The sequence below is a fragment of the Solea senegalensis genome, linkage group LG2 (assembly GCF_019176455.1).
Source record: "Solea senegalensis isolate Sse05_10M linkage group LG2, IFAPA_SoseM_1, whole genome shotgun sequence".
In the NCBI taxonomy this organism is placed as follows: domain Eukaryota; kingdom Metazoa; phylum Chordata; class Actinopteri; order Pleuronectiformes; family Soleidae; genus Solea; species Solea senegalensis.
Genome location: NC_058022.1, coordinates 13,654,077 through 13,865,872, shown reverse-complemented (window position 1 = coordinate 13,865,872; position 211,796 = coordinate 13,654,077). Strand labels below are relative to the sequence as shown.

General features: G+C 40.6%; 9 protein-coding genes across 21 annotated transcripts; 4 read left to right on the top strand and 5 right to left on the bottom strand.

The window, feature by feature from the left end:
• Positions 1–2,447: 2,447 nt before the first annotated feature.
• Positions 2,448–20,486, bottom strand: trpm2 (transient receptor potential cation channel, subfamily M, member 2). Its single transcript, XM_044048439.1, has 34 exons — positions 20,370–20,486; positions 19,687–19,784; positions 18,627–18,700; positions 17,679–17,847; positions 17,392–17,572; positions 16,381–16,547; positions 16,125–16,305; positions 15,934–15,995; positions 15,668–15,868; positions 14,615–14,717; positions 13,653–13,765; positions 12,662–13,036; positions 11,700–11,843; positions 11,479–11,608; positions 11,231–11,376; positions 10,981–11,093; positions 10,692–10,790; positions 10,114–10,339; positions 9,512–9,630; positions 9,300–9,432; positions 8,741–8,912; positions 8,315–8,495; positions 8,052–8,233; positions 7,643–7,775; positions 6,067–6,154; positions 5,796–5,883; positions 5,573–5,718; positions 5,419–5,480; positions 5,212–5,241; positions 5,041–5,127; positions 4,886–4,964; positions 4,694–4,795; positions 3,584–3,700; positions 2,448–2,839 (listed from the first exon to the last, which is right to left on the bottom strand). Exons 1-34 carry the CDS (start codon positions 20,422–20,424, stop codon positions 2,723–2,725), a joined length of 4,473 nt encoding a protein of 1,490 aa, XP_043904374.1. The 5' UTR covers positions 20,425–20,486; the 3' UTR covers positions 2,448–2,722.
• Positions 20,487–23,554: 3,068 nt separating this feature from the next.
• LOC122761908 (protein FAM126B-like) lies at positions 23,555–65,780 on the bottom strand. 3 transcript variants are annotated; one of them, XM_044017094.1, is made up of 13 exons: positions 65,601–65,780; positions 51,146–51,231; positions 46,690–46,766; positions 44,475–44,576; positions 43,073–43,252; positions 41,359–41,439; positions 39,057–39,172; positions 36,812–36,907; positions 35,517–35,633; positions 33,413–33,500; positions 33,070–33,226; positions 32,150–32,326; positions 23,555–28,293 (listed from the first exon to the last, which is right to left on the bottom strand). In XM_044017094.1, the coding sequence occupies exons 3-13, from the start codon at positions 46,738–46,740 to the stop codon at positions 27,524–27,526; spliced, it is 1,935 nt and encodes a 644-aa protein (XP_043873029.1). In that variant the 5' UTR covers positions 46,741–46,766; positions 51,146–51,231; positions 65,601–65,780; the 3' UTR covers positions 23,555–27,523. The 3 variants fall into 3 exon arrangements, with proteins under 3 accessions (XP_043873029.1, XP_043873037.1, XP_043873043.1); XM_044017102.1 differs by lacking the exon at positions 65,601–65,780 and adding an exon at positions 59,451–59,500; XM_044017108.1 differs by lacking the exon at positions 32,150–32,326 and having other exon boundaries at positions 65,601–65,776.
• Positions 65,781–67,601: 1,821 nt separating this feature from the next.
• LOC122765595 (CASP8 and FADD-like apoptosis regulator) lies at positions 67,602–72,389 on the top strand. 4 transcript variants are annotated; one of them, XM_044019953.1, is made up of 10 exons: positions 67,602–67,670; positions 67,785–68,127; positions 68,208–68,313; positions 68,420–68,558; positions 69,486–69,535; positions 69,650–69,680; positions 69,833–69,879; positions 69,972–70,050; positions 70,576–71,080; positions 71,178–72,389. In XM_044019953.1, the coding sequence occupies exons 2-10, from the start codon at positions 67,832–67,834 to the stop codon at positions 71,305–71,307; spliced, it is 1,383 nt and encodes a 460-aa protein (XP_043875888.1). In that variant the 5' UTR covers positions 67,602–67,670; positions 67,785–67,831; the 3' UTR covers positions 71,308–72,389. The 4 variants fall into 4 exon arrangements, with proteins under 4 accessions (XP_043875888.1, XP_043875886.1, XP_043875887.1 ...); XM_044019951.1 differs by having other exon boundaries at positions 69,611–69,680; XM_044019952.1 differs by having other exon boundaries at positions 69,483–69,535.
• Positions 72,390–74,370: 1,981 nt separating this feature from the next.
• On the top strand, positions 74,371–149,846 carry dip2a (disco-interacting protein 2 homolog A). 6 transcript variants are annotated; one of them, XM_044015338.1, is made up of 39 exons: positions 74,484–75,040; positions 117,158–117,229; positions 121,015–121,134; positions 121,219–121,338; positions 123,807–124,070; positions 125,852–125,989; positions 127,136–127,174; positions 129,668–129,787; positions 130,880–131,077; positions 131,192–131,283; positions 131,535–131,645; positions 132,475–132,598; positions 132,688–132,797; positions 132,982–133,084; positions 133,523–133,587; positions 133,755–133,848; positions 134,749–134,868; positions 134,965–135,079; positions 135,493–135,632; positions 136,366–136,502; positions 136,623–136,703; positions 137,156–137,283; positions 137,441–137,555; positions 137,930–138,131; positions 138,260–138,360; positions 139,041–139,121; positions 139,401–139,518; positions 140,518–140,639; positions 140,763–140,874; positions 141,186–141,295; positions 141,615–141,745; positions 141,880–142,048; positions 142,306–142,476; positions 144,062–144,123; positions 144,656–144,713; positions 145,115–145,189; positions 145,609–145,783; positions 146,857–146,980; positions 147,501–149,846. In XM_044015338.1, the coding sequence occupies exons 1-39, from the start codon at positions 74,917–74,919 to the stop codon at positions 147,751–147,753; spliced, it is 4,794 nt and encodes a 1,597-aa protein (XP_043871273.1). In that variant the 5' UTR covers positions 74,484–74,916; the 3' UTR covers positions 147,754–149,846. The 6 variants fall into 6 exon arrangements, with proteins under 6 accessions (XP_043871298.1, XP_043871273.1, XP_043871265.1 ...); XM_044015330.1 differs by having other exon boundaries at positions 138,260–138,369; XM_044015349.1 differs by lacking the exon at positions 127,136–127,174.
• Positions 149,847–151,448: 1,602 nt separating this feature from the next.
• si:dkeyp-118h9.7 (sacsin) lies at positions 151,449–169,026 on the bottom strand. The gene is made up of 8 exons (XM_044048976.1): positions 168,895–169,026; positions 167,246–167,291; positions 167,026–167,113; positions 165,436–165,547; positions 165,185–165,331; positions 163,667–165,098; positions 163,300–163,388; positions 151,449–163,196 (listed from the first exon to the last, which is right to left on the bottom strand). Exons 2-8 carry the CDS (start codon positions 167,272–167,274, stop codon positions 152,182–152,184), a joined length of 12,912 nt encoding a protein of 4,303 aa, XP_043904911.1. The 5' UTR covers positions 167,275–167,291; positions 168,895–169,026; the 3' UTR covers positions 151,449–152,181.
• Positions 169,027–172,014: 2,988 nt separating this feature from the next.
• LOC122783996 (zinc finger protein 436) lies at positions 172,015–173,913 on the top strand. The gene is made up of 2 exons (XM_044049009.1): positions 172,015–173,086; positions 173,124–173,913. The coding sequence occupies exon 1, from the start codon at positions 172,015–172,017 to the stop codon at positions 173,062–173,064; it is 1,050 nt and encodes a 349-aa protein (XP_043904944.1). The 3' UTR covers positions 173,065–173,086; positions 173,124–173,913.
• Positions 173,161–178,891, bottom strand: prmt2 (protein arginine methyltransferase 2). 2 transcript variants are annotated; one of them, XM_044048988.1, is made up of 9 exons: positions 178,676–178,888; positions 177,855–178,055; positions 177,092–177,253; positions 176,286–176,450; positions 176,002–176,177; positions 174,570–174,699; positions 174,338–174,474; positions 173,916–174,090; positions 173,161–173,715 (listed from the first exon to the last, which is right to left on the bottom strand). In XM_044048988.1, exons 1-9 carry the CDS (start codon positions 178,760–178,762, stop codon positions 173,683–173,685), a joined length of 1,266 nt encoding a protein of 421 aa, XP_043904923.1. In that variant the 5' UTR covers positions 178,763–178,888; the 3' UTR covers positions 173,161–173,682. The 2 variants fall into 2 exon arrangements, with proteins under 2 accessions (XP_043904923.1, XP_043904933.1); XM_044048998.1 differs by lacking the exon at positions 173,161–173,715 and having other exon boundaries at positions 173,987–174,090; positions 174,375–174,474; positions 178,676–178,891.
• A 505-nt stretch (positions 178,892–179,396) lies between these two features.
• Positions 179,397–182,735, bottom strand: ercc1 (excision repair cross-complementation group 1). Its single transcript, XM_044050375.1, has 9 exons — positions 182,466–182,735; positions 181,661–182,095; positions 181,222–181,325; positions 180,929–181,028; positions 180,477–180,553; positions 180,066–180,165; positions 179,813–179,884; positions 179,650–179,718; positions 179,397–179,572 (listed from the first exon to the last, which is right to left on the bottom strand). The coding sequence occupies exons 1-9, from the start codon at positions 182,523–182,525 to the stop codon at positions 179,510–179,512; spliced, it is 1,080 nt and encodes a 359-aa protein (XP_043906310.1). The 5' UTR covers positions 182,526–182,735; the 3' UTR covers positions 179,397–179,509.
• A 2,362-nt stretch (positions 182,736–185,097) lies between these two features.
• Positions 185,098–195,086, top strand: sona (SON DNA and RNA binding protein a). 2 transcript variants are annotated; one of them, XM_044018527.1, is made up of 10 exons: positions 185,098–185,247; positions 187,036–187,132; positions 187,508–187,715; positions 188,115–188,188; positions 188,301–190,112; positions 190,476–190,878; positions 191,108–191,625; positions 191,838–192,325; positions 192,491–192,583; positions 193,189–195,086. In XM_044018527.1, exons 2-9 carry the CDS (start codon positions 187,105–187,107, stop codon positions 192,563–192,565), a joined length of 3,606 nt encoding a protein of 1,201 aa, XP_043874462.1. In that variant the 5' UTR covers positions 185,098–185,247; positions 187,036–187,104; the 3' UTR covers positions 192,566–192,583; positions 193,189–195,086. The 2 variants fall into 2 exon arrangements, with proteins under 2 accessions (XP_043874462.1, XP_043874466.1); XM_044018531.1 differs by having other exon boundaries at positions 187,015–187,132.
• Positions 195,087–211,796: the final 16,710 nt, after the last annotated feature.

Here is a 211,796-nt window from a genome sequence, read left to right as displayed (position 1 = left end):
AAAAAAAGGAAAGAAGATGTCCGTTTAATTCGAAAAGAACGAAATCCAAGAGGTGTTGAACTGAGATGATACAGACGCCAAAGGGCCCAATCAGGGGCTCTGTACAAGTGCTTATTCCCTGTAGTGAATTGTATGGGTTTCTCCTGCACAGTATGCTGTAATTTGGCACTCTCCATCCATCCATCCATCTAAACCACTTTTATCCTCCACATGAGGGTCGCGGGGGTGCTGGTGCCAATCCCAGCTGACATCTACGACCAATTTACGTCCAATTTGCACAAATCAGCATGTGTGTGGATGCTGATTTGTGCAAATCAGCATCCACACACGGGGAGAACATGCAAACTCCATGCACAAAGGCCCTCGTTCCGACCATGTCTTCTTACTGCAAAGGCAATTTGGCACTGTATATATATTAAATTGATTTATTGATTAAACTGGAACAAACTGATGTATTTTTCCTGAAATCAGCCTATAAATCAGAAAATAAAGAATAATAATGAATCTGTGTGTGACAGCTTCAATGAACTCAACTAACAACCAAACAAAGAGGCAAACAACAACAACATATTACACAGTAAATTCAGTAAATCACTTTTGTTTGACATCTTACGTTTGTTGGATGGTCACATGAAAAAGAGCAGAGTGAGAGCTCTTAGTTTTTTCCATCTCTGACGCCGTGGTTAAAAATAGCCCCGGTATAACTCACTTGAACTGCGCTGCCAGGGAATCACGGGACAAATCGAGATGATCATAAAGACAATTTATGACCGTCTCTGCTGAGCGGAAGTGGAAACAAGAGTCCACTGAGTTCATTCTGAAGAGATTCAGGTGTCGCTGAAGTGACACCGCTGTGGGCACATTTCCACACACTGTGAACATCAGCTTTGAGTTTCTATCAATAACAACATTATTTTTGTGAGGGAAAGAGGGAAAAGCAGCAGGGGAATGTGGAGGGTGTGGAACCGATACCAACGCGCGCCTCAGCCAATCAGCGCGCACAAGCTGTTCCGAAACCAAAGCACAGGCTGCTGCTTCGCAGGTGCAGAAAACCCCCTGCCGTGAAACAAAGTCCAAAGTACTTAGATATTTTTTTTTTTTTTTTTAAAAAGCACAGGCAGGAAAAAACACCGTTCAAAAGTAATAGGTAGTTTATTGAATGCTGTCAAGAGTGCTTCATTATTCATGTGTTTGATTTTCTTTATTTCTGTGAAACACGTGTTAGTAAATGAATTTAATATTATTTGATTGGTGGAAAAAGTGCACAGAAGAAGTGTTAGTGGACATACAGTAGTAGCAGCAAAACCAATCAAACCATAAGAACTCATTACATTATTCCCTTTTTGGACACATCTGTGTCGTATTGCTGGGTTTTTGATGATCACAGATATGACTGATCACAGAAGTCCTCACTAGTTGGTTACAGAATATCAAAATACATTAGTGTTCATAGTTGTCTGATTGTTCGTTCACTGTGGAGAACTTCTTATAGTCACATTTATTTATTCGCTTGTACCCCGTGTTTATTTAAACTGTGTTGGGAACCTAAATCACCCAAATTTGAAGTAATGTTTCAACTGCTACAGCTATCGTGTATTTTTATGTATGCATAATTGTTATGATTTGCATTGTGTATTAATACACAAACACATAATGGCACATTCATTTGGTAATGTGTATTATTGATGTTGGATGATAATTTGCTTTTGTGTGAAGAAAGAAACCATACTGTGAAGTAATACATTCACTATCCGCTCCCAAACGCAGCTGTACAAAGTAACACAAAGTGGACATCCTGCTGTAGTACACGTACGTTTTGAAGATCCCCCCCCAAAAAAGTAACATCACAATCTACAATGCTTCATATTTTGAATGCACTGTTGAGAAAATCTCGATTCAAACTGTCCTATGGACTTCTCTGGTTACGTCGAGACCTGATGCACATACAGTACAAGTGTGCATCAAATAGTTTTAATGTTCTAAAACTCACCGAATGTCTAGTTTGGTCAGTAGGGGGCGGGTCAAGTGAAAAATACGTCCAACTTTTTGAGAAAAAGACTTTGAAATAATAATATTTATGATGATATTTCACATAATTTCAAAATAAAAGTGTTTGTTTTGCCACATGTGGCCTGCAGGCCGCGAGTTTGAGACCTCTGCTCTAATGCATCGTTCATCGATAATTATGGGGACCAAATATTGTTACCATAAAATTTCACAGTGTCCTCGATTTGCTTGGAAAGAAGACGCATACTTCATGTTTATACTCGTTGGACAAAATGATTAGATTGTGTACTTTGTAGGAAAGGACCAGTGTGCAGGATGTAGTGGCATCTAGGGGTGAAGTTGCATAATAGTAAGTAACATTCTGAATACTTTAGTAAACAAACAAGGCCTGCACATGGAAGAGGACCTGCTCCAATGTAGTATAAAACAATCTAAGGTAATGAAAACGAAACAGTTTTTACTAGGTAATAATAAAAGTGAACGACACAGTGTAAGAGCGGGACATTCCATTCAAACGTCAGACTGACATTTGTGCAAAATGTAAGCAAAGCAGCAAACTTTAGGGCTTCACATCGTCTCGTTCTCAGTCCTTTTCTCCTCAAGTGCTTTCAGTGCAATAGAATTAGACTCCATCACACTGAACAGGTACGAATAAACCTGTGTATGTGTGTGTGGATGAAGAGGCACATTTACAGCTACAGCAGTAGCATGAAAATCAGAACTTCCTGTTGTGCAGTTCCGCAACCTGCCGCAGAGACTCTCTTTGGTTTGAGCCAAGTCTTGTTTTGCTGCTCACCTCCTGCCACACGAGACAACCATGGCTGCTCAGCACCTGAGACCAGGGACGATAGCAAAAATACAATCATCGTTGATTATATATATGTAGTGTGTACATTTATATATTATATAAATTCATTTCAAACCATTGTCAAATAAGGAAATAGTTCACACACAAACGCTGTGATTCTCAGTAGAGCAGTCAGTGTTTTACATCTCGTTTCAACCAGCGATGTTACCGCGCTGCACGCAGGAAGTGATCGGTTTTATGTCAAAGAGACAGACGGAGCAGCCACAAAACGTTTGTGCTGCTGCAAAACACACAAATGCTCCCTTCGACGGGTCATCAACTTCACAAAGACCAAACAGAATTGAATTCTGAATAGAATAATAACATCAACAAGAGCAACAAAAAATCACCAAAAGTTACACACTGTAGTTTTAAATATTAAGATACATCAAACAGTCAAACAGTAACATTAAATTATCTTGATTTAAATAAAAATTGCATTTGCATTGGGCGGCCCATGGCCTAGAGGAAAGTAATTGGGCTCGTAACTGGAAGGTTGGTGGTTCAACCCTAGAAAAGGCCAATGGCAAGGGACTCAATCCCCCATTGCTCCCTGGGCACAGATAAGTGCTGACCACTGCTCCTGCACCTGGCTTGTGTGTTTGCTACTGGTGTGCAAAAATTACTAATTCTAATCCAGCAATTGATTGCAACTAAACAGGGGTGAAGAAGCGATGTTGTCTGAGGGGACGCCCACAGCCTCAACATTTGAAAAGCATTTGTTCTCACCATATTGTTTATCTCCATCAGTCCCTGGCTTGTACTGTCCAGGTGAATGTTCAGGACGGTGGTTTCTACCCAGGCATTATCTGTGTTCCTGCAGTCATCCACGTAACCCTCAAACACCTGAACACACACAAAACACAGCAGCTGCGGGTAAATAATCCATGTGTTCTTCAGTGTCACTGACACAGATATCAAAGGCAGGAGAGAGAAATCAGGAACTGCACTGAATCACATTATGCCACACAGTCTTTTTAAAGCCCTCTCCAGAATCCCATGAAGCAAACATAATTGTGGTGGACTGTTGGCTCCAGCCCCAAAAAAGCCTGAAATTACAGCTCTTGGTTCAAGGCAAAGCAAGTGAAAAATAGATTGGGGGCATCACTCAAGGATCATCCCTGTCTTATTTTTAAATGTGTTAGTATATTAAGCCATATCTGGTTAGTTAATGCTACAAAAAAAGTTTAAATTGCAATATTGCTTTAATTTTATTTTATCAGCTGTAGGATTTTTCAAGAAAATATAACATTATAGGCCGCTAAATGACACAAGACTGCCCCCTAGTGTCTGGTGTCTCCTCGCTGCTCTCTCAAAATGGTTTTAGTGATGAGTAACATGTGTACTTATACAGTATGTGTGTACTTTAACGTTGAAGTTCACCTCTTTGAACTTGTTCATTCATTTATTTACCTTCTGTATTCAGTAACAGTTTTGGCCACAGTTAATGCGTTACTGTGTTATCAGATTTGTTTTCTTGTCCTTCAGAGGCGAACACCGGAAGAAAAAATGGCATATTGCAATGTTTTGGTTTGAGAGGCTGCCATGTTTGTAGTTCTGCAGTTTGACTGCTACATTTTATTATATATTTATTCATATTATATTGCAATATAAGTGCAATCATCTCCAAAAGAAATTTATTTTTAACTGTATTTAAAAAGGGAACATATTAACATAACAAGTAATGTAGAGTTGTTGCTTCTAAGTAAAATAATATTATTACTCTTTAAAGGTAGACTATGTAATAATTACACTTGCACTTGTTTATGACTCTATTCTCTGTTAACTTCTGGTTTTAGTAAAAAAGGAAAGGGAAAGTAAAGTGTCATAAAGACCCACCTTTGTTCCTTCTGATACTTTTGCATCGAGTTTTTCGTACAGTTTCTTCCCAATGGTTCTTTTAAGTGTTACAGGCAGGTGATCGGCAGATTGGACAGGTCCCTGAGGGATTACAAACACACAACAGGTCTTTACATTTATTTCAACAGCCAAAAAGAAAAATATCAAAAGTGAAACAACAGCTGGACTCACCCCAGGTAAAGCCAAGGTGCCTTGGCTCTCATCCCAAACTACCAGATACTCCAAAATAGATTTCTCACTGTCTCGCCAACTAAAAAATAATTATGATTATGCCTTGCAGAGCAATGCTAGGCAAACTTGAGATGACCTACCGTGAGATGACCTACCGTGTAACAACAAGGTTCAAATTCATATTTGGACCCAGTTGACTGAGTGCACCTCGTCCCCTGATGCCAGTCCTCCCTCCTGGGTTTCTGAGGACAGAGGAGATAACATATCGGACGTCAAGACGTGTTTTTAAGGTTGCTGTAAGTGATGTTTGATGCTTTCTGTTATACCTGTAATTATCTAAGGCCTCTGAAACTGATCTGTAGAGCAAGAGAAGATATTACATTTTAGAGATAAGGAGACAGAGGGCAGTACATTCATTATCCACCATTTGATTCAGTATTTTAATATGAAAATCTTTTATTTTCTGAATGAAACACTCATTATGAACACTGTTGCTGTGTAAGTTTATATTTGAAATGGTAGTTAGAACATACCCATCTACATTGTCTCCAGTGTCTTCAGATGCACAGGTCGGCGTGTATGAGCTGAAGCTGACCTGGATAAAAAAAAAAAAAAAGGATATAAAAACAAACCAGAACCAATTTTTACACAGCTTGTGAATTAATGATGGAAATGTATGTCAAATACCTCCCACTGCACTTTCTCCTCTGGCACAGGGAAGCGTGTGAGTTTGCTGTTTGGATAGTGGAGCTGTCGGGCGTGCACGTGAAACCCACCCTCGCTCTCTGACGCGTTTCCTAAAGCGTCGGTGGCTTCATCCGTCGTGGTCGACGCTGCAGGGAAGAGTCACGGTGAGCAGAGATGCGACACAAGATATAGTTGCAAAATAAACCATAAACAATTTCCTGACTTGGATGTGATTGTGCTTCTTTTGGGACAAGTCCCTGACATTTCAGACTCTCCATAATAAACAGCAAGGTTCTGTTTGACAGGCTGACCTGGTGAAACACAATGAAAAAAGAAAGAAAAAAAAAGTGGGTCAAATGCTTTTGACGACTCTTATATAACACATCTGCAGACGAAAATCACAGGGATGAATCAGGAAGCCTTCGCCTCCTGCATTCCTTCCGCAGCATAGTGTGAAATGTTACAGACGTCATGACAAAAATTCAGGTCACAACCTGCTCCTCTAGTCGGGCCAGTCTTTTCATCATGGCAGACGAGCTCGGCTCCTCTTCCCTCTCCAGCAGATCGGTGATGGTGGTCACCCTCAGGAAACAGACAAGCACAGCGCGCCGTTTGTTTACATATGACTTCCACACAGTGACGTAACAGACTCAAATTAGAATGTAAACATTAACAAGTGTCAGAAATACACTACAACTATGAAGTTACAGCAGAAAGTGTGTCATTGATGTCTGCAAAGACAACAAAATAACCTGCTGGTGCTTCTATGGTAAGCTTACATCACATAAGTGTATTTTTCCCAAAATGTCTTTTTTTAAATAAACAATTTGGGTTTTGTGACAGTTAGGGGACAGTTTAACACGCTGCACAGACTATTTGTGCATGTTAAATGAATAAGGCCTCAGCCTACTCTATAAATACCAGGCACTGTAGCAGCAGCTGTGTTCGCTATAATCATTAGATTCATTAGAGTCTCTATCTTTGGCAGACCTCTAGTGCAGGGTATTGATAAAAGATGTTCGATACAGTATCAATATCAATATCTGGACTTCGACACTGATTCCTGAATAAAACTTTTAATGATACTAACTTTGTTCTATATTATTCTGTTTTAACAAAACAAAAATACATAACATACTACAGCAAAATTCTAGTTTCAGTTGAACACTGAGCAACTTTCTGCTCTCATCTTTATTCCATGCACTTTACTTTCAGCATCAGCAACTTAAAACGCAACACACACACACACAGGTGTTTGTGCTGCTCGTCTTTTGAGGACTCACACTGACTTCCACTATAACCATAAACCTGACCTCAACCTAACCACAATACAAATCTGAGCACAAAACTAAACCTGTTCCTCAGAAATTAAGTTCTGCATCATGAGGACCAGGTGTTGGACTCCATGAGGACTACTGGTCCTGACAAGGTCAGTGTTTATGCCAGAACACGTCCTAAAGAGGTAATAAATACAAGCATGAACACACACACACGCACACAGAATAAGCCTTGTATTCTCTTCTCCTTTTCTGGTCGTAACACCCTGTACTCCTCCAGACAGCCAATCACGAGCACTGTTATATCTTGGTCAAACAGCATGCTGCATGTTTATTGGCTCACTGACACTGATGAGGCAAACTAATTTGATATCATATGACAACACATTTGCAGTATTAGGGGATACAGAGTTAGTTTGTTGCCCAGTCGATGCTACGAAAGTATAATAACCAGCCTAATATTGCACGCATTAGGCACATTAGCCCTTTTTTGGTTTCTAATTATGTTCTGTATGTACATTGGTATGTATGTACTGTATATGAATGTAGGTCAAGGCTCCTAAGGGTTTGCCATGTTGATCTGTGAGGTCACAAAATGGTTGATGGACCCACCCATTTCACGGATGATGAAACAATGGGATAAGAGGTGTAGGAAAACTGACATTGATTAAACTGCACTCAACTCAAAGACATATTAAAAGTGTAATAAATGGTCCCCCATAAATATCAGTGCTCTAAAGGATTGTTGTGCAGCAACATTTGGCTAAAATCCCAGATTTCTGTGGGATTTTACTTTTGGGCCGTGTCCATGATGCGTCGCTCCACGCTCTGGCTCTGCTCCTGCTGAGTGGACATCAGATATCTGTCTTTCATCAATGCCTCCCAGGACAACAGCTCCTCTTCCTCTACCTGAGGAAGCTCATTTTCTGAAAGAAAGGTGTCACATGCACAGTATGACACACTACCTACTTGTGTGCACAGAGAGAGAGACTTTGTCAGTTTTGGACAAAGGAATCTCGACTGTAAACTGAATAACTACGATGATGAATACAACCAAAAACGATCATGTAATATCGCTGTAATTCCAAATTACTTTTTATAGCTTTTCTTCAAAGATTGATGATTACGAAAATACATTGTATGACAATAAATGTTGTTTTACCAGCGAGTGCACTTTCAGAAAAAAAAAATCCCACACTTACTGAACTCTCTGCATAAGACAGGAGGCCTGCACAGCACCATGTGCCTGATGAAGAGGTAAAGATGGCTGAAGATGATGAACGGAGGAGGGGCAGCCGGGCGACTGTGGTACTCCTTAATCAGCTCATATCTTTGAAACTTCCATATTCTGTCTGTGTTATCCTGCACTTCCTCGAATGTGAAGCTGAGGAGCAAAGGTGAAAACAGCAGGACATCGCCATCAAAAAGGGCCTCAGACACTGATGAAATGATGATGAAAACTCACTTGAAGATGGCTATGAGCAGGTTGAGCAGCAGAATGTTGGCAAAGAGCAAGTAAATACAAAGCATGAGGATCGTGAGCCCCTCTGGGAAAGCTGGTGTTTGGTCTTCATTCAGGACAGGACACTTGGGCTTTAGAGGATCAGATCCATTCATGGTGCAGGAGTTGATGTCAAATTCAGTGTCTGTGAAAGGCAAAAACATTAATGTCTCTTTGGTACACCGAAACGAAATGTTTGTAAAAATGGATTAACATACAAATTATTCAAATTAAAGCTGCAAGCAGCATTGTGCGGACCCTCGCAGTCGTCCTCCTGCCAGCAGGTGGTGCTATACCCTTGACTGACACCACTGTGTGAGTGTTCAGGGCCTAATTAAGCACACCTTTCAAGTACAATTAAAACAAATTCTGTTCTTGATGTTCACTCACTGTCAATATTTTTGGGGAAATCGCCGAATATGATAAGGTACGGCTCGTAAACTGCTCCGCGGAGAATCCAGTCCAGCCGATTGTCATTGTGGATGAGAATGCCTTGTTTGGCCACGCCGTACGCCACCACCCAGATACTCAGCAGGAACATGAAGAAGAACATGTCCATCATCTGGAGGACAAACAAACATCACTCACACACTAGAAACTTATAAAAAGGTCACAGTGATCTTGACCTAAAACGTTCAACTACCAAAATCTAATCACTTCATCTTTGAGTCCAAGTGAACATCTGTATCAAACTGTAGAAGAAGATCAAGAAATATCCTTAAGGCATATTTGAGATGGGATGTTTGTTTGGGTTGAAACATAAAAATCATTAAATGAATCATTGAAAGTAGCTGAATGTGTAATTCATCTTTGAGAAAACCAGCAACAGAAAAACACCTAATATTCAACACAAGGATCACTTCTCATCTGCTGATTCCTCTCTTTGTATTAGACTGTTCTGCATTAGAACGCTTGTGCTTGTTGGCACATCATTCCGTCAACCTCTCACCATCCTCCTGACGATGATGATTTTGGGTCCCAGTGTCCGACTGATAGTGAAGATGGCCATGAGACGGAGGCAGAAGACCACAAAATCAATGCAGAGGATGATTTTACCCGGGTAGAAGAGCTGAGACGTCAGCCTGAAATAGAAAACACAGGTGAGTCACAGATAACCCAGCAGGCAGAAGTTTAAAGAGGGAGAAGAAGAGGTGTGCTCACCTGAATCCAAGGCCGATAATAAACAGAACGATGGACAGAACATCTAAAATATTCCAAAGGTCTTCAATATACATCCTGGATTTCTTACGAAACCCAAAGCCATCGGGGTCATGAAATAGCTGAAATGAGGGGGAGACGAACAAATTCATGTGACTTTAGTAAAGCTGTGACAATGCAGTAATGTATATTTCTTAGAAAAATAACTAAACCCACTCAACAAACCTTAGCAGAGAAAAAAAGCTCATTGGATGGACATACATTTATCTTTTTCAGAAAAACAAAATAATATAACTTAAGGATGCTTTTTTTTGCAAAAGTTATTGCTATTACTTTGCATATTTTTCTTATTGCCAACTAAATCCTAAGGAAAGACTGACCCCAACATCTCCAATATTTGGTCCTAAAAGAGACTCAAAGTTCAAAAGAGGTATAGGACCTGCACACTTACTCAAAAACTGTCTTCTGTCGGCCTTGTATCCACAAGAAATAAGGATTGTGACTTGTAGTTTGACTAATTGCCAAACTACAAGAGTCTCAGAACCCCACAGTTCTGTCCACAGGCATAAGCAATATGTCCGTCAGTCTTAGCTGCAGCTTCTCACCTGTCTGACCTCCTCACACACCAGCGAGATTAGCCAAATGTAGAGCAGCACCTCTCCTGCAGAGGGCGTAGTCTGGAAGTCGATCATCAGCACCACAGCAAACAGGAAGAGGAAGGCAAAGTAAGACACAATATTCCAGTAAAACTTGACCTGTGGGGCACTGTACAGGTAAACCAGTCTGGACCAGCTGCTCAGAGGCTTCAGGTGCCGCAGGTTGGGGGAGTCACTGTGAAAAAACAAGGTCACTGCAGTTAGAAATAACTTAATGTAATGAAAAAAAGAAAACAACCTATAAACATTTTAATAAGAAATGGTCAACAAATTGAGTTGGTATCTACTTACATTGAATGAGTTTAAAGCTCTGGTGGAATCGTTTCAGTCTACATTGTCTGTGTGCGAGTGTTGTAACTTTATGTAACTTTGATTTTATCTGTTGTTTTTACCCAAGGACATTTTCTTGCTTTTGCATGGGTATGAATTATAACAATGGCATTGTGAATTACAAACATAATGTATAAAATATTGTATTGTGAGAGAATTTTCTTAGAGAAAATATACATACATAAATGCTTACTTACTGGGCACGAGAATTTGTTTTGAGTGTACTTCCTGTCAGAGACTGCACTGTCTTGATCTCCTCGCGCTTTTCAGTCTCTCTCTGGATAGTTTCATCACGTCTAAGAAAAACAAGAATATCAAATCAAAAAGGATGGAAAGGATGACACAGGGGTGCAGTACAAGCAACACTACTCAAAACAATCTAGAATCAAACTTTTAGTCGACACAAAATGCACACAAAAGATAATTTCTTCACAAAATCACATAACAGGAAGCAGATTTTAAAAAAAAATCATCAATAAGACTGACCTGAAAACCAGAAAGCCAGTGTAGATAAGGGGGAAGAAGACCATGCAGACCAGTAACCTCCACACAGGGTTGATGACTGAAAGCTCACCACACCAGATTTGAGTCAGAAGAGCCTGGAGGACACACGTGTTTTCAGATTGGCTCATAGTATTTAAGAACTTACTGTAAGAACTTGTAATATGTGTATCAATAATACTAGATCCGATTTGAATAAGTCTAAAGACAGGTGAAAGTGAAGATGCTGATCTACCTGAACACCTGACTGAGCTACAAAACTTTTATTGTTAGCCTCCAGAGCCAACCTCAGGCACGTTGTACTTCCCCACAGCGGTGACACACGGACCAACAGCTTCTGAGCGCGCTCCTCATCATCGCTGTGGCACCTGCTGAACACACCTGTCACACGAGCGCACGCACACTCAACATCAATGCAAACCTTTTAAAAACGACTGTATATACTATAAACGCCAGGTACATCAGTTAAGTCTGTCATTATACCAATGGCTTGTTTCTCATAGTGATTGGCAAGGTCTTGCATATCCTCTGACTCGTCAGCATCACTTGCTTCTTTCGCCATTTTCTTCAGGATCGTACTGGCAGCCAGCGCGGCAGATATACAGTCTAAACACTGTACAGAGACACAGGTATGGGTATGTTTTCAGACACAGAAAGAAACTATGTAAATGTTCCTCTTTGTGTAGGTTTGACGTTTTCATCACCTCCTCCCAAAAGATTTCAGCCAGCTCCTTGTTGTTCTGGACAACAGCCCAAAGGAAAAGGTCTGTGGCTGAGTCCCGCTGGATCGCTGCTTCACTTCTGTCCTCCCTGAGTTGATTTCGGGAATCTGCTTGACTTTTGGACAGCTAGAGGAGTTAAAGGAGAGAAGTTAAAGTGATGTCTATGATGTCTATGATGTTATATCAGTGTCAGTCTGGGATAACTGGGAAGTTTATGTGCCTAATATATTGAAAATATTTACCCTACAATATTATAGAGTCTAAGTTTCTCTAGTTTAAGAAAATGGAGAACGTCTCAAAGCCAATTAATGTGACAGACTTCGAACAGTCCACCAACAACATCCGGCTTAACGTGTTACAGAAATTATATTAAAGACTTCTGTCCAATATGTATGTAAAGTTGGGCAAAGCCATGTGAGTGTATGTACTGTATTAGATCAGCAGGTGAATGCATGAATGCACCTATTGCCTGCAGAGGACATCCCATCATAAAACTTACAGTAGATAATCATGCATTGGTGTAATTGGTGCATTGAATTCTCCCAGAAATGGAAGATTTGTGAACTCCTTCAGGTCGCTCTCCCACAGGGTCTTGATAAAATTCTAAGAGTCCACACGCAGAAGATAAATTTGGCTTTAAATATGTGAAGTAGAACCTTTTATGGATGGAAGTGGCAGCAAAAACTAGAACAGGATCGTCTGAAAGATGGGGAAACATGGGAAATGTGGTCTTGAGCAAAGCTTTTCACCCCGACTGGTAACTGACATTTGTAAACTTCTCACTTTCCTGAACCAAAGTCCATAGAGAAAATCACTGTTTTTACCTTCACTGATCACTGTTCTGTAATGTACTGCATAAATCCTGTACATTTTATCACAAAATGTATCGACTGGTGGCCAGAATTCAGTGCAAAGCCCAATATATGACAGATGAACATACTCACAGATGAAGATGAATCCTCCAAAGTCATGTTGAAGTCGTCTCTCGTGGTGGAGGGAGGGTAGATGGGCTTGGTAAAACTGCCCAGCAGGTGACGCACCTCACCACACACGTGAGTCATGGAGATGACTTCACCTTGCCCCAAGTGAGCTCGAGGCCTCAGGCCGAACGGTGTTCGCCCACTGCGAAAGGAGCTGTGAACCCGCTTGGCCAGCTTGTGGAGGAAGAAACCGTTTGGGAGCTGTTTGTAGAGTTCGGACAGAGTCTCCTGGTCGTGCAGGAAATCCCTCAGACTCACACCATTCTCCAGCAGCAGACTCACAAACTCAGGCTTGTTGCCAACGAGGGCTGAGAACATGGCCCAGTGGAGGTCAGTGGACTAGAACATGATGATGAAGACAGTAAGTAAGGTGAGCCAAAGTATCATACATTATATGATACAATTTTAATAACTTTTTGTTAGTTTAGGCACACAAAAAAATACATATTCACTTTTCCCCCACTCCCCACAAACTCCCCATAGACTTTATATAAAAAAGAAAAAAGACATAGTCTTCAGGTCTAAAAAGAGACGCCTAGGAAGTTGGACGAAAGCAGCAGTCAGCCACCAGGGGGCAACTCTGCTGGTTGAAAAAAAGGAAAAAAGAATTCCTTTTAATTAGATGTTTATGGGAAAATGAGCCTCAAGCTGTTCACTTGATTCATAAAGTCAGTTAAGCTTTTCCTGAGGAGTTAATGGTCTCAAACGCTTTTATGTTCACACTGACAAACAGATGATAAAGCACCGCACTGTTGAATGGACCCCAGTGTGATTGACAGCTAGTGCCATCCAATAGGTGCCTGTTTGCAGGTGACATCTGTGAATTTCCAGTTTAAAAAAGAAAAAACTGGGTCACTTTCTGAAAATGTATACTAGTTTCCCTTATCTTTACAATGACAAGAAAGATTGTAGCACAGGTTCAAAGTTGAAGACCATGTCTGACAGACAGTCCCACCTTCCACTGGCTCTCCTCAGTGAAAATCTCAGTCTCAGCTATATCCACTCGGTTCCAGCCTATAGCCAGCTCCAGTTGCCTCTTCCAGCACTGTGACTCGCTGGTCCTCGAAGCTGAGCAGAAAAAAAAGAGGTTTCAGTAAGCCCATATAATGGTGCAACAAGCAGCTAGTTATCTCATTAATATCATGTGTTAGGTCTATTGTTTAAAAGCAATTTTAAGATGATATCTTGAACTACTTTATTAGCCAAATTATATTTAATTGAAAATTATGTAGGAGCAAATCTGTAAACCAGAGAATTCCGTTGTTTTTGTCTGATAACTGACAAGCTTATTATTATTATTATAATGTAAAATGTACGGATGAATTTTACCTAAACTCCATTACTTGAGTAATGATCTACACTAATAATTATACATAAACAATATGGTCTGGACATGGTCTGGCAGTGAGGAGCAAGATTTTACTGAAACCACTGCCAAGATTGTAAGAGATTGGACCGTTCCCTGAAAATGTATTTTAATTAGTCCAGAAAAGCTCAGTCAGGGAAACAGTGTACACCGTCTTTTAGCTTGTCCAATGATTCATTATGATTAAAACATAAAGTGAACGTCCAGGACGGCGAGCTCACTCTTCATATTAGTTTTCTATTATCACAATAATGCATGATTAAGCTGGGCCTGTGCAGGTTTCATACATCTCTTTCCAGACAATTGCAAGAAGCGTATAATGTTTCTCTGTAAGGAAAGAAAATCTTTAAGCTGAAAATATCTGCAAGTGTATCCATGTCAGTTATGCACATTTGATACCACAGGCCATAATTTACTGTTCGAAAAGCAACATGATAGGTGCTAAGTGCCGGTTTGGAAATGGCACCATTTCTGTCTTGATGCTTGATGCTGTGTTGCTGCATCTTTCGTCAGTCCAGTCACTACGTATTTTGTGGAAAACAAACTCCTACCTTTGAGTAATGCCTGAAGAATAGCCACGTCTACATCCCCATGACTGTCCTCGCTCACTCTGAATACTGTCAGCAAGTGCGGCAACCTGATGATGTCCTGAATCTACAACGGAGAGCAAACAGGGTGTTTCACTTCACACTCGGGTAAACTGATAGAAACCTTTAACAAACTATCACCTAAGATATCTACTAATAAACTCATTATAATATACTGTTTGTTTATTCAATACAAAAAAAGCTTTTGCGACATTTTTTAGCAGACGCTTTTATCCAAAGCGACTTACAATGGAATTGAGCACACAGCGTACCGGTCTTAACCACTGAGCCACACCAAACTTGACATCGTAACCTTTGGCTAGTCTAAGCAGTCCTGACCACTTGATGTCAATAATTCAGTAAACGAGAGGATTTCGTCACTGGGTACTGGGTGTTGTTAGTAAATGAAATTAGATCGTCATCTGCATAATACAGAATATTAACTTATTTGCTAATGATGTCACAGCACTGAGGCACATTACAGGGGAGATAGACATTGGAGGATGGACTACTATACTGTGATACATGGTATTAAATCAGGGGTCAGCAACTCTTCAGTCCCTCTGCAGTGACTCCTTGTAGCTTTTGATAAATAAAAAGTGTTTTAATATTCTGTGCATCACATCCAATGTCCAAATTGAAATATGGGAAGCCATTCCAGACACTCAGTAATGTGCATATGAAAAGGGCACATTTGTAGTTCTGTCCATCTTTGGATCCACATACTTGTGCAAAGCAGGTTTTCTCAAAATACAAATATTGTTTTATTTCAAAGTACTTGTTTTCTTAACTTTATGAGGTTGGGTGAAATGTCAACAGTTTTCTTTTTGTAGTTCTTAAATTTCATAAATCCCTCATGTGGAGGTTAAAGAATATGGATATATATATATATATATATATACAAACAAATGACTCTGTCACTCATACTAAAGGCCGCAGCCCCCTGTACACTCCTCAGAAAGTGTTAACTGAATTTAAACTTGAAATTGGATTCAGGTCATTAATGTGGTCACGTACCATCTTGGTCCACTGTATGATCTTCAGGTCAGCAAAAGTTTCATACTCTTGGCTAAAGAACTTCTTCAGCAGCTGGTGGACGAGGGCAATGGTGACACGGCCCACTGGCAGCCCCGCGACCTGGGCAATCACATCTGCTATTCTCCCAGAGCCTTCCAGAACCACACAGGGTGTACCATTCAGCATGGCGTTATAGATGGTCTGAAAGGAGACTCAAAGTCAGACGCGATGGACAAAGATAAAGAGGCTTGAAAATGATTACTCACAGTGAGAGTTCCTGGACCTCCATCCAAAACCACACACACCACAGGGATGGTCACGCCACTCTCTGGAGGTTGGACAATGAGAAATCAATGTTAAATGCAGGGCAGATAAAAAGGGAAAAAGGAACAGAGACAGTATCTGTCTGTATGAGAGGTTACTGCATTTGTAAACAGACGCATCAGCTCATTTTGACCTCTGTTTCCAAGATGCTTTCTGGAGATGCACTTCTCCAGACGGCTACGCAGTTCAATCTCCACGCCATAATGACCGTGGGTCCCGTCGTCCACCAGAAGGAAGTGGGTGTGGTTGTTATCGAGGCAGGACAGTCGGCCCTGACCATTGATGTCCATCAAATAATGCGCTGGGAAACAACCCTGCAGAGGAGAGGCATGGAGTAAAAGGAATTTACAATTCAGATGATTCAGATTCACATAGATAGTTTTCTGTACCTCTGAATGCACCAAAGTGTCCCTGTTGTGAATCGCTCCCCATGTTGCCACTCCAATAGCTACGATCTGACCCTGCGAGGAGCTGCTGCTCAGGGCGTAGTCTCTCACAGCCTGCCCCACATGCTTCATCACACCTGTGTGGGTGCCACCGGTGATGATCCATGCTCCTGAATGCAACACACAGCGTGTGTACAAATTCAGTTTTACATATACAGTACATGAGAAAGCTATGGACATTAACAGTTTAACGATCATGCATGCCTCTTGTCCGGGGAGTAGATGAACTGATACCACTCTATTGTCCAGACCAGAGGTGTCAAACTCAAGGCCTGAGGACCACATGCGGCTCACCACTTCATATCATATTATAATGAAAACGTGGCCCGCGTTCTCCTCTTCCTTTAAACACAGCATGTGTGGCTGAGGAACAGCAGCCAGCGAGGTGATAGAATATAATACTGAATAATATATGTAATAGGTATTAAGACATTATTGCATTATTAAACATATTACATTCAACACTTTTACTTTGAAATCTGTGAAATAGCATCATGAATATCTTAATTGCAGTATCATGATGGAATATTGTGCAATAATATTAAGATCATATTGCCCATACTGAACAGTTGTTTTTTGTCCTTACTTTTTTTTCTCTACACCGGCCCCCTGTTGACCAGACTAGATGCTCATTGGCCTTCAGGACATTTGAGTTTGACACCAGTCTGGACAGTCAATATGAAACTACCACTAGCAATCAAATGTAACCAATCTAAAAGGGACGGACGTCCTGCACGTCCTGCACAATCACAGTTAAGTGCACTTTACATGTTTTGAATTTGTCTAAAATAGCTCTAAAATCACTTATTTTACTAAAGCAAAAAAAAATCTCAGCAGTCACGAAAAGTCATCCCACTCCACTGTAGGAAACCTGAGTTTATCCTCAAGTTTTTCAGGGGACAGATTTCTCTCACACACACACACATTTGTTTTGGTCTCTCGTCACTGACTGACCTGTCGTCTGAGCCACTTTGATGAGACCTCTGTGGAACATGTTCTTGAGACGAGCTTTAAGATAGAAGTTCTTAGCTCCTCCTGTCACTGAGATGAGCAGGTTGGGAGGGGACAGTTTCCACTGTTCCGTCAGTAAGCGGTACAGGACTTCAGGACTGGTGTCAGTGGACGCGCGCACATACTGAGAGTGGACACACAAGTGGAAACCCAGGTGTGAATGTAAAGGGTAAGACATGCTTGCAGGCACACATTTAAACACACACGAAAAAGCAAAAGCATTGTCTCACTTTGCCTGTCTTTTGGCCACTCCCACCAAAGCTGATGTCCCCAAAAGCATCCGTCGGCACTTCGTGAACATGTCTGTGTTTGTCCCATGACTCTCCAGTGAAGTCCTCGGGCTTGATGGCCTCGTCCACATGATCAGTTTTGAAGTAACCACACTTGCATACATCCTCTCTAGAGTGGGAGCACAGAAACCACAAGTTATGGCATTTTCATGCACAACTTTAAAGCTGCAGGATGTAACCTTTGGTGAGTTTTGGTCTTCATGAACAAAAACACTGCAACATTGCTCTGTCAAGCAATACTATCAGACCTCACTCATGGACCATTTACACCTGGCATTAGAGTGAAAATATGATCAGAAAAATTTCTGATCTCTGATCTGTGATCAGATAGAGATCGGATAGCTCTTCACCACATGTCAGGCAGGTCTAGCTCTACTGAGTTTTTTTTTTAAATCGAATTTAAAGAAGCACTTGTTCACTGTGGTGTATCGGTCTTAAACAGTTTGTTTTATACAGTTTTAAGTAGATTTAGTACAGTTTGTTTTATACAGTCTGATGTAGTTTTAGTAGGTCTGTAATGTTTTAGTGTGCGTGTTATTCTATAAGCGTTGTATATTGTTATTGTATTCTTTTTTTAATGTCTGCCCTGCGCATATTTCACTACACTTTGTATGTTTTTATTTATAAAGCGTTCATGTACTGCCGTGATTTTTCACGATTACAGATTACAGACAGCTCGACGAGAGTAGCAGCTACTGGAAAGAAACCGGGAAGAACTAATCACATTTTCATCCTCTCTCACACAGACATTCAGGGAAGTGACTCCCCTTGCATCACCACAATAACACAACCTTGTGTTATTGTGTATACACATACGTACATCAATGGCAAGGTCAGTTCAGAGGCTTTCTACATCAAAACCACACAGCTGAGAGCAGTTCAGCCTACCTGACACCTTTTTCAAAGAAGCAACATTCCTTCTTGCGGATGTTTTCCCTGATCCAGGAGCCAAAGGCACAATGCTGGAAGGAAGGAGAGACACAGAGGTGCTTAGAGGGTCTGACTGTGTTGAGTGCCATAGCCTGAACCACTTGGGACTCCATGGCTTTACTTCTCCAGGAGGGAACATGGGAGGGTTACACTGCACAGATCTGCTGCGGGCTGAGAACTGAGAGCAGTTCTCAGTTGGCAGACGCTGCTGCTGCTGCTGCTGCTGCTGCTGCTGCTTCTGCTGTGGGTGCTGGCTCGCATCAGTCAGCACTGCATCAGTGATGTCAGAGCAGAGTCACAGCACCCGCAAAACTGACCAACAGGAAGGAGCCCGGCCCCAGATCTGGATCGATCGCTCACAGCATTTCTAGGAATGGATTAAAAGCATGGCAACATGCCACAGCAGCAGGTAATGGCACATAATAATCTGAATTTCTTTTTAATGTTTAAAATATGTGTGAGGAATATAGTTAATATAGTACATGTACTGTATCTAGGTGAAATTTTAAATTTCTGTCTTAAAACTTAGTTTTTGTATAATTTTACTATACATTCAGGTCTAAATATTGTATTTTTTCCCCATTTATTACTATAACACATTTTTTCACAGCTGTTACATATTAATATTTTACACACAAAACATATATTTACTTTATAAAATATGACAAGTGGTTAAAATGGGGTCAGCTGTCAGCGACCACAACAATTAAAAATATGTTTCAGTAAAACAATTAAAATGAAATAGAAACTTTTTCTATTGTGTCCTACTGCTTTTATTTGATCTCAGTATTAATGAAAGGATAGAAATGTTCGCGATTTTACATGACATACACCTTCAGAACCTCAGCTTTTACAAACCCGTTTTGAACTGCGTTTATCTTTGTCCTATCTGTGCATGCATATCTACAGTTATAATTGGGTTACATGTTTTTATAGATTATTTACGAAAACAAAAAGGGGTTGACCTCACTCATGTCCCATGCTGCTCATGACAAATCACTTTTTGATCCACACTCACCTTTTTAAAACGAGAAACCACCCGATTTAGTCCAGGTTTGGTGAACTGCTGAGTCAAATCCTGTGGATGAACCTTATTCTCAGATTTCGGCAGCATGTCTGAAGAAGCAACACAGCAAGTCAGAGAAAAAGTACTAAGTGATCATCTTCTGTGAGGGAAAGGGCAGAGCACGCAACTTATCAGTGATGCACTCCTCATCTGTAAACCCTGCACAGGACTTAAGTATTCTGACAGATGCTTTTATCTCACTGACATGTGACCTGCTCTGCATTATCTCTACTTCCTCCACTGAGGACTAAACAAAAACACAAGAAACTCTCAACTTAAACAAATGGATGAGACGAGGCACAAATCCACACTGACCCACTGACTCAGCCGTCATGTCCTGCAGTGGCAACAGAGAAACATGATTGTTCTCCTGGAGATTAGCTGCTATTGCCTTGTTTTGTTGCACTGTTAAATGGCTCCGCCCCCTTTCTTTTTTTTTCTTAAGTCAAATTCTGCCAGAATGTGAATAATCCACCGTCCACTCAGGCTTCAGCACACCACAAGGATTTATATAAACAGTATAGGCTATTGGCTCAACACATTCAAGACGGCTACTCTTCAAGACAAAGAAAATCAATCAGTTTGCAAATCTGAAAACAGAAAAATGTTGAGAATAAATAAATAAATAACAACACCTTTTGGACAGTCTTCAGAGCTTCCTTTCAGTTGGACAAAAGACAGCGACAGCATGAAGTTGTTCCTGAACTACACAGTGGAAGTGCTCTATGTCTCATGTCGTTTTCCAGGTGTTAGAACCATAGTCAACACATGTTGCCAGGTGATGCCTCCAGAGTATTTCACTGTGGGGATCTGGTTACTGAAGGAAGCGCGGATTGTTGTTAGAAGTACCTGTGTAACTTCTTTCTTTCTTTCAAGCCAAAATTCAAACAGCACAAATGCATGAAAAGTTTTTTTTTTTTCTTTAGTAAACAAATATTGCATAGAGGTGTAAATGTCAGGTGGAATATGTGGAGTTTAGGATTATAAAGTATAAATGTAGTATGAATTAATGTCCCCCAGTGCTTTAAACATAATACTGTTATTTGCTAAATACCTTTGAGCAAAAACAATTCTGTGGAAGTTCACTTCAATAATGTTTGATTTTGTAAAGTTAACTCCCCATTGAAAAAGTTACAGTGTGTGTTTTACACCATCGGAAACTGGGGCTAATCATGCTGCTACTTCATTTACGAGAGACTTGGGCCGAAGTTCAGCTTTTAAGACTCTTTAAGCATCTATGTAACACAAATGACCTGATAACGAATTGTGTTAACAGGAATTGTGATAAGATGGAAATCTCCACCTTCCACAGTCATGGAAAATCATTAAAATGAGTGACTTTTTCTGGTCTGAAATCACATCTCAATAATTTTTAAAATGTAAAACAAATTGCTATAGAAGAATGATCCTGTAGAGAAATGTAAAAGAAGAAGAAAAAAGTCACATTTATTTGTGTCTTACAGGTTTAAGCCATTGTTTTGAGTCTCCACCACCAGATGGCAGCACATCCCCGCTGATCACAGCTGCTCACAAGCTGGAGAGTTTTACTGCTCTAGAGATTTAATAAAATAACCAGCTCAAATCAAAACCAAAAACATTTACTTCACATTTATTCATCCAGGAATTCCTGTGCGAGAGAAATCTCTTTTCTTTTTTAAAGAGGGAAGCCTGTCCAAGACTGCTCCCCAGTCACAGTTGAGTTATACATAATATAACACATAATATAAAACAACAGTCAAGGGTTTGCACAGGGGGAATGGAGAACCAGTTCAATTAAAATAACTGCAATTACTATCACTACAACTTTTATTACAAGCTTTAATCAAATTATTCCATGAATAGTGGCAAGAGTAAGTTCACCGTAAACTCCCTGGAAAATGACAATAATAACAAGAAGAGCACCATCTTGTGGAGCAAAGGTGGAGATGCACATATACGAACTAGAGGAACTAAATATTTCAGCTGAAAATCGTCAATGATATAAATTATATCAGTCTTTTTAAATTCTTCTCAAATTCACAAAGCAAATCAAAAGATAGTCATCATAAAAAAATGCTGCCTTCATTTTTTTAAGCAGCGTAATACTAGGAAAATAAATAAAAGAATGAATGGATGGATGAATGAATGAATGAATGAATAAGTAGTGTTTAGCGTCTTCAGAAGAACCTTTTTCCTTCAGTTGAGGTTCTTCTGACTGTATTTACCTGCTTAAATTCAGAGCAAACAGAGCCTCTACACCAGGGGCCTCAAACTCAAAATGACTTGGGGGCCGGTGAACTTCTAGTCTGGTCACGAAGGGGCCCGGGGCCGATCAAGTGAAAAAAGTCCTGTTTAATAATTACAAATTAAAATAATATCTTGATAATGCGTCATGATGTTGCAAATTAAAAATAGTCAGCATGAGACTGCACAACATTTCAAAGTAAAAGTGTTTGTTTTGCTACTTAATAACAAAAAAGAACATGAAGATGATGATGCAAAATTAATCTTTACATAACAAACAAAACATCAGACAAGCTTGCTTATAATTAAATGTAGACACTTATACATTTAATAATGTGATAAAAGTAAGCCAGTGTATAAATGTAATATTAATATTATTATTCCATCCATCCATTTTCCACTATGAAAATATTGTTGACGGGAAAGTTTTCATTATAACTTGAAATTGAACGTAGGGCCACAGAACACTGAGAGCGTGAGTTTGAGACCAGTTCTACACTTTCCATAAAGAACCAAGAACATTAATCCTAAATTTCACCAAATTAATATTACACTGGCTGTTCCTCCTCCTTAATGTACCCACAAATACACTGAAGTTTTCTATGTAAAACAGTGATGACTGAAGGTTTTACAACATATGTCGCTACTGTGATTTGATTTGTGACGTATATCTGAAGTCAAGTTTCAATTAAATACTTATAGACTTAAAACAACATGTGACATTACTACATGACTCCGGTAAAATAACTGCTATCCAGTACGTATTGATTATTTTCATTAACGCATAATATGTTGATTGGTGATTTCGTCCTGTAAGGAATACTTCACCGATTTGCATTTAGCTTTGTAATGTATAAAAATTGTGCTTCCCAACCTCAGTTTCCCGAGTCGACAAATATCTTCATTCTTTTTTGTTGTTGTTACGTGCCCACCACTGACACTTGGTCCAAGCCTTGGTCCAAGGCTTGAAACTGCAACGCTAATTCCTCACCTTTTAGACCCACTCGTTGGGGGACGGGACTTTTCCCAGAATGTAAACAGTGTCCGCCATCTTTGCTAATTGTTATGCTAACAGGACCAAGTGTCACTGTTGGGTACAAGAATATATTTCTCAACTCTGAGGTTGGGAAGCACAATTTATTATTCTAGTAATACAAAGCTAAATGCAAATTGGTAAAGTATTCCATTGAAAGTTTCTCAAATTTTATAAGCGTTGTCAAAGGTTTTGTCCACTGTGAAGGAACCAAGTGTTCAATTCTTCAATTCCATTGTAAGTGGCTTTGGATAAAAGTGTCTGCTAAATTACATGTAATGTAAAATAAAAGTGTTCACATTAAAACCAGAAATCAGTTTTTTGACCGGCAAAATAGTTGACAATTAATTTAGTAGTTAGTTAATAAATTAATTTAATTAACTGTTGCAGCTCTAACAAAATTTGTGATTAGTTGTTCTTTCAAATTGTGATTTCGAAAAGTTCTTAACTGAGGTTAGGAAAGAATTACAGCATTATATATATTATTATGAACAATGAATTGCTTCATAATTGTTAGATGAGAAGAGTTAAGAATGAACCACACAAAGCACAGAGACTCAAATGTCAGATCCCTTACAGCACAATATTTATTCAACAATATACAGATTAAATTTCTCCCTACGTATCACACTGCTCTGTAGAGTTCTCTTTTTAAATTACCTTGCTCTCGTGTTTTAACATCTGTTATTTACAAGATTTAAAATAAGTCTTTCTCTCCATTTATACAACATCAGTGGTACAGTGTTACCACATGTTACAGCAGCTTCCTTTCGAAGCGTCTCCGTTGAGATTCACCGCTGATAAATCCGTTTACATCTCATTCGCCGAACCGACGTCTTTGAGCCACAGAGAAATAAACCGACATAAGGGCTCGTCATGCACCAAAGTCCAGCCGTGGCTTTCTCTCTCTTTGAGGGTGTCCAGATGACAAATTAATGGTCCAGTTATTTCACCCACACGAGAAAGGTCCTTCACTCTATAGCACCACAACAGGGTGTATAAACAGAATTGTTGAATGGGGATATGGCCGAGGACTTGCACCTTAAAAGTATTAGATCAAATGCATCTGCCTCTTCCCACACGACAAGGATCAATGAAAGCCTGTGTATCAATAAAAATAAAAGGGGGGGAGGAAAATGTTGCATAGAATCAAGTCTGACTTTGAAAACAGAAATTTTGATGCTGCCATTTTTTTTTAAAAATGTGGCATTCTGATTTACTCCTGAGACCTTCTGGACCACATAACTTATTCTTTTCTTCTTCTTTTTTATTTTTTGGTTTTAAAAATAAAAAATAAAAATAGCTGTACCCTTAGACTAACAAAAATAGCATTGCTGTTGGATGTGACATCACATAGAAGTACTACTTTAAAGAGACTAAAACCCTGCATTGAGTGTATACACATTAGCACATCTATAATATATAATTTCAATAATTATCTTGAGGAGAGAGAGGTGGATGGATTAAAGTGCATTATACTGTATGAAAACAAAAGCCCACAGTTATCACATGCAGGACAGGAAATGAACGTTGTCCACCTGCAGCAGTGCCTGACAAAAAGTGATTTCCTTTAAGTTTTCTGATCTTATTCTGCAAACATGAACAGAAGAGAACATTTTCAGGCACAGCCAAGTTTCTTTTCTTTTTTTTGACGTTGTTCATTTCCCGCCCTGATCATTTAAATGCAAATAAAACCAGACAGTGAGGGATTACTGTAGGTCAACATACAGAACCAACATGGCTGCTGGTAATCTCAGTCAGGGCCACTCGTATATTACAATGACATGAACATTTCACCAACTTTTAAAAACAGCAGGAAATAAAATGTCACTCAACTCACAGCAAAATACAGCATATGGTAATTGGGCTCACACAGAGAGAGACACAGCACAGAGATGTGACAGCAGACAGAACAGGTGAGAGAGTGAACCGTCACCACCACTCTTCTTCCTCCACAGTCAAAGTCCAGCACGAGGAGGAAGAGGAGCGCTGTGAAGCCCAAGAGCCTGCAATCAAAGCTCTTTTGCTTTAAATGTTTTACGAGTGGGGGGAGCACAAAAAAGGGGGCTCACTTGAAACAGAAGCAGCAGCGGTGGTGGTGAAGGTTTGAGCGTTGTGCAAGAGTTTCACTGCAGACGGAACTGACTTTTATATACATCGACCGTTCACCCTCGTTTTCAACGAGCAGGAGAGCAAGACATGGGGGGGGGGATGCACTACAACAACAGCAACAACAGCTCACATCACCTACACTACACAAATGCATAATGTTCTGTGTTTACATGTGCGGCAGAGCTCAGACGTGATTGTGAAAGGACAGTGTGCTGCACAATGGCAAAAAAAAAAAAAGGTGAAGCAACTTTTTAAAAGAAAGAAGAGAAAAGAAAAACAAGGCATTTTAAATTAAGACACTGGACAAAAAAAGAGATTAAGAGGATGTTTTGGCACATCTGGCAAAAAAAGAAAGAAAAAGACTTGGGTTTGACTTGGCCACGTCACGCATCTAAAAACAGCAGTGCTTTGTCGGGAGCTACACATGCAGACAAAATCACTCAGTCTGAGCGGAGAGCGCGATGAACACGAGCTACCACTGTGTGCAGACGCAGGCATTTGACAGCAAAGACGATTCAACTCCATGCACAACTCAACTGCACTTTTAAAATGGATGAATAATAATAACAACAACAATAATAATAATACAAAAAGATGAATCAGCATTAACTGCCAGTGTGGTTGTCTTGATATAGGACAGGAAATGTGAAAACCTGTTGGCAGTCGTGTTAGATTTTCGTTCATGACGTGAACTGAAATGCAGGACCAGAGATATTGAGTCAAAAGCTCTTCACGCCGATGTTTACAATGCCATCAAATTTGCAGTGCAGAGTCCGTACTGGTCCTCCACTGTCTCATTGCCCGGGCTGCTCAAGTGCTCCACTCTCAGACTCAACACATAAATGGGGCCTTTTCATCCTGCATGTGATTGTACGCGAGTGGCAGGTGGGCACACACAATGAGGTAGAACAAAATGTTTCATGATCATCCAATCAGAGCCACAAAGCAGGAGGCGACGACGACCGTTACCGTTGGTCACCGCTGACGCACAGTGACTACTACAAGCCTCTAGAGCTGAAACAATTAATGGATTCATCGATTACTAAATGAATCGCCAACTGTTTTGATAATCGATTTATCGGTTTGAAGCTCTTTTCATGATTCAAACAAGATTTCTGTTTCGTTGAGCTTCTTAAATGTGAATATTTTCTTAATTCCTTTGCTCTGGATAACAAAGAAATCATTAAAAGTTAATCATTTTTGGTTTGTGGACAAAACAAGACATTTGAGAACATCATCATTTCCAGGTATGACGAACACCGATCAACATTTTTTAAGATTTTCTGATAATTTATGGACCAAACGATTAATCGAGAAAACAATCGACAGATTAATCGATTATAAAAATAATCGTTAGTTGCAGCTCTACAAGCCTCCAGTGGGGGCAGTAGTTTAACAGATCAGAGTTGACTGAGACCTTAGCACAGACTGACAAACACCAACGCCCATTAGATGGTTTCAACCAGAACAACAGTCCAGTACAAAATACAGTCATTGCCTTTTAGCTTTTAACAGAAACCCGCACTGTTACACTCCACTTCTTCAGCTTCAGATTTTAAATCAAGTAAAAAAAAGACAATTTCTTTCCTCTTTGTATAGCTGCACAGTAGTGATTACTTCAGATGTGTCCAGTTAAAATGTCAGACGCACTCTAAGCACATTCCAGTTTGGTTTGACAACAATCTTAAATCAGAGTCACACGGTCTGAGACAAACATCTGATTTCAGCGACGTGATAAGGAACAAAACAATCGACCTTCTTTGGATTGTGATTAACAAACATTTAAATCATATTTTCTTTTCTTTTTTTTTCATAAAACCATTTCTGCGTACTTAAAATCAGCAGTGAACTAGAGGAAGATAATCCGCAAGAACGATTGCACGTGAGCCCGGGAATGATGGGGAAGGAATGAAGAGAGAGGGAGAGAGCTGTCATTTCCAGCTCTTCTCCACATGAGCAAAAAAGGTGAGTGTTATTGCTGATTCATGACAACTCATTCAGTCAGGAGCTCAAGGAATCTGAGATGTCATAACATCCTACAGCTAGCGTGGCGTCCAAACAAAGGAGGGGAGGAGAGTTCCTGTGAGGACAGACGGGGAGGATGCTGCGACTCATTTACACTCCACTGTCATTACACCAGTGTACAGTTATGATTTATTTACTACTTTACTTCTGTTGCATTCTCGGTAACTGCAGGCCACAATTATACCTTTGATGGATGTTAAATGGGTGTATTCCTTAAAACACACACACGCGCACACACAAACACACACACACACACATACATTAGGTAGTTGTGTAGTAGTGGTAGTCGGGCTGAAAAGAGTCACAGAGGAAAAACTGTAAGAGGTGGTGTGTTATGAGTAAGTACAGTGTTTGTTTTGTGTGTGTGTCTGTGTGTATCATGCCCTGCATCCCATGTTAGACCTGTGATATGATCTGCATGTTGAAGCTGGGGGAGCGGGATTGCTTGGTGAGAGGAGCTCCAGGAGACAGGAGGTCCTGTGCGTCCTCCGGCCTGATGAGGTGCTCCTCTTGTAAGCTAATGGTGGAGTGGCGGTGGGAGCCGCCGATTGGGAGCCCAGCTTCCTTTTTGGAGCCTCCCAGCGCCTTGCCCTGCTCATTCTCGTCTCCATTCAGGTTCAGATTCATGAAATCAAAGGACTTGCTGGAGGAGGTGCTGCCAGTCCGCACCAGCGTGGGCCCCACAGGGAAGCTCAGGTGCTTCCGTATGGGGCTCAGCTGGATGGCATCCAGGGTAATGCTGGCCGAAGGCGACTGCTGCCTCTGGTGATGCCTCCTCACAGCAGCCTGCTGATCTGCAGACAATTCTGCCTGTTTTTCTGCCGCTCGCTCCCTCTCCCGTTCCCTCTCCCGTTCCTTCTCCCGGTCCTTCTCTCGCTCCCTCTCTCGCTCCCTCTCTCGCTCCCTCTCTCGTTCCCTCTCTCGCTCCCTCTCACGCTCCCTCTCTCGCTCCCTCTCTCGCTCCCTCTCCTTGTCCCGTGTCAGACGTGCTGTGATGGCTTTCTTGATACTGCTGCTGCTGCTGTTCAGGCTGTCGTGCCGCGGCCCCACGTTGCCGCTCGCCTTGATGCCGCTGGGCTGGCTGCTGTTGGACGCCCCGGAGGAGAAACCCTCGTCCGGGTCATTGATGTTGAAGGAGTCCTCGCCGCCACTCATGCCGTCAGCATCTGAACATAAACATGGCCACACGGAGAGAGAAAGCATGACAGACAAGCAAGTGAGTGGGGTGAACAACAACTGAGATTAAAGTGGTAATATAATCCCACTATGATTAAAACAAAACTCTTATTTCTATAAAAATGTTATTATAGTGAGAAGATGCTATAAATAGCATTCAAAATCCAATCTTTTCATCGAATTCTGAAACCCTTCCTGCTGATTAATATTAAAAATTATGTCAACTCGCTTGACAATCTAATTCATCTAAACAATGACAATGATACAGACTGACTGTAGTGTGCTGCTTCATTACCTCACTCATTCACCAGACAGCGGAACAATTCAATTTGGTAAATAATGACCTTGAGTACTAATGATCTTATGTAATTCATATCGACTTAAAAACAAAAGAAAAAGGTAAATAATATGCCTAATTAGCAAAACGATCATATTCTATTCATTCATATCTAGTGATGATTTAGTAGACTTCATAAAAGGCACAAGAATCTGAACACTAAAACACATTTGTTCATTATGACCTCCTTTTTTGTTTGAAAGCTGGAAGGGAAAAGATGATAAGTTCAGTTAGGGGGGAAGAAAAAGAAGCATGTCATTTACATCCAGTAAACAGACAGAGAATCAGCTGTCTGTCTCCGTCATGCATAGTTGGGACAAGCACAACTGCACAAGAGGGAATCACAGGCAGCACATTGGAACCAGCATGCACATCCAACATGAGGAGAAGTCACATGCTACCCCCCCCTCCTGTTAACAGTGGCCCAGCGGGCACACGGTTTGGACGACCGAGACGAAACACGCCAATCTGTGTCGACCAGCGAGGCGGGTTCAAACCCCTCGTCAGATCAGTTACGCTCCAGCTGGAGTCGACAGGACACAAACCTAAGTGAGCCAGACTGCAAGCAATCTCAGGTCGACCCAATCCCAACAGTCACACACACACACAGATGTAATTAATAGACTGTGTGTGTGTGTGTGTTTGCATGTTTTAGTCTGGATTACAGTTTGGGTGAATACTGTAATACTTCCTTCCGGTTTCCACTCTTTACAGTATGATGTGGACAGAAGCCTGCAGAGGTTTTTGTCCTTTCTCGCTTAATGATGTAATCCATTGTGCACCAACACAGCTGACCATTAGAAGACTTAACACTTAATAAATAGTGGGTTCAAGGTCAACTTTGAAACTCTTAATGTGGCAATCCCTTTTTTTCCCTGTGAAGTATGATATGATTAAGTCATTCACCCATCTGATATGATGTTAAATATTATTAAAGGAATACTTCACCAATTTGCATTTAGCTTTGTATTACTTGAATAGGGGTAAGATTTTTGAAAAATTGTGCTTCCCAATCTCAGTTTCCCCTGAGATGAGAAATATCTTCATTCTTTTTTTGTTACGTGCCCACCAGTGACACTTGGTCCTGTTAGCGTAACTGTTAGCAAAGATGGTGGACACTGTTTACATTCTTGGAATGAGGTCCCGTGCCCCTACAAATGGGTCTAAAAAGTGCGGAATTAGCGTTGCAGTTTCAAGCCTCAGACCAAATGTCACTGGTGAGCACGTAACAAAAAAAAGAATGAAGATATTTCTCGACTCAAGGGGAAACTGAGGTCGGGGAAGCACAATTCAAAAATACTACCCCTATTCTAGTAATACAAAGCTAAATGCAAATTGTTGAACTATTCCTTTAATAATATTTAACATCATATCAAATGGGTGAATGACTTAATCAAATTATACTTCACAGTCGGATTTTACAAGGTACATTTTCATGTACAATGGCTCTAATACACTGCTGTAGGCATCAAACAATTATTAGGAGGAAAAACCAATCAAGAACTTGCAGTTGTATGGTTGTCACGCAAGGAAAATATCCAGATTAAACCACTTGTGTTCATTTCTAACTTCTCCGCAATACATCCCCAAATTCAAGGTCATGTTATTTATATCTGCAAGTAAAAGTCCTGTAAACCAGGTAACTGTGCAGCTTTGTCTCCATTATGGTACAGATTGGTTTGGTACAGTACGATACAGTTTGGAAAGGCAAAGCCCTGGGTCAGGCTTACGTTTCGAACAGTACCTTTACTTGGTAAAGTGGCTACGTCACTGATATATGTTGAGTGAAGCTGTACTGGTGCTATGACAATAAAAACCATGGAGGGGAACAATGGAGGGGAACCAGCAGCTCTCAACAAGATGTCAAGCTTTGAAAGAGAATAGACTGTGGCCGTTGAAGAGAAAGGGAACAAGGGAGTGAATTTTCTCTGTCACCCAATGAGCTGACTGTCGTGGGTGGAGCTCCACCCTGACTGTACCATTTTACTCTGGTACTCAAACAGAAAGGTGTCAAAAAAGGAAACAATAGGGGCTAGTCATTTTTGGTACTATTCTAATATCTATCTCATGGCACTGAACCAAACTGTTCTCCCTGTGTGTGTGGGGGGTTTTTTCCCCCGGGTTCTCCAGCTTGCTCCCACAGTCCAAAAATATGCTATATGGGGATTAGCTAAATTGGTCTAAATTGGTCTCTAAATGGACTGTAGGTGTGAATGTGAGAGTGAATGGTTGTTTGTCTCTGTATGTGGCCCTGCGATGGACTGGCGAACTGTCCAGGGTGTACCCCGCCTATCGCCCTATGTCAGCTGAGATCGGCACAGCTCCTGTGGAGGATAAAGCGGTAGGAGATAGATGGATGGAGTGATGTACCAAACCGAACTGCTACACTCGATGGAAACAAGGCTGTAGTGACCTGGCTTCTACAAACTAATTAGCGTTCTCCCTGAACTGGCTGGCTGATTTTGATTAATCAAACATCTCTAAAGATTTAATGAAAGATCATAGGAGGAAGACGGGATGGTAATGGAGATAAACACCAACCATAAAGCCAGAGGATGAGTGGATCCTCAGACAGGATCTGAATGATGCGACAGGACCAAACATGGAAACGAACACACATTCAACAAGACAAAACAGGCCTGGCAGTGGAAGCAGCTTCTGCTGCACTTAGTATTATTTTTACTTTGATAGAGTAATCTCTTCATGTGGCCTTGTCATTTGGAATGTTAGTGTTCATTTCAGGGTTTCGTGTTCTATCAGAAATTATCAAAGCTGGCTGTAGCGTGCACATGCATTATGTAGGGCTCGTTCCCACTCACTGAGCTGAGGAAAAAGAAACACAAATTAGCATACAATAAAGCTGTTGGACTTAAAAAAAAAAAAAAAGAATAAAAGAAGGAAGGGCTCTTCCTGCAGAATGGTGCCACTAGCCTCATCCTAAACTTATCTTACTGTAGGACACAATGAGGGGCGGAATGACAACAACATTTCCGATGTCAGTTTTGAAAGATGGATATATTTTCCATGAGGAAAATAGAAATCCATTAAACCAATTATCAGACGTGGAGGTTGAGAAAAGCCAACAGCAAAAACAGGTCATGGCTGGACACTGAACATACTCAGTGAGTGACAAGGACAGCAGTCTAAGCTGGAGTAGGCATGGTGAGTAAATAGGCAGGACAGGACATGACATGATTTCAGGCCCATGCAAAACAGCCACACTTCCTTCAAACCCAGAATAGGCGACTCTTCCACTTTTCAGTGAGACGAAAAATAGCAGCTGTGTGGTAGTCGAGGAGCTGTTGGCTGAGGGTCTTTTAGACTGGATGAGTTAGTATACTCTGGGGGAAGTGAAGAGGAAACCACAATGGGAACGGCAGAGTTAAGGACCTCAAATTCAAGAGGGGCAGGAGGAAGAAGAGAGGGGATTAGGAGAATATAGATGGAAGGGAGACCTCCTCCTCCTCCTGAGACCCTTTCTGCACTGAGGGTCCGCCCCTGTCCCCTACCCTCAAGTGTGATGGGGGGAATGATGCTGCTGCTGCTGCTGTGGTGGCTGTGAGCCCGCCCTCCTCTTTCTTCTTTGGATGACGCGTCCCAAGAAGTGTGGTGGTGCTTCTGCTGGGTGAGGCTAGGAGGATTGACGATGAGGCTCAACTCTGCATCGGTTGAGTGGTCAAAACAATCTGGGAGTCAACAACACAGACGGAGGGGAAAACGTGTTTCTTTAGTGGCAGCAAGCTTCAACCGAGTGGGCTCTCAACATGGGAACAGCAGGCCCAGACTGTAACTTCATGTGTGGACTTAAAATATATTAAGAAATTGTATTTATGAAAAAAAAAAATAAAAAAAAAAGAGCTGCTCCATTAATCGTCCATGTACTGGGTAAAATGGAGTCAGTAGGATTTACAGGCACCATTTTGTTGTTTCCCTCTCTCTCAGTCGCAAACCATTTACCTTGTGATACGAAACACAGAACACACTTAGACAAGATGTGCAAAAACAAAAAAGGCAAAAGCACTGCAACACAGACTATATGACCACAACTACATTAAATGACTGCCATGGAACACCATTTGGATGACACTAATGGTGTGATCTTCTCACTGGTAGAGACAAACGCCACAGAAGTCATTCTCTCACCAGTAGAAGATGCCTTTTGTCGCCTTCCACAGATCCAAAAAATGAATAAATAAACAATTAATTTAACTGCACACTGGTCCCTTTTTCCTTGTACAACTTTCTTTTCCTGCCTGTCTGGAGATGCTAAATGAATAGGATAAGGAAAATAAAAAGTTACTATAATAGATGTACTGTTCTGTTAAATCTACCGACATCAGTCCTGCACTAAGGCTTGCTTCCCTTCTGTGTGTTGTGGCAGAGAAGGCAGCTTTTCCTCCTTTCCCACTTTTTAGGGCTCGAGTCTTACCCTCTCTCCTCCAGCGGTGGCGCCGTATTGAAGCGGTGGTAATGGCTGAGATGGAGATGCGGCTAATGGTGGGCGTCACCTCTACCTGAAGCACCTTGCGGCCCTGCGGCTCAGAGGGAGCACTGTCCGGCAGCGAGTTCTTCATGGCGTTGCCCAGCTGCAAGTAGACATAAACACAGATCGAGATTAGCAACGAGGTAGTAGAGCACTTGAAACTCGACGATGGCTTTCTTTGAACACTGTGGCAGATCATCAGAGGCATTACTTCCATGTTTAAATTTTACACAAAAATGATGGTACTGTGTGTAATTAACTGTGTTCACACAATGCTGTGGGGACGTACCAGGAGAGGCTGGGAGTAAAGCTCTAGCTGAGCTCTGTACAGAATGTCCTCCAGCGCTTCCCGCCCCATCTCCCACTCTCCATTGTATCTGTGAATTACAACACAAAACACATATGCGCACACACATCAGCATTCAATAACATCGTCTTTTTTTCTTTTTTTTGCGTACACAGGAGTGTCTGCCTTGATGTCTGGAGTCACATCCCCTGGAGCTATTATTGGTTATTAAGTAAAGTCTGCAGTCACAGCATGGGAGGGAAAGGGAGGTCTATTTGTTTGTCTGTCTGTTCGTGAGCAGCTTAACTCGGACGGAAATTTTCTGGGGCTGTAGGTTAGGGCCCATGGAAGAAATTATTAGATTTTGGTGGTGAGCTCATGACAGCCCGACTCCTTCCTAAATGATAGATGACTGTGTCACATCCCCAAATTCAGTCCGAAGTGAGGTGAAGAACAGCAGGTATAACTGAACAAACTACACTAACAAAATAAAGGGAAATAACAACTCCATGGCTGAACTTGCTTTCATTTTGCTCTGCACAACCATCACGCAACTACAACAAATGTCTGCGGTTCCTTTTAGACTTGAGATAAAACATGGGATGGGCTGGCAGGTAAAAACACACTCTCTGTTGTTATAAAGCCCAGGTTCCGCATACGAGTATCTGTTATGATATGCTCTAAGTCTCTCCCCCTCTCTCTTCGTGTGGCACTACGGCTCTGTGGCATTAGAGGACATATTAACCTAAATCTCTGAGTGTCATACTCGAGTGTCAAAGTCCCTGAGCATGTGTGAAGCTCGGGATTCGCCTTTCATGTACACCTGCTCAGGCAAAGGGTGAATACGAGAGCTCCCGCTGGCACTGAGCTGACCAAAGGTAGGATTACTAAAAGGCTATTATACCATGTCTCTCTCACACACACACACACACACACCGGTTTTGGCTCCAGAGGCACTAACTGTACAAATCTCCTGATTGCTGCTGCGGAACCTCATGGGGGCGATGAGGCAGTGTGCCCATTTCTTCTCTGCTGCAGCTCTCTGTGCTACACAATCCTTAACAGTAGTGATTCCTGTCACTGTAGTATCAGGGGATCCATCAGTGAGGATGGGCCGTAATCGAGGGACCATAATCAGCTTTACAACGACCGTCCTGGTAGGGGATGAAATCACCTCCACCCGCAACACACTACTGATGTAATCAGTCTATACAGTGGGGAGCCCCGGTCCTTAGCAGAGTGCTAGCATATGCTGTTAGGACATTTTCCCAGTAGACCAAAGCAAACGACACCCAGGACATTGGAAATGTCCAAGAGAAGAAAATTATAATGAAAAACACTCTCTACTAGCTCATAAAGCAACTGCGTATACAGGAGTGGAGCAGCAAATGCCATATTGCTCTCATTTACGCAATTATTATTTTTTTTTTTACAAATGACAGAGTCAAGAGAAATGAGCCCTTTGATAGTGGTATTTGGAAAGATCATGGTTGAAAGTGACTTGAAATGCCTATGATAAATATTTATTGTTTATTTAATATTTATAGTGGTTTTAGAGTGGCTCACAAAAGATGCAACTTCAGAAAAAAATGTCACCTGAATCTGCAGCTCCAATCTGCTTTGTAGAGCTTCACGAAAAGGTTAAAAAGGGTTCTCTGAAACCTGAATATACAATGCTGGACGTGTTAAAAAAGAGTCTGGTTGCTACTTATTCAGACCCTTACACTTATTTTACATCATCTTGATATTACTTTATTTATTATTATTGTATGATTACTTCGTCTCATACAATAAACAAATCCCTTTGCTATGACACTTGAAATTTTACTGCCAATTTCCATTGAAATGTTTCCCAAAAATTGTTTGGACCTCAACTGTGGAAACTTCAATTTAAAGTCTATAAACAGATCAGTGCAAGTTCTCCCAAATATCACTTTATCTGAGTAAAACGAAAAGATTGTGTTGAGACACACTTCTGGTGAAGGCTCCAGAAATCCCGGCAGCCTCTGTCAGATGTAAGATGTTTGGTTCAAAGATTGATATGTAGAAAAAAAGAAATAATTCTCTGAATATTCACTGTGTTTTTTCCAGATTTAAAGATACATACATGGCATGATACACAGCAGTCAACATCTGGACCATGAACTCAGGATCCAGCAGCACACGGTTGCATGGTTCCCTCCACAGTTTCTGCTGCTGCCGAGGAAAGCCACAGACACACAACCTGAGGAGAGACAATACAGACGCACACACGCACACAATGTCAAACAACGGGAGGCGGTTTAGGGAAAATATCAAGACAAAGGATTAGAGTTATTTTGTGTCCTTCAGGATGTGAGATCGGGCGAGTGGAAAAGAACAAATAAAAGGCAAGATAAGTTACTGCCTGAGTAAACTCAACAAAGACGAAACACATCAAACATCAGGCAAGGGAGGCTGAATTTGAACTGCTTTGAACTCAAGAGGTCAGGCAACATTCAGTGACGGGGAGTTCAGGATCAGCACTGTACGAGAGAACTCTTAGACTAAGACTAATTCTTTTCCACAGTGCAGTCCCGGCACAGCACGGCTATACACGGTTTGGTTCGTTTTCCATTGGAGTCATCAGAGCACGGCTGCATGAAACTGCTGCGATAACCTTTGATACATGACACACGCAAAGACTGAGACTGAATCATTAGACTTAGTTAATCAAAAAGATTTGTCCAGTTCTTCCTGCATGACTGGAGCACAGACTTCATTGAGTCGGACGTCGCACTCATGACTCTTCCAGTGACGACACTCTGACCAATCAGTAGCCGACAGTCTGTCGACGTCACATAGAGTACTGGCTCTGCAAGCTTGGAACCTCACCAGAGCAGGTATTAAAAATAGTACTATTGCTAATGGAAAAGCAAAAACAAAACAAAACTGTGCTGAGTCTAGCCATGCTGGAACTGTGTAGTGGAAAAAGCCAAAAGTATTGTTCCCATACTCTTAATTCTTCACATGTTGTCCGTCTAGACTGAGCTCACTTAAGGAGGCATCTGTCTGCTCACTAGTAGTAGGCAAGACTTCATATCCTGACCCATTTTCCTGCTAGAGTGGAATCACTGGGTGGTGGATTCAGCACAAGGCCTCATACTGTGAATTCCACAATGATCCTTTATTCTAACTCCAGGGAATCTCAGTGCTCCACAGACAGACTCAGCAGTGATGGCCAATCACAGACAACTGAGCTCTAATGAAATTCTACTCATCAAATCCTCCAGCTAAGTGGACAGTGAGAATCAAGGTTAGTGTATGGCTGCCGGCCAGATGTGATTTAATCCTCGTTTCAGAAGAGCAGGTAATGACAGTCGCTGAGAGGGAGGTCACGTACAACGGCACGCGTGCTTTACAAAGGTTTTTTTTCCTACTTACCGTGAGCTCATTCTGCAGACTGACTGGTAGGAAGAAAGGGGCATGAACACCACGGCGGAGTTGTAGCAGAGCATGAGGAAACACAGCACTTCAAACCTGCAGAAGAGACAAGGACAGTAAAACAGATTCTTATTAAGACAAAGACATTAAATGAGATAAGAATGGCTGACTCTTAGTGTGACATCAGTTCAACCTGAGTTTGACAATTTGACAAAAAAAGTTTGACAAAAAAAAAGACAGTTATGTAGAGTTGCTCGAGCAGTTTATAAACTCTATGAACTGGTAAAAAGTCTGATAAGCAAACTGCCCGCCTAGGCAGCTTTATTTATTCTGAACTGTACACTACAGCATGTTTACACTGTAGACGAAATATAACACAAACTGTCTATAGCTACACTTATGCTATGTTGCCGAGATGAGGAGGCATGTGTGTATTTCTATCTTTGCGAGTGTTGACTCTTGGTTCATTTAGCACTTTTATTTTCAGTTTCTCTCCTCCTTTGAGAGTGTCTGTGTGGTGTAGGTGTGTCTGTGTGACTGTCTCAGCAACCAGGTGGCTAAGTGGAAGGAGATTGGCTCACAATGAGTGGTGGAAAAACCCTCCCTGACCTGTACTCTGGGCTTCTTCCACACCTTTTCCAAACAAATCCTAAACTAAACTGTGTCGTTTAGTTCATGGTGTGTGTGAAGATTGGGATACGTTGCTAATGGGTATGGTATTTAAGTTAATTTTGAAAAGCTGCAATAAAAATATTCTTAGATTCTTTTGCATGTTGTTGTTGTTTTAAATTGAAAATGTAGCAGTAGTAGTAGAGTGAATCCATTTGGTTTCATCTTTATTTTCTCCTCTTTCAGTTAAGAGCTTAGGTAAGTTGTTTTTTTTGTCATTTATTTTCCATTTTCTTTTCTGCAGGTAAGATTAGGTTTGAAAAGAGAGAAGTTTTGGTTTGTTATTTTGGCATTGATCCTCTCCAAGGATTAAGAAAACGGCTATACTTTTGAACAGACTTTGGATTCATTTTGGCTTTCTGTGGAAAGACGAGGTGGAAGACACACACACACACACACACGTTACACCTGGTTTCCCTAGGCCAGGGACATAACAGTGAGGTCCAAAAAACTTACAAGCCCCTCTTTTGTCTGGGCCCCACAACTTCAAAAGTGTTGTTCAGGGTTAAGACCTTATGGTTAGAATTGAGTTTAAGTTAGGGGTTAAGGGTTAGGGTTAGACACTTAGTTGTGATGGTAAAGGTTAGGGTAAGGGGATAATGAATGCATTATGTCTATGAAGTATCCTCACAAATATAAAAAACAGATTGTGTGTGTGTGTCAGCATTTTTGCAGCCTATGGTTACACATGACACTGTTCTGCACAAAGGTTGATAAAGTTTCCTCAAAAAAAGAATCGAGTGAATGTGGCTAGAACCAGGAGACACAGATACAATTGTGTGTGTGATGATGATGATGATGATGAAGGACAACCAGGAGGGCGACCTCGAGTATGGGGGTCATAATTGACTCTGTGTGCAGGGGGGAGGTAAATGGCCAGGCAGTACATCATCACTGAGAGAGAGAGCTCCTCTGGGGAGCTTTGGACTTTCTTCTCATAAACACTATCTCAGGCAGAGCCACTAAAATGGATTTCAAGATAAACTATGGAGGCCTGGCCCTGGCAAAATCCATCGACTCTATATTTATGACACTCTATGTTCATCATAGCCAGACAGCGTTGCTCTGCGCAACACACAGCATAACCGGTAATATGTTTGCTTGCTCTTAGAACATCAGCTCTGATCATTCAAATGCATTTCTGTCTCTGTGCATTTGTTGGCAACAAACAAATGCACAGGAGTGCAACGGGGAAATAAAAGAGAAAAGAAATGGCAGGACTCCAGCATGTTTCATTATTATGCCAACATTATCATTCATCCACAACAGCAGAGAAAATGTGAGAGCCAAAAAACCTTTCAGGCCTGCCGAGTCTGGCCAGAGCGTCCGAATGAGACCGCTCTGATCATCTTCAAGGGCCTTTTTCATCTTTTTTCATCTTGCAAGACAATAGAAACTGTTTTGTGACCATTTTGTCACATGTGTTTACCGGTGGTTACTTATGTTCCCCACTTTTCTGTATCCAAAAAGCCTCTGGTAACTGATTCAATGTGATTTTCGGACTTTTCTAAACTGCCACACATTAATCTCAGCGTTCCTCAGTCCCCGGTAACAGCTGGCAGAGAGGGAGCCGTACCTGTTCTGAGCTGTGAAGGTCTCTCTCTGGGGGTGGAGGCCGCTGTACACCACTCTGATCAGGTCATGTTGACAGAGAGCCCCCTCGGTCAGTGCTATGGACCCCAAACTAGAAGGCTAAATAGACGGAACACAGAGAGAGATACACACTTAATTATCACTTCATATTGTTTTATGTCATGGATTAATTGGCATTAAAGATGATGGTGCAGGACTAGCAAGTGCTAACAAGCAGATGTGCCTGCCAAATTGTTAACTGTCAAACTGGGTGGGTTTTTTTTCTGTGCCTGGATGGGAAACTACTATGATTAGTGATTACATTTCATGTCAGTAGCATTAAATTACACCTGGATGACTGCCAAAGGTTCACCTTTGAATGGATCACGGTGAGTGACAGCACCTGACCTCTGTCAGGCTCATGGTGTAACCATAAATAAAAAGATAACATTCAGATGCATGATAGTCAGAAAACGCTTGATCTTATTCTGTGTTTGGTATTTGTCAGGCTCGGACAAAAAAGAAAAAAAAAAAAGAAGACACGATGTCCGATTCGGGTACAGTCAATGTTTTCCCCGACTTGGTCAGGTTTCGGAGCCACATTCTGATGAGATGCATTTTTATTAGGCTCACCACTCTACAAGACTGATCTTGCCTTCTTATTGATTCTTTTTTATTTTTTATTTCATTTCATTTTCCCCCCCACTGAGTAAAACAGAGAGAGGGAAAGGCACAGGTAACGACAGAGTGGAATTTATATGTTCAAGAGACATTACGTCATTAGGCCACTTCATTTCATAAAAGTCAACCTTAAAATGAATTGAACCTCTGTCCTCAGTATCTTCAGTGACTGTTAGCAGTAATACGGATTCATTTAAAGAGAGACTGGATTGTATGGTAATACTGGAGGCCTGGTGATAAGGCCATATCATGTGCGACGCTGCACTAAATGCTTAGGAAGCACACAAATGTGATGACTCCTCCTCCTCCTGCCTCGATGCTTTCTTCATTCTCTCAGCACGGAGGGAAGACTCTCTCAAGCTCGTAATTAAAGCGATAAATTGCCCACAGCACATGCCACGTACTGCAGTCTCATCAGCACTCACCAGCTCACATTCAGAGGCAGGCACTAAAAGCCATCATACTGTATAAAAATATACTACACAGTCTTTCCTGTGCTTTGGTTTCAGGATGAAATAAATGTTAAAAAAAAAAAAAGGCTAACAAGACTCACTGCTTCCCTCTGCACTCAGTGAATGGTCCCAAGTCAGCATGTCCCGTGAAACACCTTCCTAATGAACTAAATATTCAATACTCTCCTCTGTGTTAGCAGGCGTGTGGCTGTGGGGGTGGGGATAGAAAGAGTGAATGAAACTGGACAAGGAGAGAGTGGAATGTATGTAGCCAAAGTTAAGGACCTTACAGTCCATTTTTTTAACATAAAAAACAACCACAGTTTAGTTTGAGCTGTGCAGAAAAAGCGTGTTTAACAGCACCTGTCATGTTGACATGAAGCCCTAGAGATGAGTAGGGTTGGGAATCACAGGATACCTCACAACATGAAACGATACAATACGATACGAAACGAAACGAAACGAAACGAAACGATACGATACGATACGATACGAGACGATACGATACGATACGATACGATACGATACACTACGCTACGATACAAAACGATATGATACGATACTATACGATACAAAGCGATATGATACAAAACGATACGATACGAAACAAAACGATACGATCAGTGATAATACAGTGCATGACAATCATATACAGATACATCACAATATCTGTCTAACTGAAGCAAACAAAACGTCCGTGAAAAGTTAAAAGTAGAGAACAAAGTGCATAAAGTCTATGTATTGAACGTGGATGGAGCATCTCTTAACGTAGCTTCCTCCGCCATTATCCCGCCGTAAACTCCCTCTTCTTTGGGCCAAGTAAATTCAGCCCAAGTTTTCCTCATTATTTTGACCAGCGCCACAGTGAGGAGACGTGATGTCGTGGCGCCCGGCAAGTCAAACAGGCAGCGACTGTTTACTTTAGAGCGCCTTAATTTACTAATTAAAATAACGGTATTCGCCCTGGTGTCTCGATTATCATATTACAAGAGGAAGGACAACGATATATCACCAAAACTATATTTTTGTCAACCCCTAGAGGTGAGGTTAATGACACTAAGGATGTGTGATCTTGACTTACTGAAATAAGTCTCTAACAAGAAAAGAGAGAAGAAAGAGAGTAAATACTGGACTGTCATTGACATTGACTAATACAGTTGAGAGACATCTTACCTCATGATATATGGATGGTTTGGACAGAGATGGAATTGTGAAAGACAGGAGTTTGCCATTGCCGTCTTTGTCCACAATTTCCTGCAATACAAGAGAGGAAGAGACAGAGACACTGCATCATTGAGGGAAAGGGGGAGAACAAAAATGCTACATTTATACTGAGAGCTAAATGTTGAATTTGAGATCTAGATCTTAATCCGGTTACGCTTCTTGTTTGTAGGCAAGTTGGAATATTTAGGAGCATATGGTTAACAAATGCTGTGCAACGTGCCCTCTTTCTCTCTCTGCTGGTGCATGTTATTGACTGTGACAGTTTGAAAGTCATTGTAAGCACTCTCGACACTCGATTCTAATTTCACACTGTGCTGCAGAACTCAAATATGCACGCAAGCATCCCTGGAAATGCAATGTCAAAATATAAAAACGGAATGACTTGATTATTTCCAGTCACAGGTGCATTTGCACAGACCTTAATAAATGTTTTCCAATCATGTGCACATGTTCTTACTACACAAGCGTAACAGATAATTATTGACTGATTCAAAAAACACAGAAATACCAGTCATTTTTGTGAGCGTGTAATATTTCTCAGTATCATCTTTATAATTTTCCCCCCAACATGAGTTGGTGGAGAGTGTTCAGATTATTTATATTCTGGCTGTAGATAATGAAAATTCACCATCAAAATAAATCTGTTAATCTATTTCTCTGGCCAAGCGTGCACAAGCTTTGAATGTTATATTCAGTATCCAACTGGTTCCGGGCTTGTCCTGCCCTTTAGAGGCTAGCAGTATATCACTGAATATCTGACGTGGCTGTTGAGACACAAAATCTGTTTATTAGAGCTCAAGCAGCAGTGCATGTAGGCAAAGGGGGGCTGTGAGCATGTACAGCGTGCGTCTGGTGGTATAGACATGGAGGGATAAATTATGCATGGAAATACCTTTCGCTGTGCCAGATCACATGGAGCTCTTTCTATTGATATCTCCAGCTCTTAGCCCATTTCTCCCGAGGGTGTTTCCTCGTGATGCAATCTACCTCGCGTCTATCCATTAACTGGGCTTTTCCCTGCAGATCATCTTTCTTGTCAACACGCAAACAGCCTCACTAAAGCTCCACCTGTGACAAGTTGCAAGACGTCCCCAATGATGCACACATCAATAGTTTTTCAAGTCATCAGATAGCTGGTGGCTCTAAGAAACATCCTACATCTATCTTAAAATATAATTATCCACCTGGTGTATATATTTATCCGTGTTGTATAAATTCTGTTCTATGACACAAATGCATATAATTGTGAGTGGATTAAGGAAGATAAGATTTTGGACAAAAGTGGACAGATAGCTCTAAGAAATCCAGTTCACGCCTTCAGGTGAAATGCTGCTCCACATTCGGCGGGGGGTACACTAGTGATTCCCTGCTATACTTGCAAATAAACATGTACGCCATTGGTCTACTATAAAGTAAAAGGAAAGCTTGACAGGATGATATGACTGCAGACAGGATCACTATGTACTTCCTGTTACGCAGAGGACATGAGTGGAGCAGGTAGTCCTTCAGTGTGGCCCAGGACACATTCATATGCAAACACAAGGGTACATCACTGATGTACAAGGGTAAAATAAAACCACATTTATCTCATGACGAGCATTATTTGCAATTCACAAAGCAAAAAACCCATGTTTTCTCCTATCGGACAAGGGCACACACTCACCAGGTTATAGATGCCCAAGAGGAGAGCCTCTATGCAGCCATTGCTCTGACGATCTCTGCTGGCTGTGATCCTCAGATAAACCCACACCAGCTCAGGCAGGAACTGCAGGGTGAAGCGTCGCAGGCGGTTTTCAGAGCTCCGGTACAACTCAAACAGCTGGTGGCACACAGGCTCCAGCAGCTGGATGGGAGAAGGAAAGGCGTACATTTGAATTCATTAACTGTACTGACATATTAACTATGGCTCTTGGGTGGTTCAGGAGAAGCCTAGCTTTGTCTCAATCACTAGAGAAAAGTCTGACCATTTTAAATATGTCAAATGAACTATAATGTATTCATAAAATAATCCAATAACAAACTGGCTTCATTCACTACAGCAACAACCTGTCTCACCAACACATCTAAGACAGTACATCAGCTTCACAGCTCTTATTTCAAAACATTAATGGATGTCATCGTGATGATGAACAGGAAGGGATGGACGGCTGGAAGGAGAGCTCTGCTGCTGCCTAGTCGTGGGGAGGTGCGCAGGAGCAGAGGGGATAAATCACTACAATGAAAGTCTGGTCAGATGTAGTCTCAGTGGAGCCAACTGAGCCAAATGTGTGGATGCTGTCCACAGGTCAGCGAAGTAAGCATACGCACACACTACTACTCATGTGTGTGTTGTACTGTGGTTGACCCCGGGTAAGTGGCAACTCATGACAAGACATTTGAACCTCTGTGTAATCTGTGGGGAAAAAAAACGCACAGTCGCACGCAAACATTTGTGCAGATATTCTTCTTAGGACAGCTCCTCAGAAATTAGGTGCTGCCTCATTAGGACCAGGATTGGGTCCCCATGAGGACTACTGGTCCTGACAACGTCAGTGTTTATGCCAGAAAAGGTCCTAAAGAGGCAAAAAAGTACACACACGCGCAAGATGGAGTGTGGATCTAAATTCAATTAAGACGTCTGAGGCAGCAAATGCATCATTAGAGTGAAATGAAAGTCTTGTCTCATTGAGTATCTCACGCCTGTGCTAAATAAATCGTGTCATTATGTTCTTTAAACAGAAAATGCTTGGTTAGCCCTGCTGTTTCTATTGTGCTTGTATGCAGCAGTTTGACTAATAATAGGACCAAAGTCTGTGCTTGAACTTCTGACTATGCATGTGGCTTTACTAGTGTGGGCAGCAGATGTTCTAGTTTGTGTGTGTGAGAGTGAGAGAGAGATTATAAGGAAGACGATGAGGTAATGTGGACGACACTGTGGCCATGTATCCTGCAGAAACAGCTGTGTGGCTCACTGACAACAAGAGGCTATGTCATGTGTCATGCGAGTCACAAGCGACACATTACTTTGAGCCAAACACTGCCAGCTTTGGGAGTGTGTGTGTCTGTGTGTGTCCTCTGTGCATCACCTCATTGTTGGGGTCCTGGATGACTCGGTAGAGCGCTGGCACCAGGGACTTCTTAAGATGGAGGCTGCCGGCGTAGCTGGGGATGTGGGTTTCGGGTAAGGACTAGAACACAAAGAAAGACAGGTTTGCCAATTTAGAAACAGTGGAGTTTTTTCCCAGCAGCATGTAGGTGTGTGAAAACCTTGATCTAGGGCTGTGCAATTAATGGAAACTTGTGTTTCAATTATGATTATGGCCTCAAACGATTACAACAACAAAATAATCAAAACAAAGCGGTTATTATAAAAAAATGGTGTTTGACATCCCGTCCCGGTCAAACACAGACATTCAGGGGAATCCCTGGGTTCAACACGTAGAGTAAAGATATACGCAATATACAATAATGTACAGTTATTTAAATGACAATAATAACCAATAGGAGTGTCTAGCTTCCCATTCAGATTTGTTTGTAAGGTTGTGAATGAAGACGACAAGAGGTCTCACATTACTTGATTTAAATTACGCTACAAGGATATTGTGAAATGACTGATCAATAACCAAGAACATTTTGCCTACTGCACCTTTAAGTCTATAGGATACCTAAATCAAAGTGTCCACTCTTATCAGACGGCGCCAAAAACATTTTGAAAAATGACGATGAAATCATTGCGTGAGAAAGGTAATTGATCGATGAAAAAAACCCAAAACATCCCAAAATAACATTCAGAAGCCAAAACGGAGAGATATCTGACTCAAGTATCCTAAGTGATGTTTTTAACACGGTCGGGACTGTGTGTGTGTTTGTGTGTCTGCAGATGACGGGAGTCAGAAATACACCCTCAGCACAATGTCTGTATGGCAATTTTGTGCACAGAACGCAATGTGCCATGAGTCATACTAATCCATTTCTCTCACTATTCATCATATTCCCCCGGTCCCCTCCTTCACACTCTGCACTCTCTGTATTTCCTCTCCGTGGCTCGTCTTTCCTTTGCACTCTCTTCATCACAATTTTGAAACTTCATTTACAGTGTTAATTTCATATCTTGGTCTCTAGGGTCATGTCAGCTTTCAATAAGGTCCAGTGGATACGGCTGCTGGATTATGGTGTCTCGTCTTCATGCTTCAGTCACAAAGTATCCTCAGTTCTAATGTAAATTTTATTTTACTTTATTTTATTTATTTGCCAGGGATAATGCAAAAAAAAACCAAAACATTATCAAGGTAGTATGAAATGGTTGTCAAGGCTAATTTACAGTCTCTGTCCCTTAATAGATTAAATGCATACACATAATAACATCTCAAAAATATAACAATCATCCTAAAATTGGGAACTTTACGTGTAATTATTGTTGTGTAGGTGTTATGTGTACATGTGTACATGTGTGTAAATATAAACAGTATATTCCTCGATTCATCTCAATATATCCTACTGTATACCCATGTTCGCATGATCGGTGGGGTAAGAGACAATTTGTTAGATTTATTCATTTACACAGCACACAAGCTAAGAAAAACAATAGTATTCTTACTCTTTGTTAACTCAAGATCAAAGAAAAGTTGTATGAAAGGGAAACATCATAACATTTATATGTAAAACTCTGCTTAAACATAGAGAGCTGGTGTTGTATCCGCTAAGGTCAGTCAGAGTACTGCACCAGTCTTACTTTAACTTAAGAGCAAACTAGAGCACAATGAACCTGGAATAACACACTACCATTTATTGCGTGAAGTTTTTCTAAGAGGAACTGGCAATATATCGAATATGAATAACAATTAATAATATCTATGCTAAAGCGGTGCAGACGGACACTGACATAAATATCCACTGTCCTTTCAGACTCAACACATATTCACGTGTCTTTGTACAGAGCTCAGGTACCTTTGTTTAAGACTTGAAAAATGTGAATATGTGTCTTTAAAAAGTCTTTGTGTACATACGTTGTATGTCGTCATTGTATATAGTCCGTTCATATATGCAAGAGGCTTTAGGAGCTTTAGTGAAAGCATGGAGAGTTTTATACTGTAAGATGTGTACTTTTCAACGTTCTTGCTAGTATTTTAATGTGATAAAAAAAGAAACGCTCAAGAGGCAGCAGACACACACGTGAATGCTTCAAAGTCGTAGTTTTTAGACTTGCACAGTTTGTCTAAAAACAAAAGAAAAGCCGAGGACGGGCTCCTGGGAGACATTTCACTGACATGGGTCAGGTTGAGAACAGAGAGCAGCCTTTACCTTGAATTCTGAGAGCCATTCTTCTACGACGCCCCGCTCTGAACCTAGCATCTTCCTCAAAGACCCCCACCGGCTGCCTGAGGAACACAGAGAGACAGAAGGCACAGAGGGGGGAGATGAAGATATAGCGCATGGACACAAAGAAACCCCGAAAATACTTCAGCAAACAAATGAAGAAATACACAAGTGAGTTTTCCCTGTTTGAGTCTGTTTACTTCACAGCACTCGTGCTTCACTTAACATAACTACGAACCATCCACTTTTTTCCACTATAGTTCATTATAGTGTATAAATGAAAACACAGGGATTGGGAACTTATTTCATACAGGTAATCCATCTCAGCCAATAGCTGACTTTTTATATTCATGTTTCTATTGATGATGCAGATCAAAGCACACTGTGAATTCCGCAACTGTTACGCAGGACAAAAGGCAAACAAAACAAAAATTATACCACAATCGTAAGTGTACTTATAGAAAATGATATACAATATTTAAAAACACCAGTGGGGAGTGTGTGATTCTGGCCAACTGTTGCACAATAAAGGAGTTCACTGAAAGGATTATGACTGTAGAGACTTATACATCAATACAAATAGAATGGAACTTTATTGTTCAGGTGGAGCAGGAAAATAGTCTTTGGTCTCACCATCACAGGTAGTAAAAACAGTTAAATATAAAACAAAATAATAATAAAAGAAAGAAAATAAATAAAATAAAATGTCTCTTCATACACATTATGTTCATCCAGCCACTGAATTTGAATGCACATAAAACAGACATAAAATAATAAACACTTATCTAATGATAAAACCAAACAAGCTGAAAAAACATACTCACAATAAATGAACAAAGTACATTATTATCAACTTACTCTACGATGAAAGAAAGCTTAAGATCTGCATTTCCAAAGTACTAAAACACAAACTTAATATTCATAAACAAAAATATTGGTCACTAACTTCAGCTCACTCCCCAAAAACAACAAGTCATTTCTCCTTCCACGGAAAATATACAGAATTCTCATTAATTATCACATAGATTTGTTTTGGCTAAGACAGAGAACAAGAATGTGTGTGTGTGTGTGTGTAAATTGCCAGAATGATAATCTGACTATTTGACACTAAAACCCTTTACTAGAGACTATCATGACCAAGCTTATTATTAACCTTTTAGGTTATTGACCTTTAGGAGAGGCACAAGCAGACAATAAGCAGCTCTATGTTGGCTGCAGTGCCGAGTAACACATATATTGAACAGCAATGACAGTAGAGAGAGACAGAGCGACATGTTTGTTATTTTAGATTAAAAGAATCCCTGACAAGCATCTTTTCTGACAGTCAAAACTAAACCTAACTAGTATCAACCAACATTTATCTTCAACATGCTTTATTTAAGAAAATGCTTGATGGACATTGTTCAGTTAATTAAAAAAAAAGGTTTTTGAACGTGTGCTTTTTTAAGACATGGGTTTGCTGTACACGAGTACCAGGGCCTTTGGCCTTGTTGTGGTGTTGGTGTCGACATGATGGGATTATGGATTAGGACTAACTCAATTGAGTCAATCACTTAACATTACAGACTACAGCCCCTGCTTAGCATTCTCCTCCAGTGACTACAGTGTCTCTGTTTGTAGTTTAGTTTATTACATTTATTTGTATCAAGGGCAGTGTACAAAACACATTAGTCATACCAGATTTAGCTACGAGCTATTTGTAATCCCTGGCCAGACAAAATAATAATAATAGAGTATGTACACAGGTAACATAGTGTCAAATTAATGCCGACAAGACTATTGCAATTACAATTGCTCATCCTCATGCTCCAACATAATTCTCAGTGTTCATATCAAGCACAGTGGATGTGACAGTGGTGTTTTATAATATACATGGTACTGGGCAGTGTATCAATATCTTATGTTGAGACATGAGACAAGATGTCGTCACAAGGCCTCTGTGGTGACTTTAACTGGTTTTAAAGGCTGTTGCATTTAACTAAATTAACGAAATAAATAATGAATAAATGAAATATTATATATTGACTAAAAACTACATGACATTAAATGAGAAAAAGTCACTTCTTTAATTTTAAACTTTATGATATAGTATTATAGAATAGAATTTGACCATATTTACAGGCAATGTCAAGTGCTTCTAACACATGAGACAGGTATTTATGTGAAATTAAAGGAAATATCTGTATTTTGAGCATGTAATACAGATCATAGACATTGGGGGGAATCACAGGGTACCTGACGATACGATACCAGATACATGGTCCAAGATACCAATAATATCACGATGCAACGATTTTGTGATAATCAATTGTGTATGGATACATCATGATATCTGTCGAACTGAAGAAAACAAAATGTCTGTGAAAAGTGCAGGATTTCTCTATTTTTTCCACAACAAAGTGCATAAAGTTGATGTATTGAATGTAGAAGGAGCATCTTCTCTGCCGTTATCCCGCTGTAAACTCCCTCTTATTCAGCCAGGTAACTCCCCCCCCGAGTTTCCCTCGTTCATTTGTGTACTTTAGAGAGATAAAATATCGACATTAGCCCTGGTGTATGGATTATTTTATTGGAAGAGGAAGGACGATGATATGTCACGAAATCGATATTTTGACTTACAGTGTATTGTCACTCATTTGAGAAGTGCAAACATCTCAAAAGAAAACTTTTCATGAGTCCAGAGAAAACCTAGCATTATATCGCACTACAGTATTTTGTGATAAGATTATACTATACAGCCCTACACACACGTAATGTACATATGTCAGTCTGTCATGGTAGTTCATTATGATAAGAAATCTTGAAAAGAAAACATCTGTCCCAACACAAAACACACTATATTATGAGCAGTGATCATTCAGTTCACTGGCTTGTGTTCCTCCTGTTGTCACAGAAAAGTGTTGTAAATTAACTCGGCGAAGCTGCATCTGGGTCAGAGTCCTCGGTTAACTATATGTGACACGTGCAAGGTGACAGCTGCACTGTTCTCTCAGACCACCGAGACTCCGTCGACAGCTCTTTGCAAAGTGAGGAAATAAAAGCATATAAAACTGCCAAGTTTCGAGTGCTGCGTGTGCAAAACTTGGAATATGCACACACAGATTGTGTCAGATTTAGCAACAACCCCTACTTATTCACACACTGTTCCTTTCTGAAATCAGCAAACAAAGTCAAAGTGCGAACATGTGCACATTCCGAAAGCTCTCTCCTACAGTCAGCCAAAATGTTGACACACCCGTATCTAATCTTACTTGCTTCTCGCAAATCACAGCTCATAGACCACAATCATCTGCCTATCTCTAAGGAACGTCTGGTTACATGTGTGTTTTAATGTCACCTTTACCAACAGTAAAAACAAAGGGATTTCTGTCATAATCAACACATACATTATGGCCCAGAACATTCTTGCAACATCTCAGTTGTCCACCAACTTCATGACAGTTCATCCTCGAGTCCAAATAAATGTACGAACCACAAGAAGCTCCCTCCAGGTGTTTCCTGATGCACTGCATTCACAAGACTGGACACCGAAGGCACGGTGGCATTAACGTCCGACAGTTTGTGATATTCAATCATTACAGAGAGAGGGAGATTAAGGGCGACAGACAGACAAGCCAAAAAAATGGTACCAGAACACAGGCAAATAAATAGGTAGTCATACATAATGCATAATACACACAACCGACTTTATTTACAAAACAACTTTTGGCTCTAAATGTATTAAACTTATGTAACAGACTGCTGGCTTCTCATTTACAGCTCGGGATTTACGTTCAAACTTTAAACTCGCACGGTCACTCTACCCTGCAACAGTCCAGCAGCACTCCAGTATTTCACACCAAAATGAATCAATAGTTTTGGCTCCTTGTGCAGCCAAGAAAGCTTAGTGATTTTAAGGAGTAAAATAAAGTAAAGTATCTGATTTGCTGTTGGGAGGAGAAGACGGAGACTAGTTTTCTCTGCTCTGAGCCGATGAGGCTACGCAAGAGCGAAAGCTTTTCAATCTGTGAAATGAAAGGCACCCACTTGGTAAGCTTGTTCAACTCTTCACGAAAAGGCTGACTCATTCATTTCCCCGCCGGCTTGTCATACTGTCAAAGACTTAAAGAAAAGATATTCACCACTGGCAAGATTGACATATCAGTTACCAAGGGAACTATAGACATTTGACTTTCAGGCTATGGCAAATGTGCACCAACAACAAATGTCTTCTTTTATTTTTCTGCAGAACACATTTTAAAATGGAATTTTTACCTGAGCTACTGTCAACAATACACATTAACAGCCTAACTGTAAAATAAAAGCTTAAAAGCGAAAATGACAGTGTCTGTCTATAAATGGACATTCAAAAAAGACTGTCACTAATGACTAAGACTTAGTGCCATTAAAATACAAAATATGAGCCAGTTTTAAAAGGAAATCATTGATGCCTTGTATTTACCTCAGTGTGCCACAACTCAGATGTCCACTGGGAGAGGCAAATGGTTCTCTGCTGTGTCGCACATTTGTCACTCACTGAGGGATCACCTGCAAAAACAGGAAAAAAAATCATCAGTGAGACCATTATGGTTTGCACAGTGACTGGAAAATATAAGAATGACTTAAAAGTATATTCATAATTCATGCGCAGGACATGTCGGTGCCAGTTTATTGTCTTCGTCTTTACTCTGGTCACACAGTAAGGATAACGTGGACGAACAAGAGACCGTTATTGTAGCAAATGTAAAGATCTGTGCTTCGAAAATTAACAGTTTTTAAAGAATGGTTTTGAACCTACTTTGGTTGGAGACTGTTGGCAAGCAAACAGCATATGTGGGAAACAGTCAGTCAAGACAATGAACAAAGCAGCTGACAAGATAGAAGCTCATAAACCACCAACACATGGTTGCTACAACAGTGTGACCCTCCCATAGAGATGCATGATTATTTCAGAGATAGACATGCAACACAAACAAACATCGGCTTTTTCACTTAAAGTGTATTTCTTTCCTTTTATATACTTTATTTTAAGGGTATTTTGAGTCATGCTGGCACAAGGAATACATTTACAAGTTCCCCATTGTTGCATAGCAACAGTCAGCTGGCCAACTTGTTGTCCTTGCCTGCAAAAAAAGCATCCTGAGGATCCACACCCATAGCATTTACTGCATGTGGCAGAATGAATCAAGGCTTCAGTGACACACACAGCAAGTCGCAGTAGAGAGAGAGGGCCACTCGGCGCTGATGCCATTCCAACACAACCTAGTGTTTTATCTGAAGGGCCCTTAAATTAGCAGTTTATCATTAAGTGTGGAGTCAATCATCATGCTTTAAGTCCCATCTGTCTAGAATGATGCGCATACGGTCTTTATCTACGGGAAGCTGTTAAGAAGATGTTTATTTTCCGTTGCCAGTACACTCAGTGACTCATCAAAGCCAAAAAAAACCCAGAAATGAATAAATAAGGCTTGAAAGGGAAATATCCGTCATATTTTTCAACTAGATAAAACCACAAATGGCATTAAACTCCACATGGCAGAAATTGTAGTATCTCTCATGCAGACTTGGATATTTGTCCATACAGTTTATGTTGGCTCTCTTGTTGTGTGGCAATATTGAAAAGTTCATATGTTTTTTGGTTTGATACTGTTTTTTTTGCATATAATGAGACATCGATATCACAATCTGTGCTGGTGCATTTACAACCAACCCATAACCAGCCGTCGCTTGGCAAGGCAGACATTTGTAGCAATTGTCCACGTCCTTGTCACATGATGGTGGCGATAAACATTTCTCTTTAAAGCTCAATGCCCGAGTTCAGTTAAGAACTTCTATCATATTCAAGGTTTATGCATGGCACTTTCTGATATCTGATCCAGTTATTTTGGCCAGTATTGGACCGACATCAATACCGAGTATGTGATTGACTCATCCCTACTGTTGTATATTCCCTGTGTTTAGTTCACTATTATCTATTAATATTCTTAAAAACGTGATTCTTAAACTTATTTCCCCGAAAAGAACATCCATAACTGCTTTTTAAAGACACACTTTTCTTTACTTGTTTTTTTTACAGTAAAATGTTGTGTATAATTCTGTCCCACTGTCTATGACTTGTGCTGATTCTGGGGAGAAAAAGTGTAAAAGAACAGAGAAAGCAAGAATTAAATGAAGCCATAAAGACTCTGAGGACTTTTCAAATACCAGTCAAGTACAATAGAGCAACATTATTTCAACTGCAGTGGACTGCACAATATTTTGTTGGTGCCTCAAATCATATGGTATGACATAACAATGACTTAACTGTGACAAAGCCAAACTATAGTATTGATGTAAAAGTTCTATGAGAATAAGACCTATTACACATTTAACAACAGCTTAAGACAGAGAATAGAAAAGAAACTTTACCAAAAGGAAAACAATGCAGTTACTCCCCTCTTTGTATCCTTTTGCATGCAGTAACAACTACCGTTCTCTCCAGCCGTCCATCACTGTTGGCTTATTATGTTAAAAACACCTAATGAGGCCGAGAAAATAACAGTGAACAAACTTTAGTAGCACGGCTGTTTTTCCTCTCGACCGGACCTGCTCATTGTCCTGTGGAGGAGCTCACAAGGGATTAGGAGAGTGCCAACCCATCCTGTTTATGACACTTCAAACCCCAATTCACAATGACATACAGATGAACACTGCAACAAGGTCAACGAGCAATTCTTTTTTTTTTTGTGTGTGTAGTGGTTCAAAACACAGTCGTTAACACACAGCGTGTCCCTCTGGGGATTTGAGGAGAGATTCAAACGCGGAGGATTCCCCTCCACAACAAACACAAACTGTCATAAATATTAAAGCGAGTGGTAATTTTATTAGCACAGAAAGTCTCCGAGACACTTTTCACAAACCAACCAATCACACACTCAGTAGCAGTATGAGATGACACGCACTTAATGCAAAGTGTATGCTTATTCTTAGCACTGCACACAGCAAATATGATATTGTCACTGGCTTGCCTCCTCTGGGCATCACGGACATTAAAACACTGGCATCAAATTCTTAGAAAACAAGTGACTGCCCTAACTCTTACTCAAGGACACCCTTAGCCGATTCTTTCCTATGTCAGCTGCTGCCAGGACATCAAGCAAAAAACAACAGCTGCAGCATGCTTATTGACATGCTGTGTCACCCATTAAACAAACAATAGACGCATGCAAATGAAGTTGGCATATGGCGGAAAGCACACTGTCAATCCAACACTGACTGCCTTTACCCTACAGTATAGCCACCGGCATTTGCAAGTCTCTTTAAGTGGAGCTTATCTGAGGATTTCATCAGGTGGCAAGCTACAATACAACTGATTTTTATGCCACTAGAGGTGACACATTATCACAGAAAGAATGCCAAGCAACTCAAGCCTAAAATCTATCCCCTCAGTAGCCAGTGTCCTATTTCTACAGTGTACTCAATGGGAGGCTCTCCCATGCTCCTCATAATACACATCATTCAGTACAGGGGAATGAATCATGGGAGTATCTGTGACTAAGTAACTCATTAAAGCTGTGTAAACAAACAGGGTTACAGCTCCACAAAGTACAGATAACCAATACTAACCATGGCTACACCCAGGGAAGGGGTGACAGTAAAAACAACCCTTACTGTCAGTATAAAACAAACAACATTGAACTTTTACTACTTCTATTAGGGAAAAAATTTCCCATGTTCCCATGTTGTTGTTTTTGCATCTGCATGAACTTCATTTGAGTGGTAGTCTGGAACTACCTTCATCGTCGCCATAGTGGCAATGAGATGAAAAGGAAACACACACTGAACTAGAGCTGCAACTATTGATTATTTTCATAATCGATTAATCGTTTGGTGTTCAGAATATCAGAAAACCTTAAAAAAATGACTTTTAATGATTTCTTTGTTATCCAGAGCAAAGAAATGAAGAAAATATTCATATTTAAGAATCTTAAACAATCGGAAATCTTGTTTTAATCATGAGAAACGCTTCAAACCGATTATTCGATTATCAAAATAGTTGTCGATTAATTTAGTAATCGATTAATAATTGATTGATCGATTAATCGTTTCAACTCTACACTGAACTGAAAGAGTTTTCAAACACCAGTCCACGTCATCTGTCAAGGCAAAGGAAAATTGTAGCTCTATGACCACACCAACACTTTCTCAAATCTCCACTGCCACTAAAATGTCACTTTACATATTAAGCTGAAGTTCATATTCAACTGGCAGCTCTACCTGAATTGTGATCAAAATCGGTTTGAAGTGCTGAAGGTGGGAAAGAACATATTCACCTCCAACACCGCTCTGAGGAGTTTTCATTTCCTGAAGTGACCTTCTTTGGACTAGATGAAAAGAAAAGCTGGAGCAACCCAGGCAAATTTCCTCTTAGATCTTGTGTTGTCGCTGCTTCCTTCTCCTGCCTTAACTTTGTCATCTAGGTTTTTACAAAGCTTCGACTCTTCCCCCATTACTTTCCCCATCTCTGCAGCTTCACGAGTATTCCACTTCCTATGAGCGTGATGCGCTTTTTCCAAGGCCAGCACATCAGTGAGGTCATAGAGTGATTGAAGGAGCCTGTTGACATTTTCGAGAGCAGCAATGTCACAGTGTTTTGGCACGAGGCACCATGTATCCCTGTTGCTGCAGTAGATCATCTGGAAAGTTGATCCCCACATTATCACATCATAGATCAGGCCATGCTCGGGAAGTTCAGTGTGAATACAAATACAAATACAGTGTGGTGCCAGAATATGACAGGGTTATGAGATTCCTGCATTTTGACGCACAAGTCAACTACAGTGATGACATTCATTGCTCTTTTTGAGAGCGACATGTGCCGTAGGTGGCATAAGACAACGTTTGCATCATGAATAATTAAGACAAAATGAAATAAAACAAACAAGCAGGGGTGTACATGTTCTATGCATGTGTGTTTGTGTCTGTCCGTCTCAACTTCTCTCTGCCCCAGATGAGAAGTGCCAGGTTTCAAAAGTCCAACATTGGAGATTTTTCAAGGTCAGCTCAACTTAGTGAGCCATGAATTATTGAACTTGAGCAAGGTCTGTCCCTGTTCTGCTTGTGCCACTTCTGTTGCTATCCTTTCTCCTTCAAGTTTGGCCGACATGACCATGACACAGTAAATATGCAATGATGACAGCATGGAAATACGGTATCCCTTTATTCCACCTTTACTTTTAACCTCTTCAAAAAGAAGGTCAGAGGACTAGTGGTTCAAATACAGACCAGGAGGGATTAGAGTTTTGTTCAAATTATTGAGTCGTGTTAATAGGCTGTATGTTCTGAATTGATTCCATTTAAGTTATGACCATGTGATTAAACTATATATATATATATATATATATATGTGTTGAGATGCTTGAAAGTAAGGTTTACAACAATATGGGGTAAGACCAAGACCACTGTCAGAGCTTGTGACCGTATTTATTGATCTTAAACTATGAATATTTTAATGAGTTTACCTGATTTCTACAGTATTATAGTGAACTACATTAAAGATGACTAATGTAATTTAGCCCACACCGTCTATAAAAAGCTGCACATTCGAAAACAGCAAGGCAAAATTGGGACACTAATTAAAGTATTCGTCCAAGACATCTGACAGAGTCAGGAGGGAAAACACACACACACACACACACACACATTCTCGTACAGCTATCTATTTAAGGACTCTCATTGACTTAAATTCATTTGGACAGCCTAACCAAAGCCTTATCCCTAAACCTTAACCACAACCAGTTAATACCTATCTCTCAACTTAACCTAACCACGATTCACTTCATTTGGCCTCATTAGGAGCAAGTTTTGGTCCCCATGAGGACCACTGGTCATGACACTATCAGTATTTATTTATGCCAGACAAGGTAGTTAAGAGGTAAGAAATACAAGAACACATATCCACTTTCCCAGGGTAGAGGGCATAACGCTAATACCTCACCATACTAAACCAGTCTGCTGTAATCTTGTTGTAAACATAACAAGATTGCAACAACATTAGTGCTTTACTTGATGTAAGCACTCTGCAGGTACAAGTCACAACAACAGAGTATGTGAGGCCAGAGAAATAACACTGTTGGTTAATTCATTAACACATTTTGATTGATTAAATTTGTGACCGCACACAATCCACTATTGGTTAATCATTAACATCCCTACATATATACGGTATATGAAGAGAGGCAGACAAGAACAGTATACACCTCACTGAGAAGCCAACTAACAGGACTTTGGTGAGTAAAGGTCAACAAGAGAGACTAGAGTCAATAGTGCCTGTAGGACACATGGACAGACACAAAAAAACTGTATGGTCAGAAAAACATACTTAAAGCAATGGTGTGTGTTTGGACCAATTGCCAAACAAGTGACGATGTTTTGACCTTGTGAGGACATTTTGGCCGGTCCACACAACTTTAACAGGCCTTTTGAGGATTAAGTACTGGTTTTAGGGTTAGAATTAGGCTTAGGTTAGGGTAATGTTTAGGGTTAGGCATTTAGTTGTGATGGTTCAGGTTAGGGTAAGGGACTAGGATATGCATTATGTCTATGAGTGTCCACACAAAGAGCATCTGTGTGTGTGTGTGTGTGTGTGAGTGCATGCATGCATATGAGAGAGAGAGAGAGAGAGAAAGAAAGAAAGGTGCTGAGGAAAAGGAGACGGTGAAAAATTGCTTTCTATATCTCCCTCTTTCTCTCCATCTCCTGTAGGCTAGGATAGGACAACTGTGGCATACGCACATCCTGGGCTAAAATTAGCTCTGCTGCAGCTGCAGGACCGCACGTTGGGCTGGGCACACATTGTAACTAAGTACACATACACACACACACGCACACAGGGTTCCACCAATTAGACAGGGTGAGTCAAAACACACAGCAGCGCAGGTGAATGCCAAGACTATCCCACCTCCTTCCTCTCTGCTGCCTCAAACAGAGGCATGCAAATGCTTTGAATGCAAATGTTGCGTGTATCCAAATCCAGGATGAACACTTACATTATATACACTATTCTGAGACATATCACATTTAACACAGCACATCAGTAACAGGTTTTTGTGCAGGGACAAGTGCAAATACTTCCTTGGACACAACCATCGCGAAGGCAAGTCTTCTGATTGTCCAACAAAGTATGGTGTTCAACGACTGTACTGCAATACCAATTTGTAGAGATCACGAAAAAACACAAAAAATGTGTTGATTACTGTAATTGCTGTGCTGAAATTACAGTTTATCTCTATTCTTGTCTGAAAGACAATTCTTCATGAGCTAACAGCATGGCAGATGACAAGCTGGTACAAAAAATGGGCTTAGCATAAACGGGCATGGCTAAGCACAGTGAAATATTTCTTAAGTTAAACATAATCTGTACATATTTGTGAGGCAAAAGTCAGCACTTTCCTTCCTCAGGTGGCAGGCAGAACCCAGCACAATATCAGCAGGTCTCACTTTACCTGTGAACATTCTCAAAACGGTGTCCGTCCTTCAGGCACATATGACAGCAATGATTAATGAAAAGTGGTGCCCAATAAACGGTGCAACACAAAAGCAAGAACAGGAAGCAGTCAAAGTGCACCGAAAGTTTAAACTACAGACACATGACCGCTAATTCCACAGACAGCTGCTCAGACTTTGTGCAGAGACATATCTCTGTGGTGTGTGTGTGTGTGTGTAAGCCAAGTGTGTGTGTAAGCCATTTAAAATGAGAGGAATGGAAATTGTGAGGAAATTGCTGTACTGCCATATAAGCCGATCAGCAGTCTTCTAACAATGGGCCACCTTGGATGTTTGTGACATGCTAAGACCACTGGATTGCCCATACGGCTAAGACCACAGCCAGTATGAGCATGTGAGCAGCATAAGGAAAAAAACTGAGGAGGGGGTGGATTACTACATAGCCACTATTGCTGCTGAGTGGACAGCAAAATCGCTGAATACCAAGAAAACCAAGCCAAAAAGCATGACCTCTCATCTTTCCTCTCACAATTAAATTGTTTCTCCCCCAAAAGAAAAAAGCAATGTGGTGGGCTTCATTTTAGCTCCATCTATTGCACTGCAGATGCAAAGACATTATACAAGCTGGATGATGATAGCAGAGTTCTGATATCAACAGCAGCCAAGTTAATAAGCATTAGCCATGGAGCCCAAGCCAGACGTTCCCTTGCCAAACAATCACTCTCTCCCAGTATTTTTAAACACCTAAAACAAAATGTTGCTTTTAGGATTATGGCTGTTTATACACTACAGAATTGTCATTGGCTCAAAAAAATCCTCCTTCCTCTAGCCCCCAAACAATGCTGAGAACACTGGCAGTATTATAAACTACACCTTATGTAAGGGAACACACTTAGTGTTTACAGGTACATCATTCTCCAATTAATATCTTTCACTGCTTGCCTCAACAAAAACCTCTACTTTCCTTCCCCGGCTTTTTCACCATGTGACAACAACAAATAACTGGCAATAACTCAAAAGCATTTGGAATCAACCAGGCTTTGGCATCCTTTCAACTTCAGACAAGCACTAGATCGTGACCAGCAAACAGAGCAGGAGAGCAAGGAGCTGAGTGAAGGCAAGGTAAAGAAGGAGGGAAAAAAATGACCTCCAGTATTATCTTGGCTTAAATGCTGACAAGTCTACCACATTAATGATACAGGCAGAGGTTGCGTTTCCCCTGGAAACACACACACTCTCACACCCAGTAGAATGGGGTGAAAGTTCAGAGCCCTTTTACTCACAAGTTAACGGTGTTGAGGTCAACAGCAGGATGTGGGGTTTCCTTCTGTTCAAGTGTTTCAGATGCCGTTGTGGAATGAGCCATCTGGTCAAATCACTAAATGGAACCAAGAGTTTTTGTGAGGAAAAGTCTTCCCTTACAAACTGGTAGCATATATTACAGAAAGATCATACCTTTTTTTTGGCAGAAATTACTTCTTGAAATATCACGTATGAATCTACCACTATTGCACCTTACTATGCAATATAATGTAATGTACCTGCATGATATGCAACTACTAGGAATGCACCACTTTTTGCTGATATGCCGATATATTGGGAGTGCTTGGGCCGATAACTGATATCAATATATACGTATATAAGTCAGGTTTAGTCTACTTTGTAGTGAAATTAAAATAATATTTTGCTTATGCATGTCGCAGCAGATCTAATCCAATTTATTTCTTTTTAACACTGTTGACCAAAGTGCAGATGTAGATATACATTTTCTTCATTGAGCAAAGTAAATGCAAAAAAAAGTTGTAGGGGGAAAACAAATAGTCTAAACAAAATAAAAATGGACAGAGATCTGTGCCTGTTTCTGTCGCAAATGGTTATGTGGATTGTTTTGCCGATTTGGGCTGCAGTCTAAACAAGGCCTTACTGTGGAAGATGAAGGACATGACTAAGCTTACTTCCCTTAGAAATCTGGAGAGGTCCAGCAATAACTTTAGCCCAGAACTGGCAGAAATCTTTGAGGCCCAGATACACCCATCTGCTGTCCAGAGAAGTCTGGCCAGAAGTGGTTTTCATGGAAGAATAAAAAAAGCCATACCTCTGACATGAAAACAAGGCCAAGACACTCAACTATGCGCAAAAACATTAGAACAGGGGCAGGAAATGACAGAAGGTGCTCTGGATTGATCAGTCCAAAAAATATTTGGCTGTAGCAGGAGGCAGTTTGTTTGCTAAAGGGCTAGAGAGCAGTGCAATAATGACTGTCTACAGTCAGCCAAGAAGCATGACAGAGATTCCTTTCAAATTTGTTGCAGCACTTCTTCAAAATGGAGTTGGGGATTTGGGTGCCACCGGGGAAGTATCTGATTGGCCCCAAATGACCCCGAACATATAGCCAATGTCATTAAGGACTGTCTTCAGCATAAAAAAGAGGAGTTCTGGGAGTGTTGATAAGGGCCGCACAGAGCCCTGATCGCGACATCATCCAGTTGTCTGGGATTACATGACGAGACAGAAGGCTGTAAAACAGCCTACATCCACCGATGATCTGCTGTGAGAGCTCCAAGATGTTTGGAACAACCTACCTGCCAAGTTGTACTGAGAAGAACTGATGTTGTTTTAAAAGGCAAAAGGTGGTCACACCAAATATAGTTTTTTTTTGTTAGTGCACACTGCATTTTATGATTAGAATTAGAATTACAATTCATAATTGTGACACATACACATGAAACCTTTTCAATTAAAATTATTTGAACATTAAGACCATAGCATACATTGAAAAATCTGCAATGACTATTCCATTCACTGTGTCCAGCACAGAAATGTGGATTAAAGGTTAACAACTGGGTCTGCCAGCACAGCATTTTAATAATAATGGAGGGTGTCAAAAAGGGCACTCCTGAAATGAACTGTAGGAGGTGAAAGTATGTGGCATCCTTAAATCAACCAATCATACAGTACAGCAGGGAACAACGACAAACCTTTTCAATTTTCACCAATCGTTCTGCGGTTCCAACTAAGTAATAGACAGAGTAGACGTTCTAGCATTTCACTTCACATCACTGTCAGGGATCGACCAAAATCAACTTTTATTCCTAAATCACAATAAATCAAGCGTAGTGATTGATTGACTGATTGGTTGATTGATATATTTTAGCCATGACTTTCAGTATTTGCAAGACGAAGCTCATAAAAACGCAGTGTGTGAGAGTAACTAGTCTGCAGCTGTGTTGTTTCACTGCGTCACATATTGTGGATTTAATCACTGTAAATTAAGAGTGGGTTAAGAAACACTTTCGGCATACTCAATATGAAGTCTCAGGTAGGGACCATAAATCTTGATTAGGACATGACTCCTAATAAATTATACATAATGCATGTATTTTTCTATGTAATAACAGAGACTACAACATTTGTGTGGGGTGGTGGAGCCAGCTGTCAGGGGACATTGTGATGCTGGTGTTTGCCAGCCATTGGTGTTCAGTTCAGTCCAACACTATGATTAACAATCATTGATGTCTTCCTAAATGAAGCCACTGTCAGGACACGTCAGTCATTTTCCAGCCTTCACTTTTTACAGAATTGCCTGTGCAGTAATACCACCATGAGTTTGGAGGTCATACTTTGCAATTCCCAAACGTTTTTTTCAGTCAGTTTTGAATGCACTGATTACCAGAACCGTACCACTCCGTCTTTTTGTAGCCCTCAGAGGAACGGTATGAATTCTTGTATGGCTGATGTGACAAGGCATTCAGTGGGTGGGTGGGGGTCATCATGTAGACAGCCAACACACAGACAAACCTCAAACCTGGCAGTGCAGTCCGCAGCATCACAGCTCTCTCTACATGCCAAATGCATATCTAACCAATTCTCAAGTCTGTCCTCACGTGACATGGCTAGAATGACTCCACTTGGGGTTTTTTTTTTTGTAAGAAACCAGTATGGATGTTGAATAACCACAAACAAGGCATAACACCACATTGAGTTTGAAAGACGCTATGCCTAAACTCCCCAGGAAAAACTGGAAAGTTTCTCATTTTGGCTGGCCTCAGGAGGACAACAACAAACAACACAGTTTAATGTTCTTTTTTTCTATTGGAAGAAGAGGAAGGGCAGAGGGCTGGCTGCTTGTGTGATCCTCTGGCTCAGTGGGAGCCAGTACAGTGGAAAATAGTCCTCACTGCTAATCCATGGCAGGCTAATTACAGCTTTGATCCCCTAGGCGTGTGCATCTCCATAGGTGGGAGGGAGGCAACAAAGTCTAGGGCTCCAGACAGTTACGGTTATATTTGTTTTGGTTCAACGCTGTCTTAATAAGTTTACAACTGCTGCAGGTGTGTGCCCAACAAACAACAGTGTTGCACAGATGAGCCTGTTCAGACACAAGCACAAAGAGTTATTCACATCCACTCCTTTGACCTCTTAACAACACTATAGGCTAGTGCACGATTACTGTTTTTACCTCCTGCTGTTTCGTCCGCTCATGAGGGCGTTTGTTACAACAAGCAAAAAAAAGGAACTTAACTCCTAGAGAAGAGACGTATCAAGTACATAAATGGAGGTTCTGTCTAAAATAGACCAGCGCTCTGATAATGGTTTAGTCCCAAAACACACAGTGGCAGAGACTGGGCTGGGCAGGAGAAGAGAGGAATGGTGATTGAGGATGAGCAGCAGATGGCATGACATTATCTGCAGCTCTACACATTTGCCCCTTATGCCATTATTTAGCGGGTTGATGACATATCATGCCCACTTGGTCCAAGTAGCTGTCTCTTACTTAACTGATTCTTTCACAAAAAAGCAGTCTCATCTTAAAATAGATTACGAAGCAACCAGACCAATATATCTGGCTAAACAGAATTTATATGACATATTGCCATTGTAGGTCGTTTTGTTTGTTGGCTACATTTAGCAGTGAATAACTGCTCTAGAATACATTACATTACATGTCATTTAGTGGACGCTTTTATCCAAAGCGACTTACAAGGGAATTGAGTACAACCTGCCAGGGGTGGAGTTGAACTTGCAACCATGATGTCTTTAGCACACAAGGTACCGGTCTTAACCACTGAGCTACCCCACCCCAGAATAGAGTTGTGATGATCAGTTCATCAAATCACTGAACTTAAAATGAAATGATGGTTAGTTGCAGCTCTAGCCTCAAGCAATTGAGTGATCTGTCCATTTACAATTTATCAAAAATGCTTATTGCATAGGTAAAGAGTGAGAGTATGTCTTTGGCCAAATCTGGTTCAGGTGAGAGCATTATAATAGAAAACAGTGACGGTGAAGAAAAGTACTGGGTGAAAAGTTTAAGTAACATCAGGATGAAGGCTTGAGGTGTCTAAAAAGTGATTTAACAATAAAAATAAGAGTTTTGCACAAGTTATACGTTTCTTCCATCATGGATAACCCTGATCATCCTCTCCACCACATCCTCCAGGCCCAGGACAGCACATTCTCCAAGAGATTCAGACAGCTCCGCTGTCACAAGGACAGATTCAGTAAGTCATTCCTGCCATCAGCCATCAAAACTTACAATAACTCTCTGTAATTCTAAAAAACACATGACATACAGTATGACATTGCACTCCATTATGCCACTCCTTTATTATTGCACTATTTTTTTCCCACTGTTATAATATTTGTTTGTATTGCTGCTATGTTAAAACAATTTCCCCTTGGGGATGAATAAAGTATTTCTATTCTATTCTATTCTATTCTATTCTATTCTATACCTAACGTTACTTGTGTTCATACATGTGTGATTGTGTTTACTTAAATCGCCATGCAGCAGCTGCTAAAACACAGAAATGATGATGGGATGATGATATATTACTCCTCAAATTAAAAATAATTCAAAATATGCCAATGTCTGGCCCCTTCAGGCTAGCTGAGAATAAAACGTAAGCCGTGTTTCCATCGAGTGGAACGGTTCAGTATGGTACATATTTTTTGTATTTTTATTAGGACGAAACACAAAAATCAAGTTAAAGAACAGAATGCAGCTTTGCACAACAAACAAGTGCTAAGATATGAAGTTTTTACAAAAATACAGACAAAACTCAAATATTGACAGAAGGCTGCACCACATATGCATGGTGTGTTCTACTCTTGTAGAGGGGACTGGGGCACAAAACGTAAAGGCAAGCAGGCCTACTAAGCAAAGTGTAATTATGATTTATTTACACAATACACAAAACAAGCAAATATCCTGTTCACTATGTCAAATTGGCTCTTTGACAGCAGCCATTTTGACAGGTTGAAAGTAGGACAATCACAGGTGTAAATAATTATTAAATCAATGATGAGTTCACAGCTGTGCTGTCATGTCAAAACGGGCTTGTTGCATTTGTGAAGTATTTTACCAACTGAGAACATATTGAATTCTCAGAGGAACACCATTATACCCAGTGTTAAAATATAGTGGTGTAAAAAGGCTGAGCAAAGACAGATTTTTACAGGAGGCAGATTTATTCCCAGTAAGGTAATTTTCTCTATCATTATGCTCCTTTTCCTGACATATACTTCAGACACTAGTAGATGACTCTTATCATTATTTATACAAAGTTTGTTGCTGTTATTTGTTTTATTCCTCAATTCCACTCTGATCACATACCCTGCTATATACAGTAGAACAACATTTCCCATGTAGAAAGTTTGGGAAACACCGATTAACCCACATTGTAATACATTTTTAAACACAATTTATTTTTACCTTACAAAGTGAGAAACCAGCCATTCAGACTACTAGCTGGATGTACAATGGTTCTCCCAATAATCCACAGAGAAGAAGTACACAGCAGTACTACCAGCAAGTGTAGAGTATTTAAATTTCCGCTCTCAATTTTCAAAATAAAACCCTCGCACAAACAAGCCGCAGCGCTTTCCTTCTGTTCAACTCTCTCTCAGTGAAAGAACATTATTAAATTATTTTATGACGATAAATGTGTGGTGACTGAGGGGACATCTGTCACCCCCCCAAAAAAACTTAAACGAGCAAAACAGCGAATTTTCTCTGGATGTTTCTACGCAGCCCAGTTATTTAACCACTAGCACATTAACCACTAGCTAACGCGCTGCTCACTGCACTGCCACGAAAGCTCAAAACCTGGACGTCAACGTTAGCTACCTATGGTTAGCGCGTCTGCTCGAGACAGCCAGCCGCTGCTGATCATCCTCATCCTCCGCGTTTCTCACCAGTCGTGACCAGGCCGACATGACTGACTGACTGACTGACTGACTGCTGGCTGCCTGGCTTTCTACGCCGCAGCCCGGGCATCTGTTCCCACAACTGCTGGTGCTTCCTTACCGTGGGTTTACATCCGTATCAACACAACAGTTACGAGGATGATCCAACTCACCAGCAGTCGTGGACCGCGGTTACCTGGAAGATGCTAAGTGTTTAGCCGGTGATAAGGTAAGGAAAGACTCACCCGTACTAGAGCTGGTGATGACAATGTGAGCCGGTGACTGTTTGAGGGGAAGCAGGGTGGTGTTTGTCCAGAGCGGTCACACAGGTCGATTACGTTTCCTCCAACTGCTGCCTCTCTGTAACCAGCACCTCCGTATGAGCCCACCACACTGCAATGGAGCTGCTGAACCACAGCGCGACGCGATTGGCCAGACTGAGCGGAACTCAGTGAACGCGTCTTTGGCCAGCAGAGGACAGGGGGGAGTATCCGTGATGCGTTCATTGTCATAGGAAAACTGACTATCTTTCTGTGTTAACCAGTCAACAGTAGGTGTAGTGCAGGGCTATTCAATTACAAATTCAGCTGTGCCACATTTTCAAACCGAATTTAAAATTTCAAACCCGCGCAAATGCATAAAAGGCCTAAAAAAATTGTATACAAATTATGAAAGAATTAAAAAAAGGAAAAGAAAAGGAAAAAAAGGACCTTGAGCAGAATCTGAGGTAGTAGCAATAATATTTTGCTCCTAAACAAAACATGTGCACTGTAGCACAAAATTTTAAATAAAATAAATCAGTTTGTCATATTTAAGTGCAACTCAAAGTGCATAAAATCAAAAAGGTGCACAATATTAGCAACAGCATTAGTTTCTCTGAATTAAGATACATACTGTATCTGTCACATATGACCCATGTATGGTCAGTGCTACTGTTGGAATTTATCTATGAACATTTGAGGGACAGTGAAAAGTGTTTGTCTAGATTTTCTCATTGTGGGACTACTGGTTGGGCCACTAAGAGGTTGCTTTTGGGCCACCATTTGAATAGGCTGGCTGTAGAGTTTTTTTGCCAATCAAAAAAGGCCACACCGGTTGCTGCTGACAGGTTCTGGTGCTGTGCCAATCTCAGCTGACATAGGGCCAGTCCTTAGGACCAGTCCATCACAGGGCCACATATAGAGATATTATTTCTATTTTATTTTTACCTATTACATTTTTTTTCATATTTTTGAGATGGCTACTAAACGTTGGTGAAAATGAACGAAAAATGGTGCGCAAATTAGAACTTGCGAAGCATTTTTTTAGAATAAGGGTCATAAGTGGCTCCGTAACACCCCCAAATACCTGGTAGGACACACCCAAAACAAAGCAACTAACCAAATGTCATGAAATGTTTTTGTAGCAACACAAAGGTATTATTATTACTCAATAATGACAATAATAATAATGATATTAACAGAAACTTTATTAAATATTATAAACAAATAAAACATGACAAATAAAATCAGCAAATCAAACCTGGGTTATTTTTACTTTATATATTATCACTATAGTTGCTGGTTATTTTTTTTGGCTTATAACTAATAAAAAATTATAGTATAACTGTGCTGCATTGAGTCACTATCCAGAAAGTCTCCTCGTAAATAGTAGCCTCTTTTATTCAAAAATGTTTTCTCTCAAATAAATGTGTACTTTTTTGTAATTTCGTAGTGATTTGAACCATTTTATAAATTAAAATTACTTTCATGAATAATCATAATTAATATGTATGAATAACAATAATAATAATAATAATAATATTATGGAAAAAACGGAATTCTAAGGAATTCAGAGATGAAGTCAGAATTCTGTGGAAAAAAGTTAGAATGAGAATGATACTATTTAAATCTCAGAATTCGATAAAGAAATTCTGAGGAAAAAAAGGTCTGAATTATGAGGGGGGTACTTACTTAGAACTGAATTCTAATTTTAATCTCAGAATTGACTTGTTCCCTTCTTTTTTTACAGGTGGCTCTAAGCCTCTTCCTATGTCAGTGTTGTCCCAAAGTCTAATGTCATTTAAACGCATCCTTCTTCTTTGCTTTCACTTTCACTTTTACTGGAGGGTCAAAAGAAAAGAACCCCAAAATCCTCGGGATATTACCACGTGTCTTTTAGTGAAAAGTTCTTTTACGTTTTTGTTTCGGTACCAGATAACCTAGTCTCAATAATTCAAGGGGGTTTTTTGTTTGGTTTTTGGTACTTCCCCAGAGGACATTTTTCTACTTGCGTCATCAGCCTCAGCAGTAGCACTCTACACTCGCGCCTGTCAGGTAAGGTGCTTTCTCAATCATTTAAGTACTATGTTCTATTTTATATTTTCCTGAGTTAGTTTATGATTGACTAATTGCTGTATTCGTCTGAAATCTTGAACGTCTTCATCGCAGTATAAATCCTGGCCATTTTCACTGTTACCCGTCCTCCACCAAAGTCCATGGCAGAGCCAGAACTAAACGTACTTCAGGCGATTAACCAGATAGCAGAGGCTCTGAGCAGCAGTGAACGCAGGAGTCTCTTCTACCTGTGTGAAAGCCCAGACACGGATATCAGCATGGCTTGTGCGAAGGAAATGCTGAAAACCAAAGTGACGTACCATGAGAGCGGTTCCATGTTTCTGGCAGAGCTCTTGTTACAACTGAGGCGTTTAGACATCCTGAGGAAGGTGTGTAGAACCAGCAGAGCTGAGGTGGAGAGGAGTCTTCAGTACAGACAGGTCCTGCCAAGATTCAGGTGAGATTACTGATGAAAACTATTCAATGTATGCTTCACACACTGTGGTCATTTACGTAACCATGTTCCCCAAACTGCAGAGTACTGATGGCTCATATAAGTGAGGAAATGGCCAGTGAAGATCTGAGCAGTATGACATTTCTGATAAGTAACATGATACCTCGCGAGAAGATAGAAAACGCAAAGGTGTGACATTTGAATGACATCTAGTTTTGAATTCCTGCATGTGTGGGAGTTATACAATGTTCAAAGCTGAACTATGTTAACTTCCCTGTCTCACTTTCTCTGACAGAATTTCCTGGACTTGGTCATTGAACTTGAGAAGCTGGATTTAGTTTCACCCGAAAGAGTTGACTTTGTAGAGGAATGTTTATCAAACATTGGCAGGGCCGACCTTGCCAAAAAAGTGGCGACTTATAAGGGAGGGTCAGGTGAGACCATTTTTACTTGTGTCTCATGTTTATTTTTGGACTGTATGTTTATATATAGAGAGAACAGTATGCATCATGGAAAGCACACATTGTGCCGTTTAGATAGGGAACTGCTAACAGGAACTGTGGTTAATGACGTAGGACGATACCACGAGTTCCGAAAACGCATTACTGCTGTTTATTGCACATTCTACAGAAAACCTCTAAACTAAGGGAGAAACCAAAAACTTAAGGCTACCTGGACAGCATGTTTCTAATTTTCCAGATGAAAGGTGTATTCTCTAATTCATCTGTTTCTTACCATCAATACCAACACAGCAATGTCCAAGACTCCTATAATGGTATATACTAATACCGATATTAGTCCATTACAGTCATTTCAGACCATTTATGAACTATGAAGCTGTTAAAAACACATTGAGTCATTTCAAAGACATAGTTCTCCAACTGTGTAACAAATATTGTTCTCCCAAAAAGAAGAAACAAACAGCCCAAACATGACTCAGCTAAAATGCTTTTGCTGATTTTTATTTTACATTTTTACAGTCTGTGTATAGTGAAGATAGCGTGATACGGATATCAGGATGTTTGGATTGTATCGGATTTTACATTTTTTCATCTAATCCGATCCAGTGATTTTTGACCAGTATCAGACCGATACTGACCACAGTCTACTCATACAAACAGCCACCTGTTCTCTTCAAGGTTCCACGACTTCTCTTGGAAGCAAATTGGTTTAATCCCGTAAAACACTCGATGGTGTTCCTTGGAATTTTTTTCCTAAGCTTTAAAGCCCCCATACTCCAGCAGCACGAAGGCCAGACACCAAAATATGAGTAGAAGATAAACTGGAATACAGAGTACTATAAATGATGCTTCTTCTTATTTTAACTCACATATACGTGAATGTCTGTCTGTGTTCAGCAGTTGCGACACCTGCACAGCATCCTCCTCAACAGGAAAGGTGTAGGGCTTTTGTGAGTATGAATGACAAAAGTAGTAGTTTTCCAATCTCATGAAACTAATTTTTCTGAAAAATGTCTTCTCTTTAGTGTCCACCTCCGACTCCTAATAGTTCTTATCCTGTGCAGGAGACACGACGGGAGCAGCTCCGTCATATTGGTAAGATGTTGGCAATTTTTTTTTTAGCAACCATAAAGCTAGTTGTGATGCCTATAGACATAGGTCTGAAGAGAATAACCCAGTAAAAGCATTTGGAAAGCCCCCAGGTCACTCATAGCATGAGTGGTATTCACGTTGCTATTTGTTATTAGGCACAGGAAACAGACCAATACCTGTACACAGAGGGCAGAGCTGTCAGGTGAGGTTTTTGATTCTCATATTTCTCAGCATATTTTATTCCGAATATATGATTATTGATTGAATTTATTTGCTTGCTCCTCTGCTTTTCAGAGTCCAGTGGATTGGTACAGTTTTAACAGTAATCCCAGAGGAGTTTGTGTGATCATTGACTGTGTTGGTAATGATGGAGGTGAGACACAGAACACTTTGTTGCATTCAGATGTTTTTTTCCTTATGTAAAAGTACCAATACAGTTCTGATTTAAAAAAAAACCCCCACAAAATGTCATATATTCAAAACCCATTGAAATAAAGAGGTATCAGCAGTAATGTAAGCTACATGCACTGAATTACAGTATAGGTAGTTTTGTGCATGTAGCTACCAACTCCAAAGGCTACAAAATAAATCTAATTGGTTGCCAGATTATTCATGGGAAAAAGGTAATAATGGAAAAAAAAAAAATTTGAATAACAGGTCTTTTTGACTTATATATACGTATGTATATTATATACACACACAAGTACAAATGAGCAGAAAATGAAAATAATCAGGTAAGGTACAAGTCAAAAAGTACATGTACCATTGAAACATATTTTCTTTGATTAAAAAGCATAAATGTGCATTTAAACTGTGAATCTGAACCCTGATCAGAGAACTATAATCTGCTGTTTTTGCTGTAAAACTTGATTAATCGTCTTGCCTTTCGTTCTCTCAGGCATGTTGGAACAGACATTCACAGCTCTTCATTTCCACGTGACCCTCTACCAGTGGCTGAGTGTGGATGACACTCTCGCAACTCTCAGAGGAATCTCCAAACAAAGAGAGAACCTCAAAAGTGATGGCTTCATCTGTTGCATCATTAGCCGCGGCACAACAAGCCACCTCCTGGGTGTAGACTCGTACACCACGGGTCTACATCTGGACAACATCAGACGTCTTTTCGCTGCTGATGTGTGTCCAATGATGGCTGGCAAGCCCAAACTGTTCTTCATCCAGACCTACGGTGTCCCCCAGTACCAGCCCTCTGCCGGTCAACCCCATCGAGATGAGCATATGGAGACAGATGGGTGTTATGGGCAGTCAGAGAATGAATGCATCCCAACAGATGCAGACGTGTTCTGGAGTCACTGCTGGACGGACGAACGTCAGCTGGAGCAAGGACATCATCACTCCGTCTACCTGAAGGCTCTGACAGACGCCTTACTCAAAGGACAAAGGAGGTACAAGCAAAACACTCAACAGCACTTAAAGAAATGTTTTTCGTTCATTTTGTTTATCATCACTTTACTAACTGATGTTTTGTTTGTGGTCCGACAGGAAAACAAAGCTTGTTGATATTCATACTGAAGTGAATGGGGCTATCTATGAGCACAACAGAAGGAATCCTGCAACAAACTACCACTTAGACCTGAAACTTACTCTCAGGAAAGACCTTTACTTACAATGAAGATGTTGTGCAGTCACATTCAAATCAGTCAGACTATGCATGCCACCAGAAGCTTTTTCACTTTGTATACAGAGACACCTACACCTACTTTATTTATTTGTATTCATTCTTTTTTTTTATACAAATTATGGAGGAACATTTCTGTTGCATATTCATATGGAATTAGTATTTCATATCTTGAAAATATGAATTCAGAATATTTTGTACAGTAATTCATAGCGGGTAATTTTCAAAATAAATCAGTAATGATAAATTACAGACAACACAAATGCCTTACAATGGATACACGTGTTAATGAATGTTGGACACATGAAATATGATTTAATCAGACCCAACACACTGACAAGTAATGATAAAAATGATTTCTAACCTTTTTTGAATATGAATATTATAGCATAGTGCAGCTACCACCTCAAAGTGTAGTATTTTAACCTGTGAAGAAATGTGAAAAGAAGTCGTGATGAAGTAAACACTATGTGATGCATAGGCGGAGTTTGACCTTTGTGCTGGGGGGGGGCAAACATTCTTTTTAACTGACAGTACACAGTGCAACTATTGTGACGTGATACTGACATGCAGCAATAGACAATCGTGCCAAGCTTGAGATAAAGTCAAACAACAAATCACGTAGGTGTAATCAGTTTCTCACCACTATAATTAACACATAAGCTGGGTTCGAGTTAAATAGGTGCGTTTAATTTAACATATTAAACCAACAATGTGGATTATATTTTGGATATTGTATTTGGAAAGTAGAGAGGACAAAGTGATGTCACATGTATTTATTAAGAAGCAAAACACAATAGAATTTACATTTATTTCTTGCACTCACTTTATCTCACCGTCCTGCTTAAAATATTTAAGCAGGGCATAACAAAAAATGTTCTATTTGACCTATTTTTGGACTTAACGTACAGTAGTACGCCACCCCCAAACTCCACCTATGAAGTCTGGTTATTTTGCATTTGTACTTTATTTATTTTGTTTTTTTAGGCTTGTCTTTTTTTCCCCTGTAAAATGTGGCATATACTGTACATACAAGTACTATTAGTACTAATTGGAGTAAATACTCATGTTATGAACATTTCTTCTTCTTTCAGCTTCTCCCATTAGGGGTCGCCACAGCGGATCACCTGCCTCCATCTTGCCCTGTCCCTTGTGTGTCTCCTCTTCTGTTCCACCAACTGTCCTCATGTCCTCCTTCACAACATCTGTGAACCTTCTCTGTGGTCTTCCTCTTTTCCTCCTTCCCGGCAGCTCCATCTTCAACATCCTTTGTCCCGTATAATAATCACTGCTCCTCTTCTGCACTTGACTAAACCCTCTCAATCTTGCCTCTCTTACATGCTGGTCAGTCCCAATGAACATCTCAGCATCTTCAGCTCTTCCACCTCCAGCTCCACCCCCTGTCCCTTTTTATGAACATATATTTGGCAGGCATGCAGACAGGTCCTGCATTTATTACCTCCAAAAAAAGATATACTTTTTTCCATTGTAGCACATTGTATAGTTGTTTTTTTTACTTGGCTTTTTCTATGATCTAATAAATATTTATTTGCCTTACTAATATTTATGTTTGCTACATGACAGTTACGTTAATGTAAAGTTATTGAAATGTGATGACTATGTAGTAATTGGTTGCCACTAAAGCCCCCAACAGCCCCAATTTATGACTCTGACACAAACGCAACGAGGTGTTTTTCCACCTCGTTGCATTTCTTTTTCATATCATCGTAAACTGACGTGTGCAGTGTTTGTGTTTTAGACAGTGCACTTGAGGAATCTACTGTCTATTGGCAGCAATGACAACACAAGGTGAAAAAATTCGGTTAAAAATGCACAATCTTATGGATATATGATCACTGTTAACACAAGCCACGTCAACCAGAAAGTGAAGTTTTGTACTTATTTTATTATAATGCAACATTTTTAATAATACATTGCATTCAATACTAAATTAAGGCCTTTATGAATTATTTAAAAGTTGACCTTGACCTTGAACAGCTCCCACTTGTCTTTAAGAGGTCATGATGAATATGTCTTCACTAGTTTGTAGGTGATAAATAACTGAGTGAGAAAATCGCTACATTTAAGCTTCATTTAGTAACTTCTCAACTCCTTATTATTACAAATGATTTCAGTATTTATATTCTATTTCCATTTAGACTAAATTAGATTAGACTTTACTGATCCCACTCCAGGGAAATGCACCGCAACACACACAAACACACAATCAGCAGCTATTTTATTTGTTACCTCTTAAGGGCCATTTCTGGCATAAACGATAACCTTGTCAGGACCAGTACTTTCCTCATGGAGACCAAAACCTGGTTCTAATGAGGCAGAACCTCATTTATAAGGAGTGTTTAAGTTTTGGGTTGGGAATTATTTAGTGGTGAGTAAGGTTAGACATAATGCTTTGTTGCGGCTGTCCAAAAAAATGAAAGAAAATACAGCGTCTGTGTTCAAACTGGTTGCTTTTTCTCTTCATTATGAAAGACATTTTTTGAATGTTTTGCTTTTCTTTTCTGCAGCAATCATGTTGTGAATTATTAAATTGTTATTTTGCTATTAGCCAGTTCAGTATGTGATGCAGATCTTCGCTCCTTTGTTGGCAGATTAACCACGAATATGTTGACAGATTAACCACAAATATTTTTTTTTTCTTTGTCATACAAAGATTTAACCCCCCAAAAAGCACCAGAATTGATTAGGACAGTAGCAAGGTTATTATACTTAACACAAACTAACAAAATAACGAAACAAAAAGTGAAAAAACATTTTCGTTACCTGAAATAAAAATGAAAACTAGAGTTTAACCCCCAAAAAAAAACTCACAACTATCTGAAACTGAATTATGTGTCTCTAGTCTGCCTTTATACATTCTTAGATTGGCATCTTCTGCTAGGTTTTTATGACACAATACTTATCACCTTTTTGAATCTTGTACCAAATACTCATATTACAAAAAACGAGCAAACCCGCTCTTAAAACTTACTAATTTTAAATCAAAAAGTCAAAACGAAATAAAAACTAAAACCAATGAAAAAATCCCAAACTATTAAAACCTTGGATAACAGTGTGACCCAGCATCACTGTGGCTGTGTCAGTAGGAGGCAGGCGCGGTGCATGTGAAGCAGCAGGAGGTGCGCAAACACGCGGAGTGGGTCACGTGAACGCGCACGGCCGCGGCTTCTGTTGCTATGATGCAATGGCGACTGCGCCGTGGGAAGTGAGCGAGGAGTTGAATGAGTTCTCTCCACAGTTGAAGGGAGACAGTCGCCTCCGATAACAGGGCAGACACGCAGACAGACAGCAAGGCAAGGACACTCGGACAGTGGCTCCGTCCCCGCCACTCTCCATGGAAACACGCAGCCAGGCGTGTGTGCTAGCCCCGCAGCTAGCCGTGTCATGACGCTTTTAGAGATTTCTCTCACATCTGTGCGACATCGCAGCAGCAGCAGCAGCAACGAGACAGGATAAGCACCAACACCCTGTTCGCCCTCCTCAGCCGAAACCCAGTGAAGGGAGGTGTTGCCGGTATTGTTCCCTCCCCGGTGCCGTTGTTCCTCCTCGGTTGGACCCATTTGTGCTTCATACTGGATAACCATGGCAGAGAGGACCTCGGCCGGATTGTTAACCATGATGATGGAGCCCACCCCGGCTGTCGCGATGACCCTGCCGGCAGAGGTGCGGGAGAAGCTGGCGGAGCTGGAGCTGGAGCTTTCTGAAGGTAAGTTGACAACATGCATTATTGTTTTCTGTTACCTGTATGTTAATAATATATATATATATATATTACATTTTCAATCTTGTTGTAATTATTTATTTCTGTTATAATTTAATGTGTTGATTTATTTTTTAAATTTTAAGTTGTTTTTGTTATTTATGTTGCCTACTTTCAGTCTTCTTATTATTTGTGAGGATGTTGAGTACTTTTGTGCACTTATCCAACTATTTGTATTGCTTATTTCATTTAAACATTTGATTTTAGAATTGTGTACACTTATTGTCTATACACACACATAAAAACATATACCTCTAAATTAATATAACATATGTTAAGTGCTGTGTACAGTGGCTGTATGCCAACACGCTTTGAGACATAACATTTCTGCTGTGGCAGTTTTACTGAAAAAGTTTTACTGAAGAAGTTCAACTGGTTTATCCAACTTTCACTCGGGGGCAAAACTCAACCATCATTTTGTCTGACATTTATCTTGATAATAATCAAAAGTCATTTGAAAATTTTGCACTGCGATAACATTTTTTTGCTCTTATTCTTATCGTCCAGCCCTTTCCACTTCACAGTATTTAACAGAGAGAAGCAACACAATCCACATGCACACGTCTGTGCAGGCTGCTTTAACCAGTGGTCGTATGTGTGACAGCTATGAGAAACCACCACCCGCTGTCTTGACATGTTACTAGACATGTTAGCATCTCGGCTACTACTAGAGACTCTTAGACAAAGCTGAACTTCTGCTGTAGTTTTCTCATTTCTCTCATGCACCAAAGGGACTTGATGGACACTCCTGAACTAAGCTAGACTGATTTATTGTAGCTTTTGCTATTTTGTTCCATGTCTAATGAAGACACACTGGTCTCATTACTGGCCTCAAGTTTTACATAGCACATGTCCAGACTCTAAATGCCATACTTGATCCAATGGCTATCTGCCTTAATAGTAACTGAGCTGACACACCCATACTGCTGTTATATGGCTCTGTTTTTCCACTAACCAGTTTCATTCCTCTTGGAAGTTAATAAAAAAAACTGAAAACTGAAAAATTAGCGATAAGGCAGCTTATGCATCAGTATGCTGCCCATAAGCCATTAGGATTTAGAAGCTATAATATGCAGTTTAGTAGGACATTTGATACTGAGAATATTGCTTAAGAAAGGCAGCATGAACACTTTTCCCAGTTTACTAATGCCATCAGGATATATTGTGATGTCTGCCTTGTGGTGTGGCTGCACACTTTGGCTGATATTGCTAATGTGTATTTGCATACTGCATGTGCATCTGCCCATGCGTCATACCTCTTGCCTGTGTCCTCCGTTTGACCCCACACTTCAGTTTAAAATGAGAAATAATAGCTTTTGAACTCTGACATCTTGCATCTCCAGGTCTAGGGCTTGAAAACATGCCAGCATAATAACACATTTCACATCTATCACATTATTAATAATTGTAAATGAAGAAATCCCACAGTTCATAGTGATGTGAAAAGTGTTATTGAAGTGACAAATCTTTACTGAACAGCAAAACATTTCACAATAATTATGAGGTAGAACATTCAAAAGTCAAAAGTGACATTGGCATAATGAATCCTATTTTATGCATTATTAAAGGAATACCAACCTAAATTTGATTTAATCTTAATACCTATCCAGATTACAGTACATTCTCCATTTATGTATGTAGGAGAAGGTCCACACAAATAAATTAGTCACTTTAGTGTCATACTGCTTCACAGACACTCAATGATGTCATAGCCTGTGCCTGTACAAAGTCCTGCACAGTAACAAAGCAAAGCAGTGTGTATACATAGATATGATTTATTATGCTACTTTATTACATCCCATGATGTTTGGTTACTGTTTCACTAAAATTATAATGTTACAAAATATTTATCTGAAGTAGGGTTGAGTGATATGTGCAACGACCAATAATGATAATTAGTAGATAGCCTTTAAAAAATGTATTTTAATGGTTTAAGTTATAAATTGCTGCTTACTTATAACTGAACTGCAGTGTAGAAACATTGAACTCTGCTTTAAGGTAAATTATGCAGCAAACAAGAAAATAATTTCAAAGACTTAGTTGGGGGGCTGATGGTGTGGCAGAGAGGATACTAGTGAGAGGTCATGTGATCATGTAGGCCCACTAACAGTCAGGTTACACTGAATCCTGCTCACTTCTGCAGCACACATTCAGGGAATGTGTGGAGTTTCCGCACGTTCGCTTGTTTTTTATGCAAAGTCATTTAAATACAATGTCAATATGTATTTCTTTAAAACAAAAATCACAATATTATTTTAGATGATATACTCTATGTCTTGCCCACCTCTAATCTGAAGAAGCATTCACAACCTCAACGCAATTTTGCATCCATGGAACCCCATCTAATAATCCCTGTATTTGTGCTGCTCGTCAACTGAAACCTACAAGACTTGTCCTTGAATCAGGAGTTTTTAATCTGTATTTGGATTTTCTTTGAGTTTTAGTTTACTGTAAATAATGAAAATTAAAATAACTTAAATTCAGGTTCTTCTTAAGTTCATCTCTTGGATCATGTGTGCTGTTTTATTTAAGTAGTTCTCAAATTGTACATTGTATTAATACTAGTTGATGGCCCACATTATGTCTGATTAGATTTGGGATGTTACCTCAGGGTGTGACTCCATTTCCTGCCAACTCTGGAGGAAATGTCAACTACACAAGCCAATAAGTGAAGTCACAGACTTTGAAGTAACGGAAAACCCTCTCAAAGCCTTTTACCTCTGCAGAGGAGGTTATGTTTTCACCCTTGTCTATGTGTTTGTTTATTTGCCAGCAGGATTGTGCAAAAAGTACAGATTTAATATTTGTGAAAGGGTCATGTGTTGGGGTCAGGGAAGAAACGGTTACATTTTGGTGTTGAGCCAGCTAAATAAGTGGATGCAGGAGGCACTTTTCATACAATTTCTTCATGTTTCCATTGTAAACGGTGATATTTGCGTGAACAGATGAGTTTGCACAGGTGAGAGTGACCATTTCCTTTTATTTTTCCATTATGGGAGCTAGACAGATGTTTTAGGATTGTCTGGCCTTGGCGGAGGTTCACATACATGGCATTCTTTGTAACTTCTGCATTGACTCTTGTCTTTCTCCATATTAGCTGCCTGCAGTAGCAACAATCCAGGTTTAGGAATGCACCAAATGTGCATGCTTTGATAGGCACATTAACTGCCACTGAGTTCCCTGAATGGAGAGACATTTTTTCAGGAGCAACTTAACCACTCTATATCTGGCCAGTTTCCTTTTCCTGCTCTCCACATGTGACATCCTGCTATGTTGGAACTCTGATAGCTATATCTCCCCCCGAGTCTATTGCCTTCTGCGTCTCTTTCGTGTTAATCTTCCTCTGACAGACTATGTTGACTATTTCCCCACCAGTCTCCTCCTGTTTCTGTCTCCAGGCCTCCCCACCTCCATATTTCCTCTGCTTTCTTTCTGATCAAAGACGAGAGTGTCATTTTCTTACAGGCTAAAAGAAATCAGCAGCTATTTCACTCTCAAATCCTATTCCTGTCTGCTGCAGTGAACTCTTCACCTTACGCTGGTGCCCCTCGGTTGCTTCCCTGTTGCATCCTCTTACAGGATAGAATAGACAACCCGTTTTATTGAAAGGAGATGAGAGCTTGAGACTCCATTAGGTTTTGTGCCCTCCTCACAAACCTCTTCTCTCTTTAGCGTCATACATGCCTGTGTTCCACAGGGAAACATCTCAGTTTTTAATCATGTGTGTAAGTGTATAATCTGGGTTGCATGAGCATGATCACTGTATTATTCATGATTTTGAGCGTCATGTATGTTTTCTTAAGCAGTTTAGCTGGAATAGTATGAGTTTGACACAGCCACACTGCTCAGTGTTCCAGCATCAGCAGCTTAGGCCTGCTGATGTGTGAAATAAACAATCTGTGTGCTCTTATTGTGGTTATAATCAATAGTGTTTCCTCAACAGATACATTTATATAATTTAAAATGTTCTCTTGCTGTGATTAATTTACTGCACCCTACAATATACTGAGGGGTTTTTGTAATGATAATTTGCAACCCCATTTATTTTGATAACCTGTGCAAGTAGCCAAAGTTATTCTTTCTATGCCACCTTGACTGTGCATTTATTTTTGGCATCAATGGGTGGATGTTTTTTTTACTTGGAACCACTTTAATTGCCTAGAATATGGACATTTGACTTAAATATATTACATAAGAGAGCTGTTCCACATTTTTCATCTCTAAACTTCCCTTAAATGTTAAGCACTGCCCTTGAATATTCTTCATTCAGTGAACAACAGTCAGAAGATAAAAATGTGTAGCCATTCAACTCGTACATAAATAAACTGTGATTGGCACACAGTAATATGTGACGCTACATTTTTTCAGCCCACCACAAAAACCCATGAAAAGAGTTGGAAGGGGAAAAAAAGCAAACATGAATATGTAATTGTATGAAGTATAGCCACAGCTTCTAAGTTTGCCTGAAAAATATTGTTTTCAAGTAGGACCAATCACTCATTATAATAAGCTGATTGAAAAATGTATGTTTCACAGCCTTTAATCAGTGCCATTGTCCAGCTAACCTTGTAATTCTGCCTTGTTAGAAAAACTACTGTGGCTTTTGTCAACTGTGCTTGTAGACTGGTGGTTCCTCGTATCAAACGTCATGCGTCATAGAAATTGGAGTGGACCTGTGTTATTTCTCAGCTGACCTGGATGCAGATGAGTGGTGAAAAGATGGTGCAAGAAGGAGGGCAAGAAGATGGATGATCTCCATTATCTCTTGCATGGAGGACAGAGGGAGAAATGGTCTGCAGAGTAATTCATAGGCTGACTGTCATACCCTGTTTTTTTTCCCTCTCCTCCTCTGTTGCTCTCTAAACCTTCTGACTACGAAGTCATTTTTAGTTCATGGCTGGTGTTTGCGGTGGAAACTGCCTAAACCTTGGTTGGTCATCGACTCTGGTTTGCCTTCTCCAATTCAGTAAACATTTAGCAAGGAACAAGATGGGATTTTTGAAACTTAAAATGCTGCCTGATGTAACTGATTTGAGCAGTTTAAGCAGAATGTCCAGCCAGTTTAATGAGGCGCTGTTGTCATTTGTTCTTATCCAAGTATCTGCTCTTGTATTGACCCAATTTCCCCATGGAGATCATTACAATTCCACTCTATTTAAGTGATTAGATGAGATCAAAACTTTACTCTCAGACCTTTGGGTAAAGAAGTGGCATGCGTGCATGTGGTAGCTATAGTTGCTGATGAATACATGTTTGTCGACATCTGCCACTGACATTGGCTTAATGGTATAATGATATAATGAGCATTGTTGTGTGTATCTTAATGCTATTAATGGTAGTAACCCCACCGTCACACACTGTGTTTTGAAATCAGTGTTACACCGTTAACAAAAGATTTTCTTTTGGACACAGAGTCGGTGTGGTTTACCCTTGACAATCTATCTGCTGCATCACACTTGTATCCAGTCTAGAAGCTGTGATAGTGAGACCATAGTATGCACATAAAAATATGTTCAGGAGAAGTTGTGCTGCTGTAGAATTCAACACCAACACAAAGTGGATTACCAGGAGAAAGAGAGAGAGCGGCCCATCTTTCTGTTGATGCCAGACTGTGGCATGTGTATGACAGAATGATTGTGACTTAAATGCATGGGAGCAATGTCTATCAGTGTGGCATGACCGTGGTTTCTGAGGAGAAATTGTACCTAAAAGCTTTGGGAGCAGCAATGAAGACAAGGTGGTCAAACAGCTTTTCATCTGTAGGAGCTCTGACTCAGGTATTGAATATCATCTTTCTACTCTGAGTCAGCAAGTTTGCAGTCTTCACACAGCTATTTGATACTTGAAGAGATTTTATGTTGCTTGCTTTATAATGAAAACCTCTTCTTCTGCACTTCTCACAGACCCATCCCCCAAATGAATGTGTACTAAAGGCTTTACTTTCCTCAGGTATGGCTTTTCATCCAACAGGATAATAATGGGCGTATTACACAAGTTAACGTGAATTGTGGCGATATCAAGTTGGGTTAGTGGATAGATTTGGTGGTAGCACTGTGATGCAACTTCTTTAAGGAAAGTCTGAGTGAACGGGAAACTCCAGTCCTGGTCCCGGTTCTGGTCCTGACTCATTCTTCTCTGTGGTCACTTACTCCCACCACAAATGCATGAAGAAAGAACTTTTCTTGAGTGAGTTCAGCCCATTGTTGAGAAAAACCAAGCATTCAGTGAATGTGCTGTAGGATAACATTCTGCATTAAGAGCTTTGAGAACATGTTGGATTTAGTGCGATTACTTTGCTGCTAGTTAGTGCTGTAATAGGATCCAATTGAGAAGAATGTTGAGCCTTGGACCAAGCTCGCCGGCTGTTGTAGAGACTGTAAAGTCCAGTCCAGAGATGAAGAGGCAGCTACGCCGTGTCCCTGCTGTAGTGGAGGATAGAATGCTGAGGGTCATAAATATTTTAAGGGTGTGCCTCAGAGCAGAGGAGAGCCTCAGATTCTTCTGCTCCTTTCATATGCTTCTGTCCCATGACTGGGCATATACTGTGTGCATGACTGGTTCTCAGTCCATCCATTTACTCTTTTTTTGTTGTGTATTTGGTTGCTTTGTTGAAGTGCTCCTTTCCATTTATAAAGTTCAAACCACAGAACCGAGTTCCATTCTACTAACACACTGAAGTTTCTTTGTACTTAAGGTCCTGGCTGCATGTTTTTTTTTTTTTTACAGACATATTCAGCATCCTGTCTCTGTTTTAATAGGAGCCACCAACTGTTTTGCTCTCTGAGGATTTTGTACATAGAAATGTGTCTTTTCATCTTTTGTTTATTCAAGTATGATTTAGTTTAAAGGTTTTAAAGATGGAAGTCCAGTGATTGCACATGGTTGGGCAAGACCAGGACACGTGCTCATGGTTTACAGGAATCTGATAACACTTTATATGGATCAATTGGGAAATTGCACTCACACCTGCTGGATGACATAATAATTACTGACAGTCTGATGCGCTTTGAGGCTGTATATTTTAACACCCTTGGTCTGCTGGTAACTTGACCATTTGTCTAAGGCCTGGAACACGCAACACAGATGGTTGGCCGGTGGGGAAGAACAATGACCAACCGTGACGCTGTCACATCTGTCGGTGGTAAAAGAATCAAACAGAAGCTTGCTCCAGATGAACATGTCATAGTTGTACTGTATTTGTGAGTTTGTGGGTACAAGGAAATAAGGAAGTAGGGTAATTTTGTTTGTGAGACCTTTGTGTGTGCAATTGGTTTGCTTGTCTTTTCCATGTTTCTTCTCGGCTTATTCAACATGCTGAAACAATCATAAAGCCGTTGGCAGGGTTTCTGTACTGTTCCTCTTGCATTTGACTTCTGTGCGAGTGGCTACCCGTCCTTGCTGTGAGAGCAATGTCATGGGCAGTGGAGAGCAGAGCAGTGCAGTGGGCACTGGTGCCACGTAGATCTGCTGATCAAACTTGCACCTTTTCAGAGACACGATGCAGAGTACATTCTGCTCTGTGTACATCACATTCTTGTGCCCAGCAAGGCCTTTGTTCTGCCTCCATAGGCTTTCTGGTGTAACTCCTCCTGTCTGCCCATCTTACGCAGAGGCTTTTCAGCCAAGATCAAAGCTCAGTATAGAGTCTTCTAACTGAAACAGCACACTGAGGCTTCTTTTGATAGCAAGCATTGCTCTAAATGCTATAAATGAGAATGTAGAGAATATTATATTTGCTGTTGTCTTTTATTGTTTGCTGTATAAGTGCAGTTTGCTCACATTTGTACTTGCAAGGTACTGAGTGTGGATGAAAAGGGCTTGCAGAACCACATATAAAATTTATTAGAGCCAAAAGTAAAAAAAAAAACAGTCCTTTTATTATGTATCTTTTTTTGCTATTTATTTCTCATCTCTACTTAAACTTGCGTCTTCTTCTTTAATATTTGACGTCTGCATGTGTAAATGAAACACAATTCACACTGCCAGACAGCATAATTCTACATTAACAACTTCTTACCCATTTGCTTGTTACACTTTCATACATATCGCCACCAATTCCACATGTCAGTTACCCAACGTCTCAATGAGTGTTGAGTGAATTGAATTTGTTACTGGCTCAGATTTAGTATTCCTTGCATCCCTTTAGCATCAGGGTAGCATTTTATGTACTGTATATAATCATAAAGAGTAACACTTCAGTGGTATTGCTTTTAAAGAAGTTTCAGTCACCAAGTTCTTGTTAATCACATATTCTGTAGAGGACTTTTGATTATATTACTGTTTAGACAAAATCTTGATGAAGCAGCCAAAGGCAAGTGTTGGCGGTGTTTAATTAAAATGTGTGATGATAATTCATTCTTGGACAGTGGTTTAATGATGCACCGGTCAGTGCCATTAGCTCCTATTCGCTCATCTTGACCCTCACTAGCCAGGTATGAGCAGAATCAGCATGCACAGCATGACAGGACTGTGTTGTCCATTAAACTTCGCTTTGACAGCAGCTGATCAACAAGATGCTTCAACAATAGTATGGAGGATGCCACATTCATAGATAGGGTAAGCCAGAAAATGTGTAGTTTGGATTTTGTGTCTCTTTTGTTGCCCAGATTGATTCCGGTCACCATGCTGTGAATTTTCTGTTTGTTCAGTCAAATGTCTAGCCCTACTCAGGAGGGAGTGATGCGATCAAAGACAAACAAGGTGCTTTTTAGCAGCAGTACGCTGCAGCGTGAGCCTTCCTTGTGGAAAACAAACAGGCAGAAAATGTCTGGAATGTGCTGTGACCTATCAACTTCACCGTGAGTAGTGGGGTTTCTAAATCCTTAAAACTGCTGGAGGGCACGACTACACACAGCAAACACACAGGTAGCATAGCAGGTTGTCCCAGCCTTTTAAGAGAACAAGGCCAAGTTTCCCCTCCTCCCCTCTCCACCTTATCCCCTTAGGTGTGCCAGTAGAATATGGGAGGGAAGGAAGAGAGAAAAACTTTTGTGGAGCTAACGCCAGGCTTTTTTTAGACGTAAAACTTAACTTGGCAGACTCCGCTCACATACAAGAAAATGTGTTTTCAGCCTGTGCACTGTGAGCAAGCAGACAGTTTAAGATGAGCTCTGCTGCTGTTGCTCTCCAGAGTGTTTCCCACGTGTGTTTTTCACAAGGTACCTGTATTGCTAGAAAGAAAGGAGCGACACAAAGCAAGGGCAAGTTGGGACTGCCTGTAAAGTTCCTAAGGCATAACTGTCAAATGTGGAGACACTTGCAGTATCTGACAATTGTGTCTGTGAGAGAAAAGTTGTTGTCAATAAAAATGCGAGCCCTTTCTTTTCTGAGATGATGCTTTGTGCTGCATTTAAGAGCTGCTGGACACTTATAGCTGTCACTGAATTTTCAGGCTGAGTTGTAGATGAACATAGGTTTGATTAAGTGTGACTGAGAATCATTTAATATGAATATGAACTCACTTACTATAGTTTTCCTCTTGAAGTTTGGGATGCATTATTTGAGAGACAGTTGCTTGGTCAAAACCTTGTTGCAGGTTTTTAATGTTGATGTCATGTACTTTTCCCCTTCAGGTTTCTCTGCAGCAGTGAAAAGATTGACTCGCATTCAGTGTCTTTTTCATCTAAGGAGATTGTATCCGATCTCAATTCCTGAGTAATTATGTATGCGTTTTGGTTTCTCTTTGTATGTGAGCTCAAAGTTCTTCAGTAATAAGTCATGTTTCTTTCTGGCATCGCCATCAACACAGATGTTTTTATAAGAGCTCAGTTGAGATAGCAGCCTGCTGGTTTTATCAGCTGAAGTTTGGCTATATCGGTGCTAGTGTATATAATATGATGTTGTTTTTTTAACAGATCATAATGAAGACAAGAAAATCATCGCTTTGATTTAGAAATGGTGAAAATACAATTAAAGATTGATCTTAAACAAAGAGACACAAGACTCTGCATCTAGTTGCTCGCTATTTTTAATTTCTCATTCACAGTCCAGGGAAGCGTTAGCAGAAACAATAAAACACAGAGGAAAATCTATAATCTTCACTACAAAACAACAGTATTTTATCTATATAATACAAGAATTATTATCCAGTGTATGAATGTTGTTGTTTTTTGTACTCCATTAAACCTCATCAGACACAGTAATTCAGCAGTGCTGTACTTTTTATTGCTTATTCTGTCTCAACTTTTAAATTACATTTAACAGAACTTGCAAGTAGCCCAGTTAGGTATCAATTTAATGTCCATGAGAAATCTGCACTGACGTGAGTGCAGTATGTGGCCCCAAAACAGCTTTGAAATACACATTTCCCTTATGCCATTAAGCACAGTTTTGCTGCAGAGCAACAGAGTCATTGTGAATAATCTTTTTACACTGTGCTACTTGTGGAATCTCAGGCACTCGGGGAAAGAACAATGACATAGACTCAACTTTAAACTGACCTGTAATCCAATATAACACACACACACACACCTCACATCTCTGTGCTCCTACTCACAACATTCTTGACATAGAGGTCATAGGCCTCTGCAGCCTGTGGTTGACTCACTCCATGATGATGTTTGTACTGTCCTGATTCTTGAGGTAGAGGTGTAGGGCGAAGTGTAAGGGCTAACTTGCCCCTCAAATGGACGTTTTTCAGGAGCACGCTTTGGAGGGATATGACATTTTTCTCAGATTAACTAACTCCAAGAAGACTAGTGTTTCTATCATAAAAACGATCTCAGGTTAGTATGTAGGTGCAGCTGTGTTAACCACAACAAAACCTGTTGGTAATCTTGTACCACAAACTGGTCCACCAATGTTCCGAGGAGCTGTCATGTCTTTGCTGGAGGCGCGCACTTAATAAAGCCCTTAAAGTCCATGATACTGATATTACAACAGCTGACAGCATTTTATTCATTTGCTTGTTTGTTTTTGAAGTCCCATTTTGTTGGGGTAGGATTTTCCCATTTGGAACCGAGTTACAAGGGGGATGGGAAAAAGGTTAAAATACTAACACTGTTGTGTATTGTTGTTAGATTTTAGATGAAGATGTTTCCGGGTGATCAGTTTCACTTTGGGTGGACAGTGTCCATTTGTACAAGGCGGCGTTCCCATATTTTCTCACACAGTTTTTGTTTTTAAGTCGCCTGAGGGCTTGTCTTGCTGAGCTGCTATGCCTGTGATGCAGCACATGCTGACTCCACCCCGTCTGTCATGAGGAGAAACAGTCATGTCTGAAATGCCAACAAGTGGCAAATAGCTGCTGGCAGGCTCTCCCTGTGTGTCATGCTCCTGATGACACACACACAGACTCACGCACACGTCTAAACTTTCTCCTGAGGTTTATCACTGCGGCTTCCAATTCTTTGTCTAATTGACAGCTGGGTGGTGAGTGTGTGTGTGAGTGAGTGAGTGAAACATATGACCTATAATTCAGAAAGCTAACCCATGACAGAGTTGCTGCTGTTTGTCCACTCCTTGTTATCTAATTCAAACTGAATTGAATTTTACAATTGCATGGTCAGGTGAGGCTTATTTTTAGCTGTCAGGACCTGTACAGAGAGGTGAGTAGTAAGGAGAAATGTTCAGTGTAGGACTAAAATGGAAAGAATTTGCACAACAAAGGTTTGTTTTAAATAGAGAGAGAACAAAACACTTTCATTACAGCTGAATTCTGGAATCCATGCTGGCTCCTAATGTGTGTATATCCTTTAATGCTACCCTTTTGACTCTTGATTGTTGTTCACTCCCAAACATATAATCTTTTTCTATTTTTGCCTTTAGTGAACATGTGACTGAATGTCACGCTGAGACAGGACGAAGCACTTGCAAATGTACTAAAAAAAAGAAAAGGGAAAACAGTAATTTTTCCCCCCCAAAATAACCCAAGTAAAAATGTTTGCCCTTCTCTGAGGTTAAAGCAAGTTCCTCCAAGTCAGATCTATAAAGAGTTGTATTTACATGTCAGTGTCCACGGGGTCAGCTGGAGAAGAATGGAAAAGAAGGAGGAAAGGAGGAATGGGAGGGCTGGATTTAGATCCTTGCACAGAAACAGCTGGACTATGTCAGACCTTGGGTAACCAAGATTTACCTTTTATTCCTATTGCTTGCTGTGCTTTTAACCTGCCTGCATCACACTTCTGTGGGTTTTTATGATGTGTATGCTTTGCCACAAGGGCACAGAATACTGACAGGAAACTAATTCCAGGCTGGATGGATGACTCTCCTGATGTAGTAAATACTTCAGTGTTGAGCTTTGACAATGTTGAAACAAATGCCAAGAATCAGGGCTATGAATTCACAACACTGTATCCTTAAATGGTGCATTCATGCATGCGAGACCAGTCGCTATGTCTGCAACAAGAAGCATGTACTGTAAATCAGCTGGTGCAGCGTTTTAAAAAGCATTTCGCAATCGCTGTGTTTTTTTGTAGATGTATATTGTTCTAACTAATACATTTTTCTGGGTCATCACAACAACAGCAGAACTGACACACCTTATTCCCTCAACAAGACACACGGTTGTGTGTTGTGCTTTATTAAAAACACATGATATGTATGGGGGGGAGTGTTGGCAGTGCATGTGATACAGAAAACAAAAGTAGATTTTCTTTAGTCATTTATTGATTTTTCACTCCTTGAGGATTTTACAAAGAGCTACATTGAAATCATTAGGAATTACACCTACACTTCTTGTCTCGTTTGTCCCTTTGAAGTGTCATTAAGATGAACCGTCCACAGGGCTCGGCAGGGCTGTCCTCCAGGCCTTTACCTCTGACCCCCTGTGACTGATGCCACATTGGGATGAATGCTGTATCCCATGCAAGTCGCACAAGACAAACGTTAGGCTGATGCAGAGTTTCAGCAGGGCTACCATCAATCTGCACTTTCTCTTTGGGGCAAGAGGAATTAACTGCTGGCTAGAGACCAAGTGCTACTCCCTCTCTATCTGACTATAGAAGATCGTGTGGGACTCTGGATCTGCTTAGTATGTTTTGCAGTCAGCATGGTTTTCCACATGCATGTGTGTACGGACATAAATACACAGACATGCCCCCCCTCCTTTCCTCGTGTCACAGCCTGTTTGTTGAGTTAGGCTGTAGGTTTGGCCCCTGGCTTTCATCTGTGTGAGGATAAGTGCAAAAGCAGACCCTGTCTGTCTTGCTCTGGAACTGACCATTTATTCTTGTTCCCAGTTTTTTTTTTTTTTTCTACATACAGTGGTGGTGGGTCTAGAGCACCGAATGCCTTGCTCAGTGAAAAATTGCTATTACAAGAGTTAGCCAGGGCGAAAAGTTTGTTTTTGTCTTGGAATCAGCTCTGCTTGTTTTTCAAGTATCAGCTCCCAAGTTAAATCCCTCCCAGCAAACCTACTCTGGTTCTATAAATACTGGATATTTTCTCTGGTTTAGTGGACTGGTATTTAGTAATTGCATTTTTGTAGATGTTTATTTTCAAACAATGAGTTGCAGATTTTCATACATTCCTGCTGTGCGTTCTTGACAAACCTTTGGTCAATGGAATGACAAGTAGCTCCTGAAGTTTGAAGCTTGCATATTTATTTTTCTTCATGAGAACGGTTCGTAGAGAGTGTTATTGGCTTTGAAATAACCTATTTTCTGGCACAGGAACTCAAAACTCATTTGTTTCTTTCTCCAGGTAGACTGAAAATAATGCTTTGACTTATTTGCAAATATTCGACTCTGGGGTATTTACCACATTAGCTAATAGAGGCTAATTAGTGTGCACTGTTATCGGCAGTCAGTTTCAGCTAGTGAACACCATTTGAGGAGTATCACCGCAGCTGACTCTCTCTGTCTTATCGTCCACATGTTCTGGTTGAGCAGTGAGTAGATGTAACGGTGCCTGGTCTGAGGGCTGCCTGACTTTTTGAGTTGTGGGCTTTTGTGGAATGTGGAGCTGGGTAACAGGCCTTGAATGGCTTTTGAGAACAACCATATTATTCAGTTGTTTTCCTCATGTGTGGGGAAGCAGTGAGAGCTGGTACACTGGGAATCTGGTGACATGGCCTACAAGCTCTTGTCTGTTCCACAGGCGTGAGGAAACAACTCCCTGTGGTCGTGTTGTTTATTTGTTTGCATAGTGAAGCATGATCACCAATCATAGATCTGTGTGATGGTTTACCTCTGAAATGTAAATGAGACACTTCTTTATACGCACACCTTATATCTTTAAAGTAGCATGTTTGGAAGAGTAAAGATTTCTATACTGTTTAGCTTCAGGACATGTTTGGTTCCTCTGAGACATGTTACTGCAACACAGATGTACAGATGTCCTGCTGCTTTTTTTTTGCTGTCGATCCCATTTCCTCACACTCACACTGAAAAGGCTAACATTACATTACCTTAGGCTGAATTCTACTGTATCTTGTCTGGATTTAGTTTCTTTTTGTCTGCCTGTCAGATTCAGGTGTTTGACCACGGCAATGCTTGAGGTTTCATCCAGGGGGATATTGATTGAGGAGCTTCAGGATGAAGAAGCAAAATGAGAGATCAAATGAGGGAGACTCGGGGGTAAAGGCAGGCAGGAAGAGAAGAGGGGCCGCTGAGTGACAGATTGATGAAGTACACACAGAACAAAGGATGGGAGTTTGAAGGGTGGAGTAAGAAAAAAATACCTCTTCAGCTTGATAGAAGAAAAACATGCTGCAAGATGTTTATCATAAGTATACAGAGACAAAATGAATTTGTCTCCTGTCAGAGAATTTACCATGCTATTTATAACAAAGTAGCTTTCCGTCCTGTATTTCTGACAGTCTAAGACCACTGGGTCTAATGTAGCTAATCAGTTAACAGTGGAAACTTCACTATCTGGATATGTTATCCTTCAATTGTTTCTTTTTCGTATATCACTACTGCAATTTAAAATTTATGCAGTGTATTTTTTTTTTATTAACCATATAACCATGCCTATATTGCCAACCCACCTGTGGTGGCTATTCAAGTCCAACTCAAATGTAGCTCTTATTAGCTTTGTAATGCTAAGTAGGAAGAGGTGCCATCATTGAATTACATTCTAAAAGAAAGACTATAGTGTATAAGAACCCAGCAACCAAAATTTGAATCTCTTGCAAAAGATTTTGAATAGGATTCATAGGTTCACTCATGTTCATGTTATTTTTCCATTAAATCTAGAATCAGGGTTTCTCATAAGAGTGGAGGAGTTGTGAAAAAAACTAAAGGGTTGAGTGTGTGAATGCATCTGTTGTTCATCACTTATTATACTTAATGTATCAACACACAAAGAGGTGTATGTTTCACACACTAGGCCCTCAGGTTATGTCAGCTATAGGAAAACCCTATCAATGTTTTGCTTTCACCCCAGGTGCAACATGTGCCATTGAACAGGGATGAGAAAGATGGCCTCTAAGTAAAGCTGAGAAGCTGGAAACCATCTCACTGTTACATGATCAGGCTGTACAAAATCTCTCAGCTGAATGGTTACATTACCTCAGCCAGAAGCTGTTTGTGACACGGTTATCTTGCACATGGTTGCAGATGCGAGGGCCAAATTGCTTCTTTCTTCTTTTTTTTTAACTACACTGACATCATTAGAAGAGTCAGACATTAAACTGACACTAACCGCCCCTGAAGCTTGAATTCAGTCAGTTAGAGTGTTAAACTTACAAACAGGTTTTCCTGGGCCATTTTATTTCAGAGATGCCTTGTCTTGCCTGAAATTGATAACATCTAGCCTCCGGGTGTAGAAGATTCTGAGAGCTATACAGAAACCACAATACCATCGTCTACAGTCTCATATGGCAATATAGGGCATCATACTATACCCCAAACTTCTGCCACTGCTGCAGGTGCATGAATGAAGAATAATCCAAACCAAACTGTGTATTTGCGGAATTGTTACACTCACTAATGTTTATTAGAAATTCTTACATTTTGAATTAACTCTCACATTTAATACATTGTTGATATGGCTGTTATGCTTCAGGGGAAAACCCATTACATCACATGGAAAAAGCCACATGTTTAATGAGTATATGGACTTTTAAATAATCAAGTACATCAGTAATAACAAGATGAAATGGGCGAGAAGCTGTCTGATTCAGCCCAGCAGTTGATTAAACTTGCTTCTCTCAGTAATTTATCACAACAGCATATTGCAATTTTGGTAAACAAATAAAGCCTTCAGAACTTTCAGAGCATATTGGGAAAACTAGACACAGATAGCTCATGATTAGAGCAAGACAACTATGCGGCACTACAGATCAGACACCAAGCTGGATTTTTGTTTTGATAAACAACACTTAGAAACATGTTTTACCAAAAGTCTGTGTCAAGTTTATGTCAGTATATCTGTATATCGTATACTAACCATTATATGGTAGAAACCCACTCTGAATTTCCTGGTTGCTGGTTCTAACACTTTGTTTGAATGTGTTGACCGTGTGGACAATGGTCCTATTATAGTGCATACTGAGATGATAGATGATGATATAGATAGATAGATGGATGGAGTAGGGTTAATTTCACAGAACATCTGACTGATCTCACGTTAACAAAGCATCAGAGAAAAGCTGTGTCGCTGTGATTAAGCACCCCCCAGTGTAACACCTAATATATAATGTGTGAACATTGTAGGCAACAGCAAGGTCACATTTCACTGCAGTTGTTTGTCCCACCATACTTGTTTATCACTAAATGTACAGGGGATCACTGAAGCCCTCAACTTTCACTGTTTTTCTCCAGCCATTCAAGCAGTTTGTTTGCTTCCTGTTTCCAGAAATGGCTTCATCCCAGTGTTGGGATGTTTGACTGAGCACAGCATTCAAACATCCCAACACTAGAACAAGCATGTTTTTCCTGTAACCAGCTGTTCTTCCTCTGCTTCCCAAATCAATCTGTATACAAGTACTGTTTAAGATTGTATTACTTTTTCTTTATAATTGATCATATCAAGCTAAAACGATTCCCATTGGCTGACCAAATTATTAATGACAGTAGATCTATCTGAAATCCCCAAGTCTAGTGTGTTGTACTTCTTCCTCTTGTTTTTTGCCATTCCTGGCTTCTTCTCTTTCCTTTGCCTCTTCTTCTGCTCTTGTTACAAGAATAATATGTATGGTTTACTTTTAGGACTTTTTTTCATACAGAAGATTTGTTGAGATTATGTAATTCATACTGGTTTAGGATGTTGTGTTAGGTTCTTCTTGAAAATATGAAATACCACTGGTATTTGTACAGTCGTCATGTTCTGTAACAACAGAGTATGGCTTTGTGAACTTTGTGATATGAACCGATAATTTAATACCAGTGAAACTCAGTTTCATGGCTTTGTCAGTGGTAATGGAGTGTACGAGCACTCATCTGTTGCAGCACAATAGTAAACAAAACACGCACATTTAATTCCCTTTTGAAAAACTTGTTTCCTGTCGGTTTGTGAGTAAATCCTTTGTACTCTGAAAGGCAGAGCCACTCCCTTGGATTTCTGTGGTGATAAAACATTTACCCCTAGCTCTGCTGCAGCTGAATCTTTCTTGGGACATATTTGGCTTTTGGCTGTTTGGCTGGTTGGAACTGCAGCAGGAAAGTCAGACACCAGGAGGAAGTGTCCATCATCAGCTGAGTGATCAAACTGCAGCTCTCCGCCATGCTGCTATTTCCAGTTGCTGGATGCTCGAGGCTCTTCCCTTTTGTGAAAGTGGGATATTGAAGAGGTCAGGCGCAGATGATCCTGTGTATTTAAATAATTTAATTGCCTCCAAGGGACCTTTGGGAATTAAAGAAAAACACGCTAGAACTTGTTTGTAGTGTTAAATTGATCTTAAAAGTACTTATTATTATTATTATTATTATTATTAGTACTTAGTATATTGTGTGTTGTAACGTAAGAATCACTTTGTACATTCATTGCACATTTGTGAACATCATCAATATATTTACATGCCAGATTATAGCCAGTGGTTTATTTACACCTGTAGTCCCGAGGCAGGCTGATGGAATAACACAAGTACATAGACTAAAAGGTAGACAAAACATGAAAATATTTAAACATGACCATAACAAAGAAAGGCTGTGGGACGTGGGACTTGAACATGTGTGCGCCTTTTCCATATTTTCCTGTATTAAACCATAAAGCAAAAGCAGTGCATTAAATCAAACTTGTGACTCATTATACCCCATAACACTTGCAGCCACTTGTTACTTGACATGTGACCCTGTGAGTAACCTGGCCAGGTAGGATTCAGATGTTCACTTTGTAGCTGACCGGCTCTATCCATGTGGAAAACTCAGAAGTGTGACTCATGCGGAGCTGCGGGGCCTTTTACCCTCAGTCAGGGGGCCATCAACTTTAAAAGAGCCTGTGGTCTGAAGTTGACCTTTCAGGTCCTGCATACACAATTATGTACCCGAGCTGAGAGCTGGAATAATCTGAGGCTGTAGCTGGAAAGGTAAAGGCCATCATACAGTAGTCACAGATGAACCGTGGCAGCTTTGCAGTCCCAACAAATTAAGCAGAGGTCATTGAGGTCACACCTGGCAGGCAGCCTGGCCTCATGGCGTTGGTTGTTTGGTGAGTGAGTCTTTGCATGAGGCTGAAACACAGAGAAGCTGCTCGGGATTAGCATTATTGAATTATAGAGGGAAAGATTAATGGAATAGTGGTTTCATTAGGGTCAAGACCATAAAACTGTTGTGCTGTACACTCCACTTTTGAGAGCGAGAGATTGCAGTGTTGCCCTGTATCTTTCCTATTGTTTTTTTTCCAAAACAAACAAAATACATTTTCCATTCCATTTTCATTCCATCCTTTTAGCTCAAAGGGGTTAAGATGAAGGTTGGTTTTCAGAAAGATTAGACAAAGCTATGAATCGCCTTTCAGGACATTGTGTACATCCATTTGATGCAGCTCATCTAAGCAAGAAGTTAAGACGTGAAGACAGACGGAAATAAGAAAGAGACAAAAGCAGTGGAGTGAAAACAAAGAGTAAAGTTCTCTGTTACTCCTCTATTGTTTGTTAGTGGATCTCAAACATTCTTTTACTGTGATGTCGTCAGACTGATTTTCGAGCTATCCAGTGAGCACATGTTTTGTGTGTGAAACACTTTCCACTGTACATGGTCGCAGTAAATCATTTATGGCCAATATTTAATAAAGGAAAAACAAAAACGTACTCCCTGAGGTCAGAAAATCAATTTCAATTTTTCATTCTGGTTGAAACTGATTTTACAGTGACAGCTTAAAACAGCACCATGGCCATCTGTGAATGTGGAGAATACTGTGCTTGTACACAATGAGCTACTTTCCACCTATTAGCACTGCACTGTCAACTGCAACTTTCAAGATCAGGGATTAAACACGTGTTTGATCTGATGCAACAAAGCATTTAGTAGGATGAAACTGACCCTGTGGCTAACCTCAATGCACATTTAAATGAAGAACCTGTAACCAGGTACATTCAATAGGTGTTTTAAAGGTTTCACATGATCCTCAGATGCATTTGACCCACTTTTAATTGCACATAATTTAAACTGATTTCCTTTCAGAGCATTTCCATGATTTATCTCCTATGTTGGGGAAAATGTCTTCCCCAGAAAATGGCAATAACTTCTCGCTGCTGATGAAGACAATGTGAAATTAGCTAAAGCTCTTAACAATAACAAAAGTGGTTGTATGTGCAGATTTTGCTCCACTCGGGTTTCTCATCTCCTTCCGTCCGTTGGTGAGCACACGGGTACAGCACCGGCCAATGTTTGTGCTGCAAACAAATGTAGTGGCAGTTTGTTTTGTGTGTGCACGTGTCGTCAAGTGGCTTTTGTGTCGGTGTGTGTGTGGTTAGGAGGAGGGAAGGCAGGTTGTTGGTGAATGTGGACTGAGCTGATAGTGGGAGACTCGCTATGATGTGTCCTGTGTTTCCTGTAAGAGGCGTTAATGCACACACCAGAGCTGCATGACGCGTTACAAACTATTTTACTGTGATTATTTTGATAGATATTGAGAGTGTGATGTGATTGATAATTGGTATGAATTACAATTTTATTGTCACAGAAGAAAATTAGATCATGTTGATTTGGGCTAATGAATTCCTCCAGTGCTGTAATCCTTTATCTGTATGTTTTTATTTGGTCTAGCTGTGCGCTTGATCTTTAAGGCATTCTCTGTTCTCATTTCTCACCTTCCCTCCAAACCCGACATTTTCCTTCCAGCCCTTTAGACTCTCCTCAGTATTCCTGCATGCTGTCCGCCCTGTTCTATCCAATTCAAGTCAAACTTCCCATTGTACTTGATGAAAAATACCTCTTTTTTTTCTGTGCCTACAGCAGTTTGGACTGTATCACTGCCTCACCAGCCCCTTGGCCCATAAGTAGACGATTCAAAGAGCTAGGGCTACCTCAGAGAGGTTGTTTAGCAGATGATTGATTGTGTTGCCTCCTTCTCTCTCTCGTCTCTGGGGTTTGATTTTGCCAGCATGTATCACACCTTTATGTCCTGAGTCAGCATCTGTGTTTGCAAACTGCTGTATGTTTGTGCTAAACGACATAATAGCGAGCACAAGCTGATTTTTGTGTGCTTGTCACACATAGGAGATCTTTGAGCTCTCCAGTAGATCTCCTCGTTAAAGTCTGGACAGTCAGTGTGTAGGAAAGGCAGATTAAATTTAAATTTAAAATGATCAGGTCTGTCGGTGAAGCTGCTAGACAGTGTCCAGGGCCAGACGTCACAGTTTACATCAATAACCCCCCCATTACAATGGATCTGTGTTATCCATGTCACCCATCAGATCTGGACAGTGTCCTGTAGAGGAGATAATACCAGCTGAGTGGCAACAACTCAGTCTTTAATAGGGATCTGTGCAAGTTAAGCTGCCCACTATAATGTTTATATACATAATGTCATGAAAATCTAGGAGGATTAGGAATTATGGTAAAAATGCATTGCTACCATACCCTATGGACTGGCATGGTGTGAGCATACTGTAGGTGACGTGAGAGCAGGAGAATGAGTGTGAGCTAATGCTTTTGTCAGACGTGTCTCCAGTATGGATTTGCTGCTGCATATGGAACACATACAGTACACATGTGTATGTTTGTGTCTCCCCCCATACTAACACTACTAAAACAATGGTGCCATGACTGTCTGTTGGGAGCCTTGCAGCTAAATGAGCAGTGAGTATTGATTTGACAGTTGATGGTTGTAAACTCACTGTGCTGGTTTCCCTCTGCTAGGTGTGGAGATATAACGACACCCGGACAAACACAGCCAGGTTCCCTGGTTCACAAAAGCAAACACCACCTCTGTTGATAACTGAAGTAAACGGAAGGCAGTTAGGTGGCGGTTTGTTTCTGTGCATATGAGATCTAACAGAAAATACTGCAAATACTGTAGATAAATGGGTAAAGATGATCTTTTTCAAGTCATAGCTTCACAGTACACACTCCTTGAGAAATGTATGAGTTATGGGTCTAGTAAACTATTGTGTATAATTACTGTTGTGGGTATGTCTGCACACCATGTGTGTGGTCCTGCTGTACCTGAACCACGCGTTCCACGTTCCTCAATTCAGCCTCTCAGTGTCCCTGTTAAATGAAGGTGTCGCTTAGTAAACAGCATGTGCAAACACGCAAGTGGCTTTGCCTGCATGTGCGTGTCGTATAGGAAGACATTTGCAAATACTGCTGTGTGTTTGTGTGTGTGTGTGTTTGTAGTCAGGGGAGCAGGTGTCAGGTGGCGAAGAAGTGGCAGCTGGGAAAAGTTACGATTTTCTCTTCTTTTTTCTTAAATCAATGGCGGATTAACATTCACCCCTTGCATACTGTTTTTGTTATGCTGGGATTTTCATCTGCATTGTTAATGATTATAGAGCAACTGGGTCTTGATAAAATTTAGGAAGCTTAAGTTTAATGACATTCTGTAAGACGAATCTGTAGCAGCCTCAAACAGTATTTTGTATCAGACAATCAATCATTATTAATAACAGGCCTGGGTGGTATGGAATAATAAAATCATACCCCAGTATATTTAAGAAGGAAGAATCCTGGTATTTGTTTGCTACTCAGATTGTGTCGAAATTTTAACAATTACAAAAAGTGTGTTTATCGGCGTTCATACTGTGAAGGTAGTGACATAGATTTAAAGACTGGCCTCGGTTTAGTGTGAAAATAACGTGTCCCCAATGACGCCACTTCCACTTTGAGCTGTGAGAGCGCAGCTGCTCCCTCATCCCCCTCTTCCTCACACATGCATCAGATGTTATTGTGAGCGACTTTGGAGTGAGAGATACGTGATCTTTTTCCACGTTTCGGTCAAAAACCTTCAGCCCTCGCTTCCTCTGTGCGTCATTCTCCCTGACAGAGGAGACTCTGCTCTCCTCTGAAGAGATTCAAATGCGAGAATGCAGTAAACACGGTAAAAACATTTGACAATATATTTGTATAATTTAACAACTCACTATACCCAGCCCTGTTTATTAATAATGTGAATAATTAATATCAGTGATATGATGTTCTGTTTATAAATTGACTGTTTCAGCACTAATTGCAGCCTGGAATGTCACTGACGTAAACATGCAAGAGTAGCACAAACAATTACAGAGTACAGTATATCCTCTCTCATACTCGGCATGTAGGTGCACAGGTCACATGACTAAAAGAGGAAAAGAGACAGACAATGAAAGAGACAAGGAAAACAGGTAATGGTGGGTTAAAAATAGGCTCAGAGGTAGAAGGAGGGAGGGGGAAGGCAACATAGTCATTTTGTTTTCCACGTCTGAGGGGATTGGTCCCGTGGGAAAACACTCCATATCATCAAAGAGTTCACGGATACTGTACAACTGCCATGCAGTTGCTACCGTGTTAGATCTCCACCTCTCATACCTCTTTTGTTTTGCTCACTTTTTTTTCTTATTCTCTGACATTATCAGTGGGAATCTGTTAGGGATGTGATTTATTTACACATCCTTTTTTTTGGTTCATCTCCTGATGTGCTATTTTTAGAAAAGGCTTTGCATTATTCTGTTCATATTTCCTCTGCGTGATGGTTTTTCATGCTGCACAGAAACACACATGCATGCTTTCCATCCCTGTTCTCTTCCTTCTGTTGACCTCCAGTCAATCAGGGTCACTTGACCTTCCCATCACCCCCTCGGATTAGTTGCCATTCCATTATCATCACACTCCATTAAACTTCCATGAACGGTTGGGATAGCTAAGAAGTCAGGGGCCCAGCTGTTTCTTCTGTCGTCTAATCTACAGAGCCCCATCATCATCCCAGTGCACAGCCCCAGGTCACATACACTAACCTAAATACACACATACATTTATAGAAAGACGAACACTCACAGGTCATCTCATGCCCTCCTAAACGTTATTTCACGCATACATACAACTGGGCAACATGTGTGTAATTACACACATGGGTGCACATGTCACCACAAGGTTGACACAAAGGGGATAAGGGTGCTTTAAGTGACTACTGTTCTGAGACAAATCCTCTCAGTGGCTGGTTCATCTTGTTTGTTTTTTACTGTTTGCACTGAGGGAGGACGTGATCTGCTGGATGGGTGTCACACCGTTAGGTTTCGGTTTGGCTGTGAACGGATGTAATGACGGTAACATTAACTCATTTCCAATGAAAAAGGGGCACAGAGACATTACATTAGGTGGTTGATGAATTTAGGGATGATATAACAATGTTGAATATCAGCCCGATACAGTTCACATTTTTTAAAATGACTAAGCTATTAACACTTTTGTGCCGGTACATTACCACCAAGCCTTAATCGGCCTTTTGCAAAATATAAAGCTCTAACTGTAATAAATACTCTGCTCCCATAAAGAAGAAATGAACAGCCCACAACATCCGTTTGAATGTTGTTGCTGCTTTTATGTCCTATTTTTTTTTTTTTTACAATTATGTGCTCAAGCTGAGGACACATTACAAGATTCTTTGCCCAATATTTTTACCCATAATTCACAGTTCACTCAGGACGCAATCAGGTTGTGTGTGCTGATTACCGACCCAACTGCAAACACATGCTGCCATCAGCCAATGAAAAAGAGTAGGTGGGACACAGGACATAGTGTCAGAAGAGGAAGTAGCGGCAATTATCTAAACAACAATGCTGATGTTGACTCCTCCATGACGGAGCAGATAGCTGCGCAAACAACAGCGATCCGTTTGTCGTCCATGCTTGTTTACCCCTCGCACTGTCACCCTCGTCGACTGTCTCGCAAGGGTTTTCCCAAGAGTGTGGTGCGTTCAGTTGGCTTCAGTTGGTTTGGCAAATCATGTGGTCTGTGATCCCTTGTCAGGCACAGTCGTCAAATGTGTGATCCCCAGTTTTTCCACTCGTCATAAAAAGAATCTGCTGAAACCAGTCGGTTAGTGTGAACTCCAAGTCTTTTCAAATTCTGTGAAGACTGTGAAAGTTGTGTGGTGTGTCCCCAGCTTTAGTGAAGTATTCATCTAATATTTATGGTATTAGGATTGGAAACGGATTTCAAGTTTCCAATCTGAATTTCCAAGCTGATATGATACTAGTATCATCTCTAGTTGAATTTCTGTGTAACTTAATTACTAAATAACTAAATGCTAGGTTTGAGGGAAAACAGAGAGGTCGGAAAAGTAGCAAACCTTGTATTTCTTTTTTATTTATTTCCCTAGAGAATTTTCCCTGCAGACAAACACACACTCCTGCCCCGCTCTACCAACCTCATGAAACAAGGGTCTGACTGGATGATGCTGGGCTGTTGTTACTCTGCACTCTTTAAATCAATCTTACTGACAGCTACTCCTGCGCCTGCCTCCCTGCACCTTTCCCCTCACCGTCCTCCTCTCTCTCTCTCTCTCTCTCTCCATTTCATTTTTTCTCTCACCCGTCTGACTAGTAGAACAAGTTTCTCTGGGTTTTGTGCCAGCAGCATTTTGACCTTTCGTTTTCCGTGCAGGAAAAAAAGCCACCGTAATGAGTAATTATGCCATGCAAAACCAAAACTGTAACGGCCATCTAAGGTGCACTACCGTTCATTTGAATCCAGAAAAATAATCCATATTATACAAATGAATAATGATGAGTGATTGCAGTGAAGAACTCTGTGTGAATGTGGAATTAATGTTGACAATTATACATACATATTATAATACATTTACATACTGTATATTGACAGTAAAGGTATGATACTTTTACACTGTAGCCCTGTGGTGTAAATGAGTTCTTATATTGGTAATTGTTGACAGACAGTTTTACATTCCAGTAAACACCCGTGTACAGTGTTCAAAACTAAATTCACCCTCATTGAAAACATTCAAATAACACTGCTATGTATATTCCAGACTTCTCCATTTGAAACCCCCTATAAAGGACATTTGAAAACTGGATGAGTATGTGACAGTGCTGTGATACATATTAAGTGGATCCCTTAAAAAAGCAACAACACAATCAAATATTTGGCGCCATATATCTTCAGGTTTTAATCTTTTTGATGAAGCAAAGTGATACATTCCCTTTCTCTGCAGTGATCAGCCATGCAGGCTATATTAAGTGGAGGATGGATGGGTTAATTTTAGCACCAAAAAAGATCCCGCAATTTCCATCGGCTATTGTGTATGCAAGAGTCAATAAAGAGCCGTAAATAGAGTCACTGACATGACATATGTTGTCGTTGAGAGCCTGCCACTGATGATTTATTCTGCTCCCTCATGAGTCATGAAACCAATCAATTAATCAGCAAGGATCAGGTGTCTAATCAGATGAGATTTAATGCTTTGCATGTGGCTGTGTGCTTGCGTTAAATGTCTCTATATTGATATCTGGATTCCCATCTGTGCCACAGCCAAATCAAACCTCTCCCTGTTTGGTTGCAACATGTTTTGAGAGCTACAGCTCCACACTCTACGTCTGTGTGTGTCTGTGTTTTTAAGTCCAAAGGTCCCCACAAGGAGCTCCTTCCTGGTTACTTGCGAACACAGTGTTTGTTGTCCGTCCCTCCCAGTATCTGCACACATTCCTCTCTTCACTGTGCTCGACACCAGCAGGATGGAGAGCGGAAACAAAGAGCCCACTTCCTGTACATACAGCCAATATTCTACACAATGGAACAGGAAGTGCCTGGCAACTATAAGAGAGGCCACAGAGTGTGAAGGAAAGATAAAGTGGTCTCTCTTTCCTCTAAACTGCTCTTTCCTTCCATGTTCCTCTTCTCATGTCTGGTTTGTTCCATCACCCTATCTATAAGGGCTTGACCTGCTTTTGTTTATTTTCTTGTAAAACCACATGCTATTTTTCCTATAGGTCGTTTTTAGGAGAAGAGATGCTATTTTACTTTCCTTCCTAGAACAATTTGTTTCTGTTATACCGATTGGAGTAAACTTTCATTGTGCAAAGGAGAAACTGTTTGGTCTGGTTCGTCTTAATTTGGTCCTACTTTGAAGGCGAAAGTCAAGCAATCAATCTTTTTTAGTACATTCAGTCCGTGTTTCGGACGACCCTGGAGAGCCCTGCTGCTTCTGTCACCATGGTGACCTTTGCTTGGGGCAGACAATGTTGAACACCAGGAAGACTCTGCGCTTGTGCTGCAGATGCTGGAAGCCTTGCTTTAAATCTGGCCTGGCTGAATCAGACGCAGACATGTACATGCTGCCAAAGTCTGTAAAGGGGGGAAAAAAGGGAAAAGAAAGCAGCCTTACTGCAGGCTGTAAAATAAGTCAATGGCTGTAAAGACATCAAAGAATGAGTGTGTTTGTGTTCTTTTTATCGCTGCCTCCCTGTTATATGACGTTTCATTAATTAAACATGCAGTGCACAAACACACAAAAAGATGGAGACAGAGAGGTTCGTTATAGCCCATTATGATTCATCACCTTTCCCTTTCTATAATCATCCACCATTTACGGCTGTAGATACCATCCCATGGTCATACTAGGAGTCAGATCAGCTCCTAACTTCAAAGCACACCCTCTCTTTTCTTTCTTGACTACATTCTCAATCCCCCCTTCCTTTATTTGTATTCTTTCTCTGTCTTCTTTCCATTGGGCAATCAATATCTTTACCCCTTTCTACCTGTTTTTTTCCCTCTCTCTCTCTCACTTGGTCTCGCTCTTCCTCTTTTTTACAGTGCCTCTTCCTTTTCCTGCTCCCTCCCTCTTTTTACCCCCCCTACCCTCATCTCTCTTCATGTGAATCTCACCATTCCATAAACATCAAAGGCATGTCTTCCCCTCATGTAGCAGTCATTTACCCAGGCAGGCGGATGGGCAGGTTTCATGCCAAGGCCAGGTTCCCTCTGGGGAATGTAGTGTGAAAACACACAGCACCTTATCTGGCAAAGAGAGGGTGGAAAACTGTAATGGCCCATATAAGGAATTGTGTCATACTTGGTGGAATGTATAGACTAATGGTAGTGAAATACAAGGCATTGTTTGGCTGCTGTTCGAGACCAAGAAAGAGTGCGAGGACCAAGAAAAGCTTTGCCTGAGAAACAACAAGCGGGCTATAATCTAAAACTACTAAGCTTACTTTTCTCTTTCTGAGCATCCATTCTCATCTATTTTTAGGCAAGCTGTTTTTTCAGGAAATGACATCGGACCTGTTGTCGAAGCACAAAATATAGTGTGGCGTCTGTTTTGATAGTTACTGAACTACTGCACCACATAATATCTCCCTTCAGTTGGGATTTTATTGCAGGCTTAACTACGGCTCTATACAGTGACATTGCTCGATTATAACATTTCCTATTCTGCTTCTCTCCCTTCTGTAAAACGACGGTTTTGAAGTTCAAATAGCCTCCGTTGACAAATGCCCTCCTCAAGTTTCCTTGAATTTGACCATGAAATGAAATGAAAGGACTTTGTGTAAATATGCAAGATTTCAGCTCAGTTTGCCTGTCGTCCTCATTACCTTGGCGTTTTAGTTTGAAATTGCTGTCGGCTCATTCTGTGTTTAAGAAAAAAAACAACTCTGGTGCTGCATTTCAGCCTGGATGGTAGAAAAGGAGATCTTGAGAAACAACGATGCGGTTACCCCAGTTTTAGGTGTGTTAGCATCCAAACATGTTTCAGAATGAATCTTTGTTTATACTGATTGTTTTTATCTGAAAATGCTGTTTTCGAATGAAGTATTTACCTTTTTGTACGAATATGAGGACAGTGAACAAGGGGAACAGAAAGCAAAGAGAAGCAGGCAGTAATGCAACAATACAGATGTCAACCGCCGTAAAACACCAAGAAGGAAGACGATGGCGACTTGATATACTTGGTCTGAAAATAATGTCCTGTTGTCTGCAGGGACAGGAGCATGATTGGCCTCATGCTCCTGTCAGGTCAGGGCTACACACACTGCACTCTCCTTTACAAAGACGATGCTTTTTTGTGACTAGTCAGTCATCGATGACTTTCAGTGTGGTGTAGGTAAGTGTCCAGCATGTTGCAGAGATCCACTTGCACTTCCATTAACATTACGAATGCCTTTGAGTCGTGCTGAGTTAGCATCGTTCTCACGTTGGAATGGTTAAGAGCAGACATCTGTCACTCATCCTTGGATACCCCTTTATTGCCCTCTTGAAATCTCTTCCACCTCCTCATGTCTCTACCCTCCCATCCCTTGCTGCATTGCCTCACATCTGCATTCTCAGCACTCTAGTTGTGCATAAAAGGACATGGCTCAATTCTAGAGAAGTGCTTTACTGCCTTTGAGATCAGTAGCACAGCTGTTATAGACTGATCTAAATGAAAACCGAGGCACATGGTCAGATCTATGTATTACATTTTTATTTTTTTTCCACAAAGAGTCTTGTTTATTAGTCTCCATTACAGAACTTGGTGAAATGTCAGCTCATGATCCAAAGTACATTTGTTTCCAATGCAGAATGTTCAGTATTATGATTCAACAATACTTTTTAAACTGATTTCACTTGCCTTTACTTGCCTCCACTCTTTGCCTGCAGCAGATTACCGATAGATTATATCTCTTAAAATATTAGAGATGATCATTTCAGCGCACCTAGTGCAGCCACATTGTAAACACACTGGTGTAAACCAGTGGTGGTTGCTGGTCTTTGGAACAGGGGAAGCTCATTTTAGGCCCAGTTACTTATATGTAAATAACTACACCCCTAGACTTTACTCGCAAAGTCCACATGGGATCGAGACAGAAACTGCGGTATCCGCACTATTTCTACAACGCTACCGTTGAAAAAGTGGTTCCGCCTTTCAGACAGTCCCCCCCAATCATCATACATCAGCCCAGCGTTCGTGCCCGCCCATTGCTCCTTTGACCCCCAGAGAAGATGAGTTCCCTTGGAGGTGACAATTTTGCCGCATTTCTCCAATCAGCGTTTAACTCTCCACAGTGTAAAAAGCTATTGTGTCCCATATAGCTTCTACTGGTTTTAATGTGACGGGATGTATAAATAAAAAAGGGATATATGAGAAGAAAGACACGTCAAACGATTCTGGTCATGAAATGTAAATACCACAGTGCATATTTGACCATTTATTTTGACATTTTAGAGGAAGCAGAGCTTCCCCTGCTGTCAAAGAGCAATCGCATTTGGTATAAACATAATCTGATATGCATAGATGACAGCCACCACCGCTGGACTGAAGTGATTGCTTTTTTCAGCATGGCCTTTGCTGAAGAGAGCTGATCACACAGAGCACAGCCTCATCAAGAGCACACTCATTAGGACATGCACGCAACTGTCGTGATCTCACGAACTGAGAGCGGCCACTCCTGCATACACGTGCACTTTAGGAAGACGGGGTTTATGTACCTGCTGTGAACATACAGTAGCTCAGTCATTCTGCATGTGGAAATGTCTGGCTTTATCTCCCACACTGCTGGTCCTCAGATAAATCATGTTTTCACACATTAGTTGAAGATCCCAGAGCTGCTTCAGGCTATAGTGCAATTATGCTGTTAATCATCTGAAATAATGATGTAGTGGGATGTGAGTTTTCAAAGCTGCACTGCATGAATGAAAAATGATCCTTAACCCTTAATACAAATGCCTAGACTCAGATTGCTTAAAGAATGACATTAGGGAATATAGGATGAAGAGGGGATGGAGAGATGAAGAGACCAAACCAGATCAGATGGTCAAAGTGATCATCTCTCTAGCACCCTCTTTTGGACACATTGTAAAACCCCACCACCATAAAACTGTCAGTGTGCACTGGTGGGGATGGGTGAGGTGTCGTTGTGTACATGATAAGAGATGTGATTCCCACTCTTATCCAGTTGTGTCAGTTTATCACAGTACAAGTTTATTTTCTATGAGACTGTTGCTGCAGGGACATGGATTGGTAATATTATGTACTGTAAACTATGATTATATTTAGTAAGTAAGTAAGTGAGTGTGTGTGTGTGTTGCTGGATTAATGGACTCATTATAAAGAGGAGCTTGGCACATGTGCTCCAGCCGGACAGTTTCCTTCTGCTGCCTCTGCTCTCATTAATGCACTGTGATGTGTGTGTTGAGTGGGTATTTGCCTGCAGATGTAAGTCTAACTGTGTGTGGTACGTGTGTTTGTGTCTTTAAGTTTAACTGTATTTTCTGTTATTGGGTTGGTCGCAGCGGGACAACAAACAGTAAATATGTGTGTGGTAATGAGGGTGGAGACAGAGTTTAATGAGCTCTTGCTTTGGTACACACATATTCTCGTATAGCAACCTCAGTGAGAACACTCACAGACATAATGCAGACATAACCCTAATCTGGACTCTAACTCTAACCCTAAAACCAAGTTTTAACCCCCAAAAAGCCCCATAAAAGTTGTGATGTGTCGCAAGGTTAAAATGCCCTCACAAACATAGGCTTTAATCAAAATGTGTCTTCATAGCATACCACACACACACACAACCTGAGGTGCCTGGGCATCTCAGTCTCCATTCACCAATGCTTCCAATCACACTGTCGCATAGTTTTTAATTTTTTTAAGTAGTGCGACTGTACCCTCCATTACCCTTTGGCTAATAGACGAGACAAGCTCCTCATGACACACACTCATATAGTCGCTTCCTTCATTTCTATGTGATAATTTAAGAAATGAAAGTCATGTCAAAACAGGAATATCTCACAATTAGGAAATGCCAGAATACCCAAAATGAGCGTCTTCTCCTTCTTACTTCATCTTCTGCTTCTTCTTACTTCATCTTACCTTTCTCATCTGCTTGTAAATATCTTGTCTGAGGGCTAACAGATGTTCAGTCAGTCCCTGACTTGTTAACAAGGGCTAGGCCAGTGTGCTGTTATTTAAAATTAAGAATTAAAGCATTTGAATCCCTATTACTGCTCCTCTGAATTGCTTGGGAGCAATAATAATTTCATTTTAGAGGAGCAGTCGCATGCATGCACAAGCTATAAAAGTGTAACTATGTATATATGCTTGGATTACTTCATTCACTCACTACTGACTGGTCAAAAAAAAACAGCGAATTGAATGTAAACAGCATGCGATCCACATCAAGCAATGTTGCTATCGTGTTTCTGTTTGTGACACCTCAGCAATGTATTTTTGGGTGTTTGAGTGGAAAGCGAGGAACAGATGGTGTTTGTGAGGAGGTGAGGCTCATGGTCATCCTGTCCAACGCCTGGTGAGATTGGCCCATTTTGCCTACATTGGAAAGAGAGAGCATGGTCGTGCACCAGCGACTGGCTGTGTCGTTGTGTTTGAGCATGTTTGTGCGATATTGTGTGTCCACCTGCTTGTTCTGTTGACCTACACTGGTGCTGTGTTGCTCCTCCCTCACCTGGATGGCTGAGCTATGCTCTCTGTAAAGAGCTGTGTATACTTGGCAACATATAATTTTGCATCAGCAGTATGACAAGAATTAATGGGTGTATGGTGTGTTTTTGTGTTGAAAAGGGTAAACAGGGGCGCACACACACAAGCTTTCATGTCATCACACTGTGATGTCGCTCTCGCTTCCAAGACCTGGTCATGAATCACAGACGAGGAACAAAAGACTTTGCCACACAGCTTGTTAGAGGTGGAGCAGCGCTAGTTAGCTCTGGCCCTGGACATATAGATATGGATGCACAAACACACTCACACAAGCCCACAGTTTGTGTCAACAGCCTGAATCACGAATACCACTTAGTATCTGTGTGTTTAATTGAATTGCCACAGTGGCCATGTGCACATGTTTAGCTGTTTTGTGCGTCCATGCAAGGAGGATCTAGCTCTCTTCCACCATGCTATTCCACGCCACAGCAAAGGTGTTTATGTGTTTGTATAATGCAAGAAGCTTAATGGATAAGCCTGTGTTAGGCCTGTGAGTCCATGGTCATTCATATGGTAATAACCAGACAAAGAAGAAAACAATAAATCTCTGCACAGCCTCTGAGAGAGTACAGAGAAGTGTGCAGGAACCACAGAGCCCGGAGCTTCACATGGGACACCGTCCCACTCGTATTGTAAACCGCACCATAGATGCTGGAAGACATGTACAGTAAGCTGCCTCTGCCAAGCAGGTGAGAGCCATAGTCCATACCATTATTTTTGTTATTTGACAGAAAGTTATTTTTAAAACTGCTGTCACAGCACTTATGATGTAGACTGTGAAAGGAAGGTTTTTGTCTCGTTCAGAAAAAAAATCCATCTATAAAATACAATTCTGCAGCATGTATCATTCCTTATGCTTTTTAGACTTTCTTGGAATGAAACAAGTTAGATTTGTTTGAGAATTGAGCTGTGATGCCTGACCTGCATACAAGGCTGTTACTGATACTGACTTTGACTGCGATTGACCTGAATTTTTCTGTGTAAAAACTGCTCATACTAAGGAATGTAACAGCCTGGAGAACATGGTCTTGCTTCAGTTACCTCATCATCCCATTGCGGTCATGGTGGCGGGGGTTGATCTGTGTGTGAAAGTTTGGGGTACAAAAAGATGAACATGCAGTAATAACTTTTCAAATCAATTGTTATATATATATTTATTACAGTATATCTCAAGTGATTAAAGTTTTAGAAATCGGAGAAGAAAATGACAGAAAACTGAGATAAAACTCATACTGTATGTGACATGTTTCACTACTCAAAGTGTGTTTGCACGGTGCACAAACAAAATGTTATATAGCTAAAGAAGCAAATTATTTAGCCATAACTATTGTTTACTATTGACATTACTGTTGTGTGCTAATCTCTGCAGCTCTACACCATCCGTTTTGAATCATTTGACCTAATAACAACAGTAGGACACATGTTTTTCTTTATCTTGTGGGAGATTTTAAAGGTGTCACCACCAGCAGAGCTGATTTACAAGCCCCTGCCATCAACTAACTAAAACAGCGGGAATCAGAGTAATGTTTGCTTTCCTGAGCCGTACAGTACAGTGGTGGACCGTCCTTCAAATGTGACCACAGGCAGATTGGGGCTCATTGGCTAAGAAGAGATTCTTGTGTTTCATGGCAATCTTCACCGTGAGGCTCCCACACTGGTCACGCCTGTCACACAGATGTCTCGCTCCACAAATCACACACGCAGGGACGCACACACACACACACACACACACACACACACACACACACACACACACACACACAGACATGAAAGCACTTAGACAATGAGAGAATCGGGTGTGAAATATAATATATTTTACAACCCATGTCTGGCATTTCTTGATTTTTCTCAGACGCGACTATACGGTCACGAGATCACACACAAAGTTGAGACCGTGAATGTGATGAGATCAACCGTGTTTCGCATTAGACCTTGTCTCTTCTGGCATTCAGTGCTCAGACCACATGTGCAGCTGCACTGTGTTATCATGACCAGGACAGTCTCTGTTGCTGTCCATGCAGGTGAGATCCATGTTTACACAGCATGACTCTCAGGCTTAGAGCCAGAAAAGCAGTACATCGCTCAGTTACTGTGCAGCTCAGCCCGGCCTGTGCATCATGTGTCTGAATGAAGTGAGATGAACATGTTCAGAGACTCTCTCATTTACACAAACACACACATACTGGACACACACATTCGATACACACAGTTGACACTCAGGTTTTGTGCGTATGTGCTGGCCTGATACCTGATGTAATTGCTCTGTGTCAGTATTTGGTCTTGAGTTATTCTGCATCTGTCTCTTTGTGGGAAACTGCAGCAACCACTGCACGTGTGTTCCTTTTGATATGTGTGTGTGTGTGCGCGTGCAGTGTCAGTGTTTATTTGTGACTGTTAATTAAGGCCCCTTTCTTGTCTGCTCCCAAAATCAGTGCACAGCTGCAGCAGGACCCCCTGTATAAAGCAGCACTGCATCTAATGTCTTATTATTCACACTGTCTGTCTGCTCATCAGCCACAGAGCCTCAGGGACAGAGGGGGCGGTATTTGGGCTGTGTGAGTGTGTGTGTGTGTGTGTGATGAGGGGGGTTATCTTGTCTATTAGCAAAGGGCTAATGGAGGGTACAGTGGCACTACTTACAAATTAAAAACTATGCGACAGTGTGATTGGAGTCATTGATGAATGGAGACTGAGCGATGCCCAGGCACTTCAAGATCATATGTATGTGTGTGGCAGCATGTGTCTGTGAGTCTAGAGAGAGGGAGAGGAAGTCGTTATCTTTTAATCATATCCTTCTTTATTCCGTCTCCCCCCCCCACCCCACTAAATTCTCCCTAAAGCTTCCTCCAGTCTGCCCCGACCCCCTCTGTTTCCCCAGCTGGCTCTTAGTGTCAAGCTCCTTGTCATCTTCATCAATCCCTCTTTTTTTTTTTGCAAGACTTTTCCCTTTTTCTCTCATCCTGAATGTCTTTAACCTTCACTGTGTATTCATGTCATTCAGTGTGACTAGTTGAATGAGTCTGAAATAACATACTGTATTCGTTATAACCTTGGAGTTACTGCACTGCTGTGTTCTGCTGGGAATTTCATTCAGTTTGTGATCATTATTTGCTGTTTAATCTAACTGAGTGGGAAAATGAATGTGACAAATAAATTCTTTCCTTTTTAATTATTAACCAAATCAGTAAAAACATTTAAAAGAAAAAAATAGGTTTGAGATGTTTTGATATTCAATATCACTGGATTTGATAAGGGAAGGGGAAATTTAAACACTGATATGAAGTTTTAATCTTAAATATCACACTGCTGTCCTGTGCCCAGTATGTGAGTGGGGGCTGCTCATGTCTGCACAAATGTGACATACCTTCATTTTTTGTTGTTTTTTTTTGTTAAGGGATGAAAATGACTATCGATACCTGGTCTTAACAAGAAAAATAGATTCATTTAATTCAATATATAACAAAAAAATGTTTTTAATTCAGTAACTGGTAATTATTTTAGCTCTATAATTTAGTTATAACATCTAGAAGATGACTGACCCACAAGTTCAAGGCCTCATGGCCATCTAGAAGGGGAGAAGATGAAGTATATGGGTGTTTTTTGTACTGCTGCAGGTTCATTGGTGTGTATTATTAGCAAGGAGCTATGGAGACTAATTAAATGCATTTATAAATTACACTTTACCTTGAGGGTAAATTGGTATTTCATTTCTAAAATGAAATACTGCATTCACACACATGCACACACACACAGAGGGTGTTTTCCTTCCTTCCTCATCACAATAAGCTCAGTCTTACCTTCAGTATAGCCTCTGTGCCAAGCCTCAGTTTTTCACAAAGGGATTTCCTGGTGGAAAATACAATACAAGACCGTTACAGGTTAAAGACGGTGTCCAGGTAGATTATGAGATTAGATCTGGCCTACTTTGCAGAGATGGAATAAAAATAACTTGCGCTACAATGCTGCAGTCAGCATTAACTATAATGCTGTGGTTGTCTGAATCTTGGCAGTGCAAGGAAGTTTGCATTACCAGGTAACTTGACCTGTATAAACATGTCGTGACAGGCCACAAGCCTCCTCCATAGTTCTCGTACAGTGTGTGCATGTGTGGTTTGACTGAGACTGGTATGTAAAGGTGGGGAGCAGGCGTTTGCTTTGACACCCTAATCCTGCAGCCTTTAGCTTGGCTTTGTGTGAAGACCTTAGCAGAGAGGAAGGGAGGGATTGAAACCGTGAGAGAGAATGAATGGGAGAGGGGGGGTGTCGGGGCAGCTGGCTGAGGGGGGTGGATTTAGGAGTGTAGGTTTTGAGAGGGCAAGTGGGAGGGGAAGTGATGCGAAGGAAGAAAGATCGACATGGTTTGTACCTTCATTCTCTTGCTCTCACTATGAAAGGAAACAAAGGATACTAAAGAGTCTGACTTTTGACAGCAGGACTGTTCTGAGTTTTCCTGTTAGCTGGTTAGCCTCCGCTGACCTGGCTGCCTGTATTCTGCCATCCCTCCCTTCATCTGTCTGTGCATCTCACTCTCGCTCTCTGCTGAAGACTTCTCACCGCTGCTTTGCTCACTCCTACAGCATGTGAGTCATTGTGCCTCTATCTGTGCAATTTACTAGGTCTGCTGCTGTGTTTAATGCGTATCATGCTTGTATCAGAATTTATTCCTGAAGCTCCATGGGGTTTTTTATGTAATGCAGAAAGACGTGTTGTTACATTTGTGATGTGGATCTGCGGCTTCTCTCAATCTAGCTCTCTGCTTCTTATTCTCGGCTCTTTCTTCTTTTCTCCATCTGTTGGATCAGACGGGAACTTGAGTAAGAGGAGTAATTGCTCACTGTGCACAACTGGAGAGGTTCCCTCCTGGTCCTCAAATAAACTGCCCACTGCAAATATGCACTGGAAAAAGGTTTCAGAGTAAAGTTTAATCCAGATGTGTAAAACCAACATCCTGGAGAGCTAATGTTAACGGACACCCGTCCATCTGTTTTTATTGGAATGATTACAAGTCAAGAGAGCAAAGGCTGTCCAGCCTAAATATTTAGCAGTGGTTTTCTGTAGCTGAAGGGCAGACGGCTTTGCTGATGGCTTGGCAGAAGTGTTGGCACACTGTTGGTCAGCCTGGCACAGGAACTAAGACATTAAGGGTGGGGCCACCTGTCTGGCTGTTTGTCAATTAGGAGGAGAGGGTGGAAGTGTGGCACTGACTCCATAATAATGCTTTGTATGTTATCAGTGTGGTATTGGTATCGGTCGTCATTGACCTTAATATATATTATAGGAGATCAGCAAACACAAAAATGACAAAAACAGTTGGCCGCTACCTCCTTGACTTCTATGCGTTTATAATTTTTTTTATCTTTACTTATTTTGCACAATAGAAACTGTACATGCTATGCTTATGCAAAATCTTATGTTATTTTCACTACAGAAAAGACTGAATGACCCCTACAGTTGGGTGTGAAACAGCCAATCAAACTCACAGTCTCACCCACAGGTAATAACACTAATTTGCATGTTTTTGGACTGTGCAAGGAAGCTGGAATTAAATAGCACCTGTCTGACTTGTTTTTGAGTGTAGATACCTGGCTCTGCCATGGCTCTGTCTTCTCAAATGCAAAAATGTTAAAGTTTTCTTTATGAAAGACGTTTTCTACTATTTTCTCACATTTAAAAACACAATACCCCCTCGCTTGCATCCCTAATGTTCAACTGCAGCTGACAAGGGACACGTCCGTATGTGAGTTTGAAACCATAATGAAATGGAGTGATGCACTAAATTGTAGCCAAGCACTTTAGTTGATTATTGTAATAGTCACAGACTATCATATTCTAGCAGTTGACAGTGGTTTAAGCACTTGCAGCTGCTGTGTGTATGGCATCACATGTTGCTTTCTAAGGTTCCTGCATCTAAAAGAGGTGAGATAATAAGTGTAATAATTATAGAAATTATAGTTCTATGAATTTGGCCCTGTTATTAATTTGTTTTATGTGCTTAGTGAGGTAAGCCACACACTCCATCAAGTAAAGCCAGTCTCACCATGCCCACTCAGAGCTTCATCACGTATCCTCATTGTGATCATGCAGGCTTGTAGAGGAATGTTCAGGGTGCCATTATGTCCCCTCCTCCTCACGGAAGAGCTCACTTATGGGCCGACGCAAGGTAATTCTCTAATGGGGTTGCACAGGAGGAACAGCTCCAGTCAATAGCCATCAGTCAAGTCTACTCGATAACAATCAATCAACTTTAGTCAATAAGACAGAGCAGAGGACAGTGGGCTCTCTTGCCGTTGAAGAGCAGAGTGTTAGAAGATTGACTGTCTCTTTTTTTGTAAATTGGCTTCAGGATTGTGTGAGAGGAATGTGTACGGTAACAAAATTGGATGATGTGCCAGAACAACAAAAGCCTCACATCTGTTGTGAGTAACATTTTGTCACTTTAGACTTATGGAGACTGGAATATAACAAGACCTATACCCTCAAAAGATATTGACATTGGACATTTATGCTATTCTCCTTTTCTTAGTTATTTCTCTCTTTCATGCAGACCTGCTTCATTATATAGGGAGCGCGTGTGCGTGTGTGCGTGTGTGTGTGTGTGTGTGTGTGTGTGTGTGTGTGTGTGTGTGAACAGTCAACCCTCTAAGGTGGGGTTGAAGGTGAAGAGGTTAGACTGGAGGAATGGTGGAAACAAAGGAGTTGGGTTTTGATGAGGATGGCTGCCAGCTGAGGAAAGAAAATACTGTCTTCAAGCTGAGCCCCTGAGGTTCTCTAACCATCATGACATGAGAAATACTTCCCTTCTCTCTTGTCCTCCTGTGCTTTTGTTTGTCTTGCTCTTTGACGTATTCATACTCAGATTTATTTACTCTATCTTTCTACACCCTCTCCATGTAGATGCTTGTTTAGAGATGTACCTCTTTTGTTACAGCTCAGTTACATGGCAGAACCTTTAGTCAGCACGGGGTGGGAGGTGTTACCCATTCTGCTGTAAATTTACTGGACGCTACAGCTCAGTCCTTGTGACAGTGTTATTTTGCACATGTGCTAAGCTTCCCCCCATTCATCCTTCCATCTCTCTCTCTCCTTTCCTGTATGTCACTCTCCTGCCCCCTCTCTGTTATTACCCAAGTGACAGGCCATAAATTGACCTTTGAATCCTCACATTTCTCTCATACTGAGCTATTCATAGTTATAAAACAGAGGAATACATTAAAACACACACAGAGGATTATTCTTTGGACTGTGCATTGACTCCCATTCATTTGGACAGCCTATACAAAGTGTTATCGCTAACCTTAATCATCACCAGTTAATACCTAAACTTAATCTAAACCTAACCACAATTCAAACCCTAAACTTAACCAGTTCCACAGATAGAAAATGCGCTCCATATAGATGCGCTGTATGAAAGTGTGGGTGAATGGGTGAATGGCAAAACTGTAGTGTAAAGCAGCTTTGAGTGGTCATCAAGACTAGAAAAATGCTATATAAATACAAACCATTCACCAAACTAACCTAGTGACTTTTTGAGTCCAGAAAATTGATAAGTTTGCAATACTGCTGGTGTGGACGGGCAGAAATGCACTCCAATAAAAACGATAACACCCACATTCACTTTGTTATTGGCCACAACCTAACTAACTTTCACTTTCACCTCATTATCCGACTCATAACAGAAATCCTTGCTCTTTCTTTTTAATCATTGTTTCTCATTAGTGGTACTTTCTGAATCCAAGCAAACATTTGCAGAGGAGAGAATCGGCTTCCTTTTTTTACATGCATCACCAGCTGTACCTCAGTGATCATGCGATATACGTTTACAGGTGTTTTAGCAGTGATGCAGATTCCTTTTGTTACTTGTCCGTCTGGATGGAGATTGATTTTTATCTGAAAATGCAATTCATATTTAATAACTAAGCTGTTTGCCATTAGATCAGAAGTTGAGCCTTGGTGATACATAACATGATTTGCGTGTGTGTGTGTGTGTGTGTGTGTGTGTGGTTTGTTTGTTTGTGTGTGTGCGTGCACTACAGGCCCCTTTGCCACCAAGGCTGCTTGTCATTATACGGAGCTGCTACACAGAATAGTCATCTATTGTGTTTTCAGACTGATTGGCTGCTGTGGCACACACAATCAGACACGCTGGCATTTACGCAAACATATATTGATGCACGCACACACACACACACACACACACACACACACAGACACTTATCACCAGAAAGAGACAGTGTCAGGTCAGCCGATTCGGCCTGTAGACAGCGCTGTATTGTTGCTTGCCTCCAGCTCTTCTGGAAATTGGACAGAGCAGGCATTCAGCGGTTACTGGTGACTCAGGACCAGTGGGCAGTAACCACCAACACCTGCCTTCACACTAACATACTGTTGTGTTTAAGTGGCTTGAAGAGTAGAGATCGTGGAAAGGAAATCACAATAGTATTTTGTTTTTTCGTGTCCTTGGAGGGACCTTAACTTTCTCTCAGTGACTGGGCGAATGTAAACTAGTTGTTCGACAAAAAGCAAGTCAAATTTGGTATTCTCCGAGGTAAGCTGGGGTAAAAGGATCACGTGGGATGGAATTTAATCAGGTTGTTGTGTTCTAATGGCCAAAATGACCTTTTTCATTTGGCCTCCACCCCACTGAGATCCTGTTTCAATGGATATAAAGAACACAGTATTAAATCATTGGAACAATGTTGAAAATCTGAGGCCTCAGAAGTTGCGTCTGTGAAGTGTGAACAGGACTGTAGTTGCGTACATACCAGTGGTTTGTTTGCGAGTGCCCTTAGTTGACAAAAGTGTAGCCTCCATCACATCAGCCTCAGACTCAGGCTCACAGCACGGTCTCTTACAATCCTCAACTCAACCCAAACACTCCAAACTCAGTGACCTAATTTTGTGTCCTGAGCCGGTCCCATGCAGACATAAATGTTTCAGTGTTTTTGTTGACAATTTCATTAGGAGGAGAATTATGTTGTAACAAGACACAGCATTATAATGGTCTCTTTTGTTTTAGACACGTACTGGAAACATTTCATATTCTGACAACTGAAAAGTGGTTTTTGGGTTCCTCAAAAATGTTGATCAATTGTTGCTCCATTTAACAAGTAAGCTATGCCAGACGCAATGCAAGGGTCTTAGGTTTGAGAAAATTTGACTGTTGGGGAACAATCACTTATATTACTCAACTGTAGTAGCCTCAACTTTTTCTGTCCGTCTGTCTAAATCTCCACTTTTATTTTGGCTGAATGATTTGGCAACAAGGGTTACATGGTTGGTGTAGTGGTTAGCACTCTTGCCTTTGTTCAAGCCCCAGTTGGAACAAGGGCCTTTCTGCATGGAGTTTGCACATCCTCCCTGTGTGTGTGTGTGGGGGGGGGGTTTTCTGTGGGTTCTCCGGCTTCCTCCTACAGTCCAAAAACATGGGGATTAGATAAATTGGTCACTCTAAATTGACCTTAGGTTTGCGAGTTGATGGTTATTTGTCTATATGTGGGCCTGCGATGGACTGTCAAACTATCCTGAGTGTACCCCGCCTATCGCCCTATGTCAGCTAAGATTGGCACACCACCCCATGACCCTCCTGTGGAGGATAAAGCGGTAGAAGATGGGTGGATGTATGGATTTGGCTCCAGCATGATCTAAGTGTTATTTTTCTGACAGAATTCGAGACGAGCCATGGTGTTGTATAAAGTTTGCCTTGAAGAAAAAATAATCAAAAACAGAAGAATTTAATTGCAACTTTTGGACTTTTGTAGTTGCATTATTTAAAAATGGTATTTCAATTTGAAAATGATTTGGATGATTTCCTTGTTGGCTAGGTTTGGAAAAGCTTGTACAGTGATATTCCATGTAAGGCTATTAATGTAACATGCACAGGGAGAAATCTGAGGTGACTTTACTTCATGCTGATGAAACAGTATCTTTTTTTTAAATCTTGTGAGGGATAAATGTACGAGGCACAGCAGACAAATGACATTTTAATTCGGTAGAAATTTGTCTGCAATGTCATGTCGATGAAGTGACACTTTAAATGCTAATATGACATAATTGCAATGTCACTTCCTGCGTTTCTTTTGGGAGACAGAGAGAAACATCCAGTTGGTAAGCACTGGTTATCTGCTGCCAACGCCCTCCTCTGGTGCCTTATGGTGCCAGTGTAAACCAGGCTGCCAGTGTGACACGTGCACACACACACACACACACACACACACACACACACACACACACACACACACACACACACACACACAGGGCACAGCTGAGCTAATGACTCATCTCTCCGTCTGCCCCCTCTGTATTCCTCTGTCTCTGTCTGTTTAGGGGACATCACTCAGAAGGGCTATGAGAAGAAAAGAGGCAAGCTGTTGGCACCGTACATCCCACAGATACAAGGTAAGGCATACAGGCCTGCAGGAAATTGACTGCCTAGAACAGGTTTAATATTTGACCAGGATGCCAGCAAGCATTGCTCCTTGCAAGAACAAGGACATGTGTCGTCTACAACGTTAGTAGTGGTAACTATTATACAAGTGTTTTATTTGCATGTGGCATTTTTTACTGATCTAATAAAACAAACCTTATTACAGCTTAGTGGTAGACAATGGATGGATGATAAGAGCTAAGGAAAGAGAGATTCAAATAAAATCACAACACTAACAAAAAGTAGAAAAGCAGCTAAAGAAATGTCAAAATAGATTGAAGAGGTGTTCTTGCTGGTTTGTCCTTTGTCCTCCTTCAGGCCAGTTTAATTGTTACAATTGGTTATTGTATCGCTCTGCTTAAAAATTAAAATAGGTAATGACCAATCAAGAGAAGGAATATGTAATGGAGACTGTCAATATTGGCTGCATCTGCTGTTGTGATAAATATTTGTGTCATAACTACATCCCAACAAGTCCCTGTCTTGACACGTCGTTGTTGTTTATGCTACGGCTATGACACTTTGTGTGTGATTTTTTTTTACAAAAACTCACATTAAGGCGATTTGTATTCGTCAAAGAAAATGCCTCTGTGTGTGTGCATATTGTAGCTGTGTCTTTGTAAATGTCTTATTAATAGATTTACTTTAGTCTAGTGTTTCTATTGTCTTGTTTGTTTTTAATTAAATTTAGTTTAGTTTTTTTTAAGGCCCTGCCCTTTGCCAGACTGCAGTTGTAAATAAGAATACAGATTTCTTGACAGGATGTCATGCTTTATAAATGACAATATATTTTACAAAATTTAAGGTTGTGTGTGTATTCAAGCACAGAATAATAACTAAAAGAGAAATAACTTTGAACGTTTCCCTTCGATAAGTTACTGCTTATTATGTTGACTGCACAGGCAACTGCAGTCATACATATATCAGTTCAGTGTTTGTTTTTTTAGCCACGTTCATGCAGTCAGTCAGTCAGTCAGGCAGTCCCTTCAGCCTGGAGCAGACTACAAGCAATCAGGTGGTTTGTGGTAAATCCCAGAGTGGAATTGCTGTCTGTATACTTCATGCTTCTCCGTCCTTTATCTGAGGTCCATGTGAGTCTTTGGTTTGGCCTGCTATCAGAGCAACAAGCCTTAGTGGAAACCAGACTCTGGTACAGGACGTCCACTCAAGGCTTTCCACTGTAGTTAGCATGCCTGTTATTTAGCTTGGGTAAAGATAATCATCTTCCTTGTCTGTCTTTCTCTTGCTTCGTTGCTTCTCTCTTGTCATCATGAATTTGTGTGTATTTGTGTGTTTCTGTCATTCATTAATTGAGCTGTTCAGTCCGGATCCTAACATACGTGCTGTCCTTCCTGCAGAATGAATAGATGCGTTTTTGTTTAATGACACATCATCCAACACAGTGAATCAGTGGGTTAGCGTTCAACAGCTGAGTGGGTGAAATAGGAGTCCAATAGACTGCTGAGCTCCATTTAAAATGGATATAATCTGTTTAACTGTCTTATGTCTGGCTATGGTTATGCATGTTGTCATAGGACTGCACATGTGCCGAATGCAATGAAGTTTGTGTGTCGAGCCAGATTGTTAACATCTTTGAGAGAATAGAATCAGTGTGTGGGCACCACGGTGAGTTTTGAGAATAGATAGGATATTATGAATGAATTAATAATTTCATGAGCTGTTGACCTATCTTGGAAGTCAAATATTTTGGAAAAGCATCAAATTAAACATTATGGAGGAATGTTTGCACCACTTTGGTGAAAACACATGTTAAGCGATGTGCCCAGTCATAAGGGAATGCATTTCTAGTTATTTTAAAATGAATATACCATTCATATTAAAAAAAAAACATCTCTGATTGTCGGTCCATAGCCAGGTGTATTTGCTCTCTAGGAGTGAGAAACCACACAGTGGCATAAAACAGGAGCGGAAAATTCATCAGCATTTCACTGTGAAACAACAACAGCATCTGCTGTGATGGAGCATGCCTCTGATTGGCTCAGTGTGGTTTGTCTCTGAAGCACGCTCTGCCCAGCAACCAGGTCAGATGTCCTGGCTTGTTTTATAGACCTGTGTCCTGTGGGATCCAAGGGAAGGCTGCTGTGTTTCTGGGCTGTCAGAGCAGTACCAGGACCGGCTTATATTGATGCATCGTGTCCTTAAGTGTCCTCATGCTGACCATATTGACCATGTTGTGTAGTATTTGAAATGTTGTTCAGGGTTTGCAGTATGTTGTTTGCAGCTGCTGACTAAGAGTTGCTGACAGTGTGGAGCTCGCTGATCCCCTCTAAGCTGCTGCTGAAAAGCCGGGTGGGCTGATGGCTGTTTGGCCGGGTGTTTGACTAGCCATCCAGCAAGCAAGTTGCTGGTTGTAACTGACTGACTGTGACCTTAGTTGAACTTTGTAGCCTTACTGAGTGGTTCTCTTGGTCACTGGTTAGTAAATTTTGCAACCTGGTCATATTTAGCTGTAAAATGAATGTATTAAGTATTTGGACTCTCTTGCTCGCTTGAGCCAAACTTAACTATGATTTCAGTATTGCGACAATTCAGTTTAAGCTGAACTGGTTCTGCTCCAGTCTGAGTCAGTAGATTACGATGATGTAAAAATATGTAGTCTCTATGAATGTGATTTGTTAGGATTTGGTTATTCACTGGACTAGGTCTTTATTTATCTGACATTTATCGAGATAGTTATTTTGATGTAATGATTTGTAAATGTTGTATCATGATAACATCTAGCCTCAGTATCCTGATTTTTATCCCCTCTGATGTTGGCCTTCAAGGCTCCCTAAAATAACTGTTATGGTCTGTCTTTACTCAACAAAGAATCATAGTGGGTGAGTCATTTCTTTTGTTGGACTGTTCGTATTACATGTACATTTAGAAATTTAATGATGTTCTCTCAAATGAGATTAATCTAATTTGAAAACATATTACATTATTTTGTGAAATGGGATGATGCGTCATTCAAATTCCTTTTGGCGTTTATCCCAGGCATTTGCTCTTCCAGCATACTTTAAATGCATCACCATGAAAAGACAAAAAAAAAAGAAATAAAGACAAAAAAACAAACCATGCCATGACTTTCCTTCAGGTGGTAATGCTGGCTTTCCCCTCTGATTCTAACCATTAGTTTCTTAATGAAGCTCAAATGAGTATTGCTGTGTCATCTAGAAGAGAGTGAAGTTGACTTTGATAGTTTGATCATTTAGACGGCATGAGTTGGAAGATGTTGTTATCTTGACATTTATGGTGGTTAATCATCTCTTTTCTGTTACGTCGGTACAATTTGCAGTTGCTCCCATTGGAAAGCTTTAAGGGAGCTGGAAAGCTGTGAGACAGACTGGATTAATTAAAGTGAATACTTTCTCAACTCCAAGCTACTGTATAAGAAGAAAGCAGCCTAAGATGGGATTACCATTAAAGCTCGAGTATACCTGATCTGGTAGAGCAATATTTAGCAGCCTTGCACTTTGTTATTCTGATATTATATGTGTAGTGCTTAGCTTTTAAATTCAAACAAACGCCCATTAGATTCAAACCACCAGTTCACGCAATGAGTATGAGTGAAAAAACTGTTCAAAAACTTGAAATCTATTATAAATATGCTTTCTAACCCCATCCACCCCTGTGCTGCTAATATAGACCAAAAGTAGCTTTAATATTTCTGCTCATGGGCAGTAAAGGAAGATGGGCCTTTCTATTTTCCTGTTATAAATTGCCTTCCACCTGTTCTGGTCTGGTCTCTCTGCAGGTGTAGATCCATCGCTGCAAATTGACAACAGAATCCAGGCGTCCTCACAAGCTGTGATTCCAGGCTCCAAACACAATAAGTCACGAGCTGCCAACACCCGGGATGAACGCTTCAGATCTGGTAATGATGTGTCCATAACTACCGAAACTTTTTAAATGTTCTTCTCTTGTGCCATATGCTAAAATACATTGCCGTGTCTCTCAGATTTGCACACAGAAGCCGTCCAAGCAGCCTTGGCCAAGTACAAAGAGAGGAAGATGCCCATGCCATCTAAGAGACGATCTGTGCTAGTTCAGTCATCTGTCGAGGCATGCACCCCACCAGGTGAGAGCTGTCTTCCTTAAAGACCTGTTTCCACTGAGTGGAATGGTTCCGTTTGGTACGGTACGTATTTTTTTGCGTTTCCATGAGGAATAGTATCAATTTTTTCACCCTTTCCCTGGGTACCAGATTAAAATGGTACGGTAACGCTCTGAGCTCCACCCATGACAGTTGGCTGATTGGGCGACAGAAAAACGACCTGTGTTTCTTCAGTCTCTTCTCATACTAAGCTTGACTTGTCATCTTGTGACAAACAGCCACAAACCGAGCAGGGAAAAAAGAGCTGCTGGATGTCCTCCGTCGTATTGTTGCCTGTTGTGACGCATTCGATGTGGTCAATTGATGTCATTGCATTCGTACGACATCATGCTATGTATCTCGCTTGCGTGGCAATTCAGACCACACTCCGCCTGCCAAGTAAAGTTACTCTCCTCAGTTGAAACGCAACCGTACTGTACCAAACTGAACCGTACACAATGGAAAGTCAGCATTAGACAGGGTGTCCTGTGCACACTCGGCCTATTGGTTTGTTTACATGTGCTCCCATGAGCTTCTGTGTGCAGGATGCTGACTCTCTGATGTGTCCATTGAACAGAGATGATGTTGCCAAGCATTTTTAACTGGGAAGAAATGTGCAGTTCGATGAATGTGTCCATTCTTTGTGACTATAAAGGACTGGGTTCTCACTGTCATGTTCCCAGGCAGCCCTTCCCACATGAGTTCCATAATGGATGCATAATCAGATTTTTAACATAGTCTCAAAATGTCGACCTTTTGCCTGCTTTTATAACAGTTGGTATTGTGTGGGCCAGTTTACTTACATTTTTGTAATTTTGCAGAATGATGTGGCTTCTCTTTGCACGAAAGCCAAAAAAAAGAGAAATCTGTGTGTGGTAGTAGAACTCTCAGTGGCTTTTTTTATTATTATTGTTGTGTAAGAGTTAATTGTTGGGTGAGTAACTGGATTTGAACTGGAGAAGAAGTTATATACTATATATGTGTATATATATATATATATATATATATATATATATATATATATATATATGTATATATATATATATATATATATAGGGTTACTGTCTTTTATGCCCCTCCCATCCTCCAGCTCATCTTTCACTTTCTTTCTTTTTCTGACTTACTCTGCATTTTTGTCTGTATAACTGTGACTAATGACCTCTTTTTTACTCTTGGCTTCTTTATTGTTCTTTTCGCCTCTGAATTTCTACTTTAAAATGATTCTATGACCCATTCCTTCACCATCCCGCTCTGTCAAGGTCACTGAGAGACATTGGACGGAGGCAGTAGAATAACAAACAGAGTTATAAATGTAAGATAACCCCCATGAGTCTGCTGTTTGTAGAGACATTCAATTTTAGCTTGTTATAATCAAATCGCCTCTAGCTTTCCTTTGACAGCCTCTGCAAGGCCATAATTTAGCTTTAGGAGTCCAATAGTCTTATATTTTTTCTCCTCAAACTACAAAATGTGAGTGATTGATATGAAGATTAATCACAAGAAGACTCAATAGTTAAATGAAAAGGAGCCTAGTCTCTCTTTTACAAATGTCTCTTTCTGTCGGGGACAAACATTTGTAAAGCTTCAGTGTGAATATCACGCTCAGAAGCTTTAGTGCAATATTTGTTTGTACTTTTCTCCAGGGCTGCAGAGACAAAACACCTTTTTTGTAAATGATGAATGAGAGGGTTAAATAAAAACATTTTTTGTTGATTTTGAAATCTGCACATAACGCAAGTGTTTTTCATGGTGTTGGGGTTTCTTCAGAATGTAAATCTGCAAACTGGCCCAGCCACTCTTTGTTCAGTTTCAGTCATCCTGTTGAGATAAGTGATATTTCTGTGAGCTTGGCAGATGAAGTGGAATGTGTTCCTTTTAAAAGATCCTTGCCTTTCTTTGAAGTTCATGTTGTTTGGATCTTTTTTTTACCAAAGACCAACCGTGCGCAGATTCCTCACAGGAGAGACTATAAAATTATCAGTCATTGGGGATCTGTCCAAGTCATAATAGGTGGCAGACCTCTCCCCATTTTTTTTTTGTTTGTATTTCTAGCATAAATGTTTGAAGTAACACTGCTCTGCACAAATACCAGTATCAATTTTGATTAAATTTAGATGCCTTCACACAAAGACAAGGGAAACTTGCATTCCTCTTATCTTGAAGCAAATAAACAATATTTACTGTGAACATGAATGTATTAATAGTATTTTTCCTGAAGTGTTTAAAAAAACACAATTTCACAACCACTTGTTACCTTACTGCGTTCTCTTTTCCAGGCAGTCTCATATCAAAAACCGTCACCTGACCATCACACTGGCTTTCTCCTGTTGATATAAATACAGCCATGTATCATCAGCTTATCAGTAACATATCATTTATATCCTGCTTTCTTTTCTTCCTGGAATCAAATCCATTTCCACTGTTTTGACCCTGTCTTCACCTATCAAACACAGACACTTCCTCAGCATCGGAAGATGAGGGCTCACTACGCCGGCAGGGTCGTCTGGCCACCTCCACACCCTACCAGGGCCACGGCCACCCAGCCGTTGAGCACTGGTTTAATCGTGTCATCCAGGGTTCGTCCACCTCATCCTCTGCGTCATCCACCTCATCCCACCCGGGAGGGAGATCCGTCACCAACACCACTGCCCACGCAGCCCTCAACGCCAACGCCACAGCTACTGCACTGGCCGACCTCATGGCACACACCCAGCTAGGTCAGTGGCACATGCCGTCTCACTCTCCATCACATATCGGCTAGCCCATCTGTGTGTTCCTTTCCCTTTTCAGTCAATGCAGTGCTCTCATCTAGACTTGTTTTCTCATACCTTTCGTGGTTGGGAGCTGAAGTAGGAAGGAACTTTAGAATTAGAATGAAGGTTTTCTCTTTTCTCTCTTTTCTTTTTTACTACATATAACATGATCATGAATGATGATTTCAGTTTCTTTGGGCTGACCTTCACTGTGAAATAACTTTCTAATACTGTCTTCAAACCATCTGGCAGGCTTTTCCTTGCTTCGCTACATGGATTGAAATGATTTCATTTATGTATATACATATGTGCACGGGTCAAACACACAAATTCCATGTTGCGCTGCAAGTGTCACAAGCAAGTTAATGAGATTCACTAGATTTATCTCCATCTCTCTCTGAGCAGCAGCAAGATGAGCTGTTGTGTTACTCGCCTGTGTGTGTGTGTGTGTGTGTGTGTGTGTGTGTGTGTGTGTGTGTGTGTGTGTGTGTGTGTGTGTGTGTGTGTGTGTGTGTGTGTGTGTGTGTGTGTGTGTGTGTGTGTGTGTGTGTGAGGTATTATTACTAATGTTGTGGGGACCTAAACCTGTTTACACAGTCACATTATGGGGACTTGTCTTCCTTGTGGGGACAAAAAGCAAGTCCCCATAACGTAAATTACTACATTTTAAGGTGAAGGTATGTTTTAAGGTTAGGCTGAGATTGAGATTAGGGTTAGGATTAGGCCAGTAGTAATTGTGGTTAGGGTTAGAGTAAGTCTCCAGGAAATGAATGTAAGTCAATGCAATGTCCCCTCATGTCATGAATGTCGAACGTGTGTGTTCACTTGTGCCTGTAAATGTTGTTGGTATTGGCATCCCTTTTTGTGGATTTGTCCAATTTTTGTGTGTGGAATGGGGGTAGCATTGAGTAGCAGTAAATGGTGCGGAGTGTATCTGTAAATAAATCTTTAATATTATAGCAATGTCACTCTCTGCCTCACCTGTCATTCACCTCACCAGCACCCAGTGACATGTAATCCAAATGTTAGTTCTCAGGGTGAAGTTCTCCCATAGCAATTCTTTACAACAGTTGTTTTTGTTTCCAAAATCCAATACAATAATTCCGCAGCTCATGATTTCTATTTTCTTTTTACAAATGTAATAATGGTTCTTGATTGACTATGTCAGAGGTGTTGGTTTCACTGTGTCATCGTTAATGAGGTTTTAGCAGGCAGTGGTGTTTACTGTTTTCCCTGATCCCACTCATTCATATTGGAAGCAATTTAAAATACAGTCCAATATAATATAAATAATTAATTAATAATAATTAAATATCATATATATTAGAGCTCAATATTTTCTCAGGTGGTTCTTACATTAGAATTTATTTGCAGGGTTCATTCATTCAACGAAGTAAATCTTTGCATTATGTTTTTCATTTATCCATGTAACTTTTTTTTAGGTTTAGGGCACAAAGGGAGTATAAATGGAGGCTGTCACAATGTTCTCAGACTTGCCTCTAAATCTACACCGTGAACCATTCTCTTTGTGCTCACGGCCCTCATTGACACTAACCAGTCTGGTCAATACAAACATGAATGCATTTATTCTGGCAGGTAGTGGTAAACTTCTATTTAAAATACTGAATATTCTTCTGCAGTAAAGCGGTGTAAAACAAAGCTTATAAAGAACATATTCATAGAGTTGCAGCAGTGTCCTGGCTTTTGACTTTGTAACCCCCAACACCCCACTCACCCACTCACAGATAACCACTCAGCACCCCCTGATGTGACAGGGCTGTCGGAGAACTCCTCAGTTCATGCAGAGCGGCCCCAGGTGGCCTCAGTGCGAAGCATTTCCCGCGGCTACAACTACAACACCAAGGTTATGGAGACTGCAGATGGTGAGTTTCCTACTAACGTCCACACGCAGAAACACAGTTACCCACCTTTCCCTTTTCTTCCTTACTGTCTGTCCCTCTGTCTTAGTCAGACTGGCCCAAGCTGTCGACTGACCCTCCTATGTTACCATAGTAACAATGCACTCCTACCCTTCCTTCTGAAAATCCCCACTATTTTTGTATTAATCTCCTTAATAATACAAACGCGTGGAGAATAATGCTTTAGACAAGGACTTTAACCCTAAACTACATTTTCTGAGACACTAGGGCTGTCACTTTTTCCAAAATCATATTCAAACAGTTATAATGACCCCAGATCTCGTCACTGTCGCCGTCCCCTAATACACCACAAACGTCAGTTTTCATTGCTTGTTTAACACTTTTAATAGATGCTACTTTATTAATAGTTAAAGTGTTCATAACATACAGCACTCTGGAAAAAACACTCGGAGGAAGCTCTGACAGACTCAAATGAATTAATTATTAGTTAGTTAAAGTAGTCAAGGTAAATGGTCCACATTAATTTCTGATATTATTTGCCAGAAACACAAGTTTGTCTCTTTGCTCTCTTTTTATTTACAATATTAACCATGGATGAATTTGCTAATTGCATTGTTTCATTGTTTAGTCAACCTAAATACTGTTTTATCTTGTAAATAAATACCCACCACTGCCTAAAGTTTCCAGAATAGCTGCTTTGGTTAATATTAGTAATATTTGAAATGAGATAACTCCTCCATTTTACTATAACTGCAGCAGTTTGCTATCAATGGAGGTTCAATCAATCCATACAAAGAAGTACCAAAGTATTTCTGTTACTTGACCATCTGCATTCATTCAACATCAGAGATAAGATGTTCTTCTGAAATAATATCCATTGCTTCAGTTATCACCTTCCTGCCATCCGTCCTTGGTCATTTAGAATGTTTTCTTCGTCTGGGGTTTTGCCACCAATAAATAAGTTGACCTACACATAACGGTGACACAAGTTGTTATTAAAAAAAGGGGTTACTGAAAAAAATAATTGTATGGGGCACAACAACAACAACAACAACAACAACAACAGTCTATGGAGTCCACTCTCTATGTCTGGCTGCAGGTAGAAAGTTCAGGCAGTTTCATTGACATCCTGATGTGTCTCTTCTCCAGGCTGTGAGTGGAGTGAAGGATCCCTCAGTTTAACGGATGGTATTTATAACCGTTCCTCTGACTTTATGGCAGTCTGCTACATGTGCACTCTGCTGTGTGTGTGTGTGTGCGCGCGCATTTGTGTTTGTGCATTTCTGTGTTTCTGCCTCCGCCTGTACTGTCAGGTGTAGCACTTCTTCGAACCATGTTTAAAAGAAAAAAGAAAATCAGGATTGGATTTATACTTTGCTTGTATGTGTGCGTTTTTTTGTGTAGCTGAGTCTGTTGCAAAGGTTTTGCCCTCCATAGGCTCTTCAGCTAACTGCTCCACGTCGATCACATTGAAGCACACAGGTGTAGCTATTCATTTTCACTTGTGAATAATTAGCATGTTTATAGATGTTTGCTCACTCACACTGACACGTGTCAGTTTATGTTTCCTGCTGACACCAGCCTGTCAGTCTTGTAGTTGCACGGTGGTGTCTTTCATTGCATTACCGCTGCTGCTGATTTAACAATGACGCATGGTTGGTTGTAGAAAATATGCAACACAGCAGTGAGTGTGGTCTCACTTCAGATACTGACAATTTGTGTATTTGTGGTATGTGTGGGATATACTGCCAACTGATGTGTTGTGTTGTTCATTCTGTCAACAAATGCCAGTAAAAAACAGCAATCAACTAACCCCTCTTTCAAGTTTTTACGGAGTAAATCCCTGATATGTCTTATTCTATTGTGGCAAAGATGGGTTTCCTTTTGACAGACCACTGAGGTTGCATGAATACAAGTTAAAGCATGTCCTTGACATCTTTTATAGGCATTTTCACAATTTTCACTTATTTACTCTGGAAAATGACATTGTGACACATTTTCCATTCAATTCCACCTCCTCTATCAAGTGTTATATAATTGTCTGAATAATATTCACAAAATTGTCAAACAAAGAACACAGTCGCAGTGTGAGTTGCTGATGTAACACCATCCAGATCTCAGCTAAGTCTGCACATTTCCATGCATCACTTGTGTGATTCATGCAATATGTAAAAATGTTTTCCAGTGTTTCAAGATCTCAGTTATTCGCTTGTGCTCAGCTTGAGGATGAACTGACACAGAAACGTTTTCATCACACCACTGTTAGAAAAGTCATGCTATTGGATTGGGTTTTTCTGTTCTTTCCTTGAAATGAATTGGCACTGCAGTGTAGACTCAATCCAACATTCATATTCGGCTGCAGTAAGTACTCTAGTTGTCACAAGTGTATTAACAGCTGAAAATAGTTCCAAACAATGCAGAGAAAAAGAACCTTATGATGTTAGTCTGATTATGATTAGTCTTTCATAGGATTTACTGTATTTAAATTGAAGAAAATACAGATTAAAAGAAAGCTCTTGTTACTTAATATGCACATACTGTTGTTGAGAGGACTTGGTGTGGCATTGGATTGGATTCAGCGTTGTAACATAGATTGACTGCTGAAGGTGAAAATTATGGAATCGTGAAAACATTAATTCAAGTCATTATGTCAGACCGTTGCTGGTTTGCTGTGATGTTAATGATTAAAGCCCTTGAGTGGGTGAATGTTGTCATGCGTGTCTGGAGCTTTCTAATTAGCCCATCAAGTGCTGGACTGACCCTCACATGTCTACTCTCCGTACATCTGTCCCAGCTCGAGTAGGCACAGTCTGTCTGAACCAGCCTTATTACACTGAGATATATCAGGCGAGCCTCATGCAGCTGTGGCCTTCGTCTCCTGTGGCTGTCTGGAATGTCTGACACAAGCCACCCCCCCACCCCCCCAAACTAAGAATGAAATCATATGTAGGAAAGGATGTCCAGTGATTATTATAGTACACATGTGCCCCTGTCTGAAATATGAGGGAAATGTAGCTGGGCACCTCCTCCCCTCTTTCATTTCAAGTCTGTTGTTCTCATTTTTTCTGTCTTTACTGCAGCTACAGTAATTGTATCTTTACAGATGTCTTTATCTTGCAATTTATGCTTTTTAACTGAGTTCATTTTACAACAAGCTAAAATGCTTATTAATTATTGGTTACAAACATACATGCATGTCACATGACATAAATCATTGACTTGACAGTTTGTTTTAGCCTCCTACACTTAAGAGGGCTGCCTGGCATCTTGTTTGCCAGGCAACAGGCGGCGCTGCTCCTCTTTTTATTTGTATTTCATGGATTCTAGAGCTTTCCTATAACCTTTGACTTCCAGGTAGCTAAAGAGGACCTTGTCTAGTGTTTTCTTGTCTTGTGTAAGTGACAGCTTGCCGTCCTCTGTCTCATTAGAACACCACACTGACCTTTTCTCTTTCCGCAATCTGTCCTCCCCTCATCAATTTTTTCACCTTACCCCGTCATTCTCTCAATCTTTCTGTCTATGTCTACACTTTCTCCTTTCCAACTTGCTCCGTTCATTATTTCCATCCCGTATTGTTCTTTTCCATGTCTGTATTTCCCATCTTCCATTGGTGTTGTAATTTTCATTTCCCCCAACCTTTTTTTTTTATTATTTTCTCCCCCCTCCACTATCATTGTGCAGGTGTTCCAGTCAACAGCCGCGTCTCCTCTAAAATTCAGCAGCTGCTCAACACTCTGAAGAGACCAAAGCGACCGCCTCTGCGAGAGTTCTTTTTGGATGACTTTGAGGAGCTCTTGGATGGTAAGCGGTCTTGAAAATCAAATCAATAAATCACAAAAAACATTATAGCCTTTATTTGGTGTATACTGAAGGGCATCAGTTGACAAAATGCCATGGCTTTCAGTGCAGTGAGTTTCTAGTTTTTCCATTTCTGAATTTGCCATTCATCACATTCCTGTTGCTGCTGAGATAAAAAAAATGTTGCACTGACCTCACCACACCTCCCAAATCAACAGGCAAAGTACGCTTTTAGATCAGTGGTTGTTATTTTGTCTCTTGTCAGAGCTGAGACCACCAGGTGTGTCAAGGGAGTGGTCAGGGAATAGTGGGTGCAGAAACACACACAGACTCACATTCGACCAGCCCTACCCAAGTATTTCCTCTCTTTCTACCAGCTCATCATGGATTTTGGGTGGTACTCTGCCAGGCTGAATAAACACTGAAAATGAAAACAAAAAAAAACTGCTAGAATAGTAATACACCAGCAGGTGAGCCTCCCTGACTCTCGCCCTGGAACTGTGGCATGGCAAGTCTCAGTGGTATTCTGCTTGTTGTGAACAGCAAAAACACACAAAGCTAAAATGGCAGCAGGTCAAACACAATGTTCTCCTAATGGAGGTGTTCTATTTGGCGGGATGTATCCATCTTGCCATTTTAGTCAGACACATCTGAATTTCCACTTATCCGAGAGTTTGAGGAGAGAATAGTGACAAAGAGATGGGAGATAGAAAATAAATCAAAGAGCAATATGAGGGTGTAAAGGAAGAGAGAAACCTGTGCCTTTTAATAAGCCGTAGCTCCAAGTTTGTCAGACATTGGTATCTTAGGAAACGGAGACTGATAAGAACAGCTCACCCATTAATCCTCTAGCCTTTCCTCTTCCATCTCTTCCATCTCATTGTGTTTCAGTCCCACACTTCCCTCATTACCCTGCCTCCCTTTAAGATTTGTATGATGCAAAGATTTACCATTGCTATGTAAATCACTCAACCAAAAATAGACTCTAGGGGACTCACTTTTTTTTCTAAAGCTTGGACTAAGACAAAGAGCTTATTTTACTTTGTTGCACAAAATGTCCACAGAATTTTCCCACTCTCTTCCTCATATATTTAGTGCAGCAGCCAGATCCCAACCAGCCAAAACCAGAGGGCCAGCTGATGAGTCCCCTTGAAGGAGAGCCTCTTGGTGTGGTCACCAATTGGCCTCCCTCGTTGCCAGCAGCCTTACAGCGGTGGGGTATGACGCAGCCCAAGAGTCCCTGCCTGACAGCACTTGACAATGCTGGCAAGCCTGTCTACACACTCACCTATGGTAGGTGTCGATTCAGAATAAACCACATAGTCATTTTTGTTTTGAATGTTGATCTCAGGGTCAGGGATTGTTCATTCAAAAGAGATGCTTGACACTTAATACTCATACCTGTAGGTAAACTCTGGACCCGCTGTCAGAAACTGGCGTACACTCTTCTCAACAAGCTGAGCACCAGAAATGAACCTTTGCTAATGCCTGGAGACAGAGTAAGTCATGACGCTAAGCTGTTTTCATAAGGTGCTGTTGAAAATGAAAGAAGAGCAAAGTAGAAAAAAGAGAAAAGTTAATGTCCAGCATTTACAATATTTGATGAAGTGTTTATATCTGTTATTGTCCTTTTTGTCAGTGCTGTATTTTTCACGCTTTTTGATCCGTCTAATACAAAAATAGCATCCGAATGCTTTGTTTATCTGTATCTTTTTTTAAAACTTGACATCTTTTCTGTGATAACCTGTAGGTTGCACTTGTTTTCCCTAACAACGATCCGGTGATGTTCATGGTGGCCTTCTACGGCTGTCTTCTGGCAGAGCTGGTACCTGTGCCCATTGAGGTGCCACTGACCAGAAAGGTAAAGGCCAAAACAAATAAGTGTCCCCTGGGACATTTTAGTGCTAATCATCAACAACACAAGGGAGAGGCAGTAGTGACCCCTGCTGGACAACAGATTGTGAAAGTTCTGGTGCTCCAGTATGTGAACCTCAGTGGTGTGTTCTTGATAATCGGATTGTCGTGAAAAAGAAAACAAAGGGACATTTGTTTCACAACTATAACTGAGGCAGCATGATCTTTTAAATGTTCTAATTGCAATGTGGTGTTCATGTATATTGCACTTTTTTAGCACATCCATCAGCTTTAACTTGACAGACTCATCCATGTTGCATACACAGGCTGAATATTAAGGGCTTTTGCTTGTCCTTTATGAGCAAACTCACTGAGACACTGAGCTGTAATTAAAGAGATTTGAGTTTGGTAATATGATGTGAATATAAGATCACACACCAGCTGTTCTCTGGAGGCAAACACTATTTCCCTCCCTTTTCTTTCTTTCTTTCTTTCTTTCTTTCTTGCTGTCTTTCTCTCTTTGTTTCCTTCCATGTCCTCCCATAGCTACTGTATATGCAAAGTCTGATTTGCCTAGTATGAGCTTAGTTCTATGCTAATACACATCCAATCTAATGTGAGTGTCAGATTCCTGCTACAGCCGGACTTTGATGCTCAGCAGTAGGTTTTTAATTGTGACTGGCTGTCATTCTGCCTTCTCAACTACCTTTTGTTGCTTTGATATGAAATGCCTTCGTCCTCTCCGTCCCAGATTCCCTCACAGCGTCATTTCTCTAAGCTTTCATGTTCAAATGTATTGCTCTTAATAAATTTTTGAAATCTCCTTGGTCCCCCAGGATGCTGGAAGTCAACAGATTGGCTTTTTGTTGGGCAGCTGTGGCGTCACATTGGCACTGACCACTGATGCTTGTCAGAAGGGCCTGCCCAAAGCACAAACTGGGGAGGTAGCCACTTTCAAAGGTACAGTCTTCTTGCGGCCTGTTTTATTTTTATTTTGAACCATCTTTGTCTCTTGGTTTGAATTGGTTTCATGTCCCTTGTCCCTGCAGGCTGGCCGCGGTTGCTGTGGTTTGTGACAGATGGAAAACATGTTGTGAAGCCTCCGAAAGATTGGCATCCTCCAATGCGTGAAGCCAGTAATGACATCGCCTACATAGAGGTAAGAGTAGTGCTATTGATGTTTCCAATAAACCAAATTTCTAATATTGTAAGCCTTTCTAATTATTGCTTTTTCCTTATTATTCTTATTTTTTCCCCCCCATAAGATCCATGTCTTTATTTAACATGTTTTTTGTGTGTTTCTTGTGTTATTTAACATGTTTTTGTGTGTTTACTGTGCCCAGTATAAAACCAGCAAAGAAGGAAGCACCATGGGGATCACAGTGTCGCACTCAGCCATGCTGGCTCACTGTCACGCCCTCACACAGGCCTGCGGCTACACTGAAGGTGAGAGGACACTCTGCATTTATTTTTGAAGTACACACACTTTGTTGTGCCTTGTGCTTTCTCCATCATTTATTCATTACACACTGTGCATGTGAGGTTAGCAAATGTTCAAGGGGGTGAAATAGGAAGAAATGTAGAATCATTTTGGTGATAATGCACATTGTTTTTTCTTATTCATAGTTGTGTACATGGTGTTGTTCATAAAACAGAGTTTGATTACTGTTTAGTTTGATACACACACAAGGCTGTTTAGATCAGACTTTGGTCAGCATTGCCTCAGTTATGCTCCAAATAAATTCATATTGCACCAGCAGTCCCGAGAGAAAACTCCAGGTCTGTGTCTGAAACTAGTCTGCTGCTATCACCAAAATTGTAAGATAAACGCTTAAACCCTTTTTACCCCTCTAACCTTGACAAAATTTGTTTTTTGATTTTCAGCTGAGACCATAACCAATGTCCTGGACTTCAAGAGGGAAGCAGGTTTATGGCATGGTGTTCTTGCTGTGAGTTTTGGTGAAACTAATTGGTAATGGTTAAGTAATTAGAAATAGAGATATACTCAGTTTACTTTCCTCCAATTTACCTCTATGTAAGTGCATTAAAACCAATGAAATCTTGGTGGACTGAAACATCTCGTCTCAAATCCTATGTTTGTACGTTTTTATGGCAGAGCGTCATGAACAGGATGCATGTGATCAGCATCCCTTACTCCCTGATGAAAGTCAACCCACTCTCCTGGATACAGAAGGTTCACACTTACAAAGGTAAAACTCAATTTAGCATTATTAAATTATTTTTCACCATTACCATCTCAACTTTTTAAAAAAGCATTCAGTACACAATAATGTTTTTAATATTATGGAGAATTATATCTTTTATAGTGTAATGTATTGTCCCTTGTACCTGAAGGAAAATTTATTGGTAGATTATTTGATTGCGATGGTCAAAATTCTGTTCATGTTTTAAAAGTGTAGTGTTTAACTTTTATGTATATACAAAAGTCCATTTCATTAAAAGAGTTCACACAATGCCGACTAAGCCTGTCAGCTCCACACGACTCTCTCTGTATGTCTCAGTATAGCTGGATTTAGATTTTGTGTCGCCCGGTGACATTCGACACTGCACACAGGAACTGATTTATGTCAAGTCAGACAAAGTGGGAATAAATCAATCTTGCCTCCGACCCATCCTGCACTGTCTGTATTGTTGATAGTATTGCTTGACAGAGCCCATTTTCAGATGAAGGACATAGCATCCAAATGATGTCACATCATTTATGCTTATGCAAACTAAACAGAGTCAGAATAATAACATCATTAACAACAAAATAAATCAAGTCACTCTCTAAGCCTTTCCAAGAATAGTTTGCAGAGAGTCTTTTTCAAATTGCTGTTTTGATTCTCGCTGTACATTAGACACAGGTGGATGCAAGCAATAGTATGTTGGACTCATAGAATTTTAGCTCATTTTTATATTATCACCATGGAGATCGAGGACAGGCAGTCTGCAGTACTGAAAAAAAATTCAACACAGCTGAGTCACCTGTTGGTAGCTGAGTAAAGTGCCTCTATTTGCTGTCAGAGTTTGTCATCTCTCATCTACGATTGGCTGTCTTGATGATTCCATTGTCAGCTTGTCTCTTTGTTTTTATGTCCCTGATACAGCGCAGGTAGCAGTTGTGAAATCAAGAGACATGCACTGGTCTCTGCTTGCCCAGAGAGACCAGAGAGACATCAGCCTGAGCTCATTGCGCATGCTGATTGTAGCCGACGGCGCTAACCCATGTGAGTTCACCTGCAGATTGCCATTTAATAAAAAACCTTATTGCTTGTATTATTGCTTGTAACTGTGTGTGCGTTTGTGTCTGATTGTCACCACAGGGTCGATATCCTCCTGCGATGCTTTCCTCAATGTGTTCCAGGCACGTGGGCTTCGACCTGAGGTGATCTGCCCATGTGCCAGTACCTCTGAAGCCATGACTGTCGCCATCCGCAGGTGAGCTGCCGTTACTGCATTTCATCAGAACAAAGTAACCTGATATCGCTTTGCATTACTGTGCTGTTATATCACACTGCGCCTGCAACATCAGCTGGATCCTGCAGGGAAAGGATGGAGACTTCTTGTGCTTTGTTATCAAAAAAGAGGAATACTGGATTTTAGTGCTTTCTGCTGATCACAGGGCTCAGATATGGAGGGAGGCTGAGCAATGCCTTTTATTTTCAGATATATATGAGTCTAGAAATGATGTAATAAAGCTACAAAATCTGATACCACAGATTCTCAACAGATGTGTCTCTTTTTACTGCTGTCACAAAGACAGTGTATAAATTGCTTTTTTATTAAAGAAATGTATTATTTATTGAAATGAATGTGGATATGTGTGTAATTAATTATTGTGTATTCCGTAGACCTCCAGAAATGGGCGTTCCTCCTCCAGGGAAGGCTGTGCTGTCCATGGGTGGGCTGAGCCACAGTGTAATCCGTGTGGACACAGAGGAGAAACTCTCTGTCCTTACAGTGCAGGATGTGGGACAGGTCATGCCTGGAGGTACAGAACACTCTGTACCATATATTAACAATTTGCTGCCATTAATGAGTAAAAATTATTACGTGCAGAAATCTTTTTATAGCATAGGGAAAAAAAGATCAGATTTAGTAGAATTTTGAAGAATTTCTACTGCTCAGTATTATTAAATCTATATGTGTTATGGGGAGAAATTAAATGATGGCTTAATGACATTTTTAGCAGTCCCCTAATTTAAGATATAATATCACATCTGCATTAAAATATCTAAAAATGACAAAACTAATGTCATCCACTTTATCCGTCTCTGCTATTGTAAGGGAGACTTTACACAAATCTTTATTTAATTTAATGTGACCTACAACAGGCAACAACATTTACAGCGTACACACACTAGACTCTCCTACGTCTCTGCAGTACAAGCTGCATGACCTGCTGTACCCCTCATGTCTACCTAAAAGCACACAGCAAATGTGTACATTTGTGTACCACTGTATGACGGCCATAACCTCTGGGGAAAACTCCCAATTAAACATCAGTGTGTTGTGTGTGTCAAACAATATTTCCCATGATTCCACGCTACATACTGTGCTCTGACAAAAATGAAGAACTACAGTATATGTTGGGAGATGACTGAAGAACCAAGAAGAATAAAGCATTTAAAATAATATGAATATATACAACAATTTAGACGACTACTCTGCTTTAAATCATATGTCATTCTTCTGATGTTAAATGTATTGTTGTGTCTCTCCAGCTCTTGTTTGTGTGGTGCGGGTGGAGGGGACACCGTATCTCTGTCAGACAGATGAGGTTGGAGAAATCTGCATAAGCTCCGGTACCACTGGTGTAGCTTACTATGGCCTCCCAGGCATGACCAAGAACATTTTTGAGGTGAGTCTTTCATTGCTGTTATTTCCGAACCAGTTTTTTCCAGTTTTACGACATATGCCGTTGATCTGTTTAGATGACTGTACATGTAAATCCATGCATGTGTATTTCATGTTCCCATAGACCATCCCAGTGACATTGTCTGGGGTTCCCATAAGTGACCGATCCTTCACCAGGACCTCACTGCTGGGCTTCATTGGACCAGTAAGTCTAATTTTCTCTTTGCAACCAGTGGATTAGCCCCATGCTGGCTGTGTGTGCGCTACGTCTGTCCTACTTCCGGGGCTTCACTTTTTAAATAGAAAACACTAGAACTGTTTTTATAAATAGTCTATGCTTTTAATTTCAAACTGCCAACCTAAAATAGGATCTGTTGCAAACTAATGCAGAACACATAAAGTGAAGTGAAAACAAATTATTAGTTCATTATTGGTTGGCAAATTAGAAGTTTGTTTTATTCTAATGCTGAGAGGAGATGTTGTACCCCTTGAAAAACATGACAGCTCATTGACGTCGTGGTTGATTGACCTTCAATAAACTATATTTCGGAACTTAATTTTCCTGTGTATCTTCCTAGTATATCACATGAAAGCATCCATCAAATTGGTGACATAAATATACACATCTAACCATATTTACATTGTGTTTATCCTCAGGACAGCCTTGTGTTTGTTGTGGGGAAGATGGACGGTCTGATGGTGGTCAGTGGGCGGAGACACAACGCTGATGACGTTGTTGCCACAGCTCTGGCAGTGGAACCCATGAAGTTTGTGTACAGGGGAAGGTAAAAGACATCAAAAAGTACACCTCTTCATACATCATTCTAGTTAGTTGCACTGTTGTCTCGACTGAGATGGTAAAGAACATTGGCAAGTGAGCAGCTTGACTGAAAGAATAATGTCTGGTTGTAACGCTGTCATATCACGCTGGGTGTGTTTCAGAATAGCAGTGTTTTCTGTGTCTGTGCTGCGTGACGAGAGGATTGTTGTTGTGGCAGAGCAGAGGCCGGATGCTTCTGAGGAAGACAGCTTCCAGTGGATGAGCCGTGTCCTCCAGGTACTGGCTGAACTCTGTCTGTCTCTCATCTATTTAATAGACTGTGCTTGTGGTCTGTGTGTTTTCTTTTGAGCGAGTTCAAATCAGGTACATTTGCGTCATACTCTTACACAGGTTTAACAATGGTGTTATGTTCAAAATGAAAATCATCTCACAGAAACATCCCTGAGATCATTTTAAAACAAACAATGAATGAAGGCAACCAGTGTGCTGCCTTTATTGATGACACATTGTTATTAGAGATGTTAGGGACTTTTTCGAAGTCCTGTTGCTAGAATATCATTTTCTTTTAACTTGTTTTCTTTTAACAGATTTACATCTTTGTGATCCCCTGTTTTTCTCCATTTCTGTTTGTGTCACCTGTCTGCTTCCAGGCCATAGACAGCATCCACCAGGTTGGGGTGTACTGTCTGGCTTTGGTCCCTGCCAACACGCTTCCAAAGGCTCCACTGGGTGGCATCCATATATCTGAGACCAAACAGCGTTTCCTGGAGGGTGCCTTGCACCCCTGCAACGTCCTTATGTGCCCTCACACTTGTGTCACCAACCTGCCAAAGCCAAGACAAAAACAACCAGGTCAACTATCACACGTCCTGGCATGGAAAATGTTAAAAACAAGACTGATTTCTCGGCTCATTTTAATGTTGGTGAAAGGTGTTTGTAATGTCTTTGATGGACTCTGGTTGTTTGGTTATTCTTAACAGAAGTTGGTCCTGCTTCTATGATTGTGGGGAACCTGGTGGCAGGCAAGAGGATAGCACAAGCATGTGGGAGAGATGTGGCACAACTAGAGGACAATGACCAGGCACGTAAGGTAGATGATCATCCTCATTTCACCCACTCATGACCACCTCCACACATACACTGCAGACACAGGTAAGAATCCATAAGAATCTGGAATCTGAAACACATACAGTTGATGGCAACATCAGTCTAAATTAATGCAGGTATTGTGTAAATCAGATTCCTTCTATATCATGCATTACATGTCAGCTTCACTCTAAACAGGTCATACCTGCTTATTTATTTACAACAATACACCATGTGTCACCATATACCATCAACTCTACGCCATCACATTAAATCGGAAAACTTTTCATTAAAATGTTAAAACTCATTGCACATTCAGTAAATAAATTTGTCCCTTTCAAGTCATGCTTCACTGTGATCCTTTTGGTCACCAGGACTTGATTTATGGTACAAATGAACAACATTATTCTGCAAACAATGCACATATAACAGCACCCATTTGCTATTTACTGTTTTTCACTCAAGTGTGAAAGTGCTTATTATGACACAACACCACATCTTCTCTGATGAAACTCTGTGTACCACTTGTGCATCTTTATGTCAGTGACCAAACAAGAACCGTGAGGAACAAGAACGTTGCCTCTTCCTCTTTATTAGCGGTTCCTGTTTGGAAGTTGCCTCACTGTCTGGGTGATTCTTGATAATTACAAGTGTGTTTTTGTCCCTCTCCTATAGTTCCTGTACATACAGGATGTGCTACAGTGGAGAGCTCAGGCGACTCCAGACCATCCTCTCTTCCTTGTTCTCAATGCTAAGGTACTTCAACTTAGCAATGTCAACATGCGCAGCCCTGAGATGAAAACCAGTTTTCCAGATAAGCATTTTAACCCTAGAAATAGGTATATTATTAATTAATGAAAAAGCTGTAACTCCAGTTTGTTGGCTTGTCTTTATAATATTGATTGTCTTTTCAATATGCATCATTGTCTTTAAAGTTATACATTTAAAAGTATCTTGATTAAAAAAAATATCCCTGAAAAGGCCTGTCTGTCATTAGCACTTGTGTTTTTTAATTGTTACATTTATGTTCTTCAGGGCACGGTGGCTAGCACAGCTTCCTGTCTGCAGCTGCACAAGCGAGCAGAGCGGGTGGCTGTAGCTTTGATGGGACGCCTAAACACTGGAGACCATGTTGCACTCGTCTACCCGCCAGGTAAGAGGTGCTTTAGCTGCTGTGCTACTTGCTATTTTAGAACACATATTATTACAGGTTTTACTTGACTGACCATTTTCTCAGTTGTTTGTCTTCATTGCAGTCACAATGTTTTTGTTGTAACGCCCGAACTCAAGAGTGCTTATTATGGCACAACACCACATCTTCTCTGATGAAACTCTGTGTACCACTTGTCCATGTTGCACGACAGTGACCAAACAAGAACACTGCCTCTTCCTCTTTCTTAGCGGTTCCTGTTTGGAAGTTGCCTCACTGTCTTGGTGTGTCAGATTTTGCTGGTTTGATTTGGTTTACAACTGTGTATTTGTCGCTCTCTCTCTCCTATAGTTCCTGTACATACAGGATGTGCTACAGTGGAGAGCTGTAGCCATTTAATAATTTAAGTAAAATGCACATCATTTTACTTAAATTATTTAAGTGGAAATAAACAACTTTTCCATATAAACCATTCATTATGACATTAAAAGTAATTGCATTAATTGTAATGGCGATAGAAAAACAACACCATCTGTGTTTGTCCTGAAATCTAAAGTATGTTATTCTTTTGCTCACTGGGACGGGTTGTCTCAGACAAACATCGATTCACGAGACAAAGGAACTGCATGAGAATATTATTCACCCGATATCCACACAGGAGTGTTTCAGTGACATGCAACACCGGCTCTGAGGAAAAGTACCTGTGTTCAGAACTGCATTTAGCTACTGCTGCATCTTTATGACAGTGAGCAACCAGGAACCACTAGGGACACAGAAGCTGTCTGTTGCCCCTTTTAAATATAGTGTGAAATTAGGGGAAGATTTAAAGCAGAGCTTTTTGTGCTAGAAACGTCAGTGGACGAGTTTTAAGGTGTGTAGATCTTCTGCTTTTCCATTGTTATGAAGATATTGCTGATCCCGCACCTTTGCTAATGTTATTCCTGGAGGTGATTGTTCTTTTTTTTTTACTTTGCCGCTTTAAAAGTAAACATTTTTCTGCAGGTATTGACCTTATTGCCACCTTCTATGGCTGCCTGTACGCTGGCTGTGTGCCAGTCACAGTCAGACCCCCACACCCACAGAACCTGGCCACCACCCTGCCCACTGTTAAGATGATTGTTGAGGTAACAGAGCTCACTGGCCTACATCAGAAAGCTATTTTTATTCCTCGCACTACAGCTACTGCACGAACTAGACCATGTAATACGCTGTATATGTCGTAATAATGCAGTATCTGTTTGTTAAAGGTCAGTAAGTCGGTGTGCATCCTGACCACCCAAGCAATAATGAAGCTGCTGAAATCCAAAGAGGCTGCTGCTGCTGTGGACATCAAGAGCTGGCCCATGGTGCTGGACACAGGTGAAATATACACACCCACACATGCAAACACACTAAGGTCTTCAGTTCATGCTCTCTTGCTGTGTATAAAGATGAATGGATTCCTATTTTTCTATTTAACTTATTTTTTTATATTAAAACAAATTTCAAATTTGCCAACCAATAATCAACTTAAATATTTGTTTACCTTTTAGTTTAACTTTTGTTTTCAGTCTTTTTATTGATTTAGATTCCTTGTCCTTCTTTTTAACATGTTTAATCTTCTTAAATTTGAACTATTTTAGACTCTTTTTGTTTTTGTTCTTCATGTTTTTTTTGACTGCACTTTCCAGATGACCTCCCCAGAAAGAAGAGTCCACAGATGTACAAGCCCCCAACCCCAGAGATGTTAGCTTACCTGGACTTCAGTGTGTCGACAACAGGCATCCTAGCAGGAGTCAAAGTATGTCGAAGGAAATGTGCATATGCATACTTTTTGGTGATTTTTATTGTTGATAATATTATTCACCCTCTGTTCCCTTGTAGGTCATTGTGAACAGAAATGTTATTTATTCTGCATCTGTCATCTACAGTAAAATATGCTCCGTCAAGCAAAACTATCAGGCCTGACTGAGGGAGCGTTTGTGTGTATACACTGGCAGCACAGGGGTGGGCGGGGGCAGGAAACAAAGAAATGTTTTTGAATTTCATTTCATTCATTGACTCAGTGTTGACGCACAGCCCGTTTGTCTTATCTGTTCCTACAATATCATCTCTTGTAGATGTCTCACGCTGCCACCAGTGCCTTGTGTCGCTCCATCAAGCTGCAGTGTGAGCTCTACCCTTCCCGGCAGATTGCCATCTGTCTTGACCCCTACTGCGGCCTCGGCTTTGCTTTGTGGTGCCTCTGCAGGTAAACAGCAGCACTGAAACGAGTGAATGATTTCAAATCCAAACATAATACTGTTTGACTTGTCAGAGGCTGATACAAACTTCTTCTTCTTTTTTTTTTTTCCTTGCTTGTGATATGTTCTGTTTCTGTTTTAGCGTGTACTCGGGGCATCAGTCGATCCTGGTTCCCCCTCTGGAGCTGGAGAGTAACGCATCTCTCTGGCTCGCCGCAGTCAGTCAGTACAAAGTGCGAGTCACTTTCTGCTCCTATTCAGTCATGGAGATGTGCACCAAGGGCCTGGGTTCACAAACAGAAGCGCTGCGGGTAAGTGTGTGTCCTGAATAATGGTTTCACGGGGGAAGCACAACATTTAAATGTTACTTTAATTACGTCTTTCTCCTGTGGATGTGTTGCTGCAGTCCTGTGATTATTGAAACAAAACACTTTAATTCTGTGCTTAATGTGGTTTAATGAGTACGGCTTGTTGATGACTCTACTTGTTTTCAAAATTGCCTATTACCTTAGTTTTGATGAACTCATCTTTCTTTTTTTTTTTTTCTTTTTTTTTTTGTTATCTCCAGTTGCGAAATGTGAACCTGTCCTGTGTGCGCACGTGCATGGTGGTAGCAGAGGAGCGGCCCCGCATAGCACTTACTCAGTCCTTCTCAAAGATCTTCAAAGACTTGGGGCTTTCACCACGAGCCGTCAGCACCACCTTTGGGTGCAGGGTGAATGTGGCGATATGTCTGCAGGTGAGTAGCTGTTGTAGAGATGAAGGAGGAGGAGAGAGAGACGAGAGGAGAGGAGGAGTAGGGAGGGCGGGCGGAGAGGTCCGCTGTCCATGATTATTAAACCAATAAGTTCACATACACATGAAATAACCAAGAAATTTGTGAAAAACACAGAATTGTGCAACAAATTCACATTTGATGCCATTTTGTCAACTCAGGTTTATTTAAATCAGTTAAGAAATTAAACATAATATTATAAAACTAATATTATAATTTGGTGTGGTCTTTGGAGTTTTGAAGAATGCACAGAGAATGATCCACAGTTTTACTGCTCACCTTCTTCTTTTTCCTTCTCTGACCGTCTCTCGTGTCTCCAGTCCCTGGGGACTTTAATGTATGTGAGTGTGTGCCGTGTGTCATGCGAGTCTTTATGTATATAAATATGCGTGTTGTGTGTGTGTATATATATCTATCTATATATATATATATCTTTGTTTATTTTTCCTGCCCTGTCCTGTCAGCCCAACAGGTTAGGGAAACTGGCTGAGCAGGTACTGTGGGAAGAGAGTGGCCATTTGCTCATTGCGCTACCGTGTGTGTTAGTGTGTGTGTGCGTGCGTGTGTGTGTGTGTGTGTGTGTCTTGCATGATGTTTGAACATGCTTAACCGTAATATCAGTGACATTTTATTCCTTCCCAGACCAGCTTAAGCCTCATGCTATTGCAGTACATTCTACCATGAGCTAGCATCATGAGCAGTGCTGTAAAGTTGAAAAATAAATAAATAAATAATTAAATACAGCAGTTTACTTCTCCTACTGTTTCCCCCCTTCAAACATTTGTCACGCTGGAATCAAACTCATTAGAGAATACTACACACAGTCTTGTCATTGTGTTGTTGGCAGTAGTGATTGACCAGACTGCCAGATTTCTGTGTTGTGGCAAAGACTAATCTTTAGATAGAGTTTTAGAGACGTTTTCCAAAACATCCTCTGCTGCTGAAACCTCAGCTTGGCTTGATGTGCCCGCATACAGCGACTCATTACTGGCTTATGCTCTGCTATACACAGGCAAAGGAGCAATAAAAAGAAAAGAAAAAACACAACATGACATTTGTTGTGAGTAGGTTTACAGCATTAATGATGACAAAAATCCTAAAGCAGGGAGAATCGATATCTGTCGACCCGAATCGGTGCTTGAGAAATGGGCCAATTAGAGTTTTGCCATGTCTCAGTGTAATGGATATTTAATCGAAACAAATGAAGCTCAGGTTTGAACTTTTCTGATATTCCTGGGCCATTTTTGTTATGGAAGATACATAATTTGAAGGAAATAAATAAATAAATAATAGCTGAAGGAGCATTACAGCGAGTGAATACAAATCTGCAGGTCATTACAGTGTCTGTGGCTACATGGTTGAGTTTTGCCAAGGCTCCAACTATTGTAGTGTAGCTGGTTGGCTTCTGGCTGCCTCCCCACCCCCACCCCCGCTTTGTCAACAGTTGTGTCATAAGCACCCCCCCTCCACTTGAAAACATGCAGCATCTACTAATGCCAGAGTGTCGGAGTTACATCACTGACTCATGTCGTGTTTGTTTTCTCACCAGGGCACAGCCGGCCCTGACCCCACCACTGTTTATGTGGACATGAGAGCTCTTCGTCATGACAGGTGAGTAACTCTACTGCAACACTAACACCACGTGCGATGGTGCCTCCCATCCATCCGTCCATCCATCCATTTTCTACCGCTTTATCCTCCACATGAGGGTGGGGGGGGACACTGTGCCAATCTCAGCTGACATAGGGCAATAGGCGGAGTCACACCACTCACATTCTCACTCCTACGTCAATTTAGATAACCAAATTAACCCAATCCCCAAATCTGCATGTTTTTGGACTGTGGGAGGAAACCGGAGAACCCGGAGAAACCCCACCTGTCTTCTTCTTTTTTTTTCTTTTTTTTACTTAAAGTTGAGTTGTTAACATATACATGTAGTGTGCTTTTAAGTTTAATTTTATTGATTTAGTTAGTTCATTTTAAGTGTATATCCAACAAGACAACCAAAGGTCTGACATTTCTTTTGAGTCCACTGTTGCATAAACTGTTTTGTTTGAATGAAAATAAAAATAAACCGAGCCTTAAAAAAATGTAGTGTCGATATAAAGTAAGTCATTTAGTCCTCTTGTTTGTGTCTTGTCAGAGTTCGCCTGGTGGAGCGAGGGTCACCACACAGCTTACCATTAATGGAGTCTGGAAAGGTACAGTGTCATATAAATGTGTGTCTGTGACCTAAAGGGGAATTCTGTCACTTTTCACCTTTTTCTATGTTTAGTAATGTAGTCGTGAAAGTGTGTAGTACTGACAAAAACCTATAAGAACTGGTCCAGAGGACACAGGCAGCAATGGCTACAGTGAAATCCTATGGGAAAACTGCCACAATCCACATTATGTCCACAAGAAGTGCATGTTTTTGTCAATAAATGGCTCAAATTGTTCTTGTATGAGTTTGAAAACATTACTGAAGCTCTTGTGTCACACACGTCTTCCTCTGCATTCTAATGTGACTTGACAGTTGTTGCAGGAGGATGAAGTTGCCACTTCTCCTTCAATGCTGCAGAAGGTTTGCTCTTCTCTTAAACTGCTCTCTCTGCTGTTGCAGATCCTACCAGGAGTTAAAGTGATCATCGCAAACACGGAGACCAAAGGACCCTTGGGAGACTCCCATCTAGGAGAAGTAAGTCAGCACAAAATCTGGGAAAATTTGCCTTTTACATTTACTTACTGGCCATTTTTTTTACAGGTGCATCTCCTCCATTAGTCATTAATGCAAAGGTTTAATTACACAATGCAAGGCAGCAACTCCCTGCAACTAGGCATGAAGACATAAGCTGTGTTTCCATCAGCCTGGTTTTATGTGCAGTTTGGATTTACACATAAAAACACCGGAACAGAAACACAGACAATTTCTAAAATGTCTTTAAAAATGTGTATTCCTTGAGGGAAAGGTGGACAATTTGGTGTATCAATAAAAGGTAAATGCAATGGAAACAGACTTAGCAAATGAAAGAGAACATCTAGAACTCGACTTGACTGAAACGCTCCTCGTGCTTCTTGCATTTGTCTGCACTCAAACCACAACATTTCTCCACTTAGGTCTGGGTGAGCAGTCCTCACAATGCCACAGGCTACTACACGGTTTACGGCGAGGAGGCCCTGCACGCCGACCACTTCAGCACCAAACTCAGCTTCGGTGACACTCAGACTGTGTGGGCGAGGACGGGCTACCTGGGCTTCCTGCGGCGCACTGAGCTCACTGATGCCAGCGGAGGTGAGCATCACCACTCCTCCTTGGTCTCTTTAATCGGTTGTTCAAACATGAGTCATGACAGATGAGATTTGGCAGTGTTTTGTGCGGCCAGGGGAGGCAGATGTACTCTCCCTCACACACTGGGTTGATGCATGCGTGCCTGTCTCTGTATGTCGCCAATATAATGTTTGCAGGTACGTTTATTATACACTGTCCACAGTCTGGCTATTATCTTAAATGAACATGTGTGATATATTTAGTCCTGCTGATCGGACATAAAACGGCTGTTGAAAGGCACAAGGTGAGGCGGACAGTAGCTGTACCGCACTGAAAGGGGTCACATGTGAACCCAGCAGGTGCTTGTTGTAGAGCCCCACGCTGGAGCCCAAGGCCCGAGGGGCCGATTACTACATCATTACCTCGGACTCGGGTCGAGCTCTGGCTTTTTTTCTTTTCTGTTTTTTTTTTTTACCTCCCTATTTGAAAGATGTCTTTGTGTAACTTAAAACTCAAACCAATTCAAAAAGGCGGCACTTGGACGCAGCAATCCACTGATTCACAGATCACATTATCCCACTCCCGCGTCCCTGTTCCTGCTGCTGCGTCGCACGTCCAGTTACTTCAAAAAACAAAATAATCAACAATCAACAACCATCAACAACCCCCCAAAAATGTTGTAAATAAACCTAATATTGAAAGGAAACTATATTTACCTACTTACACCATTAAAAGTGCTCAGATGTCTATAACTGCACCTGTTCATTAAGTCTTACTCATTAAGTTACATCCATGAAACTAAAATGTACAGAATATAGCATAAAATCACACTGAAACCCTCTAATTAACCTATTTAAATGTCTGCAACATTAACAGCCTACATTTTGTTCGGGCAAAGTTCCTAGTAGTTTTGAGTCTGATATTAAAGCTGTAGACGGAGAAATTCATTATCAGAAGCTGTCGCAGTGAATTACTGAGTGTTTAGCTCTATCTTGTCATTCTAGTATTACCAAAATAGTTTTTTTCCTTTGGCTGATTAAATATAAATTGACAAATCTCTGACTGTGTGTGTGTGTGTGTGTGTGTGTGTGTGTTAGAGCGCCATGATGCCCTCTATGTGGTCGGTTCTCTTGATGAGACCCTGGAGCTGAGGGGGATGAGGTATCACCCGATTGACATCGAGACGTCCGTTATCCGGTCTCATAAGAGCATAGCAGAGTGGTGAGTTATATCAGTTATATTTCACTACTTAATTACGGTTTCCCTTTTATTTGTTCATTATTGTTGTAATTGATATGCGGCGCTTCCATTCAAAGTGATTAGACCACCACCCAAAGTCACAGCCGCAATAATTATCATGGTTAATACACCAGTATGTAGGAGCTCTGTAGCCAAAATCATATTTTTAATGCTAGAATATAATTATTATTCTTATCCATGAATTTTAAAATGCACCGTTAGTACAGCACATTATTATTTCTTGATTAAGATGTCAAATTATAGTCATTTACTCGCATTCCTGGACAGAAACATTAGTTTTTTGGGTATAAAAAAGTGAACCCAGTTTGTTAAATAAATAAATAAATAAATAAATAAATAAATAAATAACAAGAACAGGTTTTCTTGTTTTTATGACAGGTGGTCTAATACATTTGTTAAGCACAGTATTGATTAACAACATCAATTCTTAATTCTCATGACATTTCCGTCGCCCCTCCCTGTTTTTGTTACCTCCCGTCAGTGCGGTGTTCACGTGGACTAACCTCCTCGTGGTGGTGGTGGAGCTGGAAGGATCTGAGCAGGAAGCTCTGGACCTGGTGGCCCTGGTCACCAATGTCGTCCTGGAGGAGCACTACCTCATCGTGGGGGTGGTGGTGGTGGTGGACCCCGGCGTCATTCCCATAAACTCCAGAGGGGAGAAGCAACGCATGCACCTCAGAGACGGATTCCTCGCCGACCAGCTGGACCCCATATATGTGGCTTATAACATGTGAGGGTCCGGCTGCTGGAGAGCGACACCTACCTGTGGCTCCTCACGCGACAGAGACCGCAGGGGCGGAAACAAATATGGCGCTTGTAACGGTCGTCCGGGGGCCCCCACATCTGAATGGTTTCTGTGGAGAGAGAGCACGCTGCCCTCCTGTGGCTGACTCACTGAGGAGAATACAGTATGAAAGAAACACGGAGACAAAGGATAAAAAAAAAAAGTGACACTACTTGTTTCTCTGGTTCTTTTTTTTTTCCTCCCTCTCTCAACTAATAGTGTTTTAAAGGGCATTCGGGTTTTTGTTGAAGTGAGTTTGGTTTGTGTTAAATCCAGAACATCTGACGGAAATTAACCAGGTTGTTAAGATTTAAATTGTACGACGGAGTGTTAGGGTCAAACTGAAGAATTCTTTTTTTTAATCTTTCGAGAATAAAGACATAATATTATGAGAATAAAGTCGTAATCTTTCAAGAATAAAGTCGTAATCTTTCGAGAATAATGTCGTAATATTATAAGAATAAATGTAGTATTATCATTATTATTATTATTATTATTTTTCAAGCACAATCTCATATGATCAGCTGCAAACCTGTGTCCAGATGAGGAACACGGAGCATTTATTGTGAAGTGACATATTGATTGGGGCTTCACAAATAAAGAAGTACTTACTATTTTTTATTACATCAGCACCTCTTTATATTTAGGAGGAAATGTCTGGTAGTGGTCGACTGCAAGGATAACGCTGGTTACGTCTGTGTTCTGTTGCTGTTTATTAATAATAATAATAATAATAATAATAATAATAATAATATTACATTAGATAATGATAAAAAAGAAAGAATCTCCAAATATTATGACTCTTCTGCTAAAATTATGACTTTATTCTCTTAATATCACTACTTTATTCTCGTAATCCAACTTTATTCACGGAAAATTGCGACTTAATTCTCAAAAAATTATGACTTTATTTTCGGAAAATTATGACTTTTTTAATATTATGACTTTTTTCTGGTAATATCACGACTTTATTCCCGAAAGATTCAACTGTTTATTCTTCTGGTCAGTTTGGCCCTAATACGCTGTCGTAAAAATTGTACACTGTGCCATTAACTTATTTTACTTAAATCAGTCTCAAAAGAAAACAACAACTGTTGACTTTGTTTGCCATACACTTGTGCCATAGAACAGGACTAATGTCAGTAACCAAACCTTGTTTCTATCTAAGCTGTCAGATGTTTCACCAGCACCACAGTCACGACATGTGTCACTTGTGGCCACATCCTAATATTAACAGTGACCTTTTTGTGTTCCAGATCATCTTATGGCGTCAGTGCAGAAGCACAAAGCAGTGGTGTTGGGGCGCGGGAAAAAGGGGGCAATAATTAGTGTTCTTTGTTGCTCACTCCAGCAGCAGCAGTGCTTTAGTTTGTAGTAACAAAAACAAAAATGCTTCAAAATAACATTTCCTTGTGTGCGATACTGTTCTTGTTTTTCTTCTGACCAAAATGCAATAGGAGCGATGTGAAAGTTGGCCGCAGACACACGGTAAAGTACCAACCTTTCAAGGCCACGATAAATAAAGAGAGGAATATAATAGTTGCTTACAGTAAGCAGCGTTGCCAGATGATAAGAACCAAGCCTTAAATGTCTTTTCAGATGCCTCTCCGTGTCTCAGCTCCTGCTTAACTCAGTTTTGTGAAGTCTATCAGCGGCTGGACAGGGGGAGGAATATGCAGAAGGAGGTTCGTGTGCTAAATGTAACGCTCTTGTTTCATCGACGAATACACGTGATCCTGACATCAGCCGTTAGACACACACAAATATTTTTAATAACGTCTTGTCCCTCTCGTCGGTGGACTTCCATGTTTTTATAGCGAAAGGCGTTGCAGTAGTTATAAGGTTTGATGCAGAATGACAGTCTCACGAGCCTCGTGTTGTGACATCCCCTTCTCATTGTTATGTTGTAAACATTCACTTCACTGTGTTTTGATTCTTTCTTTTTTCTTTTTTCTTTTTTCTACATCTCTTCAGTTACAGGCTCCAGCCTGCTGTAAGTATGTACAGGTATTTTTGTGTAAATTATAATTATTAATAGGTGGAGAAGATGACAGAAAAGTATAATGCAAAGACTGAATCTGGCGCTTATGTCGTCTTCTCCCGTGAGCAAACAGAGTTATGTGTGGACAGTGAGAGAGACGGAGAGAGACGGGTGATATTTTTTAAAGTGTGGGACGGCGGCGGTGAGACAAAGCACACGTGGAGCTCGAGGAGAAGACGGATTATGTTCTGAAGCAAACTTAAGTTGTTAACATTTGTCCGATATACAGTATGGTTAGTTGTCATTATTTTTCACAACATGATTTCTTAATGAATAAAACAAAAACCAACCTTTTAACTTGAAATGTTTGTCTTGTGTGGCGTCTGAGCTCCGTGCTGATCCGTCCATTCACTTTTAGATTAGGTTAAATCATATTTGGTTTTGTTTTTGTGTCGCTCCGTGAGATGCTGGTGCTCGGATTATCTGTCCAGTTCATTATTATGGCCTGGAATAATCTCAGGCTGCACCACGTGATGTTCACTTTTCTTAGAGCCTAAAGGGAGAAGCTGAAAGAAAATATTTACAAATGTTTTGTTATATTCGCTGACTTTTTGCCACATTTGTGTCCAGGAGGACAACTTAATAACAGGACACCAAGGTTATAATAGTTTGTGATTTTTCATTAGCTTTAATTTTCATTTTGTTTTGATATTTTATTTTTAAAATGAGTTGGTTTTAATTCGTTTTTAGAGCGGATTTGCTGGTTTTTATTGGTTTTTTGTTTTGTTTTGTTTTTTTAAATGCTTAGTTTTAGTTAGTTTTCGTGTTAGTTTTAATTTTTTGTAGTAGTATGGTGTATTTGCCAGGTGCAAGATGCAACAAGGTCAAAGTATTGTCTCAAATACAACCTTTCAAAATTGCAGACAGAGAAAAAAAATAAACACTTCATATGAAAATCCCAAAAAGGATTATGTATGAAATGAATTTACAAAGACGAAAAACTATGCACAATTTTACTACAATAGTTTTATAAACGCACAATTCAGTTTCAGTTTTTTGTTTTTTTTTAACTCTAGTTTTTGTTTTTATTTCACTTAAAGAAAGTTTTTTTAGTGTTAATTTTAGTTCTCGTTATTATTATACTACAAGAACCTTGCAGGACACAAAAGAAAATAGACTATGTGCTTGAAGTTTAAGTCATGGTTGGAAATGTTAAGGATCATCTAAACATACACGTTTGCAAAATGTGAAACACAAGTCCATGTTTTAGTTATTTTAACCCTGAGTGCATCTTGGGAAATTGCCACGTGAACAATACACAACTCCTTATATGGACATCCTGGGGCAGCGTGGTTGTGTGTTTATAGGTCACATCTTCATGCTTTTACAAAATGCATTATCTGATGTGTTGTTGAGTCAAAGTTATGATTCATTTCATATTGCATATTTGTTCCCCAAAAAGTGAAGCCAACTCCTTTATTTTTGCCATAGACTGAAAACATTTGGGTTCACTGTATGTCCTGACATGTGCGACCAGAAATGGTCAGGCAAAGATGTATTATCATGTCATGTTTAGTCTTATCACATCAAATGCCTCACTTATACTTATACTATGAAATAGTATATACAGTGTATGCAAAGCATTTAAAGACACAGAACAGGAATATTAGTGCCAACCTTTATTGAACACCAGTTTCATATCTGAAAGAAAAAAAAAGTAATAACAAAATACACTTGAATTGTTTATATTTGCATTTTCATAACGAACAATGAGTGATGAATGCGGTATTTCCTCTTAATCAGAAATTTAATGCTCAGAGAACATAAACGTGAACCGTTGTACTGCAGATTATTTTTGAATATATTTGCATTTTCAACAACAAAATTGTGCATTGATTATCAGTAGAAGTAGAGTAGACTTTGAGTAGAATAAAAAAAAAAGTGTACACAGTGATTAATGGTTATTGGTCCTCAGTAAGTAGTTAAATGTGAGTAGAACTAAGTTGTACAGTTATACAGTGTTTTCATGAATGGAAAAACAAAACAAAATGGAAAATAACAACCCAACAATTATTACTACATCGTATTACTGAGCAGATACTAATAGAACAAAGTTGTTTTGTTTATATATATACTGGCCCTCAGAGACTCGATGATCATAAATGTTCACTAAATGAATCGACTAAACTAACTAAAAATAACATTAAAAAAAAAAGGTCATACAGTTATTCAAATGTTTATATATTTTTTTTATATTTTAATAGTAAATCTTATGGTGATTAGATTGTTCCTCAGTAAAGAGTATAAATAAACATGCAGAGTTTCTTTGCAGCGATTTTCAATCTCTCAATCGTTAAACCCCCCAGACTCAAACTGTCTTTGCTAGCATGACACTCTCTAATTCACATATGCCTCTACTATAGTGAGAAGCTCAGAGGCTTGGGTAATCGCTTGCAGTTCGTTCTCCGATAGGAACTGTTCATTTGGAATACGGGGATATGGATGGCAGTTTGGATACTGCGTCTTTTTGGAGTCCACTCCCAGCATCTTCAAGTTTTGCACAATATTCGGCAGAACTCTCAGCCGCAGGTTGTAAAGGGAAACTCGTGCGGCGAGGGCCGAAATGGAGCTGATGTTGGGCTGATTGCCGTGCCGCTTGTACTCTGCGGCGATGAGAGACTTTTCCACGGCTTGATGGACTTTGAACAGACACCACTCTGTGCTTCCTCCACCGGTGTCGTTTGCAGCTGCTCTGAGGTCACAGCGAGCCTGTCTGCACCAGCGCTGAGCCTCCTCTTTGTTTGGCCTTGGGATATTTTCATCATGGGTCCAGAAGTTGTAGGAACCCGACGATCTGGAGAATCTCTCGCGATTACTTCTGTGACGCCTGGCCTCTTGATTCCATTGCTGGTAGAAGTCTCTGAAATCTGTGTTTCCCTGTGGATGGGAGGATGAGCCTTTGCCTTTGCCTTTGCCTTTGCGGAGAAACTCCTCGTTTTTATTCTGAAGATATTGGCATGCCTTAGTGGCGAGATCCTGAGAGTCAGGATTTTTGTCAGGATGCCATCTGAGGTACAGGCGCCTGATGGCTTTTTCCCTCTCCTTTTCGGGAAGAGTCCATATCTGTTCCAAACATTCGTCGATCTCCCTTTTAGCTTCCTCAAAAGAGGCTGGTAAGGGTCTTGTAGATGAGGAACTTGAAGGCGATGATTGAGGATTGTGCGGCACCGCTCCCACAAATGGTTCCAACGCCATGCATTTATTTTCAGCAGATGGGGAAGTCCTCCTCGGTTTTGATTTCTTCTCTCGTTCAAACTTATACAGGTCAACACAGCTGACTACAATTGGCTCATCTTCTCCAACATCTACTCTGTACCTGTGGGAATATTGTCCAGAGTCGCCCAGCAGTTCTTCAACAATAACTGCATAAATATACATGTTGGGGTTAACGTTATAGCCAACATATTCCCCCTCTTCAAAGTTATTGAAGATGTCCACGTCTAACCAATCATGCCATTCTTCTGGTATTTCTGTCCCAGGGGCTGGTGGTTCTAGATTGATGCTTTTAGCTTCACCACTGTCTTGAATCTTGTACTTAGCCAGAGTTCTCAGAACATCCTGCAGACTATCACATAAGAGAAGTTGTCCAAGGACTGGGAGGTGCGCTGGTGCTATGCTGCTGCCTAAAAGAGCTATGATTTCCTTTGTCAACGTCATATTGACTTCATTGATAACCTTAATAGCCATGTCATCATAGTGTTTCAAGTAAAATGTGCAGCCTTGTTGCCCTTTCTGGACAAAAACATCAGTTGCAGTGGCAGTTTTGTCAAGTGGCTGATTGTTCAGCCAAAGCTCTGTCTCCAGGTTTTGGCAGCACACAATCTGAATACTGCCGAATGTCTTCTGGCACATGGTAGCAGCATCTTCATGTGTTATGTCTCCATGAGACTGATGTCTAATGAGACAAATTAATCCATGTCGCAATGCAGATGAGGACAGATGTTTCTCAAACCAGCCACTGAATTCACAGTAAGTCTCCAGCTCGCAAAGCTGCATGTGTGCCTCCACTAATTTCTCCTCAGTGAACTGCGACAGCATGTTTGGTCGAACTGCAGGAGGCAGCATTTTCAGCAACCGATGATGTTCATAGGTGTCATTCCCCAAACGACACATACTGAGTTTCCCAAGCAACAGGAATTCTTTCTTCAGCGCTTCTTCCAGTCTTTGGGCCTCAAGCACAGTGTCATTGTAGTATAATGTGCTTGATGGGTATAGCTTACCATCTACTGCCAGTAGATGCAAGGACTTCACATCATCGGCAAGGGATTTATTTTTTTGATCTCCGATTAACCGAAACAACCGGTGAACAGCGCGTGTCACAGTTTTAATTTGATTTGGGTTTAATTGTTGTAGGTCACAAGTCTCAGCATAAACAGACGCCAACACACTGCAATATTGTGTTGCAGTAGCACGCTCCTTTACACCTATTTTCAGAAGGAAATCCTGATAAATGATGTCCTGTGAAGGAATTTTGTACAAATAGGGTCTGAACTCCAGGTCATCGTCAAGTACAAAAGACGTGTCCTCAGCCCTCACGAGTTTTTTGTCTTTTTCAACCAGCACAACAGGAAGTCCTGCCAGCGGCTGTGCTTTAAACTCATGAGCTTGCAGATAAGCATAGGAACTGCGAAACACCCGCGCTCTGGTTTTAATCAGCTGTTCAGTTTTACAGGGAGAATGGCAGATGTTGCTCATGTTAGCAGTTACAGACTGTGTTGGGGGCTCATCGTGAGCACCTGCGTCTTTCATCATCTGTAGCAGCTCCTGTGACGGACAACCTGGTATGCTGATAACGGGCATTGAAGACCAAATCAGTTCTTGGTGCTTTATGTTTACGTCCATCAGTGAGCCTCTGATTTTAACCGTCGTTCTCTTGTCGGCAAATGGTGTGTGATAGTCACGCAGTTCTTTTTTAATCTCCACAGGGAAAAGGAAGTTGATGTCGGCTATGCTCGTCAGCAGCTTTTCCTTTTGATTTCCACCTTTCCTCTTGTTGTCATGGATCACCTTCTTTACATCATGCATTACTGCTGTGAAAAGCAGCAGTGATTTCTCTTTGAGATCTTGAAGCGGACCACCTCTTTTTGCTTCTGATTCTAACTGGCGTGCAAATCCTATAATGTCATCTTTTGACACATCATGCTTCATTCCAAGTTCTCTGAGCAGCTTTTCTGCTTCTTTTTTTGCTTCACCTCCTTCACCAAACTCAGTCCAAAAGCTCCCTGGCACAAATCTCTCTTGGGGCAACATTTTCTCATACAGCTTGATGCTTTTATCATAGTAGTATGATGCCGTCTCTAATATGTCTTGGGAATTGCGAATCCATTTCACTGTCTTCAATGAGGAGATGATGGCTTCCTTGTACGGCTTATTTAAAAGTAAATGATTTTGAAGTGACAGTAAGAGTTTGAAGCATTGGCCCATCTGCATTTCTGTGAGTTGATGTGCGACGGGCAGAATGAATGTCATTAAATACTCCAAATCAGTCATTTTTTTGATGTTCAGAGATTCTGACAGATTGAGGTTGTCGAGGCTTCTTTTGAGAAAAATGGTGTTGCTTTTGTTGAGGTTGAGCAAATCTGGATAACTCCTGAGATAAGTGCTATGGAAGACAAATACTGTTTCGGGTCCATCAATCCTCACTCTTTCACCACATATCGTTTCAAATAAGGGCAGGGACTTAAACTTTGTCTGATAGTCTTGTTTGTCTTCTGCCTTGGATATTCCTGACTGCAGAAATGTCTGAAGCTCTTTTTTGCCATCATCGGGAAGCTGAGAAAACTCTGAGTGTTTTATGTTGTAAACCTGATTGAGCACAGCGGTTTGATCATTCACATCCAGGAGTTCAGGGTGTAGAAGTAAAGCTATCTCTCGATTCACATGTGTCTCGTCAAAGAATATACTGTTGAGCTTCATAAAACCAAGTTTGAAGAGGGTGCCTGATATGTTCCTGTCTGAGGCAAACTGTATCACACCTGGCATGTCCTTCATTCTTTGCAGCAAATGCTTGTTGTTGAGCCTTGGACACACAATAGGTAAAATGTAGCAGTCATCGAAAATCTTCCTCACATCACTCAACGTCAGCGTTTCTTTGTCATCACTGGACAGTGGGGGTTTAATTTGACTTGTTATGAACTTCCACAGTGAATTCAACCACTTCAACACTGTCTCGTTTGGGACATGAAGACCACTTTCTGAATCAACTTCACAGCGTTCAAGATGTTGCTGAATTAATGGCTTGAGATATTGTGCTGCACAGGGAAGTGTCAGATCTTTGACAAGTTTGAAATTTTGTAGCGTGTCCTTGCATTCTATGTTGGTCTTAAAATCCGCAAAGTGGTCCATGTTGCCAAGGAACAGGTCGTCATATCTTGAAATCAGCTTGGGAGATTTGGAGTTAAACACTCCTAAAACTTCGTCTCTCGTGAGAAGAAGTGGAAGTCCGTCAAGTAAACTGCAGTTCTCCTCCGTGACCTTTTTCAAGGTGAAATCTCTTAGGCAGTATTTGAGGAGGGCTGTGCATCTTGTCTTATCTCTGATCAGAGTGGAGGTTATGGGCAGAGGTAATGCTTTTTTCGTCTGAGTTGGGTCATTGAGAGGTTTTGCTTTCAGGAAAGTCCGCACGGTTGAAGAATTAACATCTTTCAATTCAATGCCAGCACTTTTAAAACTTTTCCAAATGTCTTGCATTTTAGTAGAACATGGAACCAATTTCATTCCAAGCTCTTCCAAAATGGGATTGAGGTAATCACTTAGTGAATGTGTCAGGTGCAGTGCCTTTGTTGACTCAGTTTCTGTGATGTCACACCAGTCAAAAGAGCATTCTTTAATTTGCCGAACAGCATTTGAGAGTGTCAGAGGATTGCTGGAGGGATGGAGAATAGTGCGAGTTGAAGTCCTCATCACTGGAATCACATTGAGGCCTCTTTCCTTGATCGATCTGTATACCTCATGTATCATTTCATGCCAATCCGGATCAACATCCTTGGACACAGTTGGCCAAAAACACAAGTACGAAAGATTGAAGCATGACTCAATTGCTGAGGTAGGGACTTTTGTCTTTGCAATGGAAGAACTAATGTAATGAAGGAGATCAGCATAGAGTGGAGCAATTAGCCTCTGTTTCAATGATTCATTCCACTTAGATTTCAGACTTTGTCCATCTTCTTTCCACAGGCTTCTCCTGGAAGAATCAACCTCAAAGTTTGCATTGATATGCACTGGAAGTCCAGTTTTCCCGGGCAAAGGAAGTGAACAAAAAGCTTCTCCTTTGAAATCCATGGAGTTTACATGCTTTGAACATGTTGCTATTGCAGCTTGAGGAAGTTTGTCTGATGCTGCTATGTCCCCTCCATCATAGGTTTTAAATGAGCCAATCCGTTCTGCAATGATCCATTTACTTTTACTTTTATCTGAGGTTGAAATCAGGGTTTCATAAATGACCTTCTGTGGTGTGACTGGTTTGTCACATTGCAGTGCATTTTGTTGAAGTTTGACAAAAGCGTCCTTTTTTTCTCTGCTTGATGCTGGAACACTTTTTTCAACCATAAAGATGGTTTTCAGTTGTCCTGATTGTTGATTGATTTCATGGACTTGTATTTTGCAGATGTTTTTCAGAAACAGAATTAATCCTTCTGGATCTTCAGAGAGGGCAGAACACAGTGTTTCCATGTCATTATCAGTGACTTCCTGTTTTGTTATTTTAGACTTGTTTGCCATTGTGCCAATCCTCAGAGGTAATCTGAACATGGTGCCATCTTTAAGAGGAAACTCATCTGGAAGAAATGATTTGTAGACATCCATATACATCCCCTTGAATTTATCAGCTAGTTTATAGCCAATCCCAGCTGGTGGTTTGTCTGAAGGGCTTTCGATGTATTTTTGATTGGGATCAGAAATGCACAGTAGTTTATCTCCAGTCAGGATTGATGGGCAGTCGGTCAAATGGTAAACAGAGTTAAATCCAACACCATATTTCCCTGTCTTTCCTGGAATGTTGTGCTTTCCTCCTTCCCCCAGATGTTGAATGCCAGCCAGGTCAGTATCAGAGAACACTTTGTTGTTGAACACACACAGTGCTGGACCCTGCAGATGGTTCCATTTCTTCCCAAATGTTTTTTCTTTGCCATGCTGTCGTTTGTCCCAAACAAAGTGAATTTCCGTTGCCTCCGCATCATCTGCATTTTGGATCAATTCTTTCAGGATATCCTTTTTTGATGGATAGGACGAAATAATGTTTTTGATTCGAACCGTCAGTTGCTCCTGCTGTTCAAACTGAAACGCAAACGGAGCGATGTTTGGAGCTACGTGGCTTTGCAGTGTGTGATGCCGAGTTGTTTTTATTCCAAAGTGGCAAGCCATTTTACGTGGGATATTTTCGTGACATAACGTGACGCCACTAGCCACAGGCATCCATGGGCTGTCATTGTAACACAACTTGCTTGCAGGTTGTAAAATGCCATGTTCATTGGGTATCAGACAGTCACTTGTTTTCTCTTCTGTGTCAGATATTCCTTTTTGAAATATTTCCGTTAAAATAGTGTGGCACATTGATAGATCATGCTTGGGCAGGGCCTTGTTTCCATGTTGACTGTGCAACTCTTGGAGCACAGTTATGCATTGACTGACTGTAAAACATTTTTCAACACCTACACTTTCCCAGAGGTTTTGGAAACTTGTGAATGCAGGTGGAAGTACATGGAGGTATGGTTTTGCTTCAAATTGCTCATTTTCAGCAACACATTTCACATTTATAAATGTACTGCCAACGAGAATGAAAGGGAATGAATTTGCCATTTCTTTAATAGAAGTTGAATCTTCAGAGTTGCAGAGCCACTGGTTTAGAAAGCAATAGCATTCATATGCAATTTTGTGGAGCATAGTTTTGTCAATGGATTGAGATTGCTTACATGCTTCTTGCAGCTGCCGGAGGACTGTTTCAGGCCCTGGACTGTCATTGATCCCCAAGATTTGGAAGACTGGATCTGTGTTGTAAATTTTCAGGATGCTGTTGTCCAGCACATGCTGTGTCATGTTCACAAGCAGGGTGCACTTGTCACTGAAAACATCAGTGGGTTTTTTAAGTGTAACCATTTGTTCCACTGTCACATCAGCAGGTGAAAATGCTGGCAGAAATTCCGTCTCCTTCAGTGTTTCCCAGTGGCTGGAGTCTTCATCATGTGCGTGATGTTTCATAAGGTCCAGGAGGCATTTCAGCTTCTCAAATGCCTTTGTCCGGTCAGAGCTCCATGTTTGGGTGATTGTGTCTGCTTTTTCTGTGATGTCTTTCAATGGCAGAAAATTGCTTGTCATTCCAAGTTCCAACAAGCGCTGAATCCTTTTGGGGGAGCAAAAGTCATTCACTGTTCCCCCAAGTAAGCGTCCCTCTTCTGGTTCAAAAAGACAGGCAACCTTCCCTGATGGATTCACAAGTTTGTTAATGTACTGCAGGTGTCCCTTTGATGTGGGGATGCATGGAAACCTGACCAGTAGATTGTCAATTTCTTCGTTGTGAAGGTCAATGGCATGCAGCACAAGAGCGTCTCTGCTCAAAGGGTCGATGGTATCAAGGTTGTTAAACACTACTTCTTGGTAAAACGTCTCCCACTTCCATGTTCTCTCCAGTAAAACATGTTCTAGCCCTGCCTTTTTGAAGTTATTCTTCAGCCACTGAGGGAGAGAAACAATATGGTTGTGTGGTTTTGCATATTTCTTGCACATCTGCACCACAAGTGCACTCATGTCTTTATCCTCTTCAATGCTCTCATGGAGAAATATGGCAGAGGTTATTGAGCACCAGTTTTCTCCATCACTGAAGAGCTGTGGGCAACGAGAGTGCTGGGCAATAATAGAGTAAAATGCATCAACCAATGGCTTGAAGGTGTCACTTACTTTATCGCCATCTGGCCAAAACATATGATAATGGTAATCGTCCAATTGCTTGTCTTCAGACATTTTCTTCAGTGTCAAGAGTGTGGTCACATATGCCGTCACTACAGGATCCTGAAGAAGAGCTGTGTTCCAGTCACGTTTCACACCACTCTCCCACAGGCCTTTGCGGTTGCTTGTTACAGCAAATGTACCATTTACATTAACTGGAAGACCCGTGTTAATGGAAAGAGGGAGGAAGCAAAATGCCTGCCCAACAAGATCTGTTTGTAATGGAGCCAGTTTCCCAGTTTTTGGTTTCTTTTGCAAAGGAACAGCAATCCCCCCGATGGGCAAAGAGAACTTGGCATGTTTGCTTTTTTGAAGGGCCATTTTCAAAGATTCCTGTGTCCCAAAGCAATTGTACAGGAGCCAAGCCTGAACATCAGTTACACCACACTCCTGACTGGTGATTTCAACAAGATTGATTGTGTGGCAGTCAATGACCTTATGTTTTGCACCAAGTGTCATCAGTGATTTCTCAGCTTGACGTTGCTTTGACTCAAAGGTTTCCTCAAGAATCTTCATTGTACTCAGAGTTGTTTTAGAGACAGTGAAGACGGTTTCTATTTCATCATCTCTTGGTGGTGTTGACCCATTGTTTGTGATATTTTGAAGGGATAAGGCATTGACTTTCTTCAGAAAAAGCAGATGAGTTTGTGAATTCTCAATCAAGTGCTGTTGAAAGGAGACAATGTTCTGTTTGTGATACACCTTTGTGCTTAGTTCTGATTGGCGAGCCTCTTCTTCAGTTCTGAAAGGTAGTTTGATCAGAGTACCTGGATAGAGTTCAGAAGACCTTTGTTTGTTGAAGTTGCAGTCAAAAATCCGTTCATATGGTCCAAACTGACCAGGAAACCAATTAAAAAGTCGCTTCTGGGACAAATCGAGTTTGATTCCTGGATTTGTTTTGTGCTTGATGTGCTTTTTAAGGTGACTTACATTGGGATCGAGTATGAGAAGACTGTTACCACTAAGGATGGAGGGAACATCTGTCACATGATACACAGTATTGAATCCAAGTCCAAACTTTCCAATCTTTTCCACTTTGTTTTCTTTTGAGGCAGAGCCAACTTGGACAATGCTTTTCCAGTCCTCAGCTGTGAACTGCTCATTATTATAAGCCCAAAGGCACGGTCCTTGACAGAGGGCCATGCCAGGATCAATAAGACTTTCAGGAGCATCTTTGTGGACTCTGAAATCCACCAGGAATTTACAGGCTTCTGCCCCAGCATCTTCTGCATTTTGAATTAGCTCTTTGAAGATGTCACTTTCTTCGTCATATTCTTTGAGAATGTTTTTTATCCTTGTTGTTATTGGCTCTGATTGTCCGCATTGTTCTATTCCCACCAACTCTGGATCGAGGATGAAGGTACTGAGGAATCGAATGTTTAACCACTCTGCCGTTGCTTTTGGGATTTCTTCGTGCACAACGTAAATTTCCTCCTGGCTGCAATCAAGCTCTTTCAAACCATTTTTGCTCACATCACAAAAGACTGCTGTTGACTTGGGTTTCAGTGTATGTTGTTCACCCTCTAAGATGACTGGCACTGGAATGTCATCCTTCACGCTCTTCTTCTCTCTCCACAGCCAGTTAAGAATTTCTATTGACACCTTTACCTCAGAGGAGCTTGCAAAAGGCTGTCGCCTTGCTTCAACATTTTGCTGGATAGAATGAAGGATGTCAACAATTTCTCCGTCTGAAATCAGTGTTCTCAGGCCAAAAGCCTGGAGCAACTTCTTGTATGACAGAAATTCTTTTGGCACCTTCCCAATGTAAAAGCTCAGGTCTAGATTACATGGGTAGTCAAGAACCAAATCCTTTGGTGAAACAAACTTGCTGTAGCTCCACAGCCAGTTTTTGTTCTGGTTTTTCACCGTAGCAAATTCAGAGATGTGATCTTGCATGTGTTTGTAAATGCTATGCAGCTCCTTTTTGAAATGCACATCTGTGTCAGGATCAGCTATTTTCTGTGCCATTGATGTCAAGGCTGATAAATTTTCAAATACTTTTTCGGGAGGAGGTCGGCATTTAAGCCCAAGTTTGTTGCTAACTTTTTCACTGAGATTTCCCAAAAGAGGCATCACATGTCCAACAATGTCCTTGAATACGGAATGTCTTATTTCATCTGGGCAGAAGAAACAACTTCCCTGAGACTTGTCGTCACCAGGTTTATCACATGGGACCCATTTCAGCATTTTAAGGTTTTGGATCTCTTCAGAAGTAAACTTTGACAGTAGATTATTGGCATCCAACATTTTTAAGAGCACCTGAGCTCTTTTCTGAGCTTCAGTGGGAGAGTCCCTGTGCATTTTGTCAATCAGTGTGGCAGCATGCAACAAATGCTTAGGTAACACGTTTGCTTCTTTATTTTGCAAACCAAGATCTGTTAGGCTTTCAAGCATTTGTGATGTGCCAGTGTACAAGTTTGGGGGGAAGAAGCCAGGCTCAAAAATGGTGGTAAAACTTTGAATTCTTGGGTCAAAAAAGCTTGAGGCCTTTCTCAGTTCCTTATTCACTTGAATGAAGCTCAAGTTCTTGCATCTGTTTTTCAGTGTTTCATTCTGAGAGAAGAGGACGTTGCCATTTTGTAAAATCCAAATCATGGTTTTGTCAATGTCACCTTTGCTGCAAGACCCCTTTTGGATGCAGTCAATGAGAAGATTTGCTGCATCAGCGGTGTTTAAGAGATTAACTTTAAGCAGCTGCAACAGTCTGCGATCAGCCTCTGTAGCACAGCGCACAACTGAATCAGGCAGAGGGAGCTCTGCCGGTACTGTTAAACCAGACATGAGTTTAACAGCCTGTTTTGATTGAGCTGCAGAACACTCTCCTTTCATGGTTTGGAAAAGAGGCAACTTTGAGAGTAACTCTTTCTCACCCCTTGTAAGAGAATCCAGACAAGATAGATAATCTTTTAGTTCTTCTCTTGCTGTGTGAGAGGCCGCTTTGAGTTCTCTGATAAGATGCTGAGTATCTAAATTCACCAATATTTTCACGACACTCATCGGAGATGGGCAAAGCACATAAGAGTCTAGGTCTATGTGCTGGAGCCACTCATTTCCTTTCACCACAGTGCCACCAGCTTTGTTCACCAACTGAGCTATTTGATCTGGCAAGCTCATCTTTTTGCTTGTCTGAAAAATGAGGGTGGTGTTCTGTTGCAATTGTGCTAGTGATACAGCCTGACTGAGGGGCAGGGAGCAGACTGGTATTAATGGTATTCCAGTGAAAGAACTTAACTCTTTGAAGTGAGTGTTGAGAAATTTCCAGAATCCCTGGAGCCAGTCTAAAGGTGGATGTTGACTGTTGCTGGTGTCCCAGATGACAAACCCTGGCCCAGTCTCCTTCCAGTCCTGTGGCAAATATGTCCTTGCATATTCAGCCACTCGGTCTGCATCAATGTTGATGACCTGGAATAAATCTGAAACAAAGATATTTGGAAAAATATATGTTCAATTTCATGTAGCAGTGCAAAAACACACGGGTCAAAAATACAACCAACTTTCAAAACATGGTGTTCATACTTTGTCGGGCCAGTTCTTTCAGGTGGACGATGCTGACTGGACTGAGATCATCTGAGATGAAGAGGTGTTTGCAGAATGGTAGCAAGGCTCTGCATGAAAGATACATGTTTTCACTGGTCATGTAACATAACATTTATCTCTTTTGTGTCTACAGTATTTACGGGGGTGTGCCATTACAGGGTTATTATCTGCATAAACCATAACATAACCCCAACCTAACCCAACCCAATCATAACCTTTGTCACATTATAATAGGACCAACATATTTACATGACGCATGCAGTTAGAAGACAACACATAATGTGTCACTACATGTTTAAAGATCCAGCCATTACTATTCTCATATATTATAGTAAAACAATTTTACCTTGGAAATTCATTGCTGTCAATCAATGTGGTGTCCTCCTGTCTGTTTGTGAATGATCTGAAAGAGCCATCACTGAGTGGGAGCAGCTGAAGTCCCTCAAGTTCTTTATATTTCTCATCACTCAATGCGTACTCCAAAAGACAGAGTCTGTCATCTCGAGAGATGTCATGCGTGCCAATCCTGCGCAGAGTGTCCCTTATGAAGCCTGGAGTGACATGTTTCAGGGTGCTCAGGTATGGACAGCCCTCTTTTATAGCTCTTGCAACATGCCCTGGTAATGTGACAAGATTTTCTCCACAGGAAACCAAAGTCTGTTTAATGGCGGCCAATATTTCAGGGCTTGTTGGACCATTACAGGGGAACACAGCCTCTGATGGAAGGATGAATCGTCTTTCATCTCTTGCAAGAGAGAAGACAGCCATATTCTCTCTGAATAAATGACTAAGAACATCCCGGGCAATGGGATACCATTTGTCCTTGTGTTGAACATGGGCAATGTCTGGCCACAAGTCATACACAATGGCCGCAGGGAAAATAGACTTTTGGGCTAGTTTGATGGCATCTTGAATGATCATGAGGTATGCCTGAGGAAGCACTTCCTTCATCAGCAGTTCGTTCCATAGAGCGTGTTCATCATGTTGCTGGTCTTCCTCTTGCCACTTGATTTCTCGCCTGTTGTCTGTGAGGCCAAAGCACGCGTTGACATAAACTGGGAGTCCTGTTTTGTTGGACTCATTGTTTGGAAGGGGGAGAAAGCAGCTCAGTCTACTCTCACTGCAGTTTCTCTTCTCATCACAAGGGAATGCCAGGTCAACTTGAGGGAAAAAGCTCAACTTTTTTGCCAGTGAATCGAGATTGTCTACATTGCCTTCTTTCATGGTGCATGTTGTCACAAGCCACTTGGTTTCACGGTCAGTGTCTGAGTGGAGGGTTATCATTTTGAACTTCGTTGAGCCCTCAACAACAGACTTGTCTTCTGACTTCAAAAGAGCATCTGTGGCCACAGAGGATGTCACCTTAAATCTGGTGTTGACAGTGCCATGTGTGTCAATATGAATCAGTGATACACAAGTCACATTTTTCAGGAACAGGAGGCTCAAGCCTGCATCTGCAATGAAGCTATCGAAAAGCTCAACCACCTTTTTAGAATCGTACAGATTATCTGAAATTTCAGAAACCTCGCTGCGCAAAGGGAATCTGAAAATTGTGCCATCAAAGTGCTGGTCCTCCATGACAACGTTTGACCACTCTTTTTCACTTACAAGTGAAACTATATCTCGAAAGGGTTGGAATTGATCTTGCATGTGCATCAGAGCGTCTTGATCTTCTGGATCATCCAAAGACCACAGAAAACCTCCATTTCTGCCTCCAAATATTTTTTCCTGGGGGTCCATGAAGCCAAGGTGTACTGAACTGAAAATACTCGGTACATCTGTAAAACAGATATCAGGTAGTTAATGTACTACATGCATTCTCTATCAAGACTAATCATTAGATTGAAACTGTAGAGAGTATTACCTGTTGTGTGGTAGACAGAGTTGAAGCCAATTCCAAACCTTCCGACTTTGTTTGGGTCGTTGCGCTTGACACTCCTTCCTGCCATCTGAATTCCTTCCCAGTCATCGTCAGTGAATGCAGCATTGTTGTAGGCATAGAGAGCAGGGCCTTGACAAAAAATGAAAAGGTGAGCAAAGTAAAAAAGACCTCTATCTATCTATCTATTTATCTATCTATCATGAACAGTGATATTTGCTTAACATTCTACATACCTTGGTATTTTCCCAGTTCTTCAGTCCACAGGCTTTTAGTCCCATAGCGTCTCTCATCATGGATGAAAACCACTTTGGTGGCTTCAGCATCATCTGCATTTTGAATCAGCTCCTGTTGACAATAACATCATGACCATGAACATAGCTTTGGAGACTAGAGAAAATAATCAAATACCACTCACCACTGTCACAGACACAAAAAAGTGGCAATATGATAAGATATATTAATCTATTTTAAAAAACAAAACAAAAAATACCTGCCTACCCTTAGACCACCACTTTATAGACCCACAATATAATACAACAACCAGTGCAACTGAAAAGACCTGTGTGGGTGCAAAGAGCTTTTGTTCATTTAGTTAATATTCATGAGGTTGCCAATCATTCTACTACAAAGAAGTAGAATGATTGACATGTTCAAACATGTCCGGGTGATTAAATGCTTGTGTTAAGTTGTTCACAGTGAATTCTAGATGAAGAGATACAGGCTTATGGCTACATATTACACAGGTATACATCTATACACCATAAAAAAATGCACATTGATAAGTGGCAACACAATTTTTTATTTTTTTTTTTGAATACAGAACATGCTTATATTTTTGCAGGATGTGTTTCATTTTCATTAGAAACCACTGTAAGTTAGTGAGCTGGTCGTATGAAATCCCATGTTGCTTTGAGTGTGTCTCTTTTTCTTTAATGTGACTGGGTACAGTGTGCTCGACTCACCCAAATTAAAAAGTTAGACACACCAATGCAACCAATGCAAAAAGTAAGTCTGGAAGTTAGAGCTGAAACAATTACTCGATTAATCGATTACTAATCCATTATCAAAACAGATGATGATTCATTTAGTGATCGAATAGTAATCGAGTAATTGTTTTAGCTCTAGGCTCCAGACTTACTTTACGGTTTGAAGTTTTTTTCATTATCAAAACAAGATTTTCACACTTCTTCAGTGTGACTATATTCTTAATTTCTTTGCTCCATGTAACAAAGAAATCATTAAAAGTGAATCATTTTGGTTTGCAGACAAAACAAGACATTCGAGTACATCATCATTTCCAGGTTTGACAAACACTGATCAACCTTTATTTAACATTTTATGGATATTTTATGGACCAAACGATTACTCGATTAATCGTGAAAATAATCGACAGATTAATCGATTATGAAAATAATTAGTTAGTTGCAGCTCTACTGGAGCCCTGTATTATTATAAAACATAATATTTTATCACCTCAATACCATCCATCCATACCGCTTTATCCTCCACCAGCAGGTCGCGGGGGGTGCTGTGCCAATCTCAGCCGACATAAGGCAATAGGCGGGGTACACCCTGGACAGTTTGCCAGTCCATCGCAGGGCCACACACATAGAGACAAATGACCATTCACTCTCACACCTACGGTCAATTTAGAGTGGTCCACTTTACCTAATCCCCATATTGCATGTTTTTGGACTGTGGGAGGAAGCTGGAGAACCCTGAGAAAACCCATGCACACACGGGGAGAACATGCAAACTCCATTGCTGCAAAGGCAAGAGTGCTAACCACTACACCAAACGTGTGGCCCCAGTTCAATACCAACCTTCAAAATTTGTCCACCATCTGGATAACGACGAAGAATATCTTTCAGATAGTCAATGAAGGGTGGAGCCGTCGCCCCAAAGGACGTTCTAAACGAAGTAGCATGATTGAACAGAGACAATTAGAGACACAGAAAATGCAAATCAATACAGGGTTAGTCCCACTTAAAAATAATAAGAGGTAGACGAACAGGTTTGTGTCAAGACAAGGGTGAAACTCACCGAGCTTTTTTCTTTATCTTCAGACTCATTCTTCCTGTGTTAGATGCTGCAAGAAAATGAGAGTTTAGTATTGGGCCTGAGCATGTCAAACAGATCATTTTGACTACATCATAAAAACACCCGTGTACCTGATTGTTATTTTTAATTTCTCTGAAAAAGGAGAAGGTTGATTCAAACACGCCTGTCTGACAGGTTTTAAACTTGGCATATGGGGGCGTGAGAGGCAGGGCAGGACAACTCATACAGTGGTTTATACAGATAAATAAATAAAAATGATCAGGTTCTCAATAGTATTTCAATTCAGGGCGTGAAAACATTTCTGTCCTCTGGGGGGGCATGACAGAAAATAATAAAGAACCACTGTACTAAGGGAACCAGTGTGCGCAGTGTGGTGGAAATGCAACAGATATGTTGCTAAACCAGTTGCCCAAAAATTGTTGTGCCAATAGATGAAGAATCCTCCCTGTTCTCTGGCTAAATCCTCCAGAATACACAATGCAATGTGCCCTGCATGTGATGCTGAGTCAGTTGAAGCCTGAGATGCGGCTACTGCACTAGTTACTTAATAAAAGAATAAATAATAAATATATAACATATGCATTACAGTTGGATTGCTGCAATTAGTCAACAGGCCATTATTGAGGTTCCCTAATGTTATGACTCTTTCAAAATAATTTACTTATAAGTAACATTTTCTACTATGTCAAAAAATCAGGACTTTTTGTATGTGACTGTTTAGTCACCAATTCTCATAAACTCTGTTGTCCCCAGCCCCAGACTGCCAATATAAATGTGTGTTTTGTTTTTTTTTTAAATTAAAGTTTGTTTACAGATGTAAGATTTGTAAACAAAGGCAGAAACCTTAAACAGATCCTTGATGGAACACTTTAAGACTTGACGTGGTTTCTGGTTTCATATCCAGATCATTTTGCTGACTCATTGCAGAGGAAATAGGCAGCTGCTGTCATGCTGCTTCCTGGTGATTGGAAGCTGTAATTCCCAATTTGGCTTTTTTTAAACTTCTCCACTGTAAAGGGTTAACTGTGTTACATTAGCACTTTTTTTTCTCCTCAAATTACCAGTGTGGTTTACAAGTAAACAGTAGTTACAGTCATACAAGATGTGCGACAGCCTTAATCTAAAGTTTCATAACTGAATTGTCTGGTCTTGCTGCCGGATTAGGCTGATGAGGGATGTTTTCTCTTCATGGTCTGTGATTGTTTTGTTTTTTCTTCATCTCAAATCATTTAATTCGACACACCCAGGTAAAGTGTATTTTTTCTCTTGACTTGATCCAGTGAGGTCTAACACTCTCAATGCTAATAATACATTTTAATAAGGTTACAGGCTAATGATTTCCTTCGTTTTGATTAAAAATGTCTCTGTCTTTTTCAGTGTTTGTAGTTTATCTATACTGGCTATAAGTATATATACAAAAAAGTTACTTTTATTTTCTTTAGTTAAAAAAATAACTTTTTACTTTTACTCCTCCTAACTTTCCTCTTTACTGTGGAGACGAAAGCTAAAACACACACAAAAACACAACAATGACTCATCGAATAAAATAACAAAAACATATAAGCGATAAAGAACATATTCGCCATGGATGAGCGATGTAAAGACGCAGAGGTAGAATCATAAGAGCTTACCTCACACATGTTGGTCCCATCACTTCTGCCTCTCACAAAGTGCTGGAGACAAATTAAGTTGCATCCTTTCTGGTGACTTATATACGGACCGTGTCTGTGTCTCTCTCTGTGTGTGTGTGTGTGTGTGTGTGTACCACTTCGCTCAAAACGAAAGTAACACAAGCTACGAACAGTTCATTTCCTCAGCTTCAATCCGGTGAAACGAAACTGATGCGAGGAGGCGGGATTTAGCAGTTTGAGCATCCTGTGGCCATTTAAGTTTCATAAAGACTCAATTTGGGTCGCTGAAATCAATCTCAAGATAATTATCACCTGTGATAATAAGTTTGCCAGGTGAGCCCAATTAAAGGAAAAACAAGTAGGACGTTTCACATTATTTAGCAGACCACCGTTTTCAAGCAATATGGGTATATAGGTATGAAAACCTTAGACTTGAACGTGATCATCGTGCCGTTAAGAGATTTGTGGCTGATTCAGAGCACACCCGGGTTCAACAGCTGCTAAAATGCCATTATGAAGCAGCTGGTGCAGATTTCTTATGAAGGTGTATGACCCTCCAGAGGTTTGCAGTTATGCATAAACCTTCTATTCGGCCACCCTAACCAATGTGCACAAGTAGAAACGGCTGCAGTGGGCCCAAAAATACATGGAGACTCATATTCTAACAGTCTTGTTCACAGATGAGTGCCGTGCAAACCCTGGATGGTCCAGATGGATGGATTAGTGGCTGGTTGGTGGACGGCCACCATGTCCCAACAAGGCTTCAAGGAGGTGGCAGAGTCATGTTTTGGGCCAGAATCATGGGGAGAGAGCTGGTCATGCAGTCCCTGAAGGTGTGAAAATTAAGTATATGGAGTTTCTGACTGACCACTATCAAGAACGGTGCTTTCCATAACAAAATCTTCATGCGTGACAATGCACCGTCTCATGCTGCAAGAAATACTTCCGCATCATTGGCTGCTATGGGCATAAGAGGAGAGAAAAACATGGTGAGGCTTTGCCCCATCCTTCTTTGGAACCTTTAGAGCATCCTCAAGCAAATGATCAATGAAATAGCAGCTCTGAGAGGCTATTCTGACATCCTGATATAAATACTGTTATTTGTTCAACGGTTGATGACTTGAAAATTATGCTGACTGTCATTTGCATAATATGAAACGCGGTGTATTCATTCTGTTTTTCTTACAATGACTGACTGGAGCCGCTCAGGCTGTGACACAGAGATACATAATTGAAATACTTTTTTTAGGAGTACATTTCACAAGCTTTATAGCCTTTATTTATCCAGATTAGTTTCATTGAGATCAAGGATCTCTTACACTTACATGGGGCACACCTTCTACTTACTTTATATGTAAGGGACCCTAACCAGGTCAGAGGTCAAAAAGCAATGGCTTGAGCAACACCTGGGGCCTACCCGTGTATGTTGTTCCTATTCAAAATAAAAAGTTCGGATATCCACAATGACATTTGGACTAATGTCACTTTTACATTCATGTGTAAGAGGTTTCATCGTTGTGAAATGTCTTGCCATTCTCTCTCTTGTGGTCTAAAGAAAAAAATCAAATCAGATCTCAGCCCTAAGAAATTAGATTCTGCCTCATCAGGACCAGGTTTTTGTCTCCCTGATGACTACTGGTCCTGACAAGATCAATGTTTAAGCCAGTAAGAGCATTAAGAGGCAACCTTTTAGTTAGGGGTACTAGTTTCTTTGTGCTCCGAGTTACTCCGCCAGTCGCTAGATGGCGCTGCAGCCTGGTTTTCCGTCAGAAACCAGGAACTGTGGTCGGACAAGTCGAGAGATGCGATCATCAGACAGACAGACAACAGAGAAGCCTCTTTTGTCTTTTGCCTCCACTATTGTGACACTCAGCTGCACTTGCAACATAAATGCACGGTATGTGACTAATATATATTTGTTTTCCTGTCCTCAAATAACCCAAGTGTGTAAGGAGAAGAAGCAGAGTTGACTGATTCCAAGGAAGATGGTGTTTGTGCTTGAATATCCACATTTTGGATGTCGTCTGTCAGTTTCAGCAGCCACCGTTAATCACGTCAGGTTTGGTTAAGTGCTACTGAGCGTGATATGGATAAAACTGACTTTATTTTCATAGCAACACAGTAGTGATGATTAGAGACGGGGAATGGTGTGGATGTTGTCTACTCCCAGTTACAAAACAATGAACAGGGGCGTTTCTGGGGACTGTATGGACCTCCATACTTACTCTGTAGGTTAGAAATGTAGGAATACAATCTCTCCATATAATATTATTGTGGTTTCATTCCACCTTGCGATATTCACTATGATAGCATCCTCTGTATAATACCTTTTACATACTGTACAACACTACAACATATTTACAGTGTTCTATAATTTAATGGGCAATTAAGATAACAAAAAAAATAATAAAATAAAACACTCTGTCAGATTAAAAATGGATTTTCAATAAACTATCAGCTGGTGCCCCAGACTACTGTCTGCATGTCTTGTTGCAATGCCCTTAACTACAATACTCTGTGGTAAACAGTAATTACAGTAGTACAAGTTGTGCTACAGCCTTAATCTAAAGTTTCACAACTGAATTGACTGGTTTTGCTGCCTGATTAGGCTTGTTAAGCTTTTGTTTATTGTTTGTTTTTCTTCATGTCAAACCATTTAAAGTCTATTTAAAGATGTTCAAGTCTCTCTGGGATAACTAAGTACAGAGTACAGAGTCAACACACCCAGGTAAAATGTTTTTTGATCTTGACTTGATCCAATGAGGTCTCAAACTCTCAATGCTAAAAATAAGTCAAGTCAAATTAACCATTTATCTAAATGCACAAATTTAAAAGTGGTCATTAACTGTGCCACCTAATGACTTGGATGACCAGACACTGCATTTTCTAACTTTTGTTTTTTTTAATGTTGTATGTCTAATTTTTAACATACAAACTTATTGACAGTACAAATAAACTACAAGCATTGAAAAAGACAACGGAAACCATTAGCCTGATTTACAACAAAATGGTTTAAGGATTTAAAACTATAACTATAACAATCACTCTGTGCATATCACTTTCAGATTTCAGTGAAACAATGAAAACTCCAGCTCTCCCACTGTGGCTGTAGACAGCACCATGCTGGATAACACCAGTGATAAAGGACAACGAACTGGACACTGCTCTGACTGTGGATGCAGTTTCAGTCCATCACAGTCTGACTCGGATTCAACCAGCAGTTCTTCCTCACCCAATCAGCAGCAGTTAAAAGCAGATAATCCATCCAAATGTCTGTCCTGTCGCTCGGGCAGCAGTCTCCCTAATGTTCAGCGGCCACACCGTCGCATCCACATGGACCCTCACAGCTGCAGCCTGTGCAACAAAACCTTTATCTCCTCAGCCCACTTGACCCTTCACCTCAAATCTCACAACAAGGAGCGGAAGTTCAGGTGTAGCACATGTGGCAAATACTTTCATCAGGCCTCCCACCTGATGGCACACAAGATGACCCACAGTGGAGAAAGGCCATTTAAATGCTCCGATTGTGGCAAGACCTTCGGCCGTGCCTCACACCTGAACACACACCGCCGACTCCACACAGGAGAGAAGCCCTTCAAATGCCCCTACTGTGACAAGTCATTCACCCAGAAGGCTGGACTACTTTCACACATTCGTCTGCACACAGGGGAGCGTTCAACCAAGTGTGAGCAGTGTGGTCAGGATTTTGGGTCTCTGCCCCTCCTGTTAACTCACAAAGCTCAAGAGGAATGTGGTAAGGCCAAACCTATGTCTAAAGCAGAAGTAACCGAACCCCAGAATACACAAGGTAGCCCAGAGGATCTGAAGTGTGGCGTTTGCTGCCGCACCTTTGTTCGATCATCATACATCAGGCTGCACATACGCCTCAAGAAAGGACAGCGACCTTATCACTGCAAAGTATGCAACAAGACCTTTGTCAAGTTGGACACCTTTGTGAACCACTGTGACAAACACCTGAGGCAGAAAAAGGATAAAAACAAGCAAGGTAAAGCCAAGGTTGTGAAGCCTCCACTGTTTGTTCCTCTCTCCAGTCAAAGTTCTCCTCCTGAATCCTCACCCACTCAGCCGTTGGAGGTCAACACACGCACCAGATCAAAAGCAAAGACTAAAACTGAACAGAACGCTGAACAGGAGGTGTGCATTCACTGACACAAAAATGGTCTGTCATTAAGAAATAGAATAGTATTGATATCATGTGAAAAATTACAAAAAAAAAAATGTTTCCAAATAAGGACAAAAAGCATATTAGAAGTTGAATAACATGTTGATTTGCTGAATTTCAACATTAGTTCATCAATTGTACATATATTAATTTAGAATAATATATTGTAAGAAAATTCAGGCATTACAGAAATACAATGTAGTGGACTTTTCTAGTGGATTTTTTTGTTGCACCTCAGACTACAAATACTTGATAAAAAAACGTTTCTGTTTTTCAAGCCTGTAAACACAACACAGTCTTGTATAAAAAAAAAAGCATACAAATTGAAAGTTGTGTTCATTCTACGCTTACCCTGCTCTGATTTCATGGTGTGTTAAATCACCTGGGCCTGTAGTTATCAGGTGTACAACATTACGACTGTATGTCCTGCCAGATGAGGCTCTTTTGACAGCGTTACTTTTACATCATGAAGGCGGAACTTCATCACCGGCCGGCCAGCAGCAGCAGCTCACAGCTGATACTTCACCCACCCTTATCCTCACAGAGGATGTGTAAGACTGATTTTCAGTTGATCGCCACCATTGATGAGACACTTTGTGAGCCTTTCACCTCCACATGGGGAAACTCTTTGTTCCAACCTATGGACACAAATACAAAAAAAACACACACAAAAAAAGTCTAAGGACTCTAAAGGTAAAGTGAGGACTTTTTGGCGATGCATGTATGTAACAAAGCCACACTGCATGAAAAAAATGGAACCACAGTGGTTAAAAAAAAGCATTATAGATGAATTATTCATTAAGGTTAAGGTGAATAAAGTGAAGGTTTTAATGTTTGCCTGGCAGTTGTCAGTCTCCTCTTTGCTGCTGTTGATGTTCCACTGCAGGGTAACAGTCATGTGGCGTCTCCAGATAGGGTTCCTGTGCAGGACAATGCTTCCACTGATCGAGTCTCCTTCATACACACGGACTGGTCTGTCTAACATGAAGAGAGTCTGCTTCCAATGTGTTGGCCTGAAGAGAAATTTGTTAGTTTTTGAATTTTGTAGACACTTAGATTCATGAGTATAGCCATCCCTGCTTGCAGTGACACAAATGTTCTCAGACAGTATTTATGAACTCCTAAGGAATTTTAGGAGTTCTACTGCTCATTAATTGTGTGATACTTGGCTGTTAAAACTGCACTGCTGTCAGTGAATAAACTGTTATTCTTCATGTTATAACTGCACAAGAGAGTGAATAATAGTTTTATGTTTAATACTCAGAGTTAGGTCCCGTGTTTAGCTCCACTGTTGCACCTTCTGTCTCCAGGCTTTCAAAATGAGCAGTGAACCAGGCAGTGAATCCATGGAACACACCAGACCTTTCCACACAGAAATGAAACTGACCCTTCATTTCCTGAGAAATGAAACCACATTCATTTCATCAAAACAAAAAAAAAAACAAAAAAGCAAGGTGTGATTCAGCCTTAAGTATCGAACAAACAACCTTACCTCAAGGTCTTCAACTTGCAGAGTGTACATGTCCATGGTGATGATGTCACAGGGCGCACTGAGGCAGTCGCTGGGATCAATCAGGTGACTGAACTTGGGTTTGGTGAAGAACTCCTTCTGTGCCAAAGGCCTGCACACATAACATGTTATTCAGCACAGTGGGGGAAACTGGTTTGCTGCCACATAATCAGATTGTGTTCAGATTACTCAAAAATGAAACTCTTTGCACAGATTAAGCAATCAAATAGATCTTTAACAGCTATGAGTTTCTGTGGAAGTGAAGTTGAATTAGAAGTACTGGTGATAGCACAAAGATAATTCACTTACAGGAATTAAGACAAAGCTGTAGGATTTAACATTTTATTATATAAAATGTTTTTTGTTCCGTTGTCAAATGAGTTCACACTGTGCTGCTTAAGCCTATCAGCTCCATGAGGCTCTCGGTGTTCCCCAGTATAGCAGTGTATAAAACTTGTGTCGCCCACACTGCTCAGAGGAAGTGATTTGTTTTATGCAAACAGGATAGGGTATGACTGGAAACAAAGAATTTTCAGAATTGAATTCTACTGCTCAAGAAACCCAGTTGTTCAACAGTTTCACAGGACAAACTCTGCATTGTTTCTGTTCATGAAGTCCAAAGAGAGGTAGAATAAGAAAATCAACAACAATATGCAGTAGAAGAAGCTTGGTTCATTGATCACTGTTGATACCTAAGCTTGTGTCCTATTTAGTTATTAGTTTGGCCCATCGTATTACCACTGTAGCTCTCTACACACTCGACTTATCATACATGACAGGTTGCAAGTATATCACAAGCCCATTGTTGAGATTGTACCAGACATTAATAATAATACTTCCCTCCCTGGTCTCTTCTGTTAAGTTAATACCAATAACTGGGTATTTTTTTGGTTTTTGCCATGGCTTTGTCATGATTTGACTTCTGCATCCATTGTATTGTCTTGTGTACTTCTCTTTTAAGCTGATGTGTCCTTTGCTTAGTTGTAATCAAATTTCCCAAATGGGATGATGAAGATTGAGGATGATGATATCATGGCTTAGGAGGGTCATGAGATGCAGTTGAAAACTCAACATAGTAACAGGACATTTAGATAATATAGCACCAAATGTAATACTTTTAAGTTCAAAAAATTAATTTGCATCATGAGTCCACTTTAACTACAGTCAAATACTCTCATTTGTGTGTTTTCATTAGTTTGTTGACTTACAGAGTCAACACATCACCATAGACCATGAAATACTTGTGCAAATATTGGAATGAGGTGTATGTTTACATGCATGCATTACGGGATACAATAATCTATTTTTCTTTGATGTGCAACTGGCTTGAATGGCACATCTGTGTTTTCGACAATGGTATCTTGACCATTCAACATAATTAGGGTAATATTCACTGGAAACAAATGGCTCTTACTGAAGAGGGGTGAAGTCCAGGCCATATGGCTGCTCCCAGAAGGCAATTTTCTCTGCATAATAGCTCTCAGCCTGACATGGCACTAGGGCGAGGGCTGCAGATGAAGGCCACATCACACCCCCTTTTCTCAGCCAGCGGTCCCGTGCCAGCAAGACTGACTCCACCATGAACTCAAACTATACCAGTCGGAAGAGACAAAGAAATACAGAGCAGAATATTAAATCTGCCACAGAGCTAAGAGTAGAATAGCAATATGGGAGCTATATCAGTGGAATCATGATTACCAGCAGGCAGTTACCCATCCACTCAGAAACCAGGACATCCACCTGCACAGGTAGCTCAGTCTCTTCAGCTCGCCCCTGCAGCACTGTAACCACCTCTTCACAGTCGTTCTGCTTCACCAGCTGTCTGGTATACTCGGCTATGGAACTTGCTTCCACAGCATACACCTGCAACACCACAAGGTTGACACACAACACATGTATACACTGTATCCTTCTGCTTATGTCATGTAGCAACACTCTCTGTCCAGTAGATGGGAGTACTGGTTCACTAGAGTGATCTGATAGCTTGTTATATTATAGATTATGCTCTTCTGATTTACTGTTTTTCTGTTAAATTCTGGGTTAATTGGAAACTTAATATTATTTATAAAATTAATAATTAACTATTTGGCATGAATTGAGTGACATATGCACATTCACATAATGTATTTGGATGTTGAGTTATACTTACATACATGAACAGATTACTGAATGGGCCACCTCAGAACAGACTATGGGGAAAAAAATGTTTGTTCCCATGAACCGATTGCTTCATAATCCAACCATGCTTACAGTGTGATGAAAAAAATACTACTACCAATAAAAATAATATATACATATACATATATATGTATATATATATATATATACATATATATATATATATATATACATACAGTGTACATACAGTACATGTATGTATATGATAAAGAAAGAAAGAAAAAAACAAATCAATACAAAAACAAATCCTTCATGGCAATTTGGTTGATTCAGAACAATTCTCAGACAGAATAATCTCGTGTTTGCTGCTGTACTGTTCAAATTACCACTGAGGGTTGTGAAAGCTGAGCGCAGAAGAGGCTGATGATGCCAGTTCCACAGCCAAGGTCCATCACCACCTTATTCCTCAGAGAAGCACTGTTAGTGAAGATAACCTGCCGGTACGCCTCAGTGCGACTCTTGTCCGACAACATCTCCAAGTGAAGTCTCTGCATAATTGGGTGAAAAATATCAAAAGGAAGTTGTTGCCAGAGTAAAAACTGATGCCGATCTAAAGAAATAAATAGCATTTCCATGTTGTAATACTGCTGGTTCTGTTTTAATGTGTGAGTGTGTGTGTCAAATAAATGCAGAAATGTAAAAGTTGAGTAGCTGAACAATCAGTTATTCTGTATGTATCATTGTCTTTTCATTACCAATTTAACTTTTGGTCAAAAGTAATTTAACACATAAAGACAATGACACTTGCAGTCCAGAAACTGTTTTATCCACTTAAGCTTTTATTTTCGTCCATCCATCGTCTATGGGGTAACATAGAGACAATGAACCATCCACTCTCACACTCGCACTTATGGTCAATTTATAGTTTCCAATACAATGAGGACATGTACAGGATGACAGGTTGAAAGAACTTGTCCCTAGTGTTTAAGATAAGAAGGGTCACAAGTTAATGCTCATCATGATGGATTTTAATGTGAAAAGCATGGCTACCTTGAGAGCCCCATCAATCAGGAGTGCATACATTCTGTGTGCAACTTGCTTATAACAGGAATCCAACACAGAGCATTACATCACTGTCAAGTTTCTTACCAGTGTACCATAGCTGGCAAAGTATTCTTCGTCCTGCCATGGATCCTCCAGGCATGTTTCTTCATCCCGCTCTTTAGCAGCTCCAACAGGGCGCAGATAGCTGGCAGGTACATAACCTATTACCCCATGCAGCTCTGCCCACCACCAGTCTGATGAGGGCTTGGCATGCACAAGCAGTTTGTCTTTGCTAGTGAAAGCAAGCTGAGGGACAGAAACGAAATGTCAGCAGTAGATATGCATGACTTTGACCATTCTGATATCAAAGAAATCAAGTTCTCAAATGCTTCCATGTTATGTTACTCTATTATCATAATCCTGCATGAACTGGTATGACATCATTTATTAGATTACAGTGCTTCTTATACGCCAAATAAATACATGTATATTTTTTTATTTCAATTTCTTACATATCAAGCGACCCACTGGCTCTAAATGAATACAGATCTATATCACTACCCTAGTCAAACACAAGGCACACCTCTTTTATTGTGTATATATTTTAGAACTTCTACTATTCAGTGAGTCACATTAATCATCATGTCTGTGTCATTGTAATCGTTGCAATACATGTGTGCAATAATCATGTGCCACTGCAACTTCTAATGCTGACTTTCTGTAGTGAAAGGTGTATATTATGTAAATACATTATTAATATCTATATTTTCCTAACATATATGTTCATATATTATATTTGTATTTTTATAGTTTTGTATTTGAATTGGTTTTAACACAATTTGGCAATGTTTTCGAGTCCGTGAGTCGCATGACAAGAAAACAAAGCGGTTAACTTCAGTGTGAAGCTGAAAATGAGTCGGACGAACCTGGTCGCTGCCACTTCCAGTGAAGTCGGACAGAGCAATACATTCCTCAGGACACCCATCGTCCCCACCTTCTTTGTCTGACTGCATGACTCGCTTTTTTTCTTTATTTCATCAGCTTAAAATATCAAACAACAAAACACAAGTGAGAGCAGCTGTAACAGAACGTTCGGCGGTTAGAACCACAGTTGAGAACACTTACTTCCGGTTATGACGTCAGACCGTATAACCGGGGCTTCAGTGCTGTCGGAAAAAACAAAATGTGGCTGTAGTTCTATGCGAAATGGAGGTCATAATTGAACTTGTTAAGATTACGCTGTGATTTGCACAGCAGTATTTGTGTCGTAGAGTGTTTCTCTGCGATATGTTGTCGTAATGTGAACCTGTTAAACTAACTGTACAGCCCATTGAGCGCTCAGCTTAATTACAAGTACTTTCGTATTTCCGGAGTAGCATTTAAAGGCATCACCGTGCTGTTAGTTGGAGAACGACTTTAATTTAAAAACACAATTATTTCTACAATCTAAATGTATGCCCAAACGTCTTACTCTAACGATATAAATGTTATTTTATAATAGACATACACACAAGACATTTTAGCTGACTATTTCTGTGCTGGGTTTGTTCATTTATTATTTAAACAATACACAATCAAGGCACACCATGAGGTATAAAAAATACAAATGTTATTTTTCATTAAATTAATTCAACAAAACACATTTTTATTACTCCATATTTTAAAAACACTTTAAAAGCTGAGTTCACATTTTAAATCCTTGACATTATCTTGATTCTCAGTTGTTGTTGATGTTGTTTGTGATGACCGACTTCATTTGGTCAGCTGTCTTTTGTTTTTGACTTGAGGAAAGGCTTGTGCAGCACATCATGGAGTCGCCTTGCCTGTGAGCACAAAATGTGAACATGTGAATTCCTTTACCCTCTGTATTTTCACATTGTCCTAATGCATTATTGCTTACTTTTTGTGGACCTAGGCCTGGACAGAGAACAAGGTCTTCCTTAGATGCACTAATGATTCCTTCTATAGACTGTAAAAAAAAAAAGAAAAAAAAAGGAGAAAATGTGTGCTGTGCAGAGCAGTGAATGGACAGAAAACTCTGTTCTTCATTGAATGGTACTCACCGAAAAAGTGGACAGTAAAGTAATGGCATCAGTCTTGTTTACAGATTTAACAGTCGTCAGGCAGTCTGTAACCTTTAAACATACACCCAAATCCAATCAGTATTGCTTTGTTCAAACCCTGAAAAACACTGCAAGGCTCTACTCTAAATTTCTGTGACCACACATTGAGCCATTTTCTATGTTTTTTTTAAACTGTGAAAATTATCACATTAAAAATATCAATGCATGTTTAGACATGTGTGCAATCTCCTACCTTTGACAGATAGTTTTTCTCAACTTGCTCCTTCAGTACGTCTGCTGGTTTCTTTTCATATGACTTATACGTTTCTAGATAACGCCCCGCCTCCTCTGGACTGTAAAATTGACAGAATGAAAATATTAGGAAGAGTTAAATAGTTTATTTGTCAAGCCCTGTGCTGGCCGGAATAAACCTATTTATTTCATTAATGACTGATGTACTATGAAAAACAAAGTACATTTATAACCTGAAGATTAAACACAACAAAATAAAAAAGTAATAACTATATTACTAAAAAGAGTAATAATAAAAACTCTTAAACTTCTAGTCTCATTTCCAAATCACAGCATCAATGCATTTTTGAAATACACACTTTACATTGTGTCCTATAACCATCTTAACAGTATTTCTGGTAATCTGTTTTACCTCCAAGCCAAGATGAGAGTGCAGTCAGCCATGATGCAAATGCGAGCCAGCTCCTTCAATGCATGATGAGGATCTTTCTGTAATGATAAGCCAATGCCAATGTCTTAAATAAAGGCCCGAAACAGCCTCCAACTTCATGTTATACTTAAAGTAGAGTTAAAATTACATCTTTTAATGCAAAATATACTGTACATGCATGTATATGAGATACAGTAGATAATAGTTCAGAGTGGGTGGCTTACATTAAAGCCCATGTTTAATGATGTTGTGATTTGTTAAAATATTTGATATGCAACAAACAATGTGTCTTGATCTGCTCCAGTGTTTTAAAGGGAAAATTAACACAGAGAATAAAGGAATAAAAAACACAAAATGTTTGTAAAACATAGCACTTTCATACATGGTGAGTGATGTATAACGTGTCAGTTTTACAAAATACGTTTTGTACTTACCACATCTACTTGCACCAGTAAAACTCGCAGCATGAATGTCTGTCCAAGCTGCTTCAAACGATCATGTATATAGTTTGGGTTGAGGTTGTGATACCTCAAACTTCAAGCCAACCCCAAAAATCAACATCAAAACAAAACCAGACACACAAGAGAAAGAAAAGATTTTTTTTTAAATGCACAGCCACTTTTGTTAAACAAATATAAACAAAACACAATTTTTAAATCATTGGTTGGCACATACAAAAATCTCTTGCACTCACAACATGCTTTTCCTAAGGCATTAAAAAACCCACCTGAGGAAGAGAGCACATGTTGTCTGTCCCAACACATAATCTGGCACAACATCTCCAAACTCCCAGGGGACACTCCTCACAAACTTCAAAATGGGATTTCCCCTCTGTATGTAAAAACAAGCAAGTGAAAGTTTATGTCTTTCTAAATAACACATGAAATTCATCGGCAGTTGCCCATGAATGACAAAATGACAATAATAATAGGAGCAGGGAATAATTATATAATTTCTTTGACTGTTACAACAATATAAAGCAATACAATATATGTATAGCTGTTTGTATGATCTACCATATACAGTAATATATATATATATATGTATATATATATACAATGCTTCACTGTTCACAAGAATTTTAAACTACAACTAACCTCTTCTAATTTCTTCAGCTTCCTTTCAGAAGCAAACATTCAAACTCAAATTAAATTTCAGAGGTATACCTGTCGGGTACTGACTATAATGCTGCTCCCAGACCCAACTGGTTTAGGACCCAGGCTGAGGCCTGCATCTGACTTTTGACATTTAACCTCAGTTTGGTCTGTGCCAACCACCTGAGTCTCCTCAGTCGTCTGAACCCCTTTCGATCCACATTCAGTCCTTTTGGTACAGTCCTGAACTGCTTCAAATCCATCTGTGGCAGATGAAATTGAACCTGACTCTTTCAAACTGGTAACGTCAGTATCATCGGACCTGGGAAGTTTGGGGGGAGGAGGCTCTCTCTGGGGTGCAGCAGCAGCCACACCGTGTTTACTCTGAACAATATATTGTGCATAGGACAAGGGCTGGTCCACTGACACGGTAGCAGACTCTGCGGAAGACACAGATGAGGCTGAGGCGACTTGCCCTTTGGATGATGACAGAAATTGCGGCTTTGGCTGAAATACAATGACATCAGAATCAGCTTTGTGGACCAAGTATGTGCATATATACATATACAGTATATACAAGGATATTAACTGTCCAATTATCCACTACTCTTTGTATTCATAGACAAAAAGCATAGACACATGACACCACTGAACAAATGCGTTACACAGGAAGTAAAATTATAGTATAGATGGTTTATGAAGAATGATACAAGAGTTAAATAAGTGAATCGATCACTCGTGTTGTCAGGAAGCCAGACCAACACTTCACGTTGTTGGTTCACTTACAACTTTACAACAAAGGGGCGTTAGTTAGCTAGCCAGCCAGCTACTTACTAGCCGTCCCTATGCTACCACTAAATTCTGAGAAAATACTGACCGGTGTTCTTTCTTTCATGAAAGCAGTATCGTCCAGGTTGATATTAAATCTTTTACTCATGTCGTTCAACTAATCAATGTTTTTCAAATGAACAAATAGGACCGAAATACTCCCGCTCAGAACACCAGTAACCTCAAATGACACTTCCGGTAGCCCTCCTTCAGAATAAAAGCACCATCTCTACATACAAACGTCTAAATATCGCTACACAAAACTAAGAACACATCGGATTATGTGACAATTCTGACAGTTATTACAATTTCATAATGATTTTTTGACTCTCTACAATGGTACAAAAACATATAAAAGATAAGACACACCAGAGAGGGTTCAAAAAAGAGTACAAACCAAACATATAGGCTTATTACAAAAAAATATGGAAACATTAACACTCAAAGACGGTCATCAGACAAACATTAAAAACACATACAGTATATAGGGGAGGGGAGCAGTATAAGAAGAGTGTTCTGGAGGTGAGGAGAGTGTCAGACAGAATCATGAGTTTGAAGCTTATAAGTGAAGGTGTGATGGTGAATGTTGTCAGTGTTTATGCCCCACAAGTTGATCATCAGTTAGAAGAAAAAGAGTTCTGGAGTAAGTAAGATGAAGTGGTAGAGGGTGTTCCCAGGTGAGACAGGGTGGTGATTGGAGCAGATTGCAATAGGCATGTTGGTGAAGGGAACAGAGTTGAAGATGCTGAGATCTTCATTGTGAGTGACCAGGATGGACAGTATTAGAAATGAGCATATTCAAGGGACAGCTCAGGAATGTTTGAATGGTTTGGAGATAAAAGTAAGAGAGGTTGAGATGGTTTGGTCATGACCAGAGGAGGGATAGTGATTATATTGGACAGAGGATATAAGGATGGAGCTGCCGGATAGGAGGAAAGGAGGACGACCGCAGCGAAAATTCATGGATGTTGTGAAAAAGGACTTGAGGACAGATGGTATAACAGAAAAGGACACAATTTAAAGGGCAAGATGGAGGCAGGTGATCCTCTGGGGTGACTCCTAAGGGGAAATTCCAAGTACAAGATATAGGGGAGGGGACAACGATGAAGGTTGCACCTTATCTGAATGTTAGTTGTGTGTTGAGTTGTGCTTTTTTAGATCATATCAGTACGTATGCTGTATGTATGCTGTAGGTTTGATGTCTAGATAATGTATTTGAATGGTGTATTAACTTGCACTATATTTGCACTTTGACCCCTCTCCCCCTTAGGACTACAGATGGAAATTAGCTAAGCTACAGTCTGGTACAAGCATCTCTGCTGTTTTATGCGTAATGTAATTGTACACTGTCCTGATAAATAAATAAGTAAAACATAATTAAGTATATTGAGAAGATTTTATGATAACATAACGTCAATGGTTTTCAGCAAATTCAAAGTGAAAGTAAAGTCTGAGATTTGAGATGTGAAACTCAACAGTGTGCATACAAAACAGGCTGATGAAACTGTGTGAACAGAAGACACAGGAGATCAGCAATGCAGCTGTACATACCAGACAAAACAAAATAAATACTTACAAAAACACATCAGTACAATTTTGATAGCTGTCATAATATGAATTAAAAACACATATCCATCCCTAGCAACACATAAAATCAAAATATACTGACAGTAATCAAATGCAGCAAACACTGTCACCAGGAACTAAAAATGAAAGAACAAAATTATGTCATCCACTAGTCTTTGAACTACCATCTTCTTTTTTGGACATCAAAGTATAGTTTTTCATTCTTGTGATGTAAAGTGTAATAAATTAATTCAAGGAATGTGTGTCTGTCTGTTAATTGAATGAACGACCAACAGTTTGCCTAGAATTTACTAATGGCACCAGTGTGTGCAGTGCAGTAGAACTGCTACTGATATATTACTAAATTAGCCATTTTTACATGCCAAAATACAGTTGTGCCAATACAGAGATGATAGGCAAGGCAAAGCGCCATGCTGAGTAAGATGTCGGCCTACTGCACTAGTAATAATGAAAAAAGGGAACTACAGTATAGTTGGAGATGCTGACTCAAACCGCGCTCATGACGTAGTTCCTTGCCAAATGTGTGAAAGTTCAGTTATGTTTTTGAATCTGTTGTTAAGATGGACAAACTCTTAAAGCACTTCAAATGAAAGCCAACCTCATCACAGAACCCATCCCCTCCCTACACCAAGCCTTCCAGCTCCTACTATCAGGCTGCGTTATAAAATCTCCCTAGCCAGGAAAAGCTCCTACAAGAACTCATAAAATCAACTTTGTCATATTCATGATTGTGTATGGTGTCCTTGAGTGCTGTGAAAGGCGCCTTCAAATAAAATGGTGCAATTATTATTATTATCATTATTGTTATTATTATGTCTTTTATCCTCGTCTAATAATTTTAATACTTGTATTAAATAATTTTAATACTGAAGTATTCACACACGAGTCTGTGCTGCATGCTATTAGTTGTAATGTTGTCATGTTGTGTGGAACCACTTTAAAGAAGATTTGCTGTTACAAGCAATAAAGTTTTCGGATTCGGATAAACAACAGATATGTAATGATGGGTCACGGCGATCTTGAAGTTTGCCTCAGTTGATCCATGGAGCGGCGTTACCTGGGAGACCGTGACGCCGCCATTCAACCCGCGCAGCAATGCATGTTGGGAAATCTCATCCCATCATGGCGGATCGGTTTCTTTGCTAACGTTATCATATGCAGCGATTGTTTGGACGCGCACATTGTTGAAGCACCGTCACCTGGAATTGTATTTAACGATACTGCAACTACGAATCATTATTTGGGTAAGTATCTTACATGGAATCGTCGGCCGTGATGAGCAAACTAACTTGCTTTGGTGAAAGAAGAAGCGGCTACATGTTTTGGAGAACGAGTTACTTAAATAGGTACTAGTGTGCTAACTTAGCCAGCGGTAATATCCGAACCGCACACCGAGGCCGCTGCATGCTGGCAGAAATACAAGCGTTCCGTAACTAGTAAGCAAGTAGAATACGAACGTTGAAGTGGAGCGACCCAACAAGTATATCTTCCAGCCATTTATACATCAACTGAAGCTAACGCTCGCTAGCTAATGGTGCGTGGATCTGTGAATGGCTGCTAACGCGAGCTGTGAAAGTGCAGGCCCGGCAGTGCTCGTCGTTATCTAACGTGTCATCGAACTCTCCATTGTTGCTTAAAACTTTCCTCCACGTTGTTTCTATATGTCGCGTACATTTAATCGACATGTGGGCAATTGTAGTTTGATTCAAGTAAATACTGGAACATAATGCACCTTCAGCTCAGAGCCCAACTTAATTACAATTATATGGAAAATATATGTTGGCAGCCATACTTGTGTTTAGCATGAACGAAGGCGACAAATGTCCATTGGCTGTGTAAATTTAATAATTACACCGATTTTTTGATTTTTTTTTGCTAAACCTGTTACTTTCGCTTATAGTAGACGCATAATATCTGGAAATCACGCCTATAGGTAATTTGATTAGTTTGTGCCCTTATTGCAGTTCTTCTCACGTGTTTACTTGTGGTTGATTTCTTTCTCGTGTTGGTCGTGTATGGGCTTTACTACTGTAGATCGAATACTGTCTTCAGGCATGCAAAGGTCTCATACCACACTGCTGTGTACAGTTCTGATTGGTTTTGATACATTTATGTCCGTGTATTTGTGTAATCTGTTTGTATGAGCAACCCATCCCCACTGTAGTTTTGCAGACATTCAAGATATAACTACTCGTTTGCTTATACCGTCATGTAATATGTGATAGATCTTTTCCCCCCACTTCTGACTACACTACTTATTTGAATGTTTGATGCGTAACTATGTATGTAAAATAAGGTGTTATTACTCATTTTAAAATATGTCGCAAAATGTTTTAATTGGTTATTGACTAAGTTTTTGGCAAGTAGTTCAATAATCAATGAAATCTACTGGAGGTGTTTTATTTATTAATGTATTTGTTTGTATCTGATTTTATTTTTAAGTAAATCCTTACTATTTCATGTATTTTTTATGTTGTATGGATGACACAATTAATCAATAACTGAGAAAATAGCCAACAGATTCATTGGATGTAAAAAGAATTATTAGTTGCATAGCTATTCATCAGTATTGGGGGGTGTTTAAAGCAACAGTCAAGCTGTAGTTAACCAGAAGAACTAAAAGGTTCCTGTGATAAAACCACAATGGGGTAAATGTATTCAACTAAAATAGGGTCACGAGATTGGCACATCAACCCCCGTGACCCTCCTGTGGAGGATAAAATGGTAGAAGATGTGTGGATGGATTTCGAATAAATATGTAATTGCGATTATTTAGAATGGAATTGCGGTATGATTTGCGATATTAGAGGGAATGGTTGTTTTTACATAATTTAACAAATTAAAATGACTACTGGGTGCAACAAATGTGTTTTCCTTTGTAGAATATGATGTTCTCCATGCTCATCCTTGCATATAATATGAGGAAGTGTTAGCAGTAGCTGCTGACAATCAAGACCATCATGTACATCATTTAATTTGCTGTAGCCAACTTAAATGTTCTTGTGTTATAGTGTGTCTTTTTCCATCTCCAGTGTTGATTGTGGAAGCAACAAGACATTGTCAATAAGAAGGTCTTAAACGAAATCAGGGACATCTGCGCAATGGAGTGTGCAGTGGACATCCCATCAGGTGAGCGATTGATAGTACACACAGAAATAAAACATTTAATTTGATTAAGATCATTTGACTGCAGTTTCTTGTTTGATTTTATTTATTTGAAAGGGACCATGTGCAATTAAAAACATAAATGTCACCATTTGATGCATTACACCAGAGTTAGCCTTTCATTACATTTCAGGTTTAATTTTTTTATGCCACTATCATCTAATGCAGCATTGTTGTCCAGCAACTATTTAGAGCACATGAAAGTTGCATTTGAATGGCCTGTGATGTGTTTTCCTCATAACACCAACATCTTTGCAATAAGCTTCACTGTACAGATCAATATCATTGAAAATTATATGATTTTGTCAAATATTGATGTAATCCGAAAACTCTATGCAGGGGAGGATGAGGCACTTGATAAAGATGACATCAATGCCAAGGAAGAAAATGAGCCACCCCATAAGAAAAACAAGAAACACAGAAAACACAAGAGCAAAAAGAAGAAGAAGAAGAGGAAGGGAGAAAAGGAGAGCAGTTCAGAATCTGCCGCCGAGTCCGATGTAGAACCGCCAACTCTGGCAAGACCTGTGCGGACTACCAGAGCCAGGTCAGGAAAACTTGATATTAGTACAATGAATAGTCCAAAATACTGTAGTATAGATGTATTCAGTGAAAATTAGGCGTATTTCTCAGATTTGTCTAAATCACATTTTGTATCAATTTAAGAAGGTATGTAATAGTTCATAGTCAAAATGTCATGTCTCTCTCACATACAGTTTTTTTTTTATCACATTATCAAGTCATTTTTATATTTATTTGTATAGTAATTATAATAAGTACAAGTTATCAGGAAAATGCCACTAGGTGCTGTGGTGTGTTTTTCTATTCTTAGATACGATTCTGTAGCTCACCCAAATTAAAAACGGTGCCCAACGTATGCTTTGTACTTGGAACTTGAATTTTATAGTACAAAATTGTGTTTTGTAAACATTCCTTGTGCTTTTAGTGCCAGACTGGCAGCTTCTGGAGCTGGAGATCCCATTGTACTAAAGGAGGAGAGTAAAAGGAATGTAATAACAGGTAGGAGATTGTCACTCACAAAAGTAAGCCACTTTTCTAAGCAAGAAAGTGTTCTTTCTGCTGTTATATGATTTTTTTTTTATTTTTTATTAACGGTCATGTCACTTCTTAGATCGTATGGACACAGAGGGAGATGCAAAGTCTAAAAAACACAAAAGGCATGCTGCCAAGAAGAAGAAAAAGAAAAAGAAGAAGGATGAAAAGCATGAAAAGAAATCCCCATCTCACTCAGCATCTGAAAGCAGCTCAGCTTCAGTTTCTGAGTCCGAAGGTGAAGGAGGCCAAGGAGCTGGTGACGGTAAATACTCTCCAGCTGCAGCATCTGACCTGCAAGAACCTGTTTCTAAAGTGGTTTCAAAAAGCAAACGAGGTGATGAGAAGGGGATTCCCATGGTCATGCAGACACCTGAGCTGCTTGGAATGAAGAAAGAGGAGATTGCAAATGTAGATGTATCCCCAACTGGAGGCAAGGGCAGTAACACCAATGGATCAGAAAATGATAGGAGGTCGCCCTCTGCTGACCAGGATGACATGAATTTGACAGAGCCAGTTAGGGTCAAAACAGAGGGTAGCCATGGAGATGGTGCATTCAGTCATGCTCAGGAACTACCCGACATCATCCCTAAACAAGAAGGTGCTACCTCAAGAGATGACTTAGGCCTGAAAGATCAGGCCAATTCACTTCAGAGGGCAACGGTCAAGGAAAACGATACACCCAAGTCCACTTCTCCTTCCCCTCCCAGTGGCCCAGACATTAAGAGGTCCAGGTCAAGCCATAGTCGATCACCAACACCTAGTCCAGTTAGACAGCAGTCTAGTGATCAGACAGCAGCTACAACAAAAGAACAGACAGGAACCCTTTCCAGGTCAACTTCTATGGGAAAACGGTCTATAACTCCTTTAAAGAGCCAGCAGATGTCTGGCTCTCAGTCTAGAAGGAAGTCACTCTCCCCATCGCCAAAGAGAGCTAGCTGTCGGTCCCGATCCATTTCTCGCTCTCTCACACCCAAGAAGAAGGTGTCAAATTCTCCGAGGAAGTCCAGGTCTCCTAAGCGTCACAAAAATTCCCCATCTGTTTCCCCAAAGCGATGTCGGAGTTCCCCGTCTCCTAAGAGAAAGGTGTCGCGATCTCCTAAACGTGGTGGCCGCAGGTCCCCCTCTATATCTCGGTCTCCAAGAAGAAGTCGTAGGTCGGAGTCACGTTCCCGTGGAGGCACAAGAAGCTCCAGGACCCACTCACCGAAACGAGTTGGTGCAGTTGGCAGGCGTTCACGCTCACGTTCCATCAATAGAGCACGCCGTTCCCGCTCTAGATCTAGAAGGCCTGTTCGTCGATCCAGGTCACGGGCGTCAGTAAGACGGGCAGGAGGCAGGCGCTCGAGGAGTCGATCCTTGTCTCGGCGTAGAAGGTCACCACCCCCCAGATCCCGTCGCTCACGCTCCCGATCAATTCGTAGGAGCAGGAGGACTCGATCACGGTCCATTGGGATCTCTAAGCGCAACCGTCGCTCCAGATCCAGAACTCCCCGCAAACGGACCAAATCCAGAACCCCACCCCCCCGACGGAGGTCTAAATCCAGGTCACCAGTCAGAAGGCGATCTCGAACCCCTGTCAGAAGAACGCGCTCTCCAAGGCCTTGCAAACGCTCTAAATCCCGCTCACTGCCTCGAAGGCACCGGTCAAAGTCATGCTCACCACATGGTAAGAAGAGATCTAAATCTCCCATAAAGATTGGAAGAAGGTCCAAGTCTAAATCCATCTCTGCGGGCTTGAACAGATCCAGGTCTGAGTCAAGTGATGGGAAGTCTGAAAGCTCCTCCCCAGCAAGATCTGCTTCTTCTTCACCTGTAAAAGAGACGATTCCCCTTTCTCCCAAGGAAAAGGAGACAGCTGGAGAAAGTGGAGGAATTTCTGCTGCAACAGGTCATACTATTTTTATTCTAGTCAAATTAAACTTTGTCATTTTGCTGTATATACACCAGTACTATAATAATAATAATAGTAATTCAATACTATAACTCATAAGGGTTGCTTACAATAATTGTGATATCTGTACAGTTACTGAGTTATGAAGCATATCATTATAGAAATAAAAATAACATATAAATGTTTACCCCTTTTCAATAGATTCCAGTGACAAGTCACTCTCCTCTCTTCCTTGAATAATTGATTGTAAATGTCCTTTCTGTGCTGTGTGCTAATTGGAGAATATTAGTGATTTGTTTTAGTGTGAAGTATTAAATACCCTACCCTTTATTAAAGCCATGTCTAATATGTACCCCACAGGTAGTTGGAAACCCATGCCATCTGTTGATGTGTCCAGTGACCAAGCAGGGAGCTCCTCAAATAAAATTCTGGAGCAGCTTTCGCCCAACCATGACATGGTGCAGAGGGAGCCAACTAGCTCATCTAATGAACAAGATGTTCCCGGGTCCAGGTCTGGTTCCCAAGAGCCTAACCCGGATGGTTCAGACTGTTCTGGGGGTTCAGGTGAAGAAGGGGACCCCTCCTCTCCAGTTAAAAGTATATCGAAACGCCATAGCAGCTCCTCAGTTTCAGCATCTCCAGAAGTGCAGAAGAAGCAGCTGTCCAAGTCACGGTCACCTATGGATCGCAGGAAACTTTCCCGCTCAACTTCATCGCCTCGGCGATCAACATCAAAATCAAAATCTAGAAGGAAGCAATCCAGGTTTGTTGTGTGTTGGTCTGTGTTTACACCCAGATTCGGGAAAGCCTTAAATTAAATTGAACCATGTGAAATTATTTGAAAGTAAAAGTTATTTAATGACCCAAAGTCAACATCATACAGCAATTGTAGCTAATGAGTCCAGTACATTGTGCTTGGTGTTTAAATTGCAATGTCAGTGTACAGGTATTTATCAGTCTTACCAATGTCCTTTATTTATTTATTTTTTTAGGTCCAAGTCTCCTTTGAGAAAAAGAGAATCTGTCTCTCCATCAGAAAGGAAGAAAAGACGGTCTAAATCTCCTGCCCGAAGGCGGCGGTCACGCTCTACTGCAAGACGTAAACAGTCGCACTCCAAGTCACGAACCAAAGTCCGTCGGTCCAAGTCTCGGAGTCCAACCCGGAAGAGACGATCCCGAACCCGTTCACCAAACACGCGAGTGAGGAGAAGGTCAAAGTCCACAGACAGGAACAAGCGTTCCAAGAGCCGCTCCACAGGCCGAAGGAAAAGGTCCAGGTCAGGAGATCGAAGCAGGCGGTCTAGATCTCGTTCTCCTGATCGCAGGCGCAGGTCCAGGTCGAGGGGTCGAGGGAGGCGTCCAGTGTTTCGTAGCCGTTCATTTGATAGAAGAGACAGGTGGAAGAGGGAACCCAGCCATTCTCCAGTTCTTATTCTTCGTAAACAGCGTCGCTCAGGGTCACGGACACGGCGCAGCACCAGCAAAACTCCACCGCGGCTCACAGAACTGGGTAAAACATTTAGATAATTAGCATTGACTGTAACATGTGAAATGGTTAATACTCAGCAATTGTATGTTGGTATGTATTTCACAATTGTATATCAATTGTATTTTTTACTTCGTTTTCAACCCATCTAATACTTCATTTTTCCCTTTCCCCCTCTCCGTGTACCCTCCCTATACTTATATTGTCCGTATCTCTTCGGCCCTCCCTTTCCTCAGATAAGGACCAGCTGCTGGAGATAGCTAAAGCTAATGCTGCTGCCATGTGTGCTAAAGCGGGGGTTCCCATTCCTGAGAGTCTTCGGCCAAAAGCCATCCTCCAGCTCCCTCTACCCACCCCATCTCCTACCCCCCTCTCCTTACCTCTACCTTTACCACTCCCAATGGGCATGGGGATGCCCAATATGCCGAATATGCCCAACTTGGGTCCAATGGGGTTACCCAGTATTCCGGGAATGCCCAGCATGTCTAACATGACCATGAGTGCTGCTATGGCAAGTATGACGGCAGCTACCATGACCGCTGCCTTGACCAACATGGGTGCCCTGGCGGCCATGCCCCCCCTTGCTCCACTTCCTACTATCACTAACAAGCCTCCACCATGCCTCGCTCCACCAGCGCCAACCCTTAACCTGGACCACATCGAGGAAGCAAAGAGGAAGGTCACTCAGCAGGCTAACATACACACCATCAAGGAGCTAACTGAGGTAATTTGTGTTAACGTGCAAATATTCTAGAGTGATTGTCATTCATTTAAATGTTTGATTAGAAGCAATCTTGAAGAGAGTTGAGTTATGTCAGGATGTGCATACTCTACTTGTATACTGTTGCTAGAACAAATTACCTGATGTGTTTTTCTCTTGTTTTTTCAGAAATGTAAGATGATTGCAAATAGCAAGGAGGAGATGGCCATTGCTAAACCCCATGTCTCGGATGATGAAAGTTAAAAGCACCAAGCCCTTATGGTAAAATTAACTTCTTCTTTTTGTTTTCTTTTTCTTTTTTAAACCTTCCTTTCTTAGCCAGTCTTTGTTAATGTTTGATACAATTACAAAATGCATGCTTTCCCTTTAGCTGGGCACTTTCCTCTTCCTTCCATCATTTATTTGTATCAATTGACTTAAAATACAATCTATTGTCTGGTCCATTATTTATATTGCTTACTTGCTACACGATGATATGCTTTGTCCTTCAAGTGCAGTACTATTGCGATTGTTACCTCTCTACAACTGCATTTAACCATTTCTCAAGTTTAAACTACCAATTTTGTGGTTACTGCATGGCATAATTGTTTTTTATTGGTTTTTCCCACGATACTGAAAATACACTAAACCAGTGTGCTGTTTGCATAGTTTTTGGAAAGATTAACCTGTACTTGTCTGCAATTAGAGGAAATGATACCGCCACCTCTCACCCCACAAAATTGTTCCTCTGCATGTTATATAGACTAACAGTTGTCAGAATGAATCCCAGTTGTTTTCTGGACATAATTTTCTTTCCCCTAATTGACAGACACGAATTAGGCAAACTGCTCAAACTTTGACTCTTTTCTCTTTGTCTCTGCACACAGCCACTCCCAGCAAAGGACTGAAGGAAAATGTAAAAATATAATGCTTTACAGGAGGACTTACCTCCACAGTTACCTTTGGCAACCAGATAAACCACCGTGAAGAAGAGGAAGATCACCCTAGTCATCATAGTTATTTTAGCGGAACACTGGCACAAGCCACTGCCCCCACTCATCTCCCTAGTTTATTTCTGCTTGTGTGAGAGAGCGAGAGACTGGCAGACTAACCTGTGATACCACTGAGAAAAACTGGACAGGCTGACGTGTGCTCAGTTTTATGGCTGTACAGCCGGTCTGTGTACGTGTGTATATATCGACTTTGACTACCAACCCCTCAGTGTTGCTGCTTGTTTAAGCAGTTCTTGTTGCTGAAGAGGAAAAACACCAAACTAACTAGTGGCTCAAGTGTTTTTGTAAAAGATTAGTTTCTCTCAACTGGTTTTACTTTTATGCTTTTATGCTGAGGATTTCATTGAGTGGAGATTGCTGTCTTGTTCTGCTGTATTCTCTTGGTTACCTTTAGTCCCTATTTTTACTAATAAATAAAGCAGACATTGTTTTGGTAGGTCCAAACTTGCTATTTGTTTTCATGAGTCTTGGTCTCCAGGACTAATGACGGTTGACGTGTTCTGGAACAAGAGGCTGTATCTGATATTGATACAGGTTAATAAATCAATACATTGACTTAAAAATGATTGAATTCTGGCGATAACAAATATGACCACATCCATCGCAAACACATTGGTTAGTCCTGACCTGGGTGTTGATTCACCATACTAATTGCCAACTTTATACCGGTCTTTCATATGGGCTCTTTTGGGATTTCTTTACACTATTAAATGATTTGCTGTAGATTTAAAACATGCGTCGTTCTGTGTTTTGCCAAACGCCATATAATATTTAAGATGCACAGAAACCATACCTTATATTAGTGGCAGGCCGTAGGGCCATTTACAACTTGAACAAAAATTTTGAAGCCTGTTAAAATGGTTTATCCGGATTTATTTCTCTATTTCTCTGAAAGGAGGTAAACATTTCTGTTGTACTGTGTGACAAAGTAAAAGATCAGAAACTGGTGCTAAGTACACTTGACGATATGTTTGTCTTTTAGTTGAGCCGTTTACCTATTACAGAGTTTTCATCAGTGTCATTTTAGAGAAACATGAAGAACACGATGGTATTACAATAAGGAATGAAAAGTTCCTAGGCTTGAATGTGGAAAGGTGAGTGTGTTATGATCTGTGACGCTGTTGTGTTGGACAATCTAATTCTTTGTCTCAAGTTGTTGTATTCATTTCATTATCTTTTTTTTTTTTTTTAGAATTGCTACTTTAAGAAATCTGATCATGCAGCTCCATATTAAGGTGGGGAATAGATAATTACTATAGAAAGTAAAACGCCTATTAACTACTATGAGACAAAATCCAAAAGCTTTTTTCATTTAGATATTGATTGTAATTTCACTGATCGTCAATATCTTGGTTATATAGTGTTTTCCTGGCCTGTATTAGATGAATTTGTTACAGGACCCATGCTTCCTTATTAACATTTGTTCCATTGGATAAGTTGGTGAGAAACTGCCAGAAATAACAGATTTTGGGTTTTTGAAGAATCTTACACTCGTAACTCCAATTTATTTTTCATCAGTAAGGTAGATACCTTTGGTTTCATTATCCCCATGTCATTTTTCTATATCCAGGGCTGTTAAACTGTGGGAGGAGAACTTTGACGGCTCTGTCATCCTGTACCTATCTTTACTCTGTACAACACATGTTGGACTGTTTTAATGACAAAAAAAAGAAGAAAATGCATTTTAGGATTAATTTTTGGTCATTTAAATGGCATTGCTTGCTTTGTACATATATGTGTTAACAGTTATTAAAAACCTCAATGATCTCTAATTATTCTTGTCCTTGTGTGGAATATTGCATTCAGTTGTGTATACTAAAAGAGATGAGAGGCAGGAAAGTGACATTAGGTTTGTTTCATTGCTGAATCTACAGCCAGCATTGGGCTAAAGGCTTGCAGTATGTATCGTACACTGTCCTACACTGCACACTTGTGGTCAAAGTAGGGAAATGCAAACTTGCGTGCTCAGACCTTTACTCATTATTTCAACAACATATGGCAGTTTTATAGTCTCAGGCCTTCTTGGCTCTGGTGCAACAAGCCTTGCACACCTTGATTGTGATGTTTTGTGCCGTTCATCACCAACGCTATATATCTATATATATGTGCATACGTCAATGTGGTAGAAGTTAACTTAGTACTTTTTTGCAATTTTTGATTAGTGTTTTTTCTTTTTTTAATTGATGTGATTAATATTCTTTTCTGATCTACACGGATTATTTAAATGAATAAATATTTGTACAAAGCTGACACCACACTAATTCCTTGCACACCCAGCCTGTTTTCTGTGTGGTGCTGTGTGGAATATAAACACATTAAAATACAAATGGTTGACCGTAAGTAATCAGAGAATAGTGTGAGAAAACCGGTTAGCTGTGTTTGAAACGTCTTGCGAGTTTCACTTTGCACTGCCAAGTTTACAAGTGGTCATAGAATGAGTGACGCTGGTGGTACACTCCATTTACAGCAGTGATGGAGCTCAACAACCCAACCTGGTGCGAAATCGTGCACTCGGGTGTGTGGACAGATTGTTTTTTTCTCAGACATTTATGAAATTGTCATTTGTGAAATGCAGAGAGTCTAACGTCACCTTGCCACAGCTTGTTAGAAAATGTAAAATGCCTGCAGTTATGAAATCCTCCTACAAGTGGTGCACTTTACTGTATTTTTTTTATTGTTGTGGGTAAAGTGAGTAAATATGCTGTATTTCCAAAGACATTAGTTGAGAAACATGGACTTACCACAAATGGGCAGATCACACCTTCGTTATTCCAAACTGTGCACTAATACACATTAAGTGCACACTGTACAACAAGAGAAACTGAGCAAATAAAATGAGATGTTTCGTTTATATACAACACTTAATTTACAGTTTTGCACATTCTTGCTCAGATGCACAGTAAAAAGGAGTGACAGTGACGGGGATGGAGAGGTTAAAAAAAGCTACAGTGTATCTTTCTGTCTTGGTTTTCTTGGGGTTTAAATGACACTTCACCATGGCATACAGTGAGATGAAAAATGCCATTGTTAGCATTGTCATGGATTACAGACTTTGGACTGATCCGTTCCATGACTAGTTTTCCTCTTTAAACTAAACAAACACTAAAGAAAAGGAAGAAAATGGCTTCTACTGTTCTTGCAGTTTGAGCCCCGGTTGGAACAAGGGCCTTTCTGCATAGAGTTTGCATGTTCTCTCTGTTTGTGCATGAGTTTTCTCCCGCTTCTCTGGCTTCATCTCACAGTCCAATAACATGCAATATGGGGATTAGGTAAATTGGTCACTCTAAATTGACCGTAGGTGTGAATGTGAGAGTGAATGGTTGTTTGTCTCTATATGTGGCCCTGTGATGGACTGGCGAACTGTCCAGGGTGTACCTCACCTATCACCCTTTGTCAGCTGAGATTGGCACAGCACCCCCCGCAACCCTCCTGTGGAGGATAAAGCGGTAGAGGATGAATGTTCAGTCTGTTGTGAGTTGATTTTAAGTCCTGAGATGTTTGCTTTGTTTTCGTCTCCAGGAGGTACAGTATGTAATTTGTTTTTAGGCTCAACTTTCCCCTTAAGCTTCCTTTAAAACTGGTTGCTGGTGTGCAGTTAATTCTCTCTCTCTCACACACACACATTGTTCATACAACATACAGTATTCAATAAATCACAATGATATTTTCCCCCTGAGTGAATTCGATGATTCTCATATATTCTTTAAAGCATCTATTTCCAATATAATGAGGTCCTCTACAGACTGATGGCTATGCCTCGGGCTAACTGGTGTCTCCATCAGTGGCTAAATAAGTGTACACCAGTGGTCTGAGCTCTTTACTGGGAGCTTTAATACATGAATGTAGTGGACGGCAACATTAGATTCACACAGGAAGATGTCGGAGTAGGGCTTTATTTGACTGCGCAATGACCCTTGAAGATCACAGAAGCCTGACGTATAAAGAAAACACTCACACACATACACAAAGAGACATCAATATTTACTCTTTTATTCTCATCATTAGGTAGTGCACGAACTTAGCGATGTCAGAGCCCTACGTACCACTCCATACCACCAGGCTCGGAACTTAACCACAAGTGGATGGGAAGGGGAATGAGAAAATCACACACTGTGCAAGGGAGACGAAACAAACGCTTCAAGAACACACACGTCATAACAAGGGGAACTCCTCAGGTCAGGCCTCATCAGTCCACCTTTATCTGAAGGACTCAAGAACAGCACGAGAACATTTAAGCACATAAACACAGTTTGGAAATATAGTAAGGAATTTGCAGAGGTGGTGCAAATCCAGCATCTGTTCAAAAGAAGAAACCATACAGGACAAGCTGGGGTGGCCACATTTGTGCAAACATAATAGCTGGTCATGGAGATATTCAAGTATATTGACAGATACACCAAACACTTAACAATAATAATGTCATATTTTTGCAGCTCAATTAGCTGTCAGTCACTCATCTAACTGGACTTGATGGACGAATTGACTTTCTTGTCCATTTTCCTTTTGCTTCAACCTTTACTTTTCTGTTGTTGCCAGTTGCTGTTCATTGCAGTCTTGAGATATTTTGTTAAGCAAGACACTGTAATAAAACATTCAATCATGATATACACAAATGCAGAGCTGCCCGCCAATGTTATTTTCTTTACTACTTTGTGTGGGCTCGTGTTAGTTATCTGCACAAACTAAAATCAGTGGAAAAAAATAACTCAGTTTAATGATCTCAGCCAGTTATACTTTAAATTGTGGAGTCAGTCAGTAATTACAGTCATAGGTCTTTCTGTCAGTGTCTGCAAGTGATCTTGTGTGCACACAGCAGTTGTTCTAGCATGTATATGCATGTGGGTTGCATACTGAGCAGTTAGTGAGTCATTGGATTTTGCAGATCAATGGCTGTCGGTCGATGGATGGATGCCTGAGTGCTTTGCAACGACCACCCAGTCCAAGCACTCTGCCCGTTCTGTCGTACAGCCAGTAGAGGACGTCACGTACACTAGTTTCCCCTCTCACTCCCTCCTGTCTTCCATCTCTTAAGATTTTTTTTCACTTGTATGTGCATAGACTCATGCACACTCCCAAAAACAAGAGAGGCGGCAATGAGTAGAGCGAGGAAAAGCAGATTTGGAAGAAATAAGAGACTCCACATGAAAGCTGACAAGAGTGAAGAGAAAAAAAAAGATAATTTTACTGAGGAGGACTTGGAGCACCACTGTCACAGACAGGTGAGCTGTGTCTGTGGAGCCGTGCACTGGTCATTGGAGTAAAGTTTGTGACCTTTTACTGCGCTTTTCGGGTTCATTGTGCAGTCAAAGCTGTGTTTGTGTGGACACTGGTGGACACGTAAAAGAAAAAAGAATGAAGATTTTTCTCGACTCAGGGGGAACTGAGATTGGGAAGCACAATATTTCAAAAATACTACACATATTCTAGTAATACAAAGCTAAATGCAAATCAGTATTCAGTATTCCTTTAACCTCACACCTCTGCCTTTTCAACCTTTATTGATAAACTCAAATTACATTTTCAACAAATAGTCAGGCATAAAACCAATAATCCTAGACTAAAAATGGCAGACCCATCTGCGCAAAAAGAGTGTTTAAAACAATGTCTTATAGCAAATGACCAAAAATTGGTTGGTTTGCAGCAGGCGTGGGTCAGATTAATGTATTAACCTGTTAAACAGAAGACATCCACATCTACTCATGGAAACATGAGCAGATGTGGATTAATCATGGATTACCCTGCTGTGTAGCAAAGACATTCAGACTGAATGACATGACACCACGCAGACACATGTCCGTGCTGTGTGTCCAGTTCTATACCTGATGTACTGATGATGTATTAGTGATGTGGCTTTGTGTCATCCCGAGTGGACTCAGGTCATCAAACTTTATTCACAAGGGCAGAGGAGATGCTGGCGACTGCCACAGAGCTGACCCACGATGTCCACCACAGAGACAAATGCTTTCTGACTGTAGCATGTGTGGCTGTGAATGATGACAACATCAAGGGAGTGCAGTGTGTGTGTGTCTCTCTCTTAGTGCTGCACTTCTGTATGGGAAGTGTGTTGGTGTGTGTGTTTGGGGGAGACAGCCTCAGGAATGTGTACGTTAGTTTCAGTCCATTGCTTGAGAATAAGAACAGAGGTACCACACTGTGTGTGTGTGTGCATGTACGTGTGTTCTTGTATTTGATACCTCTTTGGTGCCTTTCCCGGCATAAACACTGACCATATCAGGACTAGTAGTCCTCATGGAGGCCAAGACCTTGTCCCGATGAGGCAGAACCTCATTTGTGAAGAACTGGTGGAGTTTAGGGCTGCGGTCTGAATTCTGCGTAGGATAAGGTCAGGCATAACGCTTTGTTTAGGCTGTCCAAATTATTTAGTGTGTGTGTGTGTGTTGTTTGTCACAGGAATAGAAGGAGAACCCACAATGACGTCCGCAAGATCAAGGTAGATCAAGGTTAATGTCTGTGTGTGTTAGCTGCAGGGAAAGAAGTTCTAGTTGTGTCTACAGTGATTATCTTAGGATGTGTTTATGCATCAAAGTTGAGACTCAGTATTAGAGGCTCACTGGAGATATTCAAATCTATTTTTCCCTCAAATCTGAAATAGCCTGAATTATGTAGACAGAATATAATGCAATTTGAAATAAGTACTCTAACTCAGCGGCGCTGTGTGTGCGTGTTTGTATCTAGCTATATTGGCCGGTTTCAGTCCAATGCTCACACCAGAGCCCCAACCTGAGACGTGTGTATTATAGAGTTATGGACGTTCCAGCCCAGCGCACATGCTCCCAGGCTCACAGTGAGAATACCAAGAGTGTGTCATGGTGACAAACCGATGTAAGGTCATGACACAACAAGGTGCATGTGTGCTTGTCACTTGCACTGAAGCAAGAGTCTAGTTCATTGCTCCTGCTGACGTGTACAAGGAAAACTTCAAGGTAGAGCAGCGCTGCTGCTTGTCTTTCTTGTGAGCAAGCACATGCTTCATCGGGAACAACCTTCACTGTAGCAAATGCACAAAAGACCTAAGTGTAGCTGCTGTATAGCAATGCTGGCGCTTTGACATCTTATCTGCATGTGTTTCAGCTTTATGAAATACTCACGGTGGCCAATAAATGACCTGTTTCGGTTGATAGTTGTTTGATATTTAAGTCTCCATAGTTTGTAGGAAGTGCAATGGCGTGCTTACAGGCTGCTAGAAAAGTATAATACAATGAAAGCATAAATGACACTTCCTGCGATGATTAAATATAAAAGTTTGACTCTTTATTCACCTGCAACAGGCGAATTAAATATTGAAATCTCCAACTGGCTGATCAAATATTCATTCTTGCCACAGGGCTGGAAAGTACTCGCATTATTTTGTTGAGTGGTCTCTCTGAGAGATCACAAATTCTGTTCCTGGAGAAACGAGTGTAATCTTTATGTATCCTTTCTGGGTTCACACTGTGTAGTAGTGGCTAGTACTGTTGCCTCACAGCAAGAAGGTTGGCAGCACGAATACCGGTGTGACCGAGGGTCTTTTTGTATGGAGTTTGCAAGTTCTCCTTGTGTGTATGTGGGTTTTCTAGGCCCTCCGGCTTCCTCCCACAGTCCTAAAAACATGCAGAGATTAACTGGACACTCTAAATTGAGGTGTGAATGTGGGAGGGGACGGTTATGTGGGTGTAGCCTTTCGCCCTATTTCAGCAGGGATTGGCTCCAGCCCCTCATGTGAAGGATAAAGAGGTAGACCATGACTGAATCCTTTCATCTTCCTTTACGGGGAGAGTAAAATGCACCTTCTCATTTGTTGATTAGGATCATCAGTCATTTAATATTACAAACTCCTCCGAAAACATCCACATCACGTCAGTGGATTAGTCAATATTTTCATATTAAAAGAGAGGTAGTCATTGGGAGAGCTCACTGTTATTTCTTTACACTCAGGTATAATTAGAGATTGTACATCAGGGAGAAAGAAGATGAAGTTCAGACAGAGGGGAGGACTCGACCAGGGTAATGGGTCAGTCGAGAATCCACCTAATGTGTGTGTGTGTAGTGACTGACCTCACATTCTATCTAATTGGTCTTTTTTACACGTATTCTATTCTGTCTTATAAAAATATTAGGTTCAACAAAAACATTAGTGCAATAGATGACGTAAAGAGACTATTCTATACAGTAGGAGACCTTACATACGGATGAGTAGCATGATGGGAAATAAAACAAATGTTTTTACATTGAATGTTAATTTTACCACTTTTTTTATATACTTTATTTTACATTATGGGACACTGTACCTACTATACTCTGTTCATCCCACTTATTTAAATATAAACTGAACAACTCTTTGAAGTGCACGATTGATTTATTGTTGCAAAAAAAACTTACACCTCACTTTTAGGCAGTCACTAAAAAGCAGCCACCAGTGTTTTCTGGGTTTGCTTGTTGCAGGCTACCAACCTGAGAGGCTCTGTTTCAATTTGACAGTCAACATCCATACTTGTTTTCTTGGAGCATATGCTAAAAGTTGTCAAAAGCAAGCAATTCAGGACCCGAATGTGGAGCTCAAAACAAAAGTAAAAATTGAATGAACCAAAACAACTTACTTAAGGGCAGAACACGGCAAAGCAAAATCCTAAAGAAAAAGACGGAGACACTGGGAGCACGGGGGCTCAGGAGAACAGAAGCACATAGCAGAATGAAACACCAAATTATACAGATGATCCAACAAAAGAGGCTGGAAGCACAGAGACAAAGTACACGAGGGAAGCACTGATAATGAGACGCAGGTGAAACACACCGGGGCAGGGCAGACCATCACAGGAGCAGGAAAACAGGACAACGTGAAGTAAATCAAAACCAACCACACAGGAGGAGCTCACATCAAAAATTAAAAACTGAATGTCTCTACGAACACAAGAGAAAATCCAAAATGAATTATAAAACAACAAAAGGTCCATAAAAGAATCATTAAAAAGTTCAAAAAAATAATCTTAATAGACACAATGTCTACAAGATACTACAGACTTTACTGAGTGCAGGTAGAACGACAAACGTCTCTTATGTGAATACTGTATGTTGTTGCTTTTCTCAGTGTGTTGCATTTTGCACCTTTTCCTCATGACACGGTGTTAAGTCTTTTGTTGTTTCAACACATTTTCACGCTGCCGCTGTCCCAAGACTTTTACCTCTACGACGTGTACTTGTTCACATTTTTGTACATGACAACACTTTCAGAGTGAACTCACTGTTTTCCGACAGCCAAGGAACACACACTTTCACCGCTGCCGCATGTATTAATTATGACTTCCATGCAAAATAGATGAGATCTGCAACTTTATTGAGTGGCCGCCACAGGTCACGTGACACTGCCTGCTACTACAGTCCAACTTAAAGTGAGGCAATTTTTGGTGTCATTTTATCTGAGAGCGACAAACTCGGTCGTGTGTGTGTTTTTAATTTTTATAATGTGCTGTGTCAGTCAGTCGTAGTTAACAATCGAACATAAGAGACATTCATTCTCACAGTGTTCAAATTCCTCGTCAGTGTGTTACTGTACGACAGAAAGGACAAAGACTGGTGTGACACTGTTTTGGTCATGCGCCTACTTATCTCCAGGACATGTTTGACTTTGAGCGCACAACAGGTTGCCGTGGCTCCTGATGTCACCCAGTGTTCACCACATTTGAACGCTTATACAACAATGCTGACCATGTTTTGTTTTTTTTCCTCCTTCAGACACTATAACTGGTCACTGCTGTTGTGTTTGTGCAGACTTGCACTGTGGATACCAAATGATCTCGATGTCCAATTACTGCCACAAATCTGTTCACATATTCCAGTATTATATAGCCATACAGACTTAACCCTTAGTGCTCATGCGGCACAGATCTGCAGGTGCAACCATGGCAATTTGCCATGGAAACAATACACAACTCCTTATATGGACTTCCTAGGGGTGTGTGTTGACAGGCACACATATTCAGGCCTTAAAAAAGTTCTTCTTATGTGTTGTTGAGTCAGTGATTCATGAGTCACATGATTCATTTTATATTGCATTTTCAGTAGTGATATAAAGTAGCAATAATTGTGCAGAAGTCACAAAATAGACCGTTTTTCTAAAACCAGCCAAGTGAACTTTGAACTGTGATGTATTTCCAAATGTCACAAATTCAATCTGATTTTAAAAAATTCTCTGGTGTGTTTATATTGTTGTAAAATGTTTTTTTTTTCCCATCAGATTATTTAGGCTGTGCTGAAAAAAAAGTCTTTATTGCACATTCTTATCCTCTCTGTATATACTGTATGTTTAAACATTGTAATGAAAAAAGCAGTTAAGTATTTAAGGGATACATGTATGAAAGTGGAACTACATTGTTTTCTTTACCTGGGGTTTTCTACAAGTAAGTCTGTTTTGTCCCAGGTTTTAAATTTAAGAGCTCTCTGTATCAGTTGAGAGAAAGTTTTACTTTAGAAGCTGTTATTGATTCTTTTTTTGCTGCTTATTGGTTAACTGGCAAGCAATCTACAATTTGTGGCAAAAGGACTCTGCAGGGTTTCAGGGTTGTGTTTTCGGATTGTTGTGTATACTTCCAGCATGCCCACTTGTGTGTCATGTTTCATTTCTGTTTCCCCCTCCATGTCATCTTCTGCTTCTCCTCATCTTTCTCTCAAATGAGTCCACTTGTGCATGTACTTATTGGTACATGCATGCTTGACTATTTGCATGCCAACGCTGCTCATCTCTCACTCTCACCGACTCTCTCTTCCTCTTGCACTTCAATTCATAGAAGCTTTATTGGCATGGATGTGGATAATACACTGTTGCCAAAGCAACATTGCATTACTGAGTATTATTTTAATGTGGAAAAACAAGATGACAAATACATAAAACACTAAAACAGTCAGCTCTTTTCTCAAGAGGGGACCCCTACTATGCTGCTGATTACAGTCCCACTTGAAGGGTTGCTAGGTTACCACATTTATATGACACATTCCAACATAATTTTAAATTTGGGTTCCTTGTCCCGTAATCTTGCATTGCTATGTTATCAGTGTGTTGTCACCTTGGAAAAAACAAAAATAACCCAAAATATAAACAGAATATTGGTTTCTGTTGTTGTTGCCCTCCTGCGAGGACAGTCTTTATTTTCATGAAGTTGATTGTCGGCACAAATAATCAATGCAGTAAGTCCGCTGGAGTGGACTGCCCAATGAGACAGTAAACAACAGTCCTATCCCATTGAAAAAAAAAAAAATGAACCAGTAGCTTTATTTACAAGGCAAGTTAAACAGTAGTGACTCAGTAAAATCTTCCTTTATTTTCCCGCTCGCGTTGTTTAAGATCTGTGACATAAACTGACAGAAATGTTGGTAGTATAGGTATTATATTCTAAAGACTCTCTCATTTCTTTGTTGTGTGTCTGACTCACACACTTCTTCTGACAGAACATAAAATAAAAATAGAATATAGAATAAAAATGGTCAACAATGTATCATAGTATATATTTTGTGTATCATTTGTGTTTAAATTCTAAAAATCAACATTTTACAGGGATGACCAGTTATCCAAATAGCTATAGGACAGGTGCCACAGTGGCTTATGTGTCCTTGTTCTGCGGATTGCGATTTGTCCCCCGGCAGTGGACTCTTTACTGCGTGTTATTCCTTTCTTTTTTTGTTTCTCCCTTCTGTCTCTATCAAGTAAAGGCAAAACATCAAAAATACTTGAAAAATCTAATTTTAACTACACCATGTAAAACGTACTCTATGTGAACAACGTTTTACCATCATGCTTCATTATTTACTTCAGCTGCCACTTTTTGTGATTAATCCCAGATACAATCTTTCTCTCTGGTGAAAAAACAACAACAATAACATACATACGGGAACTATTATTTTATTACATTTTTTTATTTTTATTACATCACTATATTACAGAATAAATGTCACATAATATACTTACTTAGTGCACTCTATTGAAATTGCACTTACAACATTTTTACTGTTGTATGTGTCGTGTGACTCAAAATATCTGTGTCTGCAGAAATAATCGCAGTAGAATGTGTATGCATATTTTATCAAATTGTATGATATTTATTTCGTTTGTTTATGCTGTATATGCTTTTGTAGTCGGTGTCCTCATCTGTCTGATTAGAGTTATGGCTGTTATGTTCTATATACTGTATATGAGCTGTTCAGTGACTGTGTTTGTGATTTGGGACAGGAGTGAGCACTCCTGTCGCTTGCCCTATCTCCCCAGGTGCTGGCAATCCAGATGTGGTGACAGAGGAAACAGCCGTATACTGTCGTATGTCACATACATATATACTGTATATTGCATATGTTAAACCTGTTAAACCTCTGTCCTATGTATTTGTGCTTGTGGTTGTAGTACTCCGACCGACCGGCGTGTGAACTGCAGTAGAAACAAGAGGTAGAAATGGGATGGGGGATTTGGGGGGATGGGGGGGGCTGCACTAGTTAAAATGCAAGTCAACTACTGCACAAAAACAGGCTCAACAGATCTGCCTCCTTATATACCAGCAAATGTGAAAAGTGTGCTTATGGATTCCAGGCTGCTCTAATCACTCACAAATGAATACATTAACCAAGGTTCATCACGTGGCTTTCTCTCTTTAAAAAAATCAAATGTGTTCAGTATTTGTTTTGCCTTCCTGTGAGTTTTGAAGTGAATGTTTCTGTAAGTAAATCTTTGCAAATGGAAATGGAAAAATGTATCATATAATACATAATATAAATGTATTGTTTTATGTTCCCTTACAATATGAACACTACTTAAAGGAAAACTTCACTGATTTACATTTAGCTTTGTATTACTAGAATAGGGGTAGTATTTTTGAAAAATTGTGCTTCCCAACCCCAGTCTCCCCTGAGTCCAGAAATATCTTTTATATCATTCCTTTTTTGTTATGTTCCCACCAGTGACACTTGGTCCGAACCTTGAAACCGCAACGCTAATTCTGCACATTTTAGACTCACTTGTAGGGGGACAGGACCTCATTCCCAGAATGTAAACAGTTTTCCGCCATCTGGACCAACAGTTACGCTAACTGGACCAAGTGTCACTTGTGGACACGTAACAAAGAAAAGAATGAAGATATTTCTCAACTGAGGTTGGGAAACACAATTTTTCAAAAACACTACCCCTAAATCGGTGAAGTATTCCTTTAAGGTGATGACAGCAGGATGACAGGCGAATTATTTATTATTATGATTTTTTGGTGTGTAAAAAGGGGAATTGTGTGGCCTCTCAGACATTCACCACACTGCTATAAGCTCCCAATGTCTTGGTTGTGAAAGACTGTGAAGATTCCCGCTAAGAAAATTAAAATTATGACAGCAATTCTCTTTGAACGCTGCTTGAGTAAACACAGCAGGAGGTGTGTGTAGCTTCTACATTAATTCCTGCTGATCTCCAATTGGAGTTGATTCACTGTTTTCTTCTCAGGGTATTTGAACAGAGGCACAAAGCTGACAGAGAGGGGACAGAGTCAGGCTTATCTGAGTTCAACATCAGGATTTCTGCAACACTCTGGGATGCTTCGTCACGTAACGGTGCCTATAGGTTTCTTGATGGAACAGCTGCTGTATCAATTTAGAGGCCAGCGCCGTGGCTATTTGTAACTCAGCAGTGCCTTTGGCAATAAATCCTCAGGCACAGATAAAGAGGGAGAAACATGAGCACGGCCCTGCATGCACTGCTTCAATCCACTGTTCTTGACGGATGAAGTGGAGCTTTGCTTCATACATACGTGATTCAACCACAGTTTCAAACAGAGACGCGCAAGTCCTTGAGCGATGAGCGATGAGACGGCAGCAGGAAGCCCCTCTCAGGCTGCTGTACATGGACATCAATTTCAGGTGCTGTGGGTTTACATTTTAGCAGAGCTCCCTGCAAGATGTGGTTATGATATGAGTCATAAATATAACATGAAAAATACTATAGGTCAAAGTTGTACTAGGAAGTTGGTGAATGTGTGTTATTTCGCTTACGATTTCTTACAGCATAGCAGCAATGAACTGGTCCAGTCAGTGAGTGAGTTAATCCATCAATCCTTCATCAAACCGACCATGGAACCACGACTGGTCTATTTTGAGGCGTCTGAATTACAGCTCACATTTTCAGTGATTGAAAAATGGAGTGAAATCAAATGAAAATTCAATCTGAGAGTGGAGGTAAATATACGTTATTCATTTTTTTGTTCAACTCATGTTTAGGTGATAAAAGACTAGAAAAAAACCCAACGTACTGCTCTCTCTGGTGGTATTATGAACAATCAATTTCCACATTCGAAGCTGTCTGGTGCTTTTTTATTGACTCCCCCGCTGAAACCAGTCCACTGAGAGCAGCCAATTAAAGGGCTTTTATTTTCACACTGTGCAGGTATGGCCCTGACATGTCAGTTTCCTCACAGGCTGTGGATTTACTTTGCGCTGGTGCTGTGAATCAGTCAATACTCACACTCACCTGTGTTATATTCATATTCACTGAACTCCAATACCAAAAGTACACTACACTATAGATTCACTTAACTGTTGATTCAAGGAAAAAAAATGTCACAGTTTCCTTTCACTCTCACCTCTAAATTGCATTTGGTATTCGTTCTCTCTCCTCCCCCTCCGGTTTCTCCTTCCCCACGTTCTTCTCCCCACTCTTCCATCCTCATTTGTCTCCCACCTGCAGCAATTTTCCAGTCTTTTCCTTTTATTTCCTTGTCTCACCCCTTTCACCTCGGCTCCCTCTCCTCTTTTCATCCTCATTTACATGTCACTCACCCCTTCATTACTTGCCCCATTGCCATCTGACATCTGTCTCTTACCTTCCAATCTCTGTCCTCCCCTCCCCCTGAAACGCTGTGAGAAATACAAATAAGGCACACTCTTGCCGCTGTGTGCAGGAGTGTGTGCCTCCAAAATGCTGCAAGTGTGTCAGCCAGTGCTACATGCACAGCTGCTTCACACTCCCCTGTAGCCAACAAGAATACAGCTTCACTGAATAGCACAGAGAATCAGTGACTTCATGAATGACTCCAGCCGACACACAAAATGGTGGGTGTGTGAAGCTGACATTTTGAAAATCAACCATGTCGATAAATGAATGCTTGCCCGCGTGGGAGCCAAAAGGTTTGCACTTGAATAGAGAATAATATGTATATTTTTTAGTGATTGCTATGGTGTGATGTTAAATTTGTTCGTTATCATTTGTCCACTGCTCGGCACAAACCTGTAACTGACCAGTGACAACATGGCTGCAAAATGACAACTGATGGGGCAGTCAATCAAATGTTGTGACTCATAACTTAACAGCCAAGAGTGAATTTGTGACCCTATTGTTTTACCTTCAATCAAATACCTTTCAATACCTCAGATCACAGGGATCACAGAGTTAAAATGCATGTGTTATGGCTGAGCCGTTATGTTCCATATAAAGGATCTGTTCTGTGATTGCGTTTGTGTTTTTGGGGCACAGGAGTGAGTGCTCCCGTCGCATGCCGTATCTCCCCACATGTTAGCGATCCAGATGTGTTGACAGGAGACAAGGGATTGGCTCGTGCCTGGTGGCCGGGGGGGGGGTCATAAAGGCGTCCTCCCAGAAGAGGAGTCGAGGAGAGAGATTGTGGAGGCAACAGTGTGTTGAGAAAGTGACAAACTTCCTCCAATCTGGCCGAGGTCTGTGTGCTCATCGCAAGTAGTGTAAATATTGCTGAAAATTACATTTGTGTGTTTAGCTGGCCGGGGAGGTAGGGATTAGTGTGTGTCTTTGCTTTCTGATGTGTTTGATAGAGTTTAGTCAGTGTCTGGTTGGTGGGAAGTTGGGATTTTTGTTTGTTTTTTTGGCCTGGATTCACCCTGAAGTCTTTTGTAAATATAATCTCACGAGCACTGTCACTCTGTAAATTATGATCAATAGCTCACCGTTGTCACACAAGTTTCACTCTCCACTCTGGCATTCCCTAGGCTGTGTGTAGCAACAACCTGTCACTTTTAGGGTATACTTCTTTGTGACACCACTTGTGAGACTAATATCATAACAAGATTCATTTACCCACCTCCCACTAACAACCTCCCAAAGTTCAAACTGAGCATTAGCATGGGACAAATAATTGATTTAAGTCACTTTGAACATTGTTGGTGTCAGACAGCTGTTCAGGGTGTTTCAGAAACTGCTGAACCATCCCTAGGTTTTACAGAGAATGCTCCAAGAAAGTGGCAGAATGTTAAGTGAGTAGCAGTTGGTGATGCCATAAGTCAGGAGAAAGACCAGACTGGTTCAAGATTGACAGAAAGGCCACAGTAACGTGTAACAAAAACTCAAATAACCGGCTGAGTGTAGGTAACGTGGATCTTATGTTGGCTTCAGCTTATGACTGTTTGAAGAGATTAAATGTATTACACAGCGTCTGCCTGAAGTGTCTGAAATGGACAATTAGTTATAATGTTCTCCACTCTTCCTGTTCTCTATCCTTATAACTTGGAGATGTCATAATCTAACACTGTGCTGTCATTTCCTCCTGCTCATCCAAACAACCAAGTCTGCATGCTGCGTATACTTGGTTTTGTGTTGTATTAGCATTTGTTTCAGTACATTCAGCTTGAATGTCCTTTGTACTCTGTGATAAAGTACTGTGTGACAAGTGCTTTATACATAAATCAGATTTGATTTGACTGACTGGTCACGTAATATGATAGGAGGGATAAAAATAAACTTAGAGCATGGCTACGCTAGTGAACCATGGTCTGGGAGATGGCCAGGAGGACAGAGAGGCTCTCAAACAGCGTTATGCAAGTTGACTGAAATTGAAATGCAACACTCACGACTTAAATGAAATCTCATATGGAGAGGCCACACATGAATATAAAAAAACACTTGCTTTTATATTACCTATAGTCCAAATAAAAGAAAATGACTACTTTGTGTCCCTCTGTGTGTGTTTCTTCACTGTGGACGTGAGACAGAAATAGGAGAGGCTATTTTCAGTGGGAATTTTGATAACAAATATAAACTCCATACATTCAAAATGAGATGTCATTAAAAAGCAACACTTTTATGAGTTAAGCAACAGGTTGCAGTAAGCATATTACAGGAAAAATGCATTCGGGTAACTGTGAATATTCAGGCTCAGCCAGTCATTTATTTTCCATTATGCTTTCAGATGCGATGTAACACCATCTCCAACCATTTTCTTCTTTCCCCCGCTGTACAGTTCTGGTGTGATTTATTTGAAATTACAGCACCACAAACAACCACTAGCATTTATGATTGATTTTACTTTGAAATCACTCGAACTCAAACCAGTTGTTGGTGCTAGTATCATTGTTTATTTGTATCATGCAATGTCTCTTATTGTCTGTTATGCACTATATTGTATCACATCACATTTTATGTCGCTTAAATGAGGAATTAACGCCTATATGTATAGAATATGTGTAAAAATAACCCAGATCCTTGTTCATGAGTGTGCTTATCTATGCTTACCTAACGTAAGAGGGCTGCACAGAGTGGTGAAAGAGTTAAAGAAAGGTGCTGGTCTGTGTCAAAGAGACAGAAAAAAGTGTTTAAGACATCAATGAATATTTCAAAAGAGAATGGGTGGGAGCTGTGGGAGGGAGGGGTGAATTGAAAGAGTCGGTACGCTGAGAGACGGAGGGATAATTTAATAGACGGGCAGCGCAAATGTGTCGGAGGAGAGACGGAGAAGCTGGAGGGATGGAAAGTGGAATGAATGGCAGGCTAAGCTGGACTAAGCGATGGAGAGAGGAGGTGACATTAATTTAATAAGATGGATAAATGGACATATAGATTAATTGTGTAGGTTTTAAAAAAAAAAACTAACCCCCAGACTGCTTTGTGACAAATACAATGTGCTTGGTTGTAAGTAGATGTTGGGAAAATGGTGTGGCCAGATTGGCTTTTACAAACAATTGAAGTGACCCTACCGGTATTTGGGCCCTCATTTGTTTTTGTTTAAGCACACATGTGGACACAGAAATGCTTTCCTCTCACAATTCTACTTCATGAAAAATAACACATGGGAGTCTGCGTGCGTCCCAGTGACAGTACTGTGATTTGTCGGGAATGATGTTTCTCTTGGGCCACACGGTTGGTGTGGTGGTTCGCACTGTTGCCTTTGCAGCGAGCAGACACGGGTTCACGACCTGCTCGGAACGAGGGCCTTTCTGCATGGCGTTTACATGTTCTTTTCATGTGTGCGTGGGTTTTCTCCAGGTTCTCCATCCTCCCAAACTCCAAAAACATGCAGATACTCTAAATTGACCGCGAGTGTGAGAGTGGATGGTTGTTTGTCTCTAAGTGGCCCCTGCGATGGACTGTCGATCTGTCCATGGTGTACCCCGCCTATCGCCATATGTCAGCTGAGATTGGCACAGCACCCGCTGTCACCCTCACGCGGAGGATAAAGCAGTAAGAAAATGGATGGATGGATGTTAATTCTTCGACTTGCTGATAA

What these genes read in the sequence shown, in the direction of transcription:
- trpm2 (XM_044048439.1), bottom strand. Translation starts at nt 20,424, where the DNA reads ATGCTGTCGCTGTCTTTTGTCCAACTGAAAGGAAGCTCTGAAGACTGT. An exon ending in TGGAGGATTCATCTTCATCT is followed by an intron (nt 11,844 to 12,661) that starts GTGAGTATGTTC and finishes TAACTCCTCTAG; the next exon opens with CTGTCCAAAAGTCAAGCAGA. An exon ending in GAGGCCTTAGATAATTACAG is followed by an intron (nt 5,128 to 5,211) that starts GTATAACAGAAA and finishes CTCTGTCCTCAG; the next exon opens with AAACCCAGGAGGGAGGACTG.
- LOC122761908 (XM_044017094.1), bottom strand. Translation starts at nt 46,740, where the DNA reads ATGCTAGGTTCAGAGCGGGGCGTCGTAGAAGAATGGCTCTCAGAATTC. An exon ending in AATGGCTCTCAGAATTCAAG is followed by an intron (nt 44,577 to 46,689) that starts GTAAAGGCTGCT and finishes TTTGTGTTCTAG; the next exon opens with TCCTTACCCGAAACCCACAT. An exon ending in GTCTGCAGAATGAGCTCACG is followed by an intron (nt 35,634 to 36,811) that starts GTAAGTAGGAAA and finishes GTCTCTCCTCAG; the next exon opens with GTTGTGTGTCTGTGGCTTTC.
- LOC122765595 (XM_044019950.1), top strand. Translation starts at nt 67,832, where the DNA reads ATGGCAGAGCCAGAACTAAACGTACTTCAGGCGATTAACCAGATAGCA. An exon ending in AGAAGATAGAAAACGCAAAG is followed by an intron (nt 68,314 to 68,419) that starts GTGTGACATTTG and finishes TTTCTCTGACAG; the next exon opens with AATTTCCTGGACTTGGTCAT. An exon ending in AGGAAAGGTGTAGGGCTTTT is followed by an intron (nt 69,536 to 69,610) that starts GTGAGTATGAAT and finishes TCTTCTCTTTAG; the next exon opens with TGTCCACCTCCGACTCCTAA.
- dip2a (XM_044015330.1), top strand. Translation starts at nt 74,917, where the DNA reads ATGGCAGAGAGGACCTCGGCCGGATTGTTAACCATGATGATGGAGCCC. An exon ending in TGCTAATGCCTGGAGACAGA is followed by an intron (nt 131,284 to 131,534) that starts GTAAGTCATGAC and finishes GATAACCTGTAG; the next exon opens with GTTGCACTTGTTTTCCCTAA. An exon ending in CACAAACAGAAGCGCTGCGG is followed by an intron (nt 142,049 to 142,305) that starts GTAAGTGTGTGT and finishes TGTTATCTCCAG; the next exon opens with TTGCGAAATGTGAACCTGTC.
- si:dkeyp-118h9.7 (XM_044048976.1), bottom strand. Translation starts at nt 167,274, where the DNA reads ATGAGTCTGAAGATAAAGAAAAAAGCTCG. An exon ending in AGAACTGGGAAAATACCAAG is followed by an intron (nt 165,332 to 165,435) that starts GTATGTAGAATG and finishes TTTTTTGTCAAG; the next exon opens with GCCCTGCTCTCTATGCCTAC. An exon ending in CTCTGTCTACCACACAACAG is followed by an intron (nt 165,099 to 165,184) that starts GTAATACTCTCT and finishes TCTGTTTTACAG; the next exon opens with ATGTACCGAGTATTTTCAGT.
- LOC122783996 (XM_044049009.1), top strand. Translation starts at nt 172,015, where the DNA reads ATGCTGGATAACACCAGTGATAAAGGACAACGAACTGGACACTGCTCT.
- prmt2 (XM_044048988.1), bottom strand. Translation starts at nt 178,762, where the DNA reads ATGCAGTCAGACAAAGAAGGTGGGGACGATGGGTGTCCTGAGGAATGT. An exon ending in CTGGAAGTGGCAGCGACCAG is followed by an intron (nt 178,056 to 178,675) that starts GTTCGTCCGACT and finishes TCTGTCCCTCAG; the next exon opens with CTTGCTTTCACTAGCAAAGA. An exon ending in AGGAGACTGACAACTGCCAG is followed by an intron (nt 173,716 to 173,915) that starts GCAAACATTAAA and finishes TTGTGTCCATAG; the next exon opens with GTTGGAACAAAGAGTTTCCC.
- ercc1 (XM_044050375.1), bottom strand. Translation starts at nt 182,525, where the DNA reads ATGAGTAAAAGATTTAATATCAACCTGGACGATACTGCTTTCATGAAA. An exon ending in TCATGAAAGAAAGAACACCG is followed by an intron (nt 182,096 to 182,465) that starts GTCAGTATTTTC and finishes ATTGTATTTCAG; the next exon opens with CCAAAGCCGCAATTTCTGTC. An exon ending in ACTCTCATCTTGGCTTGGAG is followed by an intron (nt 180,166 to 180,476) that starts GTAAAACAGATT and finishes TCAATTTTACAG; the next exon opens with TCCAGAGGAGGCGGGGCGTT.
- sona (XM_044018527.1), top strand. Translation starts at nt 187,105, where the DNA reads ATGGAGTGTGCAGTGGACATCCCATCAG. An exon ending in TGCAGTGGACATCCCATCAG is followed by an intron (nt 187,133 to 187,507) that starts GTGAGCGATTGA and finishes AACTCTATGCAG; the next exon opens with GGGAGGATGAGGCACTTGAT. An exon ending in TCTAGAAGGAAGCAATCCAG is followed by an intron (nt 190,879 to 191,107) that starts GTTTGTTGTGTG and finishes TTATTTTTTTAG; the next exon opens with GTCCAAGTCTCCTTTGAGAA.